The sequence below is a fragment of the Chiroxiphia lanceolata genome, chromosome 9, assembly GCF_009829145.1.
Source record: "Chiroxiphia lanceolata isolate bChiLan1 chromosome 9, bChiLan1.pri, whole genome shotgun sequence".
NCBI lineage: Eukaryota > Metazoa > Chordata > Aves > Passeriformes > Pipridae > Chiroxiphia > Chiroxiphia lanceolata.
The window spans coordinates 26,017,376-26,305,733 of NC_045645.1; the positions used below are offsets into that span (position 1 = coordinate 26,017,376).

Genomic DNA, 288,358 nt, shown 5'->3' on the forward strand with positions numbered 1-288,358 from the left:
AGATGTCTGTGACTCTGGAGAAGGGAAGAGTAAAGCGCTCTGAGCTGTTTATTCTACAGAGGAGGAACAGGAGAGAAGATCGGTGGCTTAAGGCTCTTTTTTTTTCCTTATATTTCACCCCCTTTTTTGCCTTTCTAGTAGGTTTAAGACATATATTGCCAGCTGACTCTGTTTATGGAGGGTGAGGCATTACCATCCAGCCCATGTGGGTGATAGGGTGCTTGCCTGGGGGGCAGCTGGCTCCTGCTGAAGGGACCCTTGTGGCTGATCCAGGGTGAAAGTGCCTTTTTTTTTTTTTTTTGGGTTGTTGTTGTTGTTGTTGTTGCTTTTTGTGTTTTTGTTTTGGTTTTGTTGTTTTGTTTGTTTGTTTGGGGGTTTTGTTTTGGGGTTTTTTTTTGTGTTTGGGTTTGTTTTTTTTTTTTTAGAAAAAGGGTGTGTCGTACAGAGGAGCTACTCCTGGTGAGTTGCAATAAGCTTGCAAAGTGAGGAGGGAAAGAAGGTCAGAAGGAGTGAGGATTATCTTCCTTCCCCACTCCCAAAGGGATTTTAGCCCTGATTTTTAATAACAGCCAGGAAAGAGCCAGACTACATGCTTACCCAGAGGAAAAGGCTCTAACAGTGTTAAGGCTCAACTAGAAAAAGCCCCTTTTTCTTGCTTTGCCATCCCCATGGAAATTGCTGTGCCAGGGCCTGCAGCCCCCTCCCTGAGCCTGCCTAGACCCTCTGTAGTAGGGAAAGCTCATGCCACCAGTCTGGCCATGATTTGCTGATGGTGAGGCTTCCCTGGACAAGGTCACTGGCACAGCTCTGTGTGACATGAGGGGTTCATACATTGGGTGAAGGGAGAGCCCTTGGGCTCCTCTCTGTGACCCCCACATTGCCCAGTCCTTGCATGGACTTGGCAAGTGTGTGTCCAAACAAGTGAGATCTCATGGAGCTGAAGGTATTGAAGAAGAATAAATTTCGGTTGCATGGCTGGGGCCGTCTGCAGCTCGTCAAAGGTGCCCCAAGCCTGCAGTGTGCCACACCAAGAATATCTCCTGGTCTTTTCCTGATACCATGGCAGATATGGCTGCAGGTCTTCGGCTGCATCATCCTCTTTGGTCGGGTATTCTGGCCACCAAGTGTCAATCTGACCAAAGCCAGCAGCCAGCTTGGTGGCTGCCATCCTGCCATCAGGCAGGAGGAGGCTAATGAGCCAAGCACAATGAGCTGGGAGTCTGGCATTTTTTGGTGTTTCAGTCTAATCCCTAAACCATCGTTTGAAGAGGATCTCAAAACCATCCCTGGCTTCTTCTCCAGAGGGTTTGGGAATGGTGGAGTGCTCACCCAGCCCCGTGGGATGAGGACGGGTGTGTGCCAGTGAGCTTTGACGGATGGGGACTGTTAATATTGAACATATAATTACGCTGGCCAAGACCGAGAGTCCTTCTGCAGCGATGTGTGGGGAGGGCATCAATATTAAGGCGAGTTACTAAATGTGTCTCAAAGGTGAACTCAAAGGCGTTTTGGAGGTCCAGGACTGAGATTTGGGGCTCTGCTGTGCTGCAAGCCCGTGCAGAGCAGGTTCTTGCTGGCAGCACAGCAGAGAAGAGCTGCTTTCCCTGAGCCCCCCAAGATGTCCCTGTGTCTGACAGCTAAAAGAGGAGACAGGCATGACCACCCTGTGCTCCCAAGCTCAGCCTCACTGAAACCAGAGTATCGGCTTAAAATGCTTATTTTTAAAGACTGCATGCTGTAAATGAATCAACTTAATTAAAAACATCCCCCTAGGGTTGGGGTTTAGAGGCTTTCCTTTTTCCTCTTGCACAAGATAGCTGGAAACTTTGTCGTGGTTGATTTTTAACACCTAAGCCCTCAAAGACACTTTGGGTGCCTTAGGGGGGACTTGGAAATTGTGCTGGGAGCTCCCAGTTCCCGAGTGAGAACTTTTTTCATATTTATGGAGGAAATGGAGTAATTTCTCTCTATCAAAAATGAATGAAAACTTGAAAAATCTCTACCAGGTTTTATTTATTGCCTCATCTATTAAAATAGCCACATATCTATTCAAGTGTGGGGGCTGTACTTTATCTTAGCTTTTCAATGAGTCACAGAATACACTTCTTTTTTTTTCCAGGGAGAAGATATTGCTGAGTTTCTTGCAAGGAGAAAATGTCCTGGAGGATGCCAAGGGCATGACTTGTCATCGCATCAGCTGAGCTGCACCATCATCCTCCTGCTGCTGCCATCCTGCAGTCCTGGCCAATGCCAGCCTGATAGACCATTCCCACCCTTAATGCAGGTAGTTTCTTCTCCTGGTTTTCTTCTCCTCTAAACCTGCAGCCATCCACTGCTGTGAGTGCTGGTTGGGTTAGAAATGCTCTGGGATCCCTGAGACACCACCAGACCCATCTGCACCAAACCTCTCAAGGGGCTGATGGACTGTTTCTAGCAGATTTGGACATTTGTGTTTGTGTTTCTGTGCTGTGACGTGAAGGAGACACACACACACACACACACATATACAGTCTCCTGTACCTTTCCTGCTTTGCATTCAGTGAAACTGCTCATATTAAGCATAAGCTCCAAGTTTCTGTTAAGTCAGCCCAGTTCAGGAGCTGACCTGTTTGTGCTGGAAGGGACATGTTTTGCTATTTGAACACCAGGTGCCCCAAAATATGTTAATTCAGCCCCCAGAACAGAACCCCCCTCCATTTCTTTTCTCGCCTTGTCTCACACTGAATTGCAAACTCACAGCAGGGGAGGAAATGCAACCTGCTTCCCATGGTCATACCCCTGAACGTGACCTTACCTAGGACTTAGACTTCCCTCTGTCCCCAGGAGCCACCACACCCAACAGATGTCAAAGGCTTGTAGGTACCTGCTGTAAAAATCCAGCATGGGAGTTGCTGCTGAACCAGGAAATCTAATGCAGTGCTCAACACAGGGGGGACAAGGAGGGGCAGCCTCCCGTGTTCCTGCTGGGAGCTCCAAGAAGTGCTCTGCCAGGTCTTGCCTTTCCACCCCTCACCACAAACACCCTTTGGTGAGGGAGACCAGCAGATTTACTGTGGAATAAACTTCACCAGAAGGTATCCATAATATTGCAAATACTGTTTGCCAAACTTGATGTTATTCCTGGTCTTTCCTGCTTACAGTAAGTACCAGTTTTGCTACAGCTGCTTTGGGAAACTGCAGTGAGCCAGTATCTTTTTCCAGAACACGGGGCAAGTTTTAACTTTCCACAACAGGGGGCTAGTCTTAACTTTACGCAGTATTTTTTCTTGGTGTGGGTCAAGATGAGGATGGCTTTGGCTATGGGCATGGCTCAGGACTGCTGGGGCCAGCGAGCAAGTAGAGCTCTGCAAAGGGCTGGAGGAAAGCCAGTGTCCCACTGACAGAGACTTTACTCCTCAGGTAATGGCAGGAGGGGAGGTGTGGGTGCAAAAGTCACAACTTTGCTAGTATTTCTGTAAGCACATCAGCCCGGGGTTGGCGAAGGGCCCAGCACAGCAGGATGGGTGACACTTTCTCCTGCTGTGGGTGTTTTCCTGTGGGATCCCCACACTGGTCCCACAAGCCTCATTCCCCCCACACCCTTCCTGCCCGTTCCCTGCCGCGGCTCAGAAAAAGCTTTATTTATACTCATTTAGCTGCTTGCCTTCTCTCTAATTGAAATCATTAACCTTCTCGCTTAATGAAGAAGAGGACCAGGGGGAGGGCGGGGGGTGCCGGGGCCGGCCGACCCCTCCCGGGCTGCTCCGCTGACTCCCTCGACCGGCTGAAAACGTGATTTTGAATTTGGCCACCGGGAGCTAAAAGAAAAAAAATCCCCGAACCACTGCGCCGTGGTCGGGGGGCTGGCGGGGTACGGTTCCCTGTGCCCCTGGGGCCGCGGCGGGGCTGACGCCAGCATTTCATCTCGGCGGAGAAGTCATCGGCTCTGACCACGGGGAGGGCTTTGCCCGCCAGGTCCCACTTTGCTCCCCTATATTTAGCCCATTATGAATATGGAAGAGCGTTGAAAATGATTCGCCCAGACATCCCTCTGTCCAGCCGAATAACATCAAAGGTGGGAGCGGGGACGGGAGCCGCTCACCCTGACAGGGGCCCGGCCCCGCCTGGCCTCGTGGGTCACGGAGTGGGGTCCCCGCAGCCGCGTGGGGGGAAAATCACGCTGGTGGCTTTAGGGACCCCCGCTGCGGGTGCATGGGGGGTGCTGTGGGTGGGCACGGTGGGATGCCGGCCGGGGGAGCGCTCCCCCCGCCGCAGTGTGCGGGCAGGCGCCCGGGGTCTCAGCTGGCTTTGGAAGGGGCCGTGGCGGGGATGCCGCGCCGTGCCCAGCTGCGCGCCGCGCTCTCCAAGGGCAGCGCGGCCCCGACCCTCCCTGCCACCACCCACCACCCTCCAGCAGCTGGGCACGGCCCTCAGAAGGGCCACTCAGCCTGGAACCCGCAGCCCGGGGACGGCTGGCGCTTGCTGCTTCCCATCGAGCTCTCTCTCCTCTCCTCTCCTCTCCAGCAGTGGGGGAGAGGGATGCTGCCCTCCTGGTGGGTTTGCCGATGTCTCGTTGTCCCCAACTCCACTGGGCTCAGGCTTCGGCATCAAACATGTTCGGCTGAACATCCCGGGTGAGCGACCTGGTAGCACGTGGCTGCTCCTCGGCCGTGCTTTGCGGGGCTTGACCCACATATTAAACACCTTTTCCCACGTCGGGATGCTCTCCCTCCCTTTTGTAAGCCCAAACCTACCCCAAAAGCATTTGGGCATCTTTCTGCCCAGCTCCAGAGCACAGACATTCCTTCTTTAACGTCTACACCTTTTCACCCACTATTTTCCTCCCCTGTTGCAAGGAGCATCGCTCTGTCCCAGAAGCCGGGAATCGACGGGGAGAGGACACAGAGGGCAAACCCCCTCCCAGAAGAGCCTCCCAGCTCGACTGGGTTGAGTTGGGGTTTGAAGAGCACTTTGTGCTAAAGATTACAGTCGCTTTTGGGCATAGTGGAAAAGAGGGAAAACAGCTTTATTCAAGCCGTTAATGAAATGTCATTTGCAATTCACTTCCATGGCTGTCACGTGGCAGATCTGCAGCACCCCCGGCTTGCACCGGCTCACACAGAAGGGGTGTTACTTTGGAGGGGGTTTTGGGAAGGAGTGGGGAACGTGCACAAAGGCATCAGAACACAACTGCCCCATCCCCAGAGCTTGGGGGCTGTGTTTGCCATGGGTGCTATTGCCAGGTGAGGTGATTTAGCTTCCCCTCTCAGCTCAGGGGACAAGGAAGGGGTCAGCAGAGACCTGGCAGAGCAACACACCTTTTTGGTGGGGTCTGTCCCCAGAAATATCCCTGGATTTTATTTTTCCACTTCTCTCATCACATACCTCTATCCCTCCTCTTTCTCATGGGCCACCAGCGGAGTCCAGCTGCCTTTTTGACCCCTGCAAAGCTCAGTGACACAGTTTAGAACCCCTTTTCAATCCCCCTCTTGCTACCTGCCCCTTCTCCCCTCCTTCACCCCTTCCCAATTTCTGAGTGATCCTCCACAGTCATGAGCAGGTTTAACTAATCTTTCTGTCAGTGGGGTACTTCATGGAAATTGAAAACTAATTAACTTTCATCTCAGCAGCTAATCGCATAAAAAGCCCAGCGTCTTGGCCTCCCTGGTCTTAAAATAATAATGCCACAGGAGCAGGGAATATCTTGGTCAAGCCCACCAGGATGGGATGCTCCGCAAGACAGAGCTGGGATGCCCCTGAAAAACCATATGTAAGGATGGGTCACCTTCTACTGGTGCTGGACCTGGCTCCTGAATCCATCTTGCCAGTCCTACAGCCCTTCCCCCTGGCTACCTCAAATCAAGAGGTAGGGAAAAGGTATTTTGGGACAGTTTGGGGAGAGGGGGCTGTGTGGGGCTGGGGCTGGGAGGGAAACAGAGACGTGTGGTCAAAGATACTCTCTCTGCAGTGACTCATTCGGCTTTAATTGCTCCCTGAAGTGGTGGGCTGCTGGCGGCACCGCATCAGAGATGTCACGTTATAGTCATGCGTGAAGAGCTAATGGTCAAGGGTGACACCACCAACAAAACATCCTCGGGGAAGCTGTCAGTGGCGGGGAGGATCAAAGGGCAGGGAGAGCGGCCGTTCTGCTGCCAAGGGTTGGGGCCACTGCTGCAGATGCAGGTGCCCAGCGTAGGGGTGGTGGAGGCATCCCTGGGGATTTGTGGCCAGAACATCATCCTGCCACATCAGGGGCAGTGCAGGCAGTGCCTGAGCTGAGAGTGCTCTCAGGACCCCCGGAAAAGATTTCTTTTGGCTTTGAATCTTTATGCTGGCACAAACTGGGAGGGCTCATGTTGACAGTGTCGTCAGACCAGTGTTAGCTGGTCTCTGCTGTACCCCATGACAAAGGGAGGCAGCCCAGCTGTAATAAACCAGGATGTGAAGGTGGATCTTGGATACACAGTCATGGGGGCACCAACCTGTCCCTTTGGGTGCCTGTGCCCTCCTGTGCCCTGGCCAGGATGCTGCTGTGCCTGGGCTGGTTGGCACCTATGGAGAGCTGAAGGGAAGACCTGGATGAGGAACCCCATGTCACCAAGTGGCATGGTGGGGCCCCAGCACACCCCTTTGCTGACTGTGCTGCACCGAGACTGGTATGATATAGGTGCCTTTTCCTGATGTTCTTAAATGCCAGGGGCCACAGCAGGACACAGGCTAATCGTCCTCTGCCTTGCAACAGTGCCAGTGTGATCCTGGTTTGCATTTGGCTCGCTGCTCCAGTTTCCAGCTGCTTCCCACTGCTCCGCTCTTGGGTGCAACATCTCTCCCCCTGCTGCCGCTCCAGTGGAATGGGGCAGCATCTCCCTGCCCTCCATCAGCAGGAGTGATGGAGAAATCCAAGTGAGAATGGCCAGGCTGCCGGAGCACACAGATCAGCCTGCTGGAGAAGCAGCCCTGGCCGCAGCCATCCCGCTGAGAAGCACGGCGAGGGAGGAAGAGTTATTGCTGCAGTCACACACCAGCTATTACCTCCCAACAAAAGGCAGCGTCTGCACAGCCAGGAGAGAGCCCGAGGACAGGGACAGCCCGGGTGACCTTCAGCGGACGCGCAGCAGACAGGCCGGAGCCCTGATCGCCCCAGACAGGTACGCCTGCAGGCGCCCCTCCACCTGGCCCAGCGCAGCAGGAGCCTCCCGGGATGCTCCCCACAAGCCTTCAACCGCTATCAGCTTCAAAGTCTTCTCACCAGCCCCTGGCCTGGGTGGGTTTTTTTATCCTTCCAGCACACATCAAGCTTTCAGGTTTCTGAAAGGAGGCAAAGGCGATGTTGTTGTCGGCGCTTAGCTGCTGCGAGGTGCCAGTACCCAGTCTAGGGTTGGAGTTTGGACACTTCCCTGCATCATTTTCCAGGCCCTGCCTGGCAGCCAGAGCTCGACAAGGAACATGCTTATAATAACAAGAGGTGAAGGCTAAGGTGACAGAACAAAAGACCTGGGGGGGGGGGAGTTGTTGAGCTGGGACTCTCACCTTGAGAGCCATGGGTCAGGATCTGCTGGCTGTATCACAGAAATATGGAATGGTTTGTGCTGTATCCTGTATCACCCTAAAGATGATCTGGTTCCAACCCTCTGCCATGGGCAGAGAGACCTTCCACTAGACCAGGTTGCTCAGAGCCCCATCCAACCTGGCCTTGAACACTTCCAGGGATGGGGCAGCCACAGCTTCTCTGGGCAACCTGTGCCAGGGCCTCACAGCCCACACAGTAAAGAGTTTCCTCCTAGTATCTAAACTGAACCTGCCCTGTATCAGTATAAAACAATCTATCAACAAGAATAAGAGCTATCCCTTAACCCTTAGCAGTGGCTCTGGGGCACCCAGACTCAAGGGTGTTGTTCTTGTGCTGCCTCTTGCTCCAGGAGCAAGGGTACTTGAGGGAATTCTCCTGCCATAGTGAGAAACCACCTGTAGACAAGCAAAAATTACTGCTTAGCTTGACTTCTGCTCTCTGCCTTTGAACTGGCCCAAATTCACCTTGAGGGGGTGTTAGGGGGTGTAAGCAAGAGCAGGGAAAGGCCCAGCATCCCCTCATTCATCTTCCCATGGACAGCTGGAGAGAAGCAAGTGGCCAGGGATAAACGAAGAGGGAGGGAGGGGTGTCAGTAAATGTCAAAAAGCAAAAAACAAGCAGGACTTTAAGGCCAATTAAATTTGTATAATGTGAGGGAAATGCTGGTTAAAGACATGGCAGCAGCTGAGCTGTATATCCATTTATTTCAATCCAGTTTTCCATGGGAGCAGAGTACTTGCATATCATTAGCACCGAATATCTCTAATAAGGCTGTCTCCACTAATAAGCAAAAAAAAAAAAGCTTAATTAACTTTTGTTTTTCAGTGAGCCAGGGTGGCCCCTCCAATGCCTTTTCCTCTAGTCTGAAGGAAAACGTGTCTTGAGACATGGATCCCAATGTGGGAGGGTGGGCAGGGATAGCATGGCTGGATTGTCCCATGCAGGAAAGTGCCACCAAGCTGAGGGTGGCCCTAGAGTGATCCATCCAGCCACAATGTCTGACACCTCTTAGCTGGTGGGGAGAGGCTGTTAAAGCAGGTTTGGTGCCCAAGCTCTGTCAGAAGTGTCAGAGAAGCACTGTGACTATCTAGAGTGATACCCAGAACACACAGGGCCACTGCCTCTCAGTGCCTGTAATTAAAGGGATGGAGGACCCAGACTGAGGTGGAAGTGTCTGCAGATTGTATCTGTCCCTCTGAACTCTTCCCAGTGCATGACCAAGAATGATCAGCCACAGCCTTCCCAAGTCTGTTGTGTCCCCTCCACCAAATCCCTTGTCTGGAGGCTGCAGCAGGGCTTGTCCCTGTGCTCCTCCACAGAATTCTGCACTGCCAGCAGCACTGCAGAGCACTGACACTGTCGTGACGTGCACTGTGCAGGAGGGAGCCTGGTCTTTGAGGGCTGACACTGGGGCTGGCACTCCAGCACTGACAGCACTGGCCACACTCAGCCTCTTCTGCAGGAGGGCTCAGCACCCAGAGAAACTTAATGGTGGCAGCTTCTCTAATTTTTTTCCTCCTGATTTTCCAAGCATGAAATGCACTGCTTGGCCTCACCAGGGTTACAGATCCTATGGGTTCATAGGTCCAGGTCCCTTCTACCCAAATCCATACACACATGTGTATGTAAATACACCATATAGGCGATTATATTTATGCCTTCTGTTTCACACAGAGGTCACAGCTGTGCAGCTGCCAGCCCTTTAGCACAGCAGACTTTTCCACGAGCCCAGCCATGCTGGAAGCAGGGCCGATTTATCCGAGCCTCCTGCTTGGCAGAGGGCAGCTGGGAGCCCTCCGTGCCTGTACCAGCCCCAGGCAGCACTCCCTGCTTCCCTCACAAACCTCTTAGTCCCGAGTTAATTAATTGTCATCAAATAACCTGCATGGCCACAGCTGGGACAGCAGCTTCACCTTCACCCTGGCTTATCCCTGTGGTTCTGGACTCCGAAATGCAGCCCCGGAGTGGGGGTCTTGCTAGGAGAGGAGGGGATCTCACTGGGAGAGGGGGGTGTCTCGATAGGAGAGGGGGTCTTGATAGGAAAGGAGGGGATCTTGGTAAGTGTGTGGGGTCTTGATAGGAGAGGGGATTCTTGATAGGAAAGGAGGGGACTCAGTAGGAGGGGGGTTTCTCAGTATGACAGAAGATAGGAGAGGAGGGGGTCTCTCGGTAAGAGAAGGGTCTTGATAGGAGAGGAGGTCTCTGTAAGAGAGGAGGTCTCAAAAGGAAAGGAGGGGTCTCAATAGGAGAGGAGAGGACTCAATAAGAGAGGAGTTCTGGATAAGAGAGGGTGTCTGGAGAGGGGGGTCTCAAGAGGAGACAGAATCTTGATAGAAGGAGAATCTTGATAGAAGGAGAATCTCAATAGGAGGAAGGTCTCAACAGGAGAGGAAGGGTCTCAACAGGGGAGTCTATTGATAAGAGAGAGGTCTTGATAGGAGAGGGGTCTGGGCAGCAGCAGAGTCTCACTGGCATGGCCCTTTTTGTTTATCTGGGGAGGGCATTTCGTGCAATGACTGCACATGGCCCGAAGGATGAGTTTTGAGGCTGCTCGATGGGATTTACCCACTTAATGCCCCAACCAGGCTCTGGAAATGCTGGAAACCATGGACACTGATCTCAGGAGCTGAAATTCCCCGTACTTTGAAGCATCTTCCCATCGCCCCAGGGGCTTGCAATAGCTGTGTGCTAGTGGGCACTGATGGGGATCCTCCCTAGGGTGGCACTTACAGCGTGGTGGTCTGGCTGGGAGAGGCTGGCAGGCAGGAGAAGCTCTGGGATCTGCTGGAACAGATGTTTCTGTGCCATAATAAAAGGTTAAATATTTTAATAAGCATTAGCCACATGTTGAAGGTAAAATGAGCCGCTTGTTTTCACTCTTTTTCTTTTTTTTTTTCTTTTTCCTTTTTTTTTTTGTATGCAAATGAAGTGGAAGCTTATTAACGAGATGAGAGGCTGGAGCCTAATTAGCAGCAGGACAAGGGAGCTGTGCTGGAGCTGAGTCAGCGAGTGTGAGAATCGCTGGTGCAGTCCCTGCCATCGCTGCCCGCCACTGCCAAACCACCCCAAAAACCAGGAGAATTGGGTAAAATCCGTATGGTTTTGGAAGGGTCGGGGGGAGATCAGCTTCACTTGGGGTCTTGCCTGGACACAGCCCATGTGGGTCACCCCAAAGCCACCTTCCTGACTTTGTTCTTCATGCTGGCTGCATGGCAGCTGGGATTTTGCAGTGTTTCCGAGTATATATTGAATATTTGGGGGCAGTGCCACCAACCCGGGTGGGGATGGACAAAGCAGGACTGAGGTGTTTGCGATGTGATCGCGTGGTGCCACTGGCAGGGGGCAGTCCCTGTGGAATTTGTTTTAGTGAGTGTTTGCTTCTGATTGTGTCTCTTTTTGCATTCTGAAGAAAAGAAAACAAAGGGGGGGAAAAAAAGAAACTAACAAAAATTAGGTGAACGTCTTTCTTTTTTTTCCTTTCTTTTCTTTTTTTCTTTTTTTTTTTTTTTTTTTAATAGATAATCTTTATTTTCTCTCATCCTTTTTCCTGTCACCTCTTCCTTGCTCTGAGTTCCCTCAAGCAGAGGAAAGACCAAGCCTGCCGCACGGTGCAGGCAGGGGCTGCTCGCCCTGCGAGGGGGGACTCGGACTCGGAGCAGCCTCCGAATAAGAAGCTGCCAATAAACCCCTCCTGTAATTTGCACCTTCGGAAGGGGACAGCAGCCGTGCGGCCCCTTCGTTCATTTGCATTTTTAATTAGCTGTGCTCTCCCCGCGCCCCTCAGCTGCCCTGCCCGGGGCCAGCGATGGCTGTGGGCAACCGGGGTTCATTTTGGGGCTGAAGGAAGTGTTTTGGTGGCCCAGAGGACGGGCGAGGAGGCAAGGATGTGACTACATTCCTATTTTATTTTTTATTTTCCTTTTTTTCTGATATATATTTCTTCCTCTTGGTCTTGGTCGGTCCAGCCCTGCCTCCGTGCCATCCATCTGCCCCTTCCTCTGGGCTCCTTCCTTACCATCCTCCTCCTCTCTCAGCACCCAGATCCCCCTCACATCACTATCTGTGGGTTTCCTCTTCCCATGCAACCCCCAGCTCTGGCAGCACACAGGATTCCACAATTCCCCTATAAAGCTATTAAAACTCTACCTCATTAGCAATAATTAAAAGGTGTAGCACACATTCTCAATAGCTCATGCCTGCAGGCAGGGTAATTTATTTTATTTTATTTCATTTCATTATTTTATTTTATGTTATTTTATAGTTTTGGTTTGGGTTTATTTTGTTTAATTTAATTTTATCTTATCTTTATTTTATTTTACCTTATTTTTTATTTTATTTTTTTATTCTTTTATCTTCTTTTATTGCATTGTAATTTTATTCTACTAAAATTTATTTATTTCATTTAATTTTCTAGGCTCCTACAGCCACCATGCCCAAAGGATGGACAGCATCACCCATCTACCCCATCCCCACGGTGCTGGCAGAGGAGGGACACGGGCACAGCCACCACCTCCCACCCACCCAGAGGAGGGGTGGTGGTGCTGCCGGCATCCAAGGCTCAATAAAGTATTTTACTACAAAGCAGAATTACTCCAAAGACTGATGGGCTGACTTGTGAGACCCACTCACATTTATGGAGGTCGTAAGTTATAGACTCCCGGTGAACTGGAGGAAAACATAACCCTTGCCTTTTATAGGCGAAACTTCTGCCGTATATTAAATTCTCCAGCAAACGGACGGGGCTTTACTGCCAACTGTAACTTTAACGTCTCCCAGCCCCTCGGTTAGCTGGGAGGGATTATTAATAACCAGGGTGTGCGTGGCCAGCCCTCGCCGTTTGCCCCGGTGACGGTGGTGGTGGCTCTTGGCTGGAGCTCCCGGTGCGGGGATACCAGCCCGGGAATGCCGACAGCTGCCTGCGGCGGGGGGGAAAAACCTGCCAGAGGCATTGCACTGGTCAGGACATGCTCCTGGGAGCTTGGGAGAGACCTGGAGCGTCCCAGGGCATTGGCAGGTCACCAAGTCGCTGGTTTCTGCTCACCGAAAGCCTTTTGAAGCTTCTGTTGTGGGTATCTGTGGGACTCAGTGCATGCCCTGTCTTTCTTTCCCCCCATCCCAGTTTTTGGTCTGAAGTATTATAATGTGAAATGGAAAAAGTGCAAAAGCATACTCTCGGGGTTTGCTCTCACCCAGAGAGAAAACACCTGTTTTTTTGTTGCCCAAATGCAGGCAAGTAGGGGGAAAAAAATCCTATAGGTGAGTGGCAGGAGGAGAAGGAAAAGGTGTGGATGCAGAGAGGGATAAGGGGATAGCAAAGAAAAGGCAAACAACCCAGTTTGCATCCTGCGGGTTTGGTTTCTCTTTGAGCTACAAGCAGACTAGCGAGGGGGAACAGAGGGGAGGAGGATGCTGCGACTCCTCCAGCCGCCCCCAAAAGCTCTCTGCATGTGCCCTTCTCCCACCTTAAAATCATCTTTTTTACAGAGAGGAGGAAAGACTGGAGCTGGGAGAGGTGCAACATGCTCAAACCCACCCTGGCAGCCACAGGATGTGTGCCAGGACCCCCCGCCCCAAAGGGCATCCCATCACCCCCCTCCCAGCATCCCTGCCTGCCACCCGCCTTTTCGGGGCGATTCTCTCACCGGGGTCCGGTGAGACTTAGCATTTCTCTGTTTGGAGCTGGGATGAGCGTTTATTAGAACTAAACAGCTGGGAGCAAGATGATATTTAAACTGGTATTAGGAGAGCACCGGCGGAGGGAGATAATTCCTGGGGCGGTCTGGCAGCGCGGCGGCCGGGGAGCTCCTGGGGTCTCCTGCCGGAGAGCGATACAGTTAATTTGCAGCCGGAGCTGGAGGCTGGCCCGTGCTGATATTGCCGTGTTATTTAGAAGAGAAAGGTCAGGCTGGAGATTGAATAATCATTGACAAGAAATCCATGGGGGAGCGGGGCGGCAGCTCCAGGCGAGATGCAGCATCCCCGTGCTGACTTCTCAAGGGGATTCTTTCATCCGCTCCGGTCCCCGTGGGGTGTCGGAGGTGTTTGCGGCAGGGATTCTGCCCCCCTTTCTCCAGCTTGGGGAATTACGGCCACCCCCTCCAGCTGCACCCTTTTCCATCTAATACCTCCATCTCCGGAGGTATTAGAGCTGTCCTGCTTTTCATCTTATGCACAGGTTCTTTTTTAAATTGCAAATTATTCTTAAATTTAAAATTACCTTTTTTCTCAGAAACGTTTTCAATTTTTTTTTTTTTTTAAACTAAAACCCCCCAGGAAAACAGAAAAAGCTAGAAAGCCTTCCCCAGCTCCCCAGCCCTGCCCCAGCCCTGGGTGTGATAAGGAGAATCCCCATTCTAGCTTTTTTTGGAAAGAAGTGCACTAACAAGTCCAACAAAGCAGTGAACCAGCAATGACAATGAAAGCTTGAAAATGGGTTTTTTGCATGGACAAACCCACATGTCCAGAATGACTCACCTCCTCCAGGGAAACTGAGGCACGGTGGGAGGCACCAGGGATGCTGCACCTCAGGTAGCATCCCAAATCACATCCCTCTGGCTCCCATGCTCATGCCACCAGGAGCAGGACTCTTTGCTCACTCCCCTGTTGCACCCCGAAACCTTCCCGCCCCCTGCATCCCATGGAGAAGGCACCCAAGGTATCTTGCTTTCCTCTTTTTTCTCCCAAAAAATACACCAGGTTTGGTTTCAGGTTTTTTTTTTTTGATTTTTTTTTTTTTTTTTGCAACAAAAGAAACTATTTATTTGGAATATGCATTACCAGTACAAATCAGGAAACTGTAAAACCTACACCTTGTTAGTATCGTCATAGAACATAAAAGTCTCAGTTGGGATCAGAAAGACAGAGGCCTTTTTTTTCTCTTTACAGAAGCAGAAAAGCTTAAAGTTTCAAAACCAGGTCGGAACAGAGAGTCTTTTTTTTTTTTTTTTTAGGGTTTTTCTTTTTTTTTTTAATATTTGGAATCCGTTAGGAAGAGAAAAAAAAAAAAAGATGGGGGAAAAAAATAGAAAAGAAAAAGCAACTCCGAACTGGATCATCTTTACAAGGGATAGAAAGGGCTTTGCAAGAACAAAAAAAGTAAACCGACAAAACCAACCCCCCAGGCAATGTCTGATTTACATCGTCTTAATAATAATAAAATAATAATAATAATAAAGGTGTATGAAAACAAAAGGACTCCAGGAAACCTTGGGATTAAAAGTAACACCCCAAACCCTAAACCGTTCAGTGATGTGAAAAGCTCAGGTCTTTTTGGGAGGAGGGGGGGAACTGTTTTAAGAGAAAACTGAAGTGATACCAAATGGCATCTTCCTTAACGCTTTTCCTTGAATCTCATGCCACAGACACCCAGATTTTAGGCTGTGTTTCGGGGCTTTTGGGCCATGTCCCATCATGGGTGGGGGCTGCATTGTCCTGTCCCTTGTCCCTCATCCTTCTCAGCACATTGGTGCAGCTGAAGTTGAGGGCCAGGCTGCAAGACCCCATTCTCAGCAAGGTCCATAGGTAAAAAGAGGTTGGAACCTTCCTTGCTGCAAATCCCTCAATTTTGGGCCAAGGGGGATACTGGGATTCAGGGCAGAGCATCTGGGCATCTACACATTTTGGGGAGGATTCAAGCCCTTTCATCACTTCCATGCAGCTCAGCAACACCCCCAGCATGGAGACCCATGGAGGTTCAGCACCTGACTCCCCATTCCTCCCTGAAACCCCTCAGAACTCCATCTCTCTTCAGAGACATAAACCCACTGCTCAGCCCTAGGGCAGCCACAGAAGGATATTCTAGAGCTGGGAGTTGAAGGGAGTGGGGAGAAGAGGAACACCCCCCAAAAACCACCAGCATCACTTTTCACATCACTCTGGTCACAGCTCAAAAGCGCAGGGGAAGCGGCAAGGCCATCGTCTCGGACCGGTCAAAATAAACTTAGCATCATCATCAAAGCCCCCCCCTCCCATCCCAAATAATGCCAAAAAAATAAAATAAAAGGTCATTTCTGGGTCTCAACGTTAAGAAACATAAAGTGTTAGACTGTACCTATTAATGCTCACTATTCCAACCATTTTTTTTCTTTTTTAAAGTTTTACAAAATGAATTACCGTCACTTTTTAAACATTGTGTAAGAAGAAATGAGTGTGCACAACTCTACACTTTTCTAGCATTCTTGAACTAATTCACAAATGCGAGAAAATGAAAAAAAAACAAACCATGGGAAAAAACAAACAAACAAAAAAAAGGAAGATGAATGTAGGTAGTTTGATGTTATAAACTATACAGGAATGAAGCGCTTGTTGCCACAGAAAGAACAGGGACGGGACCTTCCCCCTGTTCAGTTTTGCGTGCTAAGAGGGTCATTTTTTATTCTTTTATTATAAACACTATTAAATTCCGACTGCGTTTTTGGTTTTTTTTTTTTCTCCTTTATCTGAATATACAAGAACATTCATTATCAAATGTTCGTTATCATCAATACTACAAAGAACGAGACACAAATCGCAAGAAACAATGGAAAATGTTAATAAAGCTGAAAGAATCGTCGAGTTTTTTTTGTGATTTTTTTTTTTAATTTTTATTTTTTTTGAGTTTCTGCAGGTTTTTTTTTTGTTTGTGTTTTTTTTGTGGTTTTTTTTTTCTTTTTTGTTTTGTTTTGTTTTTTTGGTATCGAAGTCAGGTTTTTCTGGGCAGAAAAAAAAAATAAAAAAAAGAAGAAGAAAAAAAAACCCCACAACACTCAGGGCTGGAGTAGGGGAGGAGAATGGGGAGGAGAAACAAAACCCAAAAATAAAAAAAGCAAAGTAAAAGGCAAGCAAGCAGCTACGCCAATGCAAACTGGAGGGACCAACTGGGGAATCCAGGAGGTGATTTGCAAAGTACCATGGAGGAGCGAGTGCCCGGCCCAGGCAGGGGGTGCCACGGGCAGGGGGACAGGCAGGAGGGGCAGTGGCTGCAGGGCAGGGGAAGGCAGCCCCAGCATGGGCTGGCTCTGGTAAGCAGGTGGTTTCAGCCCATTCCCAGTTGGTTCCCAGGAGGGACCGTGGCGTTCCTGCAGGCATGGCACTGCTGCTGCTCCAGAGAACAGACATGACCCAGTCCCACATCCCTGAATCACTTTGCCAGAACAGTTTTGTGTAATACAAGCTAGAAGTGGATAAAAGGCAGCACTGAGGGAGGCCACGGGACGAGGAGGAGGAGGAGGAATGCACAGGAAGGTGCAGGGCTGGGGAAGGTGGGCAGCACCCAACTGTCCTTGCAGGGAAACAACCTTCTTGGTGCTCTTACCACAGCTGGGAGGCAGCCCTAGACCTCGCATGTTGCATCCCACTCTGCCATAGGGTCCCCATCCCTGGCATGGATGCAAAAGGAGCAGAAAGTGTCTCACTGTTGGACACACGAAGCCCCTGCGCTGCAAGGTGACAGTGTGTCAGAGCTGTGGGCACACCACTGCTGTGCCTTGCAAGCCAAGGACCATTATTTTTTCCAGCAAAAGGGTGAAATTTTTTTTTGGCAGAGCTTTAAACAGTTCTTGCTTAACGCTGCTCAGTGCTGGCAGTTCCCACCTCAAGACCAGCACAAGCAGGGTGGGCATGGACATTCAAAAGCATGAGATGCAGCCAAGAGGTAATGGGATCCATCACAAGGTGCCAGGCATGCTGCACCCACACCAGTCCCCACGACACCCAGGGTCTTGCTGTGGGCTGGCTCAGCTTCCTTGTGTCAGCTGGAAGAACCGACGGCCAAAAGTACCACCCTGGCACAAAGCTTAGCCCAGGGAAACTGGTGCTGCCTCTCCCTGCTTTTCCATGAAAGCCATGTCCTCCCAGCATCAGCCACCTGAAGGGGTGTTTCAGCAGGATGAAGCTTTGATTACCAGCCACCACTGCCTGTCCAAACAGTGGATCAGAAAAGCTGGGCAGAAGATCCCATGATTTCTCCTGTGGTCACTGTTCAGAGTAACTCTTGGGATAAAACCAGCCCCTTCACAGCAGAAAGGCATCCCCAAGGGAGGCACCCACTCATCCTTGAGGGCTTCACCCTCGAGCAAACCTGTGGCACTGTAACCAAAAGCATTCAACACGCTCAGCCCACCACATCCAGCCTCTGGGATCCTCCTGCCTGTCCCTCACTGCCAGCTCGGCAGGGCTTCGGGAATGCAGAGGGTGGCACAAACCTCTGCAGGTCCTGCCTGCACTGGGGAACCCACCTCCTCCTCTCCCACACCACTGCACGCTCCTGGAAACATGAGTCAGCACCCTGTGACACTCTCCTCACCAGGAAAAGTCCACCACCAGCCTCCCTAGGTGCTGTGGGAAAACTGCTGGGGTCCCATGGACTATCCATGCCTGATCCCACACACTTCCACGGAGGTGCTCAGCGACTTGTTATCAGCGATGGCTGTTTCTCACCTGCCTCTGCCTCCCTTCCTGGCTCATCCAGCTCACAGCAGCCAGAGGGATGTGTGGCAGAGTAGGGCAGGGACCGGGAACTGCTGGCGGTTTCCCCGGGCTGGGAATGGGCTGGTACCTACTGGAAATGAAGGGGAGCACACTGGCTCCTTCTACGTGCGCAGGGGCTGTGCCCACCCGCCCCGTCACCGCGGTGCCCGAGGGACAGCTCACCGAGGCAGGGCTGGGCACAGGAGGCGATGCTGGGGCCAGCAGAGATGAGGTGGCAGCAGGCCCGAGGTGGCGATTCCCTACAGAGAGGTAGCATGAGAGACAGGGGGGCGAGGGGGCTGCCTGCCAGTGAGGGAGCGAGACGTGACTGAGGGACGTTCGTGGCTCCTCAGAAAGACACCGAGCGTGAGGCTGTACACTGGTCTGGGGTTGGTTTGTGAGGTGGCGGTGGATTTTTGTTTTTCCTCCTTAAAATCCTTCTACCTGTTGACATATCCTTCGGTGGGAAGGGGTGAGGGGGAGGGAGTGGTGTTGTGGTGGTAGTGGGGAGGGGGAAGAGCGGCTTCTACCCAGAAAAGAAAGGGAAGAGAGTATAAAGAAGTGTCCAGATTGGCTGAAAAAAGCATCCCGACGAAGAGAAGAGAAGAGAAGGAGTCTTCTTGTGTGTGCTGATTGGGTTCACCTCCAGTCTGACTGCTGCGGTGTTAGGAGAGGCCCCCTCCCCTCCCGCCCCCGCCGGGGCCGGCTCAGCCAGGGATGCAATTTGCTGGGAGATCAGTTGGAGGTATCAGAGTGAACGCTGCCAGGGCCTTCTGTGGGGGAGGTCACCGACGATGGGGTAGTAGCGTCTTGCCAACCTCCATTAGCCTGTGGGAAGAGAGACATGGAGATGTCAGTCACCTCATGGCACGGCACACATGGCCCTACCCAAGTCACCCATCCACCTCAGAAACCCCTGTTCCTCCCTCAGCAGGAACCAATGTAGGAGGCAAAGGTTTCCCATCTGGCTCCCCCCCTCCCACCCCATCCATAGGGTTGGGGCCAGAAACAATTCCGTAACAAACAGGAGTTTTGATAAACTGCAAGTCCTCATAGAATGTCCGTCCCTTAAAAGAAAACTATTTCTCAAACAAACCCTGAGCTCTGGCTGCTTGGGTTTTCTTTTACCACCGAATATGACCATTCCCCATATGGAAAGAGGAAAATAGCAAACATCTCACTCCAGAACCCCCTGCCTGGATGTTATCTGAACCCAAGTGCTATGAACATGCAGAACAAGTAACAGGTCCCAAGGGACTGCTGAGCTGTGCCATATTCCCCAGAATAGCTCCGTGTCCCCACCTCCTTGAGGGAAGTCAAGATACAGTGCAACAGAGGTGCCACCTGAGGGTTTGTACACCAAAGCATGGCAGACAACTTGTTTATTCTTCTAAAAACAGGTACTGAGCTAAATTCTCCAGCCTCTCAAGAGCAGAGTTACTGGAGGGCCCTGGCTGCTGCAGGCAGGAGCCAGCGGTGCACAGAAGCTGCTCCTCTGTGGCAGCCATCTCCTTTGGAGAGGAGCAGATGTTGCACCCAACCTCCCCTGCTCACTGTGACATTGATTCAGTGCTTGGCTAATTAATCCTTCCCAAGTGCTGCCCAAGCTCCAGTTGGCAGCAGTCGCTGTCCTGCTTTAGCAGGTTAGCAAACCCCTCTCCACCCTGGGTGCAAGTGCGAAACCAGACTGTGCACAAGCACTGCCAGCCCCGTGAACCCCTTGCCTGCAGAGACCCCATGCCCACTGCCCCCACCAGCTTCCAACCACACCCGGGCCCTGGCCCACCATCCCTGTGCTCCCCGAGATGCAATATCCACCCTTCCATGTCTTGGACTGCTGCAAGAGGCAGCAATTACTGTAGATTATCAGCCCGACAATGACAGGCCGCGTAAAGAGAGACACAGAGCCAACTCCACCGCCCCGAGACTGGCATATTCAAGTACACTTAGGACATTAATAGCAATTTACGTGCCATCAGTGAGAGAGAACCACAATAGCTGTGCTGGCAGCCTCTTATTACCAAGCCTGTTATTTGTTGGAGTTACAAGCTATAATCACAACAGAAACTTTCAAAACCCTTATCTTCCGTGACGCACCAAATCTATTTCAGAGCCGTAATTGCTATGTCACCGGAGAGTTTGCTGCTTAATGCACTCAGATGCCATTTAGTGTTTGCAGGGTCATTACGGCGAGCAGGAGGGGGGAGAGCAGAGGGGGCCGTGTGGAGCAGGGCTCCGTCCCTATTGTGCTCAACTATTTTTAGCGAGGCTTTTGCACGCCAGTCACGGCTGGAAGGAGCGAGAGGGAGAGTGTCTTGCAGGCAGTGACTGCAGTGTCTCGATGTTCAGCACCCCTCTCCCCAAAATATTGGGAAGCCCCATGGCATTCCAGTCTGGGAATCAGCCTTCCTGTGTTGCAGGAGTTTGTGTGGCTGAACACCACCTTGGTCACACCCAGTGAGAAGTCAAGAGAATGTTGGGGAGAGACCTTCCACAGACCCCACACCCTCCTGCTCACCCAAACTGGGAAGGCCAGAAGGTACAGGTCAAGCGATGGAAAGGAGGCCCCAAGGTTGGCCATGACATCTTGACACCATCCTTTGGTATGGACAAGCCCTCTATAAGGAAGCCAGATCCTCCCCGAGGCAGAGGGCACACAGACACCATCCCCACTCATTCAATGGAGTTCACTCCACTGCTGCATGGATCAAGCCACGTGCAGAATGCATCCAAGTCCACCCAGATGGCTCTGCCTCTTTCTGAATCAAGGAGATCTCTTGGGATCTGAGTGTACTAAATTGCTTGGGATCTCCCTGAAAGATAAGGGAGTCTTTTGAGGAAGCTGCTGCTCCTTGGAGATCCTCTAAGGAGTGTCTGCACACAGCTGTGACTTCCTCAGGAGGGGCACAAGCCAAAGACAGAGCAACGGTCTCCAAGACATCCCTTCAGATGTCCCCTTCTTGTGCCAAAAAACAGGCAAGGCCTTGGTGACTGTCCAAGTCTGGAACCCTGGTGATGGATTGCTGAAGCAACTGGTTTTGGTGCCTGTTTCCACAGGTCTCAGCATTTTTGTCACCTCCAGCAAGTCTGGCTGGCTCCCTGCCCAGGCCTCCTACATGGGGCTGGGAGATGACTTTCTGCCAATTTTTAAAGGTGCCTTCTGCTTAGCAAAGAGGCTGTCTCGGCATCCCACCTTCTGTGACCAAATCCCTGCCCCACCATCGATGGCCCAGGGTGTCAGGTTAGCCTGCAAACACACCAGATACTGGCAAGTCTGACAGACAGAGCAGCCTTAAAGAGGTTTCAGACCTCTGAGTTTTTAAGAGCTTGTATCAGGGCCTCATTACAATAAGCACTGAAGGTCTTATTACATACCAGAGAATGCAGCCTTGTTTGGATATCCCTTTCCAAGGGTCACGTCCAGGCATCCCTGGCCATCAGAAGACACCAAGGCATCTCTGATGGATGGAGCTTGGGCACTGAAGCCCTGCCAGACCAACTTCCACACCCCAGCTGATGGTTATAACCATGAACCATAGCTTGACCATGATGGTGAACTGCAGCTTGCTGAGGAACAGAGCAACAACTTTCTTCCCAAGGCTCAAATTCTTAGAGCAAAAGGTCTCAGCCCAAGTGAGAAGCTCTCAGCTCCTGCAGGTATCAGTGCCTTGCTGACAAGAGTGGATCCAAAACTCCCCCTCACACCCACCACCACTATCCCTGTCCAAACACACTACTCTGTAAACAGGCACAGCTCTGCACAGCAATGGTTTTAAATCAAAAACCTCACACTCGGATGAACTTAAAAATAGTTTCTCATTTTAGACTTTTAAACGATCTATAAAGTCCAAAAAGAAATTTCTGAAAGGGCTGTTCTTTAAGATGACTACAGTTCGCTCATTCACTAGCATGTGGGGGAACTAGAACACTGTAAATTTACAGCCATGGGACAGTGGTAGGAAGGGCAGCATTTTGGGGTAGGACCCTCCAGAGGACTATGGCAACAAAGATCCAACTTCTACTGGAGCCCAACAGAACCTGAGCATCTAAATGCTTTGAAATCCCTAAACTCAGGGACCTCCTGGGTACACATGTGGACCCCACAACACTGTCTAGAGAGCCCAGACACTTAAAACCCCTCACTTAATGGTGCAAAACCCTACACCTCAAAGTTTGCCAAAAGGGCTGGCTCAGGCCCCAAACACCCCCTCCTTTCAGGTGGGGGGGTCTTTCCTTCCTCTCAGTGTGACCCGAGCCTGGGTATCCACAAGGCAGCTCCGGTCTCTACCACCCCTCCATCACCATGAGCATCCCCATCCCTTGCTGGGACCGGTGCTGCCTGACGCTGTCTCCACCTGTGGAGGAGAAGGAATCTGTTCTCCCTCAGCCTCAGCCATCCCTGCGGGTCACGGGGATGGGGATGGCTGGAACACTGCCCATTATCCTGCTAACGACGCAGAACCGACTCCAGCCCTTTCCGCCCTGCGGAGTGGCCTGTCAGCCGTGGAGCAGCAGAGCCACGGAGGGAGCTGGGCTTTGGGTAGATTCCTCTTCTCAGCTGTCACGACTTACACGCATTTAAAAATTCATCCCCCATCAAGGAAGGCAAACCCCGAGCGTTGTGTCCCCTGCCAAGGTTTCCAGCGGTGGAGCCGGGCAACCTGCCGCTGCCTTCCCAGCGCTGACGGGCTCCGGGGATGACTTAACCTCAGCCCCGTGCAGACATCATTGTGACAGGGCTCTTGACTAGGTTTCGGCTCATCTCCTTCCAGCAGCTCACGGGGATGCTCGGGTGATGCGGGGACGGCAGCTTTCTGTGTCACAATCAGCTTTCCTCCACATTCTGCTGCCCTTCCTTGGCATTAAAGGGTTCAGGGAGAGTCAGGGAAGCCCTGCCTGCCACGAGCCAGCCACCCTGACTGCACTGAGGAGTTCCCCAGGACCCCGCCCAGGATCGATGCTTCCAAGAGGGCAGCCGCACTTCAGGGTGGACAAACTGGGATCGAGGGACCTCACTGGGTGGGAAGACATTAAGTGATGATAAAAGTTCCAGGCTGGAGCTTTTATCCTGTATCCCCAGGATACAGGGGAAACAAAACATTTTGGGACAGAGAGACAACCCAGAAGATGCCTCCTAAACTATCTGCTTAGGTCTGGACTCCCTGTCTCATCCCCTGTGACTACCACAGCTTTTTGGGGAAATGAGCAGTCACCCACAAGCCCGTGCCATAAACCCTTTGCCACCCTGCCTGTCTCTTAACAACATCCAACATGGGCCAATCTGGGTTTCTGTCCTCCTTGAAAACCAGCCTGAGGAGACATGAGGTGCCAAACATGCCAGGACCCCATTTGGAAAGGGCAGGGGGAACCAATGAGCCCCTGTCATGCTCAGCTCAGCAGTTCCCAGTACTGCTCATGGGAACACTCCCATTACCAGTCAAAAATACCAGTCCAGGTCTTCTCATCCCATTTGGCTTTCAAGTTTCCACTCTCTCTTTCTTCTCCTCTCCCCTGCTGTCCCCTCCCTGCCTTGTAATCCCTGGCAGCAACTACCCCCCCCGTCCCCCAAATTTTGGCTTAACCCAGGCCACTGTTATTTTCCAAGCCAACTGCAACTGTAATCAGCTCAGCCTCTTTCCTTGGGGGTATTTTAATTTATACAAAAGTATCATCTCTTATCATGATCAGCCTGCGATTCATTTACTCTCCAAGTATTAAAAAGCCAGAAAGGGAATAAATTCAGTGCACGGAGAAATTAATGCGGAACGATAGGCTCTTTCATGTGGCATTTCCAAGTGCCGTTTTTGCAAGGGGCTTATGTAATGAGACATAATTATCTGCACATGTTCAATTACATTACTTCACAAATCCTCCCTGCCTCTGCCTCCTTGACGTCAAGCCGCCCACTAAGCCCTGGTGCCCGCAGGAGAGGGGAGCACAGCCCCCTGTCCCACTGCACCCCCTCCCCACGCCCACACTGGCCATCACACAATGATGGTCCAAAGATGGTCACATGCCAGGTTGCCACAAATGGCACAAGCTTGGCCAGAAGGGTGATGGGACTAGACAGTGTACCCTACAGGGGTCTTGGCTGCAGGACCACCATCCCACCTGGAGGACCATCACCTCCCTTCCCAGCTCAAGACCACCCCATTTCGACCTTCAGCCTCCTGGATGGGCATCGTGGCAGCCTGTCATGTCCAGGGTCAGGCGTCCCCTCCTCTGTGCCACCCTGGACACCGCTGCCACCACCCACTCGACGCTCGCAGCCTCCTTTTCCAGGCTGCCCTCTTCTCCCAGCTTGCTGTCACCGCCACTGAGATGGTAGACGATTGATCTGAGAAATGAAGTTGGATTGCTGTCCCGAATCTACACTGGGTTCTCCTTGTGTGTGTCTGATCGATTTCCCCCTGTGCGACACAGCTTGTCGCTACGAATTTTCATGCTAGTCAGAACCCGCCAGCGCACCCAAGAACAAGGAGAAGATGCTCCAGAGACCGCCCTCCCCCTTGCATCCTCCCCCAGCCTGGTTGGGCGAGGTTTTCTTGGGTTGACGTTGGTTGGCTCTGTGGGGTTTTTTCTCCTTTTTATTTGCGAGCGCTATCGCCGCCAACCCCATCGCCACCGTGCCTTCGGACGCCGGCCGGGGGTGGGTTATTTTTAGATGGTCGCTCAAGGATGGCGCCATTGGCCTCTGCGTGGAGCCACCTCTGGACCGGGGCGTTCGCGGTGACATTCCCCACCATGGTTACACGAGGTGTCACCTGTTTAGCAGCTCCTCTCGGCCGAGCGCGTGTGGCCGCAGGTGCCAGGCGAACGCTGATCGGCTCTGACAGTCCTAGACGCCAGCTGCCTGCACAAAGCCTGCCCCGTCGCCACTTTTTTTGTGGGCGAAGCTCTGCCGTTGGCGTGACCGATACAGAAGCAATAAACTAGGTGACCGTAAAGGCAAAGACAAGTCCTACTAAGTGGCATTCTGAGCCCTATGGCTTTGAAATAATTGGTAGTGAGAGAACAAGGAAAAAAAAAAACCAAAAACAAAAAACCAAGAACCCGAGCCTATTTTTTTTTTTCTTACACTGATGCCCTGCGGACTATACATCTGACTTGCCGCGAGTCCGTCACTGTATCCTCCTGTCTGGCTGATAACATGGCGAAGGGTATCCACCTAAACAGACCAACGACAACAAAGACACAAATTAGAGTGAACGAAAGGTTAGTGGCCAAAGCCGCTTCCATTGATCTTTGGCAAGATAAAACAGTAACAAGAATAATAATAGTGATAATCATCATAATAAAAACAAAGGCATATATTCAAAGAGGGGTAAAAGAGAGCTGCAGTTGGTCTTGTGGAGAGAGATGAGCCAGAGGACTACTCCTGCCTCCCTCACCATCCCTTGTCTGTCCCGGTGGCCCTGTCATGCTCTCCTTGGTCCCAAGTCTTTCAAGAAAAAGAGTGAAGAGGGAGAACAGCATGGCAAGCGTGGGGTGGGATCTCCTGGAGCACATCATTGCGGCCAGCTCCACCATCATGCTCAAGTTCCTACTCCTACCCCCTTCCACCCTTGACCCCAAGCACTGGAAGCTCACAGCAGTGGAAGAAGATCCTGTGGAGTTGGCTGAGTGCCTCCACTGAGGAGGGCCCAGAGAGGAAATATACCTACCATGGCAAAGGCACCAGCAGCTCTCCTCCGGCTGCCCCGTTCCTCTCCCTCCACTGCCCCCAGCCCAGCCCAGCAGTGGTACGTGCGGTGAGCACATCTCATCACCCACAGATGATATGTGTGCTCCACATTCAGCACCATCAGGGAGCAGCCTCGGCTTTAGAGAGCTCTCCTTGCCCAATGCATAAGTGTCAGAGTGGCTGTCGTCTCTCAACACAGAACAGAGCCTTAGATGCCAGAGAGGGGACTCACGGCATATCTGGACATCGTACGGGAGGTGGGAGATCTGAGTGAGATCCTGGCTATTTTAAATTCTTTCTTTTTGCCCCAAGCATGGGTTGATGTTTCGGGAATGCTGCTCAAAGCTCCCTTGCTCTCTCCTGCTTGTGTGTGCATGAGTGGTGTGAGTGCCTGTGCTTTGGGGAGGTGGGGAGATGGTGAAGGGTGGCTTTTAATGATAAAAAAATTAAAAAAAAAATTTAGCTATGTATTTGAACACTTATTGCTTTTCAGCAGATACCTGGTTTGGCATCAAAGGAGTCATGGAAGCCTTGTAAAACGAGACAACAGTCCAAACATCTGGCCCCTTCCCTTGGAAGAATAAAGCAAGCAGAACCTAAACCTCAGCTGCTTTTGTTTGACTTTTGCCTATTCTCCTACACCTTCTTTCCTCCTAGTACGACTATCAAGCCAGAGCCAAATGCATTCACAAAGTGTGGGCAAGTCTCCTCAAGACCATGGTTGTTGGTTTGGTTGGGCGGTTGGTTTTAGTTTCTTTTGGATTGATTTTTTTTTTTTTTTTGGTGGTTGTTGCTGTTGTTTTTTTTGGTCGGTTGGTTTTTCAGTTTGGTTTGCCTTTTTCAAGTGTTGGTTGGTTCGTTTGTGCTGGTTGAGATTTGCTCTTTTCAGACGGGAGGGAGAAGTGCCAATACAATCAAAGGCTCCTCCAACACTAATGCATTCACTGGCAGTACATCGGATGGGTCCCTACCTGTGACTGCACGTTGGCTCCAACCTGGGCCCCTTGGTAAGAATCCCCATTGAGAGACTGCACGCTCATGAACAAATCTCCAGAGTTTGACATGTTAAAAGAACTGGAAGAACCTGGAAAGGAAAGAGTGAGGCACCTGAATCACAGAAAGGAAAAAGATCCACCCCATGACTCTCAGCCAAGAGGAAGGAACAACATGCAAAGCAACCACAAAAACAAAACACACAGTCAGGTTAGTAGTATGAAGAACAGAGCAAGCAAAAAAAAAGGATGCACTCTTGAGGTTATTCAAAGCCACATGTTGTTACAGCTCAATGCCAAGAATATTCTTTAACAGCTCCTCAGCTGGAGGAAGGACTCTTCATGCTTTTGACTGAGACAAACAAAATACAGCCTGGAGGACTCGGACAGCCCTTTCCCTTCATTTCAGGGCATCAAAATCCTTCAGGCAGCTTCGAAAAATCTCGGTTGTTGGGGGTGTCCACCCAGCAGACTGCACTGGAGAACTGAGTTACCCAGACAAGCCTTGCTATTGGGAGCAGAAGCCTTTGCAGCGGGCGAACCAAGCCCACGCTGAGAAGCTCAGACCAGGGTGGGTAATTCCACTCTGTGCTGCTCTCTGCAGGGTGAGCACATCCAGACCCCATTCAGTTTCATGGCTGGAGCTCTGGCTGAGCCACAGTGGGCTCTGCGAGGGAGCAGTGTGTGGGGTTTGCCTTCAGGACACTAGGAACTCATCACTGGTGGGAACTGCAGCGCACCAGGAGCAAAGTCTCGCAAAAATGTGAAGGCACCTGGGCTAGATTCCCAGTGCCCAGATGATGGTAAGTGTCTTTCATTGTGATGAGCCATGAGAGAACACAAGGTTGTTAAGGCTCTCCTGGGTCAGCTGCCCCTGAGGAATGAGCTCTGTAAGCAAATTCCCCACTGCATGGACATGCACCAGTCACCGATGTCACGCTAAAAAATGATAACAGGTGAAGACAACTGGGTGGGATCAGGAGGAAAAAAAAACCAAACCACAAATGAAAAGAAAAAAAAAATCCTTTGCAGAAACAAGGTTTTCTGCTTCCAGCTTCGAGATATTTGAACACCTCCTCAACCACTGAATCGGAGAAACAAACCCATCATGTAACTGGAAGGCAGGGAAGGAGGCAAGGGGGTTAAAAATAAATAAAAAGGTTTTATGGGATTATTTCAGAACTTATCGTGCAGATCAGCGCGTTAAGTGTGAGACAGCTCAACGTGCAAGGTTTGGTTATATACATGACGTTAGCCTTGGAAAGGAGAGACTTCAGGGGCCCAGGTCAGCTATGCTTTCAGCTCCAGTCCCAAATATACTCTCATCATCTACACTGCCACTTCCAGCTTGGAAGACTGGCAACCACAGTCCTGGTGGAATTGCCCAACTATGGCTCATGCGTATGCTCTGAGAAATACCTGGCAATCCCCCTCCCCTTGCTGGAGAGGGAAAAAGCACACTGGATAGATCCCAGCTCTGCCCTGGAGGTGGACCAGGAAGGCTCTTCTAAAGGAAGCCACCTCTGAGAAAGGTCAGGGAGCAGGTGGGAGGTCTATGCTGGAACCTTCATGTTCACTAAATTCTCTGCTGCTCTCTTGGTGACTGGCTCTTTTGTCAGGTGCTGGCAATTCTCAGAATTGAAGGAAAGCAGAAACACTGCCGCCAGATACAACGCCCAAGAGTGTCAAGAGAAAGACTTATCCTGAGCACACTGAGTCCTGGATCAGGACCCTCCCACCAGTGCCTGAAAAGAGCGAAGCCAGGAATAGCTCATTGTCTGTGCTCACTGTCAACCCTGCCCAACCTGTTTGAGAGAGCAATCCCACAGCGCTGCGTAAAATAACAGGGACTAGTCAGAAGGCAGCTGTAACCATCGCCTCCTCTGCTCAGCTGGCAAAGGGCTCCTGTCACTTCCCAACCTCTCAGGTTACTTGCTATTTTAAAGGCAAAAAATCTAGGGAAATGAGCTGGCAGACTGAGGACAGCCCACCCTGACAGTGCTCAACTTCAAGCATGAAGATAGGCATGTTTCACATACATAAAGATGCTTCGACCCCATTTTTCTGAGTGATTGCTTTGACCACCAGAATAAAAGCACAGGGCAGTAACACAGCTTTGTATTCCTGCAGTGGCTTAGAACCAAAAGACTCTGCAGCTACTGCTCACAAGAAGCAGAGAGTATTCTCCTATTCTTCTCAGGTAAGCAGAAACCTTTGAGATCACACAAATAATCAGGGGTAGAGCTGGGAAAAGGACTCTGGAATCCCTCAGCACCTGGCACAGCACTGCTACCACTCTGCCCCCAGCAGAGCAACATTTCATCCCACCTTCCCCTACCAAAAGAAAATTATAACAACAATAACAAATAAAAATGCCATAAACTTAACTGGTATTTTATTGAAACTTAACAAACCTGGCCATAAAACCGAGACTGGGAAGGAGGAAATAAAAATAAACAAACAGCCGCAAACTCTAGTTCTGAAGAGCGACGGTGTCTTGGAAATCATGAGGAGCGCTGGAAATGTCACTTACAAGATATACACTGCTATTGGCAAGGGGTATTTTTACAATATATGTGCATATCTAAACGGTAAATATGTCTTGCCGCTGATGTGGATGCAAAGATAAATATGCGCATACCAATGGCCCCGCATGTATGGATGCATTTGTATCAGAGCCGTAATTGCAGAGCCCTCTGTGCCGCCGCGCTGCTGCTTCAGCACTCCACCGTCTGCCTCCTCGCCACGCCTGGAAATTACAACCGCCCGAAATCTCAGAGACACGGCTAAGAGGAGCTGACACACTCGGGTGGGAGAGGGGGCGGGAACGTGAAGAGGCCTGAAAATTAAGGCTCAGGTATCCTCCAGGAATCCAAGTCAAATCCTTTCACGAGAGGAGGCTCCGTCGTAAATCTAATCTGCCCGCTCTGAAAGGCTCCATCCTGAACACACCACGGGTCTTTGATGGTCATAGTTTGGTCTGGGGCTTCTCAGGAATTGAGAGATAACAAATGAGAGAAGCTCGTCTTAGAGCTTGTGAACCCGGGTGAAAAGGGCTCTGATCTTGGCATGGAAGTCCCTTGATGCCACTGTGTGTAGACTTAAAAACCTACTAGAAACCCCAACATTTTTTATGACTTGTAGCACTGTGGAGGAGTGGTTTATCTTCAGCATCCAGACAGCTCATTAAACCCATCACCATCAAGACCTATCATCTCAGTACTGAGTTTCTATGAGGTCAGCACCTGCTTCAGGAGCGCTGGAAATCTTTAAGCAAGCTATGGCTGTCAAATCTTACCCCTGGGTGAAAGCCTACATCAAAACAATGCCTGTGAAGAGATTTCTTACATCCCTAACGCTTCTGATGAGCAAAACCCACTTCAGTTTTGCCTCCAATTCAAAAATTTTCAAAAGTTTGACTGCTGGTATTTCTTGCACCACTTCTCCAGCTCTTCAAAAAGCTTCTTCTCCAGGTTCTCCAATGTCTTCTGTGTTCTGATGGTCTCGACTTCCAATTCAAATTTTCCAGGACCTCTTATAAATCCTTTTCTCTAAAGTATCTGACAACTCAGATGGCATCAAGAATTAACACAACCAAAGTTGAAGTCAACGGCAATGACACACATGCATTGAGAGCACAGGATTTACCCCTCCTGTAACTTTTTCTTGTGTCTCTACCATGGCCAAAGACGAGGAAAGAACATGATGGACCACACAGTTTCTCAGCTGGACAAAGCCACTGAGTTCGAAAGCAGGTCTAAAAACCAGGGATGATCCAGCAGGACACTTGTTCTTTTTCACCTGCCAACACTTTAGACAGTGAGGCCACGACCACAACAGTCTCTGCTGAAGCAGGGTCCTCTCCAGCACTGTGTTTTGGATACAAATGGACAAAGGAAGAGAAGCAACAGCAAGACAGACCTGTGCCTGATAAAGTACATTTCCAGACAACAGCTTTGTAAGAAGATTTTTACAAAACAAAAAGGTAAGCAGGAAAAAACCAACAGCTCAGGACAATGTTGGCTGCTCTGCATGGAAGATTTCACTGGATGTCATCACCTGTGTGTGCCCCTTGAGGACTCTGGTTGGCAAAAGGGTCTGCCCACATAAAATAGCTTTCATTTGCCATGTGGTTTTTGTGCTGAGATTGTCCAGGCAATCAAAGTGAGGATGGGGAGTTGTTAGCCCAAATGAGCCAGACATCTCAGCTTATTTGAACATCTGGCTGATAAAGCCCAACTGCGTGTATTCACGATGAAAAGGTGTTTGACATTCAGGCCTGGGTGACTGAGGATGGGGGACCCTGCTTTGAACGTGCCAGATGGCCAGACAGATGCAATCCTTGCCCTTGTCAATGTGTGGCCAATCTCTTTGACTGACTGAAGCCATTCACTGATCTCCAGTAACATGGGCATCAATGCAGAGAACAGATGGGCCTGCGTAGCCACAGCAGAAATGAATTTAGCTCCTGTCCCAGGTCCCATTGCATCCAGTTCCACCTCCTCTTCCAGCATCATGGCCCTCCAGGGACTACATTGCTGGCCTTTTCTTCCTCATGACCTGTCCTCTGCCTACTTTCTTTCCACATGTCCTACAATATATTTAAACCAGAAGGTCCAAAAAATTCCCAGTAAATCCTATCTTCGTTCAGGCTCCTTCCTCACCAAAGTCTCAGCCAATGATCTAGGAACAGACAGAAGTCCATGGTGTAAAAGGAGAGGCATCATCCATCTTAGTCCTTCACCTCTTCATCTAATTCCATGTTCCTCCCTGGGGAATTCAACACATCTGAATGGCTCATGGTCCTGGACACAATCCTCCCAAATCTTCCTCAGACAGGTATTTCAGACCCAGCATGTACAGGTGTGCTTCTTGTTGCCAGCACCTATAGGGCAACCTGAAGTTGATCACATGACCCCAGATGTCTTCAGGATCCATCTTTGTCCCAAAACGTGACAATGCAGGGATGCCTGACTGAGCTGTTACATCTGCTTGGTCAGCTAGGGAGACCTCAACCTGGGATGCCACTGTTGGGAGATAAAAATCTCAGGCAATTCCAGCTGTCTTCTCAAGGGAGGACATACCAGGATGCCCAGACCCACTATCTCTGCCAGCTGACTCAGAGATCACTGCAGTGCTGACAGCAGGGCCTCCCCGCTGCTTTGCCACTGTTGTAGTCTACAGGCAAGGTGGTGGGATCCAGGCCAGGTTAGAAACACTTTATTTCTAGCAGAAGAAGGATCTCCATGGTCTGTGAGCTCCTCTTGCCCTGCTTTTAGCACCGCTGACACATCAGGCAAGTGAAAAGAGGTCAATGATTCTGGAGTGCAGGCGAGCGAGCCAGAAAGAGGACCCAGGAGCTCAAGTTTTACCTGTTAATAACAGGACTGTTTGTCCTTCCTTGAAAGAGCAGTGTTACCCAGGGATTATCTCAGCTGTTTACTGCAGGGTACTGGCCAATTTATCTCTGAAACAACTGTGTTACTGCCTGTGGGGAAGGTGAAGAAACAGCCTTGCACTGGAGCACTACTTAACTGGGCAGGCACTGGGGAAATGCTTATTCTCCTACATGTAGGCCAGATCCAAAATCACTTAAGCAATTTGAAGTTCTTCCCTTGCTATTCCAGGCCTTTGGATCTGACTCCAGTTGAAGAAAGAGGAAAAGAAGGAAAGCTGTGTTTCCTTGCTCCAGTGTGATGTGGGCTATAGGACAGCATCCCAGGCAGCAGGCATCTCCCTCATCACACACTGTTCTGCCCTCTCCAGCAGAATTCCCTCCAGCCTTTTCTACAGGGGGGTGTTAAGAGATTCCACCTGACCAGGTATTTTGAGTGAGTTCTTCGGAAAGAATGAAGTTTTTGAAACCGCAGCTAAATCTTCAGCAGTTCAGGCAACTGAAGGGGAACAAAAATCTCCAAACAAACCAAAAAGAATCAAACATATTTCCTGCAAACTGTCCTTGCAGAGCTCTGCTGCATCTACCTGAGCCCTCAGAGCATCTCACCTGAGCCAGGGCAGGCAGCCCTGGGCAAGGAGGAGGTGGCAGAGATGTGTCCCACCTGCAACATCTCTGCTCCCAGTGGCTCTGGGGGCAGACCCTTAGAAGTACCATGTCCTCTGGAAATTAAAGGGTTATGTGTAGGAACTTCACTGCCCAACTGAATAAGCCTTCTACCACTTGCTCTGTCAAAGCCATCCACCTGAGCCCCTTCAAGGTGTGGAGGAGCTCCCCAGCACACAGCAATCAACCCCCACTTACACATTAGCTCATGGGTAACGGGCTGCCTTTGCCTTCCTGCTGGGGGACTGGTTCTGGACATCAGCCAGAGACCCATGCCACTGGTTGCTCTCTTTCTTTGTTCCCTGGCTCTCCACTTCCCACACAAATCCTCCAGATCTGGGGGCGCTTCTGGGGTGTGATCCTTTTATACCTGCACAGGCAGGGTTTTGTTCACTACAGAAGCATGTCCTGACAGCAACCAGCATTTACACAGTCTGCTTAATGTCTTGCTGCCCCCCCATGCTCTTTACTCCTCTCCTTCCTCTGAGTAGCCCACCTGATAAACAGCAAGCCCTGGGAAAGGGCACCATGAGCAGATACCAAGCTCAAAGGTACAAGAGTGGCACATTCCCACTCTCCCTCCCACCCCTAAAAAGAAAACAGGCACACAGATATTTGCATGGATAACAAAGTACACTGTACCTACGAAATTCACTTTTTTCCCTTCTTTTAAACAAATCCCAATTTTCCATCGCTCTTGGGAGCACAACCAGCTGACCACAGCCCCGGATCATTTTTGGGTCAGTCGACCTTGCAGAAGGCACCACACATGAACTAAGCATCGTTCTCTAGCAGAGGAGTTGAAATCTGGGCAAAGTGCTCTGTGCCTTTGACCCTCAAAACAAACAAATGGAAACCACAGCAAATGGGAAGGAAAGGGGGAAAGGGAAGGAAACGACCCATGAATTTCTCTGGATCGCACTGACACAAAGGGAAAATAAAATTCACACACAGAGCACACTCTTGCAGGTGATCCAGACACTGTCATGTAAGCAATCAAAGATAACCACAATGGAAAGAAAATCAAAGAATACAAATTTATCCAAAACAATCCCCCAAATGGCACGAGTTAGGACACCCCAGAAATGCTGGGGTTTATCCATTAGGGTCACTCATGCTTTCAGCCCCAGTGAAATAAAATCATTATGCAATAACTTTTCCATTACTTTTTCTCTCCCCACAAAGTGCAAGCAATCCCAGCAACAGTTTTCAGATAATTTTTCTGGGTTTGTGTTTACCATCCATGCATATAACTCCCAACATAGTCACAAGGTCTGATCACATCCTTTTTCCAATGAAAAACAGAACAGGAAAGGGAAAGAGGAAAAAACTGAGAAAACAGGGGGGAAAAAAGCAAAGAAAATAAAGTACCCCCCCAAACCAAACCCATTTCTCCTTTTCATTTTTTTAAAGACCACAAAAGTGAGCAAACCAGACCCAGAAAATAAAAGTTGAAATAACCAAGAGGAGAAAACAAGAGAGAGATAAGAGGGAGGTAGGAGAACAAACAAAAAACCGAACAGTAACGACCCGAAATAAAAGAAAAATAAAAACTAACCAGCTGAATTGGGAGTTGAGGGTGAGTTAGCCTGGCTTCCATGGGCTGACACATTGGTAGCTGTGACAGCCGTTTTGGCAGCATAAATATTGGCTTCCTCTTGAAATTTACCTATGTTCTTCTTGTACCGGATTCTCTTATTTCCAAACCAGTTTGATACCTAGAGCGAGTTTAAGAGAAGACAAAGACATTAATGTTTGAGCTCTGGTAAGATCACCTGGGTGAGGAAGGTGGATTAGTTCAGGGTAAGTAGTGCATATTCTTTTCCCCCCCAAGTTTTCCTAGCCACCTTCTACCCATGTGTGGCAGACCAAGCCCAATAAAGGTGATGGGACCCTCTTGGGAGCACTGGGTTTGTGTGGCTATATCTTGGTTCCTCTATAGATGGGATATCGACTTAAGGAAATGGGTTGCTCCACAGGAATCATCACCCCACGAAAATATAAGACACATTCAAAAAAGCCTGAACTTTGGAAAAAAGTATGTGTCATTTTGGAACTTTTTTTGCTTCCTCCGTAGTATCCCTTTGATGGGACAGATGCCCTGATTCCCAGATGCCCATTCTCCCTTTGGAGAAGCTAATGTGGTTTTCAGGGAGAACACCCAGCACACTGTCTGGGGCCTGGTTGATGCACAAAATTGCCTTGGTATTACTGAAGCTCTTCTTTGATCCATCTGAGTAAAATCAGTGCACAAGGCCAGAATTGGATGCTCTTCATCCAGCTGAGCTTGGCTCCGCAAGGTTTAGCACAAGCCACCACGTAAACTGGGAACTTCAGTGGAAGGTTGGAGAGGCAGCACAGGGCTCGTCCTAAAAGCTTATTTTGGTCCCAGGAAATAAGTGAGTCCCTTGGAAAGAGGTGGGAGATGTTTTCACTGTGTTTGTCCAGAGGCCTGCTGATAATGATAACCCTGTTCACTTGCAGGCAACATGTCACACTGAACTACATCTGGATGGCATCAGGAGCAGGGGCTGTTTGCAGGGAGCTCCATTTCACCTCTTGGTTTGCCTTTCTCACTAATGACAATGAGTTCCTTTGTGATCTTCCCACTTGGTCATCTCTCTACAACAGTTCTTCTGGCTTCAAATGCTGGAGCCAATGGGTGAACTCTGAGTATCACAGGGCAGGAAGATGGGATAAATGGCCACCACAATCAATCTTCATCCAAAAACTTGTGAAGCAAAGAACTTGCCTGGCCTGGTCAGCCTTTGAGTTCAGATCAACTCTGCTTGTGACTTACACAGATTCATGCAGCCCATGTTCCCACTTAGTCCCAGCAAAACCAAACCTGGATGTGTGTTTCCTTCTACCTTCTCTGGATGAAGAAGGGAGGGAAATCCTGGTGACAGGCACAAAACAGCATTGATACAGCACGGTCAAAAAACAAAGTAAGTGCAAAATTTCTCCTGGGCATTTTGCCTTTGCAAGGGAAAAGTTGTAAGTGTGAACAGATGAATTAGAAGTGAGAAGGGAAACATCAGGACAGCTGGAGCTTTACTTAAGCCAGTATGTGCTGTCTCTTATAGGTAACTGGGAAGAATCAACGTTTGGGTCTTGTGACCCAGGGGAGGCAATTGGAGTCACTCAGCAGGCATCCAACACGGTGACGACACCTACCCTTGGATGCTGTTGCTCCTGCTGAAGGCAGACATGCTCTCACAAGGACAACAGATGCTACTGCTGTCTTCAGTTTACTCAAGCCACGAGCAGGCACGTGCCTGGGGCTGGGAAGCAGCCCAAGACAGGGAATGCAATGGGAGCCTAGAGGGACCACTGAGCTCACATGAGGACAAGCCTACCAGAGGCCACACAGATTGGCTCTCAACCACACAGCTTCCTCCAAAATGAGAGGAAATAAAGAAGGGTAGGTCTGAGCAATGTAAGGCTGAACACTTCAAGGACTGACTGCACTCCTCACAAATCCCAGCAGCTCCCAGGTCAAAGCTACAGACTCCAGAAACTACATGGCTGCCTTGAATGTATGGAAATAATTCAGTTTGCCTTTACTGACCGCTCTTTTTTGAGGGATAAGCAAGTCAGGGAGATGTCATGTTCTGCAGCACAAGGGTAATGACAGAGAGAAATGACCCTGAGAAAGCCCATTCTCCTTGGGCCTGTCTGACCCAGATCCTTCCCACCTTACCAAGTAAAATCTGCACAACTCTTCCCACTGCTTTTAATCCCTTGGCTTAAAGAATGGACTTTCAGCTCAAACAAGCTCTTCTTGCAAGCCAGCTCAGCACTAATTCCTCGAGGAGATGACTTTGCCTTCCTGGGTGGAACCACAGAGTTTCTGTGCTGTTAACACCTCAGTTGCACACACAGCCATTGCTCCGTGAAGTCTTCATCCCTTCTAAATTCTCTCCCAGACTGTCCTTTTCCATCCATAGGTTCAATCTGCAAGTGCCATCTGCTCTCCCATCCACTCTCACTAACTTGTACTAAGCTCATTAACTAATTAAAAGCTCAACACTGGGACGTGACTGACTTGCCTGAGGTCTGGAACGCCCCTCACCACGCTGAGCTTTCCCATTAGTACAGTCTTTGATCTCTCTTACCTGTGAGACTGTGATGCCGCATTTCTTGGCTAGCTCTTCTTTGGCTTCCTCACTGGGGTAAGGGTTGCTGAGATGGGAATAGAAATACTCATTCAGGATTTCCGTAGCCTGCTTGTTGAAGTTCCGTCTCTTCCGCCTTCACATGGAGAAAGAGGGAGAAATAGAAGGAAAAGGAAAGGGAATCAGTGCCAGGGATCCAGAAATAGAAATGCAATTTTACATACTCTGACTTTCCAACTTCCCTCCCTCCTTCCCCTGCTCCTGGGGGTATGGAGTGCAATACTTCACGGTCAGGAATTTTCTCATCTGCACCTTGCTGGTGTCACCTTTCTCAGCACCTTCCAAAGCAAGTAATTCTCCATCTGAAACTATCCCTGTGTACCCTCCAGCTCATAGAAGAGTCCAAAAACTGGCATCCAGCTCCTCTGCCTGGGAAGGTGACTCCTGACACCTGGCTGTCGTGGCCAAAGACATCACTGCTACTCTGCAAAGCTCTGTGCTGAGGAAGCAGTGCTGGATACATCCTTGGGGAAGTTTGTTCCAATTACACATAGGCATTATCTGTCTGTTATCTCTTTCCTTGTACCCCCAGTGTAGCTGCCTCTCCTCCCTTTTGCAAGCTGAAGCCCAAGCCACAGTCTGCACGTAGTCGGCTTGGGAAATGAAATAATTTTACAGCAAATCAAAAATCTGGGACAATGGGAACAGTAGGAAAAGAGTAGGAATCTAGAGGGGACAGGATGGCCCGGAGGATGCGCTTTCATCCCTAACTGAAGTGCACGTTTTCATCACAGAGAGTTGCTGTAATATGCCAGAGAATTTCCTTCTGCCACAGCAAAACCAGGATGTGCAATTCTCAAGGTACAGTTGGGAGCCTCCTCGAGACAGAAGCTGGATGTCTTGAATTGCTGTCCCTTCCCCTGCTGAGCCACAGACAACTAAGGGATAAGGAAGGTAAATAACCTCTGCGGCTCAAGACCAGGAGATATGGCCCTTCAGATGGACCTGAATTCACTCCAGAACCTCTGAACACCTCTCCGAGGCCTCAACAACACTGAATGGTGAGTGGGAAGAAGGTGGGATGAACTCACCGTGCGTCCAGAAATCGGGAGCGCAGGATCATGACGGCTTCACACGTGCTCTGCTTCAGCTGCATCTGGATGGAGCTGAACTTGCGGTGGATGATGCTCACCATCCGCTCGATCTCCTTCGGCGAGATGGGTCGGGTCCGGCTCTGCTCACGCAGCAGGTTCATCACGTGGGTGGTGAATTCGTTGCACGCCTGGGATGGCAAGAAAAGCAAAAGAAACCCCAGGATCGGAAGGTCATTCGACAGTGTCGAGGACAAGACAGAGACAGCGCTGCTAAGGAGGGAGACCCGAGTGAAGGCCTCAGTGGTTGGGGTTTTTCAGGGCAGACCCAGACCAAGAGTGTGCTGGCACTTGGGGGAGAGAGAGGTTTCTCTCATCTGCCAAGCAGAGAACATTCTGGGAAGAGCAGAAGATGATTTCTTTGCTCTCAGGGGAATCGTGGATGGAGTTGGGGAACGTTCATATAGGGTTCATATAAAGCATGAAGAAGTCCCAGCCACTGTTCTTCTGGTTGTGACTGGAGGAGCTATAGATGTACCCAAGGAGGACCATGAACCTTTTGACCCACTGTCCCTCCTCCTACAGCCTCACCATGTGTCCTGCAGAGCCCCCTGTGCTTCACAGAAGCAGGTCCCAGAGAAACACAGCCCTGTTCCACATTCTTGGCACATCAGATAAGAAGTAAATAATGATAATAATTAAAGCCTGACTGAGGCAGGAGCCCTGACGAGTAAGGGCAAGCAGGTAACAATCCCAATTAGTTTGCTGCTGGCACAGCACTGTCTGCTGCTTCTGCTGTCCCCATGCTGTGCCGAGAGGACAGGGCAGTGAGAGGGGACAAGGCAGGGATTTTGAGGTCAGATGAAGGTCACTTCATTGCCCTCTCTTTCATCTGCACAAGCAACTCATGGGCATGATGGGATCCTCTGATTCCCAGAACTAAGCCCCAGAAACCAGGCTGAGGGCAGCACTTGGACACTGATGGCTGGAAATACCTTTGGTGCTCCTGGGACGTGGGAGCTGCTCTGGGGACAGAGTCCCCAGTTCCCACCCTATCATGGGGAAAAAGGGGCAAGCAGGGGTAAGAAGTATCGGCTTTGTGGACAAGTGACATGGGCTTGACTTCCAATGTCACACCCCACCTTTCCAAGCTGAATCCCCACCACAGTTCAGATCTAACAAGAAGACACCCTCAAGGCCAGCACAGCCCCTCCAACTGCCCATCCCCAGCTTCAGCTGATGAGGAAGGAGCAGAAGGTAAGGTCCATCCCTGAAGCCTGTCTTTGTCTGTGCCAAGGGCCTCTCCTTGGACTTGGGTAGCAGGGGACATGAGGTCTCTCTCTCCCTCTTCAGCCTGGGGCCTTGAAAGAGGAGCCCTGACGTGCTCTCCACTCCCACCCATGCGAGATGGCTGAGGCTTCCCCTTATCACACAACCCTGTCTCCACGCCTTGAGGGAGTGACAGCAAGGGCTGAGGAAAGCCACCAAAGGTCATTCTTCTAACCGGCCTTCTGCCTGCTCCCTGCCTCCTCTAATGCCCTGCCAAAACATCTTTCACGGTGTGACAGCGCTCGGCTTCTCCAACACCAGAGCCCTGCCTGGCCACCCTGACTCCAGCTCCAACCCAGGGGCACCCAGCTAATGTACCTCAGCTTGGCCAGTGTGGCACCTCAAGGGGTAGGAGATTCCTCATCCCCACCACACATCCAGTTAGCCACCTAAAACAGGGGCTGGGCTGGCTCTAAACCAGAGACCTGAAACCCTGCCTGACCCCTGGCTGTGGAGCCCATCCTGCACCCAAAAAGGAGGGATGCCTTTTTGCTCACACTCCATAAACCACAACCTCTGGGTAGAAACCACAAGGGCAGTGGTGAAGAGAGGTCTGCAGAACATCTGGAAGCATTTGAAAGGAACTGGTTCTGAGCGTTGGTCTGTGAAGCTCTTCATGCAATTGTCAGCGTTACCAATAGCTGCATTTATGACCCGAACAGTTTTTCTTTTTCTTTTTTAAGGATAATTTTCCACAAGAAAAAAAGAAATTCTTTTCTGGAAAAAGAGCTTTTCAAGCAGAAAATATATTCAAGGAAGATTTTGATTTAAGTCTTGCTTGGAAAAAATTGCCACTGAGGTCAGCACAATAAAGAGGGCTCCTCCTTCCCAGGGCCAACTGTGGGCAAGATTTTGGGAGAGGAGTGGAAAGCAAAAATCCAAGGGGCAACCCACGCTGATCGTATTCTCATGCCACATCCCAGCACAACACTCCAGCTCTCCCAACCCTAAAAAAGCATGTTTTCACTCCAATACCCAGTTGCATTTGCCCATACACTCCCAACAATAGATGTCAGTAGCGATCCAGGCTGTGCTCATCCACGCCACCGTGCCGGCACCAAACGGCAGCTCCCCCACTCTGGCTCCTGCTCCCACCGTCCCATGACCACCAACCACCCCTCTGCCACAAAGGAGCCTGTTACCTGCTCGTACTTCTCCAGCTCCGTGTGGTAGATCTGCCGGATCTGGGAGAGTTTGGCTCTGTAGTCAGAGTGCTCCACCGAGTTGTCGGAGCCGGCTCCTCCTGATGCGGCGGCGGCAGCGGCAGCGGCGGCCGAGCCACCTCCTTTTTCGGGGCCTGCCACCCCCTCGGCCAGGAGCATGTTGTCTAACCTCATCAGCTGGGGGTCCGTGGGCTCCTCTTCCTGCGCTCCCCGGATGCTCAGCACTGCCAGAGACACAAAGGGGAGAGGACTTAATTCAGGGAAGGGGATGCTCATCCGAAGTTAGACCATCAACAGGGCTTTTCTTCTTTTCCAAAAGGTACCCCAACAGGCTGGTGCTCCAAGTACTCATCACCAAGTGCAGCTACTTGGCTCTCCAGGGGCACTCCAGCTCCCTGCTTCCCCCCCTACCTCTTCCCCTCCTTCCTGCAGGAAAGAAGTAGGGCAGAACTGGCAGCAAGCTCACCTCAGAGCTTAACCAGAAATCCACACTTTCTGTTCAAATAGGAAGTAAAACTAGCAACACCAATCAAAAACCAATAAATGCACCCATTCTTGCTGCCAGAAGGGATAGGGACTATATCCTGACTCAAGCATGGGATGGGAAGTTAGGAGTCTCCAGCTCTGATCTCATCTTGCTCAGGGGTCCTCTCATGTCACCCATGTCATTTACATCAACCCCAGATGGCAGAGAAAGACACACAGAGCCCAGGGCTGATGGTGCCTCGGTTTCCTCATTGTTAAATACAGACAGAGAGGGATTGAAGGCCATGCTTTTAGCCACACAGTGGGAGCACACGCAAAAAATGTATGAAATCAATTTTATTCTTTGGAAAATGGCTTTTTTTAAAGAATCCAGACATTCCACTGAAGTCTAAACCATGCTGAGAAAAGGAGCAATAATAAATTAATCCTTCCAGAGCAACTTTCCAAGGAGAGAATTTTTCTCCCCTCTTTGTACTCCCTGCCTCAATTACTGCTCCAACTAAAAGTCCTTCTCCTGAGAGGGTTTTCCTGGAGAAACAACATGGGAGCATCCCAACTGCTTGGGATGTCCCAGGTCTGAAGGATGGAGATGCTCTACGTGCCCCCCCCCGTGGTCTATGTTTGAAAACAGAAGGAAAACTTGACATCTCTGCATGCACACACACACAGTTGCAAAATAAATGAAATAAATACAATAAATCCTTGATGAGCGAACAAAAAAGGCATTTCCTAAGAGAAATTAATTGTATTTCTCCATCTCATCTGGCATAGGAGCTCCAAGCACTCTGTAAACACACACACACACACACACACACACACACACACGCACACCCAGCACACACTCGTTGCACGTGCAGAGCTGGGAAACATTGCATGGATAAAGCTGTGCCCACTACACCTGAGATGAATATGACACCCCCCAAATCCACAGCATAAACAAGAGCAAGTGATTCTCCCTGTCATTCAAATAAAACCAAAAAGCAGTGGGAAATCAGTTGGCAATAAGAAATAAAACCAGAGCAGCTAAAAAAACCCAGCAACCAGAGAGTATGGTCTTCCTCACTCTGAAAAAAAGTTAAAGATACAGCTATCATCAGTAAAAAATTGAGAGGTTTGGCTAAGTCTAAAATGAGCTTGTGTTCTTTTTAAGCCTCAAAGTCTACTGAAATTACTATTTTCAGGACATTTCATTCATTCATTTCAATCACTTTTTCATTCATGCATTTACTGGCATTTTTGGTATTGAAACATTCACTGTTAACAAAGGTAGGAAGGTCAGGGGGGAAAGAAAAGAGAGAAAAAACTCCAAGAAGAGTAAAACAGCCAATAAAATGATCTAATAATAAATAAATCCACGCTAGGGAGGATCGTTTCTGTATGGAGGAATGGGGGCACACTGCCAAATTTGGAGCTGGGTGCCAGTTGCCGAGCCCTGAGGAGACAGAACCGGCATCTCCCCCCACCACGAGAGGCTTCCCACGGCACTGCTGGCACCCAGCCATGATGAATAAATCCAAGGGGAGAGGACAGATTTCATCAACAAAATGGTCTGGGGTCTGCGGTCCAGACACCAAACTAAAATAAGAGGTAAAAGTAGCCAAATTCGTCAAAAAGAGAAGAGGGAGGGTGACAGGCTACAGCGGGGAGAGAAAAAACTTGCTATGAAAATGAAAGAGAATAAATTCCTATTCTTCCAGGACAAAAAAAAAAATCAGTAAATTAAAGCACATCAAAAGCCCAAATACAAAAAGAAAGCAACACAGGTTAAAAAGAAAAAAAAAATAATACAAAGAACCTCAAATAAACAAATCAAAAGCAGAGTTGCCAAAACAGGCGCATCTGGATTTCAAAAGGGAATATTTTTAGATTAAAAATCTCAGGAATCATTGACCTGACAGGTAGGCACGAGTGATTAATTAGTTTATGTTTAGAGAGCTGCTTCCTGATGAAAAGCACTGTGTATTCCCGTGAGCTTTATTCCTGTGCCACACGCACAGACCAGCACCTGCTGGGTGGGTGCATTCCCAGCATCCGATGGAGGGACATGTGCCCCCACAGCAGTGACCTCAGCCCAGCTGGGGACCCTGTGGAGCCAGCCTGGTCTCGGCTGTTTGACTGAAATAAGGCATGGGAGTAAATAAATGGAAAGGCCAACGTGTCTAAGCAGGACTGATGCTGCCTATTTATCCCTGGAAAGCTGTGCTCAGCCGAGGAGAAGACAAAATGATTATTTAAAAGCTCCTTTTTTATCTTCCTGGTGTTGTTCCTGGCTCCAACACGCCTCCTGCCAGGATGCCCAGATTGCTGGGCTCCTTGGCAGCTCCAGCCCTCCAAACTGCCCCCTGTGATGGGACGTGGCTCTGCTGGCTGGAGGGCTCGGGGTGAGCAGCACCCAACCTGTATTGCCTGGGCAGCTGATGGTGAAAGAACCCTGCTCTCTCACCAAATTAAACCAGAATAAATTAAAGCAGAATGATCCCTGGTGGTCCAAGGGGCTACAGGCACGTAGGCATCCAGGCATTCCCGGGACTCGCCATTTGCTGCTCCTGATTAAAGAAAAGGGGAGGAAAAAAAGGAAAAAAAGGAAGAACAAGAAGAAAGAGAGCGACTGGCAGCTGGGGGGAGGAAAATTCATGCAAGACTTTCTGTCCTTGGCTGCTTTCCTGCTGGCTTGGCAGCTCCCAGAGCCACGGCACAAGCCACTAGATGGTGCTCGGCCCTCGCCCAGGTCCCCCACTGATCAAGATGGGTTTTTATATGTAAATATATACATACACACATACACAAATATATATATGTATGTTATATATATACACACATATATATGTGGGTGCATTTTAAAAGCAAACCCAAGCCATGTGCCTTGTCCCTGCCTGGCTGATCGTGGAGCAGAACCGAGGAGCATCTCTGTCACAGGGTCACCACCTCCCACGGCAGCAGCAGGAGCAGCTGGGGACCATCGAGCCACCAGACTGCAGTCCGGTCATGGATGTCACCAGGGTCACAGAGACCTGTTCCAGCAGCTGGGAAATGGCTCCCAGCTCACACACTCGCTCCTTCTCCCTCTTGAGAAAGGTATCATAGCCACGGGGTTCAGAGGAGGTTGACAAGTCCTAGTCCTGAGCTGGTGCTGTGGCTGCAGTGCAGGACACAGGGAAGTGGCAGCAGGACTGACCTGAGAGAAGCAGGTGAGAAGACAAAGACAAAAATAGCTTCCTGGCTCCTTGTCTGCCCTGCAGTTCAGGGATGCAGGATGGAAACTGCATCGAGTCACCAAAGCTTCCACATCCTCCAAGATGCTTCCCACCAACATCTCCAAGGAGCAGCTGCAGAGCAGCCAGCTCCATGCTCACATGAGTTGGGCAGCCAGCACTCCATATGTGTCTGTGTCTCCACACCACAGTACCTGTGTGGTGGGGGCGGTGGGGCAGTCACACAGTCTGAGGTACAGCCGGGGTGGGGGGCACAGGGCAGGAGAAACAGCCCTTGTCGGATGTCTTTGGAATGGACAGCACTCTGGGGATGGTCTGGGGTTGTGAAGACACCTAAGAAATCCACGAAGGAGGGTACCAAATTCCTCTGGTCCTCTATGCCACCCTCCCCTTCCTTATTTACTCCATTTTCCTTGCAGCATTTTCCCAGCAGCATTTTCCCAAAGGAATATGAAAAGTGCAGGAGTCGAGCACACAGCCGCCTCTCTTCTCCAAGGCCATGCCAAAATGCTTCCACTTAGCAACTCTTTTCTCTCAATCCCTTCCAAACCCTCCAGATTAGAGGTGTGCAGGCAACACCAGAAGAACTACATTACAAAGGCAATCGTGCTGGGGGTGATGGCAGAAGCTCAGCAGGAGAGTGTGGCTGAGCAGCAGACAACAGAAAAGGATGCTCAAACTTTCAAGCTCCACCTCTCTTCCAGAAGGGCCAGTTTATCCTACTGTGGTCAGGGTCCTTAAGTTGAGGGGATGTGGGAAACAGGGGGCTGTCCCAGCCAGACTCCCAGCATGGGATATATACCCTCACAAGAGGCTGCAGGCTGTAGTGGTACCACACTCCCCACCACTTCTCATTCTCATGTCTCTCTTTGGGTGTGTTCATCCCAGTTAGGTGCCAACCAGGACTTCTGGGGTGGAAGCCAAAGACCAAGCAGGAGACACCAGAAGAGGTTAAGGCAAGGTGGAGCAGTGGGAACAGCCTCTTCAGGGATGCAGTGGGAACATCTTGGAAGAAGAAAATACAGCGAATGCCAATCTAGGCTGCGACAAGGAAGGAAGAGGTTCCCCAGGGCTGGTGTGGCTGTTCTCCGCTGACCTCAGCAGCCAGAAGCGTGGTCCCGTGAAATTCCTGTGACTGCCAGGTTAAGATTCCCAATAACAACATGAGCTGGCAGTTCCTCTGCAGCCCCATTTGCTGACACCTCCAGCCAAGGGCTGGACCCAGCAGCTAGGTGTTTAAACAAAGCCACCCTACCAAGAAACCTGCTGGGTGGCTTTAAGGAGTTTGGGAGGAGTGCTTGCCCTCCCACCCGAGCTCGGCTGCTTCTGAAGGAGTTTTCTCATGGTTGTTTCTGCCCATTCCCAACTTGCTGAATTGCCTTTCCAGGGGGACATTTTAAAGGAGAAGGAGATTTCAAGTAAATGATTGCAACTTATCAAAAATAATGTGCTACTTAGCATCGGAGACAAGCATCCTGGCAGGCAGAAATGGGAAGCAGTGCCGGAGCAGATGGGAGTAATTACGTTGTGATTTTCAGAAGGGTTTTCTTTCCTGCCTCCACTGTGCCTAAGATGTACTGTGGGGGAGGCAAGGGGGTGGGGGTGGAAACAACCCACCCAACAACAGAGTTTCAGGAGAGGCAGACAGACAATTCCCCTGTTGGGCTGAGCTGGCCCTTGGTGTGACCTTCCCATGGGGAAACCAGAGATGCCGGGCACTGGTGGAGCTGCTCTCACTGTAGGATGAGATGCCTCCTTCCCCACCAAGACACTCATCTGCCACCAATGACACCTAACCCGCACATCAAGGTGTAGCCCAAATCCTTTCCTGGACCAGTGGGTGCCCCTGAGGGGTGGTGCAGCCAAGGAAGGCTTTGCAGCTCCTCCCTGGGAACCTCAAAACTCCTGCACAGACCCACACAGTGCCCAGTCTGGTTTCAAAGCACACCTGGAACATCAGCCCTCTTCCAACCTTTTGCAATTTAGCCACCATCACCAACATCAGCTTGGGGAGATGCAGCTTCAGGAGTCACCCAAGCTCACTGGAAAATGTTGTTTTTGTTAAACATACGTTTTTACACCTCCAGGTCTAAAACAACAGCCAGCAAACACAGGGACAGCCACAATGCCAGCAAATGTCCCTCCTAACAAAACCAGTAACTAATCACCTTCTTTTAAGCCCATCTCAATATTCCCTGGAGCCTGAGACTACATTTGTGAATGCTGAAGATCAACAGCCCTGAACTTGGGACAAGAATATTCCCATTTGCCTCATGTTTGAGGACAGTTATATGTTCAGTGGCTTGCAGCAGGCTGGCTGCATCCTCCCTGTACTCATATGTGCAGCTGCAAGCAAGTCAGGAGAGTTGGGGTTTGCTTCCTTGATTGACTCATGCTGCCATAGGCTTGAGTTGCTCTTCCCAAACTTTCTCTGTGCAGAAAAGGCCCCAGATTCTGTCCACCTATCTAAAATCTTGGGGTTTTTTCCAATGCAAGCATGTTTGCAGCCTACTTTCTTCTGCAGTAGCAAATCTCCCACACCAAAAAAAAACTCAGTGTCTTTGATCTTATCACAGAATCCCAGAACGGTTTGGGTTGGAAGGGATCTTAAATATCATCTCATTCCAAGTCCATGCCACAGGCAGGGACACCTTCCACCAGACTAGGTTGCTCAAAGCCCTGTCCAACCTGGCCTTGGACATTTCCAGGGATGGGGCAGCCACAGCTTCTCTGGGCAACCTGTGCCAGGGCCTCACCACCCTCACAGCTCTCCCATTAAACAAAAAGTTGCCTATATTTGTCAAAATAAACCCTCAGAGCTTTGTGGAGGATGCTAAAGCACCTCTAGCTGAGTCTTCACACTGCCAAGTCAAGGGCCCACATGACAGAGCAACGTAAATGCCTTCTTGGCAAAGCACACGGTGTCCATCTTAAATGGGAATCACAGTCTTGGTAACCAAGGTGGAGCACTTCACTGTCAAGCAATCACAGGGATTTAAACCTTGTCTGGATATATTTACCACATCTACATAAAGCCACTGAGAAAAATCCACATCAAAATGAAAATACCTATTTCCAACATGAAGAGAAGCTAGAATTTCTAAACACACTGACACACGCCCTTCCAGGGAGCAGAAATTAAGAGAAGCTCATGTTTTTTTCTTATAATTGACATTAAAGTTCCCCTCCTCACTCCAACCTTTCCAGAACTTACAAATGGATGAACAGATTTTTGCTCAGATTTTCCAAAACAGGCTGCCGTGAGATGAGGCATGGAAAAATTCAGCTGGCAAAATGGCTTTTTGTGCATCTACTTATTTATTTATTTCCCTGAAAGAGGAGGAACTCTGTGAAACTGATGGGCCGTTTCTGCCACCAATTTTCACAGCCATAAAACAAACCAAAAATCCCAGCAACAAATCAAGAAAGAGGCTTGTACCCAGAAGCACTACAAAGCCACCCTGCACCACTGCGAACCCACCTCATCTCCCAACACAGGAGTGTCCTTCAGGGTTCTTTGGAAACAGAGCACTCAAACTATTTTGTGAGAGATGCTTTTAAAGGTGGAGAAGCGTTCCTTGAGTCCATAAAACTGTGATAAGATTATTCCCAGAGAGGTGGGAGCAAGTCACATCAGTTCAAAACAATAGTCCATGTAGCTCCAGCCATGGCCAATGAGCCCAAATGGAGACCCAACAAAGGCCACGAGCAACAGCAGAAGCATCAGATGCTCAGGGCAGTGTCACTTCCCCCAGCTCCCTCCTACCCACCACCAGTTTGAGAACTTGCGTTGCAACCCAAATTCAAATCAATCAAAAACGCTTCCTAAATCAAAAATGAAATCTCCTCCCACTTCATGTTACCATTTCCCCCCCTCTCTTTTTTTTTCCTAATAAAAATTTGTGTCATTTTCAAACCAATCAAACTGCTTTAAAAAACAGTAACTTCCCATGTTTCTGGGGTGGAGGGCATCCAAAGTATTTGCTGAATCCAACAGAAATTAAAAAAAAAAAGAAACAACCTTAATTTTGGGGTGTGGGAAACAGGAGAAGGGAATTTATCACATGTCAAAAAGTTTCTCAGCTCCCAGCAGCAGCTCTCCATCACTTCAGGAGGATGCAGTTTGCATGTGCCACCGAAGCTGCAGAAGAGAAACACTTATTTCATAGCACTGGCAAAGAGTCTGCACCAGTTTTTTCCTAACCCCATCCCAAATGCCAAATGGGTTGCCATAGTGAGCGAGGATCTAGTCACAAAATGATCAAAAGGTCTGGAAAATTATTACTAACACACTGGGGTGGAAAAGAATATCCCCCCCCAAACTGGACAACGATCTAAAACAGCCACAAAAATAAGGCACAATGTTGCTGTGATTACTGAAAACCAGATTCTCCATGAAATGTGACTCCGTGGGGAAGCTGAATGAACACAGATGAGCTTGTCTTTCCAGTCCTTCCCTGTATTCTGCTCCTGCCGACCAGTTTAGCTCATGGGTAGTAACTGAGCCTGGTAAGGAAACTTCTGACACTGGCCCCACATGCTCAGTTATTGCTACATCATTGTCACTGTGGATCAAATTTAAGTATTTTCTAATTTTCTCTTTCTAGTCCCGACCCCACAGGCCATGTTTCCTCATGGATGCTTCACTGCAGGCTGGTGGTCAACTCCCATCGGCTTCGGCAGCAAAACTCCCAGCTGTAATTTTCACACCTGAAATCTGGGGACAGGTAGCACTCAGAGCCAGAGCTGATTGAACCTCTTGCACCACACACAGATTGCCAAGTAGGTTGTAAGTGCTTGCAAAAATTAAAAACAGGGCAATCAAGGCCAACCACCCCCCCCCAGTGGACAAATGACCTCCTCCCTGCCCAGTCACAGCAGCTGCCAAGCCACCTCTGCCACGTCCATGGAGCAGCAGACCCTCACAGCTCCACCTAATCAGGCAAATCAGCTTCATCTCGCTCAGTAACACTCTGCAACCAACCCATCACACCAGGGCTGAACTCTGGGCACCGAGGGCTCAACCCTGTCCTGTTGGCACTCTGCCCTTGGAAGAGCATGGATAAGTGTTGGCCCGCACACAGGTCCCCTTCCCATCCCACTGAGCATCCCTGAAACAGGCTGATGCTGGGGAGTGATGCTGAAACTGGCTAGAGCAATCCCACACAGCTTATCTCACAAAGCAGTTTTCCCTTTCCTAAACAGGGCAGGATTAGCAGGCTCGAGTTACAGCCATGAAGTGGAATCAATCCCTTATCTGCACAGGCAAACCCAGCACATCTCAAATTCTCCAGCCACACGGACCACACTGTAAGGGAGACATTGTGCACGGCCACCCAGCCTCCCCCATCCCACCCTCCTCTACCCCACCAGGACCAGGACCAACTTCCAGCTGCTCAGAGCAGCAGTGGCAGGAGTTAAAGGAAAGCAGAGTGAGATTCAGTGCTGCTCTGCTGCTGGGCTAGATTTGAGCAGAAGATGTGACTCGGATGACTGACCACAGGCTGGCCTGGCCAGGGGAGGACCATATACCATGGAGAAAAGCCTCAGTGCCTTCAAGACCTCCTGTGCCAGGATTTCACCTTTTCCTGGTGGAGTTTGGCTGATGGACCCAAGCTGCCCCTGCACCACCAAGAGCACAAATGGTCACTGAGAGACAGAGTAAGTCATTGTCCCCACCCCAGGAGATGGCTCGGACCTGGCACTTTTCACACCTGGAGACACATCCCAGCCTGGAGCACGGAGTGGACTTGGGGCTCCCTAAGCCCTACAGGAACAAATCAGAAAACAAAAGATGGGACTGCTCCCAGGTCAGGTCCAGCCATAAACCCCCTTTCTGAACGCCAGTTGGGCTGGGATCTGCACGGTGCTTTGCATATGAATTCTCTTTGCTGAAAAGAAGTGGGTTCTTTGAATGAGCTGAATCTGTTAATGAGAAGCCGGGGCCTCCAGAGCTCCTCTGAGGACAAGGGTCCCAGTTTGACCACTCCCCCCCACCTCCCCCATCCCCCCCTTCCCCTGGGCCAAGCCCTGAAACCCGAGAACAAACAAAGAGAGGTTTTCCCCCAGAAGGAAGCTGCCTTTCCAGCCTGCTCCCCTCTCCAAAGGTCATCTCCCCTGGACACACTGCCTCTGCGAATGGCTGCTCAATGCACAAAGTGGCTGGGGCATGAAAGTCATAAGTGAAAAAAGACTGGCAGGAACCCAAGCTGAAAAGCTGCATTTCAGATTCTCTTCTCCTGCCATCCTTCAAAAAAGATGACCTCCGAGACTTTGTCCAAGGAAAGCTGGCTTGGAGCTCATTAGATGGCAATGTCCCACTCAAGTCTCGGGTTTGCTAAATACTCTGAAGGTATCCGCTGCCCATCACACATCTGTGAGTGCTGCTGCTCTGTAGCCAAGTTGATGGCCTTGCCATGGGCTAGACTTGGGATCTTATGCAATATAGGAGAGATTTTCCAGGTCTCAGAGCCAAGCCATCACAGAGAATACACTGGTTTTCCCCTCCCTTTCTCTCTGACAAAGTGGGCAGCACAGAACGACAGACATCTTTACAAAAGCTGGGACACACATGGAACTGCTCCCACTGCAAAGTGTCCTGGGGCCATGTCCTCTCTCTCCACTGCCAAGGGACCTCCCCATTTCCTGCTTATGGGCACAGTCTCTGCCCAGAACCACCTTCCCATTTCCAGCAGCAAACTCCTGATGCAGCCCAAGAGCTGAGCATGGCCCTTGTCAATCTTCTGATCACTTGAAGGCAGCCTGGGGGCTTGGAGAAGGTGGGTGCAGGAACAGTATATCATTTTTTTGGTGCAAACAGACAAGAGAGAAGCAAAAGAGAAGGAGGAACTATGAAGCAAGGATTCTCCACTCATAAGAAATAGGCTTTGCAGTAGGAAACTTACTGCCCTGGCAAAGGGGAGACTGTAGCCACTGCTGAGTACAAAGTGCTACCATCAGTGACCGTCCTCTGAGGTCAGCCATGGCCCAGAGTCTGCCTTAGGGAGGTTGGACTCTGCTCTTCCCTGAGACAGTCTCCTGTTCCAGAAGCATTAGAAACCATCCCTCCACACATCCATGTCTCCCCAGCCACGATAGCAGGCAATTAAAAACCTTTTCAATGACAAATCTGAAATTAAGTTGTATGCCTATGAGGACAGGTCAAGCTCAAAGTACAAGAAGAAAGCACAACCAGGGGTATTGGAAATCCCACCCCAGCACCTGTAGTGTAATGCAGCCACCATTTAGATGCAACACATCAGCCACTGGACAATTTCAGGCATCTACTTTCAGTGTTACAGATGTCAGTTAAGGCAGGACCAGAGTCAGCCTCCCCAGAGCCTGGATGCATGTCACCCCTGTGCTTTTGAAGTACCACAACTCTCCAGAATTAAATGTTCCTGTAAATCCTTGCAGACTTATGCAGAAGTCACCATCCCTGGAGGTATTAAAAGACATGTAGATCTGGCACTTAAGGACATGGTTTAGTGGCAGAGTTGGCAGTGCTGGGCTAATGGCTGGATTTGATCTTAATGGTCTTTTCCAACCTAAATGATTCTATGATTCTAGGTCTTTCTCTCTAGGCCATACAGAAATCCCCTCAAAAACTACCTGAATGCTCCTCTTCCATTCGCTCGGTTTCCAAGCTTCTCCCACTCACAACACCGCAGAGAGGTCAGGTTTGTCCAAGCCTAGACAGCCCATCAAGCTCCCAGGGCTAAGACATGCTATCCTGAACACAACTTTGCTGCGATACAACGATCCCAGGCAAACAAACGAGCACATTTTCTGCACGATGCTCAGTCCCTCGCACCACCGCGCCGACCTGCTGAGCCTGGCGTCAAACGCGGTCCTCGAGCGCGCCAGACAAAGCCTGACTCTTTGAAAGGCAACAGCCGGTCGGCAGCGTTTTAAGGCCAGAAAACAGCTCTGAACGTTCAGTTCCTTCTTTAAATAGAGGCCCCTTCTGTAAACGATCTGTTTGGACAGGAGGGAGAGTGCTGCAAGAGTCCAAGTGCTTGTGAAATAGGATCGGATGCCTTCACTCCCGCTCCATTCAAAACATGTGGGGGGAAGAAAGAAACCCAAAACTGGCAAGGCAAGATGGGAGGAGAGAGCCCCTGCACCTCAACGCTGCTGGAAGGGTGCGAGACACCAGAGAAAATGGGAACAATAATTAAAAAGGATCAATTAGTGACATTTCTGTTTTGAGGTGCCTGTGTGTGTTTAATTATATTCCATGCAAGAGGCTGTTGACGCAGATTTCCGTGCTGTGGGGTGGTGGTGTAACGGGATCCGGCTCTGCCTTCTACCTCGGACAACCCCACTCAGGGCTTTACCACCAAGTTCACCCACCTCCAGGGTTTGGCAGTGCCCTGGGGCAGAGGGGGGTTGACACCCAAGCCCCGCAGCACACCGGTCAGACAGACGGATGCACAGCTCCCCCGCTCCTGCAAGAGAGGCCCCCGTCAGAACCAGAGAGGAGATTAAAAAGGGAGCAAAAAAAAGAAAAAAAAAAAAATCTTTGCCCGACTCCGGCTGCGTCCCAGATCAAAGATCATCTCCAGCGAGGCCATCTGGTCCTTGTAAATGTAAAACCAAATTGAAAGCCCTGCCCTCACCTCCTCCGACTCCCTCGGCAATATTGCTTTTACCGGCCGGGGATGGGGAAGGAGCTCGCAGAAGGCATCTGTATGTAATATAGAGCCCCTGTGCAGCTGGGCTGGAGGCTTGCAACCCCCCTTCTTGTTAATCACAAAGCAGAGGTAAATGTTTTCTTTGGATCTCTAGGGGCCCTGTTATTCCCAGGGCCTTCAGGAAGAGTCCATGGCAGCAACCCTGGGATGGAGGAGGGCTGCCCTGCATTCCCATCGCTCCTCTCTGTCTGCAGACCAGGTTGTTGCCTCTGTAAACAGGGACACAACTGGGAGGAAAGATGTCCCCACCATCCCAGCAGTGCCCCCCCCCCCCAAAAGCCATGCAGCACCCTCCTTCCCCAGCCCGAGCAGGCTTCTCCTACCACCACTCCTGGCCTGCGATGCAAAAGGGGATGCAGAGCCCAATAAATAAACAGAGAAAGAGGAGGACTGAGCCGAGAGCTTTCAAAAAGGGGACACATTGCATCTGAGCCAAAAATGACTTGTGAAAAACCCCACCACTGCCAACCCAAATACTCCAGGCTTGACTTGAAAGGCAAGCGGGATCCGCTATCGAGAGGAGAAAGCTACACCGGAGACGTCGCAGGCGAAGAAGAGGCAGCTTGAGGAATTCTTACCCATCAAGCTTTATTGTGTTATTCCAACTAAGCACAGACAAAAAGACAAATCTCAGCTCCCTACTTTCATTTATAATTGAACCCAGTCCAGAAGGATGGAGCAAGTACCATCTGTAATGCAGAGTGCATTAGCAGCCGGCAGAATGAAATATTCAAATTACTGTAGGCTACCTCGCATTTCAATGACAGGGTTACAAAAACCTGACTTGTAAGTGGAGATTGGACTGGAAGAACAGAAAGTTTGTTTCTCCAGTGCATGAATTAACCTAACAAAATGTTACTTTCAGGGAAAAAAAAAGCATTTGCCTGGGTAATTCTGCAACATATCCCAACAGGCTCACGAGAAAAAAAAAAATATTATTCTGTTTAGCTATCCTAATTGATACATTGCCCAGGGAGAGGAAAAAACTCAGGGAAAAAAGGGCAATGCTTTTCATTTTGGCTGAAGACACTGAATAAATAAGACTTAGGTGTGCACAACCCTTACCAGCACGTACAGGTCCCGTACGCAGGGATGTGTGGCAGCAGGAATGTGCATCCATGGGCTGTGTCAGGGCAGTACCTGCACAGGCCATAGGCTTTCGATGTGTCGTAAAATTTGAGTATGCAAATCAGCCCTTGATTTTCGTGCTTGTGCCTGTGCCGGGATCCATTCTTTTTGATATCGTTAATCAGGGCTGCCGAAAAGCCTGACACAGTAAGTGGCTGTAGCCCCTAGCAGTAGTCAAGATAGAGTGACAGGCTCCATTTAAGATGTCACAGCATATAATAAAGTGTAAAACTATACTTAAAATAAACGAGATAGAAACAATAAACTTGACTCCGGCTTTGAACTTTCTGGGAGAGTAGCAGGGAGATGTGAGCACACACGTGTGCAAGTAGGCACAGGGCTGGGGTGGCTGGAGAGGACGGTCCCACACCACTCTGCTGCCCAGGTGAGAGCAAGGAGGGGTGCCCCCCATGTCCTCTGAAGGATCAGAGCTCCTCAGTAACCCTACGATAACAACCAGTCTGCACGTGGGACATCTCTGGTGCTTCTGGATATGGATGTTAAGGAGCAGGAAGAAGACAGGAAGTCATAACTGGGATCTGCCAGGGAATGAGGGGACAGCCAGGCCATAATGGGCATGTGACTCTATCAAGGACACCACTGAAGGGGCTGAGTTTTGTTTCGAGCAGCTTCACAGAGAAGAAGGGATTTACACGCTGCAGGTGTCACCTTCAATCTCCTGAATGGAGACTGGGACAAGGCAGTCCAAATCACCCTTCTGTCCCGAGCCCCCAGGGAGCATCACCAGCTTCTGGCCATGCTCTCAGGATATCCCTTTCCCTCCATCTCCATACAGTAATGCCAGGATGGGATGAAGCAGCAATGCCCTCAGCATCTCCAGCCTGGGGTTGGCCATATGCCCCAGAACCAGAAGCCACAGCAGATGCTGGAACCCTTCCCTGGCAGGATGAGGATCAGGCCCATGCAGGGCCGGGGGGGGTACGGAGGGGAACATACTAAAGAAAGCCCCATTTCACTCCACAAATCACTTCTCCATACCCCAAAACCTCCTGCGTGCCCGACAGCAGCTCTCAGTGCTGAGACAAACCAGTCGCTTTCCCTCCTGCTAAGCAGTTAAATTAGAGAGTATTCAATTAATAACAGCTGAATATTCTGTCACATTTAGGAAGATGTATGGTAAGACAAGCGAGTTGTGATGTCTGTGACAGAAATGATAAAAGTTCTCCCGACACAGCCTGGCAGATACTTGGCTGGAGGAACCGCTTGCTCTCATGGACTCCAACGTCAGCACAGACACCAGGCCCAGTGCTGCCTTCAAAGGAGAGACACTCCAAATTGCATGGGAGAACCACTGCCAAAATGGCTTGCAGGCAGCTCCCTCCCGCCTTCCTTCTGGGATCCATCTGAGATGCAGGGATGAGACCCTGGAGAAGACTTTGGCCAAGAGAGGGCCGAGACAGTGCCTGTCAGCACTGTGATGGCAAGCATCACTCAGCAGAAGCTCAAACCCTCCTGTGTCACCCAAAGACCACCCCATAACACTCATCCCAAGCTGCCTCAGCTTACCCATTTGCAAAAGGATGGTGATCATACCCCAAGCAATCCACTCCAGTGGCGACCAGGGCAGTGCTTGCATGACACCACGACCATGGACAAGCCCCTGCTGTCCGGTAACATATTCTCCATTTAATTAGGGGATGTGGCGTGGCCAGGGGACACACGGGAACGGTGCTCTGGAGGCCGCCTCCGTTTTTTCTGGGGGGTTGTTTTTCACCGGTGTTGTTTGCGAACACAGTTTTGTTGCTAAGAAACTACCTTCATATTGCTCGGAGAGCAAAGACAAAGCAACCGTCAAAATAACACCCTATTTTGACAGTAGCCAGATCGTAACCATAAATGATCCATTTTCCTCACTCTCCTGTGTGCTCATTAACCTGATCTAAATACCATAATCCCATATATAACCTGCACCCTACAGATACACAGGCACAGCACATGCAGGCACCAGGGACCTCACGTGCAGGGGGCTCCATTGCATCCATTCACCCCCAAGTAAATGCTGAAGGAATCAGATCTGGGAAGAGGAGCAGGTTCCCCAGGGAGGCCCCATGGCTCCCTTCTAGGCAGGAACATGGCACCAGGTCTTTTAAGCAAGAGATACATGAGAAACAACAGTGAGAAGGTAAGACCTCTGCAGCACGATGGCACAGTCCTAGTTTGGGGAGAAATGCAATTACTGTTGGCTTTGGGTTTGTTGGGTAGGTTAGGGCTGCTTGTTGTGGTTTTTTAAGTCCCAACGGAGAAAATACATGGGGGAAATCAAATCCATTCACTGCTCAATTTTCAATAAAGCAGCCTCTTGCTGCTTTAAAAGTGGAGAGACCTTGTCACACGGGGAAGATCAGAGCACATCACCCCCCCATCACCTCAACACAGATATATGTTCCCAAACCAAGTCATAGAATCCTGAAAAACAGTTTGCCAATGCATCCACCTCCTAGGGCAGGAGGACATCTCTACCTTTCCTGCCAGAGCATCTCTGGCCCCTCTTTGCTGGTACCACTGCAACCTGGGTGGGTCCTAGGTTGAAAAGCAACGCACCTTCCTTCCTCAAAAAAAAAGGCAGGAGAGGGACAAAAGCACATCTAGGACAGTAGCACCTACAGGAAGGTGTTTCTTTGGTCTGATCCAGGACCATTCAGGATGATGCACAAGGATAAAAGGTTTTAGTGGATGCAGAAGCACAGTGAGGTCAGCAGTGCCCTACTCACACCAAAAATCAAGAGGAAAGCACATGGCCTGTTTGCCACGGATCTGCCACTGCTGACTTAAGGGCAGAGGGAAAGGCAGGGAAAAAGCCAGGCTGAAAACTGCAACCTGTCATCCTAAGGCAACCCAAAGGGCCTCCCGTGCTTCAGCAAACCCCCGGTGCAAGAAAGGACACCCAGAATCACAGCACAACTGCTGTGGCTCTCACCACCCTGGTAGGACAGCAAACAGACCTACCGTCCTCGACCACCACCCAACCCCGGCAATCACCAGCTTGAGAGCTGACCCAGAGCCCGGACATGCCGCCAGCAGGATGTCAGAGGGATCACTGCCCTCTGATTTACTCCCTTGCTGTACACTGTGCAGCAGCAACACCTGCAGGCAGGGACACCAGGGCTTGGGAGAGCAGTGCCTGCCTTGGATGCTTTTTAGGGCAAATAAGGAAGAAAACTGAAGCCGTGGGAAGCGGTCCTGCAATATCTGGCTTGTCTTTTCTCTTGCCCTGGGCCAGCTGGAGCACAGGTCTGGCTGATCCCTTGCTCAAGCACAAGATGCTTCTGCACATACCCAAATCCCAGGCCAGCACCGAACAGCGTGTCTCCCGTAGAGCCGCAGCTCGCCACGTGCGCTTTCCCTGCCAAAACCCCGAGCTCCACCCCACAGTAGGAGAAAAAGGAAAGGGCGAGAAGAGCTCTGTCGAAACCCACCAAAGCCTGAACAACATTTCTCTGCAGCAGAACAAAGCCCTTGGAAATCTCTTCTCCGCTTGGGTCCCCCGACCCACATGAAAGAGGCATTTTTCTGGGCTAATTACACAGGCTGCTCTGAGCCTCCTGGCAGAATCTGAGCTGCAAAGGCAGACATCAAAGAGCTCCCAATTTTAAAATAAATAGACAGCAAAGACGGTGTGGTTCACAGGAGATCTCCCCTTGTTACCTGCACTGGTTGCCTGGGAGGAACATTGGAGGTGACTCAGTTCACAAGAACCCCCAATGAGGGTAGATGGGGAAGAGAGGCACAGCTAGATTTTATGTGCATGGCAGGCTCCCAGCAGGCACAGGCAAGGAGGGGGGGATGGTCCTTGCAGGACCAGCCACGGTCCTAGAAAAGCTTTCTGAAGCCTCCATCCAACAGAAGGACCAACTGTGGAGCCTGTCTGCTATCTGAGGTGGGCAAGCTGTGGGGCACTGGATGGAGCAGCCAAGGGCAGGATGTGGAAAAGGATGGGACAAGTGCCACTGCCACATGCTAGACAATGGTGGCTGCCATCACAGTTGATCTGAGCAGTACTCTCAGGCACTGCCTGTCTCAGTTTCCCCAGAACTAAATGTTATCCATTGCCCCTGGAGTTTCTGAGATAGGATTTTCCAAACAGGTATACTTCCCCCTAAACAGCAACCTTCTAGAGATAGCCTTGGTCCTGCTCAAGCAGAGTCACAGCCTGTGTCCACAGCTCCTGATGGACAAGAAACCTGAGCTGTGCTGCTTCCTGTTCATTTGGGAGAGAGAGAAGATGCCTTTGCTGTCTCTTACAAGAAACAGCCAGGCACTGGCACCCCGTGGTCATCCAACCCTGCTCCTGGTCCAGAAAGTGGCAAATTCTCCTGGCCTTCAGCAGGACACCCTGACATGCTGGGTATGATTTGCACTGGAGATGACTGGGAAAGATAAAGCGCATCCTACCAGCTCCTTCGTCCCATCTTTCACCCTCTCCTTTGGGCTTCATAAGGCCTTACAGCACAGCTAGAACATGCTCTGCAGAGCAACCAGCCCTCTCTCCTTCTTGCTGACAAGCACACAGAGACGCCTCCAAAACAACAAGGCATGACCAGAACTCCTATCGGTCTTCAGGCTGTGGTCCTTCCATGGGCAGCAATTACCCAGGAGTGCTGCCATGAGACACTTCTGCAGTGCCTTGGAAAAGGACAGGGACAAGGAAATCCTCAAGGGATTCTTCAATGTTTGGGAAGATCAGCACACACAAAACTGTCACACAAGGGATGCCGGCCAGCCGCGCTCCCGAACCCATCCTGGTCCATCCTTGGCCTCCCCACTCCTTCCCCAGCCGTGGCTCCAGGGGCGCAGGGGGCAAGGAGGAGGGCTGGACCGCACCCTGCCACCTCCCAGGGAGGAGAAGGAAGAGGAAAGGAAGGATGGGGCTGGGATGGCCGAGCGTGGGATGCGAGGGGAAGGTGTCAATTAAAGCAATGAGGCCCTTTGCATCCCTGTGCCTGACAGCCAGGCTGAGCGGAGCTGACAGCCGGAGCGCCGGCTCGCTTCCCCGTCTCGCTCACCGGAGCGTGCTTTCCCTGCGCACCCCCGGCTCCGGACCGGCAAGGCCAGGCCACACGGACACCGGCAGCAGCATGGTGTCCCTTCCCCTGCCCCCAGAGATGCTCCTGATAATGGGAATTATCTTGATTTGGGGCTTAAACAGGCCACGGCCAGCCCGGAGGCGGATGGCAGTGAAGCGGCTGGGGTCGGGTGGGATGGCAGAGGGAGGCACTGGATCCTGCTGAAATAGCTAATGAGCACTGCAAGGTCTCAGCCCCTAATCAGGATGGCATCAGTGGAGTGCTGGGATGCTGGGAAGGTGGAAATCCACCAGACACTAGCTGGCAACGTAACCCCTGAAGCCCCCCTGGATGGTCAGCCTCCACCTCTGCTTCCCCTTGCTTATTCCCAGGGAATTGCATCCCAGGAGCCCCTGCTTCACTCCCTGCCTGCCCTCCCCGCAGGCTCAATCCGATTAGTGCTGATACACATCTCCTCCTGGGCTCCAAAACACGCTCTTCCCAGCTGAAGGATTCACATGGACACGGAAAACTTGTCCTGATTGTGGCGTTAATGGCCGTGTGGCCCATGTCATCACCGAAATGGCCTTAGGGGGAGAGTTGATGGGTCTCTGAAGTCATCAGGACTACCCCACCTCATCTTGCTCCCCTTATTAAAACCATTCATCCTGGGAGCTAAATGAATATGTTTCATCTTCAAATGCTGAGACACAACAGCAAGCAGGCAGAGATCTAATAGAACAATACCCATCTAATCATGCCGATTTTTCTCTCCCCACCCTGCCTTCATATTACACGCGTGGCCACGAGACCAAGCCGGGGCCGCAGGCAATGGATGAGGATGGGGCACTGCCTGCTCCTGGCTTTGGTACCACTGTCACACCTCATGTCCCCCCTTTCCAAGGCTTTTCCTCCCTTTGCTGTGATGGAAAAAGCCCCAGGACTTTTAAAACTAATAAGGTCGATAGATACGGAGCCTAACAAGTCTAAGGGAGTCAGGGAAGCAGAGCAGGCCCTCCGCCACCAGCAGACCCTTGTTTCCCATGGGAATACTCCACACTGCACTGTCCATGAATCATTTTGGCACTTCCTCCCGCACCCATGGCAGGTTTTCCTGGCTCCCGTTCCCTTAGATACAGGGTTGATTTCTTCTCTTATTTGCTAAAGCACCTTTTGCTTGCGTCACGCTGAGGGAAGCATAACAGTTTGGCATCTCTCACATATTAAGGGTCTTCAGTAAGGCCCCTGGTTTTGGGGATGGGGTGGTGGAGGACACAGAAGGTGGGAGCTCTGGGAACGGTCGAGGATAGGGAAGGTAGCTAATCTGTTGCATCTTTCCAGAGCCTGACGGAGACGCTGCTGGCCTCCCCTTCCTAACCAGGGTTTGCACAGCAAATCCCTGCTCTACCTAATTATTAACGATAATAACGGTGGCTGGCTCGCTGGATGCCATCTGGAGCCCTGCCATGCCTGCCCACCAGCCCCGGGAGGGCCAGGAAGGGGGTGATCTGTGGGGCAAGGGCCAGGGCCAGGGGCTGGCCGGGCAGTGGGTACCAGCTCGGGATCGCCCCGAGGACCCAGTGGGCCCACCCAAGCTGCCGTGGTTGTGTTCGCTGCTGTGGCAGGCTTCATAAGGCTCCGCTCTTTGACTGGCGTTGAGTTTATGTGAAAGTAATTAACAGTAATTAATCCTTAATTACAGTAATTAGCCAAGTCGCAGTAAATTAAACCACATCTGGAGCAGATGAGGGCTTCCGAACGGGAGGCTAGTGCAGGCGACAATCGGAGAGATGCTGAATTCATCTGACAGCATCTGATTAAGGCTACCTGTTGCAAGCAGCTCATTTGCATTGTGTTTTTGTTTGTGTTTGGCAGTAACCTTTTCTGCCGGGCGCCCACCCCCATGACCACCCTGCCCCCTTCTACCTTCCAGTCTGCCCCTGTAGAGCTGCCTGGATCTGTGAGGAGGAGGGAGCAGCTCTAACCCAAGAGCCAGAGGGCTCCCTGCCATCCCCACCTGATGGGGATGAGCCAGCACAGAGCCAGGGAGCCACTGGGCTGCCTGTCACCCTCCAGGGAGCAGGAGCTGCTCGGGGGTTGGTACATAAACCACCCACTCTGCAGGCAGGCACTGGGTAGGGGATGGCAGAGCAGGATGGAGGCAGAGTGATGGAGGCAGCCAGCTCCACTCCTCAGATTCCCCACATCCTGTGTCGTAACAGCTACTGTAATAATAATAATAAAAGACCTGGACTCCAAAGGGGAGCACATTAGCAAAAAGGGGCACATTATTATTAATACCACTCAGTATTTACCCAGTGCCATGCAACCTCAGAGCCCTTTACTGATGTTTAGCCACACTCACAGGGAGGGGGAAATCCTGCCCTTCCCTTTCTTCCTACAATGGAGAAACCACAAGACAGAGAGGTGAAACAGGCTACAGCCTGTTGTATTTGAACACTGAAAGAAAGAGCTCAGGGAGTAAGTTGTGCTGTCCTGACTCGGTTTCATGCCTTATTTGCACATGGCCAGGATGTGTGGTTGGCTCTGAGCTATTAGAAAAATACTGGGGACAGTTCCCAAAAACATCTTATGCTCTCCTGGTCCTCAAACTGCACCACTCACCAGCACCCCAAACCCTGGGACAAGGATTTCCACCAAGGCAGGGAGACGCCACTGGGATTTCAAAAGCAGAATTGCAACCACGAAAGCAATTGCCTGATTTCAGTAGGTATTGCAAAAGCTTCAGAGCTTAATTGCACGCAATTAATGAGCATGAAGGTCCTGTGTATCTTGCCTTTTCATCACACAGTACAGGGTGGATGGCTGCTATATCCAGGCTCCCAAAACACAGGCAAGGAGTTTAAAGAACCTTCGATACTGAAATATTGTCTCTCCTCTGGAACCAAAACCATTCAGGATTGCCAAAGCCAACAGCTGCAACAGGCCCTGGAAATGATCAGAAGAACCTCTTTTAATGAAACACGAAAAAGAGCTATGTTTGCCTCTGACTGCAAAATAAAAGCAACCTTTTGAATTTCCTGTGTGTACAAGAGCCTGGAAGGAAAAAAAAAAAAAAAGTGGTTTCTCCACCTCTGCTTTGATTCTGCATTGGGCAGGATTCTCCTGTACCACTGAAACACGGTGAGTGCTGGAACAGCCACCGACCATCCCACGTCTATCGCCTGTCCACACACAAACACACCTTGCTCTCCGTGTTTGGGCTGGACAAAGGGGAATTCGCAGCTTTCCTCCCCTCCCAGGGCCACCAGCTGCCAAATGGAGCAGGAAAAATTAAACAGACTGAAGTGATGGCTGCACCAAATCTCCCCTTCCCAAGCCAGGCAGGCGTCTAAACACGGCTACTACTCAAGATGACTGTGAATGGTGCAAGAGTGTGCACCCATCCACGGGGGAAGGATTTTGCAGTCAACTTAAAGAAGTGGGGAAGGGTCCTGATTCACACCCCCAAAACAAACCCACACTGTCCTCTCAGTGCAATTTTGCTTTCATTCAATAGTTTTCTAAGAATATATTCCATCAGCTTTGTGCTTGAGATCCTTCACAGCCACGGCATTTACAGCAAATCACATTATCTTGCTGCAGCCAGATTTTTGGCTTAAAAAAAAATAAATTTAAATTCGTATGAATAAAAGATTCCCTCACAAATGTCTTCAAGAAATTCACGCCCCAAATCCACAATGCCAACATTTTGCCTCACACAAAAATAACATAAATTGGGAAGCTGTAACCGAAGAGGCAAAGCCTGCTCTGGCCAGGCAGAAAGAGAGCAGGACTTTGCTCTATGACAGACGCAGAGATGACCTCAGATGATTTAACAGTGGAGGCAGGGGAGTCTGGTTGGGTCTGCTTCCCCTCAGACCATAGATGCTAAAGTTGTGGCCTTCAAAGCTGCAAAATATTTAACATCTCAACTTGGATGAATAAGCAAGTTTTCAGCACATGGACAACTCAAGACTCCTGGGAAGACAATCATTTCAGACCCAAGTCGATGCTTCATTTCAGTTTCTGCATGTCTTGTATCCAAATTTCCTCCAATTTCACTTGGTTCCCTGCTCACATAAGGAAACCCCTTCCCTGTGCATCAAGAGGCTCAAGAGAAATGGCTCCCAAGACAACTCCCAATTGTCCTATCCTGGATCAGGATGCAACGAGACCCATCTCCCCAGGAGACAGCACGGGCGAAGGGGTGAAAATTCCTCTGCTCACCTGCCCAGTGCTCCTCTCTATCCTGGCAAGGCCCTGCAGGAAAATGTGAGGACTGGGTCAGTGCCTCCTACAAGACAGATCACCAATACTGCTGTTGGGTACAACTAGACACAAAGATAAAACCTCCCAAAACCTCCAGTGCTGTTCTGCCCAGTTGTCCTACCTGCTTGCAACTGGTACCTCTCAAACTTCCAAGCCTACATCCTTCATGGTGTCTCTGTGAGTCCCTTTGGCTTTTACTTATGGGGTTGGGAACACACATTGCTGCTCTTTGTACTGCAAATTACTGGGAAACCACTGAGGGACACATCCCTGCCATGTCAGCGGGGTGACTGTTAACTCTGCCAAACTGACCCTCTCTGCTTTTTCAATCCCAAAAAGCCCCTCAGGACTTTTGCTGCAGGAGTCCTTCAAAGAACAACTCAGTGGTTGCTCCATTTCTGGAGCAAACTGGAAAGTAGTTTTGCACCAGCTCAGAGAAGACAAACACAACCACAGAAATACTAATGACACCATGAAAGGGAGAGGCACGTCTTGTTTCTCCTCCCCAAGGGGATGGGAAACGTGGACAGCAATATTCCCCAGCCATCAATTACCATCATTTTTGGACCAAATGCTAGTGCAGAAATTTCATCCTGAAAATAGAGTCTGTGTGGGGAAGCTCACCAACTAAAATTGAGCCTCTCCATCTTACAGGTCAGGAGGGCTACATGGCCCAAGGACTTGTGCTGGGGAGGCAAGAGGTGGCAGATCTGCCAGGGACCCAGCTTGGATTGGATGTTCCCTCATTGTAGACCGACACATGCATGTTTTATGGACATGTGTGTGCTCCTTCCAAGCCGAAGACTCGGGTCCCTTCTCATCTACACAGTTCGAATTAATTATACACTTTAATTTCATGAATTATTAATTTGATTCTGACTCGGCAGCTTACGATTATCCAGCGCTACAGACTACGCAATTCCAGCTTCATTAAAACATCACCAGCTGCCTGAGAGACAGACATTAAATAGCAGAGAGTAATAATAAAATTAAGCTCCCTGTGCATAGCAACAGAGTCTTCCCCAGCCGCACGCGGCGAGGGCCCAACTGGTAAATAGGTCCTTTCCAGGAGCTTTACTCCCTTCCCGAGGCCGGTCCCACCCCGCTCCTTTGCCGAAAGGATGCTACTACCAGGATGCATGGCAGCAGAGGACTGGGGGTCTGCAAGAGCACCCCTGGGATGGGGGGCACAGCCGGGCAATGAGGGTGAGCAGCATCCCCCTCCCAACGCCCTCCTCGGTGCCCGCAGCAAGGACGGGGAAGGCTCCGGGGCTAACATCGCCTCCAAATAAATAAAGCTGGAGCACTGCCTCCCAGCGTCTCCCTGGCAAAACAATTTATAGAGGGAAAATGTCGGAATTTAGACATTCCATTTAGCTGCTTCAGAAATCTAAGGACCCCAAACCTTGTGGGATTTGAGAAATCGATGGAATTAATTAAGGGAGATGTCCAGCGGTCTCTGCTAAGTAATCAGCAGGTACAGTAGACCTGAAATTCTATAAAGAAAAATGGGAAGGGATGACATTGAAGGAGGCAGTGGGGATTAAAAAATGAGCATCCGAGTGGTGAAGGCGCACACCCATTGATCGCTGCATTACGGATTAAGGCTTCAACGAGCAGCCAGAAGATTCTGTAGCAGAAAATGGTTACAGAGGATGAGCATGAGCAGAGCGGATATATATAACCTCTGACAGCCAGGAACAACTGAGACGGAGGACAGCTCTGCGGCGAACCCCAGAGCAAGAAAGTTTTGGGGAAGGGGAGGAAGGGGAAGTGGGGGGAGCTCGGAGGGAGCCATTTTGTGCAAGGGAGACCTGCCCAGGAGGAAGGAGTGGTGTCATCTGCCCACCCCAGTGAGGAAGGCACCCAGAACTGGTGCCAGATGGGGGACACAGGGGTCACGATGAGGTGGGGAGGGGGCACTGGTGTGCTGGCCTGAGAGGCTGCACCATCAGCAGACAATTAATGGCTGGGAGTGAGGAACAGCCCAAGCAGACACACATGCACAGACCACATCTGCCTGCCTGTCACAGGGCTTCCCAGACCATGCTTCATCTCTCTGCCCTGCTGTGGGTACTCAGGGAGATCACTGCCTTCCACCCTATGCCCCTCGGTGGCCTCCTGCTTTGATTTCCCAACTATCCCACATCCCATGGGATGACTGCATCTGAGCCTGGGAAGGCACTGCCACCACTCGGACCACATCCATGTGGCAGCAGCTTCCCAAGTCACTCTGCCCACAGCACAGCCCCAGGATGCATAGCTACCTGCCCCCAAAAGCCAGGCTGGACCCTCCTCCAAGGACAGCTGTGGGCAGCAGCAGGCAATGCTGTGTTCAGGGACAGGTTGCCAGTAAGCACCATCCAACTTTAGGAAGGAAACAAGTGGGGTATGATCATGTCTTTAGACACTCTGGGTATGTACAGGAGGAGAATAAAGAAATATCACCCAGGAGGGGCCACCCTGAACCCCCCCAGCACACAGCCCCCCACCTGCACAGCACTAGCACCCCACAACCCACCATTTGGGACCAACCACACACAGGATGGTGCTGCTCATGAAGTCCCAAGCATCGCCCAGATCACAAAAAAACAACGACATGGCACGGTAGCTGGTTCAACAGACTTCAACAGTGTGGTGAACTAGATTTTCCATGCTTAAAACACATCCTTGCTGGGAATGTTACAGCTGCATCCAATGCCTTGTGCAAACAGAGCTGCTGCCTGGAGGAAGCCCTTGGGAAGCAGCAGCACCCCACCCAGCCAGCCCGCCTTCCCAGCCAAAACTGAACCGGGATTGTTGGAACATTTCAAAGAGAAAAATTCAAAAATAAACCCCAAGCCCCTGGAGCCTCATGCAGCAGCAGAAGCAGCAGCAGCAGCTTCGTGTCTGCGGGGTCGAGGGGCCAGCCCCCCATCACCCTCCCGCCTGCTCCTCATACATATGCATCATTGCAAGCCAGCTCCAGCTAAATGTCAGCGGAGCCAGCACGAGCACGCAGCCGGAGGGGACCCTCGCTTTGCAGGACAAAGGCTTTGGGATATGGAAAGCATGGACCGGCTGGGTACAGAGGGAGAAAGGCTCACCCCATGCATAGATGTGGCTGCGGGCACCCAGCTGCTTCGGGAGGCAGCTGCAATGCCTGGCAAGGGTGGTGAGGCTGAAGCGTGCTGCAGTGATGGGCTGGTTGCAGTTCCATGGGTGTCTGGATGGGTCTGGAAGCCCCTGTGCCACCGTCCTGGCACTGTGGCTTCAACCACCACTGCTCCCGCACACAGATGAGTATCTCCATCCTTTGTCCCACAAATATCTTTCAAAAATCAGGAAAAGCATTCCTGAAGGTGGTGGGGTTTTTTGAGCCAAACTCAGTGAGAGCATCCTGGATGGGGAAGGGTCCTCAAAAACATCTTCCCTCCACAGTGCAAGCTGGATTTCCTTCCCAATCCTGCAGGAAACACACTGCTGTGCTTGGGTGGGCAACTTTCATGGAGTATTTGAGTCACCCCTCCTGTGTGGCTCTGGGAGACCGAGCAGGACATTGAGTGGACTTTGTTCTGTTCCCCATCAAGGAAGACAGCATCACCTTCTCCACTGCTGGTTGAGAGACACAGAAACCTCAGTGTCTGTGCCAGACAGGGGACACAGCAGGGGCAGCTGCCTGCTCAGGCTGAGCCTAGATGGTTCTGCCTGCTGGAAGCTGAACACCATGTCCCCAGACCCAGCACCACAAGACACCAGCATAAAGAACCCACGACCTCACGAGAAAGACAGGTCTAGCAGACACAGCAGCAGAAACACAGCTCGTCTCTTCTCCCCAGAAAGGCTTCCTCTCTGTCCAGGCTGTACTTTGAAGGCTCTCTACGCCCCATATCCTTGGACCAAGCCCCACCTGTTCCAGATTCCCTCAAGCCAACCTCAACCTGCCCCCAGAGGCAGGAGTTGCTGAACCCACAGGCCTGAGCCAACTGTGACACCCTGGAATCACACGTGGGAGGCCTTACGGGTGCCCAGCGACACGCCAGGCGGTGTGTGTTTTACAATCCATGTGTCGAAGAGCCCTGAGCAAAGGATGTAGCAGATGCAGAGCATTCAGCAGATTCCCTCCCCTGGCTGCATTACAGTGGGAGGCAGGGAGCAGCCCCAGCCCTCTGCCCCCCGCCTCTCTGGCCCCAGCAGGCACTTGGCATCCAGCGCCATGAGCTCCCGGGGCCGGCGAGCTCATCGCCACAAACATCCTCCCTCAAAGCAGGACGCCTTCTCCCATGGGGCAAACATTAGTGGGACAACTGGAAACGTTCAACTTGATTATAATGCTTTAAGAAAAGGTCACGGCGAAATTTCAGCGCTTTACCTTGAGCTCTGTTTGTTCTCTGTGGGATGAGATGGGAAGAGTCAGCTTGCCCTGGCTCGTGGCATCTGCGTAGCTCCGACTGCATTTCATGGGCCAGCAGCAGGCTGTGGAGCCACAAGAAACCTTTCCCCAGCCCTGGGGACTGAGATAAGCCACAGCAGACGAGCTTGTGGGGGCACACACTGGACCACCACACCACAGCTGCCCACCATGCCATAGCTGGACCACATTTTCAATCAGAAAGTTGTCCAACCCTTCGCTGATTTTGCACTGGGCTTGCATTTCTGCTGCTAAAACAGGTCAAATACACCCAAAAAGCATGGAAAAGCAGCCAGCAATTCCTAGACAGCATCTCCCTTGGAGGTGGGAAGGTTTTCCAACACGGCATTTGGCTTCATCTTTTCAGATCTCAAAAGGAGCCGTGGCCAAAGCAGCAATGAGGCAGTGGCACTATGAGACTCCAGAATCACTCCAGCATTGCCCAGACCACCAGTGACCCTCAGCCACCATGTTAGCCCCACCAGCACACTCTCCAGCTCCTACAGAAGGAGAACAAAGCAAGGGCAGCCAGTACAAATGGACTGACGAGGTTTCTGCCAGCACTGTGAGCAGGATCAGCTCTCAGCCCTCACTGAGTAGCATGAAGCTCAGGAGCATCCTGGCTTCCCCAGCCCCTATCCTTGCACTCCTGCTTTGCAACTGAAATGCCCAAGGACAACCCACCAAAAGGCCCACACCTGATGCAGAAAGCGGCCAGCTCTCCCCGAAAATGCACGGACACAGGAGCATGGCAGCCTAGCATCCCTTCTCCTCTGCGCATTGGAGTGGGAGCAGCTCTGACCTGCAGCAAAAGGTTTTCTATCAGCTGGGCAAGAGGAAAACCAAGGTCAGTTTTGTTTGTGGCCAACTGCCCCCAGCAACGTTCCTGCTGCAATAATTAAATCTGTCACCCAACAATTTGCTGCCAGGGCAGTTCTCAAAAGGTCTCCAAGCAGAGCCAGGAGACGAGTGTTAGTGTAGATGGAGTCCCTTGCACCTGCTGGGCTGCCAGGTCCAGGTCCAGGTAGGTGAAGGGAAGAGGAAAAGCCACGGGGAGCTACCTTCAGCTGGGATGGACTCTCCAGGAAAAGTCAGTCAGCAAAGGATTTCTGGGAGAGGTTTTAAAACAGTCAATTTCAGCACACCAGATTGAAACCCCAAGGTGATGAGTGCTCTTGGAGATGGCTGGGAAGGGCTTGGCCTCCTTCCCTGGAGGCAGCTGCGTGATCCAGCCTGCTAAGTGTTCCCCAAAGGGGAAATGGCTTGAGATGCTACCTCAGTACAAACCATCCTTTCCTCACGCAGCCGGAGCGCAGGGCGGGTGTGACACTCCTCCAGGAGCTGGGATGCAGCTAATGGGCCCCCTCGGCAGCGTCCGTCCGCTGAAAGTCAACCCCGGCAAAGGTGAGACGCCTGCTTTAAAGCTGGGGAGGACAGAATCAACACCTCGGCTTGTCAGGGGGGCTGTGGTGAACCCAGGAGGCAAGCAGACCCTCAGCCCCACAGCACTTGCTCTTGCTTTTCCAAAGCACGCAGACACACCTGCCCGCGGAGCCGGGATGCTGTATTCCCACCAGCGCCGACAGCGCCACTCGCAACAACTCCCAGCTGCTGCCAAAAGGTATTTTTAGCTGCATTATTTATTTGAACACCTGCCTGAGACTTCAAGGCAGAGTACAGAGCCTGAGCAGCGGAGGGAGGGAGGGAGGAGTGGCACTGGGAGATCTGGACCATTTCCACTGGAAGATTCGAGAGCGGTGACACAGGCACAATGGAGTAAGACTTGGGCTAGGCCGAGGAAGAGGACGGCATGGCCGGGATAATGCACCTGCCCCACAAAGAGCACAGGTTAACTCAGCTGCCGGGAACAGCCAAGTGCAGATAGGGAAGGTGCTCCAGGTAGGCTCAATGCTCCCTTCACAGAAATTGGGCTCTTCAGGTATCCAACCACACATGATTTCAAGATGCTCTGGTCCAACATAGTGTCTGCAGCAGGAACGCCCAGGCCTCGCTGCTGTACATCATCTTTTATGCATAACCCCATTCTGGGGAGAAAACTCAGCAAAACTGCCCTCTTTCAAATTGCCTTTCCTCCACACAAAACCAATTCCACCCCAAAACTAGCCCATTGCCCTGTTTCAGAGAGTAAAAAGAGGATGCAGCAAGCAAAAAGCAAAGGAAGGAGGGATGCTGCAAGGGAGGATGTACTCCACTCTTATTCCCAAAGATGGAGATTCCCTCAGGGGCTTGGAAGGACCACAGGGTAATTCAGGGGCACATGGAAAGTCATACAACACGCCTGTGTTATTTTTGCATGCCTTTCTTGCCACCTCATTTACTGAAGTGAACAAACCCCACCACCTCCCTCCCCTTCTGCTGAAATAATCTCCTCTTCTCTCTGAAATCAGCCAGGAAAAGGAGGGAGAAAAAAAAAAAGAGAAAAGAAAAGAGCATCTAAAAATAAAGGCCAGGCCAGGGTATGTGCCTCTTGGTTGGGCTCCTGTGCTCACAGATCTGCTTATTTTGGCCTATCTCTCCCCAGCGATAAGGCAGCTAACAGCCCGTTATCAGCCAGTCGGTGAAAATGTGCTCCAGCCTGATTAGGGCTCAGTCTTTGCCAAGGTTATAAACAGCCGTTATCGTTCTCCCAAACAGAATAATCCGGACAGTATCAGCTCAGAAACATATGGGCCACACAGCGAAGATAGCCGCTGACGGACACTTCATTTTAATTGTAACGAGTGGTTAGCAGCAGCCTCCAGACAACAGACACAACTGCCCAATTGGCAGTGGGTTCACATCTCCTCCTGCATCCCTCCTCCCTCCCGCTTGCTGCCGGTTTTCTCCTCTCCCTGCTGCCCTCCTTCTGCCCTGGACTGTGCAGACCCCCAGGTCTGCATCCCTGCAATTGTGGCAGAGCCCTGCCCAGTCCCTGCAGAGTCGAGGGGGGCAGCGGGTGAGCAGCACCCTCATCTCTGCGGGTGGAACACAAGAGTGGTCACGTCACACCTGATGTGCTCACGGCCAACCTCGTGTGAGGGGGGAGCAGGAGGGTGCATGAGGCCACTGCGATGGTGGGGTGACACTCACACCCACCTCTCTGCAGGGATGGAGGCAGAGCCGTGGGTCAGAGCCCAGCCGTACGGGCCTGGATCCCACCTCAGTGCAGCATCCCGGCCTTTCCTCGTGCCAGCTCGGCAGCAGGCAGGGTGCGGGAGGAGGGGCAGCAAACCCTCATTTCACATTCTCCCGGTGTCCCTTCTGTGTCATACTTCTTTTTTTTTCCCCTCCTTTCCCCCCTCCCTCTTCCCAAAAGGGGTGGTTTAGCTCAGAGAGTCTTAAACACATTTGCATTCCCAAGACACGTTTAGGCATAAATTCATGTCAGCGCAGGGGTCTTTTTTTTCCCCCTCCTCCCCATCCTCCTTCTTTTCCTCCCCTCTTTTCTCTCCAAACCCGAAATGAATTCAGTGAGAACCCTTGCAATTCCAGCACCGTCGCGCTGCGCAACGCGGGATTACAAGGGATCCGAGGGCTTTCCTTTTCTTCCAATTCACGGTGTGCGGTGCTGCCGTTTGGTTTTGTTATTAACAATAAGCAGAGATAACGTTCGTAGCCCCATTAGCCACGCTACCCTTCTTCCCGCTTTCCTCTCCAGCCAGACCTGAAAAATCGCACCTGAGATCCATCCCTCCTGCAGAGAGAAAGCAGGAGAAAACAGGGAATACCCCTCTCCCCAAAAAACGACAAAAAATGTTAATATGGGGAGGCAAGCTAAAAACCTTAGGAAGACCCAGGACTGAGCTTCAAGTCACGGACGCTTTCTCAGATGATCTGTATTCCTATCTCAGTGCCAGCGGAGCTGTGATCAGAATATCCAAGGTCTCATAAAAGATTCAGGGCTTATTGACTTCCTTGCCTTCGCTGACGGTTCGTGGTGCTCCTGCCTGCTCCTGTTCAGCCTCCAAAGCACCCACAGCCCCTCACAAGTTGCCATGGAAGACACTAAAGTTGAAGACATCTACTTCTGCTGCTGTGCTGCACCCGCAGAGCAGAGTGGTGGAGGAAGGCTCTCCTCCTGACCTGGGGGATGTATTCCTAGCCCCAAACCCCAGTGAGAGCCACCTAAGAAGATTCTTTGCCCCCGCGGGCATCCCCAGCCCACGACAAACTCCTCTTAGATGTCCTCATGGCCACTCCAGCAGCACTGGCCACCATGGTGGGCAGGCAGTGTTCCACAGGCAGAAGAGCAGACTTAAGAGCTATTTTAATTCGAGTCATGCATTTAGGTGAAATCATCTCCAAGCTGCAAAACAGAAAACTTACAGCAGGAACCCCTCAAGAGCAGCTTTGCCCCAGACTGCACACGGATGAGCTCTCCGAGGGCTGTCTCTGGCAGCACTGCAGCCCAGTTTTGCTGCATAAGCAGCCCCGAGCAAATGTGCCGACCAGAGAATCCAGTCCCTGCAAATTTATGATCAGTGTTACTCGGCTGCAGCCCCAAGGAGAAGGCAAGGGATGGGCGCAGGTGCTCCTTTTGGAATACACTATCCCGCTGTCAGTCATGTACTCACTGATTTTAGGCACAAAATACCACGTGAATGGTTCAACGTGCTAGAAATTGTAGAGTTTTACATACTGAAGGTCTTCATATCTGAGTTACACTGAGATGCACATGAACACCACATCAACCGAGCACGATAAAGCCATCAAACCCACCCAGGCACCCCATTAATTGTATTTATGCATCACCTAAAAGTCTTACGTGCACACACCAAGACTCCATGCTAGAAAGCACTGCACAATACAGGAAATAAATCCATATAAAAATAAAATACTGCATGGAAACACAGAGATTTATATATACATATTTGCTCAAACACACACAGGCACTTGTGTGTTTCCACACTGTATGTGCACACACCCTCACACAGCACAAGTGTGTACACCCTGGAGGCATAACCAGACACACACACATACATACCTATCTGCATGTAGATATCAACTACTTATACACACACAAACCACATATGAACGCTCTACGCACCCTCTTGGTGACAGCTCAGATTTCCAGTAATATCATAATATTATTTTTTAGATCAGTTAAGGTATAAAATGTGCGCTCTCTCAGTCTTTAATATTAATAAGTCTTGTAACTAGCAGTTTCTTGTAGCTCCGAATTCTTGAGCACAACTAGAAAGGGCACTTATCCTGAAAAATCTAATAAATTTACAGTTTTATATACTTCCTTCAATTGTAAAAGTCTTGTTCAATAAACTTTAAAATGCCACTATAGAGCAATAACACAGACAGTATAAACCCAGCCCTGGGAAAGCTGTGCAACCAGAAATTGTTCCCCTTTCTGCTACAGCAATAAAGTTTTATATGTTTGAACTGACTGTAAAAAGGTTTGAATGTTGGCAACTGGGGAATAATCTGTCTTCTTTATAGTTATTATCATATTTCCCACAAGACCCTTTGGTCTGTGTCAATCCTTCTCGTATATGACACCTTTGTACTGTCAGCGAAAGCAAGAATACTTAACTTTTTGCGTGTGCACGCGGCTGTGACTGGAGGTCCCTCGCTCTGCTTTTCTTCATATTACAGTACCCGGGAATAAATTACCTGTGACGTGCTGCAATGGAGGTCTTTTGCCAAATCAAGCTGATTTGGAGAGTAAAGCTCAAAAAAAAAAAAAAAAAAAAAAAAAGGGATTTCTGGACCAGGTCTCAAAAGGCTGGGGGTAAGAGCAGCTGCTATCCAACAGGGATGATGACATTCCCGTGGTTCCCCTGTGGCTGCACCTCCAGGGCAAGCAGCATCCCCTCACTGCTCTTCCATAAGAAAGAAATTTTGGTTTGAGATCGGCCTCTCCTGTGTCTTCACCACCACCTGAGGTGGTGATGAGAGCTGGTCCAGCATCAGCATTCCCAGGCTCAAGTGGTGGGAACCAGAGCACCCAGACACCTTCCGGACAGAAACGTTTCAGGGATTCTGGCTGAACCCCTAAGAAATCTGACCCCAAAGAAGCAGCAGCAGGCAAATACAAGGAAATTCCTCAAACTCACCTATTTCACAAACAGATGATTCTTTAATCAGTTGCAATCTTTAAACTAGCTGGGAGCTCACAAATGAGGATGGGGATGAATTTTGTCGTAAGACCTACAGTAAGTCTGGACTTTGGCATCATCCATGCAGGGCTAATTGCTGGAGAAGTGGCTATGGCAGTGGCCATGGGGAGTAAGAATGAAAGGGAACCTGGTCCTCAGCCTTCAGCAACCCAACACCATGTGATCCCTGACCGTGGGCCATCTTTCAGGTGGCAAAGATGAGGCTCAATCAGAGATTGAGATGTCAGAAGAAGTGATGTTAAAGCACGTTTGGAAAATGAAAAATGAGGAGTCACCAGGACCAGATAATACCTGCCTAAGAGTTCTGCAGGGACTCAGAAATAAAATGATTGCATATTTTCATTAGCAGCTCAATCTCTCATTACACTAGAGGACACAAAGTGTCATACCCTATTTTTAAAAAATGGAGTGAGATGAGCCACAGATTCACTGACTGGTGAGTCTCACTTCAGTACCAGCTAAGATGATAAATAGACAGGATGAAGCCTTGAGATGGACACGATACCACAGAGATTAACTAGCAGTGCCCATAAGGAAGAAGAAAACGTACCTGGCCAATCTATTACAATTGCTGTGCACCCAGCAACGGGAGGCACGAAGCATTGTTGGCATCATTTAGAGTCCCCCAAAGTTTCATTATTTGATAAATTTAACTCTTTTCCCAGCAAAAGCAAGGACTAAAGGTTGGTGAAGAGGCAGCAGACAGTAGAAATAAAAAGCTTTTTCATCAAGACCAAGGGTGTAGAAGGTTTGCCCACTGCTGCTTAATAAGTTTATTTCCAGGAGAAGAGCATGAGCAGCAGTGGGTTTGATGAGAACATGAGCAACGGGGGTTAGCAAGGACTTGTGAGGGCTGAGGGACTCCTCCAAGGATGTGAATGAAGCTCCATGAGCTGGAGATAAGATGGTGTCAGCAAGGGTAAAATGCACAAGGAAGTAATTCGATTACTCACACACACTGACTACGACAAACTTTGCGCAGTCAGGCCGGACATCCAGCGAAGCGTGAAGGGAAGGGGCAGTGAGAGCTGCCAGGGCTGCCCCCTGCCCTGAGGCTCCTCACCCACTGCAAGCCCATCATCCTTGTAAGAAAGACAGAGGGAGACTTTTCTCTAGGGCCTGTAGTGCTGGGACAAGGGGGAATGCCTTCAAACTGACAGAGGGCTGGTTTAGGTTAGATACCGGGAAGAAATTCTTCCCTATGAGGGTGGTGAGGCTCTGGCACAGGTTGCTGAGAGAACCTGTGGGTGTCCCATTCCTGGAAGTGTTCAAGGCCAGGTTAGATGGGGCTTTGAGCAGCCTGATCTCCTGAAAGGTGTCCCTGCCCATGGCAGGGGGCTTGGAACGAGATGATCTACAAGGTCCCCTGCTCCAACCCAAACCACTCTGTGTGTCTGTGTTCCTGTGGGCAGGAGGTAATGCCATGGGATCTCCTCAGGGAGGCAACTACAGAAAGACTCTGTAAGGAGGAGGGATGGAAACAAGCACCAAACACTCATTAGCCTTCAAAACACAATTTGATACTTAAGTGGATGACTGGAAAAACCATCGATATGAACCAGAAGAAGAGGTCAGAGATGCACACAGCCTGCCCTCTCATGACATAACCACAAAGTTGGAGGGACACCAAACATCACAGCTTCTCCCCACCCAACCCCTCCCTCCAGACACAAGAAATGATATTTGAAACACAAACAAGCACCATAACCATGGGGTTTCGGTTCTGGACCCCCACTTTGCACTTTGGGCAACCAGCCATGAATAAGGTGAAGCCCCTCAGCCTCCCAGCACCTCTGCCACTGACAAAGAATATGATTAAACTCAGGCATACCCCAAGAGAACCACTGGGCTGCTGCTGACCAACAGCTGCATCCTCTGCACCTCCCGAGCAGCACAAGTTCCTTTGCTAATGAATGCACCTCTTGGTGCTCACCATGAAGATGATCCATCCTGGGCTTGTGGCAAGCCCAGCAAGCACTGCTGTGTGGGAGGGGGGGACTGCAGGGACCCAGGCAGTGCTCCCCTCACTCCACAGGGACAACCCAGCTCTTCCCATTGCACCTCAACATCCGGGCCCCGAACAGGCCGGATCTCAGGGCCACAGATGAGCAGGGCACACCCCCCCCATCCCACTCCATCCCACCAGCGGGGTGGCGAGGGTTAAGTCCAGCCGGCAAGGCGCATCTCTGTTGCAAGAGTCCATTACCTCCCGCCACATTACCTCATTCATTTCTTATATGCGGATGGTTTATTCTCCCATGAGCACCCTCGCTGGCAGACATGGCTAGTGTAAAGTCCCCTCCCTCCCCTGTATTTCTCTATCCATCACATTTAACACTCTGACAGTAACAGTCTATAATGTTTCTATTCTACAAAACCGCTCTGTCAACTCCGGGCTTCCAGAGCAGCAACTGAGGAAAATAAATAACATCAACGCCAGGCCCGACAGTATCACAGCTTGCTTTCTGCTGGGGGTTTAGTTTATTTTTTCTTTTTTTTTTTTTTTTTGAGGAAGGGAAAAAATAGGAGAGTGAAAGAGAAAGGGGAAAAAAAGTGCAGGCATGTTATGTGCAGTGAGAGACAGGCGTGAGTTTCCTTTCCACCCAAACGAAGGGCTGGGAGACCCTCAGAGATGAGCACAGGACTTCTGATCTGAAGGAAGGGGGAGCCTGCTGCCCCTACTCTGTGCCCATATTCCCTGGGGACGTGATGGCTTAGGGGAGAGGAGACAAGGGACCATAACCAGATGAGGGTGAGTGCAGGCAGGCAGGCAGCTGCCCGCACCCAAGGGCAGGAATGGGCTGAGAAGCACTCACGGAGGCTATTTAGGGGAGTGGAGGATGGGTAGCAAGGGGGAGAGAGGCTGTAGATATTGGAGATAAAGGATTCAACCTGCCATCGCCCACCATAACCCCACAGCAGCAGCAGGCAAACCCCCATCTGCTCCACACCAGCCCCTGGTCAGAAATCACTAATCCACTTAGATAATCCACTCTGGCTCGTGGCTTAGTGGCCTCACAGTGCTTTCCATCTCCTTTCACTCCTGTGAAATCCCCTGGAGTTGAAATCAGGCACACAGCCTCTGTGCTGGTGTTTGCCTTCATCCTCCTGCAGCTGCATGGGTGACTCCAGGACCCAGGGGTTGGGATGGTGAAGGGGAACCCACCTGCATAAGTATCACCAGCTAATAGTAACTATAAACACAATAATAAATTACACCTTATGAAACTGCCTGGCACTTTAGAAAGCAGAAGTCAAGTAGAAAAAAACCCACATTTTCCAGTATTTTTGCTTTTCTTTGCTAGGGCTGCCTTGGTGTTCATTTTAAGTCCCTGTCTGCAAGCTCACCTTCCTTTCTGCATGAGCCTGACAAACAGAGACCTGCTCAGGTGGTGTTCTTCACTGGGAAAAAAAAAATTAAAAAATAAATACATGCACAAGAACTTTTCCAATCAATTGGAGAGAGACACAGTCTTTGACAGCCTGCAGACTTGGGAGTTGTGCTCACCAGGCAGCTTACAGAAGCCAGCAGGGATGCACCTGCTGGCAGTAGAAGGATGAGGCTGGAGGGGATGCTCAGAGGAAAGGGAGGGCTTTGGAGGGCTCAAAAAAACATGGGGAGCAGGTAACTGTCCTTGTAGCCCCACAGTTATTTGCTTCTCCAACTCCTTTGTGCAAAGCAGCTTTAAAAACAAGCTGACACACTGTAGCTTGACACGAGGCAAGGCCACTGCCAGCCTTGGACAGGAATGTGCACGGGGGTGACATCACCCCACATCATCTTCAAATAAACAAAAAATAACATAAACAAAAGAAGAAAAGGGGAAAATAAAAAAAAAAAAAGGAAAAAAAGGGAGAAAAAAAGGGGGGGAAAAAGAAAAAGGAAAAAAAAAAAAAGGCAAAAAAAAGAGCAAGCAGGAAATGGTTCCCTCTTTTGTTTACATACCTGCCAAAGGCTGACACTGGCTGCTGTCAGTCATTTGTATGAGCTGACGGTTTCCTAGCCGAGAGCAACCCAAGCACTAGCAAGGCAAGCAGTGTAGGGATGGATCCTGCTCCGAGAGCCCCACACCACCCCAAGCTCACCCTGCAAACTCTGCTTGGGGAGGAAAACACACCCAGCCACCAGAACACCTTTGGGTTGGAAAATGAGCTGTGTGTTCTGACTCCTGGTAAGGGAGAGCATCGCCTCAGGACCCCTGAGCAACACCAGCATCAAGCTCTGCCGAGTATCCAAAATCTGGAGAGCTCAGCCAGAGATGTTTGCACATGAGCATCATCTCCACAGATCCCATGGAACTGAGGGTGCTCCTGCAGCACCCACAAACAGTTGTTTCACTGGCCAGACCCTGCCTGTCCTCTGCACCTCAAGCTAGGCTGTGTTATAAAGACCCCAGAGCTGCTCAGAAAACCCTGAGCCTGGAAGGATGCTAATGGGATTTGGCTACCGTCTGGAATAAGCTAAAGGATTTAGTACTCCAGGAGCAACTACCTCGCCACAGACTCCTGGTTCTCCACTGGGAAAGGCCCTTATTCCGCTGCGAAAAAGAAACTTCCCACTTGCAAAAGCAAGAATAAAGCTTCCCACAGCGGTCTGACAGCATAATGTGCATGCAGCCCCTGTGTACACACCCCCCCCCGCGGGCGCCCTCGCACTGGAATGTGCGCGAGAAACACAAAGAATTAAGGTGCAATAGAAGGTGCCAACCAAACTCCGACCTGCCATGTGGAAAAACGCACAAATGCCTTTTTTTTTTTTTTCTGCCGAGCTGCATTATTTTCCATTCATCAATATCCCCCTCAACAGCTATATATGTACCCAGATAAAATTTGTATTTAGCTAAGCCCTGTCACTGGGAAGTATGTTATTTGCTTTTCTGATCGCTGTCGTTATTCCCTTTACAAAAAAAAAAAAAACAAAAAAAACAACAACTCCCTCTGCCCAACATGAGAGGAGAAACTGGGCGCTGGGACTAACCGGAGGGCAACCCTTGGAGAGAAACATTTGCAAACGGCTCACAAGCTGAGATTTGTTTCTGGAACCCACATATGTTTATATAATTAATCCATTTCCTATTTACTTTTGCATCAGGATTTGCTGACAAACAGTTCACAAAGCTATAAAGCAAAAGCAGTAGGTTTGGGAGCATGGGGGAGAGCTCACAACTTGTTTTGTTTACTTCCCAAACTCTAGGGAGATGCAACGCCCTGTGGATAGACACAACAAGTTTGGCTGTTTTGTGGAATAGCCAAACCTTTCAGGTTTTGTGGCTGCCAAAATTCAAGGCTGGAGACTTACTTCCAGGACCAGTAGCATCTTCTACTGGTGCCTGCAGCAGAGCCCTCCAATGGCCAGAGATGATGGAAGCAGAGGTAGAGGAAAATCCATTTCTAACTGCAAGAAATGTAAGATTTAGGCTGTTTTTTGCAGGGCAGAAGAGAACTGAGGAAGTAGAAAATCCTCCAGTTGTAGAGAATGCAGCACTCCGGGGCTCTTTGGATTCCCCGGGGAGCTGCCAGAGCGGCACCAGAGGGCAGCAGTGCCAAAGCCACCCACTGCTGCCCTGCTGCAACCCCAAAACACCCACTTCCTATCAAGACATTCTCACCAGGCACTCACATGGAGAAAGAGGAGGCAGGAAAACATCATCACCGGCCATTTGATCCCTTTCCTTTACAGAAAGCTTGGAGCCACTTACCAGTCAGGAACAGCTGTGTTCCAAACCAAACTTTAAGCCCTTTTTGCTGCTGCTTTGAGGACATCCTTAAACGCAGTGAGCTTCACCCTTATGACAACGGCTGCTTGCGAGGGGCTGTGCCACAGCAACGCTTCCCGTCAAAGCACCCTGGCTGGGACACAGCAGATAGTCCCTGCATTTAGGTATTTCTGGGCTCTGAAACACCCAGGCACAGTTGCTGAGGAAAGGCAGAGGGTTGGGACGGAAAGCCATGGAAAAGCCTGGTGTGAAAACAATGCATCGCTGCACTGCTGCGAGCATCACTGCATCACTGCCAGCATCCCTCCCACAAGAGGCCACGGGGCCAGGGCAGCTGTGGGCAGCACAACGGCACCCACAGGCCACGGCCTCATCCCACACAGCCTCCCCTTGCCATGCTCCTGCCTGAAGCCCACCTCTGGAGAGGATAATGAAACCTGCGGCCCGGCGATAACGGGAGATCAGGCGAGGCAGCGGCGGTGGCGGCAGCAGCCAGGCTGCCGAGCGGGCTGGGATGCATGTAATCAGAAGGGTTATCTAATGCTAGTTTCATTCTAATTGAGTCACTACCATATGTCACCCTGCAATAACAACGCAAGCAGCATGCAACTGAATACATATTTAATTCACATAATGGGTACAACAGTAGAAGTAATCAAGGCAGTTTGCCATAAGCCATAAAGAAGTGTGGCGTGTTCCTATCGAGGAGCAGCCTGCGCTCGGGGAGAAGGGGATGGCAGGAGCATTGTGCCCCTGAGAAAGCTGCAAAGGAGGGGGGGGAACCCCCCAAAACACGCCCCGGCATGGATTGAAGGCGAGGTGGTCATTCGACGCGAATGGGAATCAACGGTGGAATATTGTCGACGGATCGTTAGCCCCTTCAATATAATTAACAGTAATGGATTTATTGGCGGAAATTTAATGATTTGAATGTTAAATACCGGCCTGGAATTGCGTTGTGCAGTCCAGCCGAGGGGCGGTCGCTTCATTTCCAGTTTCTAAGAGGACCAAAAAAATGAAAAAACCAGCTGGAATCAGGAGAAGGTGCAGCCCTGGAGGCAGGGCCAGGCAGCCCCGGCCATCCCTGCTCCCAGCTCACCCTCCTCTTCCAGAGGCACCTGACGGCCCTGCTCGCTGCCTTCATTTCCTTCCGCAATGAGAAGATTAATACGATTGAGGACCACTCATCAATATCTTTGGACAGATCAACCGGAGTTTTCATTAAAGCCATATTAATGCTTTTGGATACACAGCTGCGGATGGGTTAGGCTTCAAAACTAAGGCCCGGAGAGGAAAGAAAAGAGGAGAGGAGCAGTGCCTGCTCCCAGACGGGAATTAAGGGAGAGCCATCCGGTTCCCTCGTTAGCAGCCTCTCCCACCAACACGTTTTGATGTATATTTCATGAGGATAAACAAACATTCATTTCACTTTGGGAAGGTGCTTGCTGTAATGTATTGGCAGCCTCACCAGCAATGAGGGGACATTAATTTCAATTCTGGTGTTTAAACACCTTGTTGATTCCCAATCATTCATCCCTGGCTCAGCACATCCCTGGCGTGGGGAAAAAACGGACAGGCAGAGCCCCAACCTCACCCTTCTGCAGAGCTCTACTGGAGTTCATTTGCTATTTAAATGACTTAAGAGGGACCAGACATTTGGAAAGAAGCAGCTCTACCTGGCTGCTTGCCTTGGGGTGTAGCCTTCAGCATCCCATAGAATAATCTGAGAAAAGCTCCCAGCCTACGTTGGGAAACACTGTTTCTTGAGAACAGGCTTTGATGAGTATTTGCAGCTACAACGAACCACAGATGTGCCAGAGATGGAAGGATGACATCTGTGCTGGAAGACTCCTGTTTTTTCCAGGACTCCTCAGCCTTCCACCTCTGTATCCCCATCCTAAACAGACGATTTTCAGTCTGGTACCAAAAGCCAGATCTCATTTAGCAGTCCATAGGGCTTGCCTTGCATAGAGAGGAGAGACCACATGTGCAGAGGAGGATCCAACACACATACCTCCTTCCAAACCAGCTGTTGTCCTGGGGTAACACCTACAGCCAGCTCCTGGCTTCAACTGTTTGGGCAGATTTGCTCACTGGTAGCCTGCACCCCTCAGTGGAGTTCTGGAGATGCACAGGCTATACCATGAGAAAATGCCCACAGCATTCCCCAGGGGAATGTAGGATGGATGCAGATGGCTGCATCTTCTCTCCATCCCTGGCCTTTGGCTCCTCACATGCATTGCAGAATTAATGGAGCTGGTAGAAACAGCACAGTAGAAGGAGCAAGGTGGGCACAGGGAGTGGGAATATCTGGGAGTGGGAAAGTGAGAGGCAAATACAGCCTGGAAAAGGACACAAGCACAGTCGAGAGCAGGACAGGCTGAAGAAAGAGTTACTACTCTCACGTGTCTGTAAGAGGAGATGCTGCTTGCAGAAAGGCTTTTTACTTTTAACTGTGGGTTAAGATGCATGGAAAAAGGAAAATAGGAAAATGATGCCTTTAAGAAATAGTAACATGGTGTTTATGTGAGGGCCGTGGGGTTTGCTTATCCCACTCCTCCTTGAACACATCACCACCCAAAAGAAATATTGGAGCTCCCTCTGCCAAAAAAAATCAGAAGTCTCATCAAAAGAGCAACAAACAAATATTCACCTGAAGAGACAAGTCAGGGGAGGGCACAGAGGAAGATACTGCAACACCAGACAGCCAGAGCTGCCCCCTTGTTCTTCTCCCACTTTTATTCTCCTGCTTCTTTTTCTGATCACTAAATACGCCAGACACCCTACACGTAAGGAGACTTAAGTTTCAGTACCTGACACACATCAACAGCTCTCTGGGAACACTGTAAAGACATTGCAATTGCTTTATATTATGAAGCATGCACAAAGAGACATAGACACACACACACTCTCCTCTCCAGCTCCACAAAAAGGCAGGTAATGCCATAAAAACATTTCTCCTTTCGCTTTATTTTGTGTGATCTGCTTTGTGGGGATGTTGTAGAGGCAGCAGCACTGTCTCCCTTCTCATCCATGTGTCTCCCTGTCTTAAAGAGCAAAAAGCTGCCTTAAGAAGAAAACACATTAATGCCTAGAAAGAAGCTTACGACAGGAGAGTTGTCATGATCAGGGGCACTGAGGGGCAGAAAACATCGAGTCCCCAAACACCTTCTAGGGTCTGACCCCAATGAAAGGATTTTCATCAACATCAGGACATCAGGTGCTTCGACAGGCAGGACAGTCCCTTGGTACTGAATGGTTAATCCAACCCCATCAGACATCCCTTCCTCACCCTCCATCAGAGGTTGATGAAGCTCTATGTGTCCCAAAAATTCCCCCCATGTCTCTGTCTTGACTTCTCCAAAGACAGGTATTTCCAGTAGCATTGCAGTGGACAGAAATGACCTGACAGCAGCCTCCATGGAGACACATTGGACTTCATGCTGTTGGTATAAAACGTGTATTTCTTTATGGTGGGGTTAAAAACTGCCAAATTTCCAATTTAAGCTCCTTAAGGAGCACATTCCATCAGGCACCCCAAAGAGCTCCTCGTCTAACCAAACTGGCCAATGAGGTGACACAGATGGAAGGACCACATCAGACCTCTGTGATCCCAGCTGTCCCCCCACATGTGGCTCACCCACTGACATCTAGCAGAGCCATCCCAGCTCTTGATGCTTCCCCATCCAGCTGGGGCCATTGGAAAAGATCCATGGTCTGAAGTCATATGGAAAATCCCAGAGCCTTCTTCCCTCTGCCTCCCTCCCACCCCGTTCAATAATCCTGTTAAACTGAACCCTGCCTGGATTAATCTCTTTCCCCAGACAAATGGGCGATTATTCAGGCGTCACATTGGGATTTTTAGGGTTTGTGTGCATTTCTACTGATCTTCTCTTGGTTTCTTTTGTAAATGGCTTTTACTGCTCCCCCGACAGCACACACGATTCAATTCAGTCTCTCTATTAACATTTCAGATACAAATACCTGCTCCCCAGGGCTACCCGCAACAAATATCTGCAGAGCTTTGGGGAATCCTTCCCTACTTCACCACCAGTTTGGTGGCTTGAAAAACCTACAGCTACTCGTATTTGTCCTTTAAGTCCTCTCCTCTCCTAAGCTTGCTGAGACAAGTTCTGCAAATACTCAGCCTAAGGCCAGAGCATCAAGAAATCAACCTTCTAACCAAGCCTGGCAAATCCAGCACACACGTGGGGTAGCCTGGGATAAGAAAGGTCCTACTGAAGTCAATTGAATTTGGCACTCAAATACCCAGGTGTAAACACGTAACTCAATAAGGAAACACTCAAGCAGGGACATCAGGTGACTCTTGAATCTCCTGCCCAGGAGAATGAGGGGAAACCCACTAAGAAAAGCAAGAAGGAAACACAAAGTGGCCCAGAAGATGGTGCCCAAGTTTCGGGCCTGACAACAGGAGACAACCACCTGCAACACCAGGGAACTGGCCCTGGGTCCCACGTGGCCACATTTCCAGCAAGGTCAGTCCCCCTTTTTTCAGTAATTAAAGAAAGAATTTGGGATCAGGACACATGGTCCCTACCTCACATGAAGAAATGTAACCATAAGGTTCCTTTGCACCCTGAAGCACCTCTACAACACAGTTTCTTATATATATATATATATATACACCAGGCCAACAGCTCACATTCCCATCATTCCACATTAGCATTCCCATACATGCAATTACGAGTGTGCATAGACAGATATATGCATACAGAAACACATAAACGTGTGTCTTTGTAAACAGCACAGAACTAAGTAACACTAAACCCACCTTTTTGTTCTTCTGAAAGATCTGCTGTTAGGGTTGTTCACTCCCAGCCCCAACTAATGCCATCACATAAAAGCCAACAAGCCCTTTCGCACTGCCCAGATGTTTTCCCCGCATGTCTTCAGCTATATTTCTATACTTCAGTGACTACAATAAGTTGAAACTAATTTACATTCCGGTTTGCCCTGCCAAGGCAAGCCAGCGAGGAGGAGCCAGCTGGACCATGGAGCTACAGGACTGTTTACCAAGCCCCAGCCTGCTCTGCCTGCCCGAGCCCAGCAAAGGAGCACGTCATCCTCGGGATGCCAGCATGACCCTTCTGCTGCCAGCACAGAGAAAGGGAAAAACCAGAGGAGGTGCCAGCTCTGCAGCTGGAAGAAAGATCTCACTGGCACTAGCAGTGCTGCCCGCCTCCACTTCAGTGGGATACTTGCATTTTTCCCCCCCTCAAAGCTCCAGCAGTGTGGGGAGAGGTGAGACTCACAGCATTTGGTATCAGAAATGAAAGCACAACACAGATCAACACAGAGTGTGCTGATCCTCAGGAAAGACCAAGCCTCAGCAGTGAGGTTTCCCTCATGGCTTAAGACATCCTTAGAAAACACAACTCCTCTGAGCAGTCTGGTTTGTGGCACTCAGGACATACGAGATGCTTCTCAGCACTGCTAGGGACAGAGGATGCTCTGCCAATTCCTGCCCAGATCAGGGATGGCAGTGGAGGACCGGCAAGGGGCAGGTATCCTCAGGAGAAACTCAGAGAACCACAGGAGAAGGATGCTTTGCAACTCTCAAGAAATCCTTCTCCTTCCCTTTGCAGCAAAGGACAGCCCAGGGCACCAAACAGACCAAAAAGCCACAACATCCACACACCCCTAGCCTCTCTTCCCTAATCAGGATCGAGATAACCGAGGCAAAATTCCCATTAACCAGCTAATGTGTATAGCACTGTTTCCCAGCCAGGGCTCCTTGCAACTAAATAACAGTCTTTATCCCCCAATTTCCCTTCATCATTTGTCATCTTCTTTCAAATCAGCTCAGTATTTCCTGAATTCTCAAGTACTAACAGGCTTGGGGAAAAAAAAAAAACCCCAAGAGGAAAGTGCTTATGACCCCACTAGAAGACTGGTTAATGTTTCCTACCCCTCTCTCTTGTCTCAAACCTCCTCCTTTCCACCCTGGGCCTCCAAACACTTCCCGGACAGCCATGGATCAGCTCAGATGCACTGGTCTGGAGGAGGAAATCCAGCAAGCAAGAAGGCAGATGGATTACAGTGCTGGGTGAAAGAAGCACAGAGCACTGGGATCTCCAGCAGATACATCTGCTCCTTTATCCCACCCCAAATCAGCCCAGCATCCCCAGGACAAACCCATCCCTGCATTGAGCAATGCTGGGACCCTTCCCAAAGGACAAGAGCAGGAAAGCAGCTCTGCACAGGACACACAGCACACGGGTCCCTCTCTGGCACCAGCCCTTTGCAAGCCAACCTGAGTGTCTGCAGTAGAAATGGGTCTGTGAGGACACAGAGGAAGAGGGGCTGTGCTGAGGGCTTGGCAGGTGTATTTGGAAACAGAGACACGAAAACTGCTGGGTTTCACAATTCGGGGAGTCTTCCCCCTCCATATGAATCCATGGGCATGGTGCCAGGGGGGATGGTGTGGGTGACCAGGGCATGGCCCCAATACAGGGTTGACAGTAACCCCACCTGCACCATCACACTACATACATGGCAGCTCCATCACAGACACAGATCTCCAGTTCCTGCAGAAGGCAATTCGACCCATCCTGCAGCCTCCAAAGAAAAACAGAAAGGAGTGGATCATTTTTTCAATCCCCCCTTCAATGTCTCTCCCCTGACCCAGGTTCGCCTCTCTCCCTTGGTTTTCTAATGCACCATCACATCCCCAGATAAATTGTGTAAGGGTAATTCAGGGGCAATCTGAAAGCAAAGTAGAATGGCAGAGTAGGGAAACAACGAGAGAAAAAAAAAACAAAACAACAAAAATAAAAAAAAATGAGAAGGGTTTTAAAGAGAGACAGGACTAGGGAAAAAGCAATGGCAGCACAAGGAAAAGGGTAGGGGGGGAATTCCTCTGGAAATCATTAATACTCCAGGAACCTTCAGGACTAAACCTGAATACAGACACTTAAGCTCTCAGCTCTGCCATTAACGCTAGGGCCTAAATTATTGATCTTTTGCCTTTATCAGCATAACAGTCACGTCCCGGTATCAAGATCTAACTACACTGCGGTCCCTGTGCTGCAGCCACTGAAATAATTAGGAGAAATTCTCATTAAAGGAGAGTGAAAGGTTCAGAGATGGAGACAGAGGAAAGGGTCTGGGAGGGTGTTTAATGTCTTCCACGGGGTCGAGAGAGCACTCTGATCAAATCCCTGCACGGGGCCAGGGGATGACAGCTTATCAAAAGGAGAAGTCCAAAGCCTGGGCTGGGCTGCGCCACACCAGCGTCCACCCGCAGCCTCCGCCACGCGCCGGCGGGAGGTGGTGGTGGGGGAAATGCATGAAAAAATAAATTTAAAAAAAATAAAATTAATAATGGAAGGGTTGCTGCGGGCTTGGTCGGAGTCTAAAAAATCCGGCCTGGGGTAAGAGAAGGGGTGCAGGGAGGGGAGGGGAGTAAGAGAGAGACTTGGAAGAAGAAGGAGCCCAGTGTGCTGTGCTCCCCAAAGCACACGGGAGCTCTCGCTATCTATTTCACCCCGGACTGCACTGCTCAGGATCCAAAAGGAAGCAGCAAAGCGAAAAGGGAGAGCAGCAAAACCAAAGCAACACCACGTGAGCAGCTGAGAGGATGGAGGGAAAAAGTCAGGAGGATGGAGGGAAAAAGCCAGGAGGATGGGAGGAAAAAGTCAGGAGGATGGAGGGAAAAAGCCAGGAGGATGGGGGGAAAAAGCCAGGAGGATGGGGGGAAAAAGCCAGGAGGATGGGGGGAAAAAGCCAGGAGGATGGGGGGAAAAAGCCAGGAGGATGGGGGGAAAAAGCCAGGAGGATGGGGGGAAAAAGCCAGGAGGATGGGGGGAAAAAGCCAGGAGGATGGGGGGAAAAAGCCAGGAGGATGGGGGGAAAAAGCCAGGAGGATGGAGGGAAAAAGCTCAGCCTGGTGGTGGCACTGGTCCCAGACCAAAAACACCTTGGAAAACATTTAAAAAAAAAAAGATTAAAAAATAAATGTATAAAAATGGGAAAAATGCACCCCCATCGGTCTGAAATGTCAGGAAACATTTCACAAAGCCCAGGGTAAAAAAACCAGTCCCATTTGGGTGGGCAGCAGAAAGAAGTCACTGGAGATTTCGGCCCGACTGGGGAGGGGGTGATGGAAAGATAAGGGGAGTGATGGAAGGGGAGGGAGAAGGACAGGGATGAATGTAGAAAGCCTGTCCCCTCCCCCTGCACACACAAAGTTTGCCTATATTTAATGTCAACGCGCTGTAATTTAAAAGAAAAATTCCATTTCACTCGGCTAATCAGAATGGTTAGAGAGACCATTACCACAAACACTGGGAACATCTGAAATTGATTATTTTTTACTTCGTGCAGTTAATGAAATCCTCCAGCGACCGCGGGCGAGCGCAGTGGAGGGGTCTGCACCGGGGATGGGGAGGGGGATGCTGTGCCACCACTGACGACCTCGGTGCCCAGGGCCACGGGGGAGTGGCGTGGGGCTGCCGGAGCCGGGCTGGGCTCCCTGCCCACCATTTTGTGAAGGTTGGGGATATTTAGCATGGGCGGCACATCCCGTAAGGAGCACCACATCATTAAATGTCTTGGGCTGGTGCGGCGGGGAAGAGAAATGCAGGATGTCACTGCCTGATAGGGAGAAGACTCGGAGGTTATTTATTAGCGGACACTTACCACAAACTGCATTTTCTCCATTTGCATTCGATACGCTGCAGCCGGCTTAGCGCCGGGAAAAGGCGGGCGGGATGGAGGGAGCAGCACCCTCGCCCTTCCCCTGCTCTCCCCCTGCCATTTCCAACCCACCTCAAGAGCTCCCCTGCTCCTTGCCAGTCCCACCAGAGCCACCTTGAATGACCCAGTCATGCCAACTTTCCCAAAGAGGCCATCAGGTTTTCCACTGATGCTCTCCACCACCATGGTTCAAGGAACCAAGCCCCAGGGTCCAGGCTCTAAGCCCTGGGCTCCAGCCAAGGTCCCCTGAACTCTACAGTGGCCCTTCAGCCACCAATGCAGGACACATCCTTTCTTGCATGACCATCCGGAGCAACACACCAAACAGCCCACAGGACGTTTGGACGCTCAGCCCATCGCAGTTGGGTAACAAATCCCTCCTGGAAGCATCGTGAGGGCATCCCAATGCATCCCTGCCTCAGACACAGGCACATGTGGGGGGCCACTCTCCCCTCCATCCCGTGGCCACAGCCTCTCTCCCACCTCTGAAAAGTGGCCGAGTGTAATTATGCAGAAAGCTCCTCTGGAGCTATATCAATAAGACAGACGTCTGTTGTATCATTCTCTCTCAGTAAGGCATTTCTTCTCCCCAATTGCTCATATAGAATCATAGCCTAATAGCATGCTATTAACATAATTGCCAACACAACTAGTGTTCCGTGTCTCACAGCCATTTGCTTATTTTGCCATAAAGAATATCAAAAAACAGCCCCAAAACCCTCAGCCGGGCTGTGCGGCCAAGGGGACCGGCGGCTCGGCTGTGCCGGCGGCTCCGGGGCCCGGCGAGGAGAGGAGCGGCACCGGCGGCCGGCCCCAGCTGCGGACCACGGCACCGGCAGCGCGCTCCGACCGGGCTCCCGAGCAGACGTGTGCGAAGATCTAAACGGATTCTGCCAGGCGAAATGAAATTCCCATTATTTTTAATTAATCCTTAATTAAAATATATTACTCCGCAGATTCCGCAAATCTCTCTTAATATGCAAATGCGGCCCATTCAAGGATATTTACATATCATTAATTAAAACGGCACATTCTTTCAGTCTAACAAGCTGAGAGCCGTGTCTGTTGCCACACTGGCAAGAAGGCCCAGCCTGGCACTGCCAAATCCATCCATGAGAAAGATGTTCAGTGTCATGGCAGGGGTGGGACAACACAGGACAGGGCACAGGAAAGGAGACAGACCTTAAGGAGATGAGTTTTGGAGATCCCAATCTGCAGCAGAAGCCTGGTTGGAGCAGTGGATGGGAATGCACGTCAGCACCACACGAACCAAGGAGGAAGTGGGTCTTTCAGCAGAGCCTGGAGCACAGTCCAGGCTCTGATTGCAGCGTCAGTGCTCACCCACACACCATGTTTGAGGTCAGCCAGTTCTCCATGGCTTTCACTGCCAGGGACTGTATTGTCCCACCAAAACTTGTCACCAGGGCATACTCACCCTGTCTGCCTCAGCCTCTGAGCACGGAGAGCTCCTTGCTTCAAAACTACAAGAGACACACCACCTGCAACAGTCAAGTTTCCAGCACCAAATTCACTTGGGGCTGAGGAAGTCAACTCACTCCATTAGAAGGATCAGACTCTATGAGATAAGGTGGTGCTACAGCCTTTCAGTGGGGTGAAAGCATGGAGATAACAATGAGCTGGCTTGAGGGAAGAAAGTTTTCTGTCCTCCTGTAATCTCCTCCAAAGCTCTCCAAAAGGAGTCTCTGCCACCTTTCCCAAGGTGCAAGTGACAGGCTCTTTGGGCAGCATCATCAACATGGACAGCAGTGCCTGCAGCTCCAACCCCAACTACCCATCCAGCAGCACTGTGGACTCTGAGATGCCTTTGCATAAACCAGAGTGTGAGACAGCCAAGAGGTTCATCACTCTCCAGCACGGGTGTGATTGCTGCAGAGGAAGTTGTGTTTTAAGCCTCTTGAGAGGCTTAACAGGTCACTGAGTCCGGGCACTAGTCAGGCACAAATCCACCCCTCCAAAGAGCCATCAGTTTTGCACACACAATGACAACTCCCTGTTATTGTCAACTGACCTGTGTCTTAAGTCTCCCACGGGCTAGTGTCAACACAAATGTCAAGCACTAAAAACCCAGGCAGCAGCTCCATCCCAGAAAAGAAAGGCCAACACCAACCAGTGTCTATGTGTACCTGAAAGGAAAGGCTGGCACAGAGATGTGCCAGGACAGAGCCAGGTCTCCCATCACATATAATACTCCTGGAAATCTGAGGGTTTTCAGCCTTTGGGACTGATTTCTGTGAGAATGACAGCCCCACTCTCATTGCCTCAGTACCATCACTACCTTCTTCTAGGCAGAGCAGTCAGCAGAAATTCAGCGAGCAGCTTCTCACACGGGACTGACAGATAATTCTCAACAACAATTAATAAGCTTCTGTCCTTCTCCAGTGCTTTCCATCTGACAACTTCAAAGTGCTTGAACGAACTTGCCTCCACCACATTTCAGAGCGGGAGCAAATGTGTACCAACCTCTCTGCCCAGATGGGGAAACTGAGGCATGGCGCAGGGAGAGCTGGCCCCTGTCACACAAAGCAAAACAAAATCCACCCAGTTAGGTGAGGGAACTTGTGCTGAACATCACCAAACGTATTGCTGCTCACTGCTGGGATTTCGGAGGGACACCAGCAACAGGGTACTTCATTCTTGATCTGTCTTTTTTTGCTGCTTCCCCCGGCAGCTGCCACCAGGCTTTGGCACAAGGGCAGCCCGGCTGGGTGCACCTTCAGCCGGGCATAGCCACCCCAAAATCCCCCAAGATAGCCACATCACACAGGTACTTGCCATGCAACACCTTCATACTTTCCCAATAAATGATGCTGTTCAGATGACATGAGTCTTCATTCTCCCAGATCTTGAGAGGAGAAGGAGAGTTGCACTATTACCAGCCAGCTGAGAGGACACGATAAGAACTGCTCAAATCAAGATGACTTGGCTGCATTTCAATGCCTCCTGTGGTCAGGAAAAACAGCAATACCTTCATGTAACCAGGTTGATACTCACTCTGAGTCCAGCTTAGGCCACACTTACCCCTTTTTGCTGCACAGGGAGTTGTTGGGTCTTTCAGCAGGATGAACCTTTAACCAGAGAAGCGTATCACTGGGGATCTTGCTTTTCTTTTCTCTTTTTTTAGGACAGTGCAGGGAAAATGTTTCTGCTTTATCTCAGACTGCCCCTTCAGTGAGTTTTCACATCACTTAACTCCTCTTCAGCTCTTCAGTGCCATACCAGCCAGGAAGCTCACCACGGCTAAACACGGCAGCTGGCAACCCAGGTCCTGCCAGAGAGGCTCGTCCAGCCTCCACAGCATCTCTGGTCCAAATCCTTCTCAAGAAGTAAGTGGGATGAGGCAAAGAGAGGAGTTTGGGCTGGGCTTCAATGACCCATTCAACCCCTGCATCAACCTGATGAGGAAATGGCCAATGCACCAGGAGCCGCAGACAAAACCCATCAGGAATGCCTTCCTCACTGGCAGGCAGGCAGTTTTGGAGAACTTTGCACTGACCCTCAAGCACCACGTCATGGCTTTAGGAGCCACCTGGGCCAGTGGCCTTCACCTGTTTTCCAAAACAGCCTCAAAGTTCCCCAAAATCCCCCCAGTCCAGAGCAACGGGACACTGCGAGGACAACGCACCACAAGGTGCCAAATGGTTGATGAATTATGCCAATTAATACTCCCCCGGCATCTCTTGTGATGAAGAGGTGTTTGAACCTTGGTGGTCTTGGCCCAGGGCCAGCCGAGGTGATTAAATCACGCCTCCCTCCGCTCTCCCTTTGCAGTTCCAATTGCACATGAAATTGCTCCTCACCTCCGGGTGCACCCAGCTGTGTCCCAGGTGCCCACACAGGGTTAAAAGCCACTGTCACAAGCCACAGCTCCAAGCCACAGGTCCTGAGCCGGTCAGCTAAAACAGTCCCACGTCCAGCAGGTTTTAAGGAGGAGGAGACAGACACTTCTGCCTTCTCACTCCTCTGTGTCTCCTTCCTTTCATTCCTTTCACTGCTGTGGGCAGTGGAGGATCCCTGCTCTGCTCCCCAGGCTGGGGGACCAAGAACCATGTTCCCCAGGTGGGCAGCAATGTTGCTCCACCCCATGCAGAGGGATAAGCATATCCTCCCCTCTCACCAGAAAACAAGGCAAAGCAAAAACAAATACCACAGACCATTACAGCTTCACACCCAGCGAGGGCTGCAGGACAGGAGGCAACCGGAGGGATTCCAGGGCCACTCTGTCACCCAGACTGGAGCTCTCCAAGCCAAATCCACTCAGCAGCACCCACCAGTGGCCCTGAGATGCCAAACCTGAGGTGCAACAGGACCCCAGCCTCCCAGCATTCTAGAAAGGCTGGTCCCTGTCTGCCTTGGCTCCTGCTCTGCTCCTCCATCCCCAGCAGATACGAGGCCTGGCACAGCCTCCAGTCCCCCCAATTCGGGGGGACACCAGGAACAGTCACCATGGAGAGGGCTGTCCCTCCCTGCCTGCCGTCGACACATGCTCTGCCATGGCACTAATCCCACATTAATGCATTCACTACAGCTGAAGCAGCCGATGTAATGAAAAAAGCCCATCCACGAGGAGATAATTATATTGCAAAATTATTTTAAATCAATGACAGCCAAGACAGATGGGGCAGGGAGGTGCTGGGGACAGGCTGCCATCACTCCGGGTGTCCTCCATGGTCCAGCCACCTCCGAGGGCTGGACTCCCTTGGTTATGGAGGGTAGGGGATCCCCAAGCCTCCTGTGTCAGGGGCTGGGCAAACCAGGGGTGAGTAATACTAAAGAAAAGTGAGAAATGGCCCAGGAGAGCATGGCCTCAGAGTTGGTAGGGTACTGTCAGTGTGGCTTTCGGTGCCCCAGCTCTCAGGGCACATGGCAGCTTGCTCCAAATTCACCAGCTCTCAGAGACAGGGGATGGCAGCTCTCATTTAAAACCACTTGCAAAACTCATTCCAGCTTGAGGGCACAACCCAGGAGGTAGAGCAGGAGCTGAGAAACAGCCACTCAGTTTTTAAAATGGCACTTTCACACTCACCACTGTCTCCTGTGTGGACAAGACCAAGCAGAGGCTGAGGAATCACAGAATCATAGAATGGTTTTAGGCAGAAGGGACCTTAAAGATCATCTTGTTCTAACCCCCTGTCATGGGCAGGGACACCTCCCACTACATCAGGTTGCTCAAAGCCACTCTGCAGCAGGGTTAAAAAAAGAGGACATCCCTTCTCCCACCCCAACAGAAGAGGATCCAGGGCAAGGACAAAGTCACCACCTCTGCTGTGACGACACATCCAGCCTCAAAGAGAAACTCCAGCTGCAAAGGAAAGAGCTTAAAAGGAAAAACAGCTGGAAGAAGGGGAAACCCTGGAATCAAAGGAACCCCTACAACACACATCTTCCCCCTCCCCTCCTCCTTTTGCGCCTTGTTCTCTCTCTCCTTTCCCCGGCCAGGTTTAATTTGACACCTTGAGCTTTGGTAACGAGGTGGGGAGAGAGGAGCCACAGCGGAATTCATTAGGCTGAGCACTGCAGGGCCCGCTCTCGGCGCGCTAATGACATCGGAGGATAGGGAAACGAGACAGCCGCCACGCAGGATGAAATAAACATGAGCACTGTCAGCCCTGACAGCAAAAGGGACAAAATAAGGCAGGTAGAGACCTTTCCCCAGTCACACAATGCAAAGCGACAGCTTCCAAAGCCCCCTGCCCGCAGATCCCCTCTGCTTGGGAAAGGGGAGGGCGGCTGAGAAGGCGATGGAAAAGTGGTGATTAAGCCACCCTTCCCGTGATTAAAACACCCTTCCCACGATTAAACCACCCTTCCTCAGGCAGTCACACTCCTTCAGTCCTCTTCCACAGCAGGAGGAACTCATGCCACCTCCTTCAAGCCAGTCGGTGCAATCCCAAACTATGCGCTGCTGTTCCCTGGGGGGGGGGGTGTGTTTGGGGATGCTATCTCTGCCTGGGGTACACTTCTCCCTCCCCCAAACAGCACAGGGAAGGGGGGAGAAGGATGAGACAAGTATTAGACAAATCTCCCAGGCTCATCACACCTGTGACCAAGGGGAATAGGACCAAGCTCTGGCATGTCACAGGGCTGATGTGCAGACACAGACAGTGCTCCTGGTGTGCCATGGTCCTACATGAATCCTGCACCACAGCTCTGACACAGCTTCTGCCAACACTCACTGTCTTCTTGGATTCTGGAAATACCCAGGCAGGCAGCAACACCTTACTTTGCTCACTTGCAAACCCCCCTCCCAAGTCCATGAGTACTCAGGTATATCATTCCTATTGAGACAGCAATATCTGAAGGGTAATATGCAAGAAACAAAGGGCAGGAAAACTGCAGGATTTAGAAGAAAAGTACCTATGTTCATCAGCTCACCAGTTTTGATGTTGGATTGTAGGGATACCAGGCCAGGATAGTTCTAGCTTGCTTCCCTCACAGGACCTGCACCTGCAGGACCATCAGGCAATGCTGAAGTTTCCTACTGCATCTAAAATATGAGAAGATGGTCACAGAATTGCTGCCCACCACCAAAGAGCCAGAGCCTGGCTGCCTAGCTCAGCTCCTGGCATGGCACAGCCTCTCCTCCACCTCCAAACACCACTCCAGCACTCTCTTCACCCAGCTCCTGTCCCCTCTCTCCAAGATACTCTTCAGGAGGATGAGGCTCTTCATTAGCATAGGGCTGCTTCAAGCTCCAAGAAGACAAGAGGGTCAGAAAACCAGGCACTATTTGCAGTGGATCAGGAAGTCACATAAGCTTTGAGGAAACCAGATCTTGGGGAAGACAGGGATGCTGACCTGACCTGTCCAGCACTAACTCTGCCTGATGCCAGGCTGAGCTCAGGGCCCAGCATGGCTCCCCTTCGTGCCTTGCTCTGCCACCACTTCTCTAATTCATCAGCCAGTGCAACAGTCAGGTCACTATCCTTCAATGCCCCTGATGCTCTGAAAGGTGAAATACTTCTCAGCCCAAGAGCATCACAAGTACACTTTTCCTTTCCTTCAAAACACTGGCCTGCCCCATCCCTCTGTGCTTCCCATGTACACTGACACGCAGAACAAGAGCTTGTCTGCTTGATGCCAGGCAGATCACTTGGGTTGACAGATGCTCTCTTCCCATCAGGAATCTGAATTTTCTGCTTGGGTTTGGGGGCAAGTTTTTCTGGCTGGGCAAAGTTTCCAGAAGGTTCTTTTACAGCATTTTCACTCCAGTGCTTTTAGTGCTCCCAGTTGTTGGCTCTGCTCCCAGGACACAGGAGCATGCAGGAGGGAAGGGCACACGAGGGGAAAAAAGGTAAAATTCTGGAAAACAAGAGCACCGAGTACTGTTCCTGTATTGGTTGTTGGCCTGTACCCCACCTGAACAAGTCACACATACACATCTGACTCAGTTTCCCCATCTATTAAAATATCTAAATGCCCATGTGGCCCTTTTCTCCTCCTATTCTGAGCCAAGGATGGTACCCGCTGACAGATGCACTGCTGGAATTGCTGCATCTTCGCCACTCTGATTTTCAACCCAGTAAAGAACCCCACACGTTGATGAGAATATGGGACCCATCATATGGTTTAAATGACCCAGGGCTGTTTCCACATGTCCACTCAAAGGCCAGGAACACTTCCAGTCTCAGCCACTCAGCCTCTGCTCCATCCTCTGCTTTTATTTCCTCCTCCCAGCTCCCCCAAGCATTCCTTGAAAGCGAATGGCAATTGAGTTTGTAAGTCCCTATTCATCAAGGAAATTAATTCCTTATGCATAATTCATTTCTTTTGTCAACTTTTTTTTTCCCCCCAAATGCTCCCGAAAGCATCAGGAGTGGAAGCAGCAATATGAGAATGGGAACACAAGAGGCTGAGGAGGGGAAGAAACAGACTTGCTACAAGGTGACCAGCCCATCACTCCAATCTCTGGCTCACAAGGTGTCCCATGAGATGTCAGAGGAGAGAGGCCACTGCAAAGCCTGATCTACCAGCAAATAGTGAGCTTGGTGGGACAAAGACCTTGTGGGCTGAAAGTCTGTGCTATGTCTATGTTGTTGCCTCCTACCTGGAGGTAGTCAGGCTGAGGATGGTCTTGCTGCGGTTGAGCAGCATCTTGAGTGACAACTGAGAGCCCAAAAAGTGGTTCAGGGCTGGCACAGAGCAGGGGAACCAGGGTGTCCAAAAGGTCTAAGACAGAAGGAGTTCTGATGGTGTGAAATCAGTGTTCTGGTCCCTGAATCAGAGAGGTTGGCAGACTCTTCTCAGGCTTTCTGTCCTCCTCATAGCAGGTTGTGCCAGCCTTGCACTGCACTGGATGGACTTATCCCTTTCCTGGGTCCAGAGCGAGCTATACAGCCTTCCCCACATGTCTTGTCTGTAAGGAGGCATCTGCCCATCTGGGTTATTTATGGAGGAGAGCTCTGGAGCCATGTCAGAGCCCTGCTGACTGCAGAAGCACTGCAGATAGCTTTACCTTGTTGCAAGCACAAGTCTGGAAGGAGGCCTGGAGGTAACACTCACACCTTGCCAGCTCCTGGAAGCACAACCCAGGATGATAAACTCAGTTGCAAGAAGACGACTTGGCTGGAGATGAGTTGTGCCTGCACCCAGAGCCTGTCAGGATGGGCCCATGCCACCAGCAGCAGCCCATCTTTTATTTCCCTGCAGCTCTCAGCATGGCAGGAATGGAGCAACTCTCCCTGCCAGCTCCACCTTGCTCTTTCCCAAGGCGAGGAGATCCCGGCTCACTCCAGCATTGGCACGGCCCAGCTCAGACACGGGGACAGCGCTGCTGAAACTGGAAGTGCTGAGGCCACATACAATGCCACAGTCCCAGAGGGACTGGGCACAAGGGGTATGGGTTACAGGGCTCAGTTTACTGCTGACCTATTGACATTTACGCTCGCACACAGCCAGCAAACCGCCCTCAGATACCTGCCCAAAAAAAGACTGTGGCACTTGGCCCGTGCTGCTAATCCCCAAACTTGAGGAGAAGTTCACACGCAGCGCTCACACCCACGTACCGTCACTTCCCACCTGGCAAGCTGGGAAACCCCATATAAATAAAGCTTAATTGCTGCTCCTCCGACACAGCATGTGCAGGCGAAACGCGTGGTAGCCGAACAAACAGCAAAGCCCTGGGATTTCCTGACTCCCCCACAGACCAGACTCACCAGCCCATGTTCAGCTGAAGTCAAAGAGACCATCACCTGCCTTACCTACACACCTGGCACCTCATGACCAAGTGTCTCCCTCTGCTAGGGAGGGGAAAGCATTTATATAGTGAAGCTCAATTTGCTTACTGCTTCTGCACTCCTGACTCTCGGTGGCACTAAAGGGGAAAATTAAGTGATGCGCTGAGGTGCCACTGCCATCTCTGACTCTCTGTAGAGGGCACACAGCCCTGGCTGCATCCCACCCCAGCCCACAGAGCAGAAGGTAGAGGTTCACGCTGTTCCCTGCACTAAATTTGGACAGTAAGTAACGTCACCTTGTCACGGGGGTACAGAGAGCGTTTGCAACGCCCCATTTAACTGCACTGTACTCCTATCCACAGGCTTCATCAGCATATTTCAGCGGCGCCTTGATGGATGAAGATAGATGGGAGAACATCATCCTTGGTGAAATCACTGTTTTATCAAGGTTAAACCATCCTCACGCTGCACCACCTCCCTTTGTTGCTTCATTTCCAATCGCAAAATTAGCGGCAGACGTAACACGCGTTTGCGCGGACCCCATTCCTCCCTGCCCTGCTCAGCTCTGTGGGATGGGGAGGCAGAGGAAGCATGGGGAGACCTCTCCCATCTTCATGCCTAAGCCTGTCCAGCTCTGTGGGCTCTGAGGACCCAATGAAACCCAAAATCTACATGGATTTCATGAAGTTGCCTCTGCAGCTGTGTCGTCATCAGCGCCTTCCAACAGCTCCCACAAAAGCCAAAGGACCACCAGCCCTTCTCCTTTCACTGTGGCACACCACATCTGCTGTCACGTTTCTGTGGGCTGAGAGCTAAAACCATGGCAAGCAGAGGATGAGGAAAGAAAGCAGGAGGCAGGTAGGCTTTTGGTGGAGCCAGATGGTCTCATGGTGAAGGTACTAGCGGGAATGGGATGCAGAAGGGCAGCAACACAATAAATGACCTTTCTCCATTGTAAGCCTGGCTGGATGCGGGTGGGAAAGCCTGGGCAATTTGAGGAAAAGGGCATGGGAGCTGGGAAGGGAGGGGAAAGGCTTTTATCTCTGGGTCAGAAGTTCAACCCCAGCCCAGGTCAGCAGCGACAGAAAGCTGTTGCCTTCCGACACCTCTCCAGCAGCCAGCTGGGCAGAGTGATGGATGTCCCCGCAGCTCCCAGCCCCAACACTCCACACGTCCACCTGGCAGGCTGGGCACATCTCCTTCCAGCTCCTCCCAAGAGCCATCCCCTCCTGATTCAGAGGACATGGTCTGCAGAAGCTGTGCCGGGACACCAGGCAGAGCCAGCTCCTCTCCAAACCCCAAGCACACTTTGGAGCGGTATCAAACCTCTTCCGTGGATCTCTCTGCAGAGAAAGGCTCGTCCCCCTGCCTCGTTTGACAAGAAACGAGAAATACGTGGCCTTGAGTAACATCCCTGGCAGATCACCTTGAATCACTCTATTTTTCCAAGATCACATATGCTACATTTGCCATGGAGAAGACCTTGTGCAGGGTCAACAAGACCCCTACACATCTCAGGGAAAATTATCCGACAGAGAGCCCTTAGGACTTGGAGCAACTCGCCCGATGGAAATCCGAGATCACAGGCTCCTGAGTCACTTAGACCCACATTTTGGAGACCTTTTGGTGCTGAGTCATACCTGCCTGGAGGCAAGGCCCCAGAGAGGACAGCACCTGTTACCCCTGTGGCCTCGAGCCAGGCACTCACTGGAGGAACATGATCCCAGTGGTCTGGAAATAAATAAGGACAGACAGCCAAGGTGGGCAGCATGCAGCTTTTAAACAGTCTGCAGGACACCCCTATCTGTAGCCCCGGGCTTCTACATACCTGTTAAAAAATCTGTACCCCCTTTATAGCACTGTTTGACTCTGCAGGGCGCTATTAAGTTACAAGAATATCTCTGGGCCCGGGGCCAGCTGCCGTGTTGTGTGGTCCCATTAAACACAGATGGGTCAGACTGCCTCCTGCAGGGAGACCTGCTCCAGCCGTGGCTTTGCGTTGGGAAAAAGTCAGCCTTGGCAACTAGGCTTTCTATCTAGCCCATCACTCTTTGCTTATATGTTGCACAGGCCCCCACGGCACCTTTCAACCAAGTCTCAATGGTGTTTTGCAACAAAAAAGGAAAGAGGGTGAGATGGCTTGCAAGAACATTGGCTTTACAGTGAGGGAAACTGAGGCACAGACAACCCTGAGGGGCCAACTCAGGCTCATGAAAGGCTGAACTTACAAGTTCCATTGCTGCATAGCCACCTCCCTTCCCCAACTCTTCTCCTACCTCCTCTGGACCAGTTCCAGACACAGCTGGCCCAGTGGGTCAGGTCCATGGGGGCTGCCAGCCCTCCCCTCCTCCTCCTCCAGCAGGATCTCTTCACTGCTCTTTCAGCAGCAGGGGAAAGCATCTCTGATATGCAGCTGAGCAGCCAAGTGACCCTGGCAGGCAGTGACCTGGGAGAAGGTCACTTACTGAGTCCTGCTGCCTCCAAAGCCACCACAGCTGCAGGGGAAGCTGACACCCTCGGGGGGGGCCATAGGTATGTGCACACACAGGGACACCCACAAACTTTCCAGGAGAGATGTCTGGTTTCACACCTCAGCTACATCAGGGCTGCTTCCCACGCCAACAGCACCCAGCAGGAGCAGGGCAAGCCTTGTCCTGGCTCCCTGTCCTCTGTTCCTGCCATCCCCATCCTGGTGCGGGCAGTTCTCCAGTTTGCACATACCATCACAACAAGTCCGGTGGAGAAGGAGCTCGGGATGAGATGCTCACAGGGAAGTTTCCTCCGAGCTCAGTGTGCAGAGCTTGGCTCACACTCCAAAGCACTGCGGTTTATAGCCCTTATAAAAACATTTATACAGAAATGGCCTGTTCTATGCATATAAGGCCAGTGCCTTCAGACTTGGGCAGGTCCCAATGCCATATTCAGGCGCAGGGAATAACCCAGCTTCCCAGTGAGCCAAGCACATCCAAAGCTGGACAGAAACCAGCCAGTATCCCAGAAAGCCTCTCCAAGAGCTATATATGGATTCTGGAGCCCAGTCGCATTTCACCCCGGGAGAAGAGGGCAGGAGGGCTGTGCTGACCAGCGCTCTAGAGACACAGCTACAGGAAACACGCTACCAGACAACTAGAGAATGGGTTTGCAGCAGTAAAAAAGAATAAAAGGTGGAGATTTCCTTCACCCCACTTCAGCACAGTGAGGTAAATAAGAGCATGGATTACATGAATGCAGCTTACACTAGATCCTCAAACAAAACAAAAGCAAGTCTTTCTGCAGTATAAATATGTCACTAAACAGCCCAGCTCTCGGTAACAGTACTGCAGCAGCAGACATTCACAACAGCCCAAATATGGCTTAATGTGAAACATTCAGGTTGGAAAACAATCAGCACCTAAATCTCAGTTTTGCAAGAATCCCAATCCACGCACAGTAGAAAGGACCAGTTCCTTTTCACCTCTTTCATACTGGTTGCCTCCAAGTCTCCTTGGGTATCCCACTGAGGGCAGCAGAAACATCTTCTCTCAGTTGCTACTTCATACACTACTACCAAGGAAATGCCTTCTTCCTCACTTTCCCTAGGACCCAAATAAAGTGCTCACTCCCAATGGCCATTCTGATCTGGCACAGAGCCACCCCTAGGACAAACTTCCCCCCTCCTCCCAGTAACAACCAGTTTGTTCCAGACCCACGCTCAAGGATCACACTCGCCCCAAACTTCTCCTCCAGCCCTGACCTGGGCTGTCCTCTGACACAGCAATGGCAGCGCCTCAACCACGGGGCACTTGGGCATCTGTCAAAAGCAAAGAGGCTTCTCAAAGCTTTGCTGTCTCACAGGCACAGCCACTTCCAAGACCCAGAGTTATGTGGATTTCGGCTCCTGGAGACAATAAAGAGAAATAAATCTGGTTGCTTTAGCCCTGGCACTGGAGGGGGAATGATTTTCCCCAGCACTAATGGAGGTGCTTTTCTTACATATATATCAGCTGAGATGATGTCAAGGCAGAACATTAAATTAGCCAGACTCTATTAATTACAGCGCTCCTATAGCTCTTCCCGTCTTCCAAGTGCTTTACAAACAGCACTAATTCCTACACATGTTATCTCCTTTCCAAAACCTCCCTGAGGAGTTAGAAAAGCCCACAGTCTGGAGCGGCCTTGGAGCAAGCAGTCCCCGCGCAGCCTCATGGTCCCACCATCCAGGCTCCCATGATGCCTTTGCTCCAGACCATTGTTTGGAGCCAGAGTGGGAGCCTGGATAATTTAGGAGTCATCAAAAGGACTGGGACTCAACAGAGAAGTCTGTCCCTGGCCAATCTCCCACGGGCTGAGGCTTACTGCTGTCCTCCCATCCCCGAGGGCTGCTGGCACTACAAGTTCAGCATCTCTGCCTTGTCTCTCTTCCCCGCTGGAGAATTTCTCCCACCATTAAAATTAACGAGGTGGGTTTGCAGAGACGAGCTGGCTACTGAGCCCCTCCTGTTCTTGGAGTTTGGGGTTGTTTTTAAATTAAGTTGCAGTCCTGTAAGTGCAAAGTTATACCAAGCATCATTTACTTTACTGCTGAGCAATGAGGAGCAGGGAGGGAAGCAGGGTGCTCTCCTCCAGGCACGCTGTAAAGTGCCCGGCGCACGCAGATGCTGCCTGCAGTTCTCCTCTGCTCCGGTCCGGCAGCACTCCCTGTGCCAAGAGCTACAGCCTGGAAAATGGCACTTGTGCTAAAGTGCCCGCATTAATCAAATCTTCATTCACACCAACAGAGAGAGAGAGAGAGAGAGAGAGAGAGAGAGAGAGAGAGAGAGAGAGAGAGAGAGAGAGAGAGAATGAGAGAGAGAGAGAGAGAGATAAAGGCAGGGAGAGATCCCACCAGCTCCCTGAGTTCAGCCTTGAGTGCGTCCGGGCTGGGAAGAAGTGCACTCCAGTACTTTGCCACCCAGCAGCCTCCGCACAATGCAACAGAGGCCACAACAGAAGAAAAGGGCAGTGAAAGCCTTTGCGTTTCAGCTTTCACAGACCTGAGTGTTCCCAGGAAGAAAGGAGAAATCACAACTTTCCAAACTAGATTTAGCAACAGGGCAGAAAGGACCTACAGAAGAGGGACACGGGATTCCCATCAAAATCAGCAAGCTCTGCTTTGACCTGGGAGACTGACCGCAACTTTCTAACTGGATCTCGTCCCTAGGACCACTGATTCATCATCCGCAGCACGTTATGGAGACAAGCTTAGCAGCAGCAATGGGGACAGTATGTGTTGGACCCCAGGGGCAAGGGATCTATGACCATGACTTCTAGACTTAGGGCTACCACTAACACGCCCCAAATAAAGCGCAACTTCGGCCCCTTAGCTGTAATCAGCAGGAACAGAATGGATGGTAAGCATATCAGCACCAACTTCACACTGGGAGACCCAACACCAGACTGGCCCCTCACACCCCAAATCAACAGTGGAAGGGGTGGGCAGACACATGCAGAGTGACCCCTTATCTAACACTGGAACAGGAGCACCCTTAATGGGTATTCTAACCTGTTCTTAGACATCCACGGGAAAGCTGAGTCTACCACCTTCCCAGACGGATTTACACTTGCACACACAGCTTGAAGAAGAGGTTACTAAGGAGAGCAAGAACCACCTTGATTTTAGTCTGCCCAAGAGTGTAACTCACACTCTCATCTCGGTGACTATAAGACAAAGTCTTGTCCAAGCTTGGGGCTCTGTGGCACTGGAAAAAAGTCACATATAGATCACCCAAGCCCCAAATTAGTGCACTGCCAGAACAAATCAGAGAAAAAAGCACTGAACACAAACTGCAAAAACGGCAAAGTGGAGGAGGGATTCCCTTCCTCCCATTTTAATAACCCAAGGCTGCAAAGACAGGAAGAGCTCTTCAAAATCACATTGAGCTGGGTGCAGCAGCATCATGACCTTCACTGGTTTTCCGCTCATCGGAGAGGAAACAAACACAACATGTTCCAGTTTCTTCCACTCTTCTGCCTTTTTCTGTTCCCCACAGACCCTCCGGACAACCAGACAAGACAAATCTAATGCTTAAAGGGAAAGTCAGCTGGAGCATGGTCCCACCAAGACCTCAAGAAATCAGCCAGACTTTAGGTCAGACTTGTCCTTTCCCTGCTCCAAAGATATAGCGGGAATTAGCTGCAAATCTTTGCAAAACCCTGCCACCCTACATGAGCCAGACACTCATGGCTTCAGCATCCCTGCACAGGAAACGGGAAGATGCCCTATGGATATGTTGGGACCTCACCCTCCCAACATCAACAGCTGGTTTCAATTCTCCTCCCCTCAACCTCATCAGGGGGTCTAGGGCACAGGGCAGCAGCAAGGCAGGGCAAGGTCTGCTCCAGGCTTCAGTTACAAAGCAGCCAGGCAGCCAGCTCACAGAAACAGTGGCAGACGATGCTCAGCTGCCTGTCCCCTCCAAAGCCACCACCTCCCAGCTCCATGGCATGTCAGCCAACACAGCCACGGGCTTCCCTGAGTGAGGTGCACCACGACACCTTCGCGCAGCACTCAGAGGTGAGAGGAGGGAGAAGGAGAGTCCATCCGAGCCACTTTGCAACCAGCCTTAAAAAGTTAATGCAGAAATCTTCCCAAAGAGTCTGGCTATAGGAGACACTGGTCTCCACTGAATCGGGATCTGTTATGTTGTAATATAATAGATGTAAATTAAAACAGAAAATCTATCATGCCTCTAATGTAGCCTGATAGCTGAGCGTGTGGATCCGTACAAGCAGAAGCACAGAGAGGAAGGGTGATATATGGCGAAGCTGGATGGAGGGTGAAAAGCGTGGCGAGACGAGCCGGAGAATGGCGCAGCCCGTTCTACGCTCCTCAGACCCAAGGGCAAGAGAGGAATAAATGTTGATTAGTGTTGATTTTGTCCGACGAACGCTTGTCGAGTGACAGTTGGACTAAGCTGCTCTGAAAGAGAAGCATTAATCTTGGTCTGGTTTAAGTAGAGTATATTAATTTGTGTCATTTTTACTAAGTCGTACTGAGAAAGGCTTCTTACTGCTTTGCATCTGACTGCTTTGGTGGTTTAGCCTACTTTATTTTTTTTTTTCCTCCCTTTTTCCCCTCCTTCTCCCTTTTAAACAAGATATGGCGGCAGCAGCAACATATTCAAATAGCTCAGCAGGAGAGCGGGGGACCAAACGCTTCGCTCCTGGATTAAGAAAATAAACTCCCAGGGTGTTGGCATAGCAACAGCATTTCAGATGAACTGCTATATATTCCGTGATTAATAAATTAACATTTTTTTCATATGGTTGTTTCTCCTTTTCTTTCCCTCCTTCCGATGGCAGGAAGGAGGGGGGGGCAGTGGGCAGCAGACAGGGGAGGTCAACCAACCACTGTCCCCATGAGCTGGGGACGGGGCTTTGCCCCAGCAGGGTGGCAAGGTCTCCTTTCCTCTCCATGTGCCCAGCCGCAGAACAGAGCTTTCTGCACCCTACAAAGGCATGGGAATACAACAGGGACACGATGCCACACGTGTTGGGGACAAGGAGAAATGGGCTGGGCCTCATGTGGATGGGGATGCAGATGCAGCACAGCCAGGAGACAGGAACAGGGGCAGGGCAGAGGCAATAGTGGTCCTGGGACGAGATGATTTCAACTCCCCTTTGAGAGCTGAACAGCCCATGCCTATTCTCAGTGGGACTGAGAGCTTCACAAACAGGTCTATGCCCCTTGCTGGTGGATCAGCCTTTTCGCAGCCACTTTCTCCTCTCCACTGCCTGCCTTATTTTTTTCTTTTACTTACTTTTATGGAAAAGGGACCAGAGGGAGAAGCCAGAGAAAATATCGTGAATTAAGAGCAAAAGACTGCAAAGTTCCCCAGAGCGAACCGCGTGTGCAGAGTTAATTTTCCATGGCTGGAGCAGGTAACAAGAACTCCTGCACATTTCTCAAGCCTTTCTGAACATAACTGGGTGATCTCATTCTCGTATGAACAAGAAACCAGAGCCTCCCCGAGGAGCACTGGTGAGTGACTGACCCAAATTCAAACACTTTCTTCCTCCTGCCAGCGCTGGCAAAGTGACCGGTGCTGAACTGTAGCTGCCTTTGGGCCCTTGCTGCACTGCACTGCTAAAAGCCTGAACACAAGAGGGACAAAACCAACACTTGAGGATTCATGATAGCTCCCCTAAAGTAAAAATATCTGGGGATATCCCGAGCCAGGAGAGCCTTGCCAGGATGGCAGGTGCCCACCGGGGTAAAGCTGAGGATGGGCCATGCCCTGATTTCAAACACTCATTACCAAGCACCGTGTGCTATGGGGTTAATGTGACAGGAAGGTTCAGGCTTGGTGTATGTGCTGCTCCTGCTGAATTCCAGAGGTTTGGGAGGTGTTTGCTTTTTTTTTTAATAAATCTTACTGCAGTCTACCTTTTGCATCTGCAAATGTGCCCTGAACATCCCCATCGTCCATGCTGCTCACAAGCCCCTTTGGCACTGTAGCAATCCTCCCTGAACTCCACAACCCAAAGCTGTTTTGCTTCAGGCACCAACCAAAGTTTAAACATTTCCTCTTCTTACCAAACTCTATATTAGTCAAAGTTTTGTTAAAGCATGAAATTGTTTTGACGAGGCCTGAGATACATCCACCACAGGCTGCACTTGCACACAGGCACGCTGTAAGCACATACTGTGCACACCTCTGAGAATTCAGATCCTGAAGAACCAGCAACATTTTTTAAACCATTTCAAGCTGTTCGAGACCCCAGGTCTGCTTTTCAAACCTGGCTAGGAATGCAGCTGCTCCGCTTCTCCCAAGAGCAAGACTTGGGCAGTCCAGCAACATTACCAAGGGGGTTTAAACACAAGCCAAACCCAGCAGCTCTGTGCGCACTGCCCCACACAGAGCTGCAGGCACGTGGCAGAAAAACAAGACGAGTCCCAGCTGGTATAAATGGGTAAAGCTTTTCCACCATGAGCAGGAATAGCCTGGTTTAAGCCCACTGCCAATCCCTCCTAGCATCTTCTGAGGTCTCAACAAACCCCCCACTTCCTTCACAGCATCTCCCCTCCAACCGTGCAAAGCCCCCACACAGGCTGTGCCGTCTTGCCAGGTCCTTTCACGTTCCCCATTCCACAGCAGAGCACAGCAGGGTCTTCATCCTCGCCCAGGAGACCTTCCTTTGCTGCTGGCAATCCTAAAGGCATGGAAACCTTTAAAACTGGAGCCACTGGGGAGAGGGAAGCAAGCATAGCCCAGCAGCACTTTCCTCCATTCATTATTCCTGCTGCTGGGGACGGCGGTCGAGCTGCAGCACAGCGTGTTCTCCCCTCAACGTTATCTTACACTCTGAAGCACAAAGGACTACTTAGAAAAGCCTCACTGGAGTAATGCTGTTTCTCAATGACTTTTCTTATGGATCCTGGAGGATAAGCCGTATCAAAGCGTTTCCACAGCTGCACACAGAGAGCCGGGGTAACCTAAGCCTTTTATTTAAGCAACTGCCAGCCCCTAGCCCAGCACCAGTAGTTTTTAGGGTAAAGAAAAAAGCAAGCACGCGCCTGCAGTGATGTGGGATGCTTAGCACCAAATTTCAGAGGTGGCTTTGGATATCAGCACATTCTTCAACTAGTCCAGTTTGAAAACACATCCTGATTTGCAACATGTTTATTAAATACCAACAATTGGTCTGCAAGTAAGGCTTGAGTCCTACATCTCAAATACGCAAAGCCACAGATTTGTCTATGCATCTGAAGATAGGAACGTTCTTCATCCCTCGCAAACACCGTCTGTGAGAGCCCACGTGGAGTCACTGCAGCATCAACACTACCCAGTCCTTCACCAATGTCTTCCGTCTAACCCAAGACACTTTTTAGAATAAATCAATCCATCAAAACACTGAGTCCTAGTGTTGGACCCTTTGCTCCCAAGAAAAGGGTGAGACCCTAGCAGGTAAAGTCCACACACAAGTCACAACTCATTTTCCCAGGGCTGAATTGAGGGAGCCAGGGTCAGCAGGAGAAGAGGTGCAGCTCCTGTTTTCCAAGGGGTATGGCACTGTTTGGCCATAAAGAACCAGTGCAATGATCTAGGTGCTTTTCCAACAGTCTAAAATAGTAGAGGAAAAGACCCTGTTGGCCCTACCATGTTATCTGAATGCTGCCATGTGCAGAGGCTGCATCACTCCTTGCCCACTTCAGGCACTATGTCACACTGTTCCTTTAAATGATGAGTCCTTGAACTGGTCTGCTGGACCAGATGGTTCTCAGCATCCGGTTCAAGATCCCTTCTTAAAAATGTACAACCAGCCAAGAATGGAATGGGGAAACCCTCAAGGAAATGTAATGACAAAAAAAAAACCCTCACCCCAAAACAAACAACAGACCATCCTCCTGGAATTTGTCCATGGTGACCTGCATCAGGTTATTCTGTTTCCACCAGTTTAAAATGAACCCTGCAAGGAATTGGGAGCTCAACACAGAAAAGGAGGTATGTAAAATAGTGCCAACCACACAGCATGCTGCAAAATATCTCCAACCCCTCGCAGCTTTTGCCCCCCCCCCAGTATAATCCCCTGCAATTCCATTCAGACCCTGTTTCTGGCCTCCTTTTTCAATTCATCCCTTGTCCATCTGGAATTTCACTGTCCAGTTCCTAGTCCAGGGATAGGCCTATGTTACTCATTTGATAATTCTTCACCATCTCACACCAACACCCCTCAGTAAGATCATCCAGGGAGAAGCAAAGTGGCAATACTCACTCCCTGAAGTTGGCAATAGGGAGCTTCTTCTTTGGAAAAACATCTTTAACCATCCTCAAAATCAAGGGGAAAGTCTTAATTCGAACTCAGATCAAGAATCTCAAATAGAGTATCAACAAGACAATGAATCACTAATGCCACACTGCTCAAAAACCCAGATTCAGAAGTTAAGCCCTGGACCATGTCCACTCATATACTTGGTCTAGGGGTGCCTCTAATTTGCTGGGTTCTCCATCAAGCTCTATTGTGTTTGTGCAGTTCCATGCACTCGCACTCAGAGACCTGCTGTCAGTAATTTGCAGCAGAAACCACAAGAGATGCCTTCTGCAGAAGTAGAAGTCTTCTGCTGCTGTTACTCTTCTGTTTTCACAAAAGACCCCACGAGACTCCGGTGCTGCGCAAATAAACGGTACAAACAGGTAAAACGCCATTCATCCAACGAGCTACTACTCAACATCCTGTTGTTCATTAATTTATTTTCTCAAGGTTCTCTCAATCCAGGTGTTTCCTACCATGTGCAAGCACCTAACATCCCCTTAGAGACTGGCTGCTGGTGTGTCTCCTGGTCTCCCATAGAAATTAATGAGGTTCCACCACAAAGGTAGAATTGCTCTCCATAACTTCCTAGCTTCAATCCCATACGTCTGGAGTTCTTGAAACTCCACTTATTTCACCAGTATCGTTGCATTAATAAGATGTCTGGAGACATATGCCATACCCAGTTAGGAAAAGGAACTAAGATCTCTCCTGCTCTATCAAGTGTGGCCTCTACAGCCCAGAAAGCCCACTGCTACCCTTTTTGCCAAACCACACTGCAAGTAACACATCTAATTTGCTCTCCGCTGTGCTCCTTAGGTCTCTTGCAACGTTACTGATTTCCAAGAGCTTTCCTCCCACTGAATCTTTCCGGTTTGGATCGCGAGGGTAGTATTTTGCAATTCCTTCCTCGCACATTCATGAAGCGTTGCTGTTTGCCACTAAAAAGTCACTTGCTGGGCTCTACCCCAAAGGCAGCTGCGTTGTGATGGTCGGAAGCTAATCATAAACATTACCATACCGGGAGGCAGGGAGAGGCACACGCGCATGTTTATGCCTTCCCCACACAGCCAATGCACCACAAGTTCCAGAGGAGAACTTGGGGATGGAGGGAAGGCAGCAGGCGATGCCGGCACGGGAGCGAGCGGCAGCACACTGCCAGCACCCAGCTCCCGATCAATAGGCCATCTGCAATAGAAGATCAATCGCTTCCATTTTGCAAGGTGTTAAGTGTGACGGGGATTGAATTAAGGCCAAGAACATAAGAGCTGCTATAAGTTACGCTTTACTCCTTCTCCCCCATTTTTTGCCTTTTAAGAAACAAACCCATAAAATGGTACTTTTTTTCCTTTCCTCTTCCCTGCCCCCTCCCTTTCCCCTCTAAGATTTTCAATTAGGTGAGTGGAAGGACAAATGGAGAAAATACATTTTGCTCGAGTTCTAAGTGCTTTTGAAACCCCCTGTCAAAGCATTTAGTAACGCAAGATTTAAGATGCCCAATTAATTTTTCCCCAACAAGGAGCCAAAAGTAGATGCAGGAGGAGGTTAAAAGCTAAGTGTTTAATTAATATTAAATTTATATGATTCTTTATCACCGAAAGCATTGTAAAATTGAAAAAGCAGTTAATTTTATGGTCACTGTGTATTCCTCTGCTTTGATCTTTGATCCGTGGAATGAAATCGCAGAGTGTAGAGATTCTCCTGCTTTATTATACCTGTTCTCGTGGCAGGAATGCTGGGTGAGGTGAGCTCATCCGAGCCTCAACACAAACCAGGCAGGGTGGAAGCTGGGCACAAAGCCCCCACACTGCCTGGGGGGCCTGGGGGTAAACAGTTTGCAATGCCCTCTCCCCCCCACCAAGGGGAACTTTGTGCCATTTGGCTGAGGACGGCACGGAACTCTTCCGTACGCCACCGCTGCCTCGCCGGCTCCTGGCCTCCCCCGTGCCTATCTGCCAGCGAGACAAAGAGCTATTATGCAGAATGGATTGCACTGGAAAGAAAAAAAAGGGGGGAGAATAATTTCTGCAGAGGTTTTTATGTGGCTGGTTTGGGGTTTTTTTTTAATACATTTTTAAATCCCACTGGGAGCCTCATTATAATTTAGTTATTAGCAGGGGGAAAAGAAACCAAATAAGTAAAAGAAATTTAACGTCTTAAAAAGTATATATTTAAAGGGAGGAGAAAAATCAACAGGATGAAAGTTCTCCAAGCTTCAAAGCAGTTGCAAATTCCTGATTCAAGTGTTTCAGGCAGCCCCGCTGGCAGTGAGCTGTCCCAGGGTCAGATTCCCATCACAGATCCATCACTGCTCCTGGACGGAACAGGCAGTGTCCCCCGAACCACAGACACCCACACAGACCAGACAGACACCCAGGATGGGAGCATGTCTCCACTCCTAGCAGGATCATCTGACCCCACACCTCTCACCCAGCCCTCTATTTGGAAACTCTTTGAAAGGCCACATACATCCTTCCCTGTCCCTTCAGCTCAGTGCCTCCTTTCCAGAGAGAGGTACGGTGCATATATTCATATAATAAGAAAGTGAGAGTTTTAATGGGAATTTAATCTTATTAAAGTCTTGATTTTAGGGCAGGTATATAACTCATACATATGAAGAGGCACAAAGTAATGAAATGGTGCAGCTCTCAGGATACAGCTGGGAAAACTGGGAAGTCATTAAGGACAGACAAAAATTAGGCTTGGTATCATGAAATAAGATCTAATAATTGGCAGTGCTTCATAAGCAACAGGAATTAATACTGTTAACTCTTTGCCCCCGTGCTTTGACTTATTTTTGGTTACTGTCAGACAAGGACAGTCACCTCCTCCCCACATGAGAAGCTCCAGCACAGCAACAACACAAGCCACTCCAGGTCATGAAGCAGTGATGGAGCAGAGCCTGGAAGAGGAACCAGGTTTCTCCTCTCCCTTGGGATGCAAGAAGAAGGTTCCTTTTCTACTAAGCAGAAGAGATGCCAGACACACAAAGCAGCAGCCTGCAACCTCACGGAGTCAGAAATGGGATTGATAACAACCACCCAGCTGCTGTTAGCCGGTTGTCTCTACTCCCACTCATGACATGAGAAGCATGAAACACGGACTTGTGTTTTTCACATCCCCACTGCACAGCCATGGAATCCAGTCCTCAGAGATGCTGGCCACCAAAGCACACCCTCCAGCTGGTGTTTCTTCAAGACCATATCCAGCCTGCCTTTCTTAAGGTTCAAATAAGGTTCCCTTGGTCCAGCCAAGACAGGACATCACATTTCTAAACACTCAGCCCTGGCCCTGAACTGGGCAACCAGCTTGCACAAAGCATATCAAGTAAAAACACCTGAGAACTATCTGCATTGCCCATGGGGAGGTTTCTACAGCCAGACCGCCCTCTCCAATGTTCAGGGAAGAGAAACCAAGGAGCCCACATCCTGGTAAAGCGGTGCTTTCAGGAACTGCCTGACATAGGTCCTGCATGACTTGTGGTCCTCTCTCATGGTCCAGAAGTCACACAGGCTCCCGCATGGCTGCGTATCTACTTTGAGAAGAGCTGCTATTAAGTGAGATGTTCAGGGTACACATACAGCACACAAGATGTGGTGCTGCTCTGACAACTCCTCTGCCTCCTCCCTAGTGGTGAAGAACCACAGCCCTGGCCGTCCACAGCACAACCTCCCCGCGCAGACACAGTGACTGTATTTCATACGTGTGTGTGCAGATATCGACAGATGGAGAGGGAAAATTACTGTGCCCATGAATTGAAGCTTTGGTCACGTCAGTTCAAGAAGGAGAATAGGAAATTTAGAGCCAAGAAACCAGCTTGTGTCAGTCAGGCTGACAAACACAGGCGCCAAAAAACACACCCCTTAGCATGGGGAGGCAAGACGCAAGCACCCGCACGCACGCAGAGACCCCGCTCCTCTTCATCTATTCTCAGCAACTGTTTGTCTGAGGCCACATGCAACTGGATTTGTCAAGCCCCCTTTTAACAACTTCTTGTCACAGTCCATTACCAAATTGCATATAGTTATATATTCCACTAATTAGGCTTCTAAAATATCATTAACATGTCTCTTGATCATTAGCATAACGTATGAGGCGTCCTCGTTAGGCACGACTCGAGTTTGTTAATGCGGTAATGAAAGGCACGGGGCTGGTACTGCAGGAGCCGTGCAGAGATAGGAGGCTGGGAACATCAAAAGCATCAATGCCCGGCTTAAAAAAAAATAACAACAAGATCAGCAAGAGGCAGGGGCAGAAGCCAATTGCTGGGAAACCAGGGTGATGTGGAAGGTGGAACAAGCATCTCCAGGCAGGCAGATACTTCACCTACACTGCATGTTTTCCCCAGACTAAAATAACATTCCCATGATTTGGATACAGCACAGGTCAGGGATGAGTCAGGATCGCAGACCTGAACACATCATCATCAGGATCTGGGTAAAGTGGGAGCAATGGCCAGGGTCCACGTGAGCCCCATGGCACAAATCTGTCCCCAGTTGAACCCTTCCTGTCTGGTTGACCCCAGGACACCCCTCATGCCTATTTAGGCCAGACCTGCTCCACATAAGGACACCCCACATCCAAAACTCACTGCACATGCCTCCTTCCTGAAACTAATATTGAGTGCCTCCTCTCCCCAGCCCCAAGTTAATAGCGGTCCAAGGCAATTCCAGGCACCATCCTCACCCCACCGTACAACTCTGAGCAACCACCCCAGATAAACTGATGATGGAAAACCACCATCCACCAGGCATTACACAACGGGAGACCAAGGGTGTTGCAGACAGCAGCCTGGGCCGGTGCAATGGCACAGGACCTCAGGCAGGAACATAAGAGAAAGTCTGACAGGTCTCCGGTACCCACATGTGACCCCCAGACAGCAATATTTGCATATGTGCTTCTATGCATCCAGGGCTGGGGGGTGAAGATGTGAATTAACAGGCAAAGGTTTGACCAGGACAGATGCTTCCATGCCCAAGCCAGCTCATGTATCAGTGGTTACCATCGTTGCTATAAATAAGCAGGAGCTCTTTTTTTTTTCCTTTGAGCGAATAACTCAATAAGTCACCGCATGAAAGATATTGTAAATAGCTCCAGCAGAGTGCAAGTCAGGGCTGCTTCCAATTAGCTTTCACTTACGCTCCCCCTGCCTGCGCCAAGTTTGCAGAGTTTGTTCCCAACACACTCGCTGTCTGGGGAGAGGTGGGGAGCAAACCCCGCTGCAATCCGGGCCACCACTCCTCCACTGAAGAAATGATCTTTTCATTAAAGCTGCGAAGATGTCAAAGCAAGTGGAAACAGCCAACACATGCATTAATCTTTGTCCAGATGTTAATGCAAAGGTGGGGGGGGTGGGGGGAGGAAACAACCAAGAGCTTTTCTTCAGCTGCTGAGAGTGAACACCACCACCACCGCAGCAACAGCTTGGAAATGGGAAGCAGCACACAACTTTCATTAGAACAAAGACATAAAACAGACTTGGCGAAGGCAGCTCGGGGGCTTTTACGCACGCATCTGAAGAGACCCCCACAGATCCCTAAGGAACAGCTAGGGTGCATCCTTGTGGGCAACACCGCTGCCAAAACAACAGGGGGAAGATAGATGATTTTCCGAGTCTTCATCAAAAAATTCCTCTTCCATGAGATAAAGGCGGCGTTAAGACTCTTTCCAAGTTTTTACTCATTCATACGCGCAACCTCTGTGTCCCACACATGCGCGCGCCTTCACGCAGCAGCTGGTCCCGATATCAGGGGAGCATCACAGCCAGGAAACTATCACCAGGAAGATAAAATACAGGGCAGGAGAGCACAGCACCAGTTGGTAGCCTACAGGAACAGGAATCCCGGGGAAGGGGCTTAATTCCCCACCACTCCTATCTGGGAATAGCTGTGGTAAAGTCACAGGGTGTTCGTGCCTCACCTTTTGCCATCAGGAGGGTGTTTCAGGTAGCTAACCTGTGTCACGAGATGGCAGGGGACCAGGAAATAAAGACTTGCTCATCACACCATCTCAGTCAAATTTCCCTTCTTTAGTTACCACACAACTGGGTACAACCCGCACTCGGGCATTTTGCAAGGAAGTCAGTAACATCCCAGACCAGGAAGGACCGCGAGGTCTCCCTAAACAAGCAGATGTAGTTGTTCACTCCCAAGCAGACTCCCTGCTCTGCCACCCCAACCACAACACTGCACTGAAATATGGACACTGAAAAGCATCCACTGTTTTGGGGAGAGGGGGTTACAGCAGCCAGCTCAGCACAAACTCCTTTTGTTGGCTTCCTGCCTTTCAAGCCAAAAGCAACAATCACAAAAAAAGTAAAGCCACTAACATTTGATAAAGCTTTTCGATCTGAAAGGGGTCAGGAAAAAGTTGCAGGAAAAGGAAGAGAAACAACCGTCTTTAAAACCCTTTAATGTGGTGGGAATCAACTCTCAAAGGTTATAGGTTTATATTTTTCCCTCTAGTTTTTCAACCACCTTTACCCCCTTCTCTATGCTCCATCTTCTTCCCACTCCCTCCCACGCTCCCAAATGGCGGCAGCACTCCATTAAAATGGCCAGGGAGGAACCTCTATCCTCCCTATGAGGAGGGTGCTGGGTTGACCTTTCCACATCTGGACACGCCTGCAACCGCCGGCTTTCCAGGGCAAATGCCGGCAGCACAGCGACCTTCCCAGAATCATGGTACTCTGACCTCCCTTCTCTGACCCACCCATCTCCTGTCCCTCTGCTGAACTCCCGCTGCCCATCCACGCTGGGAACACGGCACTGTCTCACAAGGGGTGCCTCCAGACAGGCCTTGCCTTGGTAACTCCCACAGGCCCCAATCCAAGGAGTATTTGCTTGGGAGATTCAAGGGCGATCAGGGATCCAGACTGCAAACCATCCAGATTTAACTAACTAAAGCAAACAGTCTCAACAGCAAAAAATCTGTTCAAATCCTAGACCCACTTCACTTGCCATCCTCTGGAGAACACTTGCCACCGCAGACTGTCTTTACCATTCTTCATGCAACCAGCCAGGAGGGATTATGGATCCATCAGCATCATTGTTGGAGAAGTGGAAGAGCCTTGGCAACTTTTTTCCTACTCATGCTGCTTGAGTCCACCAGATCTCACCAGGTTGTTGAGTAAAACACTGACTGATGTAGCCATACCAACATCCCTTAGCCTTCCCTGGCCAGTTTGGTAGGAGGTAGTCCGTGCTCTGGCTTTTCCAAGCCATACATTGGCCAAACCAGACGGTCACTGATACAACATCATGTCGCCTCTCCATGCAGATCCAGCACTCCCTCCGCTACATCCCAGCATTCCCACAATCCACAGCCACATTTCTCCATGGGAGCTGCCTCTCCCAAAATACCAACAATTGCTGGAAGGTCGCAGTGATGCTCCTGTGGAACAGGAGACCTCATCCCAAGAGGTCTCACGACCAACCACCATGCCCACTGGGGATTGTTCTTCCTAACATCCTCCCACCTAGACCTCGGCTGCTGAAGGCAATCCATAGCCCCCTGCATCTTGGATCATCTCAGCTGGAAAGAGCATGACAAAAGGTTTAGCTAACGGCCAAAATGTAAACTGTGACTGGTGCAGGCACCACACCAGCAAAGAGAAGGGCTGACATTGATGGCATCACTTGCCCCCAGACGGAGGAACAGGCAGAGCTCGTCTTCCTAGGACACAAACAGCTTTTCCCATGCACATCCCCAACACCAAACCCTACTTTTTCAGCCCCACAGCAACAAATCAACTGATTTTTTTTTTTCTCCTTACTGGTCAAGCATGGAGACCCCGACCTCACCCCAGTCACACTGGGGGGGATCATGTTGATAAAGCTTCATGCTTGCAGTGAGCCTCCCTGCTGCCTGCAATCAACTCCTTTTGTTTATTTTTATTTGAGCAAAACCTTAGCTAGGCTGGGCTGGGGGGACGCTGGGAGGGGAACAAACCCTTGGAAAGCTGGGCTGTGTGTTGGTCTCCAAAGGGACTGAAACTGGGGATGGGAGGAGGGGCCAGCTCTCCCTTCCAAAGAGCTTTCAATAGGAAACAGATGTTGAGGGCCCAGTGACCAAAAGCAGGGTCTGCAGCGGGCTTCCCTGGCTCCACGCTCCCAACAGAATCCGTTTTAATTAAAATATTTCAGCTTGAGCACGAGTTGAGGGGTAGGGGGAGTGGGGAAAGGTCTGGGGGTGATGTGCTTGTTACCTCTGCACAGGCAGTGGGATTTGTGGCAGAGCTGGAGGATGCGCTGGGGTGTGTAGGGTTGGGTTGGAGACCCCATCCCGTACCCCCAGCCCAGGCTCCCTCCCTCCAGCAGGTCTCAACATAAATTCTGCTGACCTTGAGTGAAAAACTGCCTCGTTTTGGTACCAAAAAAATAACATTACATCATGTAGCTGTGTCAGGTTCTATCAATGCCCCCTTTCCCGCCCACCCCCCAAAGCGAGGGGGATGTAACCCAACACTATGAAAACACCAGCCTGGAGAAGAAAAGGGGCCTTTGTCGTGGACCATCAGCTTCCCGCTCCTGCCTGAGGTGAAGAAAGATCTCTGAAAATGTTCGGCGGGGAGGTACAGACTCCAGACATGTCAGCCCCCCAGACCCTTTGCTTCTCCATCCCCACCTTCAAAACTCCTGCTTCTCCCTGTCTTATAAATGTCTACCATTACTAGGTAGCTCCCTCCTCCCACAGATCCCTTGGCAAAGGTCAGCTCTGTGGGGGGAAAAATTAAAAAAAAAAAAAAAAAAAAAAAAAAAGGGCGGCAGGAAGCCTGAAAGCCCAAGCCTTAGGATCACTAAAGCCTGACTTCCTGACTTTAAGCCTGGATGAGTCAATAGTGTCCTCCAGATGAGGATCTGTATTGACTTTCTTCCCAAGGGTACCCAACTCCCTCACAGGATGGGATGTGGAGCAGAGGACATGCAGACACCCCCACCCAGCTCCAGCAAGGAGAAACAGGGGGAGGCCAGGAACTGAAAAGTGAGAAGGGAAGCTGACAGGGGTTCTGCCAAACCATGGACACCCAAGGAAGCACCCCGAGGCAGACAGTGTCTGCCCATCCCACAGGAAAAGGTCTGAGTTGACAAAGAGGGGGAAGGAAATAAGGGTCCACAGGATCTGATAACCAGCAGGGCAGTGGGCTCTTCGAGGCTCAAGTTCAGCAGGGTTGGGCACAGGCTGCAGGGCTGTCCCATGGCACTCAGGGAACTTTGTGCCGGGTGGATGGGAGGCACTCACCCCACAGCCAGAGAACAGGCTGTAACCCACTTTATTTACTGGGAGAGAGCACCTGCAGGAACCTGAGGCCCCACAGGCTTCCAGGTTGAGCATTCAAGTGGGAATGAGGGAGGGGTTGCAGCTCCAGCCCCCCTGGACGATGCACGCTACAGGGTTGCAGGTTCTTTTTTGCCTTCCTGCTGGGATCATGCTTTCCTCCAACAAAAGACAGGGATACAGTGGCATGCACCCCAGCCAAGCATGCCTTGCTTAAACCCTGCTCTGCTTTGCTTAAACCCTGCTTGCCAGCAGCACTCCGACTTGCTGAGCAAACCCACGGAAAAGGAGCTGGCGCTGCCTGTGGGCAGCACAGCACCAGGCCATGCACGGGTCGAGGGGAGAGGGAGGAGAACACCCAGCTTGCCCCAGGCCCTTGGCTCTCCAATGTATTTTCTCATTAACGTGTAATACGGTTTTATTGTCTCAAACAATGTCTGTTTTCGATCAGTTCCTTTATCCCAGACACTGCTGCACACAGAGACCGAGGAGACCAGATGGTTCATGTTGCAGGAGTCTTCCCGCTCTTCCCCACCCGCTCCCTAATTCCTTACAAATTCCTGGAATGCCTGTGCCCCCGAAAACCAGCCCCGGGCAGAGGCAGGCATCGGCCCCGGGAGCAGGGGTTGGGGGCTGTCCCAGCCTCCCTCCTCACCACTGGCAGCTCCCTGGCAGCTCCCAGCCATTGTCTCCTCCATGGGGTCACCGGGGAGCATTTTCTACCCAAACCCAGAGATCTGTGGGTCTCCTCTGCTGAAGGAGGGAAGTGCAGACCCCAAAACTCCCATCCCAGCCTCAAAGAGACAACCAGTAGCCGGGCTGCTGGCAGCAGGGAGGACACCTGCCCGTAATCCTCACCACGTGCCCAAGGCCACCGGGTCCCTGCCACACCACTCACTGCTCCAGCTTTCACGCACGCCTCCAGTCGTTAATCCCTGTGCCAGCAGCTGGACACAGAGGTTCACTGAGTCCTGCCCAAAATCCAGGGGCCGATCCCAGCCTCAGCCAAATCAAAGGGAAGGCTCCTGCTGACTTCAAGTAGCTTCCCGCGGTCCCACGCCTGCTATCCAGACAGGCAGCTTGGTTGGTGGCTGCAGCCCACCCCAAAACACCTCCTGGAGGTCCAGCAAGACTCATGCTCCTCTTGCCATCCTTCCAGCACCCTTGCAACCACCTTCCTTGGAGGAGGAGGAAGAGGGAGCCCACCAGCCCCAGGAAGGAGCCCCGCAGAGCACAACCCAGTGGGGAAAAAATAAGGGATGTTGAAAGCCTCCCTGCTGATCATTCAGCCTGGAAGGCAGCCAGGAGACTAGTGTTCACACTTTTAGTACCATGAGAGCACAGATAATCTCCTCTGGGAAAAACCAGAGTCTAGTGGAAAAGATGGCACCTTCTCCAAGGCACTCAAGCACCACATGGCATGGTCAGGTCACAGGTCACCCCAACCCAGGCACCGGTTGCAGGATCCCACGGTCTCTCTGACCCTGCAGATCTTATCCTGTCTCCAAGAAGCTCCACGAGCTGCATTTTCCCCGTTCCCACTCCACAGCAGCCATTGCCCAGGCAAACTCTTCACTGAGGAATGACCAGAGGGGACTCCCAGCCAGCAGCACCGTGGGGCTGGCAGCCACTCTCCGGGATCTGGCTGCCAAAATGTCGCGCGGGTTCCTCGGAGACCTGCCGAGCAGACGGGTATCTGCTCTCAATTCGACTGAATTTTCATGAGGATGACACAAGACAGCCCTACTGCCAAGTTTCCACAGCTCTTTCAGAGAGAAGGGGTGCCAGAGTCCAAGTGGCACCTCCAAAAATCTCACTCACACAGCGAGGACGCCTTCTTTTTTTTCCATCACTTTTTTCCCTGAGCCACTCTGCTCATTTTAGCAAGCCCTGTGCCAAGCCTGCCTCCACCCAGAGAAATGCCAGGGCACACAACTAAAGTCCTGCCAAGTTCTGAGTGATGAGGAAAAAAACTAAGGAGGTGGGAGGTTTATAGCAGGTAGATTTATACCTGTAGGATCATGCCACGTTCTCCAACACCCATCCTATACCTTGTCCATGAGCACTACATGGAAACTGTTCTTGCCATGCCACGGTCAGATGCTCAAGAAGTGACGCAGCAGAAGCTGAAGGGGTCTGAGATGTTTGGTTTCAATGCAAGAAGCCCATGTGCAGAAGAAAAGCTGCTATAGACCAGAACTGAGGGGTCCAGGCCTGATCAGCCCCCAGGTCTGATCCCCAGACCAGGAAGGAGACAAGTAGAGGATGTGCCCTTGGGACAATGGAACAAGAGGGTTGGAAATAAGTGATGGTGGGGGCAACGCAAGCATCGTGGTGATTTTGCAGCGGAGAAAAATATCACCTGCCACCTTTTGGCATTCCCAGCGCTCAACTTTGGCTCCATCCAGCAAGAAAAAACACAGCAGGAAAGAGCAAGCGAGCTGAAACCTGATCCCCTGAAAGGCCGGACTCGGTGTCTGGCTTTTCTTACCGGCTCGGCCGACCTGTACGTGCCAGCCTGGGAAGGCGTAATGGTTCCACCGACAGAACTTCATTAACTTTTTATACACTCGGCCGCTAATTTATAATCATTAGTGGACAAACAGCCAACAATTACACAAGCAGCACGTTAAGGAGAGAGGGAGAGAGCTTGAAGGAGCACTGATGGAAACGTGCTCATGGTCGGGAGGGAGCAGGGATGGTGTGTCCCCTGTTCCTGGGCTGGCATGTGACAGGGGCAACCTCTCCCCAGATTTACTGGCACACCATTTCCTCAGCTGTAATTAAAGCATAGGGCAGCAGAAAGGCAAAAGGTGCAGGTGAGCACAGGGAGGGGAAAAATCTCACAGGCCCTCTTATTTTCAACACAAAAAATAAAAGGAGAGGGGAAGAGGAGGAGCATACATATTCCACGTTTCCAATTCCTGGCTCAGGCAAGGCGCCCATTTGCAGAAGAATGGGAAACTGTGCACACAAACACCATTAAATTAATCCTGATTTAATGAAATCTTCAAACATAGATCACGTAACCCCAGTGCCTTTCCACGCACCAGCTCCCCTCCTGCTGGAGGCAGCTCTGTGCAGGAGGCAGGACGCGGTGTTGCAATGCACAGCCCTGGCACCCACAGTGAGCAACGACTGCGAACACCCAAAACCCGAGGATGCATCTACCCTGAAGATGGAGATGAGAGAGAGGGGAAAGGTTTCAAACACCTCTGGGATCGGTGGTTTCTGTTCCCCAGAAGAAAACTCAAACTCAACTGCACCAGTGCTCCCCTCCTGCGCAATATCCCACCCAGTCCCTGCCAGTAAACCCTCGCTGCACAAGGCGAGGCTGCAGGCAGAGGACAACAGGCAGGCTCCCTCCTCTGCAACAACCCAAGCTGCTTTAATCGATCAAAGAGCTGTAAGATGTGCACATACAGATGTCCCTGCTGTGCAGGCAGGCCAGCAAGGAAGCAGAGTGACCTGACCAGCATCACTCAACAACACGGCGTGCCCAGAAACCAAACCTACACCTCTTTTGGCTCCTGCACAAAGGCTGAGCCCGCTTTCCTGCCCCACACCAGGCAGCCCAGCCAGTCGTTTTTTGAGATGTAAGCTTCCTGCTGAACAGGTCTAATGAACGCCGCGTGCACCTTGCAAAGCCTCTGCCCCAGCCTCTCCGAGCAGCCAGTGCTGCTCAGCAAAGCACCCACAGCCTCTGATCGCAGGAGAGAGGAAAGCTCCTTCCCTAAACTCCACGCAGCAGGGAGGAAGGAGCAGCACCCCTTGGAGAAAGGGAAAGGAAGTGGGCGGCTGGCTGTGAGCCACCCAGCTCCCCTCCGAAGCCAGGGGAGGATGGAGCAAGCGAGGCAGCCCGCGCACAGGACCTGCAAGCCCCGGCTTGCCAAGCACGCCGAGGGCAGGTAGGCAGAGCCCCGCGCTCCGAGCACGCAATCCCGGGCATGCTCGCAGCTGGAAGAAGCCGTCGCAGCCCACCAGCTCCACCCGCTCCCCCTCCTGCTCCCCGCGGCAGAGGCGTGCAGAGAGGCTCACGAGCTGCTTTTGCTCACAGCGGGGCCTTTCCCCTTCCACCCCTGCACTTCCAAAAGGAAAGCGCGGGTCTAACACATGCTGAGCCCTATCACATCAAGAGACCAAAGTGTTCAGGCCGGAGGCATGAACGCCTCCAGTATTACCGAGGACCAAACCCAAATTCCTTGTGTGACAAGCTCTCTTCACTCTACAGCAGCTTAATAACCATCCAGCATCCATGTAGAGAGAGAAAAAAAAAATAAATTTAAGCTCTCTCCACCTAGAAGTGCAGCTCTCAGGGCAATTTAGGGGATCAAGCAGTAAAGCTAATTTAGATGCAAATTCAGACTGCTCATCTTGCCTGGGATCCACCACCTGGGTACTGCAGGCTGCAAAATCATGGTGCCTTTTAAGAAAGCTCCTACCTGATCCACTAAAACTACAGAGCATATTGTTCAGATTATTTTCCTGTGGCTGTTCGATATCCATAATGTCATGAATAAACCTCTCTGTCTGTGCATTTGAGTAAATCCGGGGGAAAAAAAAAGACAATTTTCATGCAGTCCTTGTGGGGTAACAACCACAGATTGAATGGTGGGATGCAGAACCAGAAGTGGAGGTTGTTCCTGCACACTTCACTTTGGCATTCCTGCCTTTGAGCAACTTTCCAAGAGAATTGCCCAAATATCTGTTCTTTCAGGATATTTTTTCTTTTAAAAGCATCACCTGAGAGCTGGATGTGTCATTAAGGTATTTCTAATATAAAACTAAAGTCAAATTTCAGAGAAATATTTTTAATAAAGAAGGAAAAGGCTTAATTTCAAATATGTAAACATGAGACATTTCCATCTTTTTTATGCTTCTCAAAAGCAAAGCAAGAGACTCTTCTTTACTGAAACACGTTGGGAAATTGAGCTGCACAAATTAGTACAACATTTCTGTCAACCCAAATACGCGTTTTTATTTCTTTTCCTCCTCAAGACCTTTTAATTGGGAGTGGGGGGAAAAGACCTCATCTTGCCTAAAGACACAAAGATACCAATGCCTCTCAGTCCCAAAAACAACTGGTCCGTACCACATCCCGCAGGGATGCAGTGTGGCATCCACAAAGGGCAAGAGGAAGGAGGGAGCATCTCCCACCAGACCAGGGTCAGCATCCAGTCTGGGGCCTCAGCAGCGGAGACAGGGACAGGATGCAGGCACCAAACCTTGCACAGGAATTAATCCCTGCCCTCAGGAGCCCTCTGCCTCCCGTTGCTTTGCCCACACCACCAGGTCACAGGAAAGCAGATGAAGGGCAGGAAGTCCTTACCATGGGGTAGCATTGAGCTGGTAGGAAGTGCCAGCATCTGGGAACCCTTGCCACAGAGAGAATTAAAAGCAGCCACACTCCAAAGGCAATAGGAGAGTGTTACTACAGCCACCTACTAAGTTCAGGTGAGCTCACAAAAGCAACAGACCCCCATGTTTTTTGGGAGAAATGCAGAGATACCTGGGCTCATCTGGCCCTAGGGATGCCTGCACAGGGTGGGAGGTGAGCACAGAGGCCACCAGAGCTCCTGGAGCAGGCCAAAGCATTATCCGAAGCAAAGAGAGGACAGCCTTTTAAAATAAGGAGGTGGAGGGCTGGGCAAAGGGAGCCTGACAGCATCCTCTGCATCACTAAAGGATCAGCAACATCGTGTTGTGCCTGGGAAGCTGTCCTGGAAGGGCCTTTGCACAGACCCAGGGCTGTTCCCCTCCTTGCACATTCAGGAATGCTCCTCTCTCTGCCTGTCGGTGCTCCATTATCCAAAGACTCCAGCAAACGAGGCAACACCAGCAGGGGCACGACTTGACTCGATGCCTCCCTGCAAAGGCTCAAAGTCACCAGAAGGGGAAAGGAGTGGGGGAGCTGTCGGAGAGCACCCCCTTGCCTAAGTCAGACCCGCACAAGCCTCATCTAAAGCCTTCCCTGGGGAGGAGGAGCTGCACAGCCAGCACCACTGTGTTTAGTCCCCCTCCCCACCGCCCCCTTCCCCTTCCCCTAAACTCGCTCTCGGGCCAGTTCTACTGAACAATCTCGCCGCAGGCTGCTTTTGTAAGACTCCAACCCCAAAAGAAAAATGATGGGTTTGAACTCTTAACCCCGCCCCAGAAAAAGGCTGGAATTAAAAGGGGTTTATGACTAAGTATGCAGATGGGAATACTGTAATAACAACAGGCAAAATGTTTGCCCAGCAGTTCTGGGCTGGTTTCGGAGGGAGGGAGAGGGAGGGAGAGTGGGACGGGGCGGCTTCTGGCCGGAGGATGACGGCACGGAGAAAGAATTTGGCGGCTGGGAGGGAAGGGAGGTTGCTGATAAATGCTGGGGCAGAGGCGAGGAGGGGGGCCGGGACCCGAACGCCGCATGGCTGGCACTTCAGGGAGGCTGCTGCGGCGCTGCGGGTTTCTGGCCGGCTGACAAAGGCACTGCCACCGAGGAAGCGAGCGGGGAAGGGGGAGATGGCAGGAGGGCTCAGCTCTGGGGCTGGCTCAGCACGGATCACACGCCTTGTGGGACGCTGTCACACTTGATGAGGCTGGGAGGCACAATGGGGAATGTATCAAGGCAGACGGCAATGCTCCCTCATACCCCAAATCCCTTCTGATGGGGGGATCCGTGTACACGGATTCCTGCCAAAGGGGGAGCCCTCAACCTCAAACAAGTGGCTAATTTTTACTAGCTGTGAGACTCCAGCTCTGCTGAAAAGGTGATAAAAATCTCAGTGCCTAAGTCACCTAGGAGGGCATTTTCAGAACATTACCTTCCCCTTTTAACAACAGGTTGCACCAAAGCCCCACAAGTGGGAGGCTCAGGGTAGGGATGACCCAAATCTCAGCCACTATCCTCGAGGAGTGCAACCCACTGCTGGCATAACCTTTATGCAAGAGTGGAGAACACTGCTTCTCCAGCCCCCAAAACTGCACAAGCCTGCTCCCAACTCTTTGGGCACTCAGGGACACCCAGAACTCCCCTCTCTGTAGGGGACCAGCCAGGTGAGGCACCTTGACTGCTCCCTGTCAAGGAGCCCCCCAACACTGCTCAGCAGAGCCCACATGCACCTCCATTGGCATACAGTCCACAACAGCCCACTGGGAATGCGAGTCCTTGATTGTACCAAAGCAGCACCTCCAGCTCTCCACACAGTAGGTGCCTGCAAACTTCATACAAGATGCAAACCACTTGCACAACATCACACACGGCTTGGCAGCCACGGGCCAGAAAGCCACCAAACACCCAAGTCTTGCAACCCACCAGGACCCACGGGACAGAAACTCATGTCTGGCACAGGGAAACAAGCCACAAACCCACAGAGCTCCCCAAGCCCCCAGAGGAGCCACAATATCAAACTAATTTGAGTTTGAGCAATGCTCCTGCCACAGGCACAGGGATCTTCCCCCCGTGCTTGCTGGGCACAGCCCAGCCTGATGCAACAGCAGCACTTTGCCAACCCAAGCACCTCACAGGGGTACAAGATTCAGATGGGAACATGCCCCAGCTGCTTCCCTGAGAAGGTAAAGCCGCGTGCAAAAAATTCACAGCATGACTGGCAAGGCAGGAACTCCAGGAGACTCCCAAGGCAGGGGATTTGCAAGCGCATCTCACACCCACCTTTGCTCGACAGGGGCCTCAGAGTTGTCAGCACCAGCACATGGAGTTTTGACTCGACTGTGGTCACCTCCTGCTGACCCACTGCATCTACCAGAGTGGTGGAAGGAGCCTGTGGATATTACAAGCTCTTTCTCATCGCTACAATCCTCCTCCAGGTCCGACTCATTGCACTTATGAACAGAAACACAGCAGCCCTACAGCAACCAAGTGAGAGGCACATGAAACCCCCCCAAACTACCTCCTACAGCACCTGGTACTGCTGCTACCAGCAACACAACACAGGGGACAAGGAAATACAAAGCCACCACCCCTCTTAACAAGCAAGAAGGTCTCCACTTTGCCTCCCAAGCAGAGAAAATGCCTCTGTGAAAACACAGACTGTTTGCAGGGTCAGGAAGGACGGTCACTAGCGATGGGAGCGAGCATTGCAAAGGGTTGACAGGGACAGGCGGGCTCTGGTCCCTGCCCGCAGCACACGCTGCAGCCTGCAGTGGACACAAGCTGCACAAATGCACAGCTCCCTTCACAGCCACTGCTCTGCCACAGCACGGCGGGGAGAGCCAACACGCCAGGAAGCACTCGGATCAGGTAATGGAGGGTGTAGGAGACTCGTGAGAGGATTCCTGTGAGTCAGCCGAGCTGGCCAGGGCCCAGATCAGCCAGCTCTGCAAAATCAGCAAACAAAAGAGGGCAAAACCTGGACCACCCCAGCCCCTTCCTGCTGCCTCCAAGATGACCTCCGTGAGTGCGGGCTTGAGGAGAGCAGCCACGGACATGTGGAATGCTACAGGGCATGTGGAATGCTACAGCCCCGGCTGGGGATGGAGACTCAACCTGCCATGCCTTGGGGCAAGGAGCTGGTCACCACAGTTCCACTGGGAACACAGAGAACACAGTCCTGGGACTCACTGAGCAATTTGGTTTCTCCTCCACCAATGCAGGAGACAACACTGCCCTTAACACTGCTTGTTTAAGCCATGAGCAGTCTCTCTCCACGTGTAAGCTGAACCCAGGAGATTCTGCTCTCCACAGCTTCCAGGGCACTTACAGGATTTAAGGACCAAATGTAAACGCTCCTTTGAAAGTCCTTTTCTGACAGCATTGTTTCCCCTCCCTGCCCAGCTACATCAGCCTGGACATGCTGCCCCAGCACAGGGAGGTCTCCACCACTAAACCCCACTCCCCTGCCCCCTCAGTGGGGTACCACCCACCACCCAGAGAGGAGCCCTGCAGCCAGGTGAGATGGAAGATCAAGCCAAGACCAAACTAAGCTGCCTTTCTTGGTGAGATAGAAGACCAAGGCAGGGCAACACAGCCCTTAGAAACAGATGGGGTCCAGGACCGTGCTCCCCCTCCCATTCCAGTAGAGAGGCAATGCAGGCAGACCAGCAGCCTACATCCCTCTGATCCATAACAGCCCATAGCCCTTCCTTCCCCTGCTCCTGATGGGAGGCACACCCAGTGCTAAACATTGAGGCTAACTCCATCCGGTCCTTCTTCCCTATGTCTATTGTCGCTAAAAATTTATCCGGTTTCTGCCAAAAAAAAAAAAAACCAAACCAACAACCCCCCCAAAAAAAACCTCTGCACCTCCCCTCTGCCCTTCAAAGTAAAAGCAGCTCTGCTGTTTTCCCCAGGGAGGGAGCGATGAGTTTAAACATGAGTCCCCCATCCACTCAGCACTGCTCCACTCCTCCTCCTCCTCCTCCAAGGACTTTCACACAGCCCTGTCCTGTCAGCCTGTCTGTGGCATTTGATTCCTGTCTGTCACTAAGTGATGAGGACAAAGGGTGAGGAGTCAGGAAAAGGTCTGAGCTACTTTGTTCATCGTCTGGATACGAACTTTGGATGAACTCCGTGGGGAAAGAGAAAAGCCGCATGGAGCGGGACGCACCGTGCATAGCACTCTCTCTCCTCAAAAAAAAAAAAAAAAGGGAAAAAAAAAAAGAAAAGGGAGGCTTGAACAAGGGGAAGGGGTGGGAGGGAAAGGGAGAGGAGAGCATTCCCCATCCCCATGGCGGCAGGCAATCCTGAGAGCTCCCTGCTCCGAGGAGACAGAAGGATATTCAAACCGCCTTCCCAGGAGGCATGTTCAATAAAGCAGGATGCCAACGCAGCCTTTTCTCAAACAAATCTGTTAGCAGCGGGCCAGGGGCCAGCCACAAGGGCTTGCTTTTTAAAGCAACCAAATGGGAATTTCCTAATAAAATAAAATTTTTTAAGAAGTCCCACCGTGGCACGGGTAAAGGGAAGCTTGCTGGCAGCCCCAAGAAGTAGTTTACGCACAGACCTCTCTGGAAACATGGGAACATGAAATACAGCACAGGACAGGAAGATCTGGGATGCATCCAGAGCACAGGCACTGCAGCACCCCTGTGCTCCCCTGGCACCCACCTGAACCAGCTCAGGGAGATGACTGCCCACGACGCAGTCACGTACTGGGGTGAAGGTTTGCAACCACAATTTCTGCTGCTCTGAGCAAGGGAGGAGGCTCACACTGCACTGGAATGGAGGTGATTCCCCTCGTGCCGATCTCGGGCACCTGGAAAAGCCACCGCCGGGCATGCTTTGCTCCTTTGCTTCACTCCATTTTTCAGAGCAAAGCCAAACCAGTTTGCAACTGAAAAGCCCTGTGGTAGTCTCGCAAACATTAAGTAAATCAGCCCCCCCAGGGCAGCAAAGCCACCACAAACTTTCTACTGAATGGTTCTTGCTGTACAGGTAAGATGCCTGCCCTGGAATGGGACACAGTCTCCACTGAGGATTATCGCTTGGAAGAGCCTTGGCACAGGACGTGTCAAACCACACAGGAAAATGAGATTGCAACTCTATGAACAACTCTGCAGCGTTCACAAGAGACTTGCTGGGTGCTGGAGCTGAAGGGTGCACCAGACAAACCACCCCATCATGCTGCACCAGCATCACCCTCCGAACACAGGAAGGGACCCACAGCTCCACGGGCCTACTGGGAACACCTCCGCTGCCACCTTGGAAGTTTTTACCTAAGGCATGAGCAGTTGGGAATTTGAGGGTCATACTGGAGGTTGCCCACCACCAGCTTTACCAGCACATCCCAGTAAACTTACTCTCCAGGATGGGGAGTTCTAAATAAGACAGAGATTAAGTGGGTTACAAAACCCAGGAGACCACCTGAAAGCAATATATCAGAACATGTTGGAGGTTACCCCAGATCCCTCGTCTCTCTACTAAACACCAGCAAATACAAAACCAGCTCTGTGCAAGAAAGCTCTGGGACATGACCAGAGCAGCCCTGCATGTTGCAGCAGCCCAGCTGAAAAAGGCAGTGGTGAGACCTCCCCGACCAGGCACATGGCAACAGACAAGGTGCACATTCCCTTTCAACTGGGAGAAAGAAACTTCACCCTTGAGTGGCACCCAGCACAGGAGACTTGGAGCTGCAGAGATGGTCATGGGAGCCACTAATCCCAGCTCCAGTCTGGCCCCTCTGCTTGGGAGGGTTGCCACCAGAACTCTTTAAAGTGGAACGGATCAAAGGTTCAGCTTCACTGACCCACAGTTATGCACAGCCTCAGCCTTCCCAAGATTCACCTGCTCTGCACCAAGACAATGACCAGGGTAAAAAAGAAAGAAAAAGGGGAAGGAAGCACATTTCTGCAGGGAACCAATTCATCTGTGGAGGCTGGGAAAGCAGCATCCTCCCTTGCAGCCACCACCATGTCCCAAAGGAGCACACGTTAGTAGGTAACTCAAGCATCTCGAAAGCATTGCCCAAGACCTCTGATGGAGAAACTCTGATCTCCTCCAAGAACGGCCAGTCCCTGGGGACTGCCTCTGAAGTACACAGCAGAGCGTGCCAGGGCAAATCGACTCTGCAGAGAAAGCCTCAGCCCATTTGGAGGAGTTTGTTCCACTGCTCGCTTCAGAAAGTCCAAAAAGTTCATCTGGCGGTGGGAGGGACCTGTCCCCAGAAGCCCAGCCAAGGCAGCCTGGCTAAAAGCAACAAGCTCCAGACAGGGAGAACCAGACAGAAGAATGGAAAAAAATGGACAGGATGTTGGCTGGATTGGCCAGTAGTCCCATTTGCAAGAGGTGGGAGCTTCGGAAGGAGATGCTGGTGCTGCTGGATCCAGGGCTGTTTTGAGAACAGCGAGTAAGAGGAGCAGAGAAAAAGAGAGGAGGCTGGGGGAAGAGAAGGTAAAAGAAAACAAATCTGCTTTATTATTGCCTGAAACCCAAGGAGACTGATTAAAGCAAACATCCCCCCTGCCCCTTCCAAAGGGTTGTCTCGTCTGCTTCCTAAATCTGATTCCCATTTGTCTCTATATGGTTCTCATTTGTTCTTCATTTAGGTCTCCTCCATGCTCCTTGCCGAGTCTAAGACAGCTCTCTGGAGAGCCATCAGGATGGGCTTCCCCCAGGAACCTGCAAGGGCAATCACTGACCAGGGTCAGACCCAGCACCACTACCTGTGTAGAGGGAGGAGATGCAGCAAGAGGAAGGCAGCAGGCTGCGACTACACACAATGTGCAAGAGGCCAGGGAGATCCTTGGAAGGAGCTGCCCAAGGGAAGAGAGCACCACTACCCAAAGGTGCTGATGGGAGCCTGGGTGCCTCTGGGGTAGCATTTCCGAAGGGTGAAGCAAACCAATTAAAAAAGAGCAAAAGGAACCAGGAAGAGGGGATGCAGCATGAGCACAGACCCACCGCACAAGCAGTTTCCCTCCTTGTCAGCAGACAGCCTTCTGATTAAACAGGAGCTTAAAAATTACCCTAATGGAGCTCCTTTCAAACACAAACCGCAGGGACCTCTCCTAATTGCACAGCTCCTTTCTCAGTGGAAGCCCATGTAGGATAAAGCAGGTCCCTACGCCGCCCTTGCCCGCAGCGTCTGCCTCAGCACGCGGGACCGGCACACGGGACCAGCACACTCCCCCAGCCATGCCCGCAGCTCCCACCCAGGCACTGGGGCTGGAAGCACTCTGTCATTACAACCCTCACCTTCTGCCCTGGCCCCTGGCTGTTGGATGCCCCTGGGACCACTGCCTTCGCCAAAGGATGTTTCCAAGCCCTGACCAAACATGGCGGAAAAAGGGAAATAAAAATCCGTCCTTCTACCCATGTGGACTTTGCCACCTGCCTCGGGTGCATGGAAAGACCAGAGACTTCCCCTACCACCACCCTTTGCTGTGTCTCATCTCCTTCCATATTGCTTGCGGGTTTTTCCATTGTAAACAATCCCCATCTGCCCTTGGGATAGTCTCCCTAAACCTCCAGTCATGCCACTGTGCTGCTGTATATGCCATTCTACCCCCAAGAGCCCACAGATCAGGACCCCACAACTTTCCAGACCTGGATGCAAAAGAGCCATTTCTAAAGAGAACTCCCATCCTGGGCTGTGCACCTCCCAGCCATGCACTGCAAACCTATCCAAATGGAAATACAGCCCCCTCTGCCACAGTAAAAGAAACCAGGCATCTGCTGCCCAACTGACTCATCCACCACAAGAGAATACAGGGCAGGGTCTGAACTCTCCAGAGCCAGGGCCAACCCTGCATCCACCCAACATCAGAGCAGGTCCAGAGGGTTGCGCAGGTATCGTTGTGCTACACTACACCATTGTCACCCTCCTGTTTGCTGCCTCTGCAGAGCACACAGTACCCACCAGCTGCTCTCCCTGCTCCCTCCTGCCCATAAGGAAAGCAGAGACCCCTGACCTTCTCCAACGCATCCCCCCAGCCCGTCCACAGCTTAAGCAGCCCAGGTGTGCAAATGTTACCCAATGCCCTCGCCAGGCAGAAAGTAAATTCCACCAAACGGGGGAAATGCCAGCTGCAGTCAGACACTGGGATGTGCAAATAGCAGCCGGGGACCTTCGGGAGAGGAACAGCCTGGGCCCAGGCGTTCCTACCGATAATCCTTCTCAGGATGCCTCCTCCAGCAGCTCCTGTGGCAGAGGAAGGATGCTAATTTGACTATTTGAGGGAGCGGAAAAAAAAAAAATAAATTAAACGTTTGCTATTGCGCTAAATGACCTTTTCAGCCACTTGGGGACAGAATTGCACCGGGGCTTTGGAGCGAGCTACAGCGGGCACTGCTCGCTCCCTGCTCCCATGCTGGATGCTTTGTGCCTCCAGATGCATTTAAGAGGTCCATGCCCCCCAGCCACCTCTGACCACGCAGCAACAGAGCTGAAAAACAGCTTCTTTAGAAAAAAATCCGCACGTAGCAGGGAGGAAGAAGTGGTCTGCTAAGAGCTCGCTGAGCAAAGCGCTCCAGACGGTTTCATTTCACATCGCCGAAAGCGTAAATCAGGGAATTGCTCCTTGGGTTCTTCTCCATTAGCAAAGTATATTGCAACTCCCCTTCCCACCACCGATACCGATCGACACTTCACATCTGCTGACCAGATCTAACAGCCAGGATTTTCCAGGGGAATAATACATTTGCTGAAAACACCATTCCTGCCACCTGCTCCCCCCAAACACGCAACCGCTCCGGGAGCAGGCTCCTCGTTCTCGGCGGGCACACGCGCAGCACAGCGCTGCAGCCAGAAGCTTCACGAATTCACATGAGAAATAAATAGGTGACCCCTTCAAAGCAAGGGTCATAAACCCTTCAAAACACACCTTCAACCAGTGGAGCATGTCCCACCGGCTGCAACTTCCCTGCCCATGGACAAACACCCTTCTGGAAAGCACAAGCTTCACACAAAACATACGGGAGAGGCTGTGTCCTGTGCTATCAAGTCAGGATTGATGGCTGCAACTCTGTCCAACTCATTTCTTTTACCATGTAAACTGTGCCTTTTGTCTAGAGATTCGCAATAATCAGAGTATTGCAAATTCATCGTGTTATTGCAATATTTGAAATATTTTTGCAGTTTCTTGCAATATTGCAATTAATCCTTTTATTGAAAATTCTTGCAATATTGTTGCAATTTATATATTATTGCAATAATAATTTCGCATATAAGCATCCTCCTCCCAAACAAAAAAAAAGACTAAGTTAAAACACTTGCAACCTTTTAAAATTAGAGACTTAAGAGTTAAAAGCCAAATTCACAGCTTCAAGCCAGAAGACCAACTCATCCAGAGGCTGCCGGTATTGTATCATTCCTAATGTTTCACCAGAGAATCACTGCACAGGGGAAAAAAAAAAAGGAAAAAAAAGTATGTGTGTAAACAAGCAAAGGTACACCCACAAGCAGCTTGGGTTTTGAAACATTAATGTTGAAATTAGAAAGGCACATTTCGGGGAGTTATGGGCAGATTCACTTTCAGTTTGGCTCCAGCCTTTAAATATCAAATGTCAAAGGAAACAACTGCACTGAGTTAACAGAGAAAAATCCCCGTGCTGCGGAGACACATCCGGGATCGGGACCACTGGAGTTGGGAAAGGAGCAGGGACCAGCAATGAACACTTTGCAACTGGAAGGGTATTTTTGCTGGGTAACCTGCCACTGCTAATTCTGCTAATCGACATCACTCTGGAATTTGAAAATGTTATCCAACCAGGAGAGAAACTTGATTTTCCTCTTCTGATAACAAGGATGGGCAGGCCAGCCAGGCTGGGTGAAACCAAAAATGGGACATGGAAATGATGAACTGAGTTTCTGGGCTTGCACTCAGGTGAGAAACAAAAATCCAGCCACCAGCATTTAAACAGGCTGATCCCACTTGCAAAGGCAGCTCCGCTCGTTTTGCAACAAGGCTGAAGTAAAATGGCAAAGTTATCATTTTAGATTAGAGCAGCTCCTCACAGCACCCACTTTCCACTGGGGGGAAATGGGGGCTTTCCATTTATCAGTATATTTAAAAAAAACAAAAGGGGGGGGGGTTGGAAACAGCACATCAGCTTAGGGCAAGTAAAAAAAGCTATTTTGGGTAAGGCTTCTCCTATAAATAAAAGGATGGGCAGGGAAAGAACAGTGACAATGGACTGCTCGCTCAAGGTGTCAGAGGGGATTTCTATTATCTGTGCTGGCGACCTCCCCAAAACACAGCAACAGCACATTGCTCCTCGGCAGGCACAGCTTCCCCAGCACCCAAACCCTCCATTGGGTTGCCCCTTCTCCTGCTGCCTTGCCTTGAACCACCAGGAAGAGGAGCCAGTAAAAGGTGTCTTTCTGTCCTGGCTTAAAAATGTAAATATAAATAAATATATAAATATATTTATACATTTTATGTATATATACATACATACGCACAGGGGCAGGGTTCACAAACACAAGGCCAAGAGATACAAATATTCCTTTCTTTTTTTACTGACACAGTTGCAAATGAATAATTCCAGCCCAAGCTGTTCCCAGCACCAGGAGGAAGCATCACCTGAGTCCCTCCCCAGCCTGGCCGCTGGCCTGACAACACACATTAATGAATTCAGTCCACAGCCTCCTCAGGCCATGGGTTTCTGTAATTTATCCCGGTACTGCCCACCACACTTTATTATTTAGATCACCGGGGGATGCAACACCTCCAAGGCAATCTTGCCAGCCACTGAGCCCACAAAATCATAGGTTTTGATTTCAAAGGGGGTTCCCAGCAGATGCTCCCCAAAGGCAACACTTGAAGAGGAGAGACTGCATGGAAAATCCCTGATGTTGACGCCTCTGGAGCACACTGCAGAGGTGATGGCGTGCAAAGCACCACCAAGCACCCAGCACACCCAACAAGCTGGGTGTTTGCACAGCCCAGGCTCTAGCAGTGAGTGCAGACTTGGGGTGCCACCTAACTCCAGGCTGGCACTCCAGGAGCCAGGCACTGCTCACAAACCGCTTCTCCCACCGTGGGGAACACTCACCAGGCTGACTGGATCGGGATCCAGTGGATGTTTGGGGAAAGCAAAGGACGCAGATTGAGGTTGGTTTATTAGATTACGGACAGCCCCATGCAAATAGGGCCATATTGATCCGGTCTGCAAACACCTGGCTGGGAATACAAGCAGCCCCTGAGTATACAGAAGCTGCTGGAGATTATTAACCAGATCCATTGCTGTAAATCACATTACCTCCTTCCAAACCCCAACCCAGCACTGAGTCCCCCTGTGCTAAGCGCTGTACAGGGCACATCCTTGCAGCACAGGGGAGCATCACTTCTCCCTGACTGGCATGGAAAAGCCCGAAGATTCAGCCCAAAAGTGTGGAGCCTGGCAGGGGCATCCTGCTCTGGGGACCATGGAGACAGGTATGTACAGCCCACCTTCCTCACAGCAACTCCCAAAGCAAAGCATGTGTTACCAGGAGAAACTCACTGTATAGGAAAACTGCCATGGGAATGGTAAAGCAGGAAGAAAAAAAAATTTAAAATAATAAAAAGATGGAAAAAAGAAAATATAACATCTTCAGAGGCAAACTCACCCTCTGGTCCTACTGGCTACCTCGTATTTTGCATCAATTGCAAACCACCCCTGTAGTGCACAGGGCAAACAAAACAGGTTCTCTTGCCTCCCAGAGCACCCCAACTCCAAGCACAGGAAGGAAAAAAATCATAGTAAAATGTTTCCCAGTGGATTTTCAAGAGATTGTGAAACCCTTTGCAGAACTTCATTAGCAGAGAAGGCAGCAGCTCCTGGACTAGAGGAGGAACTGGGGAACGTGGTGCCAAACCAAAGGCAGGGAAGGAATCCTGTCTTTCCTCCCTTCTCCCTGCCAAAATCCCCAGCTCTGATTCAGCAGAAGCACCACCAGCAGCACAGCCTACTGTATCTCACTGCAAACAAACTCATTTGTGTTTAAACCACCACCCTACTCCCCTCAAGGATTGCTGCATGCAGTAATTTCCTTGTGACGGGGAAAAAAAAAAAAAAAGCCATGATGAAATTGTCTCAGAGTTTCTCTGCGTTTTGTTTACAACCACTGCCCTCAAACCCAGGGCCAGCACGAGCCTGCTAACAGGAATAAATCTCGCATTTGAGAGCATTTAGAAAAGCTCTGCTCGCAGACAGTCAGCGCTCCGGGGGGGGAAATCCCTCTGCAGGTCTCAAATAAGGGAACTTGAACCGGTTTTCCCAGGAGAAATTTAGGCCTGAAAGATCTTCCGAGTTTCTCGTTTGGAGCTACACGGCCCGATAACAAGATCTCTTTCCCTGGACTCGCCCACAACACTGACTGCTGCCAAGATCACACAGAGGCAAAGGGAGATGGACTGGAGAGAGACCCGTGGCAGCAGGGAAGACACACAGAGGATGCTCTGGATAGCTGCTATTTATGCCCGCATCTGGCTAACATAGATATTTTTCCAGCATGCATTAACTGAACGTGAAGATCCCTTCTCCTCCGTGCCTTGTCCGGTGCTGTGAGGCAGCAGCACCCAAAGAGCGGGCAGCCAGCACCTCCCTGCCACCCTCCTTCCCTGGACAAATGTACCCAACAGCCATCTCTATCCAAAACCTGGGGAGCCCAGTGCAAGCAAAGGCTAGGAAACTTGGGAGCGTGGGATCAAGGAGCACCCATCCCCCAGGAGCAAACAGACGGGGCAGGGAGCGATGGGACACAGCAGAGCCTCCAAGAGCATCCTCCTGCTCTGCTGCAACCACAGTGAAGTTTACTCAACATCAGGCACCCACAAAAACCAAGCCTTGAAATAAAAGCAAACAGCTTTGCTCCTGTGCTCCCCAAACTGTGGGGATTTCCTCAAGAGCGCGAACCATGTGCCAGAGCCAGGCCTGGTTTCTCCGCTCTGATAGCAGGGCTGAGAGGGAGGAGGTGGGAGGAAGAGCCCACTGCCAGCCCCATTCTTCCCACCTCCTCCCCTGGAGGATTGCAGGAGGCCAATTTTGATTAAACTAATTAAGCCCGCTCCGTTCAAAGAGCTCCAACCACATGCTACCAGGGGAGAGAAAGAAAATATGAAATTATAAAGAAAAAAAAAAGAAGTATCCCTGCAAGCACACTACTCCAAAGCCATCCATTCCCAGCAGATCCCTGGTGGACAACACCACACTGGAAGAATAAAACCCAGAAAAAGGACTCGCTGCAGTGACAGGTCCATGACCTACTGGAACATGGCCCCCTTTCCATCAGGGTGACTGGTTTCCATCCTCTCCCAGCCAGTCCCAAAGGTGGCTGCTCCTCTGGCAGTAATACAGCCCTCCACCAAGCCAAGATCTCCCAAACCATCCCTATCTTCCAGCCCCTTGCACATTCCCTCCCCTCCTTTCCCTTGAAGACATCAGCTTTCTGGAAGCAATTTAATTGGAGCTACAGAGAGGCTTCCTCAGGCAGTGTGGGTCGGCTGGAGGCCCTGCTCTCCCCAAATGTTTCACTTCCCCCCAAGGCAGCCACACCAAGGACCCTGCAGACCCTGCCTGGCTGGGAGAGAGAAGCATCACTTTTGCCTTCAAAGCCTTTCAACTGGAAGAGGAAAAAAAAAAATAGTAATAACAAATATCAAAGCAAAGGCTTCCTCCCCTTTGAAGGGCAGGAGGGAGAGCAGCCAGGCAAGGGCTGGACCTGCCCAAAGCCGAGCAGGGGACCCCGATCCTGCGGGGCTGGAACACGAGCACTTTCACGATGAGCTTTCTCAAAAGCAGGATGATGCCTTAGGTGCAAGAATTGCATTGAAATTCAAATCGGGGTGTTGAACTCTCTCCTGCGCCTTGGGAAACCTCCTCCGTGGAAACACAGAATAAGGAGGAGGGCAGGGTTTGATACCCCGGAGAAGGGCTGGGGGGGGAAGGAAAGCAAGCTGCCCCATCCTGCCCTGAGAAACACTTCAGCCAATGTACCCTGCTTACAGCACCCCAAAACCACCAGCGCTGCACACACCATGCCTGTCCTTCTTCTGCCCATGGTGGGATATTAGCTTGGGGGGTGGGGAAGAGAAGGGAGGGAGGGAGGAAGAAAAAGAAACCCCATATCGTAATTGCTATATTAAAGAGAAATAGCAGGCAAGAATAATAAGAGAGGTGTCAGAAGTGAAATACAGTAACAGACATTAAAAAAAAAAAAAAAAAAAGAAAGACTACAGTTCTGCGATGGGGGTGTTAATTGAACACAGAGCTGGAGAGAACAAAGGGGTGTTAAGGAAGAAAAGAAGGGGAAAAATCCTACCTCCTCCAAAGATCTGATTTGAGTTAAGTTTGGTGAAGATAATGCACAAGGAAAGGTAGCTAAGAGGCACCTTATATAGCTATTTTGTTCAAAATTAAAGGAAAAAAAAAAAAAGACACAACAAACCCATTATTCAACAACAATTGCACAGCTAATCAGTGCTGTCTATAAATATTCCACTTCGTAAATCCCCCCCTCCACTGGTGCTATGTACATTTTTCTTTTAATCCTGAATTCCTTCAACACAGAAGGGTGAGGAGGGTAAGAAAATAAAAATCGTGTGATTTCAAATAGAAAGTCAGGGTCTTTTTAAGAAGTAGAATTTGCCCGATGCCCTCACCTCCCCCAAATGAGCAGAGAAAGTGAAACGATGGGAAAAGCTCTTAAGGAGGAGGAATCAGATTAAATGGTCATATATCCTGTGCTCAGCCTCTCCCCGCCGGTCCCCGCCGAACGAGATGGGAGTTGGGAAAGGCTCACAGCTGAAATAGATGCTGCTGCATTTTGACAGCAGATATTTTCCAGTTTGCCATCCAAGGACCCCACGTCTGCGTACGCCTTGCCTGATTCTTCTGCTTAGCTATTCTGCTCATGCAGAGAACAGCTTAAAAAAAAAAAAAAAAACATACCAAGGGAGAGAAGAAAACAAGGGGGGGAAAAAAAAAAAAAAGCCATAAAGACAGAGCCCCTACCCCTGCCTTCAAACTTTTTATAAATCAGCAATGCAATTTCCGATTTCAATCCCTATTGAAGGAGGAATCAATTGTATTTAGGACAACAATGCCTCCCATTTCCATAATTATTATTCCAAAAAGCCAGCCAGCCATTTGAAGGCAGTCCTGCCCCTTCCCTCGCAACAAAGCGACCAACAGCAAGTGAAAACACACCAAATGAACGCCGGCAACTTCGATGTATATTTAAGCGGCAATTTTTTTGCCCCCACGTACTCCCGCTTGGATCAAACCTCTCAACTTTCAATACTTTTAAACAGACATCACCCCAAAAGCAGCAATCTCCAGGCTGCAGACAAAAGACAACTCACTGAGCTTTTTTTTTTTTTAATCATTATTATTTTTAAAAAGTGTTTATAAATCCTTTAAAATAACTGAAGAGCCCAAACGCAAAAGGGAACTCTTCGGCCAATACAGACGACCTCTTTTTCCAAGAACTTTATGGACACTTTGGGTTTGCTCAAGACAAGGTTAACACTATGAAATATTAGCCATAATGTTGCGAGAGATGGTGGTAAAGTCTCCGTAAGGCTCTGGAGTCACTTAAATCAGGCAGCGGGGTAACTGAACGCACATTTCTGCACATCATAACGCCGGGGGGGAAGATGTACACAAGCACATTCAAACACCCACCAGTGACCACAAACAATCACCAGGATTTCAAACGCGGCACATGCAAAAATCTGGGAAGCTAAATGGAAAGTGGGAAGCAAGAAGTTGCCTCAACTTTCACGCTGCTGCCCACAAGGAAGGGGTAAGCAAACGGAACCAGGCCGTACCCTCGGCCCCAGAAAAAACATAGGCGAACTTCCTCCTAGCATCGAGCCCACAAAGCAATAATTAAAATAAATAAATAAATAAATAAAAATAAACCAAAACCATCTGGCCGTTTGCTTCCTTACGAAGTGTGACTTTTGGGGATGCAGATGGGGGAGAGGGGAGGAGGTCTTTGAATTTGCAAAGTGAAGGAATTCACTGTAAACATATCTGAGGGTAGATAAACAACACTCCAAAAGCCATCTCGAGTCAACCTCTTTGGAGACCTCCACAGCGCAGCCCCGTAGCCAAGTAACCCAGGCACAACAGCAACAAATAGCATTTAAAAAAAATGTAAGACAGCCCCAGTTCACACCTGAACATCCTGATTTCCAGTAGCATGCTTCACCCTACACCATCTCTTTCCCTTTTCCTTAGCAGACAGGAATTATCCCACGTAGTCACTGTGGGTATGTACAGCTCCTCATCCCTCCCCAGCTCGCCGGGACCTCACAGCATCCCCCAAGTCACCTGGATTTTCCCACCAAGTTTAGTCCCAACAGATTCCCCATCCCCTAACTTTGAGACTGCACTGATAGCAATGCCAAACTGGGATTAAACAGCTCCCCTGACAAAAACTGTCCCTGCACAGGCAACGTACACAGCATCAAATATACATGGAAAAAAAGACAGGCAAACACGTTCTTCAACTCACACAAAATAAAGGAGAAAGAGGGAAAAGGGAAAGGAACTTGGTGGCTCCTTTTTTTGTGGAGGCACACAGGGAAACACTATAAAACCCATAAAATCTATTTCTAGACAGACTGCCCCATGTTACAGCAAATGAACTGTTCAGAGGTTCCCATACCAAACCCACTGCTTGATATTACAGGAACTCTGTAAGGAAGGACTCCTCGGGAAGGTCAGAGCCGGCCCTGCAGCTGTGAGGACTTCGGAGAGCCGAATGCCATCGGTAGGTGCTTTGTCTGGGCTACACACTGCACAAACAACGCTTAACAAAGGGGCCCCTTAGTCATTTTATATATATTGCAAGAGTCAAGTAATTGTATTTTCAATCAGCTGCTCATGCTAGGAGGTTTTATATATATATATATTTAAGAAAGGGAAAAAAAAAATAAGACCCAGTTCAGTCTTCTGAAAGCTGTTCCCCTTTTATGTGTAACTATCAATGTATATCAACTGGGTGTGCAATCATATTTATTGTCACTTTCATTCATGTCATGCCCTTGCTTATATGGCTTAGATATGAATTATTGACTGTTTCAGTCCTTGTTGTAAAGGGGGGGACGGGGGGGAGAAGTCAAGTACTTTGCAGCGTGCTAAAACAAGGCAGATAGATCGGCAGGGAAAAGCCCACGGATCAACTCTGGTCAGCTCAGAAAACCAAGAGCAGAGATGAACAATCCCTCCCCTCCCTCCAAAATTTCCACCATTTCCCCCACTTTTTTTTTTTTTCTATTAAAGAAAAAAAGAGAGATTCCAACAAATACATAAATAAGTGGTGCATGTTGCTAAATGTCCTTCCCTGAGCATCTGTTGTTTAAGATCACCCTTGATTGATGACTGCTATTTTTTAATTGTTGCTTTTAAAATTTAAATGCCCCCCTGGGATGTGTTATAAGTGTGTTAGTACATGGTAGGAGGTCTGGAAAGTGGGAAACAGCAGAACCAACGCTCTCATGCCATTAGCTTCTAAAGAAGCCTGAGAACACCCCATGCCATAAAACAACAGTACCCTAAAGTAACTAACAATCTAATATATTGCTTTCACTAAAGGCAACTGACAACTTGCTCTTACATGAGCTAGCCTGGATGATTGGCAGACAACAGCATTTTAACCCCTTCTTAAAAAAAAAAAAAAGGAAACCTTAATGTTTACCCGAATACTGATGGTAATAAAACTGTACAATTTCATTTTGTTGGGGTTATTTGCCCCACACACACTCTGCATCCAGATTTTATTTTGGTTTTTTTAAACAGTGCCATGTCCTAATGAAGAAACCAGAGCAAGACCGAAATTGCAAGGGGGTTGATTTTTTTTTCTTCTCCACAGAAAAAGCAATAAATAAAGAAAGGCTATACAATAGAAATTAAACCACAGTATTTTCCCTTCCAGACACAAACCGCATCATGCAAGTCCACTGCCCGAAGCATTAAAGACTGACGAGTTATTTCTCCCCACTTAAATACTCCTGCGTGTGGGGGGGGCACAGGGGGGCACAAACTTGGTAGAATAAAACCCTCAAAGAGCAAAAAGAAAAATAATACAGAACCAACAGCATTGATTTCCTACCTGTTTTTTCTTTGATTTCACACAAGACATTAAAAAGCGCTGGTTTCATCCTGTGGCAGTTTAAAGCATGTTTCCTGGAGAGAAAAGAAAAGAGAGGAGGGTGAGGTTAGGATGTCACCACGAGGAACAACTTTCCAAATTCAAGCCGGCTGGCGTGTGCGTGCCAGAGGTGGGGGGGGACAGGTTTGAGCCCCCTCAGCCCCAGTGCTGCAAACAGCCACCTACCCAATGCGGGGGAGACGAATAACACTAATTTAGGAATGGCTTGAAAATCGCCTTTGCCACGGAGCAGCTCCCATGGCCAGCGGGAGCCAGGCGATCTCCACGCCGAAGCCAGAAGCTTTTGGGAGCCAAGCTGGCATCAACTGTCTTATTCAATACAGAGTGAGCACTGCACTCTCTCTGTCCCCCACCTACGATATTACACTCGGCCATGTGCTTTATTAGGCTCGTTCTGTGAGGCAGAGGGAAAATAAACCCCCCTTGCCCCAGCGCTGGAAACATCCTCTGCTTAGAGCTGTCAGTTCGGGGGATTTCAGCGCCCAACTTGGAGCACAGAAACACACACGTATGGAACGAGAAACCCATTCCTCTACCTCCATGCCACTTACATCCAGCTTATTTGCAGGTGTTAAAATTTAATTCTTTACAACTGGGACAGTAAACACATTAAAAATCACAGCCGGCTGCTGTTGGGAAGGGGAGGCAATGCTATTCAGCGCCGCTCTTTTTGACTGCTGTTATTTCAGAGCTGACCGTTCTCCTGTGCGTTTTGAGGAGAGACTTTGGGGGGGGGGGAGGGTGAGGGTGGTTTTAATTGGGTGCTTTTAAAACCCACCAAGCACCCGCTGAGGCAAAGAAAAAATATCATTTAATTTTTTTCTCTCAAGCCATACGACCCTTTTAGACAAGGGTTCAGTTGTATAAAGGGCTGTTGCTATCGGGCACGGGTTACGGGATTTCTGTTTACCAACCGAAATTACACGCGAAAGACGACGTGAACATCTGGCAAACATTCACACTACTTACCCCACCACCCACAACATGTTAAAAAGATTTATATATCTGATGAAGTCTCTCAAAGGTGTATACCCTTGCAGAACCACAGTGTTCCCTTATCAGCACACCCAGATGGGCGCAGACATTTGGGTATACGCAAATCACACACATATGCTGTCGGGGCCCTCTTACAAATAATACTGGCACTTTGCATCTTCCCAAAACTTCATTGGAAAAAAAAAAAAAAAAAAAGGCAGTAGCAAAATCACCCCTGCAATAGTAGGGTGGAAGGAGGAAATGCAAAGCCAAATATTATTGATAAATAGAGTATGTTTGTCAACTCAGATATAAAAATATTTTTTACAGAAAGTACTGAGGAAGCAGCTGAAATAGACCAGCAAGGCAAACCCATAAAGCCTTCTCTTAGCTCTGTTCTGCTTCGGTTTTAGTGATTTGATTAACTACACTAAATTATCCAGGCAGGAACACACATGATTCCTGCAACTTTCCAAAGAAAGATCCCCTCACTGCCCCGGGTCTGGCCGGGGAGAAAGTGAATGATTTCCTCCTCCTCACAGCTACTCTGCCCCTGCAAGAACATAAGAAAATAAGATCAGCCTCGCAACAAGCCCTTTTAGTAAGCAGGAGCTTTACAGAAGCTGTGGAGGTGGGGAGGACGAAAGCTGTGGTTTGGGGGGTACTTTTACCCTTCTGGAAGTTCTTCATAAGCGAGTTTTGGGGCTGTGAGGAGCGTTTTTCTAGGAACAATGTATTCTAGCAATCTGCTCCAGCTCGGGGCATGAATAGCAGGGGGAAGGACACCACACCGAGAAGCTCTGCAGCCCAGAAGAGATTTCAAGCATACCCCAGGCGATTCGGGGCAACTTTTTTGTTTTAATTCCTTCATTTGGGGATTTTTCCCCCCCTCCCTTAACTTTTGGTAGCGCTTTAGAAGGTGTGTATTAGGTTCGCACTCCCTGAAGCTCAGGGCAATTCAGATACCGGCTTTTACAGCCTTATTTTTCCTTTTTAAATACATCTGCAATTAAGAAGAAAAAAAAATAAAAAAGGCGAAGCGTCTACGAGCATCTTCCAAGCGCAGAAACACGGCCTTAAAAATAACACCACTACAGGGCCCTAGGAACGAACATCATTAGCGGCCCTGAAAGCGGGGCAGCACTTCGTGGCTCTTTCGGAGGAGCCCGGAGCGGAGCCTCCCGCACGCCCAGCCTGCCCCAACCACCATCGCCCTCCGCGATTATCCCCCAGCCCAAAAAGGCTGGGAAAAGCCAGGCCCAGTTTGGGATGGAGGAAGAAGAGGGGGGCTGCAGGCGCTGCGACCCCTCGATACCCCAACGAAGTTGGGGGTGGTGGTGGGGAGGAAATGGGAAATAAAACGGATGGATATCAACCATTCTTTTCGCCTCCCTCCCCCCGTTTCTCAGCGGCAGGAGCAGCAGGACCCGGTCCCCCGGTGCGCCCCGCGGCCGGGCGCGCTCCCCCCGCCGCACAACAAAGGCCGGGCCGGGGCGCGGGGGAAACTTCCCGGCACCTGCCCCCCCGCGCTCCCCACCGCTCTCACCTGGCCTGCGCCTCGTCCAAACTCTGGTCCGTGATGGTCATGATCTGCTGTAAGATGTCTCCGATGTCCTGCTTCCTGCCTGCCTCCCCCTCCGCCCCGCCTGGTCCATCCTGCATGTGCTGGGACAGGCCCGGGTGCCCCGGCATCCCCACCCCGCTGTGCGTGTGCATCAGCCGCGGCTGGTCATCCATCGCCGGCCGCCGGCCCCGCTCCGCCGCCGCCTCCTGCCCTGGCTGCCGGGAGCGGCGCGGCTGGGCTGGCCGCCTGGCTCCTCGCTTTCTTTTCTTGCTCGCTTTCTTCTTCTTCTTTCCTCCCCCCCCTTCCTCCTCCTCCTCCTCCTCCTCCCCAGCCTCTTCCTCTTCGCTTTTTATTTATCCTTCACGCTGGCGCCCGGCTCCGCGGCGGGGAGGAAGAGGAGGAGGAGAAAAAAATGAAGGAGGGGGGAGAGAAAAAAAAAAAAGAGGGAGAAAAAAGAAAGGGGAAAAAATCCCTTTGGCTGCTGGAGGAGGAGGAGGAGGAGGAGGAGGAGGGAGGAGGGAGGGAGGGAAGGAGGAGGGAGGGAGAGAGAGGGGGGGGTTCCGGGGAAGGGAGGGGAAAACGGCGGCGACTCCAAAAGCAGGGCAGCTCAGCCCCGCGCCGGGGAGGCAGCGGGCGGGCCAGGGGCAGGGGCTGCGCCCGGGGAGGAGGAGGAGGAGGCGGCGGCGGCAGCAGCGGTGGCCGCGGCGGGGCGGCCGCCCGCGATGGCAGCGCCGGAGCTGCCGCGGCCGGAGCGCGGCGGAGCCCCCGCGCAACCGGGGGAGGGCTCCAAACTTTCCCCCACCCTGGGGCCGCGCTCGGGGCTGGCTGGGCCCCCCCTGCGCCGGGCCTGCGCGCACCGCTCCGGCCCTCGCCGCCTGCTTTTGTTCGGCTCCGGACTCCTCAAACTGGCACGGAGGAGCCCGGGGGCGGGGGGAGGAAGGGGCAGCGGCGCCGCCCGCCCCCCCGGCCCCATTGGCGGCGGCGGCGGCGGGAGGGACGGCCCGCGGGCCGCGCCGCCCCCTGCGCGCCCGCCCGTCAATCTCCGGGTTCAGAGGTGGGACGGGGCCGCGCCCCGCCCGCGCCTTAAAGCGACCGAGCCCGAGCGAGCCCGGCGCCGCGGGGGGAAGGGGCGGCCCGGGCCGGGGATGGGGGCCCCCGCCGGCCGCCATGCGCTGCTCAGCCCCTGCTCGGGCCCCGGGCCGCGGTCCCCGCCGGTCAGAGCGGTGCCTCAACCCGCCCGCCGCCCCTGGGGCTCACCGCGGCCCCCCGGCTGCTCCTAAGGCTCCTCTCAGCCCCCCACCTCCCCTCCTCCAGCCATCCCGCCTCTCCTCAGCCTTCCCCATCTCCTGTCAGCCTTCCCGACCTCCCCTCAGCCTGCCTTCCCCCATTCCATCAGCCTTCCCCATCCCCTCGGCCCCCTGATGCCCCCCGGGCAGCCTGTGTGCCTCCCCGCTGCCCCCCAGCCATCCAGCTGGTTCTGACTCCCGACGCTCTCCCGACCTCTCCCAGGAAGGAGCAGGGTCCCCCCCTCTGCTGTAGCCACCAGGGAGATCCTTCCCACTCACCTCGGCCACTGATGTCTCCTCATGGTGCTGTTTCTCTCAATAAATCTTGGACCAGAGGACCCGCTGTGGTCCCTTCTTACTTGACTGATTCTGCGGTTCTCTCCTTCCTCTTCCCTGACCCATGCAGAGCTTCCCCAAGCCCATCACACAAGCCAGCGGTGCCACATCCCACACCTGATGGCCCCTCCCCTGCCCAAACAGTGCAGGAACAGCTGGCAGAGGTCCCAAGGCCACCAAGACCACCATTCCAACCTACGTGTCACAGCACTCTGGAAAGAACAGACTTCCACAGCCCCTTTCTGCCTTCCCTGGGATCTGTCCTGTTGCCACAAAGACCTCAGTATGTCAGCAGGCACAGCCGTGGGACTGGGCTGGCCTGCAAATTTGTATACAAAAAAGAATAAATAAAATAGTTATGGTAATAGAAAAGTTTCTTGCGTGGCAAACGGCTTCATCAGATTGTCCCTTTCTCGGGATGCCAGCTCCAGGCCCCTTGTGACACAAGGGAAGATGCGCCTAGCCCTGGCTCCTTGCCCTCAGCACCATTTGGGGAAAGACCCATCAGGTTCATTGGAAAGAAAAAATATATAAGGCAATTGTTTTGCTTCCACTCTTCCTTTTTAATGAAACACTTTCCAGTGTTTTAAGCAAAACACGACTTTTAGTTTTGAAATTTCCTTTAGAACCATTAAAATGTTGTAAAGCGGTTGAAGGCGAAGTGAGATATTTTGATTTTTGTCGCTCTGAAATGTTTCACTCAACACATTCTTCGTGTGTCTTGATTTGCCAGAATTTTTCAAGGGTTTCTGCTTTCTCACCCAAGACGTATCTATATATTTTCTACTTTTTTGAAAAGGAGAAAAAAAAAAAGGGATAAAAAATATCCTTTATCTCCACGGCTCCACAGGAAATAGAACTGTATCCAAGAAACAAAGAGCCAAGGGACTCCTCTGCAGAGGTCCAAACTTTCAGACACTTAGTCATGCCTTCACTTGCTTGCTCACACACCAAGTCTAGACATTTGCTGTCTCAAACCCTGGCAGGGGTTCTCCCACCCCCGGGGGTCAGCCCAGGGTCTTTTGGGCTTGATTTTGAGCAGCTCCAAGGAGAGGCAGTGCAGCAGAGCTGAATGTGCACAGTGGAAAAGGGAGCACGTGGATGACAGGGACATTTGGGAACCATGGGATTTAGTGGCCTGCTGACCCTGCTGACCCTTGTTTAGAAGATCATTCTCCATTTTCCAAGTCATAATGCGGTGCCTCAGCACACAGGAGAGTGCAGGAGCCAGAATGTCCTTTGGGGATCTGGCATGGGTAGGGATATGTGGCACACATGGGGTTGGTGAGCCCCAGGCAGCCCCATGGCATCTCAGAGAGAGCAGGGCAGAGCGACCCGAGCAGCTCCAAGGGAAGCGTCCCAACAAAGGGCCTTGGAAGAGCTATATGCCAATGCAGAAATGGCCAGGACTGCCTCTGCTGTCTGCTGTAAAATCCTTCCTGTCAGAGATAACTAATCCTGGGGCCTTTACAACACCTCTCCTGAAAAGCACATTTCATTCCTCTGTCTCTTCCTGCCTTCCAAGTGCATGAGATTGCAATAGGTATTACCGAAAATATTCCCCGTGGGAGCCGACACTGGACTCCCTTAAAACCCAAACACTATCACCCCTCCTTCCCCAAGACACAAGTGAGCACTATGCTCTATTATCTCTACACCCACTAAATCTTTCTGAAATAAAGAATAAACATTTCCACCACACATAGTGTAAGTGTATGTGCCAAGCTGCATCGCTTCCTCTCCTCTGTGGTTATTATAAAGTGGTTTTGTTTCAATGGCGAAGCAGATGGACAGCTTCCAAGTCTGGCCTCCCCACTCCCCCCGAGTACATCTAACACTATCTTTGGTTTATCACAGATTCCTGAAGAAAATGTTTATGGGAGCCTCTTGTTTAAAATCTTGGCTCCGTCGCAGTATGATTCCTATTATTTATTAAATGAAAATCAAGCCGTTGTTAATGCACCATTACTGTGGCAAAGTGGAGCCCTTGGAAACAAAGGCCAAACACACTCTCATTCTCCGACCGCGAGGGAAGCATCCCACTGTCACCATCCCTCAGCGCTCATGCCGCCATGGAATGAGAAGCAGTTTTCTGGCCTGAGACTCCTTAAACACTTCCTTTTGCTAGGACGGCCAAGGACTCTCTCCCTTTGCTGCCCCAAACCTGACATCCCAGAGCCAGACCTCATACAGCTCCTACCTCACACCGTAGGAGGGGCTCTACTTAAGACACTTCTGTGGCCATACCCTTCCCTGTTCGCCATGACCAAATTAATTTTCCTCCCTCTTCTGTAATCTTCCTCTAAAGAAAAATTTTCCATGGAAAACCCAAAGCCCTTCCTATTTCTCAGCCCCCATAACACAATGAGCTCTGTACAGATAGCCTCCCCTGAGCTGGAGCGTGGCAGCATTTACATTCCTAACTGATTTTCAGAGGAGGTTCTTAAATTTTCCAGGAAATGTCGTGTTGCTGCTTTGAACTGATTGTTTATTTGTCAATTTAGTCATTAACCTTCTTCCTTACTCCTTTGGCTTTTGATAAGACAGAAAATGTCAAAGGGACGGGAAATAGGCTCAGAATGATTTCTCCTAGCAAAGGATCCCAATCCCCAGAAGGAAAGAGAGTTTTCTCATCAATTTAAGCAGAGATGCAGCTTCACTTCCAATGCCAGGTTAAATCAGCCTTCAGGTTTTTGCAGGGTTTGTGTGTTAGACTTTAGGAAAGCACCTGGGTCTTCTGGAGGGATCTCAACCTGCAGATCTCAAAGCCCTTTCAAAATGAGCTAAATACCCCTGACCCCAGTTAGGGTGGAAAGAGCCAGAATTAGATTCCTACTCACCCCATTCCCACCTTCATGTTCAATCCTCTGCATCACACTGACTTTGCCACGGTCGTGGTTTATCCTACTGAGAAATGCATGTCTTAATTAATATGTTGCTTATTAATATTACCTATTCATGAAAGTATTATAAATAACCCAAACATGGGTACAATCCTACAACAACAAGAGAGGGGACCAAGTTCTGTTCACACAAAAATTTGTGGTATGTATGTTATTTATTCAAATGCAAGGAACAAAATTCTTACCATCAGAAGTTTACCAAAAAGAAAAACGTCTTTTCCCAATAGCTGACATAAACATGTAAGTGCTACCAAACATATTTACATGTTTGAAATAGATGGTATAATTACAATGAGTTATAGCCAATATTCAGGCTTTCCCTGGTTTAAATGCTACCTTCTGATACAGCGCAGCACATCCTTTAATTGTGATCACGTGCTATTTCTTAGAGACTGTTGGAATTTTTTTTCCACAAAAGCGACTATAATTGAAAAGAAAATGGCATTGTTTAAAATAAATTGTCTACCCTCCTGGAAATAAACAGGTGACTTCTCTTACAGAATGCCCTATTTCTGGGAGTTCTACATCAGAACAAGCCATCTGCAAAATCATTTAGGACGTTTTTCCAGACCTCCAACTTGAATTTCAGCAAGGAAATGCAGTTTTTTGCGGACAGAAAAAAAAATTCAACAAGGATTTTGAAAACAAGTCAGGTAAAAGCTATCAGCGGAAATAGCAACAAAAGCAGTTGTAGAGTCCTTCAATAAAAGCAGGTCCATTCCAGACTCAACAAAAAGGTTTTTTTCCCCTCTTTCAACCAGCACTGATGTTCCTCAAAGGATACAAAATAGCTGTTAAATTCACTTTTATCTAGTGAGTCTCACATTCTGTGCAGTACTTTTATAAAGAGAAAGCCACATTAGAGGTACGAACTCATGACTGTATTCCATAGATTCTCCATGAGATCTCACAAGTCAAGCCTCCAAATGGGACCCCTTCGCCGCTAGCAGGATGGGCTGTCTTTCGTAGCATGTCCATTTTCAGATGATTTACCAAGAAAGTATATCCCTATTCTTTTTGTACACATGGGGACATGGAGAGCCAAGAAAAAGAGGAGCCTTACCTCCACTAGCAAGAGCCGAGGTGATCATGTAATGCCTACCTTAATCAACGTGTCTGTGAAAGGAATCCCCGCTGCCTCATGTGAACTAGAGGGATCTAGAATTACTTTCTTTGTAAGAAAATAATTTTCTTAGATCCAGACTTACAGTTTTTGAGATGTTTTTCATCACATCATCTACCTTCAAGTGGTCTTTATGGAGTTCGTCTGCAGTCAGAAGTTGATTTTCGTCTCTTGAGTCTTCCATGGGTTTCCAAGACTAGGAAAGACTGCCAAGGAAGAGGCTCAGCTACGGGTTTCTGATTTCACCTTCATAAAAGAGGGGTTTAAGGTTATCCCCAAAGACAATTCTCACCAGTTCTGAATTAAGGGATAGAGCAAATGCTGTCGGCCCCTCCACAGCAGTAAAGTTGGTGGGAAGCATTCCCTCCATGCAAAGGTCTGCCAAGAAGACCCTTGCTGCTCCTCTGAGTCAGAACCTGACTAACCCATGCACTTCTCAACTGGCCATCCCCACAAAGCACTGAGCAATGAGGTCACAGTGAGGGACTTAGGTCTTGATGGTGGTAAGCAAGCCAACAGCTTTAATTTGCTGAAATGCTTTTCGATAAAATCCCCCCGCCCCCACTTGGCTTGTTCACAGATTCCTTCAGTCTCTTGCGTAGGGATTTGACCCATTGTTCCTGCAGGTTTTCCTATTATCAGCTGTCCCATCTTTTCTGCATAACTGCTGAAGTTGGACCTTAGCCTTTCATTTCATTTTCATTTGGCTCCTTCCCCAACTTCCCATATTTGAGCATTTTGCTTATTATCAGTCTGATCCCTTCTGTACTTTGCTCAGCTCCATTCTACTAATTGGTTCAAGTATGGACCCAGCATTCCCTAAAGGGGAGTCACTTCCCCTTGCACAGCATCACTGCCATGCATCCAACACCCTCCCCAGACTCCCAGAGCAGGAGCAACACTTCCTCTCCAAAAGGTGCTGGTGTCCTTGGACTGAATGGGTCTGAGACAATGATCGATATAATCACTGATATATGATTGTGTCCCATATTGGTTTTTCACAGCCCAGGAAACACGTCCCCTGGCAGGCCCTGAAGGTTGTAGGACAGATAGGCTTGAAACCAGACATCCATTTTCACTGTTGCTCTTATCAACAGCTTTCCCCATAATATCCCTATATTGTACACCACCTTGGGAAGCACCCAGATTTAGCCAGTAGCCTAAAACTATGATGTTCACTTTAATTCCTATGAATTGAAAATATTTGGATTCTAGTAGGGTCAGATGAACCAAAGATGTTTGCACCACCCTTGTCGATGACCTTGCCTTTCCAGAACACAAGTCACCACCACTTCCCTGTGGCTCCCAGGTCATAAAGAGGTGTCAAAACCAGTTGCCTCTCACTTGTGAGTACGGAGGCAGTGCTGCAGAGAGAATAGCCACAAATCACAGCAGCAGCTCTCCTGTCCCCAGACCCAGCCCAAGTTCACCAAGGACTTTTCTTTCCTTGGTCCACTGGGCAGAAAACCTGCAAAGCTTAATTTCTTATCACGCTTTCCCAGGAGGAAAAAATCTCACCTCGAATTGCTGTCAAGTCGTATATCGTATCTCACCCCAAAAAGACTTAGGCAGGTTAAGCCCAGAAGAAAGAGAAACTATCAAGGGCTGCTTGTTTGATAAGGGCACATGCACATTCCAGCAGCACCTGACTACTATGGGACATGAGGAGCTGGGAGGTGGGCTAGGGGAGCAAGTTGCTAGGCACAGTTCTCCAAAGGGGAAGCCAGAAAGGACAGGTTGCCACTGTCTCTGAACCAGAGCGAAGCCTGCAGAGCAAACACTGTTTGCATCTCACAGTGAGCTCAAAGCCACCTACACTCACATTCTGTGCGTGGTCCACTGGCCCCATCAGCTCAGCACCGGCTGTGGAAGGAAAGCCACAGCCCTGAGAAGGGAAAGCCATGTTCACTGGGATTGGGGCTTTGGAAGAAGATCCTGTTGAGGCAGAGGTGGAGCTGTTGAATATTGCTCTGCAAGGAGCCTTCAGCCTCCCACACTGGCCTATTTACCAGCAGCTTCAACCTTTGCCACCTCTATTTAATGAACCAAAAAGTCAAGGTGTCCAAGGGATGGGGACAGAAGACATTTGCCAGAGGGCTGGAAAAAAGATGGGGGTGCTGTGGTCCTGCAATGGGGAAGATAAAAGGACATATAACACTCAAAAAGCTACCAGCAACTCTAACATGCTGCTTTTCCCCCAGTCTCATGCTGGGTAAGGTCCTCAAATGATGTAAATTAATAAATCTCATTAGAAGAAGTACTGATTCAACTCACAGTAAAGACCTGGCTTTCTAATTTTTACAAGTCCTGAGTGGGACCCCAGATTTCAAGGTCCAGGCTGGAAAGACCCCACTTGGCTCACATTGCTCTGGCCTCAAATAAAAGAGCTGAAATTCCTCCTGTGTTCCAGGTTTTCAGCCCCTTCTTCCAGATAATTGTTCTTTCCCCAGTTGCATAGTCTAGTTCTGGAGTGATACAAGAATTAGACCAGAGAGAAAGACAGTGGCAGAGCCCAAGGAGGAGTGGGGAGGAGAAAAGTCATCCCAGGTCCCTACTGTTCCCATGGAACAGGCAGTGTTTGGCCTCCAGTAGCCAGATGGGTATGTAGTGGGAGGAGAGAAACGGGAGCAGTGTGCTGGGAGATGCATACTGCCATAAACAGAGGGGAAAGAGAGGAGAGGCAAAAGAAGCCATAGGCAAGAGGAGGTTTTTACAGTCATCAACCCCCCTCCCAACTGACATGCCTGACCTGTGACCATCCCAGGAGTGGGCAGCAGATGCAAAAGCAGCCATATGCTCACCCAGAGATATTCTGTACCTTCTTCTCAGAGCTCTGTCCCAAGCATGCAGGGCAGTGTTTGGCACATTAAACCACCCCTAGGCCAGGTTTCTTACTGCCTCAGCTCTGCTCACAGCAGTCTGCTGACTCTCAGTTAACCATATCTCCCAGCCCTGCTCCATCTCCCTTCCCAGCCTGCTCAGTGCTGGGGGCTGGGTATGCAAACCATCCCACCAAGACATGCTCTCCACATTCAACCCTTTCTATTTCCACTTCTTCCTCCCATTCAGCTGAGACAGAGCCAGGCTGAGAAGGGTCAGACTCACCCCACGAACACCAAGGCTCAGTGTAAACCAACAGAGCAGTTCCCAGGGCTTGGGTTGGAGAGTTTGGAAATACCAGGCATGTCTCCTGACACCTCAGCAGCCTGCCAGTCTTGTGACCTGAAATCAAGGCTGTCAGGGACTGCTCAGAGCTAATAGCAGTGGTTATTTGCATTCGAGCTAAGGGGCTGGCTCAGAAGCTTTAGGCAGTCACTGTTCCAGATAACAAAAAAGGGTAGTCCTTGCACGTGCACTCTGGACACATCTGGGCAGCCTCTGCTCCTGGGCACTATCATGTGGCTGAAGTCAAAGGCACGAGTCTGGAAGAGGAACAAAGGCAGAGCTCTATGAGAAAGAGCAACATCCATTCTTTTGATAACAGCACCTCCAACTTGCTGGTAAAAGAGAGACAGGAGCTTCACCCGGTCTGGAGCACAGGTCAGACCACAGCAGGGTGCTCCCTGCTTTACTCCTTGACCAGACAAATGTCACTTCCCAAAGCATGTTTATTCTTCTTCAAGCCATGCTTGGCAGGTGGACTGCATGTGGACTGGAGGCCACAGTGCTGCCATCAGCCCTGGAGAAACATCCCAGAAGAAAACAGCCCCTGGGAGAATTCACCATCACAGCCTGCTCTAAAAGAAGGCAGCATCTGCCAGGTCTTCACTGCAGGTAGGACAGGGACCTTCACTGCACAGAAACCCAAGTGACCACCAGCATCATGAGAATGGCATTGCACTAGATTTACTCTGTGGAGCTGGGGTCAGACTCTAGCCCTGGCTTTTACACAGCTTTTTAATCATCTCCCCTCACCACCACTTAACTCCAAACCCAAGCACTGGAATAACCAAATACCATCAATTAAATTGCCTTGGAGGAAACAAAATGTGCATTTTTACAGTCCTAAGACAGAGTCCTGTTCTCATACATGATCAAAAGGGTTTTTAAGATGCATGAAACACTTGCATCAAAGGCAAATATTATTGCTTCCTGACTTTTTTTCTTTGGAACCCAAAGCAGATGAGAGAGAATTCATAATATGGAATAAGAGGTGCCCCTTAAAACAAGAAATCAATGTATCTAGTCCTCAGCTGATGTAGGACTGGATGGATTCTTCATACGGGTAGAAGAATGGTCCTGGCTTGGTGCTGGAATTGCAGTACGAAAAAACTGTAGTGGGAGACAAGAATCATTTCATGATGGACTAAAGAAAAAAAAAATTCAGATTTCTGAATCTTCCTATTAGATGAATGATTCTGCAGAAGGATCTCTTCCCACATGCTCAAACACCCTTCCCCTGACTAAAGGAGAGTGACGGTGTTTGTTGCATACACAAATCCCACACATGCTCTCCCCATCCCGTTTCAGGCAGTGCTTCCCAGGCTGTATCAAGTGCAAACTGAAATCACCTGAAGAGTGTCGCTTTAAAAGCCACGGAAGTGCAGAGAGCAGCACCAGCAGCAGTCAATAGCAATTTCCACCGCTGGGTCGATACCATCTGATGGCTGTGTAGCTGTAAAGATTGTTTCACACACATATCAGGAGGTGGGCAGGGGCAGGAAAAGTGGAATTGGTTTTAATGATTGCAGGATTCAAAGTACTCCTGGCTCCCTCTCCCTCTTCTTCTTTCATAAGAAATACACGCACAAAGAGTCAGAAATCAAATTTCCAGCCCTGTCAGTTCCTATCACACCAGCTCCCCAGCTTGGACTCCTTCCCAGTTTGCCAGGGAAGCTTCTTCTAATCCACTGAGGAGAGCATTACCAGGAGACGGAGCTGCAGCCTGTGTCCAAACTTCCCTGCAGTCTCAGGTCATTAGCTCCACCGGTTTGGACACGGAGCTACAGCACAAGTGCAGCGCTCAGGTTCAAACCCAAAGGGTTTCCAGATGAGGGTAATTTGCAATATTTTACCTCCCCAGACAAGATCAGCATCTCATTTTGCTAGATGCTGGATAGGCAGGGAATAGTAGGCAGCACAAACAACTAAATACAACAAAGAGAGAGGGTACCCGCTTTGCAGAGAAAATGTGTGAATGCCTCTAGACTAAAAATAATAGCCCATTGTGTTTCTGCTGCCTCATAAAGTGCTTTTCAGCCACTGACTCCAGGGGCAACACATGAACAATCCTGTCTTGGTCAATGTTAAGAGCATTGCTGTGGGAGGAAGGAGGTCGGTTCTATGGCCTGGGGTTTCCAGGGCTGGCCGTGCGGTCCCAGCTCTGCTTTTTGGCTCCTGTAAACGTGCTCAAATACCAGTCACTGCTCCTGTTTCCCTTGCACTGTCTGTCTGTCTTCTGCCTGAGGCACGGACTCTTTCTTACGGGGTTTCACTAGCTGGAGCTCTGATCTCTGCTAGGAAAATCTCTTAAATGCTTCTGCAGTAAATGAAAGCCAAGACTGCATTTGCTTTTCAGAAAATAATGAACATTGGTTTGAGTCTTTGTTTTCTAATACGTTAATTCACTGACCTCTAAACACAAACTTCTCCCTTGCCATCACATAAATAAGCAAGATAATTTTCCAAGGAACTGAGTCACCACCAGTGTTTCCTCTGACCCTTAGTGCCTGGGTAGCAAGGCAGGAGCAGAGTTGGGCAACTTCGAGCATCTCCCTCTGAAAACTGGGGCAAAGCATCCTCTCCAGGGTTCATCAGGGTGTGCCAGATGGAACAACCCACTTCCTCTGCTCCTCGAATCATTTCATAAAACACAAGGCAGGGCTGTCTTAATGTGCCCATCATGGAATATTTTATTGATGTCCTAATTTAGGCCTCGTATGATAACTGAGAAGCAAACACAATAACCACAGGCATATGCTACCAACTTTCCTTCACCTTGTAGGACGCCACATGAACCTGTAGATGTGTAACACATGGACACACCCATTCTTCCCTCTTTTTCTCCCAGCCCTTAAGACATCGACCCCTATTTGCTGCAGCTTTTTATTTTACTTCTAAATAAATACTCAAGCATTTTGGGGCCTGACCACCAGCTTGATTCTTTTATGGAAAGGATAACACATATGCACAAAATCCCCAGGGGTTAGAAGAACGCTCCCAAACTCCCAGTCTCCAGAGTCCTTTTAGAAGCAGAAATGACAGGTAACAATACCCAAATCTTGAAGCCTGGAAATGGTGAGTGAGGCAAAGCTTCACTGCAAGGGCAGGACTTGCAATGAGTAGGACTTGCTGAAGTTCTGAATCAACAGAAAAACCCCTGGGGTTCAGCCACCAAAGCTACTATTGCTCTGGATATCCAGCTTCACAAATAGGTTTTTTCCTGGGAAGAAATATAAAGAGAGGAATGAAGGAAGGGGAAACACATGATTTCAATATTTTTAAACAAGGTATCTTGCTGTTTCATTTTGAAATGCTTCTAATTTATACCAGCAGTGCCAGGAGATATGGGGAGGGTGACAGACACAGTGCAAGATGAAAAAATCTGAAGTCTTGGGATTACTGAAGCACGTTAGCTCAGCTGAGAGAGGTTGACACAACGCAGTGGACCTCTGACCCTTGAAGGAAGCTGGAAAATAAACTCCATCTCCCTCCACGTGCATGACACTGATGGTGAGGCCACTTGTGCCCTTCAGCCTGCCCAGCAATGCAGAAAAACCTGCAGAAGATGAACACTTGAAATTCAGAGATGTCGAGGTCATATGGGCCACCCACATTAACTAAATCTACGCTGGTGCTGAGCAGGGAGAAGATCTGTAGGAATTTCAGGTCAGTGTCTGCCCTGCCTGTGGAACCACACACAGTGGAAGAAGACACCCCCTGAGGCCCACAGTGTCTCCTTGGCAAGTTCTCAGCTTTGCTAATTATTCACCAAGCCAGCACCCACCACCCCTTCTGCTCACAATAAACCAAAACATCACAGAAGTCTTGATGCATTAAAAAAAAAAAAATAAACCGGCAAATTATTTTTGTTTCTCTTTTGAGTAATTGTTTTCAGGTTTCTGCAAAATAAAGAGTGGAAGGTCCCTGTAATGGCTCAAGTCCAGAGGCTGGGACTTTAAATAAAATCCCACGCACTGGGAGATGCTCAAGGCAGTGGCGAGCACAGCTTCTGCTCTGCCTGTGCTCAACCCTGCAAAAGACTGAAAGGGCTCTGTCTGCTCAGCAGTCAAAGAAAATCTTCGTCGTGACTTGATCCCAGATACCCACAGAGTGAAAATAGCTGAGATTGGCATGTTCATTAGGCTTACAGGTAAAAGGCACAGTAAGCAGCAAAACCCAAAATAAATAGTGGGAGTTGACAACACTGAGTGAGAGAACCTTGCATGAGAAATAAAAGACAATTTTGAGCAGGGAGGGTAGTTAATCACCAGGTCTGGTTACCAAGGGAAATGGCAAATTCAACATCAGTCAGAGGTTGTGCATGGAGACTGGACATCTTCCAAAAAGCAACACTCTGGTTCAGGATCAAGTTTTTTGTTCAAGAGCATCTCTCAGAAGAGAATAACACCCTCACAGCCTCCATGGGTGCTGCTGGCCTGAGCTGCCAGGCAAGTGGGCAGGGGTCGTGATGCTGCAGAACTCCCATCTCCCAGCCCAGCCTCTCCCCCCAGCCTGGCTCCCCCAGTCTCAAGGAGGCTTGCTCAGGGGGCCCAGCCAAGAGCTGAAACCCTGCTCTGACTGTGGCCCTTCTCCAAACACACTGCCTGAGCCAGGCTCTGAGTCCCAGCCTCTGTCACGCTCAGCCCCAGCGTGGTGCTCCTGGACACCACAGTGGAAAGCTGTGCTGGAGACCCTGCACCAGAGCACTGGCTGCCCAACACAGCAAGGAGGCAGAATAATCATCTCTTTTTCTTTACTCCTTTTTTGTCTCTGCATCTGCTCCTTCCTTCCTTTAGCTGCCATGCAAAATCCAGCCCAAAATACACACTCTGGCTTCCATTTACCCCTTCAGGCAGTTTCCTTGATGCCCAAGATGCTGATTTGAGCTGGCCTCTCTCTTAGTGCCACCTTACCACCAGCTTGGCTCCCCATCCTTCCTTGGAAGCAAACACAAAAATCCAAGGGCAAGGCAAAGTGGCCTTGGCATCCCTGATGTGCTCCTGCACACCTTGATCTCCCAACCATCACACGGGAGAAAAGCAAAATGGATCAGTCTCTGACTTCCAGTTTTGATAGAAGACATGGAGAGGAAAAATGCCAGCTAATACGTCACGGCGCCGCAGTCCCTGCACAGAGGTGACTCCCCACATTCCGAAGGGCAGAGCTGTGCTCTCTCCCCTCCTTCTACACCAATCAATATGGCCAATTTAAACAGGTTTCCAAAGAAAGCAAGTGCCTGCAGCTCATGCTGCTTCCCTGACCCTTGTAAATCCAGTCTCTTGAGTGAATGCCTTGTTTGGAGAGAGCCCTCCGTTTGTTTGTCTGGGCTCTAGTGATAATAGCTCTAATTTATCTCTGAGCTGGGCAGGCATGTCTAATGTGTTTGAGTATTTAGAAGCATTACGGAGGTTTCATTTGGTCAATTGTTTCTTGAAATCCTTTCCCACACACAGAACAGCCATGCAAAGGTAGAACTGCTCCACAGTGGGCAACCACAGGAGCTGCAGCCTGAGCTGCCAGTCTGGGAGGGGCACCCACTCTGGGGCAGCTGGATTCATGGAAGAGAAGGCATGGTGACCCCAAAGCCCTTAGCACCCAGTCTTGGAAATTAAAGATCAAGCAGATGACCTTTGAGAGGAACAATAACAAGACAGTCTGGAATGTGGCACCACATCTCCTCCTGCTTAGACCTTCCCACCCTATTGGTTTTGTCATCCTCCATGTAGGCACACTCCATCTCAGCCCAGACTGGACAGGGTTATCTTGGCATCTGCACTGGAAAATAAGCACAGTTGGCCAACACATTGTTCCTAATCTTAAATTAACCCTTCCTGCACTCTGAAGTCCCTTCCAGCTGTAACCCGACACCTGCTGAAGACCCTTTAAGCTGGGTCCCAGCAGAAGGGGGTTAACCTGAGTCAGTGCTGGGGAACAGCGAGATGTGAGATGAGGTCACAGGTAGAGCATTCAGTCCAGCTACCAGAGTTAAGAGTTACGGATTGAGACTCCTCGTCTTAACACGCTCCCGCACATCACCTGCGCTGTGCCAGCAGGCCTGCGCGTGCTCCGGCCCGTGACAAATGCGAGGTCACGTGCTTCGGCTTAAATCACTTTCGTGGAGGTTTCAGCAATTCTCTTCATGCCATTTCAGCTAATTTTAGCTGCGAGCCGAGAGGCCGTTACTGAGGTTCAGCTGACTGGTGGCAATTTATCAGGTCACCCTGTTAGGGTAGGGAGCCCAATCCGACTCAGCTCTGCGCTCTCCACTCTCCCTTTCCGGACACAGGAGCACTGAGGACCAAATCTGTAACCCTGGAGCAATTTAACAGAGCATTAGCATGAGCAATCCCCCATCGCTCCCTATGGCTGTCCTCTGTACCAGCCCATGCACCAAGATGCAACCGGTGCCCGGGTGGAGCGTGTTGGGCATCGTGCAGCCGGGAGGAAATGACGCTGCGACCGTGGGGCTAATTTATAGAGGCCGAATGTAATTACTTACCCTGGCACACGGCCAGTTCACCAAGGTTAACACCCTTGCTCTCCAAAGAGTGCCAGGGGAATGTTAGAGGGATGCTGCCAAGTCATTTTATACTCCTTGACTTCAGGTGTTGCAAACAGCAAGATTTAGCAAGGGCCAGTCGGGAGGAGAAGGGTCGTCATGGAATTTTTTTTGAAAAGCAACACAGAAGAAGGGGATTTCTTTCTGCTTGACTGTCTGGGTTCATTAACTTAAACTTTACTGTGCTGCACCAGGGACCCAAGTACAACAGCCCTGCAAAAAAAGCAAGGACTTGCAGATGCCCTCTTTGGTTGCTTTGGAAAGTTTTGAGTCTCTCTTGGCTTTGCTAGAGAAATCTTGCAAGGCCTTGAAATATATCGCTTCATCTCTGTCCCTGAGCTCCCTGTCCCTGTGATGGCCTTGGCAGTGTCTGAGCTGTCAAATCCTGGAGCAGGGGCTGGCGCAGACACCGCGTCTGTGCCGTGCTGGCCAGAGCAAGTGCTCGGCTCCACAGACTCCTATGGTTCTGGCAAAAGTTTCCCATGACTCTTTTTTTTTTTTTTTTACATGGGTTTAAAGCCAACTGAAATAGCCCTTGTTAAAAATAAAAGCCACCAAATTTAGCCTTCCTTCCCTCTTCCCCCACCACCTCCCATTTCCTGGAGTATTTGCAACAGGCAGCTGGTTGGGAGGTTTTTCCCCAGGGATTTTGTCTGTTATTTATAAAGCTTTGATGAAAACATGCAAAAGAAAGAGAAAGAAAAAAAAATAAATCAGCTTCCAGGTGACCTCTTTCCTTCTGTAGCAGCTCTGCTCCCCGCAGCAACGAGGCATCGTGGCAGCCACGGCTTCAGGGACCACATCCAGCATCCTTTGGGGTCAGTGCAATCCTGCCCTCTGCCTTCCCTGAAGGTTATCTCCAGCTCCCTCTCTGTCCTTGAGGGATATAGCAATGAGAGATATAATTCCCTTTATTTAAGCTTTACTAGTCTAGCAAAAAACTTTCACAACCCCCCCCACCTCTTAACAAGTGCCATGTTACTGGCAAGTGTCCCTGGAACTTACTGGTTTGGAGTACTTATAGAAACATAGAATGTTTGGGGCTGGAAGGCACTTTAAAGAACACTTCATTCCACTCTCTCTTGCCATGGGCAGGGACACCTTCCACCAGACCAATTTGCTCCAAGCCCCATCCAACCCCTTGAACACTTCCAGGGATGGGGCACACACAGCTTTCTGGGCAACCTGTACCAGGGTCTGACCACCCTCACAGGGAACAATTTCTTCCTAAAATCCAACCTAACCCTGGCTTCTGTCAGTTTAAAGCCATTCTCCTTTGTCCTATCACTCCATGCCCTTATCCAAAGTCCTTCTCCAGCTCTCTTGTAGCCCATTTAGGTACTGGAAGGTACTTTAATGTCTCTCTGAAGCCTTCTCTACTCCAGGATGAACAACCCCAACTCTCTCAGCCTGTGAAAATGTCTCTGGCCTTCACCTTAGCCCATAAACTCAGACAGAAAAGGGCAGGGCAGGACACCAGTCCCTTTACCCTCTGCGGGTCACTTTTCCAGGAGGAGGGCAAGGACAAGCACGGCAAGAAGAGCAGCCACAAGGCAGTAACTCCCATGGAAGGGCTGTGACCTCTGCGTGCTCTGCTCAGCCTGATGTGGACCCGGGGCCACTGTCCATCCCAGGAGTATCAAGCCATGCTCCCAACTCCTGTGGCTGCAGTGATGCCTATCCATGTATTTATCTATACGTCCATGTCTGTGTGTACTACGGCATGCGTGCGATGCTTATTGAGATAAATAATATTTTGAGAACAAACATTTCATTTTAAAAGTCGCTGTCTCTGACAACAAGTTAATTGTCTATCATATCATCTCTCAAACCCAAACATTTTGAAAGCTAGGAAATAACTAATTAAGATCATCATAAATCTTGCTCTGTCTCACAAGCCCATTTTCCGAGGAAATAGGAAGAAATACATATTTCATCACAATGCAACATCTGTAACTCTGACCTATAAGATATTAATGACTAGTTCACGTGGCTTCTCTGTCTAAACACTTTCTTGCAAAGGTTGCTATAAGGAGGCACAGGATAATTATTTGGTAACACTGTCCTGGCAATCTGTCTTCCAACAAATCCATAGACAGAGATAGTTTGGAGGGAAAAACAAAACACCACATTAGGATCTTCTCGTCTAGCACAAACCACGTGACTTCCTTGGATCCATTTCACTTCAAACCAGGACAAATCTCAGAGAGGAACATAATTCACTGCTTCCAGTTAAAGCTGTGCTCCCTCTTCCTCCTTCAGACAACTGCTCCCAAAAGGCTCCTTACACCCAGGTCTCTACCCATATCTGAGGCTTTCCTCAAATGCCTGTTTGGCCACAGCTTTGAAGAACAGCTGGCCATTTCCAGAAGACAACTTCAGATTAATCCTGGATAGATAAATCAAGTTCACTAGAGAAGATGCACAAAGCTAGGCCAGAACTACAACACTGTTAATGCACTCAGTGTGACTGAAGAGCTTGAGGATTTGAACATGGAGGAAATTTTAATTACTTTTTTTTTTTTTTTAGTTAGAGTTTGAAATGCAGGTGGGACAACCATTCAGGCAAGGCTTTGAGCCAGGAATCATGTTTTATAGGAAAAGTGTGTTCACAATTAGCGTCAGGACTACAAAGGGAAAAAGATGACATGGGGGAGAGATCAGCAAAGGAAGATACATCTGGAAACCAAGAAATACAGGAACAAAATGAAATTTGGCAGGACTCAGGTGGAGCTAGACCTCAAAGGGGAGACAGAAACACAGGAAAAAGTGTTTTCATCATAAAAAGAGAGCAAGAGACAAAGTACAATTGCTCCACACTCATAGTGGAGGTCTCTGTTAGGGTAGTCTGGACACGGCCCCAAGAATAAATCAATACTCAGTGCCTGGTGAGGGCAACAGCAAGAGCAAAATGAGAGCAAAATGTAGAAATGGCAATGATCCTCACCCATGTGATGGCCCAGGGCCAAGGGAGGCAGATATTCCTCATAGTCCATCACTTGGAGAGCCAGCATCAAAGTCACCCTCTGTGACTGCAGGGTGGGAAATGTAGCACCTCTGCAAAGCCAGTGGGTCAAGGGTCTGCAAAGCCTCAAGACAGGTTTGAAGCTGGGATCATTTGGGACTTGGAGCTCACTACACGGAAAATGAGCCAAAAGCACAACACTGGCTCCTGCAAATTTGCGTCTCAAAGGGCAAATCCCCAAACCTGATTCCTAGATAAAACAAAAGGATCACCTGGAGAAGACTTCAGCAAATGGGGCCCCATGGGACACATCCCGTTGGAGTGCGAGGATGGGGAGCATGGGACAAGGGAGGACAGGGAGCATGGGAAGCAGAGAGGCTTAAGCTGAAAGACTACAGAGGTGCTCTGCAAGACCATGTGTTTGCTTTGGGCACAATGAGCTGATTCCAGCCAAGCGACTGCCCCAAACCAATCCACTTCCTCATCCCTGAACCAGGGCCATGGCAGGAGCAGAAACTCCTGGCCTCAGGGCAGAGTGGGTTTTGATGCAGTGCAGAGTGGGAATTCAAACATAATGCTACATATAGAGTGGCTCCTCCACTGATGAAGCCCTGATTTTGTGAAGGGCATATTAATTTAAGCTAAAGGAAAAACAGGCCCTCTTTATACTGGAATGAAAATGTCTAGACAGAGCCTTCCTGCTGTAACTGGACCTACATATACTGATCATGATATACCTGATAAAACTTTCCAGGTAGACAAGGACTAAGAAAGACTTTGGCAGAAGTTTCATCAGAAGCCATTTCAAAAGTCTTCAATCTCGAGAATTACTTATGCTATGTAATGAAGTCTGCATTACGGCTGTTCATTACATGAACCCTGAACAGTAGAAAGCAAGAGGATTTTCTCTGGCATTCCGACAGGAATCCACGGCATAGACAAGGCTGGCCCTCAGCGTGAGGTCATATCTCCCTCTAGCTGCTGGTCCCGGGGACTCCGCAGCCTTTGACCACCCAACTCCTGCACAAGCTCCCCTGTGACTTCTCCTGCAAGCTGGTGCTCCCAGTGCTGCAGGTCTTGGGGTCACTTCTTGCTGGCTGAAGTGCTCCTCCAAGGAGTGCATAACAGCTCATCTTTTGCAGAGGACATGCTCCAAAAGGGAGCGAGAGAGGCCAAGAGTAAAAGGACGAGGTTGATGGCTTCTTCAAAATAAGCCAGTGCAGGCTAGTCAATGTGGCATGAAAAGAGCCCAGGACCCTCTGCAGAGAAGACATCCTACACTGAGATACTCATGGCTTATCACAGAACCATAGATTCATTTGGCTCAGAAGGGATCTTACAGATCATCTTGTTCCAGTCCCCCTGCAGTGGGCAGGGACACCTTCCACTAGACTAAGGGACTCAGAGCCCCACCCTGGCCTTGAACACTTGGAGGGATGGGACATCCACAGCTTCTCTGGGCAGCCTGTTCCAGTGTCTCACCACTCTCACAGTCAAGAATTTTCTCCTAATATCTAACTTAACCCTGCCCTCTGTCAGTTTAAAGCCATTCCCCCTTGTCCTATCACTACAGGCCCTTGTCAAAGTCCCTCTCCGGCTCTCTTGTAGGCCTCTTTCAGGTATTGAAAGCCGGTGGTAGTGACTCCTTCTGGCAGGTGCCAACCAGGAATCCAGATGATCAACAACAACAACAACACACCAAAAAAAAACCTCCAAGAAAAAACTTTCCTTAACTGCAACTTATTTTGTTCAGATACATCTGGACATGTAAGTTTTCTAGAAACACCAACAAGCTTTGAGGAGCAAGAGACAGAGAGCAGCAGGAAAAAATCAACACTTCAACAACTAGAAAGGGTCCAGCTGAAACACTCTCAACTCATGAAGCTCTAAAATAATGCTCCTCAGGCACAGCAGGAACTTTATCAGCTCTTCACAGTCCAAACACAATTTCCAGCTCCAATCACTTTTCTAAGCCAAACCCACAGGAGAAGTAAAATGGGACTTTTATCAGGCAGCTGAGCACACCCTGAGGCTCCTTATCCTCTAGTCAGGCGAGCTATTGGCACAGGAGCTGGCTGTTGTGCTATTTCCAGCACTGGTTGTAGCAGAGAAGTGTTATGGGGCAAACAGCACTTCAAGCCACCTTCCAGGCTAGGGCTGGGGAACACCTCAGACCTCTGCTAAATTCACCTTGCTTCTCCCAGGGTCTCAAAGCAAAGCATGTCTGTATGGCAAGGCAATGGCCACAGCTCTGCTCTTCCCCTGGCTCTCCGGATCCCCTCTGCAACGCCTGTAGAGATTCAAAAGAGCCTTCTCACATCACCTGAAGGTCCCTTTACATTGCCCATGGACTATAGAGGGGCTCCAGGCTGGAGCCAACAGTGGAGCGTTTCTGTGACAAACCCTGGCAAGACTGGTGTGTTGGAACAGCCACACACACACACACACACAGAAACACACAGTGTCCACCTTGCAAAGTTTCCCCTGGATTTTTGTTACCATGTCATCTATTAATTACCTAATTACATCTCCTAATTATGGGATTCCTCCAGTATTTATACTCATTACATAAATGGCGGCAATTACACTAATTAGGTTAATGATACAGGATAACAGTCTACAAATTGCTTTAAAGGGACACTCTCAAGGCACACAGGCCAAGGATGCTCCCTGGCAGGTCAGCTGGTGGGTGGCATACAGACATGTTCCTTCACCCTGCGGGGATGCTGCTGTGTCTGCTGCTGCCTCCTCGACTGGCCTCTACCTGAGCACTGGGACTGCCACTGTGGGGCCTCACTCTGCCTCAACAGAGAATGGCTGCAAACAGAGCTACCAGGGAGCTAAGGAATCCTAGAACCATAGAGCAGTTTGAGTTGGAAGGGGTCTTAAAGCTCATCTCTTTCCAACCCCACGCCACGGGCAGGGACACCTTCCACTAGACCAGGTTGCTCTGAACCCTGTCCAACCTGGCCTTGGACACTTGCAGGGATGGGGCAGCCACAGCTTCTCTGGGCAGCCTATGCCAGTGCCTCACCACCCTCACAGTTAAGAATTACTTCCTAATAACCAATGCTCTATTGCTTCCACTGAAAACTGTGGTCCACCGCTTAAGCATGACTCTCCCTAAGCTGGAAAGCTGAAGTAAGGGTTGCAAATATTTCTTTTCTGGCTGTATGGAGACCTGGGAGGAGGAAGGCAGAGCACCCGCGCCCTTCCAGGCTCCCCTGCACCACTTCTAAGCTCACCGCAAGTCCTTGAGCCCTGCTTAGCTGGATGCGACCCAGTTTCTTGCTTATAGGCATTTCCAAAATGGGAGGTTTGAAGAGAGGGAATCCAGCTCCTGTGCTCCAGAGAGAGATCCCCTGGAGCTCCAGTGGCACTCTGCAAAGACAAGCATGTCCTCGGGGTGAAAGGCGAGCCACGGGAGGCTGGAAGGAATCTATTTTGCTGAGCGCCCTACTTACCCAGATTTGCTGGAGCCTGAGCGGCGCATGACAAGGTGCTTGCCCCCATATCTCACCCAAAAGGATCCTAAAGCAGCGCCAAGCTCCATTACTCTCCGGAGCAGCCTGGAGCACCGGGAGAAAACTTTCTCGCTTGGATTCAAACGCAGGCACTTCTCCGGTGGAACACGGGAGCCTTTTGCAGCACTTTGGAGCGTGATGAATGGCCCTTTGTCCTGCAGCCACTACAGAAAGAGAGCGTAATTACCCAAACTGGAATGCGGCCAGAACGCAATTTTACGCGGAATGAATTCCTCCCCCCCCCTTAAAGTGTTTGCAAATCCCCCTTTAAAGATAAAATCCCAGAATAAAATCCAGCGCTTGCTTCAGAATTGGCCCAATTCCATTATAAGTCAAGTGAACAACTCCATTTTGCACCTTTAAGGCCATGGAGCTCTCTACATTGTGCAAGAGATTTCATTATTGGCAAGGTTGAGGAACGCTGATTTCTGCTACTGAACTGCTGTCTTAGCCCTAAACTATATCCCTGTGTCAGCTGCCCAAAGACATGTGTAACCAGGTCCATTTTCTGAAAGATATACAGCTGCATGCAGGTTTATAGCCTGTTCCAGCAGGACATGGCTGGCACTTCCAGTGGAGCAGGCTGACCAGTCTCCACTCTAACAGGCGGGGTCTATGGCTCCAGCGGGAGTCTTGCAGGAGCGTATATCGATTGTAAATAACGTCTCAATATCCTATAGTAGGTCATAAATCAAAAAGGGGTTGAAATATCTTTTCTCCAAGGGACTTTTTTTTTTTAAAGGAGTCTATTTCTTGTTTAGTAGTTTTCTTTGTAGAATTACTGCTTCGACCTTTTACCCCAAGTGCCAGGTTTGAATTGAGGCTGGTGATCCCTGCTTGACCTTCCCCAGGGGTGTGCTGCAGCTCTGCAATGAGTCCAGGCCCCAGGTATCCCATGGGAGAATAGTCACATCTCCCACCTGGGCCAAACCCCTCTCCCAGGTGGTGCCCTTTGCCTTGCTGAGCAAGTCAAGCCCCACAGCAGCCCCATCTCCCCTGGTCACAGTCGATGGCTTCGGGAAGAGTCTCCCATCAAACAGCATTAGAGACACTCACCATGGAGATGGACATCTTGTAGTGGCTGCAGGACACCGAGATTCTCCCTGCTGGGTATGGACCAACACCATCTTCAACTTCTGTGCAGCATATTTGACTGATATCAACCCAGAAAAGAAAAACAAGTTTAGAGCAATGAAGACAGCAGCTTTTCCCCTGTACCAGCAGCTTTTCCCCTCTACCACGTGCCATAAGGGATCCTACCGAAAACCTAACCATCATCCCAAAACTCTTCTCTCTTTGGGAATAAAACCCAACCCCACATGTGCCTCCAAACCACATGTGCTGGCACAGCAATGCAGCAAAAGGAACGACCTCAGAGTTTTGTCCTGCTGGACGTGCCACTGGCACAGCCCTCGGCCCAGGGCTCGAACCCACATGTTGTTATCAACACAGGACATGGGACAGATGCAGCTTCCAACCCACCGTGCACAGCCCTGTGTCTCTCACCTCCTCAGTGGCCCTGACTTGCAGAGCCATTTGAAATGGCTCAGGGCAGAGACACCTTTTTTTGTCACATTTATGTAGGGCTCTGTCACAGGGGCTACCAGTTCCTCAAATTGCTGCAATATGCTGGAAAAAGAAAATAAAGAAAAATCCTTCTTTGGGCAGCTTTTAGGGGTATGGAGCAGAGGGAACTGAATATCTGACAGAAGGACAGAAAAAAACCAAATAGTTTGGTGTCCAGAAAGTCCTCTAAAATGATCCAAGTGGAGCTTCCCTGTTGCATGACCATACATGGTACTTGGAGACACCTACAGTCCCTCTCCCAGCATCCGTTGTGTGCCACCAGCATCCTGCAGGAGAGGGGACAGGCCACCCTGATGGCCACAAGCAGCAGGACACAGTCCTACTGCTCCCTCTCCAGCACTGCCTTGGTAGGACCAGGGCAATACTGATTTCTCCAAGTCCAAGAAGTATTTGAGCTTGCCTGGCAATAAAATCAAGCCCAGAGAAAGGTGCAATGGGATCTCCTGGGACTGAAACAAGAGCTACAATCTTTAAAGAAGCCAAGGGGGAATAAAAGGGAAGGAAGGGTGGGAGGGGAAGAGCATTTACCTGCACAAAAGCAAGAACATTGACAATAACCCAGCTCAGCTCCAGTTTGCATGGGAGACTTTGGAGAAGGGGGTGGGAGGTAAGACGGGAAATTACCAGGAGCTTAAGAAAATATATATGTAAAAATTAAAAAAATAAAATAAAACTGTATAAGCATTGACTAATAATTTCCGGGCTCTGCGCAGATGTCATTAATGACCCTTTTTATTCATGCAGGAGTTCCCAAAGAGGAGCATAATGTTCCATTAGTAATAATTGAGAAAGTCTCCTGTCGGGATTATGTCAAAACCTAGAGATGCTGCTGCTGCCAAAACATTTTGGTGACAAACGTGTGAAGCGTTTGACAGAAGGTGCCACAGCAGGTTGAGGCGGCTTCAGGAGGGGAATCCTAGGAGAAAAGAAGTGGGAGACAGCAGCAGGGTGGGAGCTGAGCACCAGCTCACTGGGAACATGACTCAAAGCCCACCTACTGCAGCAGCTTTGGGGTCATGATGATGACCGTCTCTGAGACCAGCTTTGGGCTCAGAGATGCTGCTGAGGACTGCTCAAAATTTGGGCTGACCCATCTCCTCTCCCCTACCCGATCCCCCTGCCCCTCCCCCAGACTTTTGCAACACATCTGCCATGGCTCAGTGCCACTGGACCCTTTCATCCAGGGATGGCTGTGTCCTCTCCCACTGGGGACAGGTAAGAATGTTGCAACACCCCGAATGTTTCTTGCTGCTTGTCACAGCCCACGGGCCAGCGAGGGCTGGGGACCACTGCAGCCACAGGCACAAAGGACAAACCCAGGACAAAGCTGCTGTGAGCAGCTAACCCAGTGTTTCCCAGTTGAAGAGGATGGAGAAAATTTTGTGTGACACAAGCAGATTCCTCCCTTACTTTTCAACCCATAGCAAATCTGAGTAATGCCTTTTAAACTATGAAACACCAGCAAAATTTAGACAAATAGGAAAATAAATTTCATTTACCAAACCTTTCCAATTTATAATTGGCATGTCTCTTTTTTCACCCAGCAGATGCAGAGCCCTGTGTGACCACAGCTGGTGTCTGAGCACCAGCATTACACTTCTTCTGCACAAGCATCACTAGAAAACGCAGGGAGAGTGAGAGGTTTTCCAGGTTCGGTACTTTTTTGAGAAAGGTTAATTAATGCCTTGCAAGAGCCAAAATAACGCATTCCTTCCTCTGTCCTCATCCCCCCTCACCAAGCCCCTCCTGGGACTGGAGCCCTCAGCATTACCAACCCTACATGCTGCTCTTCCAAACCAGAAACCATCTCCACACAGCTCAGCACCACAACATCCTCAGGCCTGACAGGCACAAGTTACAGGGCTTGGGCAGAGGGCCAAGCTCGGGAGAAGAGCATCAGGGAGATATGGGAAGGGGTCCACAGGCATCAGCAGGGACTGGGGACAAACCAGGCAGATGGGCAATACAGGGAGAGCTGGAAAAGCCATCCTGGCTCCCCATTCCCACACAGGGAAGCTTTAGCCCCCTTGAGCACAGCTCCTCCTGCCGTGGGGAAGCACCCATAGCTCGAGCACCATGAGCCACACATTCCCCCCTTGCTGCACAAAACCAGGCAGATCACATTGCCCAATTGGCCCCCACTGCCAGGGGTGGAAAAAGGGAATTAAATGCAAGCACCATCCCGGCTGCAGCCAGGGAAGCCCAAGCCAGAGCACCTCAAAGTCACCATTACACAGAGCCATGGGCAGAAAAAGTTTGTCACCACTATATTATTTGCCCTTTTAGAGCAGAGAGATATTTGGAGCCAAGACATCGGTTCAGGCAGCATGTAAAGCAATGAAATTCAGATTTGGATCCAGAGCTGGAGTCTAGAAGCCATCTCAATTTGCAGGAGCTGGTTCAGGCATGTTTCTAGTCCCCAGACCACAGCAGAAGGGCCTCTCCTCCCTGGGGCAGGAGCAGAGCAGCTGGTACTCTTCAGCCCAGTTAACAGCCGAGGTCTGGCCACCACAGCCAAGGGCTGCTCCAGATTTGTTTTCTAGTGGTTTGTTCATTGAGAGGCTGCCAAAGTGTAAGCAAAGAGAAATGCACACTGGCCAGATCCTCCCCAGCCCAGCCCTGCCTTGCACCAGAGCAAATCTGCTGCAAGCTGGAGCGAAGGCCCCGCCGAAGGAGAGCGCGTGCTCAGCACTCTGCTCTAACCACCTCCCCGAAGTACAGGGTACATCCCAAATGGCTCCAATTAGGGCAACCCCCTCAGAGACAAGCCCCTGGGACCCATGTCCCCACCACACAGAGTCCTACCCACAGGTCTGGTGTAGCTGGAAGAGCCGTGTCCTCTCCCCCGACACCTGTGGGAACGCTGCAGCTCCCGGCCCCACCGCGGTGGCCGGACGGAGTCGGAGGCAGCAGTGCCATTGAAAAGAGCATGAAGGCTGATTGCTGTAATTGAGCCCACCAGGGGAATTTCGGTCTGTGGGAACGCACAGTACATCCCAGCCTGCAGGAGCGGGGGTGGAGAATACCCGAGCTGTTCCTTTCGAGGACTAATGATGATGGGTTTTTGCTAGGACTCAAGCTGGCATGGATGAGAGCTCCCGCGGAGCGCAGAGTCAGCCAAATTAAGCGCTGGTCGTCCCTTGGAGAAATCCAGTCTAGAAGAGTTAGTCACAGGATGCTGCCAGCCTGGGTGCAGGCTATGCAGAGGAGGAGGCAGCAGGCAAGGAACCGTGTATCCTTGCTGGATTCCTACTGAGGGTTCAGCTAACCCCGGTCTTACAGCCAGGGTTATTTAGGTGGCAAGAGGCCAAGCACAAGTGGTAAGATGATTCAGATGCGGGCAAGATAATGCTCAGGTCTCTCTCCTTCTGTCACTTGGAGCCACAGGGCAGGTCAGTGGAAGGGGGACAATACATAGTCCTACATGTGCACCTTTATGTGTTCTTAGGTAGAGAACCTGCACCACAATCGATGCCCTTTTTACCATTTGGCCCCTTTTGGAGGTTCTGCCAGGCTTATAAATTTACCCCCCTGTGCATATGTATAAACTTACTCCAACATATGGTCAGATATGTGCTAGCCATTTCCAAACTAACCTGTAAAGGATTTAAATCCTGACAAAATGTGAAGTGCAGGTCTCATCTCAGAAGTCTGTGGTCTGGAAGGTGAGCATGGCAGCTGCACTGCTTTCCTGCCTAGCTTGGAAAATAATTGCTAGAGGATTTAACACGACTGTAAATAAGTTTGTACTGAACTGATTCTTTCTAGCCAAATCCGGAGAGAAGAAACACAAGGAACACATTGCTGGTACTTGTGGTTAATTGCTGCCTTTTCTTTTGGGTCTACTTGGTTTGAAATATTAAATGCAGAAAAAACCATCTATTTTTCCTCCATAGCCTGTCAGTAGCGGAAGTGAAATATGGGGGGTTTTCTCTCTTTTTTTTTTTTTTTATAAACAAGAAGTATAAACTGTTTTATAGTAACTAGATAAAATTACACAGTATTTTACTCAGTGGGGAAAAATATGGATCTCTGTGTGGCGGTATTTCTCCTATCTTTCTCACTGGCTGTACGTTAACATGACGACTCCACATAACTCAGCCTTGCAGAGTTGTCAGGGGCATCGTTGAGCTCAGACACCCTCAGGTCTGTCCCATCATTGCCTCCTTCAGAGCAGGTGACATGGATTTTTAAAAAAGTTCTGGGGTTCCATGTCCCTCCCTCAATACCCAAGAACCTGGGGAAGGTTTGGAGTGATAGTCACAGACTGAAGCCTGTATTTCACATCCTGCAGTGGCCCACAACCAGCTTTTACCCTGCAGAAGAGCTCTGGTCCAGCCCAAGATGTCACATCATCACTTGGAGAGGGATAACAACAATAGATCAGGAAAATACACCAACTTTTTCCTTCAGAACCAGCAAACCCATGAACAGAAACTTTCTTTTCTCTACAAGATCAAACCTTCTGCCCCCAACACCAACTGTTTTGCTCCAGCATGCCGAGCCTCAGCTCCACACTGCAAAATGCTCTGGCAGACCTCCTGCCCTTGGCAAACTCCAAATCTTCCACAGAAGCAGGGAATTTTTGATTTCACAGTGTTTCTCCCTTTGACCCTGAACTTACTCTAATGACTAGCCGATATTACAGAATCAAAATATCTCCATAGCATTTTATGTGCATTCTCATGGTGACTCTGAAATTTTGGCTTTTCATCACAGTGTTGTGTAGAAGCATTTTCCAGATCTTTACAGAGGGTTAAAATTCACTATTTTCCTAACAGGAAAATCCTGTGCATTCCATATGAGTGTTATATTTTGACTGAACAGTCAACAGCTGGTTTAGGTCAACCAAACTGAACATCTGGAGCCACCACAAATTTTTCCAGAGCCGTCTGCAAACAACGAAGACCCACTGGTGTCCCTACCTTTGGGCTCTGTCCTGCCACCTCCATGGCTTGGTGAGAGCTGTGGTGAAGGCAGAGGTGCCAGTTCCCCTCCATGGCTGTGGTGGGAAGGAAGACTGAGCTCACTGTCAGCACCTTCAGCCCTTCAGCTGTAAATCCAAAGTGTGGAGCGGAAAATCACAGAATGGTTTGGGTTGGAAGGGACCTTAAAGACCATCAAGTTCCAACCCTCCTGCCATGTACAAATGGCTTTAGCTTTCCCCACCAGTCACTGAACCTCAACCTCCTTTAAGAGCAGAAATACAGAAGCACATTCCTAATCAAATAAGCTGGATTTTCATCACGAGATGCAAATTTTCATTCAGAGATGAGCACATCCATCCCTTTGCACAGCCCCTTGCACCCACACTGATACCATCTCTAGTGCTACCAGAGCATCCTACTGCTTCAGATGAAAACGAGAGATTTTTGTGATTATTTTTTAAATCGTATTCTACAGAAGAAAGAAAAAAAAATAAAAGAGAGGATTTAATCTAAAAGTTTCACAGTCTGGAAGTCACGGCTGCTCCTGCAGTGTTAGTGCCCATTGTGCGGGGCTGACCCACGGGATTCTGGCGCAGGACGTGGTGTGGAGCCGGAGCAACGCTGCCTCAGCATCGCCCGTAGAGGGAGCATCCTCGGGGAGCCGGGCAGGGCTGACATATTTTCATCAAAAGTGTTGAGCTTTAAAAAAAAAAAAAAAAAAAAAAAATTCCCAGACAATATAAAGTATTGATTTTAAAGTTCGTGTGGTTTTTGGTTTTTGTTTTTTTCTTGTTTTTTTCCCCCCTGTCACTCAAAGCAAAACAGGCAGCTCTGGGTTAAACATTGAAAATGGATGTTTTGTGAGGGGGAGGGGGAAAAGAAATGGGGAAAGCAATGCTTTTGCCCACCACTGCGTGTTTGTGGTTGGTTTTTAGTTGGATTGAATCAAGCAAATGGTCACTTTTCCATTTCATTTTGTTATAACGAAGGGGGGAAGAGCACTAATATTTCAGCGAAAATAAGATTCTGCAGTCTGCCAGGGCTCAAGTGTTAAACAGCTTTTCAGACCTACTGGATACCACTCTGAGTTTGAAATGTGAAGCCCCACGGCTGTTTTTCTACACATTCTTAGTTTAATTTCCTCGCAAACAGGCTCCCAGCCTCCAGTTACTTCTCCGCGATTTCTCCCCCCCCCCACCACACACACACACAGACCCTTTGGGCGCAGCCACAGGATTCCCGCAGCTCCCGATCTGGTGGAGGAACGTCCTTTTAATTCACTCTGTGGACGGCCCAGTTAGCATCCCAGTAAATGATTACCTCGGGGAACTCTCGGTCTCAGGACTCGGCAGCCAGCTGGGAAGGCAGCCGGCACACGCCCCGCGTCCCCGAGCGGCTCTGGAGAGCCGGGAAGATGGAGAGCATTTTCCCGGCGAGGTGATGACGCTCAGGTGGCCGGGCAGCACAATTAGGCTGGGAGAATTACAGATTATCCCCGGTTTACAGCTCCCTGAGAGAAGAGAGGGGGAGAAGCACAATAAAAACAGGATCAAATCGTTTGCTCCGCTGTTCAAACTTCTGGACAAGGCGAGAGATAAGCACAGCTCCACCCCACATCTGCATTTGATCTGTAGGGCTTTGAAATTAAATATTCTCACTGCAACCAGTGTAGCTGTGCCCTGGTGAAAATCGTTTCCCCAGGCTCTCCCATAGCGTGGGGTTTGGGAATCCCTCCACTCAGCACTTTAAGAAGCAAAAACCCCAGAAGTTTCTGAGACCCCTCTGGTCTGGGTGTACCACAAGCAAGGGATGGTCTCACAGCAGGTCCTTTCCTACCTACAAGGAGAGGCAAGAGGTTTGTTTGCTTGGGCAAGGGGACTGGAAAACATCAGGGGACCAGGCAAGGGCTGTGCAGGAGATCAGTGTCCCAGCAGGGACACAGCCAAGATACCAACATGGCCCATCACGAAGCTGTTCTTCCACCTCAGTAACCTGTTGCCACCTTCTTCTTTTGAAGATCCCTATCTGTTTGCTCCCTCCAAAATGTCTTTGCAATTCATGGGAATGTGGCACAGGCAAATAAAGCCACACTGAGCCCACACTGCAAGCAGAAACTGTGACCCTGTTGCATTCACTGCCAAACACAGAAGGGGAGGGGGCAGGTAAACTGGTCATTTGCCTGCTGAACCTGAAAAAAAACTCCATTTGCATGACTAAATTTGGCCCAGGTATCCTTGCTCACCTCACTGTACTTTGGCTTAAGAAGGGTTGGGCAAATTTTCTCTCCCTAATATCAGCAGCCCAAAGTTACACCTCCAGAAGTTTGCCAGCCTCAATATCACAACAGCTATTTTCATGAAGTTATTTTCCAACCTGTTTTCATCTGAGACAGTACCAGCTCACAGACACCATCACCAGCCACTGGTCAGAGACATTTTGGCTTCATGAAACCTCTACAAGCTTCAGAGGATGGCGCAGGATTTATGAAGTGCTGTTTTTTAATAACTTGGCAACTTGGGACAGATCTCCTGGGCTCTCGATATTTCTCGATGCTGGCTGTCAATGTTTCTGCAATGGGACATTCACTCCTTTTCCCAGGCCTGGATTTATACTACAGTATCTCCATCAATTCTGATGAACCTATGCTTGACAAGGCCACGATGGGAAAAGGGAGAACTCCATCCCTTAACTATGCACCATATTTGTTTGAGTAACCACCAGAGCTGCCCCTGCCCAAGCTTTTGCAGCCTTAAGATAAGGCACAACCTGCTGAACACTTCTAAATGTTCTGCAAATTTTTCACCTTTTTTCCCCAGTCCTTCCCAAAGTGGGATACCTGAGCCACCTTCCTTGTCCTGTTTGCTAACTGACCATGTCCATTCTCACTTTCTCCTCTCTCCACAGAGCATCCTCTTTCTCTCTCAGCCAGCTTCCTCCTCTATACATTTTAATCTATCATCTCCTTTTGCTCACCTAGGTGGGAGCAGCATCTATTCATCTGCACTTACCAGACCAAACTCCCCACTAAGTTTATATCTAAAGGCCCCAAACAACACTGCTCCAGTCATGCCTTTTTTTGTTCAGACCCCATCTCCCATTTATTTATTTTTGCATGCTAGTCTTGTTCTTCAACTCAGCTAGGCTCATGTCATCTGGAAACAACTGCAGCCCCATTCCACCATCCAGAGTCACTAATGAAAACAGGGAGAATCACCAGATACCAGAGCCGCCCTGTGCACACTTGTTCAACAAATCCTTTCAGTGCAAGCCCAAGTTCCAGTTTCTGGCCACTTTTTCAGCCTCTAGCATTTAATATAAATGATCCTCCCACACTTATGAGGCCACCCTGCCAACCACATCTGGTAAACCCAGGATACTCAGCTTCCACTGTTTGCCTTTTCTCCCAAGACCTGCTACTCAGAATCACAGAATGGTTTGGGTTGGAAGGGACCTTAAAGACCACCTCATTCCAACTCCCTGCCATGGGCAGGGACACCTTCCACTAGATCAGGTTGCTCAGAGCTCCATCCAACCTGGCCTTGAGCACTTCCAGGTGTGGGGCACCCACGGCAAGGAGACCCTACCGAGCTTACACAATTTCCTTTGAAGTTACCTGTTCTCACACCCTTGTTTTCCTCTAGGTTTTCACAGGTCCCAGTACTTTTCTGGGAGCTGCAGTTAGACTGAACTCTTCATAATTATCCTTTTCCTACTTTTCTCCCTTTTTTAAAATAGGCATATTTTTCCCTGATACTTCATTAGGGTCACAGCCAACCTTCTTAGGGGAAAACAAATGTGATGCTGCTTCTTTGGCATCATCTGCCGAGTGTTTCCTGTCCCCGAGTACCAAACCAACACCTCTGTGGTCCTCCAGCAACTGCTGATGTACTGCTAGAGCAATCTCTCGTTACACTTGATGTCCCCTGCTAATTGCATCTCACCATGTGCCTTGGCTTTACTGATCTTGTCTCTGCATGTGCACGCTGCACTTCTGTACTTGATCTTCATGGCCTGACCTACTTTTTATTTCCCCCAGGTTTCTTTCTCAGATCCGAGCTCTTTTCCTATTTCTCCTGTGACACTGTGGTCTGAACTGTGCCCACAAGAAGTTGTGACTGGCTCTCATTAACAGCTTCCCCCCCCCCCCAAGATCATCTTCCCTGGGCAAGATCAGACAGTACTGGAGTCCACAAACCTGAACATAGATCCAGCACTCTCCTTCTTCCCTCCTGCCTCTCAGCACCAGTTCAGTCATTTCCCAGCAACTCTTACCTTCCACATCCCTAGCCAGCTTCTACTGTAGGAGTAACCAGCTCTTCCCTGTTCTCCCACCCTTGATGATGGAGATGATCACCCACACATCCCCAAGACTCTTCTTTCCCTGGTGAGGGATATCTCACATTAACCAAATTATGATGCCAACTGCTCACTAAGGCTTCCTTTACATGGTATGCTGGAGACCCACCAGTGTTTTCCCTTTTAACCACTAGCTGGAGACCTCCAGCAATTCTAATCCCCCTATTTCCTGTCCCTCCCTGCAAACACATGCACCCTTGACATGGAAAACATACCTTCTCCCTGACGCCTCTGCCTGCCTGCCTTCCCTGCCCCAGCCGCATCCCTTTAGTGCTGCAATTCCAGAACACAACTCCTCCCGCTAATTGAATCCCGTTGCTTTGTTGCAAGCCCAAGCCCCTGGCTCCCCCCACTCCTCTCCCATTCATCTTCCATTCAGCTACTGGGCACAACAGCCTCCTCTGCTCTTTCTTGGCCCTCCTTTGATCTCACTTTGAATAGAGGAGGTCAAGCTACACGACCACAATTTCTTTCTTCCATCCTCAAAGCCCGTGACTCCGGCGGTGACGGCTGGCATGCCGAGCGCCCGCAGACGGTGCTTCCAGCGGCGGGTCAGGGCTCGTGCACCCCAGCGGGGCTGCCGGGCTGCCTCCACGGGGGAGCATCCATCCCTGGCCATCTCCATCCCTAATAGGGCCCTGACACTCGGTGCTTTCGCTCCGCCTCGGCAGCACAATTCAAAGCCCATTGAAGGCCAGTGAAAGGCTGCCATTAGCTTCAGCAGGCTTCCACTCGGGGTCGTGAACCCCAAGGGATGGGATTTTTTTACACTGAAGCTGCCAGATCAAGTCAGTAAATTGTCCTTAGCAGTCAGGTGCCTGCCGGGTCCTCCAGTAACGTAGCTCCAGGCTGTCTGTCCTGGTGCAGAAAGCAACAGACCTGGGAGTTTTACTCTGCTCTGGCTTTGCTCCACAAAAGAAATCCTTGCTAAGCCCACCAGCAGCCACAAGGGCGATGTCTCAGCCAAGAGGAAGGAAAGAGAGAAAGGAGAATTACCTTGGTTTAAATCCTCTCAGCTGCTCATACCAAAAAGATTTACCTTCCAAGACAGGATCCTGATAACACTCAGAGCTGAATCCCCAGCCTGAAGTGTATGAGGTTTAATTACTGCAGCTTTGTTAAATCAGCTCGGCTAAGCCCCTGTGTAATTGCTTTCTTCTGGGCCCAGCAGTGGTTTATTTGAGGACAGCTAAGGCTAATTTTCAGACAACTTGAAGCTGCTCCTGTGCTGTTTATATGCCCTCCTTTCAATTGGTCTAAAGACTCACCTCCTGAGAAAGCACCTTCAGAGAGTTCAGGCCTCAGCCTTTGCTCTGGTTTGTGCTGGGAGAAAACAAGATGCTTATTTTTTGCTTTAAATACTTGAAGCTCAATGGCACCCAGTGCTATTGGTGTGCACGTAGTATCACTGGGCTCAGGGAGGATGTGCAATGCACCCCAAAAAAGGGAAATGCCACCTGCTGATGTGGCCAGAGCTCCTGGCTGGGCAAAACCATGCACTGCAGAACCTACAGGAACCACATCCCAAATCCCGTTGTGCTTCCCACCGCCCTCGCCTGGCTGGAGAGAAACCCAGGCCACGAGGCACCCCAGTGATCCTCCGCTCCATCCCTGCATCCTGCATTTGTGCTGGTTGCTACGGTTACGGGCAAATCGGTGCATTTTGCAGGGTGGGAGGGGGTGGTGGACAGGATCTGGGGTGGGGAGGGCCATCAGTGGAATGGGCTTTTCGGGAGGGAGGACCATCACTGAGCCCTCGGCAGCCCTGCGCCGGCTGCGGGTGCCTTGTGAATTTGCATGGAGCTGACAAGATGACAAGGTGCAAATACGCCAGGCTGCTCGGGAGTAATTTTTACGGCAGCTCTGCCTTGTGCACGTTTTTATTGCAAAGAGGGTAATCGGGCCTCTTCATTATTGAAAACATATTTACTACCCCTCGGCCTCTCTCTCCCATTTTTGCCAGCCCCTTCCTTCCCCCCTTAAGTACCCTGTCCTCCACGAGATATGATCTCATAAATTTACAGTGTACTTGCTGTCTGCAAAGTGGATGTTCAGTTTCATTTTTATTGGACTTTATGATACAGGCGGATTGCATTTTATTTGTTGCACCGCTACCAGAAGGCCTGAAACCGCTGGAAAGTGCTGGCTGCCACAGGGATTTGGCCTGAGAAAGGGCTGTGGGATGAGATTCTGCAGAGCCTAGAAGAGCTACCAGTGTGGGATATGCTGGGTGCAAGCAGGAAGGTTGCAGGAGAAGATAAAATCATAGAGTGGTTGGGGTTGGAAGGGACCTTTAAAGGTCATCTAGTCCAACCCCCCCACCATGGGCAGGCTCACCAACTAGATCAAGTAGTACTTTGAAGGAAGGTTACCTTCCTCCTCTGCTGGAAGAGATGCTGCCCTATCCACCCTGGTCCTTCCAGCTCCTCCCCAGAGGAACTAGAATTGATGCATGAGCATGTCTGTCCCTGGCAGCCAACGTGACTGACAAGGGATGCACAACAGGAGCACGGCAGCAGCTTCTCATCACTCACCTTTTTTTGTGGTTGGTACCCTTCCCAAAAATGCCTTTCCCGAGGCTTGCTCAGGTTAGACAGGCTTATCTAAACCCACCTGTCCAGTGCTGCCCTTAGCATGACACTAATGTACCTTAACAAAATTGCCCGAAACCACAGGGAACCGTAGCGATGTGTGTGACACCGGGGAAGCTGGAATCTATGGAAACCTCTCCTGCAGTCAGTGCAATGCTCCAGACTTACCTCACTGTAACTGCGAGCAGAGCGTAACCTCAGGCCCTTAACTCCAAACCCTTTGGACAGTTTCTACTTGCTGCCAGGCACTCAGGCAAACCCCCCCTGCCACAGAGGGAAGGCCCTGCTCCCACAGACATCGGCTCCGGACCAGTCGCTGAGCCAGCCACCGCTGTCACGGCTGCTGTAATCAATTGCTGGTTCATTATTAAAACGCTGTCTCGCTGGTGCACAAGGAATTTGTTAGCACACAGCAAGCCACAGGCCCTCTCGGCATCGGGTGGGTGGGCTGGCACTGCATCTCACCACAGAGCCACCGCCTCCTCCAGAGAAAAGGGCTTTGCAGCCCTTTCGGCAGCTGCCCAACAGCCTTAGGAGCCCAACATGCTTTGTATCCACCTCAGCACAGTGGAAATAATCAACTTGTGTCATTTCAATCCGAAAAAAAGGAAAGAATGGTTTTTTTTCTTTTCCAAGGTAACAGGGAGAGGCCAAGCAAAGCGCCGCAAAGCAACATAAATGATTTAGCACCCAACGATTTTGCCAGGGAAACGCTAAAGACGGAGTCTAATCCTTTCATCTAACCCTGGTCCTTCTAAAAGCTTTAAGCTAGGAGTTGACTCAGCATGTCAGTGCCAAAAAGATCCATTGACCTCGAGTTCAGTGCTGAGAAATTGAGAAATGTTCTTTTTAATGTCTATTCAATAAATACAGCATCACCCTCTCCGTGGGCTAAGCAATCCACTTCAAATCCATTACGGCACGTTCTCACAGACTGACAAGTTGTCCTGAGACAATAGTGGCTGCCAGATGAGGTTAACCCTTGCTGAGGGGGTGTAAATCTTTGTAGCCACAAGCCTTTTGCTCTCAGAAGTCCTTGAGAAGAGGGGAGGGGGGTATCTGAATTGATGATGAGAGGCTGCTGCGTGAGCTCCTTGCTGGACCAAGGTGATCTGCATCGGTAAAAAAATATGCCCAGTCAACAGAGCAGCCAGGCTTTGGAACATCTTGATGGGAAGAAGGGGAGTGCTGCTGCCCTTTGTTCCCTGGTGGATTGGTGATGCTCCCAGGCACTCATGCTCCCAGTTCTAGCTGGATTGGCAGCAAAACCAATGCAGCTGAACCATGGTTTTCTTGGGAGGCACCACATTGTGGTGCTACCATCACTTGTGCTGCTCTACCCACTGCCACAAGTGACCCCTGGGGCTCACAGTGCCTGGGGAAATTTGGAGCTGGCTTTGAGACCTTAGGCACAGGCACGCTGAGTGCAAGCTGCATGCTCAGCTTCCCCAGGGACACCTCCTGGGCTTGTGGCCATGCTCTGGGCAGCACCAAGCTGACTGGATTACATAGAAAGCAGCATCAAGTTGTTCCAGGGGAGATTTTGATTGGATATTAGAAAAGATTTCTTCACTAAAAGGGTAGTCGAGCACTGGAACAGGCTGCCCAGGGAGAGGGTAGAAAGTCCATCGGAGCTCCAAGACCAGGAGAGAGGAGTCCCTGCAGCCAGCTAGACCTTCTTTCTGATGGAAAGTCCTGGACTCTGCAGCTTCCAGCAGTAAGTCGTTAATGAAAATTATCACCTTAGTAATGGTAATAATGCAATAATTCCAAAAGGTAAAGGTACAGGAGCACAGTCAATCTGCAACAAATTGGAGCAGAGGCAGCAGGGGAGCCCTATGTCTTAGGGTTTATATTCAGTTAGAGGTATTTTACAGTGCCCCCTTCATCCTGCCCCTGGTTTCAAGCTGCTGAGCTTTGGCTCAGCAACTCACAACCACGCTGGAGTCTGTGGCAGTTTTGGGGGGACAATGGGGTGCTGCAGCAGCCACCCAGCCTTTGCAGGGTGGAGGAGGTCGCAGGAGCAGGTGTTCGAGGCTCTCTGCTGACTCGAGGAAGCTGTCCTTTGCCGTGTTTATCTGGGTCACATTCACAAATTCCCTTTTTGGTTTTGGAGGCTGGGAGTTTCTATTTTTTCCATCTGTCCCTGTGTTTGGATGTGACGACTGAAGGCAGCTTTGCTAAAATCTGTGGCATACAGAGGGCTGGGCCATGGGGTTGTACTGGTAATTGCTGTTTGCCAGTTAACCAGATCATGGACATCAGCAAATGTTTATCTTCGATTAGACTGCAAAACCTTCAATACAGAGTTCCTCACTCACAGAGTCTTTGAAGATTCAGAATTGTTAGAAATCAGCAAAAGGCTTTTGTTTGTAGAAATAAAGCTTACGTATAAACTGCACCCAAAGATTAAAGTCCGCAAAGGCACAAAACAACCCCTGGATTTTTCTCCAATGTCCCTGAATTGAATTAAATTAAAAATCTCATGATTTCTTGGGGAAGAGTAGGCACACTGGAGGCTTTTGGACAGGTGGGGCTGGTAACACTGGGAGCATCGTCCTACTGAGGAACTTTTGGGCAGCTGGATGCTTTGACAATGCCATTAAGAATTTCCATACTATTAAATTCTGCTCAGCCCTCTTCTCCAGCACTACTTTGGAAGTATTTAAGGATATGCCTGAGGAAGCATGCCTACTTTTTCCACAGGCACAGCCTTAAATAATTGCAAAGAGCTGGAGCAAAATCCCTTGTGCAGGAGGGCAGAGCACACAGTGCTTGAATGGTGCCCCAGCAGCACCACTCCTGTCCACATCACCACCAGGACCTGCTCCAGAAATTACACCCATGTCACATCCTCATTGCTCTAGTCTGGTTGGATGCTCTGGCCCTGATTTTTTTTGGTCCTCCAAGCACTCTATGGGGAGTCCTGCCAAAAAAAAAGCATAATTGCCATGTAGGGAAGATGCAGCTACTTTGAGATAGGCATTGAGATTGATCCTAAATCTCTTCAAAAGGTGCCTGAAGGTCTTCAGGGCAAGGACCACAATTGTTAGAGACACTGCTGGCTGAAATACCAACACTGAGCAATGATATTTCAATCCTCTTTCTGTCTCCTGCCACACCAGCCAAATAGACCATATGGTAGAGATGCTAACACAACAATTTCCCTCCTAATGTTTTAAACTCCCCATGTGCATAACAATACACCATATGTATAACCAACAATGAGAGTCCCCTAGACTTCAAGAGAGCCTGGGCCTTGTCATGCCAGCACAGCCCTGCAGCAACTGGTGCTGTATGTGAGAAGCCACATGCAAGGGCAGCAACAGCCTGGAGCCAAGTCCCCTGCTTAGAAATTCAATACCCCACATGCTCCAGTGCTTGGTGTGGACTGACCTATAACATCTACATAGCCTGGGAGACTTGCTCTGACCATATTCACAACCCTGCACGGGGATGGAGGGTGTGCTAATTAAGATCTTACACCTGTAGATGTGTTCAAGCAGCCTCACCAGGGAAGGGGATCTCCAGGAGAGACTCCTTGAAAGGCAGGAATCCTTCAGCTTACTCCTAGCTGAAGTTCACTGAGAGAGGCAGAATGGCAAATTCAGGTCCTAGACACAGACAATCCATTTGAAACAGGTTGCAATGCCAGGCTGTCACCCTGCCACCAATACTCTCTGCTCAGCTCACCAGCACCAGCCATGATTTTGGTGCTCCACGGCCCATTGGGCCACCTTCTGCTAAGGAGAGACAGGATGTCTCTGTTCCACACAGGGACAGGAGACAACACCAAGACAGTGGAAGAGCAGGCGATGGACCATCTCCACGATGATTCTGATATATAGAAAAGCACTAGGATGGCAGTGCCCAGCACCCCCATCTCTGCTACCACCCTGACCCACACACACCACAGTAGCTGCCTGGCCACAGGGCTCCTTTTTTAGGGCCCAGACTTTAAGAGTCTCCTCTAAGACATCTGCTGACACCGCTAATTGTGGGCCCGGCTGGCAGTGCTTGGTGCACCGCAAGGATTTCTTGATTGCTTTTTTGGGGAGGGACAGGAGCTTTCCTTTTCCCTTTGTCTCCCTGGTGAAGGATGTGCTCTTGGGCTGAAGTCCTGACAATCCAAGCTGCTGAAATGAATCCTCTTCAGTCTATTTACTTGATATTTACCAAAGTCTGCGATCAACAAGAAAACACATCTCAGCAGCTCACTTGGCAAGAGAACGAATTGAGGCAGCACTGCAGCTGTCATATTTATTTCAGTGGCAAAGCAGGTCAGGAAAATTGATAAAATTAATCATACAAACTAGCAAACACCAGGAGTGAAGGAGAGAGAGAATGCAGGGGAGAGAATGAGAGTAAAGGAGTGTTTGCAGCACCAGGCTGCACCTGCTTTTATTTCTTTTAATGGATTTTTTTTTTTTATGCAATGTCACAGATAAAATTGGTGCAAGGTGCAGTATTTTATAAGTAGGTTTGGGGAGGGGTGTTGAGATTACTACAAGCAGATGCCTATTACACCAGGGCTGAGCCCTAGCCACGGGGTTTGCAAGGAAATAGGAATTCAAGGACAGAAGTGATTTTTCAGACAGTCCCCATAGACCAGGTGGAAAGGTCCTTGAAAACAGTATCTAGAGGTGCTCTGACTGGGCTGGGGCTTGGGCCAGGGCTCCAGGTGGCTCCTCAAGGTGCTGCCAAGGTTGTCCTTGGGCCCTGTCCCTTTCACCTCTGCCAGCAGGGTGCAGTTGTGCCCAGGACACGTGGCAGCTGCAGCAACATTTCCCTAGACACAGCTTCCTTCTCCCCTGGAAGTGAGAAGCTCTGGGGACATCTCTCTAAATGCATCCCCCCTATTTTCTGGACCTCAGTCTCAGGAAGCACTGATGAGGAGCCCCCATGCTGCTCTCTAGGCTACAAGGTCTCTTTGTGGCCACTGTGCTGGGTTAATGCACCTTTACGGTGAGGATGAACCCTGAGTTTGCTCTCAGAGGAGCTTATGGGTCCCTCTGGAGAAAGAAACTTGCAGAAACAAAGACATTTTGGTTATGGGCTCCTCTTTGAGTAGGCACCTGCCTCATTTCACAGAAGGGGGTAGGCAAGCCAAAGAGAGCCAACTGACTCTGGGAAAACCATCAGAGAAGGATTCAAGCACTGAGGTTCAAGTATAAAGCCACCCCCTGGCCCCATTTTCTTTTAAAAGAAAAAGTTTTTAGACCAAGATTTATATTTAAAAACTTTCCATTTCAGAATGAAAAGTGGAAAAGTACATTTCTAGGATGTTACCAAATGACATTTTGTAATTTCTACTCTTTAGTTTTCTGTCATAAAAATAGCATTTAAAAAACTCAAACCAAATTCAAAAATAACATTGATCCCTCTGAAATGTTTTCTTCTCTTCCCTTTTAATTTCTTTTTTCTCCTCCCTATTCTCATTGTCCCTCTTATAGACTAAAGGTTCATTGAAAAATGTCTCTGCTCTAATTTTGAGTCCTTTTTCTCTGGCTTTCCATCCTCCTCTCCCACACCTCTCCAGGCCCTCGCTGCACGTCCCTGTTCCTACCGTGAATTACTGTTCTCATTGCTCCAAGCAGATTAAAAGTGAAGCTAATTAACCAGCAGAACAATTTGCCTAACGATGTGGTAGATTCTCCATCACTTGCAGCCTTCAAGTCAAGCCTGAATATCTCTCTGACAGAGCTTTAGCAGGATGGGGAAATTTGAAGGCAAAGGTCTCAGACCCACAGGGGAGTTGCAGGACACACAGAGTCACCTTAGAGACTTTGGGACACTAAACCAGGGCGTCCTACCTGGCCCCTGGGGAGGGTGCATCCATCAGCTCCAATTTGCTCATCTGCTGCCTCACACCTCTGTCCTCACCTGGGATGGGACTGCTGAGGGTGACAGTGGTGATGGTGGTCCTTGCTGAGGACGGATGATGGAAAAGACCCCAAGAAGGTGACAAACCAGGAAGAGGAAACCATAAACACCGAGGCTGCCGTGGAAATCGCGAGAGGTAACAAGCATTTTAGGGCAGAAATCCCTCTATAAGATCTTGCTGACAAGCGCTATTAAATATTCATTCTATAGACTGCGGAGACATCATTAGACACTTACGTCCAGGCTCTCCATACTCCAGGCACTGGCATTTGTGTTGCATTGCACTGAGGGGACCTCGGGGAGGGGTGGGAGCTGGTGCCAGCCCCCATTAGCAGAGCTGGGATCCTTAGGGGCAAGCACGGTTTGCAAGGGAAAACCCATCCTGGAAGCCTCCATGCTGCCCACAGGAGAGAGGCAAGAGTGGGTGGGTTTGGGAGATGCTGATGTTTAATGCATGTTACCTTGCCTGTTAAAGAGCAGCAGCAGAGATTGGAGGGGCAGCCATGCCTTGGGAAGTCATAATGACCCCCAGGATCTGCAGTCCCACTACTGACATCCCCTCAGACATCCCCCATGGATGTGAGAGTGCAGGAAGGACCACCTTGCCTCCAGCCCCTGCCCTACACGCACACCCCGGCACAGGCAGCACTCCCTACCCTGCAAACCCTGAGCAAGCTCTCTCCAGACAGTCAGTCCCACCAGGGACTGAGGAAGGGTCCTACAGACACCCTGGGAGATGCCACAGCCCTGCCATCAGCCACCTCAGCAGCCTCACCAGACCAATGCCACTGCCACACGTCTCCTTCCTGCCTCAGAGCCACCTCTCCTGCACCATGGGAAAACCCATGTGCTCGCCCTGTCCGAAGCCAGCTCTGCCCATGGGAGATGGAGCTTGCACACATGCATCTATGTGTGTGTGTGTGTATATGTATTTTTGCACTCATTACTGGTGATGGTACCATTTTTTTTTCTTCAAACAATCCGTCCATAAATGTCACTGAAAATCCCGGTCTCCTTTTATTAAACCTGAAAAATGCGTATAAATGTAAATAACAAATGACTGATACAGGGAGAGGAACCAGAGCGTCTGCTGGCGTCACCCTCCCTCCCTTTCTCCCTCCCTCGCGCTCTTTCCTCCTCGTGTAATTTGCATTAATAAAGAGGCTGTTCCTTGTCGGAATGTGTTTCATCCGGTTTAAAATCCCAGGGCGATCCACCAGGAACAGCTCTGGGAGAATCCGACTGTCAGAGCCGACAAGACAAATGAATCCCGGTGTCAGGAGCGTGTGGTTCAACGATGACAGATTGAGAAGAACTGTCCCCCTCTCGACAGGCGGGCTTCATTTTCAAATTAATAAATCTGAATAAAATATTTTCCCTTTCATTACGAGCCGAGCCCGGATGACAGTTCCCGTGACAGGAGGGAGTCGCAGTGTTGATGAGGAGACTTTGCATGAATTCCACCTGGGCTTCTTCGGCTTTATTTTTACCTGCAATTTCATCCCTGTTTACTTCTCTCCCCATCCCTCCCTCCCCTTGCCCTCTCTCTCACGCTCCCCCTCCCTCGCTCCTTCCTCCTCTTCCTTCACCTGCTCTCAGCCTCTTCTCTCCCTTTCCTCCTCTGCTCCTCCCTTCCCTACTGTTCCCTGGTGATTTGGAAGGCGAGCCCTGGACGTCACTCCTACAACACACGCGCCAGCTGTCTCGCACCTCGAGCGTGTACATGCATGAGATGCACCAAGGTCTCACGTTCTCGCTGTGTGAGCGCTGCTTTATTTCCACACAAGCACAGGTGCCCCGATCCCACTCAAAACCCACAGCCCATGCACCTAAAGGGAACTTCCCTGGGGTTTTGATTCTATTTACACAGAGATGAGGATCGGCTGGGGGACCAGCCACCGATGGCTGCCCCAGTGGGGCTGGGCACAGGGCACAGGCAGCTGGGCCACCAAGGGCTGTGCGTGTCCATCAGCGTGGTAGCCCCAGCTAGAGCACGCAGCTCCTGCCCCATCATGTGGACAGTCCCATCACCCTGCTCCCCTGGAAGATGCTTGCAGACATGGCTTCATTATGGAATCATAGAACGTTAAGGGGTTGGAATGGACCCTAAAACTCATCTAGTCCCAACCCCTCCTGCCATGGGCAGGGTCACCTCCCACTAGACCAAGTCACTCAAGGCCTTATCCAACCTGGTTTTGAACACTGCCAGGGTTGGGGCATCCACAACCTCCCTGGGCAACCTGCTCCAGTGCCTAGTCACCCTCACAGTAAAAAATTTACTCCTAATATCCGAACTAAATATCCCCTCTTCCAATTTGTTCCCATTACTCCTTGTCCTATCACTACAGTTCCTGACCAAGAGTCCCTCTCTGGCTCCCTGTAGGCCCCTTTCAGATACTGTAAGGTTGCTATGAGGTCTCCACACCACCTTTACCTGGCCTGCTGCCTCAGGTACATAAATCTCCAAATCACCTTTCTCTGAGATGGCATCATGCCAGCCTTGGTTGCACACTCCATTTGCACAACAGTGTGACCCAAACTGAGATCGAGCTTTGCCTCGGCACAGAAGCACGTTTCCCCCTTAAAATCATCCCCAGGGATGTGCAGTCTGCAGCAGCACAGTGAGGTGCCTCTGATCTGCCCCTCAGTATCAATCCCCCTTTTTTTTGTGACTGCCACAATACCCAAACCAGTCCTTGCTCCAGAACATGCCTTTGGATGCTGAGGGTAGGTGAAGAGCAAAGTCAGGCTGCAGCCAAGTGCTCCTGACACTCAAGTCTCCATTTCAGCTCTAGATCCCACTGTGACCCATAAACATGGCTGGAGAGCCCATTACATCTTTACTGCCACATAACCTCCAAGGTGATGATGTGGCCGCTTCCCAAGGATGCCTGGAGGTTATTTAATGGTGCCTCTCATACAACATCAGAACAGCAAGTGCTAGACTAGGATGGGGGGTGGAAAGCCTTTTTACATCCATGAAGTTTGCTCTGGTTTTGGTAAACCTCCCAGCCCTCCCACACAAAAGTTGGTGTTTAGTTCGGATGGTCTTCTGAATCACCCCAACCAAGATGTGGCACCCATGGAAAAATCGCTCAAAATTTAGACTGAGCTGGCAGTGACACAGAGAGAGCAGAAACAGGAGAGATTACAGTAGGAAACCGAGTGTTTGAGCTGGCTTGGGAATTGCAGCAACTCCAGGGCGCGTTATGGAGAAAGCTGGCAGAAATGGAGGCACCGTCTGATTCTCTGCAAGCCCAATATCCCCCTCTGAAGAAATTAGAAACATTCCAGCAGCTATAGCTGTGCCTGACAGTAAATTTGATTAACTTGCCCGTGGAGTTAATGATATAGAGGGCCGTGTGGATTTTGTTGTAAAGAACACAGAAAAGACAGATGAGAAAATGAGAAAACAAGAAAGTAAATTTAAGCAGCTGGAAGCTTTAACAACTGGCATGATAAATCCAATAAAGAACTGCTTGATAAAACCCAACCACTGGAAAACCAAACATGGTTGGGGAGGGAGTGGCGGTGCTTTGGAGTCCCAACCAAATCAGGAGCCTGGTTCACTCACGGTGGGAAAATGCTCCCAGGTCATCATCTACTTTGTCCCAGAGCATATGGCAGGGATGCTCCTGCTGCAGCCATCCTACATCAAGCAAGGCAAAGCCAGGGACCTGCTGCCCATGCTCGCTCCCCATCCCTTTTCCACTCTTGTTCCAGTTTCCTGTGCAGTTCCTCTCTGGACCAGGATGAATCTGCTGAGGCTGACGGGAGCCTGAGGGGATTCACACCTACCAAGCCAAACCACACTAACACTGGAAGGCAGCACAGCATCACAGACACGCTTGCCAACCAAAAGCAGGCCAGGTAGTGCCAAAAAGCCTGAAGTAAAACCCAACATTTGGACATCCATATTCTTAAACTCTATCTTCTTTAAAATTTAATTCTGCTGAACCCTGCTGGAAGTCACAGCCAAGAGGAAAACCTCTAAGAAAATGACTGATGAGGACTCACCTCTTCCTATACCAGTAGCAAGAGCTGTGGAGCAGCATCCCATAGCACCCTATTATCCTATACAGAGGCAGACTTGGAGCATCACTATATCAAAGAAGACCCTGCTGATCTTGGCTGTCTGCACACAGAAGCAATTTTGGCATCCCCACAGTGAGTGCACTGGTGTTCCTCATCCAGTTAGCTGTGCCACATAATTCCAGAGGTGAGCCATTGCTACCAGACTGGTCCTGTTGCAACACTGTACTCATGCAGGGGAAGGCAGACACCCTCTGGGTGGATCCGAGGAGCAGGGAATGGGGGACCAGGGCCATCTATTCAGTATCAGGTGCAGCTGGCAACAGTCCAGCTGCTGTTTGCTCTGGTACAGCTTCCCCAGGGCTCAGCATTTCAGGAGGAGGTGTTAACTGGGCACAGTCTGACTGCACAGAGCTGGCCTTCAGCCCAAAACAACCAGCTCTGCTGGGACTAGCCCAGCAGCATTTAGGTTAGGTCCATGCAGGACCACCCAAGTATCTCAGCCTAGTACTTCCCACCATCCATACCCTCTGCACCTTCATTTTTCCAGCCATCCATGGCCCTGGACAGCAGAGAACCTCCCTGTTCCCTAGCAGGATATTCAAGCTGGCTTGTTGACGCAGGTCTGAATTTGGTACTTTGACTTTGCTGACACATGTCTGTGTTGCTGCACCACCTACATCCAATTTTGATAGGTCACAAGCAATCAGAAAATATTTGCTACAAGCACCAATGGAAAACAACAGCTCCAGATGTTCTCCATGGGTTCTGTAAAGCAAAGAGCAAAGGCACAGATGAAACCCAGCTCCTCAGAGTCTTAGTTTGCTGCCATAGCCCGAATTCCCAAGAATACCCCCTAGGTCTCACTTCAAATTTGGAATTACACACCCAAAGGGGGAAAGGCATCATCATGAACTGCAGACCTGCTGTAGCCACAGGCTTTCAGGGCTCTCTCAAGCCACATTTGGTGAGCAAGGAGAGCAAAGCATCCCTTTGGAGCCATCTGCATCTCCTGCCACTTTCCTGTAGCTCAGCTGCCTGCAAGACCAAGTGGCTGAAAATGTGCAGAGTGCTCTGAATTGAGCTGTAAAGAATGAAGGTGAAGTTTTAAGCTGCTAGATTCATGGCTGGGGTTTTTATACACACATAAAATATGAATCTCAGTTGTATACAAAGCTGAGCCCATCGTGCCAAAAGGATCCCAGTCAAGCAGGCCTGTAAAATGAAATCCTCTCGGACTAATTTAAGGAGACCCAAGCAATATAAATTCTGGCCTGCTCAAATGCAGGAAATAAAAAAAAATCTGACTTGAATACAGGCTTCACCGTCAGTATGCTTGGCAGCACCAACGTGTGAACAACGGGAACAAAAGCACAGAGAGAGAAATTAGCTCTGGGGTTGCAAAAAGCTCTATTCCAACGCCCCATTTATACCAGTCCCGTGGGCCTAACGAAATCCTCTTTGGCAAAAAATTAATGTAGACACAAACTTTCTAATAAATAAGGGGTGCTTGTATGTGCTGGCTCCTGGTGACTTTCCTGACCTGCACAGTCACTTCCACTGAGCTCTTATGTATGGAGAAAACAATCATAAAGATGTTTCGTGTTAAAGAAAATATTAACTTATCCGCCAGTGAGTGAACCTTGACTTGCACACCTTTACCTCTTGGAGGTCCTCTGGTTTTAGTGGAGTAAGTCTCCTTTGACAAGTCACCTCCCTGGAGGCTGAGAAGGATTTTCTTGCCCTGCTCCTGTGGATGAGTGTGGCTGGAGGCAAGGCACAGGGCTGGAGGTGCTTGCTCTGAGCCATGGCCCCCATGGGTCAGGTGCATCAGACAGCTGGTGGCCAGGCCTGGGGAGACCATAGGTCAGTCAGGTAGGACAAAGAGTGGGTGAAATAAAGTGTCCATGTTCCCTTTTCTTTTCTCAGGCAGGGCACTGGGGCGAGAGGAGTGAAGTGACTTTGCTCAAGGTCAGAGAAGAAGCCTGAGGTGGGAAACACACCCAGCTCTCCCTGCAAGGGACAGAGATAACATCATCCTTCCCAGCAAAATAAGGGGACAGATAAAACCCATCTAATTACAGGATTAGAAATGCCTTAGCTGAAAACACTGCCTCTTTGCTGTAGAGAATGTGTGCGGCTGATTTGCAGAGGGCAGGAAGGAAGAGCACCACTCAGACTTGTTTAGGATTATCTTCCAGCTCTCGGGGACCAGAGCACACTTGTTTGGGCATGTGCCACAAGGCAAGGCAGCTCCCTCCCAAGGAAAATAGCCTGGGGACAGCTGGAGTGATGTGGTATGGCTGTGCTGTAATTGCTGATGGCCCCTCAGCTCTTGGAGTTCACAAGGTCTCTTCACCTCAGCATTGTCACCACCTCCCTGATACAGGAGCCCTTATTTCCCTCCCGTGCTCAGTGCCCACCTTCCCTGTTCCAACCCCACCTCTCTGTTCCATGGAGGCCAGAAGCAACTGGGAACACTGGGGAGCCTTTCAGGAGCTGATCAAAGGCACAAGACAACCAGCAAGGCTATATAATAACGCAGGGAACATCCTCCTGCAGCAGGATATGGTAGCAAATTTTCTGGGGCTGTTTTTCCAAGCTTTCTCCATTAAAAATAAAAGTGAATTTAAAAAAAAGAAACAAACACCAAAAAAAACCCAAAACAAAATACCAAAGCCAAGCACTAGCCAGGAAAAACCTCCCTAATGAATGCATCAGCTCCAGCTCCAAAGCTGAAGGCGACTTCCAGCCTGGCCCATCTTTCCTCCTCAGGGCCTTGGAGAAAGATCTCCTCTTGGGCAGCCAAGTAGCAATTGGGTCACAGTGCAGGATTATCTGCTAGTAACAAGCTGCAAATGTGCTCTGGGACCAGTGATTCATTAATGCAGTTCATGGTGACATATGAACCAGAACCCGAGGGAGCCTTTATTTCTGCCCTCTCTATCCATTCAGTTGAAAGACAGGGAAAAAAGTTCCAGCCCCGCACTGATTTCTAACACTGATCAAATTAGCACTACCCTACAACCAAGGTAACTAATCAAGGACATCGGGGAAAAGGTGTGGTTTGAAGTGCAGCAAAACCCTGGGTCTCTGAGTAATGGTGCAAGACAAATCCTCACTGTTAACAGTGACTAGGAGGAGAGAGGGCTGGAGAGGCAGGGAGGGAGGCTTTGCAAGGAGTCAGTGCCGTAGGGAACCTGTGGTGGACCCTCACGGCCATTTCTCTGTCCTTGCACAGGTCTCTTCCATCCTCCCCCAAACCCCTCCCCATCAGCCCCAAAGCTGCCAGCAGTCCTTGCATCAGTAGGTTTACTCCAGGCACTGCCCATTACACACACGAGAGGAGCAGCGCCAACATCCAGGGAAAACAAGGCCTATGGACGTAAGTACAGTAGTCACCGATTCAACATTCCTTGAGGAGGTTTAAATATTTTATTTCCTACTTTTATGCAATTTGATACTTAACCATTATGCTTCATTGACACTTTTATTTTTCTCCCCTCCACACTACCCATATCTCCGGATTCTCAGAGCACTGCACTAGGGTGGGCTCACAGCTGGTGAGACCCAGCGCCACCTCACCAAAATCCACGGGGACTGTCAAACTGGACAGTGGTCCAGAACCACCTCAGAGTTTTGGCACCAGAGGGGCTCCTCCTACCCCAGTGCCTGGCTTGTGTGGCCACTGTGCTGCCCCTTCCAACATGGGACCTGCAGAGGCTGAAATCTGCTGGTGTCTTTCCATCCTCTCCTGGTCTGGCAGAGGCTGCTCTCCCTTTACACGGTGTCACCCTGAGTTAGGCTGCAGAGGGAGATGGGGCACCCACCCTGTGGACACCATCCTGAGCCTCACAAGTGGCCACAAGCCTGAGGAGGAGGATGGCAGCAGGTCCACAGGGCTGAACCACACTGCTCCTCCACCCCTACTGACCACAGTGGGATGCACACCCTATCAATACAATGGAAAGGTTAATGGGATCATCTCCTTCCGACTCGATCACAGTAAATGTGGGATTTATAGCAACGCTAAAATACTGACCTCTATCTGTTTTATGCTGATCATTAACTAAGATTATCTCACACCAGAGATTTGCTATACCAAAGAGCACTGACATCACTAACTGCTATTAAGTGTATTATACTTAAACTCCATAAAGGGGAGCAAAAAAACCCACATTGTCAGCAGCGTAGGGAAAAGGCACATGACCAGGCACGCTCAGATTATATATTTAAAATAAATAAAAAAAGGAGTTGCCTGCAGCTGTCTATGTGTGCCTGGCATTTTGTGACTGCAATATTGAGAAAAATCCTTGGAAACGTTTTCAGACTCAGAAAACCTCCATGCAGATACCCAGATGAACGCCCCGTAGCTAAAAGACCACCACGGGGATAGTTCATGCTGCATGAGGCCCCCAGTGCCTCATTGCAGTCGGTGCTGTTGTGTGGGGTACATGAAGCAGGGGGTGAAGGCACCTCATGTCCCCAGATGGCTCGGGCTGTCCCTCCACAGCCCATCACCCACCCTGGCTCCGCTCGCCGCCCTCCTTGGCTCTCCCAGTCTCATGGCTGTTTCTGGGCAGTGGCATATTTGTTGACTTGCTCTTTTGGTGACATCTTCTTTTAATAAGGAAATCTGTCTCTTAGCAGCTCCTTGCCTAAGGCTGTGCTTAGTTAAAGTGTAAAATGTCAAACTTCAGCAAGGATGACAATAACCCTGCTGGGCGAAGGAGAGCCAACCACTATATTATTAGCTACTTGAGGGAGAGGGGAGGAATATTGACCCACTCCATGGAGGAAAAACACTAAAATCCCCCAGTCTACCCACCCACCCTCTCCCACATGGAGACCAGCCTCAAATCTGCTTCCACGTGCTCTTTCCAGCAGCCAAAGCTCATAACTAAGCTGAACAGCAAACAGCACACCCTCCCTATTTGATCAAATACATGTACATATGCAACTATAATAGGTCAAAGTGTCCTGGATGTGCCCTCTCATCTCCCAAAATTCCCCAAAGGCAGATCAGGATGCAGGTACAAGACTGGGATAACGCACGATGGAGTGAAGTCATTGAAAAGTCTAAGGCAGGGAGCTGAGCAAAGTCCATTGGGTCCCCCAAAAGCCAGTGGCTTGGGCAGAGGAAGGAAAAGCCAGTGGGCACCATCACCAGCAATAACCAAGGGCAGCTGCAGGAGAGGGAGGGCTGCCAAGGGCTTGCAGAAGTTTTATCAGGCTTATGGGCCTTTGGGCAACACTTCTGTGCTGCTGAAGGACTCCTCCACACTGCATTTACCTTCAGACACACTCTCTGTAATATGTGTGGGTGCAACCCTTTCTTCTAGAGCGCATGATTGGTGCTAATGTAATTTTCTGACTAGTTCTCCCCTGAGCTGCAGCTGAGCAGATCCCTAAAATTCACATCCCCAAACTTAGGAAGGGAGAAGATTTCTATTGTAAGGATCTGAGACTGGAAAATGTTCACCATTAGACCCTGCTCTTCCTCCAGTGGGCTGTACCGACACAGTAATGACGGGCTTTGAGAAATTTCCCCACTTTTGGACCAAAACCTGGATCCCAGCTACGTAAGAGCATATCTGCTACTGGCTCTGTGCAGGAAGGCAACCTCCAGATACGCAGAGGTATCAGAAAGAAAGGAGTGAAGTTTAAACTACTCCAGCATGTCCCAACTCCTGCACCCTGTCCTGCAAGAACAGTACCTCTTCTGGTGGATGTTCTGCCCACTGAGTGCCACTAGAACCAAGACAGGCCAGAAACACCACCCTGACCAGTCACGGGACCTTCCTTGTTCCTTCAAGTCTCCAATCTCTGATCCAAAACAGGGCCACTGCTGGGGTGCCCCTCCACCCCTCAGATCCATCAGAAGGTCCCATCAGTGCCAGAGCTGGCAGGGAGCCCCAGTACAGCCCTGTCCTTTCACTTGTATTCACAGAATGGTTTGGAAGGGACCTGGAAGATTATCTAGTTGCAATCCCCTGCCATGGGCAGGGACACCTTCCATTAGACCAGGTTGCTCCAAGCTCCATCCAATCCTGCCTTGAACACTTCCAGGGATGGGACACTCGCAGCCTCTCTGGGCAACCCGTGCCAGTACCTCACCACCCTCACAGCAAACAATTTCTGCCATATATCTAACCTAAATTTCTTCTCTCTACACCCGAATCCATTACTCCTTGTCCTATCCTGTATTGTATTCTTTTGTGAAACATTATTTTCAAGAAACAAAAAAATCCCTACAGTGCACCACAGCATCATCACCTCCCCAGGCAAATGTGGCACCACAAGTGTGGTTGTGCTCCTGGCTTGGGTTGGAGAGCGACCAACCCAGTGGGATCATGAGACTCTTATCCAAGGTATTGACACAAATTCAGGTCTCCCTGCTCCAACTTGCAGCAGCTACAGGATCCTCCATAGCCAATGGTGCAGGCTGGATGAGACAAGGCTTTTCCAGCAAGCCCTGTTCTTTGGAGACATCTCATCAGTCTCCAGGAGAGGAAGCAATCTATTCACTCCTCCTCTCCTACTCAGGAAAAAGGCGGCCCAGGGGACTGCCTACGTGGTTCTTCAGCAGAGTCAGAGCTTGTGATTCACCTCTACTTCCCAAAATTGACCCTCCCAACCCATCTCCCTCTATATTGCATAACAGTCTTAATGAGTAAAGAAATATATATATGTGTGTGTGTGTGTGGTGCACACGCGGGTGTGTTGTGTTTTCCCAGCTAACACATGTCAGGATCTGTTTAAGCCTTGCTTTATGCTCAAATGTCACCCTGCCAGAATTCATTACATCCCATTTATTAATTAATTAAAATATATTTATACAGAACAGGCTTTATGAGACAGAGATAAAAATAACGTTTTGAGAGCTGTCCCCTGGACGGAGCGGGTGCTCTCTGATGGCAGCAGCAAGGACAGTAGCCACAGCCTTCCCTGTCAAGTGCTGACTCGCAGGGAATTGATGATATGGAAATTCAGTAATTAAGGCTGGGGAAAAAAAAAAAATAGAATATCAGAGGCAGGCTCCAGAGCTGGTGCTGGCCATGTGGCAGCTCCACAGCCCCATCCTCTCCTTGCTGCTGGGTGGTGGGATTATGGTATCCCCACCTCACACAGAGGACCCTGGTGCATGGAGCTAAGGGTCAGGCAGAGGGTTGCTCTGGCACCTGTGCCACCGATTCCTGTGCCCCAGGGCCCTGCAAAGGTGAGGGGATGCACAAGCTTCAGCAGCCCCCTCCTCCCAGCCCCCCAGGTACCCACACTGGAGCCTCCAGCTCCACTCTCCCTCCCCGCTGATGGCAGCAGGGTCGCAGGACTGAAGGTGACAGGCTGGCCAGTGACCCAGGGACACCAGTACAGGCACAGCGTGGCAGCGAGGGGCAATGGCTCACTCAACCATGCTTTGTATGAGGGAAAAGTCAGCCTTCCCTAGCTGGGCACAGTCTGACTGGGATTGGCAAATACAAGATTAGTCCTTTGCCCTCCCATCTGCCCAGGAGATGCCACACTCTCCTTGGGATTTAGATCCAATGATGCCAGAATGGACAAGGCTTGGAAAAGAGCACAGGGGAGCACTAGGAAAAGAGAGGAGAGGGAGGAAAAGGGAGTGAAAGGTTGGGGAGGTGAGAGCTGGAGGGGTCCAATCCAACCAATCCCCCCTTCCCCAGGGCCAGCAAGCCATGGCTGGGTGAGCCTGTCCTCACTGCCACAGCAGCAGCCACTTGGCCGCATGCGCGCGGGCTCTGCTATCCTTTTGACAGAACAACAGTGACATTTCTACTTAAAACTCTCCATGACCTTTCCCTGTGAGCCTCTCGTGCTTCACTTGTTCTGGCATCTCCTGCCTGCTGCCCCCTGAGAGCACCTTGCTCTCACCCTGAGGAGAAGGGGAGGCTGGGGCTCCATCCACCAAGGCCAGTCCCGGCTTTTTGGGGTCCAGCTTTACCTGTTGATTGCCAGTAGCACAGGTAAGATGAGCTTCCCTCCCCAGTGCAGTGCTGCATTGTGGTACCTTCCTATCCCCAGCACTGGGGCTGTGATGTGGATGCAGGCACAGGGCCAAGCAGCAGACCACCTCACTGCCCTGCTTCCCTGACTCACCTGACGTCACCTGGCCAACAGCCAGCCCACCCCAGCACCCTGGTTTGCTTGCAGAGGGGCAGTGGGTGGCCAAGGCCAGTGGCAAGTCCACCTGCCTCTTCCCAGGCACCAGCACTGTGTGCTAACAATGCCCTGCAGCTCCCCTGGCCAAGGGATCCCTCGACCTGTCAGTGCACATTAACTGATGTGCTCACTGGGGTATTGGCAAATGCAGGATTTCTCCTTTGCTCTCCCACCTGCCCAGGAGATGCCACAATCCCCTTGGGACTCAGATCTGATGATGACAGAATGGACTGTCCTGGGAAAAGAGGGAAGGTGAGGGAGGACACAGCCACACACAGCTTTGATGGGCACCCCAGGAGAGCAACCCTTCAGGAGCTTCCCATGCCAGCCCTCTTGGTGGGAAATGTGGATCTGGGCAAGGAAGTTTGGAACTCGGAGGTAAATCAGCTCCTCTGTCATTGTAACAGCTGCAATACAGACCTCCCAAACCCTCTGTGAACAGGGCCACCTTCCTTTCCAGCCTCTCCCTACACAACTATTGCACATCCTCCTCAGAAGGACCAGGTCCTCTCCTCTGGATGTCAGCCAGCACAGCTCTGCTGACCCTGGAGGAACTCTGCCAGCTTAGCCTGGCTGAGGACATAACCATCTATTATTTAGGTAAGGAAATACACCTGCAGGTATAAATGGAAGTAGATCCACCCCACTTCTTATGTAGGCAAATATATCTCAGCAGATCCTTACTGGACACTGACCAAAAATAGTAGCAGCAATGAGACTCCTGAGCCTCCAGCTCTCACCTTCCCTTAAAGAAAGAGGGAGGCAGAGGGAGGAAAAGCAATGATGGGACAAGCAACTCTCACCCATGGCAGCAGTGTAGTCTTGTGACTGCCTGGACATCAGCAGGGACTGTGCCTCTGGCCTCAAATGCCATCTCTCTCCCATCCTGTGGGCTCAAGGGCTCTGCCAGGGAATTTTGGCATCCCTGAGCCTGGATTTGCAGAAACCAACCTGTGAGGCTCCTTCCTGTCTCTGACCATGCTCCATTGCTTGATGGAGTATCACAACCCAGGCAAGCACACGCCATCCCCTCCACACAGCCCAACAACCCCAGCTCAGCCACAGCCCTTCCTTGGACCCAGCACAGCCTGCCCAATCTCAGCCAAAGGGCCCTTTTCCGCCGCACAGGGATGTCTGTGAACCATTCGTCATCCCCGGGGCTGGCAAGGAAACCACACGCACGAGGGAAGAGCTTCCCTGACTCAAATGATTCTCATTTTTTGAAGGGCAAATTTCCTTAGTCTGCCCACTCAGTCTTGACAAGGACAGCAGGAGACCCACCACATGAATACTAATGGCACCAGCAGCAGGGACACGTGGGGATGGGAGTGCCGGGGCTGGGCACTGCCGGCGGAGCAGCAGGAAGACAAGGAGGGAGAGGCATCAGAGATGCTGCAGTGGGGGCTGGTGGGACACCAGGACCCCCAGAGCAACACACAAGGGATGCCCAGACCCAGTGGTCAAGGGATGCAGGCAGACCCCCACCAGCATTAGGTGTGCTGGATCAGATCACCACTGGAGCAGAGGGTGCAAAAGGGTTACACTCTCCCCAACACCATCTTTGGCCTTGACCCCTCCAGCCCCCCCCAAAACACTGTGATATCCCTTGTGCTGAATTCTTATTCAACTTCAAACTGACAAACTGTTTTTAATCTTTTCCTTCCATCCAGCTTGGAGATTGGGAAGCAAAAATCAATACAGGCTGGCAGGTGATCAAGTTGCTTGACAGTGGCGCTGAGGAGAGAAACAGAGAGAGAGGGAGTGGAGGGGGGGTGAGGCCAGACATGAGGATGAGGGGACCAAGCACCTGTATTGCAATCCCCAACTGGGAAGCTCCCACATCCCACTTTTCCCCATCCTCAGTGGACCTGCCCGATAAAATAGCTGGTGTGAGGGTGCTGGGTGCCCACACATGGGGTGGCAGGAGACGGCATGGCAATCACACCTTGCTCCCAAACCTCCATGATCCCCAGCACTGCGTGCCCAGTGCCTCATTTACCAACAGAGTTTGACCACCCCAGCTGGCTCCTGGCCTGAGTCCTCATCAAGGATCCCCCTAGACTGCATCAGCATCAGCATCAGAGAGCCTCTTGGCACCTTTAAATGAGGAGTTTGAAGTCCTGCTCCAAGATACCTTGGGCATCAGAGAGCAGCACTTATTTCCCAGGACTACCTGGGGGTTGTTGTGTTCCCAACTCAAGGGGGTTCAGGTTGTTCAGGCTGGAAGGGGAGCAGTTAGAACAATGAACAAATTTTTCAAAAAATTCAGTCTCTGCTCCTGCCATGTCTCAACCTGGTCCCCCCTCCACCCTCCTACCTCAGCACCCAGGGGACACCCCTGAGTCAAGAAGGGTGAGGAAGATCAGAGCTCCCAAGGAAGGAGGATGCAGAAGGACCCACCACCCAAAGGAAGAGGCACAGCACCCCTAGAAGTACCCAGCAACCCCCCAAGGACATGGGTGGCAGCACCAGCACAGGGCAAGGATAAAACCCCACGGAGCAACCCAGAAGGAGCAATGGCTCTCCAGCCCCAGGGGATGAGCAGGACCGAGCTGGCCTCTTCTATCCACATACCTCTGCTTCAATTGCCTCCTGGCATTTCCCTAAGCTATCATGGGCTGGCTCCCAGAGCCGCCAGAGCCCCCGAGAGCAGAGTTGACATTTGAAAACGATCAGTTTAGGAACTTCCCCCCGCCGCTTTCCTTCGCGTCCCCCTTCCTATTGTTACTGTTCCTCTGAGCTTTCATCGTCTAACTCGGTAAATCTCCGGGAAATACGGCTGTGTTTCTGTTGTCACTTCTGATCAGAGGGATGCCAGCGGGGTGGGGGAAGTGGGGGGGAAAGGGAGGGGGAAGGGAGAGGGAAAAAAAAGATTGCCTGGGGCCCCACACAGAGCCGGCATGCAAATGAGTGCCAGCTCCGTAAAAATAGCCCCAGCAGTCACATTTTATTACAACCGAATTATTGGACCTGGGTTACTGGGAACTGGCACTGAGGAAGGCGAGAGAGGGAAGAGAGGGAGAAAGGGTCAGGCATCATTTATTCTAAATATTTGAACTTTGAGAGTGCCAAAGGGTATTTTCCCCCTCCAATACATGCGTGTGCCTGAAACTGCCAGGGTCCTGGCTGTGCCACAGCCCCCCTGAGCTCTGCCACACTCTCCCACCCTGCACAGCACCAGCAAAACCTATCCAGGGGCTTTCAGCCCTGTTGGCTTTTCCATCCTCCCCTCCAGACTGGTACCGGTTTGCAGCGGGAACACCCACTGCAGGTGTTGACACCATCCCTAGAGGTGCACAGATCATGGGGAAACTGAAGGCACTGTGCAAGACAGAGGGGGTTCAAGGTCATGGCCATGTGAGTTTGGATGTGTCTCCTGTCCTGGGTGATGAGGGGATGGCCAGGAGACATTGCAACTCCTGGCACAGGGAGGTGCTGGAGCAGGTGCTGCTCCCACCCACCCCCCAAGGGGATCAAGAGTGGGAACCCGCTGTCACTGCCCTCCCTGGGGATCTGGTCACTCCTGTGAGCCCCCTGCCCCACAAGCACCTGTTTAGTCAGCATTTCCCAAACAGGGACACAGGGACTGGCTTTGACACCATCACAGCCACTCTCCCCAGCACTTGAATGGAGATGCAATGAGCCAGGCCCAGTTTTAACTCAGAAGGAGATTGCAGGAGGGCTGAGTGGGGAAAGCAAGACACTGGAGACAAGCTACAGACTTTGGAAAGAGCCCCTGCACCTGCGTGCGCATGATTTACAGGTGCTTCCAAACCAGATCAACCCGAAACACTCACTACTGCTTTTCCACGCCCCCCCCCCCCTCCCTCCACCCTCCTTCCTACCTAACTGTTGTATTTTTGGTTACATTTCTTGCAGGAACAGCCCAGCCCTCCCAGAGCCGAGGCCAGGCTGGGAGAGGCGATGCCCTCCTCAGGACAGACAAATCCTTGCAGGGATTTCTGGAGCCGGGCGCTGCTCAGGCTGGCACAGCAAAGCTTGGCAGGGACACAGCGCTCCTTAAACGTGCTGACTCGCAGTGCTCCAGAGAAAACTGGGTCAAGATTGTCTAAAGACAGGAGCTCGATGCTTGCCTACCTGCTGCAGCAAGCAGCTTCCCAGCAGAGCAGGAGGTGAGCAGGGACAGCAGGACTCTGCCCTCGGAAAAGCCAGACACGATGGAGCAGTCATCTCCTCTCTGCAGCCAGAGGTGCCCCAAGGATGATGCTTCCGGGAGAGCCATTACCTGTCCAGCAGTTCCAACCAACATGTACACCACTGGAAAAGCAGTCTGAGACACTGAGCATCACCTGGAGGATTTGCTCTGTTCCTTCCTCCATTCCAAGCACCTTATGGGACCCAGCGCAGTCACAGAGAGACTCTCAGAGGTCTGATTTAGATGTGCTCAATTACAGATCCCCAAAAAAGGCATCTCACACAGTCCCTAAATCACCCTCTGCCCCATGGCTGTGGGGCAATTTGGGCAGCTCTTGCCTTCACAGCTCCCCTGAGCACCCCTTGAGCTGTGCAAGTGGGAAGAGTGTGGGTCTGACGCAGCCTGTCAGGGACCACAAGCTGTTCCCTGCATCTCTGCCCTGCCTCTCTCACAGCAGGACCTGGCCTCCTCACCCCAGTAGTGCAAGTGTGGGAGGGATACACACACTCCCTCCTGCCCAGCTCTGCAATCCAGCACACCTCATAACCCCCTCGCCATTTATTAATTTTTAAGTTAAAATAAATAAATTTGGAAACTGAGGGGGTTTGCTCGGGGCTCATCCCCATGCTCCCACCCCGTTCCTCTGGGATCATGGCAGGCAGCAGCTGCATGTGACAGCACAGGGCAAGGGTATGGGATATAGAGATGGGATCTGCCATCCTGGAAAAGTTTCTGCAGTTTCTTTGTAATTTTTCTTCTTTTCCTCCCCTCCCAGCCCCTTACCCTCTAATTTTGCAGATGTCCTGAGACATCTTTAGATTTTCACAAGAAATAAATTGCCACCAGCAAATCTCTGTCCAGGATGCCAAAACCTTCATTCCTGAGTCCATGTGTTTGGGGGAAAGCTTGATTTTAGAAAAGTCCCTTTCCTGCAAAGCTCAGAGAACGTCAGAGGGATTAAAGAGAAGAAAGCAGAGCTCCACCCTAGGCCTTTCAGTCAGAAAAGCTGGGTTTTGGAGCTAATTTGGAGAAGGCCTGCCTGAAATGCCCAGGGCTCATCATCTTGCTGATGCTGCAGGAGCCGGAGAGATGCCAGCCAGCTCCTGTTATCACCTCTGTGGGACTGGCTTGCGATTAAAGGCATCTGAGTTGCAAAGCACGGAGGGAACAACATATGGACAGGAGCAAGGGACTGCTTTCCCAGCCTTGCCTTTTCCAGACTGTAACTGCATTTGCAAGAGGATCCCAGAGCCGCAGTGCAGTTCTTATTCAGTGCTATTAAACTTCATTAACTGATATATTGTTTCATGTCGACTCAACAACTCTTAAACCCTGTTCCGAGGGACTTCCTTGAACATGCTGTAAATTGCCAGTAACTGCCTTCCGTCAGGAGCAAACTGCTCCAGCCCCAGCACGGTCCCACTCCCTCATCCTGGGATGGAGCAGCACTGCTGACAGTGATGCTCCAGCACTCAGGAGCCTGAGAACTCCTGTGTTTATCCTCCTGTAAACCAGGGAAGGCAACTAGAGAATCGAAGACCGCAAAAAATCCACTCTCCTGACTTTGCTCCAAACACAGAGAAAAGCTCCCCAGCAAGTTCTAGATCCACAGTAGAAAAAAACCTCAAAACAATTCCTCTCCCGGTGATCAAAGCGCTTCTTTGCCACAGAATTGACAGCTCTGCTTCCAGCTGAACGCTTTCAAGCTTTGCATTGTCTTATGTAAACTATAATCCAAAATGATCTCAAATCCAAAAAAAGCCTTCAACATTCAAGCTTTTGGGCCTAAACCCAAATGGGTCATTTTGGCAGCATATAATTCTGATTTTTAGCATTTCTTCCACCATTCCCCACCCCAAATTAAAATGTTAGTGAGGCTGACCTCCTTTCAGAGAGCTCTTTGACTTTGATGCTGTGGCATACACAGATGGAATGTATTTCTGCATATTCCAAGACACTCTGGGATAGCTTTACTCATGTAATTATTCAGATAAGCTAACCTGAAAGCGAGAGCATGCACTGCTCATTTGCCAAATTTGAGTGACTTTGCTTTCAAAGCATTGGTAGGCACTTCCCCTGTGGTAGGTGACAGCTGCCAGGCTGTGGTCCCCAAGCTGTCCCTGGTGGGTGGTGGGAGCCCTGGAGGAGGCAAGGAAGGAGGAACAGCTCATAACCCAGGGGTTGGCTTTACCCCCTTTCAATCTGGGGAGGAACAGCACACACACGGAGGGGTGCTGGGGCTGAGACCTGGCACTGTTGAGAGGGCTGGATGCCTTCACAGAGAAGCTCACACTGAACGTGGCAGTGAGTCAGAGCTGTGTGTTTGACACGGGTGGGTGAGGCAGATGGGAGGATAATCTCTGCCATGGGGTCTCCACCACGATTGCAGACCCAGCCATCGACACAGCCTGAATGGCAGCAACCACCCGTGGGGCACCTCGTGCCTCTGCTGCAGACCAGAGCACTCATTCCCCTCCCCAGCCTCTAAAACCAAGTGCACTTCAGGAGCAATTTCTAAGCGACTCTGAGGTCACAAGAGGATGGCTTTACTTTTAACAGCGAGGCAGGACTAGAGCAACATCAGGCAGGATAATAGCAGTGCTGGGTGAGTGGCAGGTGGGCCACTACGCTGTCCATTTACCACTCGCCTCAGCCAAGCACCGGGTGTAATTATCTCAGGCCACCGTATCATCATAAAGCGCCTTTCTGCTGAAATTATAACGTGTCGCCTTTAATTACGCTAATTGTTAATAGGGATTCTAATTTTGGGTTCATTTTTCACTGTTAAAAAAAAAAATAATAATAATAGGCGAGGCAGCCCAGGCTTTTCTGCCTTCCCTGGGATTTCTCCCGCCGGTGCTAATTGAAACGTCCCCCCACACCGCGCCGCTCCGCGCTGACAGTGGTTTTGCCCCTTGTCACAAAATCAATGGTCTTCCCTTGCCCTCCCCATGCTGGCTTCTCGCCGGCTGCCAGGGCTCCTTTTCCCACTCGCCGGCTCCCTCGGATCATCAGGGTTAAATGATCTTTTCATACCGCCCAGCCGGACTGTCAGGAGGCATTGAGTGACTTTTGAAAATGAACCATGTTAAGTGGACTTGATGGGGGTTACAACCGCCATTATTGCTATCACCACCGTGATAAAATGGAGCCGTAATGACGGGGGAAGGTACTTATCACTGTCTTTTGTAGATCACTTAAGATGGTTTGGGTCTGAAGCTTCTCACCGGAGATAAATGGAACGTACGGAAGACAAATGGCACCGGGACGGAGCCTCCTGCCACACGCGGGGTACGAGACGGGAGCGACCCTTCTGTGGTGGCCACATAAAACGATTAAACCACCAAAAGACATGTGGCTTTTCCCTCCAGAAACAATCAGAGAAGGTACCCAAAGCCACTTGGGTGACAAGGTCCTCCCAGGCGACTTCTGGCAGCTGGGTAAGGAGAATAAGGATGGGAATGAAATGGGAAATCAGCCTTTCTCCTTGCAGCCTGCCTGTGGGGAGCAGCAGTGATGATATCCAAGAGCTGACCTGGCAAAACAGGTGGTGCTTCCTGGCTCTGTGCTTCCCCAGTCCCTGACCAAGATGTGGCAGGACACCAAGGAGCCCCTTCCCTTCTCTGTCCTGGGTTCCTCCCCATCCACCCTGCCCTGGGCTGGATGAGGAGCAATATCACACTGAGGGTCAGCATCCAGCCCTATGGCACTCTCCATTCTTTCTCCTATCACCATCCCCAAAATGGGGGACTTCAGCTTCATCAAAAAAAGCACACAAAGCCCATGCCCACCTGCTCCAGCACATGGCTGGATCTGCAGTGCAGGAGTCCCAAAAAAGACATTTGCACAACACAAAGTGAGATGTGAGCTCACATTAAAGGATTTCTCATGTGACATTGCTTAGAGAGATGCAACAGGATAAGATCCCTTGTCTGTTTATTGCTGTTCGTCCTATTGCACAACAGACAGAGCCAAACCTGAGCTGCTCCTAAACTCTGGGGGTCTCAAAGCCCCAGCAAAAGCAGCACAAAGCAGGCCCCACAGCCCAGCCTGGCTCATTGCCAACAAAGAGGGCTCAAACCCTGCTCACAACCAAAGAAACACAAATGACACCAAATACTCTCCCACATCTAAGCAGAGAAGTTTAAAACAGGCGAGGAAAACATTCCATGCTTGGAAAACACTAGACAAGTAACATGCCCCAGATCAACAGGAACCTGGGCAGCACTCCCACAAAACCCACCCCCCTCTCCAACCAAGCAGCACCCCACAACAACCCCTCCAACCCTGTAACACCCCACTCACAGTTTGTGACACACAAGCAGAAGAGTCATCCTCATGGGGCCAATGGCTGTGGTCCCCCACATCTCCATCATCACACAGAGAAGGGTCCCAGGACACTGAGCACCTTCAGGGCACCACTCAGTGCTACAAGGAAGGGGAGGCAGAAAACAAAAAGGAGCCACTGAGAGCTCTTTATATCACCTTCCTTCCAGCCACACCAGCTGAAATGTATTATATCACTTCATCATCACTTAATTGAGATGCATGTGGTTCCCTTCTCTACCCGGCTACCTAGCAGCCCAGGCTGCTTTCTCCCTGACCTGGAAACATGGGAGAAGACACCACCAAGTTCAGGCCATCCCAAAAGCACCATGTCTACTGAGAGTCCTGGCTGTTATTGCAAGGGAAAGAAACATGTTGGGAGAGGCAGGGATGTGGAGCAAGGCAGCAGCTCCTACATGACTGCACAGAGCAGATTCCCCCCACAGGCCACCCTGCTCCCCACTACCACCACTGCTTTGGGAGTGTGGAGGCCTGAAGAGGACCCCCTCTACAAAGGGGCTGAGCCCCCAGGAGGAGCCTTCAGGCGGGGAGAAGGGCTGAGGGAGGATAAATAAAGGGAATAATCTGTCTGGAAAAGCTGGGAAAGGGAAAGAGCCGAAGAAAAAGACATTTTCTGGGAGCTTCAAGAGTGCCGTCGACTTGAGTCTCGTCACGCCGGACGTGTCAGCTCCGGTTGGGCGCGAGGCTGAGACACCGGTCCCGGGGTGCCTGGTTCCTCCAGCCCCCGCCAGCCCCCCTCTCCTTGTCATGGCAGTGGTAGCACTGCCGGCAATATTGACAGCCAGAAGGATTGCTCATTTCCCACAGCCCCACAAGGTAAATTAAAAAAAGGAAAAGTCAAAGCTATCTCTGGCTGGCTCGCACTCGGGGAGTCCCAACTCAATACATCTTGGTTACTCACAAAAGATGCTTATTAATAAGCTAGAAAGGCAAAGTTAGTCCTGCAGGCTGTGGGGTCACTGGTTAAGGGATCGCTTACTTTCTAAAGACTTTGTGGAGTCGAGTGCCTGGACGAAAACAAGGGCTTTGGCTGCTCCTGCAAACTCTTTCCCACATGGGTGTTTTGCCTTGCCACATGTAAAGCTGTAGAGATAAACCAGTATTTGCTTCACCCAGCTCCAAGATCCCAATTGCATGAACACCACCTCCCAGGCTTGTGCAAATATGGCAAAAATCCTGCTTTAGCTGCATGCCAGGCACAAGAAAAGCTGCAGTCTGAAACCATGGAAAAGTCTGTGAAATTTTATCCACCACAAAACTCTGTTTCCAGACTGACTTCAAGGCAGCAGAGCCTGCACAAGTCATACTGATGGCCATGTGCCTATTCTTCAAGCAAGGGTTTCCTGCTGTTTTCTAACCTCAAGGCAAAAGAGAAAACATCCATCCTTTCATCAGCTCTATTCCCGTTCCAGATGAAGAGCTGATCCTCCTTCTTTTTTTTTGTTTTTTTGGGTGTCTCAGTGTCACAAGCGCTGCCTTCCTCCGGTGCTGGTGGGAAGCAGCTCACCCGGGGACAGCCAGATGCCACCTCGCCAGAGCTCTGCAGGAAGAACCTGGCTGAAGACTGGATGTCCATACTGGATTATTCAGTGTGAGGTTTGTGGAGCAGGGTCTGCCCAGAGTACCAGCCCTGGTGAGTTTTGCTCTGAGGCATGGACCAAATATGTGGTTTGGCAAAGCAAAAAAGCTGTGAGAAGAGGGCATTTGCTTTTGAGCATTCGGGTGTCCCATGCTGGATGTCAGATTATCTTGGTGTGATGAGCCTGGCGAAATTTTTTGCTACAAGGATCGTTGCTTGCATTAAAACTCACAACAAAACAGTGTACTGACATGAATTCCCCATTCCATAAAATTCCAACTAGGAAAGATCCCCAAGCCCCCAGCCCCAGTTGTCCGAACATGGGTTGTTTAGCTGTAGAAATATTCTGCTTTCCCCTTTTTTTTTTCACTCTTCACAACAACAGAGGAGCGAAAGAGCTCTTAGAAAGCCTGGATTTATAGGTTTGCCTCCCAGTAGGGAACTAGAGGAGGGTAGAAAACAGGCTGAGGGAAAGTATAGGGCTGTACAGAAGAAAGAAGGAGCCAGCACAGCCACCCCAAGGTGCCTGGAGAGCTGCACAGCTTCTCTGCAGACCAGCCTGGGCAGGTGTCACCAGGTAGAAGTCAAACCATAAAATTGCAGCCCAATGCACAGACCCTTATGTGCCTCCAAAGACCCCTTTTGTGACAGAAATGGTTGTCCCAAAAGGTTTCAGCCTCACTTGAGTGAGAGCAGCCCCTGAAGACCTGTAAGAGCTGGTGAGTGTCATTCCATGGGGGCTGGACCACCACATTATGGTCTCACTGGACCTGTGCTGGGTGGTCATCACTGAACCCATGACCTTTGTGTGGCACAGAGTATATCCAGCTGCAACAGCATCTCCTCCTCTCTGGGACCACCAGGAGCCAGCTTCTGCAAAGATACCCTTCTGCAAGGGACTTGTACAGCTCTGACAAAAACATCCCCCTGGCCCACCACACATGTTCCTCCTGGCATTTTGCTTATTTTCCTTCCACCACCCAAACTCTGCTGCAGAGCAAAACACATCCAAACCACCGAGGCTGCGATTTTCATGACACCCCTGCCTGGCTCATTCCTCTGCTGTCCTCTCAGTTTTGTGAAGGTTAAAGGCATCCTTCCTCAGCAACTGTCAGACTGTTATCTGGGCTGGAACCAGCTACCCGAGCTCCATGAGGAATATTTTATGCAGATTCTTTGCTGCACCTCGGATAGCTCATCAGTAACCAACCTGCTGCGGGTGCAGCGTGGCTTAATTTCTTCTGAGCCCACCTTTGGCATCCAGACCGCTTCTCTCCACCCCAGCCTCACTTTTACAGCTCTAAAACAGTGGGTTTCCACATGCAAGGAATGTAAAGACTTTCCCTTGGTTTGGTGCATGGGGGAGAGCAAAGGATGCTCTGTGCAAGGGGGTTTTTGGGAGGGATTGGAGAGAGCCGGAATGGAGATAGACGTGTTTTTTCCTCTCGAAAACAGGAAGATCAGGAGACTACTGTTACTCTGCATCTGACTTTTCATCCCTGCATTCTCCTCCCAAAAACCACGTCAGGACAGAGAACTCCCTGGCTCCCTCTGTCTTCCCCTTGGGAGCTTCTAGGTAGGCACAGAGAGCCACAGGCAGAGGGTGTCCCTTGGCAGAGGGGTGCACAAAGAAAACAAGGAGAGTCCTTCTTGCTAGGGCAGCTGGAAGTCTGAGGATTATTTTCATGCCCGGGCCCCTGGCAAGCTGAATGACAGCCTGTTGCCATCCCAGCTGGCTGCATGTTTTTTGGGTGTGAGCTCATCCCCAGCACGGCAGCCTGAGCACCAGCCCAGGTGGGTCAGTCCACCAGCATCCCCACAAGCCCACCCCACCTTGCTGAGTACCAGAGCATAGTGTACCACTTGGGAGGCTTTCCACTAAATGCTGATTATAAATGTCATGATTTCAGAGGGGGAAAGAAAACAGCTGGATTCGTCAGACAGCAGCACTGGCAGCTAAAAAAATACCATCTTTTAATGTGTGAGCTGAGTACAGAGAGTGGCAGAATAAACAGGAGACCCTGTGGTAACATTTTTACAAGTCCCCTGGCTGACTGTTAGAGCCCTTTAACTAGAACATGACTGAGCATCCCCGTTTGGGGATCTCAGCAGCACACGCAGTTCCTCCGGGGATCACCAGGCTTCAACAACAGACGGCTACAGGCAACAAAGCTCATGTCTGGATGGAGAGTCAGGAGGACTTGCTTTTGGACCCATCCCCACCTCTGGTTTTGAACTGCACTGGCGTGAGAAGCAGTGCTCCTTTGGCCATGCTTCCTCACAGCTATAAATCCAATTTTATGGCACCCAGTCCAAGGCTGAAAACAATGCAAAGCGCTGAACAGATATAAACTCTTTCTGCTGCTTCACAAGATCTCCAAAGGGGCCAGAAGACTTTCTGCTGATTCAGGTATTGTTTTGTGCTCCCATGGCTGGCGGGGAGCCAGGTGCACACCATATTGTAGGAGCCGGATAATTTGGCAAAAACACGATCATGTGCTCACCCCTGATTCAGACCCAATTCCTCCCATGGGGTGACGGGGTAATGTGCAGATCTGGTATTAATTAACAGGAAACCACAGCCCTAGGCTGCGATCTGTCATCCTCTTCTGGATGCAGCTCGTGCCTGCTAATGGCTTCCCACCCCGGGCTTCCCCCAGCCCGGCCCCTCTCTCCTGACAGGTACCACCCCAGGTCTGGGGAACACCCCGACTGTCCCAGGTCAGATCAAAGACCTGGATAACCCAGTGCCTTGTCTCTGAGAGCCACTAAATCTGTGCTCCTGCTCCCAGGAATGCCTGCACCCTGCAGCAGTGGCTAAGAGGGATTTGCTCTTCTGGCTGGGAGCAGGTTTGGGAGCAGCAGTGGCTCTGAGCTCTTGCCTAGGTCACCTCCATGGCACGGCATCTCCAGATGAGCCAAAGCTCACAATACCCTGCTGATGAGGGCAGAGCCCAGGCAGGGCTGAATGCTTTGGAAAAAAAATCTCCCAGACTCCAGTAGAAAAGACAGCGCTGGTACCCAGCGTGCCAGAGATTAAGCAATTTACTGAGTCAATTGTCTTTTTTCCAAGGACAAACATGTGTGATAGAAGATCTCCAGATCTGCTGGCACGCTGTGAGCTCTGGGCCATCAGCCCTTTCACTGTCTCAATTCATCTGTCAGTAAACCACTATGCCCATTAAGGCTGGAAAAATGGAAAGGGATGAGGGATGTCCATGGCCCACTCAGCAAGGATTAAATGCCGTGTTGCATGAAAGATGGTTACCCAAGGTTTTTCTGTAGAAATGCTGAAATTCCTGTCCACAACCCACAATGCCCTCCTAAGCGAAGCAGGAGAGGCAATAAGCAGCAGGGATATTATTTGGTACCAGAAAGCCCTTGCAAGAGGTGATATGAGCAGGACAGGACCTCACTGCTTCATGAAATATCTGTGTAGGAAAAACACACGGTGCCAAAACAAAAAGGGAATTCCCTTCAATGCACAGGGAAGACATGAGGTGCCTGCTTTGTGGAGGTCAACCCTTAGTGTTCAGCTTTGTTCCATCAAGAAGTCAAAAAGAAAAGTATTTTTTTTTCTAGTGCACCTAATAGCTTTTCAGGAATTGATGGAAAGGCTGCAGAGGAAAATGGAAGGGCAAGAGAAGCCTCAGTTTTGCACAGGACATCTCTCAGGGCACCTCCTCCTCCCAGGTTGTCCCCTTAACACATTGCTGCTACTGGGTAATGCCGAAATTCAGAAAAGACTGGGCATTTTAAAGGGGGAAAACATCTAGGGTTGTCATATATAAAGAAATATTTTTGGAAGAGCACAAACCATCTTGGGATTACATTGCAGGGCTGGAGAACCTTTGCTACAGAGACAGGCTTGAAGAGTTGGAGTCATTCAGCCTGGAGAAAAGAAGGCTCCACGGAGACCTTCCAGTACCTAAAGGGGCTACAAGAGAGCTGGAGAGGGACTTAGGACAAGGGCACGGAGTGAGAGAATGAAAGGGAATGGCTTCACACTGACAGAGGGCAGGATTAGAATGGAAATTGGGAAGAAATTCTTTACTGTGAGGGTGATGAGGCACTGACACAGGTTGCCCAGAGAAGCTGTGGCTGCCTCATTCCTGGAAGCATTCAAGACCAGGTCGGATGGGGTTTGGAGCAGCCGGTCTAGTGCAAGGAGTTGCCCATGGCCAGGGTTTGGAACAAGATGGTCTTTGAGGTCCCTTCTGTCACAAATCATTCTGTGATTCTAACATTCCCTCAGAGCAGCCCAGGATAGATTTGGCAGAAGAAGAGGTAGAGGCATAAATTATCTGAGAGGGATAAATTATCCAAACTGGGACAGTTTGGTTTTGTTATTCTTCTGTCTGTTTGTTTTTAACAGCTTCCTCCCGGCCATGTTCCTGGGACCTGCTGGAGAAGAGACACAGCAGCAGGAATAACTCAGACCTGAGCCTCACTATCAGTGCCAGCATTTCCCATGGATGCTTTTGCAGCCCCCTGCCCTGTGCCTGTAATAAAAACAAAGTGTAAGTGGGAAATCAGATCTCAGTCAGGCCCTGAGAACGGGGTCTCACTTCCTTGGTGGCTCAAAGCAAACACTCACAGGACTTTGCTGCAGCAGGAGAGCAAGGCAAGAGATACTCAGGACACTGTTGGATTCGTCTGTAACCTAAATCCCAGGCTCTGCCCTTTCCGCTGCCAAGTGCTTAGGAGGAAAAAAAAACAGGAGTGGATTTTTTTTTTTTTCGGTGAGTGCAAAGCAAAATGGCTAATTTAAAACAATTATGCAACAGCTAATTAAAATCATCTCTGCATCCTAGAAAGGCGACTGGCCAGGTACTCAGTGTGAAGCGTTTGGCTTTACGGAGCAGCATCTTGTTAAAGCCCTTCATCCCGCGGCAGCGGCGGCTGGACCCGTCCCGCATGTGCCTGCGGAGAGTGGCTGATGGCCTTTCCGGCATCAGCCGAGCGAGCCCTCCCTCTCCTCCCGCCCGGCGCAGCACCGCGACGTACCTGAGGCACCGGCTGTGCTTTATGAAGTCTAAAATTTTCAACTGGTTGTGTCTTTCCATGCAAACTCATTAGACACTATTTACACCCGCTGCAGCTGTGCAGAGAGAGGTTTTGAACTCTGGCATTCTACAGTAGGCTTTGTTTCTCATTTACATTTGCATATTAAAGTGTTTGCCTGAAATAGGCTATTGAAATTAATTCAGGATTAATTGGTGTCTTTATCTCATTAGGACAATCTAATTTAAGGATGATGAAATTGTTTAGCCTCCCGTTTGCATAATTAGATTGCTTTGAATTGCTGTCATTATTGTGCTCTTTAGCATCATCTGTAGGCCTCAAACAGACAAGAGTTTCAACCTCATAAAGACCAATCATGTGTTACAGCAGAGAGCTGTTAACCCCTTTTAACCCAAACTCCCTCCAATGTGCTGCCTCACAATGGGGTGGGTGTTCTGCAGCATGGCAGGGACAGAGAGGCCCCCACACCCCGTGTCACAGGGCATCCCCTTCTTCCCTGGACATGCTTGGGGCAGTGAGGTGTAACCCCAGGAGCTGCTGGCAGGAAGCCCTGTTTCACCTGGCCTTCCTATGGGAAGGGCCGTAGCTCTTCCAGAGGGTGTGAAACCCTTCACAGTCATCCAGGTCCATGGGTTGCTCCTCCAGAGGGGCTGAGCAGAGCCACAGCACTCACTCTCCCTCATGTCATTGAGAAGGGATGGTGGGAACATGCCCAAGGACTACTTGATGCCATCCCTCCAGCACAACCTTAGGAAATTTCCTTGAGCTGGTGGCAAAGACAACTGGGGATGGATGGACTACCCCTTTGTTGGAGCTGGGGCTGCAAGGGAAACTTGCAGCCACAGGCACCACACTGTTTTGCCCCCTCCAAGGACTTACCAAGCTCCATTTCCTTCTTCTTACATTGGAAGGCTGTTGCTGAACCTCCAACTGAGGAGCAGCCCCTGAAGATCTCCTGGCCAAAAGGTAGTTCTTGGGTCTGGTACAAACACACTCCTTCTGCTTCCAATAGCTTTTCTCTCCCCTCTGTGCTTACTTGGATGCTAAAAGGAAAGAGTAGACCTGCCCAACCCTATACCATGGGAACATGAATGTGAGGAAATACCATCAGTGCCCATGTGGGCTGGGGAGGGTGAAGGAAAAGATAAGTAAGGCCAGATAAGTAAGGAAAAGATAAGTAAGGCCAGATCTCCACACTGGATCATTGTTAAGCCTAGACTCACCCCACCATGCAGGCGATGACCCTGTGCTGTGAATGAGCATACAGAGCCGTGCAAGCCTCATACAGGGCTCAGGCTTGCACCCAGGGCAGCAGGGATCACCACAGTGAAAAAGGAGCCCATGTTGAAAAAGCCACAGGACGGTTGTACCAGGGGCTGCAATCAAGGTGTGGATCCCCCAGTGTTTAGTGCATGCCCCAAAGTATCACCCAGTGAATGTGCACCACGGGACAGCAGGACAGGGGCTACAAGGCTTGTGTGTTTAATACAGACATCATCCAAAAGCTGCAGCCATCCTGAGCATCCTCACAGTCCATGACCCACACATTCCCTGCAAACAGCCTTCTTTTCAGTGCCACCTGCCCCAGCCCCAGCTCCCTGCCCACCCAGGGGACTTGGGAACCTCAGTACCATGGGGACACATGGGCTGAAACCACTTGGAAACAGCATCACAAGCTAACAGTGGCTTGTGGCAGAGGGTACCAGCCTAGCATCCTGACCTCACTTCCCCACGAGTCTCTCCATTACCAAACAGCCTGTTCAGCCACACAAATGATCCAAAACAGGCATCTCAGAAGTATTTTTACATGATAAAGGATCACACAGCATAGTAACCAGCTTCCTTGCTAGCAAGGAGGACCATGGCCTTGGGCGTTCCCCCCCTATACCGGCCCAAACTATCATTCCAGATGGCTGCCAGAAGCCAATAGCCACCAAAGTGCCTGAATCCGGCCCTGGAGATGCTCCCCGGGCACTGAGAGCAGGAAGGGCGTCGAGATGGCAGCTCAGTGGTTGCTCCTGGGGATGCTCTCCGTCTGTCCTGGCCCAGCTCAAGGCGAGAGACCTGCTTCTCATTAGCGGGCGGCTGACTCCGGAGGTGGGGGCTGCGCCAGGCAGGCTGCTTCGCCAGTCGCTTCACGTATCCTAACATCTGGTTGTGTCTCATCACAGTGCAAATTTATGACCCTGGAAACAACATGTTGATGATGCACTGGGAAGAGGAGCCGGAGCTGTAATCCCATGTCCAGAGCGGGGACGCAGGGAATCGCCACATGAGGACTTCAGCGGCGGGGAAGAGGTGAGGAAGGGCAGGCCTGTAATTCCACATGCAACGAGGGTGACACATGGGGGGAACGGAGCTCCTGATGATGCAGCACTGCAGTATTTTTCACTCTAAATCTCTCTCCTCTGGGGGAAAAAAAAAATGCAAATTCAGCAACAGCCAACTTTGCACAACTTCATCTCGATGAATTGCCAACTTCAAACCAGCCAACAGGCAGGAGACCTTAAAGAAAATAGATGAAAGATTTCATTTGAATGCTTTGAAAGGGAATGTTTCCATTCGCAGTGACTGGCCAGTTACACTTTCCATTTTATGGTTAAAATTACACAGACATTTAAAATTATTTGAAATGGAAATGACAGATCGCATTTCAGGTCCTCTAAGGGAAGCTTTGTTTGCTGAGGATAAGTAAATGTTTCATTATTTTTTCCAGAGATCAAATATATCAGCTGAACCAGAACAGAGCGGGACTTGAGAAGTCTTGTTTGCAGGTTCACACCAAAGATGTTTTAAGTTTTCAGCTGAGCCCAAACAAGTGCTTTTAGTTATGCTGTTTTGTTGCTGCAGTGTAAAAGAAAAATATCCAGCTCTTGCCATCACAGTTAGTCAACCAAAGAAGAAAAAAACCAACCCTAAGAGTCAGTGCAAGAGAAAGGTCTTAGTGTGGGAAAACTACATAAAGCTTGCCTGAACCTTTCAAATCTGCAAACTGTTTTTCAGACCCTTGGTGCTGTTATCAGGCCCTTTAATGTACAGAAGAGGACAATCCCTGTATGATGCCACAGACGCATATATAGGTGTACATAGCACAGGGCAGAACAGGGAGGAGGAGAAGACATGGTTACTGAAAGTTAGGATGCTGCTCAAGAGAGGTGGGGTGCAGTTTCTTCCCTCAGCTGTCCAAAAGCTCCACAGCACAAAGGCCATCTGGGAAGCAACGAGCTGGAGAGAACAAACCAAGGGTCACACTGAACCACGGGCAAGGATTCAAACCAGTGCAAAAAAGGCCACTGCTCCTCAAGCAAGATGGAGCACAACTGCAGCAAGCCTGGAAAAGAGAGGTGAGGATGCCTGGAGGTCTGGGAAACACAACAAACACGGAGGGGAGATGTGATACAGACTCACCTCTGAATATGCAAAATATGCAGGATGCTGTCAGGAAACCTAAGCTGGTTAAGGGATGGTGTAAATGTGCTAGTATGGAGTGGCCAGCTTTGAGCTATAAATCAGGTTGTGACCAGTAGTAAACTGTAGTAAATACAAGTTGCCCAGAGAGGTGGTGGAGGCTCCATCCCTGGAAACATTCAAGGCCAGGTTGGACGGAGCTCTGAGTATCCTGACCTAGCTGAAGATGTCCCTGCTCATTGCAGGGGGATTGGAATGAGATCATTAAGGTCACCCCAGCCAAACTATTCTATGATGTGCAACCAGTATCCATGAATGAAAACATGGGTCTGTGAGGAACAGCCTGGGAGAGGCTCACAATCCATCAATGGTCCGACACAAACCTCCGCTGTGGATGAGGACCTCCCCACATCCTGGCTCCAGGCATGCTGCTGGATGAGGAGCACAATGCCATATATTTGGAGGGACCATGCTGTCCCTTGGCTCAGCCAGAGCCTGTCTCAGGGGGGTTAGCAGAGTCCAGACAGATTTATAGGTCCCATTTCTGTGAAGCCCATGTGCTTCAGCCTGTGTGGTTCAGCTCTTCTTCCCAAGAGGACTTTGTTAGCAGAGTTCAACAACAGATATTTATGTTTGCTTGTAGGATGCTTTTTAGAGGAAAAAAAAAAAAAAAGGAAAAAGGAGAAAGAAAAAAGCCAACCCCCCAGAATTTCAACATTTGAGGCTAAGTCAAACATTTTCATTAGTCCTGAGTTTTGCAAGAAAAGTGCAAACCAACCAATTTCAAAACAAAAAGTCTCTTCAATTCAAAAAAATCAGGCAGTTCTCTTGAACAATGTCAAAACAAAATCTTAGGACTTCTTTTTAAATCCACACACATGTACATATTCATACTTACATACACATATGTTCACCAACACATACACGACTGCTCACTGCTTTTACCCTACAAGAAGGTATCCAGCGAAACTCATCCAAAAGAGGAGAGCTCCCGGGTTCTCCCAGTCCAGGTTGGGGGAAATGTGCTCCCACATTCCACTCAGGTCTCATCAGTGCAAGAGAAGGGTCTGGAAATGGCAGCCCTGACTGTGGCAGAGTGATTTGCACCATCAGCCAGAGTGGAGTGTGACTGAATCCCAGTCTGGAACCCTCAGGCTCTCTCCTGACAGAATATGGAAGGTGCACAGGCAGGAACAGCAGCTCAGAAATGTGTCCAAGGACCACAAACTCATTGATCTCTTCCCAGCCATGCCAGCACCAGGGCACATGCCCCCAGGAGTGTCCCCAGCCCCTCACAGTGCCCAGAGCTGGGGGTGAACACACTGAGCTGTGGCCTCGGCATTTGGTCAGTGACTCCTGACCCTCAGAGGTTATTGGACTCATAATGTTTCCAAGTGCCAATCAGGCCTCTCCTTTGATCAGTGTTATAATCAGATACAGCACTCCAGCATGGATTATTAAGTTTTAACAGTTGACACATCATTTCTGATACCATAATCTGGCAGCACTTTACAATAAGTGACAGGTCCTCACTAATTCCTTTTGTATTCACTGTAGCAACGTTAATCATGAGTGATGAACTTTGCGTATTCATATGGATGTAATAGGCAGTTCCCAAGGACTGAGACTGTAATTTAGCTTTAACCTAATGGGCACTGATTGTAACAATAAGTAATTATGTCAGCTAAATGCGGTGTTGATGGCAATTGATGACAGCAGCGAAAGCCACGACACCATTTTGGAACTAAGCTTGGAATAGTCATTTGTAAAGCCATAACGGGCCAAGACAAGGAACAGTGTGTCCTCTCCTGTGTATCCTATCATCCAGCTACCTTCAGCCTGGCGAGGACAGTCCCGGCTGTGACAAACACTCTGTCACCTCCCTGTTTTACTGCCTGGCAGCTAATTTCAGGGTAGCCAAAAATACAGCCCGCTAGACAGATGGGATCGGCGGCGCTCTGAAGCTCAGGTGAAAGAAGAGAGGCATCTCACCTCAAGTGGGATGTTGGGATCAATCCCCTGGGTCACCTTCAGGTCCTTTGGGCAAGTCACATCAGGTGACACCTGGCCAACACCTGGTAATGTCACCTCTCCACTGAGCAGTGCCTGCTCCTCACAGCTGCAGAGCCTGGCTCTGTCCCCAGCCAGCAAAGTGGGGACAGGCTGCAGAAGACCTGAGACCACTGCTGAGCCCAGAGGCAGCTGAATTCAGCAGATGTACAATTAGGAAAACACAGGCCTGAGAAATGTGCTCGATAACCTAAACCACAGCATAAGTACATCCATAGAAATAGATGCTCTTCTATAACCCAGAAGGGCTGGTGTGACCTCTTTTTGGGATAGAGAGGAAAATGAGGATGGGATATTTTTAGGCCAGAATCTTTGGATTTGAATTGCTTTCTTTAGAAAGGGGTAGCATGGCAAAGTCATAATAATAATTCTGTTAATGACAGTAATAATACTGTAAGTGCTGGTGTCATCTTGAAAGAGTGATTTGTGCTGCCAGTAAGAATCCTGTTTTGCTATAATCATTAATGTGGTCAGAAAATGCTTGGAAAACACAAACAAAAAGTAGCAATACTGAGGTAGAAAGGACATCTTCAAGGAAACAGTTTTGGGGTGCTCCCTCAAGATAATGTCCCTGCTCCTACCAGACTGTGAGGAGGAAGCTGCCTCCCTCAGCAGGACCTTTGGGAAACAGCAGCAAGCACCTTTTTAAAAATATACAGTGGAATGCCCCAGGTTCTCTACTTACTTACTATTTTAATTAATTTTCTAAATTCCAAGCAATTTTTTTTTTCTAGAGCATGGTTTGGGTTGGAAGGGATGTTAAATATCACCCAGTTCAAACTCCCTGCCATGGGCAGGGACACCTTCCACCAGACCAGGTTGCTTCAAGCCCTGTCCAGCCTGGCCTTGAACACTTCCAGGGATGGGGCAGCCACAGCTTCTCTGGGCAACCTGTTCTAGTGCCTCACCACCCTAACAGTAAAGAATTTCCTCCTCACATCTAGTCTAAACTACTCTCTGTGTGTTTAAAGCCGTTTCTCTTCCCTTTGTGACCATCCACACACAACACCAGAGCCCAGCTCAGTGCACACATCAGAGAGACTCCTGGGGAAGGTTGAAAGCACAGATGAGACAATCTTGTGGCTGTACTTTAAAAGCTTCAAATCTACCTGGCAGAAGGCAGCAGAACAATGCTGTGCTTGCAGAGGTAGGCATGAGGCAGGGAGCTGAGCCCTGGCAGCCCCAGCCCTGAGGAGAGGCAGCCCAGCAGCACTTCCACTTGCTCAGGGAGTGAGAGCAGAGCCATGAAGGCAGGACCCAAGTTTTTCAGCAGAGCAGATGCATCAGCAGGGTTTTGGCAGCCTCCTGGGACCCTGAGACCTCCAAGGTCTGCACTTTTAAATGGGCCATTTGTTGGACTTTGGTCCCGGAGGTTACCTTGAGGAAGCTGAGAACCACGCTCCAGATGCTGGGAGACCTTGTGGAAGGGAAGGTCCCAGTCGTGGGGAAACCTTTGTGGAAGTCACCATGGCTGAGGAGAAACCACCTAAAACCTCACAAAGATCCTAAACTACTGACATCCATCACTCACCCTGGGACTAACCGAGCACCAGCCCGCAGCCCCTGCCATAGAGAACAACATCAGCACTGCAAAAAACACTGGCAAATTATGATGACCAGGTTCAAAGCCAAAAATAGCTACCAAAGTCCCTGATTTCAAGAGATTGGGTAAAATACCCAAGACAAAGAAGCTGTTATTGCTGAAAACGCAGCCGGGATGTGCAGCTAGAGGCAAAAATGCCTCCCAGTAATTGCAGATGTGCTGTCAGGGGGACGCGCTGCTCCTGATGCCGCACAGCCAGCTGATGTGGAGCAGGCAGGAGCAGCCCTCGTCAGCATCACATGCTGCCTCCCTGGAGGTGGGAAGATGAGAAGGGGGTGCTGCTGATCAGCATGGTGATGATGGAGAAGACAACATTCCCCGCCTTGCCGGCCAGCCCAAACACAAAAGAGGGCTTTCATCGCTACTGTAATCACTACTGAAATACACTGTCACACACAGCCTGTGAGACCGGCGGGGAGAGGAGCTGGGGAAAATACGCTAAGGACCCTCAAAAATTACAAAGTTAGAGAAAATCACAGAGGCAAGGCCTACAGGGGCAATGATGAGGAGAGGTGGACTCCAGCAGTGACATGAGGGCTGGCACACTGGGTGGGAATTACAGTGTCCTTGTTGCCATCATCTACCTCAAATATACACTCTCTGCAACAACCCCTTTTTTACTCCAGACACACTGGGCTGGGATGCAAGTCCTCACCCCAAAATCAAGCAAGGTCACACCAGACCCTGGAGAATCACAGGCTGCTGGCAACAGTTTTGTCATGCTGTTCCCATGGGGATCAAGGGGACCCCTTGGCACATACAGAACAGCAGCATTGTGCCCAGCCTTGCTGCTGGGGCACATCTGGCAGCAGATTTCACACCCACCTTGGCGAGGTGTCAGCCACACCTGCATCAGGCAGCTTTACAAGTGCATTTTGGCATCTCTAAATGAGACTGGGGGGATAAGGGGGCCATGCCAGCCCTCTTAAAGACAATACCTGCAGCCTGATGTTCCTGAAGGCACCCCCAGGGTCATCCCACAGCTCCTGTGGATGGTGCAAGCTAGCAAGGTGCTATCAATTTACACCCGTTCTCAGCTGGGGTAAGGGAATCTCTGATTGCAGAGCATCCTCACTGCCAGCAGAAGTCAACACCTGGCAGGTCTGTCTCCACCTGAAAGGTGTCAGCGTCCGAGCTCTTCCTTGGACGGCTGCAAAGTCACTCGCTGCCTCCGCCCCATGGCCTTGACAGGTGATGCCGATGGAGGGGGGACCCAATTACTGCTCGTCACTACCCCAGCACGGTCCAGGCACCAGGCCGATGTCAGAGCACACCGAAACACAGCTGACGTGATGCCCGGCGCTGCGGCGGGAGCAGGGGAGCGAGGGGTGATTGGCAGCCTGAGGCACGCAGTGCCGAAAGCACCAGCCCTCCACAATTAGCGGTGCCGAAGCGTTTCCCCCTCCCCGTGTGAGGAAGGATATGAGACCGTAGCTCCTCGTCCAGGGATGCTGAGCACGGGGCAGGATTCATGCCCCGGCCGTGCTCAGGATGAGGGGCTGCCATGCAGGGAGTGGACAGCTCAGCTGGTCCCAGGGAGATGGACGGTAAATCCCGACTGGCAGCAGCCTCAGAGGCCAGCGCTAATGACACCGGGCTGTCACAAGCTGCACCGTCCCCCCTGCAGCAGATGTGACAGCCCCAAAGTAACCAGGTACCCACCATGTCCCTGCTTCCTCACACAAAAGTGACAAGAGGGACAGGTAATAAAAGTCCAGGCCAAATCCTTGACAGAGATCTGATGGCTTGAGCCGACTCAGGATGTTCATCCCTCCCTGCCAGCTTCATTCCTGATAAACAGCTAGCCCAGTGGGAAGGGTGGCCAGCCAGAGCATACCCCTAAAAGCTGGCAAGACAGCCCAACAGCACCTCCTCTCTTCCTTTCAGCTGGCCCATAGACTCCCTTCTTCCTGTTACACCAAGAGGAGAAACTGAGGCAGGGCTCAGCATCCCCTCCCAGCTACCCCATCTCTGCAGCCGTGCTCTCAGCCAGGCAAAGGAGCTAGTATGGGAGCACTGACACAGCCCAGTGCACCAGGGGGGCAGGAAAAGCCTGGCTCAGACATGTCCAACAGCATCCTCTGGCCACCCACAAGTCTTCCTCCCAGGCAGTTTTCAACCAGCCAAAGCCAAACCTTCCTCCCACCACAAGCCCTCCTTCGTGTTCCTTTGCTGACTGCAACCCTTCATTTATTCTGTAGCCCAAATTATGCTGTAGAAAACAGAACTGTGGTAGTAACACCAAAATAAGAAAGCAGGAATGCCATCCAGTTGCCAGTGGCTGGGATGGAGCCACTAGAGCTGCCCTGCCAGCTCAGCAGCTGTGCACAGGGATGGATGAAGGATGGGTGACAGCCTCCAGGTCAGCAGCAGTGGAGATTCCTTGCTGCTCCCTGTACTGAATCCTGCCCGCCTGTGCCAGCTGTGATGCTGTGCCCCAGCTGCATGCCCTCTGCTCAGGGGGCTCAGTCTCCATGTGTGCCACGAGACCTGGGGAGTGATATTTCACCCGGATTTGAGTGGACCTGGACAGTCACTGACCCACTACTGGAGCTGATCCTCCTCCTTCCCACAGGGCAAACCTCCCCTTCCTCTGTTCAAGCACCTGTAAACTCTGCTCAGTTTACAGCAGCAAACCCTTCTGCACCAAGCATTCACATCTGCTCTCTCATTACTGACCTGAATTCCTCTTTCACATCAAATTGGAGCAGCAGATAAAATTTTAGGCTAGCTCTAGGCTCTCTCATCCCTCTTTTATTCTGTGTCTGCGCCAGCTTAACTTCCTGGGGAAGCTCTGAGGGTATCTCTTCTCCCACGGGTCTGTAGCAAACCATCATTTGGCACCAGGAGGAGAGAGCTGGATTTCCATCATGGTATCACATTGTTTCCAATTCTGTCACAAACTGAACTTCTGCTCTTCTTCTTTAAACCTCAGGAGATACAGCTTAGAGCCAAGGAGAGACTGCCTACCAAAAAATCAGCTTCTAAAAGGCACATGAAAGGAAACAGAGAGTCAGAAGCATTCAGGGGCTGAGAAAAGTCCCCTCACAGGCAGGAGCTGCACCTCTGGGGGTCACATCCCTGGGGGTCACAGGAGGTGTTAGCTGGTGCTGCTGCCTAAGCCCCCACTGTGCTGAGGATAAATAAGGAACTTTAATCTCCAGGAATTCACACAAAAAGCTGGAACTCAGAGTGAGCTCAAAGGCAAAGCTTGTCACTCTCACGTAAAATCTCCTTCTCCCCACTTTTGCTTCCCTGCAGGACATCTCCCAGCTGACAAACCTCTGGGCCAGTGCAGACCCTGCTGAGATGACACGAGGTTTCCAGCAAGGGGGATGCTCCTCTAGTGCAGGGCAAGCAGCTGAAGCGCCGTCAAGAGAAACAAAGGCACTGGCAAACTTTGAGAAATGCCTCTCATTATTTACAGAATGACACAAGAAAACTTCAGACTGAAACAAGAAAGGCAATTAGTTTCCTGTACGGAAACAAAGAGACATCTGTGCCAAGTATGCTAACATATACACAAGGGGCAGGTATACAGTACATGAGGAATTTCTTCCAGCTGCAAATCCACCCCCAAATTCTCAAGTCAATCTTGAGTACTACGATGCTCAGCAATCCTCTTAGAAGTGTCCAGATGCTTTAATAACTTAATTCTAATCTTCTCAGACACCATTTTCCATTTAACTGCTGAAGCACTGGAATAAGGCAAAGGGGTCAGGACTGAATAAGTCACAGTGGGGAACAGCAGGTGTGTTTTGGAAGTCTGAGGAGCCTAGTCTAGTTAAGCTGGTCCCAAAGTCACCATCTGAGGGTGGTGAGGCACTGAAATAGGTTGCCCAGAGAAGCTGGGGATGCCCCCAACCCTGAGTGTTCAAGGCCAGGCTGGATGGGGCTTTGAACAACCTGGTCCAGTGGGAGGCATCCCTGCCCATGGCAGGGGGTTGGAATGAGAAGGTGTTTAATGGCCCTTTCAACCCAAACCATTCTGTGATTCTGAAAGCAGTTCACCTCCATGCTACACTGAGCAGACCTGATCCAGCCTTGCTGCACATCCCCTCCCACCCCAGATCCCTCCAGCCCCCGCTTCTGACAGGTTCCTCCAGACTTCCCATCTCAGCCAGCTGCCTTTTAGACAACACTTTCTCAAGATTGTTTTAAACAAGCGAGGAAATTTTGGTGACACTTTAATACATAAAGTGCTCCTTATTTTCTCTGTGCCAAAGAGCAGAGCTTTCTAACACACTTTTCTGAGTTAACATCAGGTGTTAAACAGACGCACACGTTGTTTTAGCAGGAGCCCACATTTTATAATAGGCTTTCTATCTAACAGCTTGATATAGCCTCTTCCATTAAGCATTTATTGCTAATGCATTGTTAAGTGTAACATGCTATATACGCTATTAAAGAATGGAGCTGCCACGTACTCACCCCTTAATAATGAAACACTTATGAACGGGAACCTTAGGTTAAAGAGTTGTGAATTAAGTTTAATCTCAGGGAGATCATCAAGCACTCTGCCAGTACATCATGCCGTGCTGTCGGAGGGAGGGCTTGGACCCAAGTCCCCTGGGGAAGCGCTCCTTGACTTTGCTTTGGAGAAGACCTCGGTGAAAATGCTCCTCCCCAGGCAAGAGCTTGGCTAAATGCCACCAGAGATCTTGTGCTCTTCCTCAGAGGGACTCCCCAAGAGCCACATACTGTGGTTATTGACTCTCTAATAATTCAATATAAATCCTAATCATTAGCAACCTTTTTGGATAAGATACATCCTCAGCTGAGCATTATTGTATTTTTTCCTTACTATTCAATAAAAAACCCATTAACCTTTTTTTTAAAAAATGGTGCAAATCCCCTTCCCTTGGCAAGTAGCTGGGGTTTTTACACAATCTTTGTCTAGATAAGGGCACAAGGAGCAATGACTTGATACTACAGGGTTCAGCCATAAAGGCAAGCAGTGTCAAGACCATTCCTTTAGAAAGAGAAATCATCTCGATCTCTTCCCTCCCACTGGTCTCACCCTCCCAGGGATCTATTTATACACACGCTACTGCACAGTAAGTCCTGCTTTTGTTCCTTTTCCCTGCTTATGAGTTGCTGCAAAAGCAAGCTCCCCAGCTCCAAAGCCATTGCCCTGCAAACCCTACAGCAGGAACTTGGATCAGCATAAGGTAGGAGTTGGACTTTCGATTAGTGCAAGAGATTCGCCTTTTTCACACCCACCTGTCCCCTGGCATTCATGGGTGATGGGATGTCCAACTTGAGGATTTATACTTATTGGAGTGGGAATGACCTTAGGCTGGGCTGGGAGATGGTGTGTTCAGAGAGCTTGTTCTGCAAGGGTTAGTTATCCCTACCTCAGTTTCCATGGGGAAAGGGTGAAGACCACTTTGGTCTGCAGTGGCACTTCAGTGACACAAGCTCACACATGCTGGGCTTTTGCCCCACATCATGAAATTCAAAACCACTGGCTTTTTCCAGTGTCAGAGCTAAGTGACAAATCCAAGACCTCAGTGACATCTCTGGGGTGAGTCAAAAGGCAAGGCATTTTGGATTGTCTGAGCTTTGGTACCCAATTCAAGATGTTTCTGAACAAAAGCACTCTGCGTGCCTGGAACTCCCCCAAAAAAAGCTCTCAGGTCCTTGAAGAGGCTTCTATGTGGTAAGGAAGACCAGTCCTGTGCCTGTTTGCTCTTATTGCACATTACTGGTGGTCCTGGTGAGAGTTCAAAATGAAAACACCCACAGTGGTACTTATGGAAGCTCCAGCACATGGTGATAGTTGTGTTGGGCTTCTTCCTGTCCAGCCATCCCTTTTGCACCTAAGATGTGCCACCTCAGTCAGTCTTGGGGGGAAGAGCAACAAGGGGCAGCCATGTGGCTTCCATAGAGCCCAATAGCAGCTCAGGCTTCAGAGATAAAACACATACCTCGAGGGGTTGGTGCAGTTTCTAGTTGTGTCCCCTGATGCTGCTGGGACAGCCAAGGGCTCACATGCATAGGGACAGTCACAGCTCATGAGGGAATATCCCAGCTGGGGTCTTCCACCTCTCTGGGAGCTGCTTACACCCACACTGACCAAGGCTCTCCTGGGCCCAGCAGCATCAGGATCCTCCAGTTACACATACCTGTTCAGCTTCTGAGGTGAAACAGGACACCTAAATTATTACACAGACGGAGTACACTTGGAAGAGGTGGAGAGGTTGAACTCTCCAATTGCATGCAAAATCTCTTCACAGTGAGCAAACATTTAAAAGAAGAGACCTCCTCAGCCGACTGCTCCCTGTCCTGGAAGTCAGATTAAAAAAAATACAGAGGCCTGTGTGCTCCCCCTCTTTAGACGATGCATTTTCTAAACTTCTTCTGAGTTTTTTTCAGATGAAGAAGGGGGGAAAAGTTCATCCCAGGCCGACACACCGGTGTCCTCAACACTCACAGCAGGACCTCAGAGGGGTTCAGTCCTCTCAGCCTGCCGGGCCCCACATGGGCAAGGAGGACCCCATAAAACCTCCCTTGGTGAGTGCAGCACGGAGTTGCCTTGTTTCCCCCGCGACAATCGCCTTTCTTCCCGGCGCCCGTGGTTCCCTTTGTGTTTACGATAACAGAGGGATGCTTTATTGCATTTCGCCCGCCCGCTGCCATGGCAACCGGCGCTTGCTGCGTGCTGTAAAAATAACCCTCCTTCTTTGATAGATTTCACTTGAGTGAAAATAACCCTTAAAAATAGGCTGAAATTTCCATACTAACTCTTCCAGGAGGTTCCAGGGAGGCGAGGATGAATTGCAGGATGGGCTCACGGGGACACCCTGGCACCCTCCAGCTTTGGACTGAGCTCTCACAGAGGAGCCCGCCCCCAGCCAGCCAGTCAGCCCCCCATGGTTACCATGGTCCTGATGACACAGAATAATAGAATCCTAGAATGGTTTGTGTTGAAAAGGATCTTAAAAATCATCTTGTTCCAACCCCTATGCTACAGGCAGGGACACCTTCCACTAGACTGAGGGCCCCATCCAACCTGGTCTTGAACACTCCTAGGGATGGAGTATCCTCAGCTTCTCTGGGCAACCTGTACCTGTGCGTCACCCACCCCACAGAGAAGACCTTTTTCCTAGTATCCAATCTAAACCCACTCTCTTTCAGTCGGAAACCATTCCCCCTTGTCCTGTCACTAAATGACCTTGTCAAAAATCCCTCTCCATCTTTCTTGTAGGCTCTCTTCAGTAGACGTGGTGGATCTCCGTAGCTTCTTGGTATTTGTTGCAAAGAGCAGAGGTGCTGTTCCCTCAGTGCCTGCTATGGGGGCTGGTTGGGATAAAGTTCAGGTTTATCTTCTCAGCTCCTCTGCACCAAGACCTCAGAAAAAGGCTTTTCCCATCTTGAAGGTGCAGGGACCTTTTGCTGGAAGCTGGTACTCTCCATCAGCACTTCAGTGTTTTATAGCTGGCCATCAGGAAAGCTTCAGCATGGGTTTTGGATGAATAGATCAGAGCGCATGAACAGCCAGCACTGAATCTCTCCCCAGAATAAAGCCCCTCTCACACCTGGGAGAGCTGAAATGGCCATCTCTTCACAGGCCACAGACTCTCAGGGACAGAAACGATTCATGGGCATGACATGTGCTGATGCGGAGAGAGGTTCAAGACTCCCTCCTTTGCTTCAGAGCACCTGCACTGGTGCCAGCAGAAAGTGATCCAGAACCTTGCTCTGGAGCAACGAGGGCATTTCTGTCGCACCCACTCTTGACTCATCCTCAGCCAGAAGACCTTTTTTTCTCTTTTGGCTCATTTCTTTCCTTTTTGTTCTCCCAACCACTCAACTCTTCTACCTCCAAATAAAAGCCGATTCACATTTTAGAGGTGGCCCCTGGTTCCTCCCATGAGTTTAGGTGAGTCGAGCCATAAGAAGTGGAGTAATGAGATTATGATTAAAAGCACACCTTGATAGTGGGGCATCCATCAAGCTGTCATAGAAATCGTATCTCGGAGGCTGCTCTCATCAATCTGACCTTTCAATTATTACCCAGAGTTCATGACTCTAAGTGTATATAATTCCTACCTCAAATCTGAGAATACACGCCTTTGTTTTTTTGGCTTCCTTGTGCATGGCTGTGCGAGGTCTCCTTCACTGGCACATCAGTGATGCTTTGCAATTCAAATTAACTTAAAGTAGCTCTTCTCTCGCCCAAAAGTTTGGGAACAAGATCAAAACACTACCAGGGCACCTGAAGGCAGTTGTTTGACATTTTTATCAATGTATTTTTTACTTTTTCTCAGCTGTTTTAAAGCCAGTGACCACTAAGGCTAATTCCAACAGTGCTCACAGCCCACACCCTGCTTTGGCTCGTGTCTCAACAGAAAGGTGAGGATGCTGAGGCCACGCCACAGCACACCCTCAACAACAGGGAAATCCAACCAGGACAAGGTTACCCAGGTATCTGCACAGATGAGCTTTTCTGTCCAAACATCACTTAAAAAGCTTGGTTTTGTGAGCTGCACCCCAGCCAACATGGTAATTCAGGAGCAGGATGGAGCCCACTTCAGCTTTCCATTGGCATCATTAGGAGGATTCCTCTGCCTATCTCTAGGACCAGAGCACTGCTCACCCCCAACAGCTCCATGTATCCCACCCCACCATCTGTCCAGTGTGGGGGCTGAGATAAGACACAATTTGCTTGGCACCAGCCTGGCAACTTGCAGGATCCAAGTGAGTTTCCACAGGGCACAGCGTTACCAAGCAATGAAATCCTGCCTGAACCTTTTCTACAATAACACATGCAGGACATCAGCCTGTCCACAGGGAATACCCAGCACCTGGGAATGGGGCATCCTCTTGCTCCCTGCTGGCTCCCACTAACAGAGGAACAAGCACTGGCTCTTCCTACACAGCAAGTTAGGAAGTTGTTCCTAGACAGGATAAAACAAATGAAGCCATTTGCTTTATAATTTTTCTCCAAAGGAACTATGTGTTTTTTATAAGAGTGACCTTCTCTGCTATCTAGTGACTTTTCGCAAACAAAAAAACCCCACAACATGCAGGTTGTGGAAGAAAAGAAATGCCTGGTTGGCAAAGAAATTACAGGAAATAAAAATGTCTTGATTTGGGAGGTTTGAAAAATCCAGCCCTGAAGACATTTTCTGGTGGTTGTATTATTGGAGGGTCTGTGCAGCCTTCAATCACAACTTTCTGGTACAAATAAGTACTGAATGGAAGATCTTTTGCAAAAATCTCTGCACTGCTCCAATGACTGAAATTGTGGGAATTTCCATAAGAAGAGCCTTGAAAATAACCCCAGAGACTTAGCGTGACCCTCAATGCTGCAGCAAAGGTGTTCAGGTGAGGTCAGGCAAGGCCAGAAGAGAGTGAGTCAAAGACACTCTCAAAAGCAGAAGTAGCTTTCAGAAGTGACCCTGAGGCCAACACAGCATTAGAACATTTCCCTGCTAACACCTGCTAATCCATGCAGCCCTTTGCAGTGGAGCTGAGAGTGGATCTCCTGCCATGCCACAGGACCAACCTCCCTCCATCGCAGCCTGGCCCAGCTGGCATCACTACTGACTCATTGCTAAGCCACTGCCATTATTGGCAAACAAGACACCTCTTCCAGGGAGAAAACACTTGGCAGTATTTCAGGCACAACTTCTTTTAAAGGCCTTACAAAAGCCTTACTTACTGAAAGATTAAAGGTAAGCAGAAATGTATCCCCAGTGTCCAACTCAGTGGTGGGGACAGCTGCCCTCAGCTTCAAGATAAGAACAAGACAAGACATCCAAGATATTCCATCTAGCTGAGGGACCAAATGCCTCTGCATCATGGTGCTCAAAAAAAGACTCAAGAAACTGAGCCCCACACTCATGGTCCAGCTCCTTGTGTCTTGCAAACCTCAGTGCTGCGGGACTGGTTCCATCTCACTCCTGGGAGCCAAATGCAGGTTCCCTTCTGTCCAAGGAAGAGGTCATATAGCCACACACCACCACAGTCATTTCTCTCCTATATGGTAGCCACATAAATAAGCAGTCTGGAGGCTGCTACATCTGCACTGCAGCCACAGGTTGCTCCCTCACAGCCTGGCCTCCACACATTTCTCATGCCAGCAGAATCTGATGGCAGCACCAGCTGGAGCTTCTCTGCCACAAAAAGGAGATGAGACCTGCAAAGTCCCACTTCCATTTTCGAGACCAAGTCTTCACTCTCAGGAATCAAATCTCTGCTGCCTTAGAGAAAACCATTTCGTTTAAATCTCCATAATACCCCAAAAGGGGCTAATTACAGTTATCACCTTGGCTGCTGTATGAAACGAGCTGATGGGCTTGTGCATTCACCTGAGCAGGCAGCGACCACATCACCTGACACAAGACTTGTCGCTGGAGAAAGGTGGCCCCTTTGGCAGCAGCCAGGTGGTGAGGAGAGGCATCAGTTTTGCTGCTACTGAAAGTTCTCTCTCCCAGAGGAGCAAGCGGGCCGGCGCGCTCCCATTCCACCTCCGTGCAACCAAAACGATGCTTAATGCCTCCCTCAAGGTGGTAACTGCAGCTGAGCTGTGCTGTCAGGAAGGCTCTAATCCTGTGCTAATTTATTTTATCAAATTAAAAAGACGAGCATCCATGGAACACCAGAGACCTCCTGTTCTCAGGGTCCCAGCAGAAAGCTGCATGATCCCTTTGTAAAGAGGGTTGGGGGGTTGTTGTTTTGCTTCTCTTTTTGCCAAGAATATAAAATTAATAAAACAGGATTAAGGGAGATATGGTTTTAACCGATTCCTTAATCCCAGAGAACAATTAATGAGAGCAATGCACCACTTGGCTCGACTCTCCCCACATTTGAATAATAAATAGCATCCACCAAAAAAAAAAAAGGTAGGTAAAGGGAGCAAGAGGAAGATTGAGCTTTAAATTCCTAATACAAAGAGCTTTTGCCATATACATGTGTGCAGTGCATTGCACTGCCTTCTGGTCTTGGATCCAGAAAATACAGAATAGAAAAAACCAGAGACCAGTTCTGGCCATGCACAGACCTGTTTAAGCCAAGATTTAGGGAAATCTCTGCATATTTAAGAAACAAAGTACCACTAAAAGTCCAGTAAATTGCCCATATTAGGCCCTGCATGCAAGCATCAGCCAAGACTGGCTGACTTGTGTACTGTGATCCCAAAGCAAGGTGCCACTCTCAGTCAGAGCCACTCACTCTTAGTATTCTAATCTGCATAAAATATGGAACTTGAGCTCCTGCAACACTCATCCTCATGTTCCCAAGCACACTGTGTGCCAAAGGCAGGGCTGGGGTCCTTCAGCTCAGGTACCTATTTTATGGAGGAACTGTCTTTTGGAAGTGTCCCACAGAGGACAAGGAGCCCTATGAGACTGGATATCTCTTAAGTTCCAATGTATCCCTATTGCCTTGCCTTAGAGATGGAATATGCCTTCCTAGGGCTTACTCCAAGAGTTCCCAGACATCACCATGTCTCACAAGTATCTCCCAGCTCCTTGGCACTGCTCACCCATAGATCAAGCAGAAGTCCCTGCCCAACATGCAGAACAAAGTCTACCACCTGAGAGAAAAAAGAAACACAGCTTCTAAAAGGATGCTCTCATCCCTGTTTCTTCTTAACTCGAAAGAGTCAAAAGAACCAAGGATGCTCCTCAAGGAATTATTTTTTTACCTGATACATAGATACCAATTTTGGACGTCTGTCACACTTTCACATGACATCATCTTGACCTAGACAAGGCCAAGGCAGCCCATGCTTGGGAGTAGGATTCCCTGGATCCTAGAAGAGCATCTCAGCTTTGGAGGCCCACACCAGCTGACCGGGCAGGAGGTCAGAGAAATAAGGAGGAACATCTGAATAAACACGGCCTCATCCCTGCCTGCAGCCCTTGCTGAGGCAGGCCTCTGCTTTGAACTCCTTCCTGATGAAATGATTAATGAATGCCATGCAGACCTCTTCCCTTCCTGCCTCTGCTTTCACCTGCCACACGGAGCAATACCAAACGAGCTGATCATGACAAACACAGCTCTAATTCTTTATTAATATTAATCAGAGGCAACCTTTCCATTGACACCAGAACCCGTGCGTGTGTTGGCAGGGAGGGGATAACACCGCAGCAGTGACATTTCTTGGGTAGGCAATTTTATTTTATTTTTTATTTTTTTTTATCTCGCACCTTCCCTTCCCCCCCTTTAATATGGTCTAGAGATACCTTGTACAAATAGAGGAAGGAAGAAGCTGATTAAATAGCAGAGTTGGAGCATAATGAAAGAAAAAGCCCACTGCAAACATGTGCTGATTGTTTTAGACAGGAGGTACCGGGAGGTGGATTTCAGGTGATACCGTGGTGGCCCCTCTCATAATCCTGGCTAAAGGCAGCATTATGGCTCTCAAGCTCAGAGTGAATTTCATCCAGTCCCTGCTGGCAGGGAAAGAGGCTTAAGCAGGATAGCAAACCTCAGTCCCATCTAGGACCAGAGAGGGACTGGGAGAACCACAAAGCCACACGGCTGCCCTTAGCTAAAAGGGGTCCTTTCCTCATACCACCACACAAAAGGGGAAACAATTCTGAGCAGCAGCATGGACACAGCTGTCTCACCTTCAGGTACTCACCAACACACATACTTGCTGCTCAGGTGGGGCCTGGCTTGAGAGATGAAGCAGAAGATGAGGGTCTCACACGGTCCTCAGGTCACCTGCAAGACATGCACCTTTACGCAGCAGCTGGAGGTGAGCTCACACGAGCACCCACTGCTTGGGTTCTGTACTTAGTGAATCATAGAATACTTTGGGTTGGAAGGGACCTTTAAAGGTCATCCAAGAGTAAGTTTTGCAGGGTGAGGAGAGCTGTCTGTGGGAGAAGCCATCCAATCCATAGGGAATGGAGGCAACCTCGTTCCTCTCCTTACCCTGGGGGAGCAGGAGCACTTCTCTACAGCTGGGAGGATGATCACTGAACACAGGCAAGACCCAGGGCAAGTAGGACCTGCAGGCTTCCTTTCCTGTCCAGTTGTTGATTTTCTAGCTTTCCCCATCCTAATGGCCAAGAGACTGCAGGGAGATTTGTATGAGAGAAGCCCCTGTTTCTCAGCTGAGTGCAACTTCTCTCTCTCTGTCTCTTAAAACAAATAGATTTTCATTGAAATCAACATATCTTTCTGAATTGAATAGGTTTTCATGGGGACAATAAATTTCTTCAAAACAATGCATTTTTATTACAACATATTTTTGTTCAAACCAATACTTTTTGACAACCAGATATTAATGACCAGGCCAAAGCCATAAATTTGCCTCAAACTACGTGTTTACTCATGGAAGGAAATAATTTTTCTCATACAAATACCTTTTTATTTGAATCAATCCTCTTTTTTTTTTCCACCCCCAAAAATCAGATATACTTCTGGGAGGGAAGCAGGAAAGCTGTGTACCCAGGAAAGCCCCTTCACTTCAAGAGGGATCAAGTGCTTATGAGGACTCTCTCACTCCCACACTCCCAAGCCCAGAAGCTCCACAGGTCACTTGTAGCTTAAAAATAAACTGTTTTTCCCCTTGCCAACATACCCAAACCATCACCTGGCTTCTGGCAGGTCTTACAGGAACAGAGATTATGTCTTGCTCCCCCTGCTTTGCTGCTTGCTGTTTAAAATTGTGTTTGTAGAATCCAGTTCAGAAATCCTTTCCTGCACTTCTCTCTGCACTGTGGCTTATCCCAGAAATTGCCAAATCCAACATGGGACTAATGTGTCTTGTTGCAGAGCCTTGGGGTCAGCAGTGCTACAGGACCCCTGGCTCTCCCCAATGCCCCTAGCATGGTCTTCCCCAGGGAGCTGGGCAGGGAAGAGCAGGTCTCAGCCTCTCTGCTGGATAAACCACACAGGGAATGCCCTGTCATGCATCCCAGGAGGTCTCAGACTTCACCCCAAATGCAGTTTGCTTGGCCCTGGGAGTGATCCTGGGACTGGGGACAGCACAGGTGAAGGTTGTCCAGAGAAACTGCACACAGTGTAACGCAGAAAATGGGATTGCTAAAGGATGAGGGTGGCTTGAAGCTGAGGAGAAGGAGGGCAGCCAGGGCAGAGGTCCCAGCACAGGTCAGGGATGCTCAGGCAGGGCAGCTCAAGCTGGATGCACCATCTCCATCACCTTTGAGGAAGAACTGAGTTGCTCTTGGTTTGGGGAGTCACTTTCATCTGAGGTAGCTGCTGCAAGCCCCTGGGGATACACACAGAGGACACCCATGTGTCTGTTAAGTCCCGCATCTTTCCTTGCAACCCACCTCTCAAACCTCCTTGGAGCCAACATGACGGACCTGAGCCTCCCAGGGACAGCCCCAGTACACCAGAGATGCCGGTCCTACACATCTCCAGCCCTGTTCTTAGGTGGCCTGAGCCCCACAGAGCACAGCCCTCGCCCAAAGACATCAAAACAATTTCAACCAGAGAGATGCAGCTACAGCAGCATGGGCTGAGAAGTGCAGAAGGAACAGGGACAAGGGGTTGGCATAAGGGCCAAGTTTGCTGGAATTGCAAAGGCTTTGGCTGCTATTTCTGCTGCTGATTCAAAGCCAAAGCAGAAGTAAACCCCTTATCTCCTGCAGACCCCGTTTCCCCAGCTGAGCATCCATACTAGACACAGCCTCCCACTTCAGCAGCTGCCCACACTCTCACACACCTGAGCCCTAATCAAGAAAAATCATTTTTTGGTAGCAAATAGCTGCATTCAACTGCTTCAAGCCACATTTCCAAGCTTAGGCCTGAGTCAGAGCCTGGGGATCCCAGGCACTACGAACATCAGGGGCTGACAAGGGTTCATTTCCCGTGGCCCCCGTTGGCCACTCTTTGTTGAGCTTCCCCAGTCCATGTAAACATGCTAATTGCTTGGGCTCAGCACAGGGCTGGATGCCGCGCTGTTTGTTTTCCATTGAATAGGATTAGGGATTCTGACACCAATGATTAATCGCCGTGCTGCAGACGGCTGACGAGCCCAGGGAAGGCGTCCTCTCCGAGCGGAGAGCGCGCACAATCTCTGCCAAGCAGCTGCCACTGACTTCTATCTAACCCTCTGCATCTTGCCCTTTATCTTCCCACTTCTCCAAAAATGTCTCGCATGCACCAAGCCAACCCCAGGCTCCCAAGGAGCAGGGGGAGAGGGGGCCTGGGCATCCCCAGGGGTGATGAGCTGCCCTCCTCTCAGCCGCCACGATGCCTCATTCTCTGTGCCACTTCTAGGTGGGCTTATCCCTGTGTCCCATGTTGCCAAGACCCTCCTAACATGCTGCAACACCTCAGCCAGCCCTTGTCAGACTTCATATTAACAGCCAGGGAGATTCACACAATTTTTCCAGCTCCCATCACCCAGGTGTCAGGGCACAGTAACATCGCACAACAGCCAGGTCCCTTCACCAAGATCTGTAAGGCCAGCAAATGTCCCACCAGTGTTAGAGCCCATGGAATGATGCCTGTGTGGAGGACCCAAGCCCCCAGGATGGGACAGGCAAGGCAGCCCCATTCACAGTGTGAAGCAACAACCCCTCAATGTTCTGTACTCACAGGTACGCAGGGTCATGATGGGGGGACCCACACTGTGCAGGCAGCCAGAGGCTCCCACTTCCCAGATGTAGGAGCTGGATGTGCTATGTTCCTGCAGCACCAAGCTATCCTGTGCATGCCAGCAGCCTGTCTATACAAACACAGAGAGGGTATCAGTGAGGCCACCCACTCCAAGAGGGACCACGTTCAGGCACCGAGGTCTGAAGGAGCTGTATTCCACGCTGCAGCTCCCAGTCAGCTCTCTGGGCTGCTGCTACCCTCCCATACACAACCTTCTGCTCACCACCCCAGCTGCTCCTATTACTGCAGCCCTTTCTCTCCCACACAGCACCCAGGCACACAGGCACCCTTTGCCAGCACTAATGCACCCATCTTTAACCCTCCCCCTGCCCACCCGAGGGCCTGCTCACCTTCCCACAGACAGGGATAGAAGTACCCTGCAATGGGCACAGGCCACCCAGCACTAGCTGCCAAGCACCTTCAAAGTCCAAAGGATCTTCAGGAACCTGAGCAAAGCACAGAAAAGCAGTGGGAGTGCCAAATGCCTTTGCCACCTCTACCCCTCTGCTCGTGGCTGCAGAAACACTTCTGTGCTCCTGCTTTACCCAGCAGCAGTCGAAGGGCTGGCATGAAAGGGGTGGGAGTAGAGGAAGACTGGAGAAAGCAGCCTTGCAGGAGGCAAAGCATGCCCTCGAAAAGTTGCAACCTTTGAGATTACCTCTTCTCCTGACCTTGCAGAAGGAGTGCTGGAGGCAAATCCACCCATCTCTGCTGGTGCCTTGTGCGACATACTGTCACTCAGACAAGCGACGTTCTTAATGGGTTTGTGGGAAAGGCCTGGCCTGCCTTTCCATCTGTACCTTCTGCCGGCTCCCCTCTCCAGCACTGCCTCCCCATACGACATTCCCTTGAATTATTTAGACTGGTAAATCTTCCTGCATCTCACATCTTTAGTCCATCTGTTAGCCAGGGCTTTGCCTTTATAGGAACTGTCCTTTATGCATGCCGGCATCTGTCAACAGTACACTTGCCTCTTTTATTCATGATCTTCCGTGGGAGATGGTACAAGCTGCAGAAATGCCTCATTTCTGGTATGCATTTCATTTTAATGGAAGATTACATGACTGGGGCCCATTTTATTACTTCTTGCCCTGCACATTCATCCATCATGAGCCCCATTTGCTGAGCCTGCATTGGGACGGCAGCCATCAGCCTGCTCATGTTGGATTCCTCCCGTGCCGCTCTCTCCCCCCCTTTGGGATGGGGAGGAAACGCATTGCGTTTGGGGAGGGGAAGGTTAGCAAGGGGGAAGCAATCCGCCGCGGGGCTCAGAGTTAAGCCAGAGCGGTGGCCAAAGCCAAGCATTTCTGGGAAACAGGCCTGGGAATCCAACCGGTCTCATCCCGGCGCGTGTCCCCTGCACCCGCGTTCACCCTCACGCGGTCGCTTTCCAACCCAACCACCGATGGGTGTTGGGGTACAGCTGTCCAGCACACCAGGGGATCTTTGGAGAGACTCCACACCCCCAGATAAACACACACACACACACACACACACACACACACACACACACACAGACACTCCTTGGCTCCCTCCCTCCAGCGATCCATGATTCCCTACACATCCTGCTCCTACCTTGCACGTGCACACACACACACAAACACTGCACACACAGCACCAGGAGCGGTATAAATAAAAATCAATGAGAACCAGCAGTGGTAATTAAACTGTCGGTGGTATTTGCAGCCTCTCTCTCTCCTGTAAGGAAGGTTGCATGCAATTAGTGAAAACATTTCGGACTGGGAACAGTGCCAGTTTGCTCTGTCCTTTCTTTCAACTCCCACAGAAACCCGAGGACCCCTGATTATCCTCCGGACTGCAAAAATAAAACCCCAGTAAAAACATTCCACTTCTATGTTGTGGTTCTCTGAATTCAGGGTTTACTGTGACTGGAGGCAGCAAATGGGGTCAGAAGGGCCAGAGATAGAGGTGGCCTCCTCAGAGACGTGAGGACCTTCCCCAGCCCACAGTCCTCAGGCAGCACGAGACACAGGTGGCCATTTTCACCCAGAAAACAGTATCTGTCCTGAAAAGTCCCAGCCATAAGACATTTCCTCAAGGACAACTGCTTCACCATCTTGTTCGAGTGAGAAGATTGCACAGTTGCTACCAAAGACAGGCTCTGAAAACAGGTTAAGGCAACCCTGGCGTCTTGTTTGAGGATTGAACAACATTTCTAGTTTAACTTGCTTGTGAAATTGGTCTAAGATGAAGTAACGTGAGCCAGTCCTCAGCTGAGACTCCAAGTCAGCCCTTGGTGGGCTTCAAAGCATGGAAAACCTGAACAACAATCATCCAAAGCATGGAAAACCTGAACCATAGTCATCAGTGTTGGCTGGGATGCCAATTCTAGCTGGGGAAGAAAAAAGAGCAGCTTTTGGATGACAAGGAGCCCTATGGAAAAGCCAGTATTCTTGTGCAACCTACAATATTAGTACATACTAAAAAAACAGGAAAAAAATTGCCATAAATAACGTGCTAACTACCAGAGCGGAAATTCAGGGGGAGAGAGCCCAGACATTCCTGGAGAAGAAATACGTAAGGCAACTGTCTCCAAACCAAATGGGAGCTGGAAGAGGCCGAGCAGTTCCTGTAGACAGGGAATGGGCCCTCGCCAGCAGCCTCTCTCCTACGCACACGCGCGGTGCTTCGGAGTCGGTGGGGAAACCTGCGAGGGAGAGCTACTCACCCAGCAGCCAGGAGGAAGAAATACCACGTGTGTCCCATATGGCAAGAAAAACCAGCAAGAGTTTGGGCAAGCAGCTACAGCAGAGACTAAGGGAAGCAGAAAAAAAGTGCCAATACGTTTCATCAGGTTGTTTAGCTAAGTGGTCATTGTAACTTTAATCTAATATTCGCAATAACCTCAACTCCACCCCTATTTCACATCCAGTACCCTCCTCTGGTAGACACTCTCCATATCGTAACTAGTCCACCCTGATGGCATAACTCAGCAATTTCCTTTCAGGAATCAATGAGAACAAATGAAAATTTAATACATTCTCCAGACAACCCAACTCCCTTCTCTCCCCCATGGTAAATAAATAATGTGCTAGTCAAATGATGGATGGAGTGCTCGGAGATCAGTGGCCGAGTGCTATTAGGGGCTGGGGAGGTCGGGGAAGTAGAGATGTGGTCTAGCACAGGATGAGGTGGTGGCTGTGGGTGATTTGAGCACATAAAGAAGCCAGGAGTGAGACGGGAGGCACAGGGAGGTTCAAAGTTGGTGCAAGAAGGGGGCATGGAGGAGGCTGGGCTGTCTTGTTATGGCTTGCTGCATGGGGGTTATTTGGTTTCTCCATCACAGACACAAATAGATCCAAAGCCTGGTGCTGTCATTGAGAAAAAAACAAGCAAAATTCCTTTTGCATTCAACCAGGTTTGAATCAGGAGGTTTCGCTGGATGAGGATGTAAGATTTTTGCCTGTTCTAGCAGCAAGTGGATGGAGGGGGCAGAGAATGGTCTGAGGGACCTTCAGCCAGCACCGGAGAGGGACAACCAACTGCAGATGTGCCACAAGTCTGTCAGAGCAAATGAAAAAGGTGTGGAAAAGTGGAGCTAAAGAACTAGGGAAGGAAGACCTGACTGTACCATCAGCTGGACAGGAAAGAGCCAAAGTTCCTCGCTTGCTCCCCAGCTTGGGTGACCTGTATTCTGGGACACATGCTTGTCTAGGAATTATATTTCACCTCCAATGAAATGAGGAGGTTTGCCTTTTTCCTTTTGTCTGTGAGATGTGTCCCTTGGGCTCCCCAAGACACAGCCAGGTGGAGTCAAGGCAGGGCTCTTGGAGATGAGGCTGGGATGCGCTAGCAGGACCTGCTGGAGAAACAACTACCAACGTGAAGCTCACAAAGCATATGGTGGACAGGACAGATGGTGGCTGCCAGGAGCATTAATCTGGGCCAGATCTCCACATCTTCACTAGGACAGGCAATTGCATTCACTGACTTGTGTTAATCCATACCTTCAAACCCGTGTTTGGGGCTCAGGTCTAGGAGTTTGAGGGAGTACTGCTGGCCCCAGTTCTTGCTGCAAGACACTGAACACACACAGCATCTGTGCCTCCCAGAGACTGGGTCCCAGCTGGTACGTGTGGTCCTGATCACATCCCCCTCTCCTGCACCACGCAGCTCTGGCTTTTGATCCCGTTGAACTTCAGGATGCACAAACAACAGCGCCTGTTCCGCCCGGTCCCACAGCTGTGCTTATCAGTCGAGCCGACTGTGTACCTCCTTATCTCCGGGGAGAGCCTCTGTGTAAATATTGCTGTAAATTCTTTGGCTTCCCTTCCAAATAGCACTGCTCTTTAATGCCTTCCTTGTAAGACCTGCTTGCCCTACCCCAAGCCATTAGCTGTAACAGGACGTTAATAAGGAGGGGCTTTGGTATCTCTCAGGGATGTTGACCTCTTTCACTAGAAGCAAGGCACCCATTACAGAGCAATGATAAATCACAAGCCTTCCACTCCTTCCCCAGCAGGCACTTCTTTGCATGCATAAACACACACAAGAGGCGCACACTCCCTGCATTAACTCTGGCAACACCCAAAAGCTCTACCAAGCCAACACATGTGGGACCTGGGGCCTTTCCAGTTCATCCCCACCAGGTCTCCCTCACCTCCATGCATCCTCATAGCATAGGGCACCCTCCAGCCTATGGGTCCCCGGTGTGGCCTTCATGCCTTTTGTGAGGTTCTTGGCTACATCCACATCTAGCTCCAAGATCAGTGAGCCAGAGTGTCAACTCTTGAAAACACGACATTGTCAGAGACACCATGGATGTTCACACAGGCCCAGGTGGACACCCCATGGGCCAGGGAAGGACAAAGATCACCAGTGTGCTTCCTCAGGGTGGGACAGCACTTTCCCATCTCCTCCCCAGCCAGGCTGTCTGCTCCAAGCTCTGTGGGACAGAGCACAGACTGTACTCAAAGCTTTTCTAAGAAGGCAGCATTTCTCCAGACAGCTTCTTTTACACTATAAGGAACTATTGTGTTTAATGTTGAATGCAAGCATTGCCAATTGAGATGAACCAGTGGGGAAGACATAGCAGACCCCATAACACAGGTATAAATCCACACAGGGAGTGGGACACACTAACCTCTGGATGTCACCAGGGTTGGGCTGCCACCATCCCTGTCCCCAAGCTCATAGAATATTCTTAGTTGGAAGAGACCTTCAAGGATCATCAAAATCCAACTCCTGACCCTGCACAGGAACACCTCCAGAATCACAAGCTCTGCTCTGTTTGAGCCACCTTCAAACTCACAACTACAGACCAGCAAAGAGACTTACAGATATCAGGCCTCCAGAAATTTTCCTGACATTCTTCAACACATGTTTTTTCCACCGTGACAATCAGTTCTTAAAAACCTTCTTCAGTTCCTCTATTTATTTTTTTCTTTTGACATAAAATCAAAAATACACTTGGAGACCTTGCCGGCTTGAGCCTTCAGATTCAAACTTCAATAGCTGACAACCGTGTTGTTTTCACCGTTGCTATTTAAGCAAGGAAGGGGGGGGAAAGCACCAAAAGCAAGAAATTTGGCTGAATATTGACATGTTCTGAGAAAAATTCTGCTCTGGCAGAGAAGGAAAAGAAACTAGTGTCTGTTTAACAGAGAATTGCATTTGACAGCAAACTATTGACGGGGTCTAACAAGCGGGCTTGGACCTGTTAGAGAAGGAGTGTGGGTTTCCTCATCCATCCCACAGCCCACTTGGAGCACAGGAGTGTTGTGTCCAGCTGGTCACTGCCTGCATTAACAGCCAGTTTGCTTTCAGCCCTCCGTGGTGGAGCTGGAGAGCCTCTGAGCCACGCACATCCTCGCCCAGGGTCGTGCTCCCGCGCAGCAGTTGGAGCCAGGGAATGGAGCATCTTCCCGGCATGCCCTCCTCTGTGCTCGTAAACAGCCGCCTCCTCTCAGCCGTCTCTGCTCATCCTTTAATTACATCAAGGGAAGATTTCTGCTGAGTCCAGCACAAAGCTGGATGTTTGGCAGCACAGGGAGAAGTGGGTGCTCCTCCCGGTCCTGGCCCTGCTCGCCCCATCCTGATGCTCTGCCTCAGTTTCCCTTGTTTGACCACAGTGCTCCTTGCCCTCACACACTGTTACTATCACCTGCTTGGAGTTAATACTAAATACTAACCCACCCTCACAGCTATTTTTTTTTTTTTTACTTAATTTGAACAAACAAATTAAAAACCTCCAAACCATCATCAGCCGATTCAGAGCAACAAGTCTGGTCAGCGAGGATTTTGAAGATGGAAGGGTTGGATCCAAACTGCCGGGGATGGATGGAGAAATCCCCTCCATTCCTGCCCTGTGTCCAAGCACAGCTGTTTCCTCTGCTGTTGCTCTACGTCGGACTCCGGCTGCTGCATTTAAAACTTCGTCACTTTTCAGTGCTCACCTCCTTCCTGGCAGCTCAAGGGCTTTCGCTCCCTGGGGCTGTCATTAATCGGTAGTGATCAGAGGTCGGCTATAACCCTTTCACAGCAGCCTCTTGACTTCACTCTCACCCTGGGGGATGCACTCAGGGACAGAGCAAGAAGCATGTTGAAATATGGCTTTTTTTTTTTTTCCCCTCCCTTACTGTAAAGCCCTCGCTGTCATCAGAGCAAGGAGCCGTTCACTTATGACACAAAGCCAGGAAATCAGGGCACTCTTACTCCAGACTCTGCAGCTGGTTAATGACCTTGGACAAAGGGCTCCATTTCTCTGCCTTAGTTTTCAGTGATACTTAAAAACAAAAAAAAATTGGTGAAGAGAGGGATTGTATTTCTAATAAGGGTACTGGCTTCAAAGATGAGACCTTAAGGGCAAACCCTGCCTGTGACACCACTAGCAAGCCATGTCACCAGCTCTTGGCAGCAGGGATAGTTTCCAAGCAAGGTCTTTTCCAACCTAAATGGTTCTACGATGGGAAGGCACAGGCTGAGGATGAGAGCTGGGCTGAGCAAGGTTCACCAGCCCTGCACTGAGGACGATGGTCACTGAACTGCTTCACAAACGGGGTGGGGGTGACAACAGGAATTCACTGTGGGATCGAGCTCCATCTAACTTACTTTTTAAAGGAGCACACACACATGCAATGTGTGCAGATCATAAAAGTTTTTGTGTAGTCCAAGCAGCCCTATGAGGGCAAAGGCAAATCCAGCTGTATGCTGCTGTGAATGAGCAGCCTGGTATGGAGGGATCAGCAGCTGCCCAGAGGCAGGACCCCCGTGCTCTCAGCCTGCAGCTGACTCACCATGAAACCTGTTTGCTCCCAGGGCATTTCCATTCCCTGTCCCACATGGAGCAATTTTGCAGAGGAACAAAGCAACAAGACCCGGGCTTCAGCTGGGCATTAATGCCATATAAACAACCACAGAGCCATCAGAAGTGCAAATCCACTATGCTCTTCTACATGATAATGCCCTTATAAAGGGATAGCTCGTTTGGCAGGTTATTCCCAGCCAGGATGAGGGGAACGATAAGGACATTGGCTCTTCTAACCCCCATAGGTAAATTGATGGGAGGTGGATTCCACACAAGCCCATAAAATTAAGACCTACAGATCAATCTTTCCTAACCTATTTTCCTGCAATTGCCTGGCAGGCAAAAATATGCAGAAGTGATGATGAGGTGTATCCAATCTTCTGCTAGAGGGAGACGGGTTTCCATTCAAGGCCAAGACTTCAAGATGGCCATAAAGGCAAGCCTCCAGCCTAGTGTGAAAGAGAGCCTTTAACATCTTGTTACACAGAGGGGTAAATCAGCCCACTGTAAGTCATCAATTCTTCTTGCCTGTCTGCTGAACTGGACAAGATGGCTGAGAGGACCTGGCAGTGAGGACCACACTGGGAAGGACGGGAAAAAGAAGCTGGCAGTGAGACATCATGGCCCCACAAAGCAGGCTGCTGCCAGGTCACAGCATGAGGGTGCTGCAAGAGCATCCTCCACCTAAGAAAGTGGTGACACACAGCTGATGGATCTGGCTGTCATGCAACAGATGTGTTGTCACCTATCTACATGTTCAGCTGCCCAGCCAGAACCTTAGTGGATAAAAATTAGAAGGTTTTAGCCCAAACCCATGGAAAACTGGACATTTGCCAGGAGCTTTGTTCCTCCTGGATGCTTAAAATGGCACCATTGAGAGGGAGGCAACACCATTTCTACTGCATGGCGACTGAAACTGCAGGTAAATCTGGACCCTGGTAACAGAGCTGGAAAATTATGTCCTGAGATACATGGAAGTTTTAAATCCATTTTATCTGGACACATCTGAGTGCCGCTGCAGGCAGCAGGGGAGCTCAGAAACAGAGTCAGCAGTGGGTGGGAATGCCACTTGAGCCAAGCACAAGGGCCTCAAATATGAATTTGTACCAGGGACAAGTTCACATTGGTTTCAAAAAAACATCAGGCATGGTACGTGCCAGAGCCAAGGATCCTCTCCAAGAGATAGGGAAGGCCTCAGCATGCAGTTCAGCAGAAAACTTCTTCTAGAGGTGTTAATGCTGTAAATAAACTAAATCACGTGCCATTGACGGCTGGGAAGTTTAGGGAGAGAGGCAGGGATCAAGTGGCATAGGCATGACACAGGGCAGAGCCAGGATGGCTCTGGATCCTGAAAGGCTTGCCTTCTCCATCCATCATCTTCTCTTTTCCCCATTCCTGCAACCACAGCAGGGAAAGAAGGGACTGTGACAGGCAGCAGGAGAGGTGAGGGTCAGACAGAAGGGCCCTGGGAGGGGGATAAGAAAAAGGCCAGAGGGTGTAAAAGTGGACAAGTAGTAAGCAAAGGGTGCTAGGACTTGCTGGGAAAGGGAGGCTGGTTGCAAACCACACCTGGAAAGCCAGATCAGCCCACGTTAAGTTTTACCACTCACAAAACTTTTCCATGAACATGTACTCCCAGTTGCTGGAGTCAGAGGCTATAGGTTGTGGGAAATATCCCACAGATTTCAAAGGTTTCTTGGCTATAGCTCTGCTCCACAATCCCTACTTTGTTAGTAGGAAGAAGTACAAAAGCCAAAGGCTGCTGCATATTCTTTCCTAGTAGTAAGCAAGTATCTATCCATCTGTAAATATCTGGGAGCTGGTGGAGTTCAGCACTACTAGCTGTACTTCCCCAAAAGAGGACAAAAAATTACATGATTTTATGAAAAACAACTGCATTTATACTGAGATCCTTCTGGGAATCACTTGAACTGGTTTCCCCAGGAAGCTCTTGCTCGGGTTAACTCCCGTTGAGATGAGACCATCAGTGAGCAAGGGCCACTGGGACCCAAACGAATAGAACTGCAAAAATGCCACTCCCCACCAGCCAAAATTTGGGCTTTTTAATAAACAGTTGCTATTCTGGTCACATCAAGTTCACTTACCTTTCTGGCCTGAAGACATGACTTGGGCAGGTCACTTCATGGAGAACACTTCATGGACTGGCCACCAAGTTCTGGAGGATGAGACAGCCACTGGATCAGTTTTGAACCTGGAGGGGGATTTCAACCCTACATATTTGGGCCACCTCTCCTGCTCACACTAGTACCAGTTGCTTGGTCCTGGAAAGTTAGACCCACTCTGTGTCAGAGCCCAGCTTTCCAGAGCCAGGTTTGAACAGTTCGGTCCCTGGAGCCTCGCCTGAGCTGTCAACGGAGTGAGGGGGAAGGAGAAATGTACTGTCAGGAAATGTAATCTCTGAAAAGTGCAGAAATCCAACTGTGGGAGGATTTACAGGAGTTCAAAACTAAGGGACGCCAGGAAAGACAGCTAAATAAACACATAGATCATGCATCTTGAAAGCTGATGTCAAGACCGTAAAAAATCAACTCTGTTATAGGAGCAGACAGGTGGCGATTGGTGCAACCCCTACGCATCGTGTCCTGGAGCCTTTGGCTGGCCCTGTCCACTGGAAAGAGCACCCAGCAGATGTTTTCCTGATTATAAATGCTGTATAATTTATAATCCGCAGCTTTGCACTTAAAACGATCCCGGAGCTGGGGGAAGGCTGAGGGGTAGAGAGGCCAAATCCCTCCCATCCATTAATGCAACCAGTCCCCATCACTTCCCAGTGACACAGAGAACAGATTGTTCCCATGGCATGTTAGAGACTGGGTGCTCCTAGCAACAGGTATGGGGGACCTCAGAGCATTAGTTTCATGCCATGGAGTTACCTGCTTTCAAATCCTGCTCCAGAGGCACGAGGAATATCTACCATGCAATGGCAGCAGAGGTGTGTTGCTCTTAGGAAGAAAAATTCCTCACGATGCCAGGCCCTGCTAAGGGCAATCATAAGCTCTTTTCATCCTTTCCCCTCTCTTCAGAAGTTGACTGAGTCTTGCCAAAGTGTCCATGAGAGGTTTGCAAGTGTAATGGCTCATGTCACTCGGAATTCAGAGAGCAGCACCTTGAAATGGAAAATCCAGCACTTCCTCCCCCTTTAGAAAAATCATATATAGGAGCCCATGAGGGAAAACAATGAGCTATAAGAGTGTTCTGAAAATCTCTCCTTATCTTGGCACAAAACACTTCTCTGGGCTTTGCTAGCAAAGGAAATTCAGCACCTTGAGTGTCTGGTTTCAGAGACAATAAACAGACCTGCTCCTGGCCAGCTGAAATTGCTCCAGCAATCCCAATGGCCTGATGTTCCTTGGCAAATCCTGATGCCTCCCCTTCACCAGCAGCTGATGCCACGTGCCCTGGGCTGGTCACACAGTCTTTTCCCCCACTGTCACTTCGCAGAACCACAGGACATGCTCCCTGCTGGGACGTGGAGGAGCACGGCACAATGGAGGGATGTCCATCCAAGAGCCAGAAGACCTGATGGGGTCTTGCCCAGAGCTGCCTCAGGTGGTTTCAGGCTCGTGTGTGAGCAAGACGGCTGTCTTTGGGCAAAAACAGGTAGCTCTCAAGTTACAAAGTACTACTGGAGCTGAGCTGATAAACCCACCGTGGGCCAGGACTCCCCAGCTCAACTCCCTGCTAAGCCCGTGCTCCCTGCTCACGTGCCCACATTCCCGTGGGGAAAAAGTGAAGTAGATGCAGACAGCACATCCTGGCTTGCAACACTGACCTTCCCAAAGGAATTCCCACTGAGGCTGGGAATGATACTGAAAACACGCTGACGGCAAGGAAAGGGCTGTCTGCCCAGGCGGGGCTCAGCCCGAGCCCCCCAGCTGGGCAGCCCTGCTGCAGGCAGCCCAAGCCAGCAGTCTCTGACCCCCCTCTAGTGGCTATAAAACATAGCCAAGTTCACGAACCCGCCGCCAAAGCCGACTCCTCCAAGCGCCAGGCAGGGTCTGGGCGCTGGGACTCAGCTGGCCCCACGCAAGGCAAAGGCAGGACTCTGGACCAAGAGAGCAAAGTGATGCTCCCAGTGCAAACCCACCCCCCAGCCCTGCTGCGGGGAGGATGCTGAGACATGGGGAGAAGGTGATGCCAGGGCCATTTTCCATCCTACATCCTCCACTTATTAATAAATAAATAAATTAAAAAGTAAAGGCACAGATCCTCCTCCAAGTCCCCGTTGAGTGATGGGAGGGAGCCACCAGAGACAATCTCCCTGCATGGCTCTGCCCCTGCTCCAGAGAGCAGGACATACCTGGGGAGGAGCAAACCTACCTGAGGGCTACCTGCACAGCAAAGCTGGGATGCCCCTTCCATCCTGGAGGCACAGCATTCTCCTGAGACAGCTTTTGCCACTGTCAACTGAGACAAGGCAAAGGAACCAGGCAGCACTTTCCAAGGCCCAGAGGAGACCCCACTCCCTGATCCCTTTCGGATGCAAGCTGGAGGTGTAACCCTCCCATGGGGAAGCAGTGGCCCTGGGGCAACACAGCAGAGAGGCAACTGCATCCCCTCATAGCTTCTTCCTTCACCCACAAGGACAAAGCAGAGGGACCAAGGCCAGCTTCAGAGGAGGCTTTAGATGGTAGCAGGCACAGCCTCACTAGCAGGATTGACAAGAGCATTTCTGCAGAGCTGGGATCCCAAATCCCAAAGGCTTTTCTGCTGCAGCCCGCACACATCCACATACAACCTCCCAAAGAGGCCCACTGGCTGTGTACCCCTCCAGCATTCCCAAAGTTCACGTTCAGACGGTACCGTGAACATTGAACCAGACACAAAACGATTCTCATGATAAGTGCTGTAAAACACGCTGGTGCTTTTTAGCCTGGTTCCCAAGGAAAGTGGCTTATGCAATTACACCGTAGGCTTCTGTGTTCCAATCGCTTTGGAACCTGTCAGCTAATTTTAACCCAATTTAGCAGAGACACAGAAAACTCAGAGAGTTTTAGTTTCACTAGGCTGTCAGCTAAAGGACAGACACCTTCTCAGTGTCCTCCCTCGAGCATAGGCTGCAGTATGAGCTCAGCCTCGTAGCAGACACCAGAGACTCCCCATAACTTTAACAAACAACCTACTGCAGGAGAAGGAGGTTACAAGAGCTGCCATCTCTCACCCAACTTCACAACAAACCTGTGGGAAAGCTGCCTCTCCTGCCTCGCCACGTGCCCCACTGCCAACCACTAAAAACCCCATCACATTTCATTTTTGTCTGGGAAGTTTAGTTCTTTTCATCCTAAGTTCCCTGTAAAGTAAAAAGTTCAGTTTCCTTTGGCTAGTGACTACCATCAAACACCATTTAAAGAAAACCTTGAGAATGCTTTTCTCCAGAAATTAAGTTGCTGGCATTTTTTCCTCCCTTTTTTTTTTTTTTCTTTTTAATTTCCCACTAGGGAAGGGTAAGAAAATTAACTGAGCACTTTTAGACAAAAGTGGAAAAAAAAAAACCCCTGATGAAATGCAAGACAATCCAGTCACATTTGGATGGAAGAAATGTTCTACCAGCTACAGACCGTTGGCACCTGCCAAACATCTGACCTTGAAAGATCAGGCCAGGCTTAGTATTCACTGCACAGACAGAGGTTTAATATAAGAGTTTCAGCTATATATAGGAACACATCCATTTTCATTCTTTAAAACAAAACCCAGAAGAAAAGCCTTGGTGGGGCCAGGGTGTTTGGTAGCCAGTGTACCCTGGCAGCAGTGAAAGGCTGACGATGCAGGAGAGCCCGAAGGAGGGAGTCCAGGAAACCGCTCCGGGGTACGTGGTGTGAGACCATGCTTAGTGGTCAGCTCTCAAAACACTCTGCTTGTGTTTGGCTGTGGCTGTCAAGATGAAATTAATCTTGCCTGGGCAGTCAAAGTTTGGATCTGCCTTCGCTAGCCTCTAATGAAAAATGCATAGTGGCAAGCATTGGAAAATCCCTGACACTCAGCACCAGAGGGTACATTTAAATAATTCTATGAATATAGATCAATAAAACTAATGCACTTATAGCTACTGTGTGAAGTATTCAAACTAGAATAAAAGTCATCTTGTATTACAAAGCCCTGTATTAATTCCTAGCACCTATTGTTTTACATATTCAATTAATCTTAGTCGGCAGAGAGCAACTCATACATGATATTAAAAGCACAGGGTACGTGAATCCGTATCAGAGAGCCTAGACATCTTCATAATCAAGAGTGAGCTTAGAAGAAGGTATCCCTACAAGAGCCCACTTCCTGCAGGCTGAGGGATAAGACGCTGTGTGGGCTGAAGACACGAGAGGACAGCTACGGCCATGCTGGGACCTCTAAATCCCCGTGCTCGGTCTCCAGGACAACACATGTCTCCGGGGACTTCTACAGAGAGAGATCTCAAAGCATCAGGAACAGGAAGAAGCACCTTCCCAACAGAAGTGGGGAAGAAATGACCACCTCGAGCAGGCACTCCTGGCCACTAGAAGACCCACCCATTTGCCTGTGATTCACTTCCAGTACCAGCCACATAAGTGCAGGAGGGATGAGATAATCTGTAGGGTTGGACTAAGAGTCTTTCCATGTCTCTGTGGGGCTTGTTTGCCAAAATCTCTCTATTGCCAGCACCTCTCACTTAGCTGCAGGGAAAAGCTATTCATTGAACAGATATTTTGGAAGGCTCCTCAGGGAATTTGGAACAGAAATCTGTTGGACATAATAAAACATCACATTAGAGGACTAGGCCATCAAACCAATCAGTCTGAAAGCTGTCAGCCTGGACTTACCAGCCTCCGCATTTTCAAAACCATCTCCTACCTTGGGCCACTTTGCATGGACCTGAGAGCTCTTCATACCACGTGACTTGGTATTTGAGTGCCCCACATTTCTGTGAAACCAGAACAGCCTCAGAGATCAGCAGATGAATTCAACAACATCCTTGGAAAGGCTGGCCAAGTTGACTGAGGGAAGAAGAGGCAAAGAGCTCTCCACTATCTCCCATGGAGTTACAGAGAGCTGGAGGTCTTGATTCCAGCCGCATTGTAGGTCCCCTCTCAACAGAACTAGTCCAGCAAATCATCTGCCCTCAACTTGTACACCTCTGTGACTTCCCAGAGCATTGTCTCTGGATGCACTGACCAGCTCTCCAGAGGAGGCTGAAGATGTTGAGCAGTCAGACACATCACTGCTGCTCCCACCACCACACAATTACCAAAATGGTGTTTGGGTCTCTTTCTCCAGCAAAGGTCGTAACATTTATTGGCACTGTGGCCCCTGTGACATTCATTAAGCTGACAGTGGCCCTCAACACACAGCTTGCTGTGATGTATCTGGTGTAGGAGGGCTGCTCTGCTCAGTCACTGGGCAAGAGAGTGCCCTTTGATGGTGCCACTGTTGGCCCATCCTCACGGCTGCTCACCACTTGCTCAGCATTTTACAGACCAGCCCAGAGCGACAGCACACTGTACACTGGGAGCAAAACCTATTAAGTGCCTGCAGAGAAGACCTGTACCTCAATCTCAAAAGACAAAGGAATGCCTAAAAAGAAACCCACCAAAAACCCCCACCAAAAGCACAGCATCCAGCCTGATCCAGCAAACAGAGAGCACCACTGATAAAGATCTATGTTAGCCTATTAATAACACAATGCTAGGCTTGCATCTGGACTCATTTCGCTTGTATATTAATCATGTAGGTTCTATATAATAAACCCTGTGTGTTGCCACAAGGTAGGACACCCTTATTCCCACATGGCAGGTTTAACGACTTTGCAAGGCTAACAAAGCTTTGCTTTCTGAAAGGAGAATGTAGTTGGGTCCCCACCAAAGTGAGGTTCTCAGGAGGTAATAAAACACCAAGGAGATGCTATCTAGTGGATTTGGAGCATTTCACTCCCTTGAAAGTCAAGTCGACAGCTGATTTAAAGTTTCCAGCTAGGTCATACAAAAGTCAACAGCGGCTGCATCCAGCCAGGTTCAGAGTTTGAATATTTATGGTGTCAATCTGAAATCCAGATAACCACAAATAATCCAAACCCATTAACTCCCCCCTCATCCAGAGGAGAAGGCTCTCTGGACATTAATGCCCATATTTCTAGGGTTACTACGGGATCATGGGCAGAAGGTTGTTTTTTCTGTTTCTCTTTTTTTTTTCCCCTATTTTTTTTTTCCTAGCTGAAGGTTATTATGCATTGATGGCGATGTGTCAGGCAGTTCCCGCCAGATCAGCCTGCCTTCCAGGAAAGCCGGAGTGGGCACCACGTGAGGGGAGCTGTTTGGAAGCACTGAGACTAGCATCCAGGTCAAATCCAGTCCACCAGGGAATAGCCTGATAAATTGCCATCATCACTACACTGCAGTGCAGGAGTGCAAGGTAATCATCCTGGCTCTCGCAGGCTGGCCAGCGGAGCTGCCCTCGGCACAGCCGTGGGAGGAGGCACACACATCCCTGAGGGCACGCCGCCCAGGAAGCACCCTCACCCAGGAGATCAGGCAATCTGGCTCCTTTGTCCTGGAGAAATTGGTCTGACTGGCAGGGCACGCTCCCCTCCAGGCCTCCAGGGACACAGATCCCTGTGTCTCAGGGCTGGGCTGCAGCGCAGTGAGGGGGGCAGAGGCTGCTTTGAGCAAACAACCACCATTCTGCATCCCATCACAGGTAGAGCAGCTTCCCAAGGGAGGCCTGGAGATGTGGGGCAGCAGAAGGTGCTAAGGAAAAAATTAAAAAAAAAATAAATAAAGAACAGACAAAATGACAAAAATAGAGGTCTTGGATTATCTGAGCCTGAGCAGGGCTGGCATCCCAGCAGAAAAAACGGAGCTGCAAAGGGAGCAGAGCGCTCCTTCCCTACCCACCCACCAGCTGGATCAAGCTGAGACATTACATTACAGTGACATGCTGGCCCTTGGGGGAGGCCATGCCTGAAGCATGGTACGGATCCTTCTGCAGACATCCCACAGAACACAAAATACTCCAGCAGGTTGGAACAAGGGTTTCATGAACAGGAATCTGCTGCAATATCCCAGACAGGAGCCATCCTGGGAGATCTTGGCACGCTGCCTCTGGCCTCTCTGCAAAAGCTCCCGAAGAAATCAATCTCAGAGCTTTCAGTGGTGCTTTTGCATCTCCATTGGCAACTTGGATGGCCCATCCACATTGTCAGCTGTTAACCCGATCTTTATGGCTTCTCTGTCCCATAAAGGCCTGGAAGAAAGTCTTTCCTTAAAGAGAAAAGAGGTGCTGCTGGTTAGCTGATGCGCTCAGGAGACCTTTGTGCAAGCCCAGGAGGTGGGAATAAACACCTGGAGCAACATGCAGGAGCAGCAGCAACCCAGATTTTGACACGGCCACCACAGGGACAGCCCCACACAGATGTGTTTTGGAACAGATCTGCAACACAAGTACTGGTGCTTGCCAGAGCCATGAGCAGCTCAATGCACTTGCCAAGTCCTGGGACTTGCTGCAAGCAAGGTTGTAGGTATGGCAAGCCAAAGGAATCAGCAGGATGCTGGCAAGGGGGGCAGAGCAACTTGAGATAAAAGCAGAACCAGAGTGAACTGAATGGGTTGTTTTGGCAAATATCTTCCTATCCAGAAATATGCCCCTAAAGACTAGACTGAGTTTTCCTCTGCTGCTGCAGAAGAGTTAGTGCCCCTTGGTGGGTTTTAGGAGGATTAGTACAAGTATTAGAGTTAAAAATAGTTTTGTAACTGTCTTCATGGACACAGAGGAACATGCCTAAATATAACATTAATTTCCATATGTCATCCAAATGGCTGCTTAATAAAACCAGGGACTGAAACAACATGAAGTGCAGTTTTCCCATCGACTCACGTGGACTACAGTGTGCACAATATTGCACAAACAAAGGAGCCCCTGGTGAAGCCAGCAAAGTTGCTGTGGGCTGGAAGCATTTTGCTTTTCCACCTTAATTGAGGTGTCTGGAGTGAGGCTGCTACCCTTTTACTGCCCCAGCTCCTAAGCAGCTTCGGGAACAGTCTTTACTGATAGGATATTGATGTCATGAATCGAAACAGCTCTTTAGGGTTGTTTTAGGTACCCAAGGCCAATGATAAACACGAAGGTTCATGCAGGTAAGGTTTTGAAGAGAAAGGTAGGCAGAGACTGTGCAGCAAATAAATCTGTGCAGCAGTAAATCATTCTACCTGCTGCATGATTGTGAAATTACGTTGAAAATCGATTCGTCTGAACGAGAAAAGAAGTTTGTTCCCTCTGTCGTAATAGCAATTTGCAATGTGGATACACGTCTCTGTTTTGACAGGTTTTGAGGGGCAAAGTTAAGCTTGAGCGGGCGGTGGAAGTCATCTGGGGTGATAATCAACTGACAATAATTACAAGGCAAAAGGGGGAATTGGCTGGATACCTTAATTAGGCATTTCCAGGCTTTCGAAACATTCAGGGATCTTACTAAGTCGGTGTGCTATTTGCAGAAAGGAAAATATTATTGTGCCGTTGGAATGCCACCAGAGGAGTACACAGAAATATCGGCGCGTGGAGTGTAAATACACTTCGTTCCGTTGGGGCTCAGCAAGATTTTAGGAGAAGAATTGCCCCTGTTCTCTACCTCCAGCAAGCAGCACTACACAAGAGGTTTCTGGGTTTCACAAGGGTTACCTGCTCAGCATATCAAGCTGGGGACAAAGCGGAGCAGTGACAGATCACCCTGGATCTCAAGCTTCAGACCCCAGGTAGAGTGTTTCAACAGCCTGGAAAGTTCATACTGGGAAGAAGAGGTTGCCAAAAACACCATTCCAGCCCTATTAAAACAGGTCACCCACTTATTCCTTTTTATCAAACTTAGGGGTAAGAGAAAGACTCTCTTTAAAAAATAATAAAAAAACTCCCTCCACTTGAACTTAAAAACAACGTTCCATCTTGTAACTCTTCATTTCTACTTAAAGCTAAACCTTCACTTTAAAACAAAACACTGCTTCTAGAGTGAAACTAAAACGTTTCAACTTGCCAAAAACTTCTTCCCCAAAAGAGACTGTTTCAGGTCAAGCCAAAACATTTTTTGGACCTGCCAGCAAATTTAGCAACACAATTCTTTGTGCTGCTGTAATTAGTATGAATGGGCTTCCTTAGCACCATTGTTTCAGGAGCAGCTGTGCTGCTTTGATGAATACCCATATTTTTGTGTGTCACATGCATTTGCTACGGCCTGTTTATAAAGTTTCAAATCATACAGTCAGGGAGCAGAACAGAAATAATATCAGGAGACTTGGGTGATTAATCACAAACCGCAAACAAAGAGAAAAGACGGGGATCTTGTCGTGGGACATGGGACAAGGACTCGAAGACCCAGCTTCAGTTCTTGGCTTGGCCAAAGATTGAGCTGGGCAAGTGAAAAACTACTCTTTTGCTGGCAGGCAAAAGTATCCAGAGATTAAATAACCTGCCAGCTTGTCTATTTAAATTCTGAGGTTTTTCACCAAGGGACTGTGCTACCTACTCATTTACTGTGAAAGCAGGTAAAAAATAACCATTACCACACATACATACTGTGTATGTAACCAGAGAAAAATGCAGATTGAGTAACATCAAAACACTTCTCAAATCACTCTGGACTCCTTCACTTTGAAGGCCCTTCACACTGAAATGTTTTAATTCTGCAAAATCAAGATGTCTAGCTGCAGTATTTCTGAGTCCAGCAGTTCAGTTTTCCTCATCTTGAAATGCCTTTTGCTGAAAATTCAATTAAAATTATATTTCAAAAGAAGCATTTCAGCAACAGCATTTAATACTAAATATCAACAAAAGTATCAATGCTATTCTATTTAAAAAAATCTATTAATTATCCAAAATGAAATTCCGTGTTTCCTTTTTGCTTTCAATTCAATTCTAAATGCTCAAACAGTTGTTTTTCTTCTGAACCTGGACATATTTGCAGGATTCAGACTTGCCAAGAAGCCAAGTTCAACAAGACATGATTTGGCTTTAGCAGAGGGGCTGATGTAGAGAGAACAATACATAATGCAAGTCAAAACCTGAAGCCAGCAGTGCTGGTTTGAGAGGTAGGAAAGAGCCTCAGGATATTGGGGAGAAGAGGGGCTGCAACATTATCCAACACATCTTTGTCCAGAAACCCAGGATCTGCAGGTAACTCATGTGAGTCAGGAAATACCAACAAAACTGACCAAACCAAAATATTTAAGAAAGGCTTAAAAGAAAATAATATCAGACATCTGTTACATTGTTATGTGTCTCTTTAGGAGGCAAAAGCACTTAGCAGGATAAACAGAGAGTTACCAGCAGAGTATTTTGCTTTCTAGAAGAACAGAGGCAAACAAAACCTGTGGTCACGTGCTTCTGTCCATGGAGCAGCCCTCCTTCTGCTGGGGAAAGAGAGACATGCTTGGATTTGAGCATCCAAAGAGAGCTGCCAGCACAGGACTGCCTTCAAAGCATCTCTCAGAAGCACTAAATCTGTTAACAAAACCTTTAAACAAAATACACGGCCCCATTCAGCCAAGCACAGCCTTGCAGCAGGATCCATCCTGACTCCTCACTTGGCTATCAGAAGTCCAGGTCCATCAAGTTGCAGGGAAAAGCAGACTTGGCTTCTCTCGCCCAAGACAATAAACCCCGCAGAGACGTGGCCAAGACCAAATCAGCCACAGCCCCCCTGGCTGCACATGTCATGTGGGGACCCACAGTTCTAACGTGGGGTCACCAGGTCAGATACCAACCAGAAGCACGTCAGAGCTTGCAGCTGTCAGTCCCAGCCTAATTCCATGGAAAACACCAGTCACAGCAAGAGGCCCTGCAAACTGAGGGCTGTTTGCCACTGTTGTCAGCTATCCACCATTTCAGTCACACATCCACACCTGCCTGCCCACAGAGCCTCTGGTCCGCTCCTGAGCAAGCTGTATTCCACCTTACAGCATGCCAAAGCTCCCATCCAAGGAAAATCACACCTCACATAATCAGTTTTAATTAAATTTTCAGCAACTATCTCCAGTTAAGCCGATAATTGGTTAATGACCCCCATTAAAATGACATGCAGGCAGCACAACTGGTGAACACCCCCATGCTTCGTGGAAAGGGCTCAACCACCAAACCTTCTCCCAGCACAGGAAGCTGGAATGATGGCAGGGGGTGGCAACTTAAACAGATGAGAGGCCAATAAAAATAAAGGCAGCCACACAAAGCACACAGTGGTGCAGCTATAACATTTCATTTCTAAGCAGGATGTTTTTCTCAGAGGGCCCCATTAATTTCTCCAAGGTCCATGGGCCTCACTGTCTCCCATCTGTCTAGCATGGAAAGAATATAGTGCCCTGCCTTAAACACTTGGAGACCTCAAGTCCCCTCTTTGCTCTCTGCTCAACCCACTGGCTAAGTCACTAACCCTCTGCAATATGGACACATTAATACTCGGCACTATGAAGGGAGTTCAAGGCTGATTCATAATTCACCTGGCCCAAAAAGACACTGGGTTTCTTAAGCCTGGGGCCATAACTTTAAAATGTAGATGCTGTCAGGGGAAAAAAAAAAAAAATCAGAGCAGTAAAAGGCTGTGAAATTTGCACATAGCAAAATTATTCCCCTTTCGTAAGGTTCATTTGAGAAGTTACTGTAAATAGCTCCTGCAATTCACACACAAAACAACATTTCCAGAACATTAATGAACCATTTTTTAAAGCCCCCCCATTAAAGTTATTCCTGGCAGAAAAGGGGAAAAGATGCAAGCTGTGGAGTCTGTGACTGCATAAGGGAAGAAGCTGTCGGATCCCATCTGTCGATGAGGAGGATAAACGACCGCACACATCTCTCCTCTGCGTTAGCTCACAGCCCGAGCTTGAGGAGAAGGAACCCTCTCGGTCACAGCTTTCAGCAGAGGAGGCAGGGATGGCAGCAAGTGGGAGTTTAATCCACATAGGTCTTCTCCCACAGTCCCTCCACCCACACCCCGGGAGCTAACAGTCTCCGGATTGGCTGCAAAATGGACTGGTGGGAAGGAAAATTGGTACTCTGCGTGACAACAGGGATGGCAGGAAAGTTCTACACCGTGGAAAACCACAAGCTGATGAGAGACTCCATCCTGGAGGACCTCAGTGGGTTGCACTGGAGCCAGAGCCTCCTTGTGAGATCCCTCCCATGCCACCACTGAGCACAGCCAGCAGGAGCCATCTGGGTGCTGGGTCCAGAGGAGAGGGTCAGACACCACATCCTCCCAGGCAGAGTCAGCTTACTGGGTGTCCTTCAAGGCTGTCAGAGAAAGAGGCCTGGAGCCACAGGGCAGTGCAGACAAGCAGTGGATAAGACAACACAGGTCAGGGCTGCAGCAGATGCAAGGCTGGCATTTGATGTACTGGGATTAAGAGCCTGCAAATTGCAGCATTCCTCCAAGGCTGTCTGGCTGGGAAAGAGCAAGGTCAAGACCAGGAGATACCTAGAGGTCAAAGTGCTGCCAAGAAAAATAGTTAAACAAAGTTCCAGTCAATTGTCCAGGCATATAAAAACAGCATTAAACTTGGAGTAAGGAATTTAAAATTCACTTTAGACATTTTCCTTCCTTATTTTGAGCAGACTTTTCTCAGCACCAACACCATTTTATTTTAGTATCAGCTAAAACCAGCCAAAACTAACTTGAACTCCTGGGGTGATGGGAACTAGGTGGTCCACTGTAGTTTATTTCATTTTCTGGCTGTGCGGGCTTTTTGGTGGGATTTTTTTCTTACATATAAATGGATAATTGATATATCTGTGAGGAGTTCTGGTGGGTTTTTTTGTGTAACTGGCCAAGAGCCACCCTGCAGCTCTCAGTGCAGTGACTCTGTGTTCAAGAAAGAAGTGGCCAAATCCTTTATCTCCACTTCCACATACCTGTAGGCAGCCAGAGATGAAACCCTGGCAAGAAGAGGAGCCACAACTCACTACTTCTGTTAACACCATCTCAGCCTAATCTAAGGTACCATTCCAGAAACACAGGGATTGGTTTAGTGACTCCTGTAGTCTCCAGGACCCCCCAACATCCAGGAGACATTTTCTGAAGAGATTTTTCCCACAACTACAGCCACAATCCTCTTCCTCATGGGCCAACTGCATTCGTACGAGAGCTGCTGTCATTCCTTGCACTGCTTTATCTACACACAAATAGCAAGACAGATTTTGATTTAAACAGCTCCCAGTCAAAATCCTGCTTTGAGAATCAGGCAGTTTCTCTCACAAAACTCTCTTGTATCAAATCTGTGACTTCCCAAATATTCAAGTCAAAGTGTAAGCATACAGGATCACAGGCAGCCAAACTTGTTCCTTCTCCCTGTGGTTTTGTGGTAAGGTGCAGTTTCCAGGTAGGAGAGGGAGAGCATTTGCTCCCTGATCTTCCCAGCCATCCAACAGCAGGTTTCTGAAAATCCTTTTGCACACTACAGACAATATCTCATGAGGAACACAAACAGAAATATGCTCTGTTTTCAAGGTTACCTGTGAATAGAAGAGTTTGGGCTCTATCGGATTTAGAAGGAATTTAGAAGGAATACCCTGTATTGCCTTACCAAATAGACCCATTAATGGTTTCCCAATGGCCAGTCCCAGTTGAGATGACAGCCCAGAAGATCGTCTGCAACTTTGTGAACTCAGCAATTAGCCCCTGAGCCCAGGGAAGAGTTTGTCAAGATCCCATCACAGGCGAACAATAACACAGAAACACAGCTTTGAGGAGGAGACGATTTATCAAGCTGACCACAGATGTCTGCCTCGTTTTTTCTTTAATAAATCCAGCCCAGCTCTTGGCTGTGCTCAGTATCTTGTCATTGCTCTCGTCTCCTTTCAGGAATGCCTCCCACCTGCAGTCTTCAAGGCCCTTTGCAACCTCGGAGCCATTTATTTTCCCCAACATTTCTCCATAGAGAAACACAGCCCTTACTCCCATGGAGATGAGGGAAACTGAGGCACAGCAAAGCCTAGCCCAAGGCTGGGGAGGGGGACAGGAATACCTGCTCCTTTGGGATGGGCTGATTCGTACTGGCCATTTCTTCATCTGCATGATGAGCATCAGGAGGCTTTCACTCCCTCTCGTGAATAAGCTGTTTAGGAATTACTCAGATGTTCTTTGCCATCAGATTTTAATCACCAGGAGTGCCTTCCTTGTGGGACTTCATGGGGCTGTTCAGGCAGCCAGCCAAGCTTCTGAGAGCCAGGCCTCATCTAAATACATGAGCTGGTTATTCTTAATAACAGCAGGCAGACACCAGCTCAGCTCCGACCTCCTCCCCATCTCCTATTGCCAGCACAGCATTTCTATTGCCATTTCCACATCCCAGTGGAGTGCAATGGTGAGCTCCAGGCTCAAATCCCTTCTCCAGTCCTTGAAGAAACTCCTGAGAAGAACCACACTGGAGACATGTAGGTGGTCCGTGGAGGTCCAAGGGGAAAGTTCTGCTTTTGGGAGCACCAGGGATCAGCACCACGAGGCTGCCGGCAGACACAGTTGTCTGGGCTAATTTCACACCCATCCTCTTCGCTCCCTGCGAAATTCCAGGCAGGCCTTCCACTTTGGCTGACATTCAAAACTGTCACCTCTCCGCAGACATTAACTTGGAGGCCTCTGTCATCCCTCACATTAAAATGCTATCACAGGGAGTCAGCACAGCTCGGCTCAGCCAGCTAAGGGGCTGGCTCCGGCCACGCTGCGGGGACAGGCGATTCACGCTTGACATCCATGGTCAATTTGACAGTGATGGACATGCTACTTAGGAGTCATTTGCTGATCTCGTTTCCCCAGGTGGGAGGTCGTGCCACGGAGCTGCCTTCCCTGGGGAGGAGGAGTGGTGATGCTCTCCAGCTCTCCGGGAGTGGAGACATACACAGATGGGCTTCCCTGCCTGCTCACTAAGCAGGAGACAATCTACAGAACCTACCAGGAACCCAAGGGCAGCCACCCAGTCCTCCACACGTGGAGGTAGCTTTGCTAACAGGCAAGGGTCTTGTTCCCCCCAAAAAAGACATGTCCGTTTCCGTGGACCTTTCCCACATCCTTGACAGAATGCCTGCTCCTGGCTTACCCCTTCCTGATCAGGACAAGGTAGTTCTCAGTCTTCTTTACATTTTCTGAGCCCACTTGCTCTTTCTGCGTGTGCCAAAGACCACAAGAGATGCTTTCAAGACAAGACACACCTTTGCTCCCAGACAGGGTCTGCTCACTACACCCTGACCTTCCTCATAGCAAGGAGAGGCAGAGGTGTGATGTCTATTAAGCTCTAAATCAGTATTTAATGAACACATCATTTTCCTTGTAACAGGTCATGTCTCAGTCTGGAGGTTCCCACCCTGTCACTGTACATCCTTCTGACTAGCCAACAATAGAAGAGCCCTCACAGCCTCAGGGGAGGAATGCTCCAGGAAGGAGAGGGCTTTGTAAACCTTTCCCTTCCACATGAGCCCCAGGCATCACTGCAAGTGCACCCAGCCCTGGGATGGGTTAGCATGGTGTATGTTGACTTCAGAGCATTAGGTCCTCTAACACGCAAGACTGTTCATACAGACTGGGTGACAGACTCAGTAGATGTTTAACCCAAGCTCAATCACACTCCCCACTTGACTGAAGGTCCCCAGCACCTGCAGCTACTGATGCCCAAGCACATCACTGCCACAGCTCTGTTCCCAGTGAGGGACAGCAATGGTCTCCCATACCTCTGCATGCATCCCTACAAACAGAGCCCACCTGCAGCTCAGCACGTGCCAGCTCTGCTCCAGCTTGGTTATTCTGGTGCATAAATCCCAGTTAAACCAGGCTGGGTTAAACTAAACTAAAACACACAGGGAACTAGGTAAAGGTGAACTGAAAATACAAGTTTCCATAGAGACATGAAGCCACCAGAGCTGTGGTTTCCTGCATCTTTATAGCATGGGAGAGGACAAAGCACTTTTTTTTTTTTTTTAAATGTACAGAGCAGTTTACAGTCTAATCACCTAAAAACTCCCTTCCACTTCTTACTTCCCCAGCACAGTGTCATTGGTAACACACTCAAATCCCAGGGCTGCAAAAGTTAATTAGGGCAGGGGAACTCAGCCAGCTACCACTGGGAACCACTTCCCAGCCTTTCCCACTTTTGGGAAGCCTGAGCTGAGCCCCATCCTAAACACCCTGTAAAACAGATGTCTTGTGCAGCATGCCCAGAAGGCCTTCCCCAAAACTAGGCACTTTTGGATCAGACAAACAGAGCAAATTCCAGCATGCTCCAGCCCTTGCAGTGAACAGGGCTCCTTTGAGAGTGAGGGACGATCAAGCTTGGAGAGCACCTCTCCCCACAGCTGTGGCTGCCTGGCTCTGGGACAGTGGCACACTATTTCTGTCACTGATGCCACCTGTCTCAGATGAAGGAGGAGACTGAGGAGTTTCATTCCCTCCAGAGATGCCCACAGAGTTGATCAAAGTCCTCAAAGACTTTCTTTCTTGAAGGTGACCAAGCAGCAACACCCTTACACAGAATAGTTTGGCCTCTTCCCTCGCCTCCTGTCAGCAGAGCTCACACAGCTGCCGGGGTGGGTGGAAAGGGACAGACTGACAGACGAGTCACAGACATTACAGCTTCACAGGCAAAGCCCCAGGCCCTGACATTGCTACTGCTCTCCCTGCCGAGCAGTGCAGGTCTCCAGGGCAGCCTGGCTCTGCTCCATCACCCCCGTCCCCAGCCAAGGCAAGACAAGGACCACACTCGCCTCCCAGTTACTTGTTCGGTCCTTTTATGGGGAAGATGGTTTTATAGCAGGGTCTGGTAGAGTACTCAGCCTTCCCTTCCAGACTCCAGCAGAAAGAACTTGACCTGTGTCCTCAGACCCTCTTAGTCATCGGGCTGAGCCGACTCTCCCCTCCTCCCACCACCCTCCTCTTTTATGGAGTAGCAGCAGCAGCAGAGCATGGGGTGAGAAGTCAAGGGAAGGACAACTTGACTGATGGAGCTCAGGTTGTGGGGTCAGCGCAAGGCGTCGTGATCCGGGCTCAGACAGAGCCATTTCCTCTGTGATTTTATCCGCTGTGATTTTTATCTTTCGTCTGTTCACACGTCATGCCACCTGGACATAATACAGAGCAAGCTGAGCACTCGGCTCCAGACTTAACCCCTTCCCTGCTTCCCAGGACAGCAGGAGGCCCCAGGCATAGCTCAATTCTGCACTTGTGGCTTTGCCTGGCAACAAGGGGCTTTTCTTTACGGGCCCATTTTATTACCTGGAACATCTGTAACTGGCAGGTTTATCCTTCTCTGCTGACCCCACAGACCACGTTATGATTTACCCACAGATTTCACATTCTCGACAGCATTCATTAGATGAGATTTTTGGTATTTGTTTTAGGAGAGATATGCTGGTTTCAGTTCCATGTGAGCACAGCCCTGGTAGCTTGCAGCATGGACTCCTCAGGTGATAGTGCAGACATAAAAGGCAGGTAGAAAAAATTTCCTCTCACTGCACAAAAAATATTCACCCTTAGCAGCTGCCAATACGGGGCTGGAATAATGAGGGCCAGTCCTCTGCTCCAATGAGCCCAAACTAACACCATGGGTGGAATTAGGTGGTATTTGACGTGAGCACAGGTGTTCAGGCCAAGCTACATCAAGTTATACCAAGAGCAAAGAACATCTTGAAGGTCTACAGGGAAATTGGCAATAATCCCCCTACCAAAGTCTCAGCCATTGAGCATGTCAGATCTCAAACCATTTAAAAGGCAGATGAAAACCATCACCCTCATTCTGTAGGTGAGGACCAGCATAAGGAAGCAGAAGAAAGGGATATTAAAGCCAGGACCTATCCCAAATGCCATGTTCCAAGCTGTAGCACATGATACCTCACTAACCATTTCGTCACCAGACATCAGCTCACCTGCTCAGGCTGGGCAGGAGTCCAAGTGTCCTCACACAGCAGCCATTGACCTTCCTTTCAGGTCCATGGAGCATCAAATCCCATGGTCCAAACAGGATGCAGCTCAGCGGGAGTCGCATGGGAGACTCAGCCTGTAATGACAAGGTGGAGAAACCTGCAGGAAGCTTGACCAACCCCATAACATACAAACCACCATTTTCCTCCAGACAGGACCCATCTCCCCAGCCCTCTGCCTTTCCTGGCTCCTCCAAAGAGCAGAGGGCTGGCTCCCACATCCGTCTAATTCCACCGTGATAAATCACCAGCGGATGGGACAAAAGTAGAAACTGTTTTGAGCACGGGGTATTTTAAGGTGCTTGTGTGGTTTTTGTTGTGGTTTTGGTGTTTTTTTCCAAGTTTTCTTGTTTGTTTCCTTTCTTGATCCTGTTATGATAACAGGAGAGATAGATAAACAACAGGGAGTTTCCGGCTAGAAATTCTAGGGAAAAATACAAAGTGCAGCTGGTCACAAAACCTGTACAGGTATTGAGGTTATTTTTATTTTAATTTGTGGCTTCTTAAAACCAGTGGCCCCAGTTTTTGAATTATGCAAAAAAAAAAAAATCGGGATAAAATGACACTTTCTCTAATAAAACTCTTTCAGCCTTTATGCATGACCAACAACTAAGCAATCTACGGGTGGGCAAGGTGCAAGATATTTTTAATGGCCCTTTTACACCAAATCAAAGCATCTTAGAAGGAGCTCTAACAAGTCACCTTTCTAGTTCTCCTTCAGAAGGACTATGGTAGAGGTCAGGAATTACTTGGTTTTTCAATAAACCATAGGCACGGTGAGCACATTACTTTCAAAAGGTTAAATAATTCTCATGCAGAAAGTCAAGTCTCTTTTGACATTAAGAGACTCCTTTATTTAGGGCAGTCCCTACATCAAGGGCTACCAAAAGCCAGGTAGATATAGTGGGAAGGATCTGCCCATAAGTGCCCAGCTCTCATACATTCCCAGAGCATCTGCTCTTGGCCACTGTCAAGAGGAGTTTATGATATCAGAAATGATCCATCCAATCTGGCAGTTCTTATTTTTCTTACAGGCACAGAGAACCAGGCGTACAACTGACTTCTTAGAAGAAGGGGCCCACTTGGCTACAGACCAGTGTTCACCCAGTGGTGCATCAGCTCCTTGAGACAGGGACCTTCTGTCCCGTTTCTCTACTCCACGGAGAACAGAGGGATTCTTGGCCACAAGAGCTCCCACCGCCTCCACATATGTCCAGGTGTACGGAACTCAGGCTGTGGGATAAGGGCTGTAGTAGAAGCTTTACCCTGCACCAGCTTCACACAAACCCCTGTTTGTCACAAAATGAAAACATCTTTGTCCCTTGTGCAGGGGACTGAATGCATTAAGAAATCCACAGATTTCGTACCTACTTCAACACTGTCTTCATCCTTCTGCTGTCTTCAGGCAATTCCCTTCAGCATCTCCCATCTCCTTTAACTGTTTGTATCAGTCACCCACTCGCTGGATTTGCCCTTGTAGCACATTCCCAGAGACAGAAAGACTCCTGCCACTCTGTCCTAGCAAAGACACAGACAACTGATGTCACCTGTAGGTGTTCAAACACCTGCATTCAAGATGTACGTGCCCAGACATGCTTCTCTCCACATACAGAAAATAACTCTGGAAAAAAACCAGACCACAGGAACAATTACACCTTCTCACTCTGGACTGGGGATACAGTCACTCCCGTTCCCACCACTTCATCCCAAAATGACCCTTCTGGGTTTCCAAGATATCCACAGAAACCACCTCCAAATCTAGGTCTTTTGTGGGAATAATCATGCCGTGCCATCAAGCCAGAGGCAGCAAATGCTGCTGTGCCTGAGTGTGGACAACACCCCTCCAGAGAACAGGCAGTGAAGCCAACCCCAAACCATCAGACCATCGCTCTTCCCAGCGAGCTGCCAAGGGAGCCCTCCAGCCACATAAATTTTGGGGTGCCCTTGCTCTGTGGTCAGCCCCAGTCAAAGACATCTTATCGCCGGCCGTTTCCCCATGTGGCACAAATTCATGTCCCTATCATTAAAGAGACACATGGTTTATTTACTCATTACCATATCCAGCTGTTGGCTTTCCTTCTCCACATATTTCAGGGTAAGTAGTGATTTGACATAAATAATACCCCATTCAGCTATGGCCTGAAAGATATTGTAAATATTAAAAAAAAAAAAAAGTCTTGGGCTCCAATAGCTCTTTCCAAGTGCTCAGTCCAAACCCTACTTAGTATGGGAGTGGGGGGAAGTTGGGAAAGAGAAAACTCAACGCCGTTACTTAAATAGCCCCATTAAAAATGAGTACAGAGTGAATTACGGCTTTATTAAACAGATGACATTACATCAGGAATGATGAATCATAATGTTTCTTTTCAGGATTACAGTGGTGTACGACCTCTTCAGCTGTAATCATTTGCCTCCTATTCCAAGCCACCATCAGGTGTGGTGGCCCCCTCCCCATCACATCTGCACCAGTGCTGGGGACCCCTGGGCATCTAATTCTCAGTGGTTGCCACAGAGAAAGAGAGGGAGGGGGACAATCCCACCAGGAAGCCCAAAGGAGATTCTGGGGTTTTTTCCCAGCCCTAGATGGGCAGGGAAGGCCTGGATGCCTTCCCAGGGAAGCACAGGGGGTTTTCTCCATGTTTCCATGTAGGAGGGAGTTTGGGCTCTCAGACTCACCCTTTTGCCTTGGTTTCTCCTGTGTCAGAAGAGCTGAGCAGAGTGAAGCAACAAGCCAGCGGCCAAGCTCATAGAGGTCACCAATCCCCACATCCATCTGCACCTCTCAGTTCACCTCTCAGCAGCCCCATGGACAGATCCATGAGCAGAGCCTGCACACCCTGGTCTGTCTGTCCCCACACTCCAAACTGTCCAACAGCCCAGCCTGGTCATCCTGCCCCTGCAGCAGCAGCCAGCTTCCAAGTTTGTGCTGGGGCTGAGGGGCAAAAGTATGGACACATGCAAAGCTCCAAAGCCTCAGGAGAGGAATCTGTGGTGAGAACCAGCTTCCAGGGTTGTGTGTCTTGGGGTTTTTAACACTCAATTCCCTTTCATCCCAAGAGCTGCATCGGGGCATATAACTGTGATTTCAAGAGTAACAGAAGCATGGGAAGTTACAAAGTTACAAAGGCTACTGGGCTCTCAGATAGAAGACTCCAGGCTGCAGCAAGACATAACCCTCTGGTACATGCACTGCTCAGCTGGTTCACCCACCAGAAAAGCAGATCCCCACTCCCAAAACACAACACGTCAATCAAGCTGCTCGTTGCCTCTGTCCTTTGCACAGCTCTTCATCAACTCCTTCAATACTCCCCCTGTTTCTTCTCCCATGTGGGTTTAAATCCACATTGTCTCCAAGGTAGGTCATGCACATGGATCAGAGGAAAGAGCCCCTCTGAGGATGGAGCCTCCTTCCTGTGTTGGTCCTTGCAGGATTGATGGAGAAACCATCAGAAGAAGATCCAGGAATCCCAGCAGGCAACGCCACAGCCTAAAACCACCATGTGAAATGTTTTCCACACTTTTTCCCCCTTGTCCTTCTCCCGAGGTTTGCCTGCCACCTATAAATAGCTGGGAGAGCATGACATCCCAACTCCCAGATAAAGCAGTGCCGTGCCACAGCCCCGCGCAAGCCAACGGCTTCTATTTTTACATCTTTGGTGAGAACCACGTGTCAGCTTTCGACAGCATACATTAAAAAAAAAAAAAAAAAAAAAAAAAAAAAAAAGCCCCAGCACTCAGATCCCCACTCCCCCTCCACCTTCTGCTCAGGCAGACCTCAGACAAGCGCCCGGCAGCCCCATCTGCTCATCACCTGCTGGCATTTGGGTAGCAAATACGTCAAACGCCCGGCTCGCGTTTTCGCGTGTAGGAGTTTGCTGTCTGAGTGATGAGGCTGTCTGTGCTCCCATTGTGCTTTGCCATCCAGGAGGCTTTTTGGGAGCCTTTACAAAATACTCTATGCCAGTAGCTCTTATGTAAGTTATCAAGCTCTTTGCCCCCGTTTTACAGACTGGGAAACTGAGATGGAGAAAGCAGAGATACCTGTGACCTCCCGCAGCCCCAATTCTCTTGCCCTCTGCCCCCCAAAAACTCCCTCCTCTTCCTCTGGCTTGTTCCTCTGCCTGATTATCTTTACAGCTGTAGCTGCTTCTGAAATAAAAAAATAAAAACCCCCAACATCCAGCAATAAAAACTTGCCAAGGGAATTTGAGCTCTGGCTGTGGCCCATGGTGGAAAGGTCCAGGTCTCTTAGCAAGCCTGGCCACACTGCAGGTGGCCAGAGTTGGTCTCACCTGCCTTGGCACCAGCAGGACCCTTTCACTCCTCCCTGAACACTCATTAGCACCTCTCACCCCTACCACAAAATTCCAAGTCCTACAAAATGCAGGGGTACCTCCCTAGAAAAGAGTCTCTAACAACCTAGGGGATTGAGCAATCAAGGTCTCAGCTGTGATTCCTACTCCAGGTGGGCAGCAGCATCTACAGAGACCTCTGATTAAGCATGGGAAAAAAAAAAAAAAGGCAACAATTAGGAAATTGGTAAGTGGACAACTTAAGTTCAGCTTTTACACATCAAAATCAACAATGACAATCATTTCTTTTTCCACTGTAATTGTTGTAACAGTATTGACTCTAATCTTAGAGAGAAAAAAATACCCACCCCAGATTTCACTCCAGTCTAGAAGTGAGTCAGCTCTCAAACCTCAGTGAGAAAGAAAGGCACTTGCTAGGAAGGATGTGAGAAAATAGAGGGTTAGATTCACCAGTCTCCTCTTGGGTCATGCTAAAATTACTACGATTTAAGTTAATGAATAGATTTCCTTTTGTTCCAGCTCAGCTTCATTCTGCAGCATTACAGCCCTTATCCCAAGCTGGAAGCAAGTGCTATTCAGATAAAACAAAGCCCAGCTTCCCTTTGGCATTACCACCAAGACTTCTTCATAATAATATTTATAAAATAGCTATTAGGATGGGAGGGGATAGTAAAACCACGCCGGTAAAAGGCACATAGGTTATAAAATACCAGGAATTAAATCTGCCCTGCAACACAAATTCCCTTCCCGCCCACGTGCTTGCTTGTTTCAAAGCACCTTTAAAAGGCAGAGTTGCATCCTTCTTTTTCCTCAGGACCTTGGGCTTGTCCAGGCTGGGGACCAAGCAAAGAAGTCCCCAGAGGCGCTACTGCTGCATCTCCTTTTACCACATTGGGCTCTATTCTCTGTTGAGACCTCTTTGACAGTGATTGCAGGGGCAGTTTTGGTCAGGGCACATCCATTTGGTCTCCATGTCCCTACAGAGCAGGGAGGCTCAACCACACGTTGCTCTGAGCTCCCCAGGCAGCAAGAGGTCACAGCACAACCACAGGTGACTGGGGCAATGGGACTTGCTCCTTGGCAGGCTTGGTTTGGCACTGCCTGTGCTTCTTCCAGGAAGAAAGAAAATGTTTTTGTACAGCTTCTGGCAAAATGAGCTTTCCAAGGACAACCTCCTGTGCGGCACATCCCAACAGATTGCAGCAGCAAGGGATAGGTCAGCCCATAAAGTAGACTCTAATGTCTTCCCATCCTTGCCCTACATACCCACCAACAAAAGGCAGGCTACCTGGCTGCTCCAGATCACTGGGAAGCATTAACCTCTCAGGAGTTATTAGTAGCCAGGACAAGAAGCTAACAAGGTGGAAACTTACCCCAAAAGGTTAATTTGCTGGAACCAAGCATCAGTGCAACCACCAGGACAGAGAATAAAAAGCACACAGCTCACTGCCAGTCTCTCAGCATCACCACACAGAGATGAGGCTAAAGCACAAGACCAGGAGGCCAGGCTGCAGATCTGCACATCCAGTGAGACAGGGCCATGGCAGCACCTCTGCTAGGAATGTTTTTGGGGCGTTTTCCAAGTCTACAGGATCCTGATAACCCCAAACCAAGGAGTGCCATCTCACTGCAGCCAGCCTTGTTGCTCATCATATCTGGTTTCCAGCCTAAGCTCAGCTCTGGAGTTCACCCAGCAACAATCCATTAAGCCCCAAAGAGTCACATTGGGAACACACAGAGCGGGGCTGCAAAGACCAGCAAGCCAAGGGAGACCTGGGAGAGAAGGCTACCCACAGGCTGCACTAACGTTTTCCTGGCTTTTTTCAGCATCTTGAAGGTGAGGAGGGAGTGGGAAAGGAGATTTGTGAGAACAGAAAGAACCACTGTATTTATCCAGGCTGACACCTCGCATAACACCAGCCAGAGCATCTCAGCTGTAACCCTTGTGCTCGCCAAGCGTTGACACTAATAGGACAACAGCTGAGCAATTAAAAGGAGGAGAGACAACAAGATATCAAGTCAAAAAGGCTCATGGACAAGAGACAGAAAGCCCTAATTTCTGCTTGTTTGCTTCAGTGAGAGGAATATTGTCAGGCACATACTATGTTCAGGAAAAACTACATTTCTGTGTCACCACCAATTAGTGCCTCTTTCTTAGGAAACTGAATCCTCCTGCCTTTTTGCTGGACCAGGCTTTCATATGGATGCTTGACAAAGGGTGTCAGAACTTGGAGTGCACAGCATCCCTCTGCACAGAGAAGTGGCTGAAACAAGTGGCTGGCCTCGTGCTAACTCATTTAAAGACTGTCCACAAACTGTGGGAAACAAGAATTTACAGTGCCTTTGCTAGGGATAGAGGCAGAGGGAAACACAGAGGAGAGCCTCTGAATCAGGAGGCAAACAGCAACTCCCTGAGGTCTTGTTTACACACTTGCTCAGCAGAGTTAACAACCAGGACAGTGTGGAAGTGGTTGTACTGGTTTTGGGGGCCCAGGTAAAACTACTCCAAAATCCCTGAACATGGGATTACACATCCCTAGCTCTCTGTGTCCTGGGCAGTCTTGGGGCCCTGGCTGGTGAGAGGGCCCTGGGGGGAGCAGGGCTGCAGGTTTGGGGAGGTATCTCTTCTAACACATCATTTAGACAGACATGCTTCAATGGGGGAAAAAAGCAAGCAGCAAGAAAGAGCCCAACCCAGACAGGCAGGACTAATGTCCCCAGTGTCGCCCCCAGAGCCTGTGAACCCCTGTCCTAACAAAGCCCTCTGAGGTCTCACAGGAAAATCACAGCAAAAAGCCACTGGCAGGGCTGAGGACAAGGTCAGGAAGGAAAATCAAGGGCAGGGAGGAGGGGCAGCCAGTAGGCGCAGACAGACTGAAAAGCTGGACATCAAACCTGGATTATGGTAGCAGCTGAAAGGAAGAAAACCAGGACTGGAGGCTGCCTTGCCAATCCTTGCTTTCACTAGATTAAAAATGTAAATTCCCCCGTGTAGTAGTCTGCCTTGGAAATATCAAGAGTAACAGGCAATTAGGAGTAACAGAGTAGCAATGACGGCAGCAACAGGCCAATGTCTCCGGGAAAGGAGGGGGTTTTGGTGTGAGGCACAAATCTCCCTCCCACTTTGAAGGATGCATGGGGAGGGGTGTCTGGTCCAGCTCTCAGTTTACTTCTCTGACAGTTTAGTGTTTCCTATCAAGCAGTGGTTGTATCACATTTAATCTGGGTTAATAGAATTGCTGGCACACTCAAAGGAGGCAATGCTGGGAAGTGGGAAGCAGCAGAGGCAATGTGATCCACGAGCCTCGGAAAGCCACGGGCACACGTGGCTCTAGAGCCAGACACGTGCCCTGCAGCTGGATCCTCAGGGTGCTAATAAAGGTCCATCATACACCACATGCCCTTCCCCAGTAGGGTGTTAATCTCCCTTTGCTACCCAGCCATGCTTTTTCATGGGACTAGCAGGAGCTTAACCCCTCCAAGATCATGATCCATCGCTGCCAGGGAAACCACACAGCTCCAAAAAAAAAAGGAAAAAAACCCACTCAAAAATAAATAAACGGGAAGGGAAAGCAGTTGATGAGCACAGTGGTAGAAATCTCACTCTCTTGGAAAACCAGGCTAGAAAGACAACTTGGCATGCCCTGGTCTCCTGTGAAATGCAGCAGCACCGTGAGCAGCACCAGAGCTGAACAACCTGGGAAGTATCTGCCAGTCATTCACCACCTCGAGCTCTGCAAACACAACCCATGATGGAGTAACACCACAGAAATGGCCCATGTGGACACCCCCACTTCCACCCCAGCCAGGAAACTTAACTAGAGAGGAAACCCAAGATTTAGACAACACCAAGAGAAGGGAAGTACTAGGAAACATCAGAAACTTGGGAAAAAATATGAGGATGAAAAGCCACACCAACACGGAAAAAAGGGGTGAAGGGAATCTGAGAAATAAGAGATACAGAAGGGCTGGTGAGAAGGAGACAGAGCTACGTGGAGGCAACTGGGTTATAGGCAATCTTACATCAGTTTATGAAAATATCCCATTAATCTTCATAGCGCAATCTTAATTGCAAAATCTTTCATCAGCCTTGTTATTTGTGCACCTGTCACTGGAGACACTCGGAGTTGTTTTGTCGTCATTTCTCACACTAATTAGAGGGGCTTGGGGTGGTTTGTGGGGTGGGGTGGGGAGGGGGGGTGCTGTTGTTTTTTTAATTGTCCTCGAGCACAGCTCAGCTTTATGGTAACGCTGCCAATTAGGGTCCTGCCCTGTGCAGGGCTTGTAAGCCTTCTAGGCACATTACACAGGACTAGAGGGGTTGTTTTAATTAAATACCCCCAGACTAGTAGGGAAATATTTAGAGCAATTTAACAATCTGCTGCGGAGTTGTTAAGCCTCCAATATATCTGCTTAATGTTCATTTGGGTATTTAATAATCTCCCTACCTTATCTAATCCTGTTTAAATTTAAAGAGATGCATCTAAGCTGGTGAAGTAGCTGATGCTTATTAACAGCCGCTGGTTATTAAAACATATTTGAAATGTCATCACCAGTGAGCAGTCCCAGTAGCAGGCAGGTGACTTGGAGCCTGAGGATGTATTTCCTTCTTAACTGGAGCTGCCCAGGGACAAGACCCAGTGGTATCATCGCAAGCTCTGCTGTCACCACACCGGTGCCTTTAATTTCCAGCTTGCTTCACCTGCCTGTGGAAGGGAGTGTGGTGGCCTTATTGTGTAATTATCAAAGCTACAGGTTGCTTATTTTTAAGGCTATTTTCCAAGGCTGCAGCTACTCAGATTGGGGCATTTTTAAAGAACTGGATGTTTTGTTTTCTCAAGTGAATGGAAGCTGTGTTCTGTTTTGTTCAGTCAGTTCTGCACAACTCAGTGAGGTCCACAGAAAATCATTTGCCTGAGGATAGCCTACGAGGCCAGAAAGACTTTATTTTGCAAGGTTTTAGTCTAGCTATACTTGCATAATTTGTATGCTTCTAGGCTGGCTGTCCTGTTCTTGGTAGTCTCCTTACCTCAGTTTGATGCACTGCCTTTTCCAATGTCTCCTTTGTTCTCCCCAAATCAGGCAGCCCCAGCACACTTCAGAGTGGTGCCACTCAAAACTGTGATCAGGGCAGGTCCCAAAATACAGCTATCACAGACAAGAAGAGGTTGGTATAGAACACACAACTCTCAGCTTGGACAACTTATACAAAAGGAGAGTCAAGCAAACAATTGAAGTTTAAATGTGAAATGGCCTCCAGGCAAAGCAAACAATTTTCAGGACACAAACAATAAGTCACTCTTAAATCCCATGGAACTGAACAGCCCAGACTGTTTCACAAGCACTAACCCGCCCAATTTTAAAGCACCTTCACTGCTGAAGATGGCAAATAGCAGTTGTCTATGTAAAGAGAGGAAAAAACTCTGCCAGCCAATTTAAAACAGAAAAGCACATCTGGGAGAAATCACCCTGCCCAGTTGAATGAGACATGCTGTTCTGAAGAGCTAAGGCCACAATGCCTTGAAGGTTTAATGTCAGCATCCTCAGATGGGCAAGGTTCCCCATACATCTTGTTCAAGCAAGAGTATCTCAGCTTCTTACCTTAAAGGGTAGATTTTCATCATAAGTCTGGTGCTCTGTTTTTGGCCACCGTGTTTTGAGACAGAAATGGACCATTTGAAGAGAGTGAGCCCAGAGGTGACACATCTGTCACACACAATGCACAGGAGCACAGCCATCCCAGTTGATCCTCACTGATTAGAGAGCAGCTTTCAAACAGCCTGTTAGAAACACGAAGGAAAAGGTTTTCCCAGCCACATCCACCACAGAACATAAACAACAGGCTAAAAATGGAGGCAAGGAAGAGAGAAAAAAACAAACAAACAAAACAAACAAACAAACAAAAAACCAAACAAACAAACAAAAAAAAAACCACCAGCACACACCCCCTCTTTCTATACCAGCACACACCCCCTCTTTCTATGCTTGTTACATTACTCTTGTTGAAAGTCCTGGAAGATGTTGAGCAACCTGTATCCCCAAGGGTCTTTAAAAACAGATTAGTCTAGCAATGACATAGGTAGATTTGATCTTACCTTGAGGCAGGGAGACAGACTCATACAACCTTGGCAATGTCCTTCTAACGCCTCTTCTGCAGCACAAGCGACACCAAGTCCTGCCCTATTCCCCCTTTTCCCCACTGCAAGGGACTGGTTATGATACCAGTCAAAGGAGCCTGTACACCAGAAACAAGCTAAAACCAGGGACAGAGAGCCCACAACCACAGGCCAGCAGAAGCAGCACTCTGGCCTGCAAGGCTCGTTGGTCTCATGTGAAAAAAGATAACCCGTTTCATATTCCCAGCAGAACCCCCAAATCCAAGCCCTTCTCCACACTCCCCACTGCAGATTTGGATGACAGATGACCAGAGGGGAGCAAACGGAGCACATATTTTTATTTGTTTGTTCTTTGTTCCTCATCTCTCAGACACTGGTGTCACTGAGGATTTTTTGTGGAGGAGACACATCAGCACAGTGACGGATCCTGTCTGGTCCCATCAGCACCAAGGCGGTGTGTCCCCAGAGTAACGCGAGAGGACTGCCATTCCTGCAGGGAAGGATGCTCAGTGGGAGGTGTCAGCCTGGGAAACACAACAATTGTTTCTCTCCCATCGGTTCGGTGGCACTTGGAAACTTTCAGGATGGGGGAGAGGGCTGAGTCTGAACCCAGAGGTGTGCCAAGGACTTACACCACTGAAGGGCAGGGAGCAGACTTCACACCCAGGCATCAACACAATGCCCTGTCAAGGGAAAAGGAACAAGTATACTTCAAGTGGCTGTTTCCTACTGGATGTGCCCTGCAGGATAAGGAAAGGGACTTCCTTAACCTCCACCCACTGGCTGACACTTCCCACTGCACTCCCTCGTCACCTCTGTGTGCAGAGCTGCAGTCACAAATCATGAGCTTATTTAGACTCTTTAAAAAAAATAATAACGAAAGGATGCAAGTGCTTACAATGCCATTTCCTTAATTCTCAATAAAGGATCCTATTTGCTTCCTCCTCCATAAGTCACCTCTGGTTGAGCAGTGTGGGAGCAGGATGAAGGGATGGCGTGAGTTAACACTCCAGTGCCCTCTAGCAAACACAGCTTTGACTGTAGCAGAAGGACTGCACATCCCCTTTCATGAGAGCATCAGAGGACTTCGGATTCTAAGTGGCCATGTGGAGAAAAGCCTGGTGGAGTCTGGCTGTGCTGTTCTGCCTGCCAGGCAAACAGGGATCTGAGATGTAGAAAGACTGAGTTATGTGCCAGACACACATACAAGCTGAAGAGCACCAGCTCCTTGGAGACCTGGCCACCAGATCACCCATGCTCAGTACCCTGAAGATCTCAGCTGGGGCTGTAGGTATAATTTTATACAGCAGATGGGGAAAACCGCCACCAAAAAATCGTTTCTGCACTTGTCTTACTGGGAGAGGAACTGGGTCTGGCCTTTTTCTCTGTGCAACAAAGTGGGATGTCCCAATATCAAGTAGACATGTATTACAATTCCACATTTAGTCTCATCTCTGCAGTTTAGGTCTACCCAGGCCTTACCTTAGGCCAGCAGGAGATGCCACAACACAGCCCTTCACCGGGTGGAAAGCGCTTGGAGGAGCTGCTTGTGAACAGCAGGCTCAGAGGGATGAACCAGCAGAGGCATGTACAGAGCAAGTGATAATTTCTGTTCCGTGCAATTACAGCTGGGAAGGAGTAAACCTCTGGTGCACAAACCTGCCAACAGTTTACTGCCGACAAGGAAACAAAACCGACAGTTGACACTGGAACAGCTACTGATACCCTGTAATCATCTTAAAAATAGACTCTTCACAAACCTGCTTGTTAGTAGTGAGAACATATGCTCTTTTTAAGAGGGTGGGGGGAGGAAAACCTCTCAGCATCTCCAAAGCAACATTTGCATTAGCCAGAGCACATGTTTGGTGAAGCTGAAAGTGTCTTCCCGGAATTTGGTCCAGTGCTGCTGGATGACCAAGACACAGAGATCCTGCATTGCTGCAGCACAAGAACACAGTCCTCTGAGCCCAGCAGCCAGTGCTTGCACTGCTATTGCAGACACCCAACTTGTTCCATCTTGCTACACATATCTGCTCTGCAGGTTCCTGGTGCACAGCTTTTATTCAGGGTGAGTAGCCCCCAGGGCTCCTTTTAACTACAGCCCACAGGAGCCCAGCTGCTTTACCCCTGACCAGAGTGGACAGAGAAACACCATCTCTGAGCCAAGTGCTCTGGAGCCTTGCTCCAGCCTGAAGCACTGTCCATGACACAGAGTGGGATGACAGCACAACCCTGGCCCAGGGACTGTGGCATCCTAGGGAAAGTGCCAAGGCTAAGATAGCACAGCTCAGGACTGTTCCAAAATCCATCAGAACAGATAGTTCAACCAGGATCTGGTCTGGGTTGCTGTTTTTTTCTTGATTCCAGCTTGCTTTTGTTGAATCTCTTAGAAGACAGAAGGGCATTCATGCAGAGAGGCCTGATTTGGTTCCTATCATATTCACCACCAAATTCACTCACCCACTGATTTCTGTCCCCTCTGTGCTCAACACATCAGCACTGCAGGAGAGAGAGGGACACACATTCCCTCGTAAGTGGATTTCATTTTGGTATGAGCCATTTAGAGATTATATCCATTTCAATTTGGGCAGGGATCCAAGGTTAACATCGCTGCTCTTGTTAACAGAGCTTTGCTTGCAAAAGCCCATCAGCTCAGTTTTACATCTTATTTGGGAAAGTCAGTGCAATGTTACACTGTGCACTGGGACAAGGGGAGAGGAAAGGCAGATTTTAGTGGGGCTCCGCAAGTGCTGGAGCTCAGAGCAGTTTCCCTAGGATTCCTGGGCACATACCACTGGGATCCTCTGTCTGCCACTCACAATCAAAGACATTGCAGACTGTTACTGTACAGCCCTAGGGTCACCTCAAAGACTTTCCAGTGTCTCTACATGGTCAGGAAGGAAGACCTCTGCCAATCAGACACAACACAGCATGAGGGTGGCACCCTCCATCCAGGATCAGAGCAGCATCCAGAGCCACTCATTCCTTTAGAATTCACATTTATGCAAAACGTGGTTTCCCAGTTTCTGGAAGTCACATCCACCTCTTGGTGAAGGTTACTCCCCCAGGGTCAGGTTGCTAGCCAAGTTCCCAAGGCCCCTCTGAGCCTTTCAGTAGGTTGGCCAGCCAAGGTAAGCCTGGGTACTCTTTCCTGCCTTGCAACCCCCCCCCGGGAAGATCACAGACTGTGCCTACACACAATGATGTGTCAGAACAGCAGCTGAAAATTCAGCCCTGAGCCCATCCCATCACAGAAGGATTTCAACCCCAGCACCTCTGGGACAGCAGTCACAAGAGTCCATCTGCAAATTACAAACTATGGTAAAAGCTGGTCTTGAACAGTTTGGGTTCTCCAGCCACTTTGTGACACCCAAGAAGCAGGAGAAGAGCAGCATGCTTTGGATAACAAGGAGCAGTCTTGGTTGCCATAATTGCCAGCCTGGAAAGGATCTGGCAGCGCAGCAGCAGCCACCTTGCCATCAGGAGACTGCCTTTCCTGCATAACCCCAGCACCTGAGCGGGAAGACAGCTCCTTCACCCAGGGCAAGGGTACGAGCGCGCTCTCAGATTAGCTCCCAACAGTCAATACTGCCAGCATGAATTATTAATCAGCGTGTCATCCAGCCTCAGAAGCTGATATATCCACACCAAACAGGAAAAAAGCTTTTAGCAACACACCCGTGTCAGCAAGCCCAAGGCGAGCTCGCCAGGCACTTCCTCACACCTCCCCGCTGAGCTGCCCGGAGCCGGCGGGAGGGGGCCCGCGGTGGTATCCGTGTGCTCCCGTCTCCAACACGGAGCTGTGCCGGCCCCAGAACCGGCTGCATGAGCTCAGCACATCCACCTGTCACGCAAGCCATTCGCTTGGAAAATTATTCTGCTGGAGCATCGCTGAGGACACCTTGCCAGTGAAATATCAGACAACGTCAGGCGGTGTTTACTTGCTCCAGTGCAGATACTACACGTTTATTATTTACACTTCGCAGCATATTTTTTGGAGTTATGTCAATAAGACTGAGAGTTATCAAGTGATCTGTTTGCAGTCAGTCAAAACCTGCCACGATTCCCACTTTGCCAAAGGAATTTTAGGATGGGGATTTACCATTTCACACGGGCCTAATCCACAGCACAAGAGACTGAGGATCTGGGAGATGTTTGCATTTGCAGGACCTCAGACTAAGTTTGTATTGCTTACCTCCTCTACTTCCTGCATGAGGGTTCTCCAGGAGAAACCAGTCCCAAGGGGAAAGGAAATGTTGCATCCTGAAATGGTGTAACAACAAAGCACAGATCTCCTCTCTCAATCTCGAGCATTTGAAGAGAGGGTTGGGTGGATTTTTGTAGACTGTGTCAACTGTTCTAAAAACAATACAGAAGTGGGAAAGAGAATTAAGCCAAGCTGAACACATTGTCCCACTCCTTGGTCATGTTTGGAGACTGATCAATCAAAATTGATGTACTGGATATCAGGTTTAACTGAGAAGATCCCGTTCATTGCCCATTTGTGGTGAACAAAAAGATGCAAAGTATTTCCCAGGTGGCATCTCTTGCACTGAGGGCTTTGCACTTCTCCTGAGCACAGGAATTCCTTCATGTGATGCTACCAGCTGCATCCTGCTGATCCAGAGCCATGCCAGCACCATGGCTGCCCCATCTCTCCCTGAGCTGGAGGTCAGCTCTCCCACACAGCACCCCAGCATGAGGATGCAGCTCATCCAGCCTGGAAGAACTTGGGAAAGACCAGGCCAGCACAGCTGGGGACTCACCATACATGGGGAACACAGATGGGTCTGGAGAGAGTGTGTCACAGCTGTCCCACCTGCAGATGTCACCTGCTGTCCTAGCCAGTATTTTCTCCCATCTTGTCTACTGGCTTTTGTCAGAGACAAGGAAAACAATGAGCATTCCCAACCCAGCCATGGCATAAGCTCATTATTCCCCTTGCTAAGAGTTGGTTAACAGTAAATCTAGCAAATATCCTCCCTGAAACCTGAACACATTTTTAATTTTGAACTGCCTTTTGAAATGAAATTTTACATCCGGAGCTAGAAGAAACAACTTCAGAGAAGCCCATTGGACAGCACACACTTGAGCACTTTCACTGGTAACACAGATTAACCACTATTTCCCTCTTCCGAATCTGGATGTGAGGGACAATTGAGTGCCAAAAGCTGTGGTTATCCCAAAGAGTTTAAGATAGTTTTCAAGGGCTCAGAATAATAGCCAGCCTCTAGGAGACAAAGCAGGCACCAAATTCCAGCAGCCACTCTCTAATATGGAAAGATTAGAATCATAGAATATACTGAGTTAGAAGGAACCCATCAGGATCATCAAGTCCAACTCCTGGCCCTGCACAGGACACCCCAAAAATCCCACCATGTGCCTGAGAGGGTTGCCCAATCGCTTCTTGAGCTCTGTCAGGCTTTGGGGCTGTGACCACTTCCCTGGGGAGCCTGTTCCAGTGCCCAACCACTCCTGGGTGAAAAACTTTTTCCTAGTATCCAACCTAAACCAAGATCCTCTCCCCATTCTCACATTTTTGATTAGCAAAGTGCCTTTATAGTTCTGGTTAAAAGACAAAAGCATTCAGCCATATATCCATGCAAAGCCACCAGGTATTTTAGCATTCATGCTCTCCTCTAAGTACTGTTTCCACGATGGCTAATGTTTAAGATTTGGTTTCTGGAAAGTCCCCTTTCATCACTTCTTGAGCTGAGCTGGTTCTAGTATTCAACCCAGCTCTGCAGTTCAGCAGCAGAGATCTGAATTCTTGGCCCAGTAATGAGTACCAAGGCAGTTGTTTTTATCTTATTCAGTCAACAAGAACATGGAAATCAATTTTTCCCAATCTCAGTTATGGCTAGAAATCCATTCCTTTTAGGCCAGCTACAGGATTAATCTATTGAATGGTTTGCAGGCATTTTGCTGACATACAAACATTTGAAGAATACATTATGCTTCCCTCCTCCTACTATAGCATTAGTGCACTTTTTTTTTTCCTGTAAACATCTTTGTTCGGGAATCCATAAGACAGGATGTGGAAATGCATGTCTGTCTTGCAAACAAGCCTTGTGTCTGCAAAGTTCTGCACTGCACTTAAATCTCCGGTGCTTGGTGACTTCAGGAAAAGAGCAGAGACACCTCGTGATGCACAAGAGCTGCAAACAACACAGAGCACGAGCTGAGGTGCCTCCACACAGCCAATACTGAGCAAAGCATCAGTGAGGATAAATGAAATAAATGAGATAAATTCCAACTTGAGTGGAAGCCTCAACCCAAAGACCTGCGAGTCTAACAGTTAGTCTCCTCTGCTGGCTTCACAACATCAGGGCGTGCATGCAAAAAGGCACCTCACAGCTATCACTGCAGCAGTGCAGTACAATTCTGTCACCCATGAAAAGGGAGTAGCTGGCCATGGTTTGTTCTCTTCTCACAGGAAAAGAGGAATTTCATCTCTTTTGGTCCTTACTTTGGGCTCCAGAACGTTTCTTTCCCTGTTCTCAGCAGGATTGCAAGACACTCTGCAAACTTCCTGGAAGAACGTGTTACATTCAGTGAAACAGTTGAATTTTAATTTTCCCCCTTGTTTTTCAGGCAAAGACATAGAAGCATGTTTTCCTGTTTTATCAGCATAAGCAGTTCTTCCTAAAACCACTGCATATTTTCAGCACTAGAACCTTTCCAATTACCAGAGATTTTTCCCACTCAAACCTGGGGATACGTCACCCTCAGTTCCAGTATCAGCGCTTACTCATAAGAAACAGGATCTAAATTTCCACTTTTCCAATATCACAGCTTTTCCACACCCAGCCTCCAAATGCCAGGATTGTTTGTAAAACTTTCCACAGGTGATGTATTTCAGGCCAAAGGCTAAGATTTGTTTTAAAATGTTCTTCACAAAATTTGATCTGGGCAGCAGTATCGAAATGGTTTTGGAAGAACAGAGAAGGATAAAGCAATTATATCCCACGCAGCAGGACAGCAGAAAGTGAGTGCATCCATCTCACCACAGCTGTCCTTTCTTCCTCCAGCAACCTGAGTCCAACAGACTGTGCAGATCTATTTCCCACCACTGTGCAGGGCACTACAGGTATATCCAATTCAGAAAATACTCTCTGTGCTATAATGTGTCAGCCTGGCCAGAAGGGACATATCTAGTTATGAAGATGTGGTAGCCCTGTTTGCTTACCTACAAAAAAGCTCAATGCTCCAGGGCCACAGGGAGATGACAGAGCTGCTCCAAAGCTGTCCCCATGCCTGGACACTCCACCTGACACAGACAGCAGTGGAGACCTCAGTATGCACACAGGAAATCTATCCTTTTCTTTGCCTTAAAATCCTGTGTACTGATGGAACCTAGAAATGAGAGCAGAACAGCACAGATCACTCACTTCTATCAGCAGCTGATCCACGCTCCAAAATATTCAGGCTGTGGACACTGACCTTAATGTCTAAACAGCACTACATTCACCTGGAGTATCACACTGTCCAATTAGACCTACCCCAAGAGCTCTCAAGTTGCTCATGAGGTACATCTTTGTGTCTGTCACCATCATGGTGCCCTCCTTCCCCCAGCTGACCTTTCCAAATGATTGCCCCTCTGTTTCTGTACGTTCACCTGCTGGGCTGGGGCTAAGACAACACATTGCACTTGCTTTTCAGCTGGGAGCAAACCTCCAAGAGTGGATTTATCTCACACAGCTCCCAGCACTTGCAGCAATACATTTCCTCAGGAGCCCTCTGGAGGGTCTCCAGCTGCCACCTGCAAGACCCAGTCAGCAGGTGAGTCCCTTCAAGCAGCATGTGCAGGCTGAAATAGGTTGGTTCTGACTGTGCCTTGCAAGTCTTTGTTGCCTGTACCAGGACACAGACACCAGCCATAGGCATGAAGGCACCTGCACCATTTTGGGAAGCAATTCCCTTGTAGGGAGAGCAACATGCCCATGCTGTGCACTGCCTGGAGGGGAGCAGGCGATGCTCAAGGACTCCTTCGTGCTACCATATAACATCACTGGAGAGCTTCCATCAGGTTCTCTCATCTTGCCAGGACATCCAAGACAGATCCATAGTAACTGAATAATCAATTAATCCTCCTGTAGAGCTCCATTTACATAATGAAAACGCAGCCTCCCAATATACCACTATTTTTCAGTTGTCTAGACCAATATATCTGTCCTGTAGTTGGAGGGGGGAGACCTAACACAGCTTCTATTACAGGTGGCAGAGTTCCAGATGAAATCACGTGGTGGCAATAAAACTTCTATTGATTTCATGTAAGCATTTAACCCTAGCAGAGCACGTATTCCTCCAACAGCCCACAGTGGACTCCAGGTCCAGTAACCCAGACTGAATTACAGTTGCACCTCACATGGAGCCTGGGGAATCTCTTCTCTTTCTCTCTAGCTCCCAAAGAAGCCACAGACAAGCAGAGAGCAGACAGGCTTCACTGCACATCTTGAAATATGGCAAGAAGTTTGGATTTTTCAGTTCAATACCTGCAGCTTATCTCAGACCACAGAGGCAGGTCTCGCCCTACAGACCTCAATGAGAAACAAATCAGCCATAATTCTAGATCCAGCTTGTTTAGCACACAAGGGCCTGGGTTGGGGTCTGTCCTCAGAAGCCTTCTCCCAGACTGAAGACTAGGACCAATAGCGCTGAATAATCCCCCTTCTCCACTCTACACAGCACTGGCTCAAGTCAGTAGCCAGCAGAGACTCTAAAGCTTTGTTAGAGCCCTCACTCTTCCTTAGGCTTTTGTCTCAGTAAATAGGATATGAAGAGCACACAACCAGTATCTCACAGCAGGGCCCGTTTGCTGACCCTGTCTCCCAGCCAAATGGGACTGGCTGCAGATGGGCCATCAGCAGAAGAGGCTGAAATTCAGCTGCAGCCCTTGGTCCCACCACAGACTTCTGCAGGTCAACAGGCAAATCATTTTGCACTTATCCCCAAGCCCACAAAGTTAGTGCAAGGATCCCCAATAATCCCAGACATTGGAAAGGGCACCAAATGTCTGGCCAGCACTGCCAACAACACTGCTGGGCCAGTGGAGGTAAAGAGACAAAGCTGTGTCAGACCCTGTCCTGGGCAGGATGGGCTCTGTGTGCAGCATGACAAGCTCTGAACCAGCGTGCAAGGCTCCCCTCTCCTCAGTAACAGCTCTTTATTCCTGCATTTCCATAGGAGCATGGTTTAAGTGAGCATGCTCTGCCCTCCTCTGCTTGCTCCAGGTTGTCTCTTCAGCCTGCTGAAGTCCAGGTAAACTTGTGCATCTGGCCCAGGGGATCACACTGTGCTTTCTGGATGACACAGCCAGCTAACACAGCCCCAGTGACTTCTGGCCATTCCTGTGACCAGGGCACACGCACAAATCAGCCACTAACTGTGGCAGCCTAACATTGCAGCTGGGAACAAGGACACTGGTGCCACACCACAGGGCTCCCCACGACCAGCTGACAGGAATGCTGAGCACAACTTGTTCCCATCTGCACAAGCAACTGTTCCTCCTGCCAAGGCAGCTCCCCCAGGGCACTGTCCTGACCCTGCACCACTGTCAGAGGACACAAGGTCTTCAGAGCACACACAAAGCGTCAAGAGTATCTCACACCACAGCATTCCGACAGCCAGGAACTGCCACGCCTGGGGACACGTGGGCTGGTCAGACCCTGTGGGGACGGGACAGCCACCATGCCAAGCGAGTGTCAGGGACACGTCCTTAAAGTCTCCCATCTCTTCCCACTCAACCAAGCACAAGGTCAGGAGATTTTGCTTCCTGTGTAAGCAAATACCAAGATTTGCCTTGACATTTGCAGGTCACTGGAATCCAAAGGTTTCAGAAGGCGAGACTTCAAAATCCTTCAAACTCAGCTTTTGCCAGCACACCTCAATCTCAAGCTGCCAGTCTTCCCACTGGCCTTTCCATGGTCCCCACAACATCTATCTGGCTCTCCTGACCTTCCAAATAGAGCCCAGCTTCCACAAAACTGAAGTGAACACATCTCTGCTATGGTCCAGGTGACCTCTGTTTCTTCTCTAGAACCATCTCAAATGTCCTTTGAGGAGCCCTGACCTGCCTGACATTCACCATACCTCTTGCTCCTCCAAAATGTGAATTCCAATTTTTGCTGTCGAAAGTTCTTCCAACCCCTCTGAGTTCCCAGGGAGGATCAAAGTGCAGAATAAATTAGATTTCCAGGGCAAATTCCTCTATATATCCTCAGCAAAGAGGAGACCACTAGGAGCCATATCACAGCACTGACAGAAGAGCAGGAAATCCCTGCTTCCAGGGTGCCTCAAAGCTTCAGTCATGAGGAGAGCCCTGGGCTCCTGTGATCTTGTTCCTCTCACAGAAGAGCACTTAGGCCCAGAGTTCTCCATTTTTTGGGTGCCTAGAGCTGCCCAAGGATGACAGAGAGCAACTCATTTAGTCTTGGCAGCCCTGTATGTCCCAGACATAAATTTTGGCACAGACTCCAAAGCCTGGGAAGCCAATATCTTCCTAGATAGCAATGATGCTCCTCAGTACTTCTGTTGAGGCTTTCCCTGCTTTGCCTCTCGTATCCTACATCCTCCCTGGGGACCATGGCAAGCACAAAGGCAGCTCCTTTTCTGCACGTCTCAGAACGGCTGCCTTGCAAAACCACTTTCTCCACAGGTCTGGAGCTCTTGAGAACAGCCTACATCTGGTATGACGCTGCGTTTGGAGTCGTCCCCGCTCCCAAAGGACAATCTGAGCCAAGCTTATGTTACCAGCACCAGAAGCATGTTCCCCACTTCCTAAACATTGCATCAGAGCACACAGTGTCAGGAGCATTTGGAAACGCACTGAAGCTTCCTCTGCATATGTGTGTCAGAGGACACGCACGCATCCCGTCTGGAAGCTCGAAGGAAGGCCATCTGCCTTTCATCGCCAACTGGTGACGGTCGCAGATTCTCCCTGTCGCTTTGGCTACTACACGCTGAGCTGTGCCCAGCTCCACAGCGTGCTCCAGAGCCACCTCCTGGCCGAACGGATAACAGTCCCGGAGCAGAGCAAGAAGGGAGAATAAATGAAAAACTCCCTAACGAATCCAAGCGCCACCTTCCCAATCCCAGTCCTTTGATTTGTAGCTGCCATGCCCCTCCATATCAGGTTTCAGCATCACTCCAAACAGAGACACTACCCTGCTCCCGTGCCTGACGATGGTCCCAAAGCCAGTACAGAGTTGGGATTGCGTTGCTGGGATTGTACAGTTTTACCTGCAGCCCTGCCTGCCTTGCCACCCTGGTTCCAGTGCCAGCATGTCTGGTGTACCTGTGCTCACACCAGCTTCCACCAGGATGCCCCCAGTGACTGACAGGCAGCTGGACACAGATGCTGCCATGCAGAGGCAGGGAAGGAGGCTGGCACCAGGCAGGGTAAAACTCCAAGGCAGAGGCTGAACCCTTGCATTCAGGTAGGGAAAGGCTGCCACCCTCCTTAGCCCTCTTCCTCTCTCTGTCTCCCACTTGCACTTGGCTCATGTGCAGCAGAAACCCACCCTACCCCTCTCAGCTTCAAATATTCATCTGTTTCAGCTATTTCTGGATCTGTCTACACCAGAGCTTCCTCCTTCTCTTCCAAAGGTCTGTGCCATTCCTTCACCAAGCTCAAGTCACTCTGGGACAGCCAGGAACTGCTCCCTTCCAGACCAAAAGAAAGGACAGGAGACACAGTCACCCCACAAAAAGGTCCTTGGTCTGGCAGCACAGAGCAAGAAACATTTCTCTCAATCCATAACAAGGCCAGGCCCTGCTATTTGAATAGGCTTGTTTTCCAGCAAGGCTGTGCAAGACATCCAGGCAATTGAGCTGCCTCAAGGAGTGCAAGATACACTTCACATGGCCAAAGGTCCTTCCCCAGCCCTGCCAAAGGCGGGTGAAGACATTACCACCAGGATCCTTCTCTCTGATGACAGGTATCGCCCTTCACACTTGATGTTACTTCCAACAACAGGTACATTACCCAGCACTGGGAGCACAGGCTGTAGACAGAGGCAAATTAAATCTTAACTTAATTTAACACAGACTTAAATCTAAGTCGGGGTTGTGCACACAAAAACAGCTGATAAAACATCAGATTGAGCCTTATAAGAAAGTTTCACCACTGCAAAGCTATTAATATCAGGTAAAGGAAGGGCTGCAGCAATTTATAGTGATCTCTAGGCTGAGCTATTTTCCTCTCCACCTTCTTTCTTCCTGCCTCTTCCAGCCCAATACAGAACATTCCCAACATCAGACCAGACTGAGGCGACAACCACAGACCTCAACAGGTCTGGTGAGAGGACTCCATGCACAGCTACAACCCCATGAAAAAGTAGCCAGCAATCCACCCACCATGCACGCTTCAAACAGGTAAAAAAGCACCAGACGAGCAACGTAACCAAGAATGACACTGGAGTCCTTAGGATGTAAAATCTCTTCCCATGTTGCAGCATGTTGACCTGACAACATGCCATCAGAATTTTAAATTATGTATCTGAAAACTCTTCTCCCTGTCAGCGAGCGTTTGAACCTGAAGCGAAGCCGGCAGCAGAGAAGAGGAGACAGGAGAGGTAATTACCCGCGGTCTCCTCCAAGAGCTGACAGAAAGCAGGCCCCGTGCTGAAGATCCTGGCCTCATTACGGGCTCTCCTGGAGGCTGCAGCTGCTCCTCTCCGCGGTCAGATGTGAGTCACAGCGTTTGGGAGGAGAGAGGAATGCTCCCACAAGCTCTTTAATGGCTGAGGAGCCCATCGGCCATGGCACAGCCACAGCCATGGTGGTGTTTTAAGCCCCAGTGCTGTGCTCAGACTTCAGCAACAGAGCAAAAAAACAGCCATGACGTTGGCTTTCTCATTCCTGGGGCATTTCTAAGCAGGAAGGGGCTTTCTCCTGAGCCAGTGGGTGTTTTAGAGCTAACGGAAGTAACAGAGCAAACTCTCACTCCTTTCTCATTTATGGCAGCAAGACAAAAACTGTAGGATTCCACAGAACCAATTTCTGCAGCAGTGGAACTTCCCAGAAAAAAAAAGACACTCTGTCCCAAGAGAGCTACCACTCCACAAAATCCAGGGTCTCCTGGAAGTCACACATGCTCCTCAGACATTGCTTATGTGAGGCAGAGTCTCCTTGTGGTCCACAGAGCCCCATTCCATGGCTCAGGACAGCCTCCTGCCATGCAGCTGCCAAGGAAAGCAAACTGCAGCAGCACAGACACAGCAAGGTCTACAGGGTAAGACAACTTGGCTGAGGTCTCCTCCACATGCATCTCTAATAGCCTCTCCTGGCAGTGACCTTTGTTGACCTGTCAATCCTAGGGGACAGGAAAGTAATTCCAGCTCTATTCTCCCAACCTGCTGCTGCCCACCTTCCCAGCCATGCATGCACAAGGAGGTTGGAAAACCCCTCCATGATGGATTGCTGCCCAAGGGGGGCTGAGCCTCTGAGCCTGTTTGACAGAGAAACTTCCAGCATGGACCCAAGTAGCAAAAGGTGACCTGTTCCAGCCACCTCAGTCCCTTCCTAGCAAAAGCCTGGCCCAGGGAAGTAAATGTCCCGAATAGCAAAGAAGCAGGGAGAGACACATCAATAGCCTGCATGGGCTTAAGAAATGCCCTGAGCCCATCTCCTCCAGGGGAAGAGACATGAAGCATGTGAAGCCACTTTAACACCAAAACAGAGTAGCAGTGGTGATGGAGAACCTGCAATACCTATTTTCCCCTCAGTGCTACCTGCCCTCCTGGCTGGTGGCCCAGGATGAGCCACTACAGAGGGACCAGCAAGGGACACAGCACACTTCTCTCAGTGAAGTGATGCTGCAAGGCTACAGCAGATCCAGCTCTTCCCACAAAGCCAGGAACGAGTATTTTTGCCTCCAAGGGGTCTACTATTGACTAGCAGTTTCCTTTGGGAAAACAGAGACCTCATAAAACCAAAACCTGCAGCATCAGTTGTTGTCTCCCCAGCACAGCCAGCAAACCTGGGCTGGCAGTGCTGGCACGGGTTGTCCTTGGATCCTGGGAGTGCAGGCAGGGCAAGGCAGAGGAAAGATCACAGAATATGCTGAGTTGGAAGGAACCCACACGGATCATTGAGTCCATCTCTTAGCCCTGCACAGGACCATCCCCAAGACTCACACCATGTGCCTGAGAGCATTGTCCAAGCTGGGCCAGGCTGTTCCCTCCCTGCTCCCAAGGAAGAGGACAAGAGGGGAATGTGTATGCATTCAAAGGGTAATATTGGCACATTACAGGAAGCAAGTTTAATGACACCTAATCAGAATGCTACAGAATTTTGGAAGGGACATAAACCCTTGGGCATTAAATGATCTTTGAAAGACAGAGAAGAATGGGAGTTAAGTCACTCCAGCACAGCTGCCTGCTCTACAAGTTCCTCCATCTTCCACAAAAACACACAGTGCTGGAGCCACCACAAACACCAGACTGAGTCAAATGGATCTTGGTGCAACTCCTGCCATCCCTTCATGCCTAAATAATTAACATGGTAAATCATTTCCTTTCTAAGTCTTTTTCTCAGTTGAGAGACATTTTCTGCCACCTCCTTCTCTCTTCTTCCCAACTCTTTACCTCAGCCTTTATTTTTCTTTTTTCAGTACAAGCCAAATTAGTTTGGCAGCTTGAGGCCAACGGCACAGGTACAAACCCCAAGCTGCAGAGTCCTCCTGCACCCTCCAGTCCCCATCACACCCGAGCTGGCGCTTTGCGTGTTAACAAATTTCCTACCGAGCTCAAGGGAGCGAGATCAGACTCCAAATGCCTCCAAGAAAGCCTTGTATTTCTCTCCACTGCATGTCCCATGAGGATCTGTTAACACAGGCAGCTTCTGTGCCATCCTGGTCGGGGCTGTGCTCGAGGAGTCTTAAAACGGAGCATAAACTCCTGCCACCTCCTCTGGAAGTGTGTGTACTCCTAAAGGGATCGGTGGGAAATTTCACACCGGGTTAGTTTTAATGCTTTAAATACTCTGTGAGGTTTGTGTTCAATTTCTTGTCATAAAGTTTTAATGGGAACTCCTTGAAATTGCCAGCTCTTCTGATGCATCTTCAGCCAGAAACTGTCTGTCTAGGCAAAACTTGGTGAGGTGCATCCTGGTTATATATATCTGGGGTACTGTCTACAGTTTTTAGTTTAAAAAAGAAAGCACATCAGATATGCAAGGTTTAGCAACATTTTTAACGATGATGTGTCAACATTTGTCCCACACTTGCAAGCCTGATAGCCTAAATCCTTGGTGGGGGATTATATATATATATTTGATAAAGGTGATTCTGTAGCTGTCTACTGCAAAGGGAGACAGGGAGCTGAGGACACAGAGGCTCAGCTCAGAGCTGCCACAGGCTAAAACCCACTCCCCCACAGATCACTCAGCTCCCTCTCTCTGCCATGAACACCGCTGCAAAACTCTTGGAAACACCAGGGAACAAAAAACTTTATGGAATAAGCTCACTGCTATGCTACATAACAAGATCCCAAAAGTAAATCCATGTCTTCTCCCCTGAGATCTAGGCATTGCCAGCATGAGCAGAGCTGTGGAAGAAGACTGTAAAGAGGCATTGGGCAGCTTTTCTTAACATACCATTGCTGTTCAGGACTGGATCTGGACACAAAATCTAGTCCTAGACAGTCAGGGGCTTCAGATAAAAGCAGAAGAGATTAAAGGAATTTTAAAAATTAGAAAAAAAAAAAGAGGAAGCGGAAAATGGAGGCAGGAGGAATAACTAGAAATTAATTTTGTTCAGGGAGAAAAGGTAACCTTGATTTTCCAATCTATCAGCTCACCATAAGTGTCAAAAGTGTGGGCATTGTGCAAAAAAAAAAAAAAAAAAGTTACTTATAAGAGAGGATGAATTTTGTAAAATAGAAACTAAAGTTCCTGCTCTGAGATGGGATTTGACTCCTTGCATATTATTCCCTGGATTTGATCATTCTTCTTGCATGCTAAAGAACAGCACATGTGCTCTATCCACTTGCCCTGCATGGGATACCTCTCCCAG

At 49.8% G+C, this 288,358-nt stretch overlaps 2 protein-coding genes and 2 long non-coding RNA genes across 6 annotated transcripts; 1 reads left to right on the top strand and 3 right to left on the bottom strand.

Moving 5' to 3' along the window:
• Positions 1–14,272: 14,272 nt before the first annotated feature.
• PBX1 (PBX homeobox 1) lies at positions 14,273–145,298 on the bottom strand. 3 transcript variants are annotated; one of them, XM_032696159.1, is made up of 9 exons: positions 145,095–145,298; positions 140,931–141,004; positions 40,413–40,657; positions 37,942–38,132; positions 36,851–36,986; positions 34,291–34,450; positions 26,651–26,763; positions 25,074–25,163; positions 14,273–18,823 (listed from the first exon to the last, which is right to left on the bottom strand). In XM_032696159.1, exons 1-9 carry the CDS (start codon positions 145,115–145,117, stop codon positions 18,731–18,733), a joined length of 1,125 nt encoding a protein of 374 aa, XP_032552050.1. In that variant the 5' UTR covers positions 145,118–145,298; the 3' UTR covers positions 14,273–18,730. The 3 variants fall into 3 exon arrangements, with proteins under 3 accessions (XP_032552050.1, XP_032552049.1, XP_032552051.1); XM_032696158.1 differs by lacking the exon at positions 145,095–145,298 and adding an exon at positions 143,512–143,992; XM_032696160.1 differs by lacking the exons at positions 26,651–26,763; positions 145,095–145,298 and adding an exon at positions 143,512–143,992.
• LOC116790784 lies at positions 134,117–140,882 on the top strand. Its single transcript, XR_004358492.1, has 3 exons — positions 134,117–134,262; positions 139,509–139,589; positions 140,754–140,882. It is a non-coding gene; the product is annotated as an uncharacterized LOC116790784 (long non-coding RNA).
• A 10,267-nt stretch (positions 145,299–155,565) lies between the features above and the next one.
• LOC116791145 lies at positions 155,566–167,184 on the bottom strand. Its single transcript, XM_032696874.1, has 4 exons — positions 166,894–167,184; positions 166,444–166,540; positions 165,328–165,551; positions 155,566–158,643 (listed from the first exon to the last, which is right to left on the bottom strand). Exons 1-4 carry the CDS (start codon positions 167,181–167,183, stop codon positions 158,556–158,558), a joined length of 699 nt encoding a protein of 232 aa, XP_032552765.1. The 5' UTR covers position 167,184; the 3' UTR covers positions 155,566–158,555.
• Positions 167,185–221,864: 54,680 nt separating this feature from the next.
• Positions 221,865–225,950, bottom strand: LOC116791146. The gene is made up of 2 exons (XR_004358617.1): positions 225,878–225,950; positions 221,865–222,114 (listed from the first exon to the last, which is right to left on the bottom strand). It is a non-coding gene; the product is annotated as an uncharacterized LOC116791146 (long non-coding RNA).
• Positions 225,951–288,358: the final 62,408 nt, after the last annotated feature.

Bases quoted from the DNA above. Each gene is read 5' to 3' on its own strand.
- PBX1 (XM_032696158.1), bottom strand. From the start codon at position 143,702: ATGGATGACCAGCCGCGGCTGATGCACACGCACAGCGGGGTGGGGATG. The intron at 40,658-140,930 runs GTAGGAAATCAA...TGTCTCTGGCAG, and splicing joins TGAAATCAAAGAAAAAACAG to TGCTGAGCATCCGGGGAGCG. The intron at 26,764-34,290 runs GTTAGTTTTTAT...TTTCCTTTCCAG, and splicing joins CTCAACTCCCAATTCAGCTG to GTTCTTCCAGTTCTTTTAAC.
- LOC116791145 (XM_032696874.1), bottom strand. From the start codon at position 167,183: ATGTATGGTCATGCAACAGGGAAGCTCCACTTGGATCATTTTAGAGGA. The intron at 166,541-166,893 runs GTGAGAGACACA...GGTTGATATCAG, and splicing joins AAGTCAGGGCCACTGAGGAG to TCAAATATGCTGCACAGAAG. The intron at 158,644-165,327 runs GTAAGTAGGGCG...CCAGGGTTACAG, and splicing joins TCAGGCTCCAGCAAATCTGG to ATTTGGTCCTCAGTGCTCCT.